At 39.6% G+C, this 288,358-nt stretch overlaps 1 protein-coding gene across 1 annotated transcript; it reads right to left on the bottom strand.

Annotated features, from left to right (window-relative positions):
• Window positions 1-71,416: 71,416 nt before the first annotated feature.
• LOC136872352 (TBC1 domain family member 20) lies at window positions 71,417-229,992 on the bottom strand. Its single transcript, XM_067146163.2, has 8 exons — window positions 229,353-229,992; window positions 153,295-153,414; window positions 128,187-128,336; window positions 124,835-124,929; window positions 124,560-124,753; window positions 124,260-124,476; window positions 113,709-113,818; window positions 71,417-73,249 (listed from the first exon to the last, which is right to left on the bottom strand). Exons 1-8 carry the CDS (start codon window positions 229,594-229,596, stop codon window positions 73,075-73,077), a joined length of 1,305 nt encoding a protein of 434 aa, XP_067002264.2. The 5' UTR covers window positions 229,597-229,992; the 3' UTR covers window positions 71,417-73,074.
• Between the last annotated feature and the right edge of the window lie 58,366 nt (window positions 229,993-288,358).

The raw sequence follows: 288,358 nt of genomic DNA, 5'->3' as shown, positions 1-288,358 counted from the left end.
ATCGGTCTCGAGATATGCGACGTCAGTCTCGAGCGAGAGCGTTGCCCATCACTAGCTCAAGGTTTTATGGTCACCACTTGATGCTCGTAAGTTGAGGTTAACTGTTAAGAAGATTTCAAATGGTCTTGTGAATATTTGAAAGCCAAATTTATTAAAGGATAGCAACAAACTAGGCCACAATTACATTTTCATCTACATATATTTTAATTATTTCACACCCACATTTGAGCACTTTAATCAATCCATATACATTTAAGTCTTAAGAGTATTAGCTACAAATTTGGCTTATGTTTCTTCTTCTGCTCCCAGAACTTCCTCATTCTTTCTGACCTGGCTTCCCTTTCTTCATCTGTTATGGTGTACTGTTTGTGTAAAAGTTTTTAGATTAATTCTCAAGTCTCTATTTCTCAGGATTCTCTTCTCTTCTCTTCTCTTCTCTTCTCTTCTCTTCTCTTCTCTTCTCTTCTCTTCTCTTCTCTTCTCGATCTTCAATTTGCTGCATTGTCAAGCCTAACTCTTTTAAATCATCTTGGACTTCTTTGAACCATTTATTTTTGGTTTTACTTTTCCAAAAGTAGTTGAAAAATTGTTTCAGTACCCTGGTTTCTGGTGGTCTTGATATATGGCAGAAAAATGCCACCCTCCTTTTCCACATTGTGTATATTATTGACTCGGTTTCCTGGTATACAACTTCATTAGGTAATAATTGTCATTGTCCATCTACTTGGTGTTTTTTATTTATGATTGTTCTAAGAATTTTTCTTTCCATCTTCTGTAATTTATCTGTTGTTGATTTGGTGTTCAAACTTAATAGTGTTTCACTAGCACAGGTTGCTTCACGTTTAATAACGGAGTTGTAGTGTTTGAATTTTGCATCTGTTGAGAGAGATTTCTTCTTGTAGGTTGGCCAAGTGATACTTTGTGCTTGTTTCAATTTAGTTCTATTTTCTACTGATACTTTCTCGTTTAAGTTCCAAGTAATAATCTCCCCAAGATACTTGAATTTATTTATAATCTTAATTTGTTTGTTATTATTCAGTGTGATAGTTGGTGTTTCAACCTTGAAGGATGGCATCTTTTTCGTCTTTTCAAATGAGATTTGTAGTCGGACTTTTGCTGCTATTTTTTCTAGTTCTTCAGTTTGGTGTTTAGCCCCTTCCACACTATTTGTGATCAGTGCAAAGTCATCTGCAAATGCCAGGCAATGGAGTTTGATATTTTTGCCAATCTTGATGTTTGGTTGGCATTTCGTAGTCTACTCTCGCATGATTTTCTCCAGTGTGCAGTTAAATAGTAATGGTGAGAGACAAAACCCTGTCGAAGTCTAGTCCGGATTTCAAATCATTCAGACAACTCCCCTCTGAATTTAACTTTTGATTTAGTGTTTTTAATGGTAATTCCAATAAGGTTGATAAGTTCCTGGTGTAATTCGGATTCCTTGAGGATTTTAAGTAATGACTCATGATGGATACTGTCGTACGCTTTCTTGAAGTCAACAAAAGTGATGACTAACTTTTTATTTCTCACTTTTTGATGTTTCATGATCCACTTAAGACTGATGATTTGATCTGGACAACTTCTTCTGAAATCCTCCCTGATATTCTCCAAGCTCTTGGTTGAGTTGTTCCTGAATTCTTGTTATATAATTCTAGACAGGATCTTATATGTGATATCAAGTAAAGAAATCCCCCGGTAATTATTTGGATCCAATCTATCACCCTTTTTGTGGATTGGATGAATTATAGCTAAGTTCCATTCTTCAGGCAGTTTTTTAGAATCCCAGATGTCTATGAAGTGTTTTTACCTATACATTAGGGATTAAAATAAATATTTTAAAATATTTGCATACCAAAATTTACAAGGTTTTAAGTGGATTGTATTATTACATTTCAAAGAGCTGATTCGGAATTACTAGGCAAAGGAATGTGTAGTTTCCACTGATCGCCTTCTTCAGGTGCAGTGTACAACCTTGTTTTGTAGTTGAGGGCTGGGAGGGAATGTATCTACAATGTTACAATGTTAATGTGAGTTAACATTGATGCTTTCCCAGCCCGTTATTTATAGACATGGCCGTGGCAAGAAAATGAGGTGAAACTCTTTACGTTTCGCATTGCTCTGCGTCTTCAGAAGAAAATCTCGACTGTTCACGAGGAAGACTTCTACAATAATGAGGGTTTGAATTTAAGAACGCTTTACCGTTGGTGTGCTGGTTTGTCACCAGGTGCCTCGCTGTATGCTGGCACAGCGCTACAAGCGGGAGCTGACGACAACATTAAGCTCCAACGAAGAAGGTCATCACACCGAGTGTGGATGAGAAGTAACAGAGAAGAAATCACAGGAATCGGGGACGAATGTGGTAGAAGAAATAAATAGAAACTAATAAAATAAAATGCAATGAAAGGCACCAGGATAGAATAGAACAGAGCAGAATAATGAAAAGAAAGTATCTGGAGAAAACCAGCAGATGATGATCATGTGAGACGGTGTGGGAGGGTGCATAACCGGTGTACACGCACGTTAACACACAGCTTGGAAAGGACGTATGAATTTGGAAAACACTGAAATGAATTAACAATAAAGAAAGGACAGGGAGAACTATCTATGTAAATCCTTAATGGCTGACAACCACATATTACTTAATTGATAGCCAGTGTCCTCGTTGAAATCGTTAGGATTTTTACGCATTTCCACAACTTCCTGCATAATCCTAGACCTGTAGTGTTTAGTGTGGGTAAGAGCTCGAACATCTAGTTCACGACATCATGACGTGACGATAGGGCATGCTCAGCTATTACTGACTTGTCTGGCTGGTTGAGATGGATACTTCTTTGGTATTTCTTGATACAAGTACCAATGGACTGGCATGTGTGGCCAATGTATACCTTGTGGCAAGTACAGGGAATTTTGTACCCCCCAGGGTGTAATAGTGGGGACAATTTGTCCTTGATTTTACCTAAACTATGAGCAATTTCAGTGATGGTGCCAAACATATTTTTTATATTGTGCTTGCGGAGGGCATTGGCAATTCATTCTGTGGTGTTGTGTATGTAAGGCAGTTCCCTTCACTTCTTTCTGTGAGCTTTGCTTAGTTGTCCCTCTGGGATGAATCTGTACGTCGTTGTAACCATTACCCTTGAACGTGACATTGAGCGTGTCCATCTCCCCCTTCAGTTACTGAAGTCTACAACATAAATGTTCTAACACACTACTTCCTTTCCTTTTCGTTCAGGGTGTTCAAAGAATGAACGAAACTTATTATTCTAGACTAAATATGGTAGACAAATTTGACATGGACACACAAAAAAACAGTAGGTCTAATATCAGTGGGAAGCGTGTTTATGCTATACCAGAAAGCAAATTGTCCTTTTGAATTTGCTTGTTGGTGAAGAGACTGTAGCTAGGCAGAGGCAATTACAAAGGTGAATTGAAATTATATAAAGCTGCTGTTAAGATGGGATTTTTTACCTCTACTAATATTGTAATTTATTATTATGAGCTGTTCCCTCTAAGTCAGGCAAAATTTTGCAAGTGAAACTTTCGTACTGTCTAATGAGGAAGAATGAAATAAATGAAAATTATGTTTTTGAGAATAGTTCAAAGGTTTGATATGAAAATGAATCAAATTTTTTAAAAATGAGTACACATGGTCTGCCTGATGTGAAATTCTTTAATTGTTACAGACATAAGTGTAACAATTATTTTCCTTCAGGTCAGATCATCTCTACTAAGAATACTGCTAATGTTGTTTATAGATGTTGTATACCTTTGCAATAATATTAAATATTAATAGTAAAAGTGCCTGCAGTTTAAAATAGATAGCAATTAGTCAAATAAGATGCATTTTTCTGTACAAATGTGTCATAACTTTGGTTTGATATTTTCGTATTAATATAGGAACTTTTGTTCAGTGTTAAATCTTTTATAGAATTTGGTGTGTGTTTGTTAATATTAATGCAACTTGATCTGGCTTGTAGCAATGCTCTTCCAAGTAATGACAATGTGTTGAGTCTAGTTATAAAAATGATCCAATTAAAATGTTAAAAATAATGTGTACTTGCTACACTAGATGTGATATTTTGTAATGGCTGTTGCTGTGTATGAAATAATTTTTAAACTAATTAAAATTTGAATGAATACCTGTTTTGATTTTTACCTTAGCTTTTGTTTAAAGTAACATAATAAAAATGAATAATAAGGTACAAATGACAACAACTCTCTTATGTGTGAATTCCTCTCAGAATGGTATGTTTAATAGAAGTTGCACCGTTTCTAGTTTAAGCATAGCGAGTAGAAGCAAAAGACAGTGTGATATCTCCCCTGGTTCGGTGGTTCCTCTGCCAGGCAGCTCTTCCACGAGTAAGTGAGCTTGAGCTTAGAAGTCAGCATGCGAATAAAGGATAATTATTGCAAAATATTATGCTTTTGTTTACCATTCCAGAAGTCAGTTGTCAGATAGTTTAGACAGCTTCCAGGTAGATTTTGTGGTCTTAGAATATTTCAGTTCTTTTGTCATCGGTCTTGTTACAAAATAAAATTGACACTTCATATAATACAACACAACTTTAGGGATAATGTCCACAACATGGTCATCACAGGACCCTAATTCTTTAAAATTGATAGTGATACTGTGTAAACACCTATAAAATATATTGCCCCATAGACTATGTTCACAGGAGAGTTTTTTTTCGCTACACTTTCAACTTGCACAAACACATTATAAACTGCTCATGAAGGATGGGTGAGGAAAGTGCTGCCAATACTGCATTTATTGCTATGGTCCCTAATAAATACGAGGTTTGCGGCAAGTATTTCTTCTGAAGGTTTCCATGTAGCAGGACAACACATTTGACATTTTATGACCTTGGATGCGTTGCATACTATATACCCTCCTAGATAATAAATCAAACACTCCTTGACAGGGCTGTGGATATCAATATTTAAGTAGGCCTAAATTGTTCTCCCAGTCAGTAAGGGGTCTCAGAACTAGTGCTTGCCTTATTTTATCCTGTGCTTATAAATAGACTGCGTTACGTGTCAATTCAGAAAATCTATTGTTGAAGGTTGAGCGTTGCAACTTAATGAGCATAATATGCCAAAGAGCCGCTGTAACAGATCTTGATTAAATTCGGCTGTAAGCACAGGTTAGAATCCATGACAGCCTATCTCAGTAAGGTAAGACCCATACTAACCTATGGTTTTCCTGCCTGGAGTCCCACCACAGTCACGAATCTAAACAAACTTCAGAAAATACAGTCGGGCGGAGAGGCTAATAACTTACCGCTCCCATCTTCATTAGGCTAACCCCCACTCAAAAGAACTAACTTCATCTTCCTTCGAAAATCCTTTGTCAGCTTCATTAACCTTGAGCTGTTTTGTCGTCTTTCCCTATCCTTTCAGTCTGTATGCAGGGGCGTTAATCTTGTCCTCCATTTGCCTGTACCTCCTCCTACCAATCTTGTTACTATGGCCGCTCTAGACATCTCTGGAAAGAGCTACCACCTAAAATAAAAGCCTTGCCTATAACACAGTTTACAAAATATTTAAAAAGTTGTAAATTTCCGTGTGTACATGAACGGTAGTGAGAGGGAGTGGAAGTGTTGACCCGGTCGAATGACTGGAAACAGGCTGTGGATTTTCGTTAGCTAAGTGGGTCTGTGAAGCAGCTAATGTACATGGTGCTTGCCCTTTTTCACTATCCATAAAATGTGCACGATTTGTGGTAAATATGTATTTCCATAAATACTCGAACACCTGTATGGTGTTCTCAGTTGTTACTCTTAGGGATTCAAGAGTTCTTTCTCAAGCAAAAGTATTATTGTTCCCACTGAGGTTATCTCTCCATTTTATTAAGGTTTGATCCCATATTGAATCTTTATAAAGAGCCCCTGCTGGTGTAGAAATATTTCATACATCTGTAGCACCTGTTGGCATCTACACAAATAATAATAATAAAATAATAGGAATGAATTTTTAAAAAAATAATAAAAATGAATAAGGAAAAAAATAATATGGGGAAAATAGGAAAATGAGCGTGAACACTTAATAATAATAATAATAATAATAGTAATAGTAATAATAATAATAATAATAATAATAATAATAATAATAATAATGATAATAATACCGGGTGAGTTGGCCGAGCGGTTAGAGGCATGCGGCTGTGAGCTTGCATCCAGGAGATAGTGGGTTCGAATCCCACTGTCGCCAGCCCTGAAGATGATTTTCTGTGGTTTCCCATTTTCATACCAGGCAAATGCTGGGTCTGTACCTTAATTAAGGCCACGGTCGCTTCCTTCCATTTCCTAGGCCTTCCCTATCCCATCGTCGCCATAAGACCTATCTGTGTCGGTGCGACGTAAAGCCACTAGCAAAAAATATATATAAATAGGGAAAATAGAAAAAAATATCAATGTAGCAGCAGCTTACATCTAAGCTTTGGAAAAGAGATGGTTAACTTATCAAATATATAAAATCAAACCATACGCCAGGTAAACATAACTTACAGGCCTAACAACGACAACTACGGAAAGGATTGTGGAACGTGTTGGGAACCCTAATGAGGTTTGCGGGAAGGTATGACGTTATGGGGAAGAAAAGGTTCACAATAATCACCATTTAGCTCAAATATATTAAAATTAACAAAAGATACAAAATCAAATAAACCAAAACAAAGACATATTCAAGATTTTTAAGTTTGTAAAACACAAGGTTTAACATAGTTAGTTGCAGAATTACAGTTAAGTTGCCAATAACAAGATGCAGGTGACTGTCTGTCAAGAACACAGTCATTCAGAAAAGCAGAATTCTTGAATACGGGAATCTAGAGCAAACTCTGACATGTTGAATTTAAATCATTGAAAGTTACATTAAATGAGAAAATAACGAAACACTAGAAGGAATTTTTTAAAATCAAACATAATAGAAAAAGCATATATATAGCACTTGCCAAGATAGGCTGGGGACCCCTGGAGGGGTAGCCCTCGAGCGCGAGCACTCATGAGGTCGGTCGGTTGGAAAAGATTCGGACAACACCTATCACACACGCGAAGCCGGCAGAAGGCTGGAAATGGACAGATCACAAATAACCGATAGGGCACTGAATTTCTCTAGATTCCCATTTTCGCCAATTGGAAAGGTCGTTATTCTGACCAATCCAAATGCATGACCATATATGACCAGTTCTTAAACTGCTGATGCAAGTAGAATTGCATCACCTACTTCCTCCACGTGGCAGTACATACTGTACATACTGCACGCGCTTCACCAAAACAATATTACAATTCTCTTCCAATTACATTAAAAAATATTTCTTCTTCACAGTCCATCAGTTCATACTGGTATTCTTAACCATAATTTTAAAAAATATAACTGTCAATATATTCTTCGAATTAAAATTTTCTAACACACATAAATTTTTCAGTCTTTAAATATTTTTCTCCTGAGGCTTCTTGAAATTAATTTAAATGATATACAGCCTTTTCAAAATTCAATAAAACACAACTACATAAAATTTAAATACAAGGATCACTTCGAAATCAATTCTTGCGATTTTCATTTACAGTTCCAAATAATATCTTGATCTGTCCAGAAAAATAAAATGGTAAAACAACATATTAAGAAATTCTATAATCGATGATTTTCAAAAGTTCATGAATCCCAAATTCTATTCTTGGGGTTTCTTAAAATAAAAGGTAAATACACAATGCTTATTTTCAGTTTACCATTCCACAGGTAATACATCTATTAGGATATTTAATTCCCTAGTGTACACTTCTCTCAGTTCACTGTCTTCAAATCCCTCTGAGCTTATCTGTCTAAAAAAAAAATTATGTCATTTGTAACAGAATTACTAAGTAACTGAAAAGCAAGTATCACATTCATGCGCTGAAATGAAGTGGGGTCTACAACTTCATTATTGTAATACATTTTCCTTTTGTTACGGAAATTATTTCTGATGCACTTAATTATATGTACAGCATATGTAAAGGCTCTCAAAGTCTCCTACTAGAATCAAAAGGGTTAGAAAGAGGGCATATGATCTTCCCTTTTTTAAATTTATTCATAAATATTTCCACACTTTTTATAAGACTTCCATCTGAGGTGAAACCAATAATTCTGGCACCTATAAATTCATCAGAAAAATGCTCCAATTTTAAGACCACCTGGATTAAAATTTCTGATAAAATATCACCAGGCATGGAATTTTGACTTGCATACACAGCAACCATGAACACAATTATGCAATAGGGGCACAAATATGAGCACTAACGCATGATTTGAGAGTTTATTTTTCCCATGTTCTTGGGTGTGTTCTAAATTTACAAATCTATCAACTTTTAATAAGTTGGTATAAAAGTGAACATCTCTTAGTTTTACTTCATCAAATATAATTACTCCACCGGGCGAGTTGGCCGTGCGCGTAGAGGCGCGCGGCTGTGAGCTTGCATCCAGGAGATAGTAGGTTCGAATCCCACTATCGGCAGCCCTGAAAATGGTTTTCCGTGGTTTCCCATTTTCACACCAGGCAAATGCTGGGGCTGTACCTTAATTAAGGCCACGGCCGCTTCCTTCCAACTCCTAGGCCTTTCCTATCCCATCGTCGCCATAAGACCTATCTGTGTCGGTGCGACGTAAAGCCCCTAGCAAAAAAAAAAAAAAGAAAAAAAAATTACTCCCATGTGATTGTTTTTACTCTTCGCATGGCATGGCTGTTCATCCCGTAGGGGTACGTAAGACCTTAACTCATTTTCACAAATGAGCCTCCAAATGAAGGGAAAGCATGTCATGACTTAAACAGTGTCTATAGCCCTTGAGTGATCTACTTTTAAACAAAAGACTATATAAAATGAATACCACATCCCTGACACTACCGCTACTACTACTAAAATGTTTTCCTTCCCTCCCTGAAGAGAGGGGCAGGCCTCTTAGATGGTAACGTTGTCTCTCAGGCTGGGAGATTTGTTTTGGTGAAGGAGATGCTCAGAGAAGATGAGAGGGTTGGCGCCCGTGGCCTATACTAGGAATGTCCCGGCATTCGCCTTAGTACAGGAGAATTGAAAACCATGGAAAACCATCCTCAGGACAGCTCTTTCCCGTCTCCTGAATGCAGAGTTGTTGTGGATCGAGATGCACTTTGCATTTGCCAACCTTTTGCTTGCTGCTTAATGTCAGCTCACTTAAATAATTTGACTGTAATATCTTAGCATTAGCTATTTTTCAGTTTATTATGGATACTCAATAACTTATGTTCCTGCCTCTTTAGTTTTTTTTGTAAGTGAACTTATTGTCTTTTTAGCTTTGTCTGAACCTACTTCATTTCTTTTAGCACTCTCAGAACAAGCATTGAAATCTAATTCGTAGTGAGACCTGTGCAATTTGTTTCTGCAACTCTTCTCTTTAATTTTTTAAATTGTTTTGTGAGATATTGTGGCAAATTGGGGAATATAAATGATCGACAGCGCCGGTTTTCAGCTTCCATCTACCTCTAGGAATTTCTACCTGTTTGTCTTGTATTGCAAATAACTATAAATTCATCAGAATGTGAATCATATACATAACACTTATCAGAAAGATTTTTGTCTTTTCTGGGAATTACCTTTTCCAATTTTGAAAATTCGACCTCATCTTTAGGTGGTTTGAAGAAGTTTTGTAGCTGGACTTACAGCCTGGAATGTAGGAAGTAGGCTTTTTTCCTCCTCAGTATGTTTTCAAGTTTTATAAGCTCAGCACTACGTTTACTAAAAACCTAACCCCATGGCACTACAGCCCTGAAGGGCCTTTGCCTACCAAACAACCGCTGCTCAGCCCAAAAGCCTGCAGATTATGAGGTGTTGTGTGGTCAGCACGAATAATCCTCTCGGCTGTTATTCGTGGCGTTCTTGACTGGGGCCACCATCTCACCATCAGATAGCTCCTCAATTCTAATTGCATAGGCTGAGTGGACCTCGAACCAGCCCTCACATACATCCAGGTAAAAATCCCTGACCTGGTCGGGAATCAAACCCGGGGCCTCCGGGGAAGAGGTAGGCATGCTACCCCTACACCATGGGGCCAGCCAGCACTATGTTTACACTTATTAAATTAATATCATCACCAAATCACACGCTCTTGACTTTCAAGTAACAATAATTCATGACACTTAAGTTCTTACCTTCAGAGTTCAAACATATTACAACTACAGATACCAACCTTCAGATAGTAGCAATGCTGCACCTAGCAGACGATTCAGAGCTCACACTTTTCTCTTCCAGTCACTATGGTTTAAGAGAAAGGAAATCCTCTTCTTCCGAGTTAAAAGAGTGTAGATTGCAAAACTTATAAATGTGTGTGTTGCTTTTAGAAGGTTAGTTGTCTGTTGTCCTTTTGTATCAGTCAACTGACTCACTCACCCTATTCACATAAATATTTGTGATCATTCTTGTGAAAAAAAAAAAAAAAAAAAATATATATATATATGGACGATAAATGTACAGTGCATTATACGAGATGTATACGTAAGTTTTTGCTAGTTTTTGTGGTACAGAAAACACACAATTTTCAAGGGAAATTTATTTTGTGTTTATTCAAAATACTGGCCATTGCCTTCTACACACTTCGCCCATCTTTCAGGTAAGTTACGAATACCATGCCGGAAAAACTGCTTGTCTTTTGCGACAGACCATTCGTCGAGCTATTTTCCAACTGCCTCTAAATTGCTGAAGTGCTGCTCTGCGAGTGCGTGCCCCATTGATGCAAAGAGGTGATAGATGGCGCCAGGTCGGGACAGTACGGTGGGAGGGAAAGAATGTCCCATCCAAGCGATTTCAAGGCGTCTTTCACTGGTTTTGCTGTGCGAGACGGCATGTTTAAATTGCTGAAAACATGTCTCACATGTTCTAATCAATGGAGCGTGTTCACCATATGTTTCTACCAGCAAATGATGACTTTCCACAGCCTTTTCCTTTTGATTAAATAAGAAAAGCTATGCGTGCTGCAAATATTCTTTTTTCAGGCACAAACATAGACATGATCACTGAATGATACAACACAGATGCTAGTGTTTGGCGTCTCAGTTTGTGTGTATTGGTAGGTTAATGTCAGATGAACAAACTGACATATGTGTCAAATTCATACGCTGCGTACTGTTTGCTGGCGCCATCTCTTAGTGAAACTGGAAAAGACTTATGCATACACCTGGTATCATTCAGACTAACGATTCTCATTTGCCATTGAGCTAATGCTTTTGTTGGTAGTCTGTCTGTGTTCAGTATTTTATTCTAAGGAAAGAAGTCTAAAATTCATTTTACCAGATGGTATAGTAGTGTTCTGGACCACAAATGGCTGTTTTTTTTACTGACAAGATGCTTTTGTGCTAGTGATTATCAAATCATTTTCCTTTGAAACGATACTGTATCTGTGACAACTGTGTTATTTATATTACACTGTACATAAGTGTGGATTTAAGAAAATATATATTTATGTACTACACAATGAAAGTGACTAGTGCACTATGAAAATTAAATGTTCAATTATATGTTTTTTTTTTTTTTTTTTTTTTTTTCACCTTCAGTAACAGAGGTGATCATGCTGGGCATTCCATCCCGCGGGTGCCCAGCACTGTAAGCAGGCAGGCGATGAGCATATGCTATTCAACCCCAGTAACATTGTGGTTACGTCACAAGCCGTGAAGTTTGGTCGAAGTTCTCCCAGTCTCTCTCGATCACTGCGGTGATGCACGAGTTTGAAATGGAAGCAGAAAATAATGAAAGAAAGAGGGCAGAAATCCATGTCATTATCAATTTATGTTGTAAGAAATAAGTTATTTATGTCCATTACAGTTTATGTGATTTGCCCAGATACTATAAAGAGTATACCTCAAATATTTTTAGAATGTACGTAATGAATTACAGTTTCCACTATTACATTTTAAGAGGTGCTTTAGAAACAGTTCTAATATAATATGGAGTTAAGGTGAATAAGCTATGGCTTGTGGTGGTTTGGGTTTAAATTATCTGATATACTCATCAACAATTCAATCATGCTTAATGGTTGGCCATTTTTGTTCTGTACTTAACATCTCTTCAACACGTACTAAATGTACGTAACACGACCTAATAGGTTGAGAGTCAGTTTCGATTACAGATATTATTATTATCATTATTTTAGACTTGATGTATAAAGTCAAGGAGATGTTCACCTTCTATATTTCTTCCACCATATCCACGAGGTCCCATTTCGTTCTCATATCCTGTTCTGTCTGTGCCAAGCTATGCATTCAGATCTCCCATAATGATCACTCTCTCTTTACTAATAACTTATTCCAAATCATCAAGAAACGGTTTCTTATCCTCTTGAAATATCCAGCTTGAGGTGCATACACCTGTACCAAAGTTAGTTTTTCTTCCCCTAAATGAACAGCCACCTTTATTATTATTCCGTCACTAACATAGTGAATGTCAGCGAGTCCTTCTAGATCTCTACTCATGCTGCTTGTGAACTACGTGATTCAGAGGTGGGTTCTAATATTAGTACACAGTTCGTTCAAAGTGAACCATAGTGCATAACACATAATTGGAATAAAACAGCTTGCAAACAGTATCCAAAAGTTGTGAAGTACTGTTCACTGAGTAATTATCACTGTCACTATCATCTATCTGTGTAGTAGTAAACTTGAAAAAATATAAAAACCAAATATTTAAAGATTATTTTTAAAATGATTTGTATGAACTCCACAGTAAAATCTGCCTAATGTAAAATCAAAATGTAAATTTCTCTCAATTTGTCACAACTAATCTCATGAAACATGCCATGAATATTGAACAAAAGAAATACAAGTAATTAAAAAAAGAGAAAACAGTTCTAATATTAACGGTTAATCTGCTATACATTTTTCTGGTTTTACCCAAAACTATAAATTATACATTTGGCAGGTTTTGCACTGGAGCCCCTCTAATAACTAAGGAGGAATTTGGAGTTCCTAAATATCTAATATGTTGTTAGTGTTGCATCAGCCATACTGCTTACCTAATTCACTTAATTGTTCAAAATATCTACTGAAAACAAGCTTTTATCACTGGAAAACAATGTTCTAGCATGACAGGATTGAAAACTTCATAGTAGAAACACGAGATGATGGTCACAAGTGCATTCCACATTTCAATGTTGCTAATACGAAATTAACTAAAACTTACCGACTGGGGTCTAGGGAGCTAAGCACTCTAGAAAACCTGCACGTTTAGTGTGCTTTCATGGTGTTGAAGAGTTAAAAGGAGGTAAAGAAAAGTTCTCTCTTCATTCTGTCCATCTTTTAATTTCTTGATTTCCTTTTTCTCCCTTCTTGAATGACATTATACTGCTGCTGCATTTGAAAGCTATTATGATTATCGGACTTGTGCACTCATCTGTGAAATTTGTTTTAGAAAGCGTGTCCAACAAATGGTAAATACTGTAAGTTATAGACATGATATGAGCTTATTCCGTGTTCACGAGGGAGACTTCTACAATAATGAGGGTTTGAATTTAAGAATGCTTTACCATTGGAGCTGTAGTGGTACACTGATTCGTTACCAGGTGGCTCGCTGTATGCTGGTACAGCGTTCCAAGCAGGAGATGATGATAACATGAGTTCCAAATGAGATGTTCTATCACAACGTGTGTGCTTGAGAAGTATCATAAAGGACGTCAGATGAATCAGGGACGAATGTGGTAGAAGAAAATAGAAACTAATAAAATAAATGCAATGAAAGACACCAGGATAGAATAGAACAAAACTGGAGAATGGAAAGTAAGTGTGTGAAGAAAACCAGAGGATGATAATGATGTGAGACGGTGTGGGAGGGGGGAGCATAACCAGTGTACACGCGTTATGAAAATACGACACTAACACATAGCTGGTGATGACGAATGTACGAATCTGGAAAACACCAAAACGAAATAACAATGTAGAAAGGAGAGGGAAGAGAACTACCTACATAAATCCTTAATGGCTGGCAACCATGTATTACTTACTTGATAGCCAGTGTCCCTGTTGAAATTGTTAGGTGACCAACGAGCGTACCACTACAGTAAAGCATTCTTATTTTGAAACCCTCATTCCTCGTGAACAGTCGAGATTTTCTTCTGAAGATGTGGAGCAAAGTTCTCTGTGAAACATAAAGAATTTCACCTTATTTTCTTTTTTCCAATTGGCTTTATGTCACATGGACACAGATAGGTCTTATGGCGACGATGGGAGAGGAAAGGCCTAGGAGTTGGAAGGAAGCGGCCGTAGCCTTAATTATGGTAAAGCACCAGCATTTGCCTGGTCTGAAAATAGGGAACCACGGAAAACCATCTCCAGGGCTGCCGACAGTGGGGTTCGAACCCACTATCTCCCGGATGCAAGCTCACAGCTGCACGCCCCTAACCGCACGGCCACCTTATTTTCTTGACACAACTTGTCTACAACTATGGGTCGTGAAAGCATCAACGTCAGCTGAATCAGAAAGTCATGGAACCAACTAGAGGCATAAATATTCTAGATGTGATGCTGATAAAAACCAGATGAGCACCATAGAGAATCTGAAGAGACAGAGGGTTGATTTTCTCACCAAAGGAGCGAGAGTAAATGCTGTCAGTTACTGTGACATGGTGGAGCATTTGCAGGTAGCAATTTGCAGAAATTGACCAGGCAACATCACACCATACACAGCCAAGAGCATGCACGAACTGTTACAGCACTTCCAGTGGGAGGTAGTGGGCCATCCTCCTTACAGTCCTGTCCTGGCACCCTCTGATTTCCATCTGTTTGGACATTTGAAGAAGGACCTGGTTGATGAGCAATTCAACAATGACACTGTCGTCATTAACTTGCATTCATCCCTATTACATAAAAGTACATTATAACATGAAGTAGGTTAATAACCTTCCCTCCCCTCTCCAGTGTTGAAAAGGTTTCACAGCGCTCCACTTCCTCCACCCTATTTCCCCTCTCCCCTCTCCATGGTACAGTATACTAGATTTAACATCCAATAAGAGGAATCCACAACACTCCATACGACCCCTCGCATGCTTCCCCTCCCATCTCCGCGGACAGTGTGTTTTACCCAAAATCTTCCCATTTGCCTCTCCACACTCCTGAAACAGTGTTTGGTGACAACAGACTTACCATTGGCAGTCTAGATAAGTACAGAAGTGTTCATTATATTAATACTTGTCAATTTATTATTTTTTTGTCAATTCTGGTTCACATTATCACTAAACTCTCGATCATTGACAAATTTGCGCAACGTAAACAATACTGTACATATATAAGCATGTTTTAAGTGGCTTGATAGAATCTAAGGATGTTCTTGTAGAACAAAACATGTCATTCTTTTTAATAATAATGTGCATTTTTACAGGTATGTTTATAATGTTATAATTTATATTGAATTTGCAGTGTGTTTGATAGACTTTGTTACATTGATAAATAACTGGGAAAAGATAATTAGATATCTCGCTCCATTGTCAGCTGCTGAAGTTAGCGATTTCAGATGGGATTTGTGAGGGCATATGAGGCGGTGTTACTAAATCTGCACGCCAACAGAAGAAATAAACTTCTCCAGGGGAGCTACTTGACAGGCTCCGCTCACAGCAAGAATGCTATGGTGGCACTGGCTCAAACCCATGGTGTTGTTAGTGTTTGGTGCTCATTTCTTGGCATGGCTCTCAAACCCAACCATTTTTTTTTTTTTTTTTTTATGCTAGGGGCTTTACGTCGCACCGACACAGATAGGTCTTATGGCGACGATGGGATAGGAAAGGCCTAGGAGTTGGAAGGAAGCGGCCGTGGCCTTAATTAAGGTACAGCCCCAGCATTTGCCAACCAAGACATGTGAAGATTTAGCAGCATTGCCTCATATGCCCATCTGAATTTGCCGGTGAAGCGATCTGATTGGCTAACTTGAGCAGCTGATAAAATGACAACAGCGTCAGATATCGACGTAAGTTTTTCGAATTACCCATCAGTATGCCCAACGCTCTAACGGTCATATACCCCGACCACTCTGTATACTGCACGTTGTGGAATATTCACTGGATCACGGGAATAGGAATGCTGAAAGACATTTTGGACCACCACCAATAGAAAAAATTATTAGAACATGGCGAGGTCAAAAGGACATTTTGAACAAACCAAGTAAAGGGATGTGCGCAAAATGCTGAAAACATGCCTAGTCTCTGTTCAATTCCTAAATCATTTATGTGTTAAAATTGGTTTATAATGTTTTCCGGACACTGCTTTATTTCTGATTATTTTTTTGTGTTTTATAATTACGTTAAAGGATATCAACTTTTGTATACTGCATGTATCAAAAATAAGAAAAGATTACAATAAACAATACCCTCTCCCTGATCTTTGGTTTCCGAGATTATGGTATTATCTTATCTAGAAGGTGAAGTGTTGAAATGAGTTCAAAGAAATAGGCAAAATGGCACTGTGATTTTAATAAAAATGATTTGCACTCATGCAGTTAAAACAGCCTGTGAATATAACATTGATAATTTCAAAGGGGGAATCGTCATGGTTTTATTGTAACAAACCTATAATTTACCAGAAATTGCCAAGAGAATATGAAAATAAAATCATTTCCTTTCACAGATTTGTGATTCAACAACCAAAAGAGAACAATTTTGAAATGGGACAGACAGCAAATATGGACGAAATGCCACTCATATTTGATGTACCCTCAAATAGAACTGTTGGAGGTGAATAAAGCATTACAGTAAAAATGAGTGAACATGATGAAACACACCACACTGTAGTACTTGCGTCTTGTCGCCAATGAATCTTCAAGTGAAAGACTCACCCTACTGAAAAGTTACCAGCAGGTGCAGTTGTGCACAAGCATGAAAAGGGCTGGATGGATGAAAATGCTTGCTTGTTGTTTTAAGGGGCCTAAATTTGAAGGTCATTGGCCCAGATGAAAATGGCATGAAAGTATGGATTGATAAGGTGTGGGGAATGAGGAAAGGTGGACTACTAAATAGAGATGTGCATGAGCCAGTCATTTGAGATCCGGTGTACACTGAAGCACTCTCGCAGCATTATTTAGAGTGACTGGAGTACAAGTCGCAGCTAGCTTCGAAAGCTCGGCTCTACCTGGCTGTTGGTCTAGCGAGCTCTGCTTAGTAAGCCCACGGTCTAATGGTCTCCACATCTGGTACGATAGAGAACTGACATTGAGAAATATTACACAGCTGTTCAGTCTTTAGAGTACCCTGTCATTCATTAGAGATGGAGACTGTAAATGAGGTAATGGAGAAAACAAATAACAAGTAGTAGGGTGCACCCTATCAATGAATCATGGAAGCTCATCGACCAACATTTCTACATTCAATAGCATTGTAAAACATAAGATTATTGAGGCCTGTGTACAAATGTGTGCATTAGATCTGCAGCCATTCTTTATTGTGTCGGAACGTAGCTTTCGTAAGGTGGCACAAGAACTAATTAACGTGGGTAATCAATTAGTAAAAAGTAATGTTCCCGAATTACTACCTCATTGAACAACTGTTTCACACTGATGTCATGAATTAGTCAATGACACTTGCACTCCATTCAAAAGTTGTAGAGGCTGTAATACATGGTGGGACAGAGAACTACAACTATAGGAAATATAATTTTAAAGTTTTTTATTTAACGTGTCTGAAGGATTTCATTTTTGATTGTAATATTTTGTATTATGAGAAATGAAGAAATAAGAACTCTGGACTCTGCTGGAATTATTTTATGTAACGGTAAGAAATATTAATTTAATCATATGAGTAATCAATTTTTTTAACGAATAGGCAAGATATATTGAACAGTATGAACATTGCAAGATGCAAAAGTGTTTTGAAGTGATTTTTTGTGTGTAAATTTTATGTAATTCTGTATGTCAAAATTGTAATCTGAGGTAAAATTTTGTAAGTTGCTTTATTTTGAAGGATCCTATACCGCACACGCGGTTACCGATGTTGAAACAGGCGATGCAATTTCTCTCACATCAGTAGGCCAGGAAATGACCATGTATGGTCATGCAATTGTATTGTCAAACTAGAATCTAGTGGAAATTGTTTCTTATTGGTTCATTGTGATCGGCCCATTTCCAGTCTTCTGCCAGCTTTGGGAAAATGATGTGTGTGTGCTTGGCGTTTATTCCATCTGACCGTCCTCGAGTGCAGGTGCGCTCGAGGAGTACCCCCCGGGAACTCCTGCCTTTCCGTGGTAAGTGCTATTTTCTTGTTATTCTCAATGTTTTCTGATTTCGTTTGATTTAATTTAACTCCTTTTGCAATTCAGTATTTTCTCGCTTAATATAATTTTTAAAGTTTTGTTTTAACATGTCCGAGTTTGCCCTACATCCTCGTAGGTTGTAACTTCAAATATTTTACCTGCATTTTAATTGACAAGTCATGTGTAATTCTACATATGGTTAACTTGTGTTTTACTAAAGGATTAACCATCCTGATTATGTCTTCACTTTGGTAAGTCAACCTGCATCTGTCGTGGACTCAAGCATCTGTTGCTATGTAATTTAACTTGCTTTTGCAAAACCTTCTTTGTTATTTTCAATATAGTTGAGTTAGAGGGTGTTTCTTGTGAGCCTTTTCTCCCCCATAACGCCATACCTTCCCACGGACCTCATAGGGTTCTTGCACCTTCCACATCCTTTCTTAGTTGTCATTATTAGGCCTATACGTTCCCTGAGTATGATTTAATTTTGCGTATTGAAAGTTATCAGTCACGTTTCCATGCTCTGATGTGAATTCACCGCCACTGCATCATTTTACTATTTCTTTATTCGCATTTTATGTCAATATTTATTATTTTATTATTATTCTATCTCTTATTATTTTATTATTATTTTCGCATTATTATTATTATTATTATTATTATTATTATTATTATTATTATTATTATTATTATTATTATTCCATTTATTATTATTTATGTACGCGCTCGAAATTACGGTTACATTGTTAACAGAAGGTAGGTTATGGAAGGAGCAAGGGTTTACAATGATCATTCTCCGCTGACTTTTCTAAAATTAATTTTAAATCTTAAGTTTGAATATAGTTTGTAAGTGTTACGTGTGTATTCTCAACCCCTATTTATTTCTTTTTTCATGATTCTTGCGCGGGTTCATCTCACCACGTGTTTTTCGTGCGGCGATGTGCAGTTTGTGTTGCTGCGTTTCACCTTGTAGGTAATTAACGGTTGGAGGAAATGGTGCGTCACTATTTGTAACAAGTTTTTTTTGGTTTCGTTAATTTTAATAAATTTTCTTGTGTGGCAAGATTTCGCTTGACCACGTGTTTTGTAGTAAAGTGATATCTTCATATTTCGTGTGCTGTGTTCGCGTTCCGAAAATCTTCGATAAATTTCAATATGTTTGATTATTTTAAGTTTTCTTCGATACGTGTGTTTGGATCTTAACATCTGAGTGATTATTTGTTGCTTTAACTACGTCGTGATATAGTGCTAAGTATTGTACTTCCGTGTCTGAATTCATGTTCAGGCTCTTGAACAGCTGAAGTGTGTTTAAAACAGTTGAGTGTTTGACAGTTCGCCAGTACCTGCGGTGCGGTACACATCGTTTCTTAGCTGACGTGTGCTTTCGTGTAGTTTTGTTAGTGGGGAGTGAAGTGTGATACATGGCGACAGCAGTTGGAGGCGGTGGCACTAACCGTCCCCCGAATCTGGACATGGATTTGGAGATCGATCACGAAGAAGAAATTCCCGCAAAGAATGAACAGGTAGCAGTGAACTCTACTGATGAACGGCCTCCTGCCGACAAAAATCTCTCCACAAGTAACGATAGCTCAACACCTCTCGAATTGTATCCACGTACTCATAGGGGACCTTTTTTGATTAATGTTGAACCTGTTGGTACTAATAATACCGGCAATTTACATCCTATGGCCTTGGGTCGCCTTTTTTATGACAATAAGATCAGTGGTATAAAAACTGTCAGTCGTAAAGGTGCTCGCCGGATTCAACTTGCCTTTAAGTCTGGTCAACACGCCAACAGTTTTTTGCAACATCCCCTCTTACCAGAAAAGAAACTTAAAGCCTACATTCCCTCTTCCAGCCTTTATCGTGTCGGAATAATTCGTGGTGTGGATAAAGATTTATCCAACGAAGACATCATGCAATTTATTGACTCTCCCGAACCCATTAAACAAGTGCAGCGTATGAACAGAAAGATTAGTGTTGGTGATAAAATAGATTACGTGCCTACTGGTTCTGTAAAAGTAATCTTCAAATCTCAGCACCTACCGGAACATGTTTCTATTTTTAATGTGCTCTTAGAGGTTGAAGTATTTATTTATAATCCTATTATCTGTCAACATTGTTAGCGATATGGTCACAGTGCAAAAAATTGTAGGGCCAGCAGTTCCCGTTGTGGGAGATGTTCTCTATCCCATTCCACACGGGAATGTCAGCAAACAATGTTAAAATGTCTGCACTGTAATCTTAATCATTCAGTGGGCTCACATTTATGCGAAGTACATCACAAACAAGTTACTATTAAAAAACTTATGTGCATTCAAAATATATCTTTCGAAGAGGCACAAACTCAAGTGCAGCCAAAGGTATATAATCCACTTTCAGTTACGCAGCAGTTTCCCCCATTACACTCCTCTGAATCCAACCCAACTGTTGAGCTTCCTAGAAAAAGAAAATTTACGGAAGTTATCTCTCGTGAACCTCGGGTCCCTCCTCCACCTGATTATGATAGGGACGGTTATCTTCAATTAATTGGAACTCCCAGAACTGAACATCGTTCATATCACATCACTCCTACTACACACGCCCCGAGTGGTTCCGGGATTCGGTCTACAGTTTCATCCTCTAACAATGAACCTGGAAGTAGTTTCCAGAAGGATAATTCATTATCCTTTAACCCGAGTAAACTACAATCAGCCCCACGTGCTGAGTTTGTACTACTCATGGAATTATTAGGGGGTAACCCCCAATGGAGTCACTTAGTTAAGAGTATCAATGATAAAGTCAATAGTCTTTTCGAACATGACAATTTCGATTCTCCAGTGGAATTGTAAAAGTATACTAGGTAAGAGACATGAGTTAGTTAACCTTATTACTGAATATCATCCCCATATCATATTAATTCAAGAATCTTGGTTGAAACCCATGTATACTTTTAGATTTGCTGGTTATAAGGCGGAACGTATGGATGGTGGTGGATATGGTGGCGTGCTAACCCTTATTGCCACTGGAATAACATATCAACGGTTGGAGGTTGCTCAATGTATAACAGGCACCTTTTTTATAGTAGTGAAAATTAATGAATTAGTCATTGTGAATCTTTATTGTCCCCCGCGTATACAGGGTACAGCCACACAATGGTATAATTTTTTCTATCAGTTTACTTCTTATTCTCAATTTATAATTGCCGAAGATATGAATGCCCATCACACTGCATTGGGATCTCCCCACATTTCTACAAAGGCTAGGGAAATTCTTCATATAATACAAACCCTAGACCTCCTTATCTTAAATGATGGCTCCCCAACACGACTCTCAGCACCGGGGCAAGCTAAAAGCGCTGTCGATCTTTCTATTTGTAGTCTCTCATTGGGTTACCGAAGTTTTTGGCAAACCATGAAAGATACCCATCTCAGTGACCATTTCCCCATATTTCTTTCACTTAGTGGGAATATTGGATCTCTACATCTTGATTCCTCTACAACTAAGCAATACCGGCTTGATAGGTCCCTCCATGATTTTGATTTCGATATGTTTAATAGCTATTTGAATGCCCAGTTCAAAGTCAGTTCTTCCCCTATCATGCAATATTCATCCCTTCTTACCGCAATTACCAAATATCTCAATATGTATCATCCTATACACCCCACAACATTCAAGTCCAAGCCTGAACAAATTGTAATTAGATGGTGGGATAAACAATGTGAGGCAATGGTCAAACGCTGCAAAATTCTCTTTCGAAAACTTCGAACTAACTTCACCTATATCCTTTATCAGAAGTATACTGCACTTATGAAACGCACCTTTAATCATAAACGAAAGGAATCCTGGAAAAAATTCATCTCTACTATTCATAGAAATACTAATCCTCAACTTATTTGGTCTGCTATTCGATCTATAGGTCGTATTCCCCGACGACACAATACTGTTACCATTCATCATGATAATCTCCAAACATTTTATAATGAACTAACTCCAGATTTTGTAATGCCCCAATTTCCGTTGTCTACGTCCGTACATATTGTTCAATTTGACACACTTCTGCAACCTATTGAACTAATAGAATTCCTCGCCGCTGTTGAAGGTAAGACTTCCACTTCCCCAGGTCCGGATTGCATTACCTATAAATTGATACATCATCTTCCTCACAAAGCTCAAAAAATTCTAATCATGTACTTCAATTCGGTTTTAACGTCCGCCACAATTCCCCAGGACTGGAATCAATTTCTTCTAGTGCCATTAGAGAAACCCCCCACTGAAGGACAAGTATATCCACGGTACCGAGGCATAACCTTGGGATCCTGTATTAGGAAAGTTTTTCTACGTATAATGCTCAGTCGCTTATTATGGTGTTTAGAATATCATAATTTATTGCCCAAATACCAGTTTGCTTTTATCAAAGGACGAAGTATTTTTGATGCTATCAACATTTTCTTAACTGATCTTACCTTAGCTAGATTTCGCAAACATGATACTATTGCCCTTTTCATAGATATCAAACAGGCATATGATAATGTTAATATTCATGTATTACTACAAAAACTAACGACTATGAACTTCCCTCACAACTTTATAACTATCATAGGGCAACTTTTATACTATCGATGCCTACACGTTAAATCATCATGGCAGCCTCCTAACATTCGTTATAGTTCCAAGGGCCTACCCCAAGGTGAAGTCCTAAGTGGTCTTTTATTCGCATTATACCTAAAGGATCTAGAAACACTCATTACTCGTGATGCTCGTATAATTACGTATGCTGATGATGTCCTAATATATGTTACTAAAAGTACCGTTTTGGAAGCCAGACAAACCATCTCGCATGTACTAGACAACGCACATCAGTGGTTCAATGAACATGGATTTGAAGTTTCACAGCATAAGTGTGCTGCCATGGTATTCACCAATAAACGACATTATGATCAATCACCAATACAAAGTAGTACTTTAAGCATTCCAATTCGTACAACTTATAAATATTTAGGTATATATTTAGATCATAAGTTAACATGGCAATATCATTTTGAATCCCTATCTTATAAAACAAACCTTTTTTTAAATATTCTCAAAGCTATCGTCAGGTGGAACTGGGGGGCGGACCCAGTCATGGCGTTGACAATATATAAGAATACCATACGATTCAGGTTAGATTACGGTTGCTTCTCTTTTAATATGGCAGCTGCCACCCTTGTTCATAAATTAGACGTAATTCAATACAAAGCGATACGGCTATGTATTGGTGCATTGCAATCAACCCCCACTAACGCGTTGCTGGTTGAAACTGGAGAAATGCCGTTGTTCTTACGTAGAAAGTTTCTAGCAAACAAGTTCTTACTAAGAAAAATTTCGCTTGCCTCCTATTTGTTATTTCCTAAATTACAACTTCTTTCGGAATATTTTCAAAAATACCCTAATACTAAATTAAAATCACCTGCTCTCTTAACAGCATTTGAAAACATTCGGGATTATAACACTCAAGTCATTAAATGTCCCTCTTTACCTCATTATTCTTTCCCATACTCTATATCATTGTACAAACCACAACTTATTATCTCCCATTTCGGATTCAATACCCACCAACGTATACCATCGTCTCATAATATTTCTTTTCCCTTCCCAGTATGCCTATCTCCTCACCAGGATACCTTAAGCATTTATACGGATGGTTCTCGCAATGACCAAGGTGTTGGAGCAGCCTACTGTATACCTTCATCCAATACATCCGGTAAATTCTCACTCCCCAAACATGCTTCTATCTTCACTGCTGAAGCATTTGCTATTCGGCAGGCCCTATTATATATATCAAACTTCATGCTATACCCAAAACCATCATATTTTCTGATTCACTGAGTGTTCTGAAATGTATACATTCAACTCAAAATCACAGTTCGTGGTATGTTCTCAATATTAAAAAAAACTATTATTTAACCTAGATCAAAACCATCAGGATATAACGTTGGTCTGGATTCCAGGACATTCTAATATTCATGGTAATATTAAAGCTGATTTTCTTGCCAAAGACGCTGCTTTAGGACATGGGTTCAACTGTAACATCGCTCTTCCCGCTACTGATATTCAACCTCTCATCAAACAGGCACTTTGTCAGGAATGGCAGGACGATTGGAAAGGATCTGCGACTTTTAAGGGCGGTTTTTATTTTAGTGTGCAACCTTCTATCTGTTTACGGCCATGGTTTGCTAAAGGGAACTACACACGTCGGCATGTTACCACTATCATTCGCCTTCGTTTCAACCATGTACTAACACCAGCTTATAAATTTAAATTACAATTAACTGACTCACCGCTATGTAACTGTGGTAACGCTATTGGGGATGCTAATCACATTATTCTTCAATGTAAAACATTTAACTCACAACAAAATATTCTTTTTCGTAGATTATTAGAACAAAAGGTTGCCTTTCCCACATGTGTCTCTTGCCTGGTATCCAATCCCACACCGGAAATTGTACTAGCCATCACGGACTACTTAAACCAATGCAATATTTGTCTTTGAATCCTCCCACACGCTTGAAATTCCTGAATGTGATGTATCTCGCGCTACGTAATTTCTACATTCATTTTCTTGTTACTAATAATTAATTGTTCTAATCGTATAAATGTACTTTTCATATAGTAATAAAACATAGAGACTAAAGTGTTCAAGCGAGTCTACAATTGGTGACTGGGTAAATTGCGTGTGTGCAGCGCCCAACAACACAAATAAAGAAGAAGAAGAATAATAATAATAAGAAGAGTGTTTGACCCACTGCGAAAGTGGGTTATCGCGAAGTTATCGCGTGACAGTCACGCAGTGACAGTGGTACGGTACACTACTCTACTTGTGCAAGTTAGAGGTGCGAGGTAGTAGTAATCACTTGTGTGTTCGTTCGCGTGTGGTGCGGGAGTGCCAAGCAATGGAGACCGACAGTGGAGGAACGTCGGTGGTAAATGGGAATTCCTTACGAGTGGAGCGTGAAATCGTAGTACCTATGGAAGAAGAACCCATAACCAATTCATCCAGTAATACGACAAGACAGCAAGATTCTCAGTCCACTGCGTCTGACGTTCAGGGAAGTAATACCGAAGTGGTAGACCGGTCTAATTCTGAACAATCTAACAACCAATCCGAGACGCCCCAAGTGGCTCCTACACCGGAATATTATAATCGATTTCATCATGGACCTTTCTTTGTCTTTGTTGAATCCCTAAACGAGCAAAACATCGGCAATTTGCATCCTATGGCACTTGGTCGCCGTTTTTATGAAACCAAACTCAATGTCAAGTCGATTCAACGTAAAGGACGTAATCGACTGCAAGTTACCTTTCATACGGCTTCTCAAGCAAACGCATTTCTGAGTAATCCCGTGCTTGAAACCCTCAAAATTAAAGCGTACATCCCATCCTCTCAAGTGTTAAGAGTTGGCATTATTCGCGGCGTTGAAAAGGGTTTATCGAATGACGACATATTAAAGTACTTGGAATCCGAGGCACCCGTGAAAAGTGTGCAACGACTAATTCGCCGTGCCGTCCAAGATGGGGAAACCCAATACCTGCCTACGGGTTCAGTAAAAATTGTTTTCAGATCACAAACATTACCCTCCCATGTCGCCTTATATAAGGTGTATATGGAAGTGGAACCCTACATCTTTTCACCTATTCGCTGTCGCAAATGTCAGCGCTATGGCCACACCATTCGACAATGTCAAGCGAAAACTGCTCGTTGTGGGAAATGTGCTCAACAACATGAAACCCAAGCATGTACAGAGCAATTTACGCAATGTGCGTACTGTAAAAAAATCATGTCACAGGTTCATCAATTTGTCCAGAACATAAATATCAGGTCACCATTAAAAAATTAATGAGTACTGAGCACATATCCTTTCCCGAAGCCAAAGCCCGAATCTCCCTCCCCATTTATCATTCTGAGCAACAAGACCTTCAGTTCCCTCCTCTACCGTCAAATCCCCCATCCCCTTCGACTCCCAATCCGCGTAAGCGCAAATTCACTCAAGTAATCATGCAATCTCCCCCTCCTACACCTGAACCCGGTTTCGATCGTCAAGGATACATGGCCATTCTGCGAAACGAACCGTCAGTTCCAGTACATTCGATTCCATCCACGAGTGCCATGCAACAACCCCTGTCAATAGCATATCCCTCAAGTGCGCCCTCATCTGCTAGGCAGCCACCCTCTGCAACCCCTCAAGATACACACTATCCTCCTTCCAAGGAACGCCTACAACAAGAAATTCAGCAATTGCTGGTAATGTTAATTCAAAGTATGGGTCACGAGCCTCAACTTCACCATGTCTTATACAAGTTACGAGACTCTATCATGAATATCCTAGCATGATTACTTTACTTCAATGGAATTGTCGAAGTGCTGCCTCTAAAAGACATGAGTTACAAATTTTGTTGAATGAAACACGAGCTCATCTTATCTGTTTACAAGAAACGTGGTTTCAACCGCATATCCCTTTTCGTTTACGAGGTTATCAAGTTTTCCGACATGATGGTAACGGCTTTGATGGAGTTGCCACATGTGTACATACTTCCTTATCAGTTACACAATTATCTTTACAATACATCATCCCGCACACTTATTCTGTAGGAATAGTACACCATAACACCTGTTTCATCAATATCTATTGCCCTCCCCACATTTACATTACTCAGAACCAATGGACGCATTTTATCCAACAATTTGACACATTTCCACATCTTTTTCTTCTCGGAGATTTTAATTGCCACCATACTGAATGGGGATGTATGGTAGATACAATCAAAGGTTCCAACTTACTTACTATTTCAACTCATCAGAATCTGTTTCTCTTAAATGACGGCTCCCCGACCCGTTTAACTCCGCCTGGATCTCCACCTAGCGCAGTAGACCTTACTTTCTGCCGCACCACTATGGCCCCTGTTACCACCTGGCATACATTATCTGATACGCACACTAGTGACCATTTCCCCATTATCATCACATATGGTGTTCACCCACCACATTCCCAATTTCAGGCACCCCTCTGTATAAGTAACGTCCGATCTTATAAAAACTTCAATGTCTCTAATTACCAATCATACCTCAATTATATCTTGCAGCAGAAACATAAGTCCCCTCTTTCCTTTTCCCTCTTACTCCCTTATTTAACCCAATATTTAAACATGTTTCATCCGTGTCGACCATTAAGAGTGACGACCCATCCACAGCAATACGAACTAAAATGGTGGGATAACGAATGTCACGATCTTATTCAAAAGCGCAAACAATTATTCAAACAATATCGCCAATCGATGACGCAGCAGCATTATTTTCAATTGCGAAACCATATCGCGAAAACAAAACTCGTTTTTAATGCAAAAAAGCGAAAAGCTTGGCAATCTTTTATTTCTCAATTAACTCCACAGCTGCCAGCATCGAAATTTTGGAACGCGATCCGCATGATCACGAGAACCTTCCAATACCAAACTTCTTCTGCTTATCCGCGACAAGTTCTAGAAGATTTTTTATACACCCTTACCCCTGTTACCGCCAATCCACTTTTTCTACCCACCTCATGGACTCACTCTTGTTCTTTCATTTCCCTTTTGAATCCAGTTACATATAATGAACTACACTCTGTATTATGTACCGTCAATAGCTCATCACCAGGACCTGATGCAATTACTTATCAAATGCTCAAGGCTTTACCCCCCCATGTCCACATTTATTTACTCAAATATTATAATAGTATTCTCGAGACATTACATGTACCAGCATCATGGAACGAGTTTTTCATCACACCCATCCTGAAACCAACAAAACGGCCTACTGAACCTGCCAATTTCCGAGGCATAGTTCTGGGATCGTGTATACGCAAAGTTTTTTGTAAAATCCTTATGAAACGAATGGCGTGGATATTGGAATATCACTCGTTATTACCCAAGTATCAGTTTGCCTTTCGACGGGGTAACAGTACACATGACCCTATCATTATTTTCTTACTCGACATCTTATTAGCAAAATGGCGGAAACAATCTACCGTAGCAGTGTTTTTGGATATTAAAGGTGCCTATGATGCTGTATTATTGCATATCCTCTGGGAGAAATTATTTAATGCTGGAATCCCCTTCCAATTCATTTCTATTTTAAACCAACTATTTACTAACCGCCGATTAACTATTAAATCTCCTCAACACACGATTGATAGCCGTTACACATCACAAGGTTTACCACAGGGATCGATACTCAGTGGAATTTTGTTTGCCCTTTACATGAAAGAGCTCGAATCCCTTGTGTTACCACACGCCCGTATTCTAGCTTACGCGGATGATTATGTTATTTATTGTGCTGACTCCCACATTGACCTTTGTAGAGACAAAATATCTCAGGTTTTAAGTTTAGTATTTCAGTGGCTAACGGCCCACGGACTTTCCCTTTCCATACCTAAATGTGCAGCAGTGATCTTTACACATAAACGAACCTTTGATAAAAGCCCTCTTAACTTTGACACCTATAGCATTCCCTTGGTTTCACAACACTTATATTTAGGAATATATATCGACCAAAAACTCACATGGCAAACTCATATAAGACACCTTATTAGGAAATCTGATCGTTATCTCACCATTTTACGAACGGTAACGAAACGTGCATGGGGTGCTGACCCTTTGTCAGCACTACAGCTCTATCATGCAACCATTCGGTCCATACTTGATTATAGCGCCCATATTATTGATTTAACCTCTAAACATAGTTTATTAGCGTTGGATCGTCTCCAATTTTCAGCACTACGTATCAGTGTGGGTGCCCTCCGTACAACACCAACTAACGCTTTATTAGTAGAGCTTGTATCCTGGAGATACCGGGTTTCGAACCAAACTGTCAGCAACCCTGAAAATGGTTTTCCGTGGTTTCCCATTATCACACCAAGCAAATGCTGGAGCTGTACCTTAATTAAAACCATGGCAGCTTCCTCTTCACTCTTAACTCTTTGCTATCCCATTATCGCCATGAGATCTATATGTGTCGCTGTAAGGAAAATCAATTGTTAAAAGAAATCAATACGTCAGAAAACAGGTTACAAGGACATCCTAAAGTCCTATATGAAGACGTAACAAATTGTCTCTGATAGGAATAAGGATAGTGCGATGTGTGATGCCGTATGGCTTCCAGAATATCCTGGTGCACTTCTTACTAGTTGACGTGGTTGGTAATGATTGTGATGGTGGTGGTGGTGGTGGTGGTGGTGGTGGTGGTGGTGGTAGTAGTGACGAAAATGAGGTAGCGAGAGCACATAGCCTACTGTTGTCGAGTAACATCATAGTGTCTGCGTAAGGCTTTACGTCTTTCTCCGACGGACGAATCACCATCAACAGCGTCACATGTCCTCACTCCATACGAACATTGTGGAGAGGATTGGAATTGAACCAAGGCATGCAATCTAGTCATTTGAAATTGTGTACCACAGAGGTGTATACATACTGCTGCATTCTCACTGTGCGTAATTTTCGCCCATTTTGGTAAAATTTCAAGTATTTTGATCAAATGAATTATCTTTTAATCAAACTGAAATTTGTAAAAAGTGTCCTCGAAAGTAAAAGAAAGAATAAGTTTTAATGATAGATTGCTGCTCGGGCGTTGTTCATATTCAAACTAAAGAAACTGATGATTTTTATGTAGATGTCTAGAATAAACTCGTGCATCTTGATTACCTTCAAAGTCTCCTTCCTTGATGAAACTGATGTCATTCTCCTGCATCTCCAGCTTCTTGAGGGAGTCGAGCTTGGAGAGAGCCTCGGTCGGTATCCTGGTGAGTGCATTGCCTCCTAAGTTCAGTCGTTTAAGTTTCCTGAAACATACAGAAATAAATAACCTGAGTTTTTTGTTCTCGACATTTTTCTTACGTTTCTGCGTGGTTTGATCATGAGAATATGTTATTTTAAAGAAAAGACGGAATTCACTCCCTCTCACAACTTATCATAGCGACCCCCAGTTGGCGGATGCGTAGAATGCAACCCTTATCAGTCATTATCACTCACCACTCATCTGCATTTGGGGCTATTTTTTTGTTTTGTTATTTGTATTTAGGGCAGTTGCCCAGGTCGCAGACTCCCTTTCTGTCGTTTACCTAGTCTTTTCTTAAGTAATTGCAAAGAATATGGAAAAGTATTGAACAACTCCCTTGGTAAATTATTCCAGTCCCTAACTCTCCATTCTCTAAATGAATATTTACCCCAATTTGTCCTCTTGAATTTCAACTTTATCTTCATATTCTGATCTTTTCTACTCGTAAAAACACTACTGAAACTTATTCGTCTGCTAATGTCATTCTCTGTCATCTCTCCAGTGATAGCGCGGAACATTCCACTTAGTCGAGCAGCTCATGTCCTTTCTCCCAAGTCTTCCCAGCTCAAACCACTGTACATCCGCAGGATAAAACTTTCTAAAAAATTCTTACTTAAACATATCAGTAGAACGAACTCCCTTATTGTCCCTAAATTACAATTATTATATGAATATTATCAACAACGTCCTCCTCCCAATCATCGGTATCCCGCCATATATATGGCTTATGTTGAAATCCACCATCTTACTGAGACTATACTTCGTACACCACGTATTAGCACGTATTCATATCACTATGATATTCAAACATTCCGTCCCTCTATTATCATAGCCCCTTCCAATGCATCAATCCAATCAATGTCTGTACCTTATCCCACATTATATGCTCATAAGAAATTTAAAAGTTTCATAACTACACCTGATTACCACATATTTACCGATGGGTCAAAATCGAATACTGGAGTCGGAGCAGCATTTTACGATCCACAACTCCTCATTAGCTTTAAATACCCGTTACCTAATAATTTAACTATTTTTACAGCAGAATTATATGCCATATATCAAGCCCTTGTATATGCACAACAGTTGCCATCCAAAAAAATAAATATATTCAGCGATTCCCAAAGTGTTCTACAAGCTCTGCATTCACTCGCCCCTCATACAAATACATATGTCTACGAAGTCAAGTCTCTCCTATTTCGACTTGAAACATCCGGTTTTGTTATAACGCTAATATGGATTAAAGGGCATAATCGGCACGTAGACAACGATATGGCCGATATAGCAGCGAAAGACGCTAGTGCAGATACCGCGAATATATTACAAATCAAAATTCCGATTCCCGACTTCTTTCCAAATATCAAAGCTGCAGCTCAACACACATGGTGCACACAATGGCGATTATCTGCTCGTACGAAAGGACAATATTACTACCAACTTCAACCGAGTATTCCCACACTACCGTGGTTTGCAACTGGTACGTATACACGGCGTCACATTACTAATATCATCCGACTACGATTTAATCATGCCTTAACCCCAGTATATTTAACTCGATTTCACATTACGAACGACCCAACTTGTTCCTGTGGAGAATCTGAGTGCGATAGTGACCACCTGTTCTTTCATTGCCCCCAATATGCCCATCACCAGACCATTTTGATGCAGAAATTACTTAAAGTTCAAGTATCTTTCCCTACACGACTTTCAGTTTTGTTGCACCAACCTTCGCCTACGATCATTACTATTTTAAATGAGTACCTTGATAACACTCGCATAAAATTGTAATCACGATTTAGTTTTGCAGTTGGTTTTGTTCCGACATGTTTGTGAGGTGGCACTTCTCAATGTCCCTGGTGAGTAGATACTGTTTCAAGGTTCTTATTATTTTCCGATCTCGTACAGCGTCACACTCCTATTCCAGCTTACTAAGTTCTTTGTGTCTTTGCTCAGTCCCGAATGTACTACCTCCATAACCCTCCTCATACCCGATATAATCTTACTTCCTTAAGTGCATCTATCTACGTGTGATCATGCTAAAATCGGACATTCGTGTTGTAAACGTGTGTTTTTGTGATATAAGTGTAACATATTAATGATCTTGTGACTGGGAAAAAGTCTTTTGAATCCCAAATAAATATCCGCAAGACAAGACAAGTTATCGCGTGTCGCGTTCTGCTTGTTTTCCTTATAGACCACGTTAATTGTAGTGTGCATTGTCAGAGTGATCAGTGTGTTCTGGTCAAGTTTTAGCATGATGTCTCATTAAGTTTGATGAAAGTTATGGTTTGGTAAATTTTCGCCAACAATTTTGAGGTTAAAGTTCGTAACTTTTCATCGATCTCTTTGAGTGTCTTTCGATTCGTGAATTTGGTGTTATAGTAAATTATTTTCAAAGTTTTGTCCCTAATGCTTGTTGTATGTTATTTGGCAGTATTCCACGCGTGTGATCTTTTGAAATTATTTTGGTGTCGTGCTCGGTATGTATTTAAATTTCCTGTCATGTGGTGTTGCTTTTGGTCTTTTACTGTGTCTGGATTCGTTTCTGAGTATTATCCGCGCACTTTTTAGTGATAGATTTACACCCTAGTGCTGAAGTGGTCGACTTCGGTTATTTTCGAGATTCGTATTGGCAACCTTTGAAACACAAACTAAGAATCGCTTATCATCGCTGTGCGACATCTGGCGTACACGTTAAGTACTCGTACTGTTGTTGTTTACACAGCAAAGCCAAACTATAGAATTCATGCTAGGAACACGTTTCGCAACGGGAAATGTTATATAGTATTATATATTGTGTGTGTGACAGAGTTGTTTGCTTAAAAAAATAAAGGTTTATAAAATTCATATCGATCGATCATATTATTGATTCAATTCAGATTTCATTTCCATTCAGTTGGCAGTATTAACGGAACTCTTCTTACTTCTCCAATGAGTACAAAAATCTATCACTAAAAAGTGCGCAGATAATAGATATGGGACTATTTGCAACTGTTCCCACCTAGTTGCTAAATTCGAAAGTTTCCTAGTTTGTCTTGTGCTTTTCCATCGTGTAAGTGTCTGTTCCCTTGTCACGTATATTTATTTACCCGTGCGTTCCTATACTTCCTAGGAAGGGTACTACATTGACTGTGATAGTCTTGTAGGGTGAAACGTGCTCACCATATTCATAGACCAGCGTCGAGGCTGAGGCCCATTTTGGACAAATTTGACGGGTTACGGATCTGCACTTGTGCTCGTGACTCGTTTGAAATCTAGTGTATCTGATATGATATTTCTTGTAATCTTTTTCTTGGTATTAGATGGCTCTAGATGAAAAATTGTTTCTCTTGTTATTGTAGAATGATTACTAGGAAGATTTTCTGCAAATGTTCATTTCGGTCTCCTTATTCTGAGCTATAAATTGTTAAATTCAAAGTACGTCTGCAGGTTGTCAGGATTTTCGTTTCTGTTATTTTAAATTTGTCACTGGTGAAATTTCGAAGGTGTCACTATTTAGCTAAGCTAATCAGTTAATGTTCCTGCTTGTTTTGTCTTGTTGGATTTTATCTATGTTAAAAATTTCTTGCATTACGGGTTTTGTGTCTTCTAAATTTATTTACTCATTTTGCGGAAGTATGGGCTTCTGTAGACTGAGTATGGTTCTAAATTTGGGTAATCATGCCATCTCTGTCCTACCATTTTGCATATAATTGTGTGTTTGTCTTAAGTGCCTTGGGAAGGCACATGTGTGTGTGTACTGAGACTTAGGGCTTAAGGTGCTGAAAGGCCATTCCTCTCCTGGGAGTACGATATTGGCCCTAAGAGTCTCATTGTCGTGTGATAAGTTCAAGTGTACTTGAGGTCATGTACTGTCCCTTTTCTATTGTGAGTACTTCTTGATGTGTCATTGCATGGGTGTTTTGTGTGTGTGTGTGTGTACTGTGTTTTGTGATGTTGTGTGATGGAGAGTTGCTGTTGAGGTCGTTTGTGCCTTTTACCATTGGTAGGTTATGCTGATTCTGGGATCGTCGCACTTGTTTTGGTGGTTTGGTGATGTTGTCTGTGTGTATGTTGGAGGACAGATAAGCTTGGTAGTCTTGTGTGTCATGCGGTTATCTGGTAACCTCTGGTGTGCAAGTTGTACTTGTGCCTTTTTATTTCTTATATCAGTGAGTTGGATTTCTGTATGCGCACTCTTGCATTGCTTTCGTTTTCAATTCTTGAGTTCCTGTTGGTAAAGTAATGTGATTTAGACTTGATATTCCTGGCTTAATTGCGCCTTAATTTGACTGGTGTTACATGTAATACGTAATGCGAGTTTTATCCATGCAAACATTTTATGAGTACATGGTTGTAATGAATAGTGACTTACTAACCTCAATTCATTGAATATGGTTGCAAGCTAATGTAATTAAGTATTTATTTCTCTGTTTTAAGTTCCCTTGCAACATTCTAAATTCTTCCTTTTATTTGTTTGGTTCTTTTCTTAATGTTGGGTGATTAAGAATGCACACGGTAATTTAGTAGTTGTTAGGAATTTATTTAGTTGTAAGCAAAATTCTAGTTAATAAGCTGCGCAGACATATTTTGGACCTTATATTTAATAAGTTAATCAAGAGTTGCCTTTCTTGTAATAAGGATGGTGGTTGTGACCATATTGGGGGTTTTGTAATGTTTTTGGTACTAGGGCAAACTCTGGCAGATTTTTCTTTAGTCTTTTAAATTGTCCTAAATTCTGAAATAGCACTTCCGAGGGGGCTGGGGTATCCCAGAACTATGAGAGGGAATCTCCCTAAGGAGTTTTGTTATTGTTATATTAAAAAAAAAAAACACCCCTGAAACTCAACTTTAAGTCATCGATGGCTTAGGCCAGTGGGCTTATTTCCTCAGTTCCAAGTTTCTGCTGTATCTGTTTATGTTCCAGTGACTGCAATACCACGGACTCTGTTCAACCTGGGGTATTTGTTTGGAGCCTGCAACGCACCTATTGGCCACTAATATCTGATGGGGAATGGGAAGGTAGTTCTGATGGCGGCACTCTGCAGTGTTGCGCCAACAATCTTCGCCTGTTTTGGGCCAGTTCACTAAGCTGGTGGGCTGTGCTGAGGCTGTAAGAGAGCAATAGAGGGACTGTAATATGGACAGAGACGCTGTCGTCGACCACGGTCTGCGCCTTCGTTTTGACAGCGATACCAACGGTCTACTTGTTTTTGCCTGTATAGACGTTCATGAAGAGAATGAAGATGAAAATTTGTGGTGTGGTGCAATTGTGGCGTTGCGAGAATCTTCAAATCTCCATTTATGCCTCCCTTTAATTTCATTTAGATTTGTTTTTTTATCTTTTTTGTCGAGTGGAGCTCAACTTTGGGAGGAGGAGAATGTAATATGTGGTGGGACGGAGAACTACAACTATGGAAAATATAATTTTAAAGTTTTTTATTTAATGTGTCTGAAGGATTTCATTTTTGATTGTAATATTTTGTATTATGAGAAATGAAGAAATAAGAACTCTGGACTCTGCTGAAATTATTTTATGTAACGGTAAGAAATATTCATTTAATCATATGAGTAATTTTTTAGGGAATAGGCAAAATATATTGAACACATGATTGCCATGGTTGCAAGTGAATGAACAAATTATATAAATCTTTTTCTTAGTGTGGCAGTAATGGAAGCGAAGATCATATTTTTTATCGTGTGAATGTGATGAAGAAACGCATGATGTGAGTGGGGGAGAAGATTCAGATGACAATGGCATTGATTTTGTAGGTTTGTAAAAGATCAGTGCACTGTTCAAAAGCTATTACAGTATTTTTATCTCTAACTTACAATTATTCTTTTATTTTCAAATTTGTTTAATCCTAATGTAAAATTTTTGGGTGCATCTTATACACTTCTTCAAACTCGGAAGGCCTTTGAACCTTGTATGGAGCATGCTTTTGTATGGAATGCCAGAAAAGACTAGAGGCAATTAAATTTGGATCTTGTGGATCTGGAGAAGAATGCAGATGATAAGTTGGACTGAAATGAAGAGCAATACGAAATTCCTTAAAGAGAGAGGAGAAAAACTGAGTCCGGTAACTGAAATTGAAAAACAGAAAAATAATTTTTTGGTCACATTCTGTGGCATGAGGTGCTCCTTTGTAGCATCACTGAAGGAAGAATTGCTGGAAAAAGAGGAAGAGGATGACCCATAGTGTCTCATTTCAAGAATTTGCTTCTGAGGATGAACTGCAAGACCTACACTGAGTTGAAAAGACTGGCTCAAGATAGACATCTATGGCGTGGCGACAAGGCTTAGCGTTTAGAATATGATGACGATAATCTTATAACTGAAAAATACAGTAATTTTGCATGCCTCTCCGTTTATACTTTTATGCACTAATACTTTATATTCACCAATCTGTTAAAAGTGTAGAAAAGTTTATTGTATATACAAATGTCTTTCTTTATTGCAAATATCTCTCAGAATGTACATCTAACAGCAGTTCAAAAATAGAATATTTACTCCTGTTCAGTTCTACATAAACAAGTAACATATCTTGGATAAAAGTTATTTCAACTAAATATACCATACATCTAAAACTGTTTAACAAGCTTGCATGCCTTAACACAAAGTTTCTTACAGATATATCAGATAGTCATGTGCAATTGATCACTTCTTATTTATTAAAATAAGACAAAATGTCTGATACAAACAATTTTTGCAAGAGAATAACAATATGATTCACATTCAAGTGGTACATTCATTCTTAACGATTAATCAGCGAGTTTTGGACCTTGAATTCTAACCTGAAAGTTACAAATATCTTCACTTCAGTCACATCAATGCAATATTTTTCTGGACCTTACTGAAGACTTGACATGGAAAAGGATGTAAGTGCCAAAAAGTAAATATTTCAAGAGAAAGGAAAAGCGTAGTTGGAATCTCAAAAATACTTTAATTGTGTATTTTTCATGCACAATCACTGTTGTTTTGTGTTTAGAACTAGTATTACTAATAATATTACCAATAATCTGTATTAAACATAATAGGGATAATGAAATACTGTGTAGCCTTCGGAGAGACCTGGCGCAGGTCTTTTGACATGATGCCCGTAGGCGACCTGCACACCATGATGAGGATGAAATGATGATGAAGATGGCACACATATCTATTCCCCGTGCCAGGGGAATTAACCAATTAAAGTTACAATTCCCGACCCTGCCGGGAATCGAACCTGGGACCCCTGTAACCAAAGGCGAGTACGCTAACCATTTAGCCATGAAGCTGAACATCAGGATAATTATTATCCTGAACAATACAAAATTAGGAAGAACAGATTTCCTTGTAGAAGTCATGATATTGTGCATCCATGTAATCCAGCATCGCCAATAAGTCTTATTTCTTGCCATCACTTATTGATATTACCTGTGTATCATTTCTGAAGGCCTCTATGTTCCTGAATTCTGCATATTTTCCCTTCTTGAAGACAGCATAATCCTCCCACTCTTCCATTTTACTGAAAAATTTATTTGTTTTAATTTTTGGTAAATCTGTCACTGTTACTTTGATCCATGATTTGTTAGTAAACTGCAATGATGTTGTGTTTATACACTGACTGACAGAGCAAATGCAACACCAAGAAGGAGTGGTCAGAACTTTATGCCAATTGCAGGGTAGACTGACGTCACTGAGGTATGCTCATGATGTGAAATGCGCTGCTGTGCTGCGCACGTAGCGAACGATAAATGGGACACGGCGTTGGCGAATGGCCCACTTTGTACCGTGATTTCTCAGCCGACAGTCATTGTAGAACGTGTTGTCGTGTGCCACAGGACGCGTGTATAGCTAAGAATGCCAGGCCGCCGTCAACGGAGGCATTTCCAGCAGACAGACGACTTTACGAGGGGTATGGTGATCGGGCTGAGAAGGGCAGGTTGGTCGCTTCGTCAAATCGCAGCCGATACCCATAGGGATGTGTCCACGGTGCAGCGCCTGTGGCGAAGATGGTTGGCGCAGGGACATGTGGCACGTGCGAGGGGTCCAGGCGCAGCCCGAGTGACGTCAGCACGCGAGGATCGGCGCATCCGCCGCCAAGCGGTGGCAGCCCCGCACGCCACGTCAACCGCCATTCTTCAGCATGTGCAAGACACCCTGGCTATTCCAATATCGACCAGAACAATTTCCCGTCGATTGGTTGAAGGAGGCCTGCACTCCCGGCGTCCGCTCAGAAGACTACCATTGACTCCACAGCATAGACGTGCACGCCTGGCATGGTGCCGGGCTACAGCGACTTGGATGAGGGAATGGCGGAACGTCGTGTTCTCCGATGAGTCACGCTTCTGTTCTGTCAGTGATAGTCACCGCAGACGAGTGTGGCGTCGGCGTGGAGAAAGGTCAAATCCGGCAGTAACTGTGGAGCGCCCTACCGCTAGACAACGCGGCATCATGGTTTGGGGCGCTATTGCGTATGATTCCACGTCACCTCTAGTGTGTATTCAAGGCACGTTAAATGCCCACCGCTACGTGCAGCATGTGCTGCGGCCGGTGGCACTCCCATACCTTCAGGGGCTGCCCAATGCTCTGTTTCAGCAGGATAATGCCCGCCCACACACTGCTCGCATCTCCCAACAGGCTCTAACGAGGTGTACAGATGCTTCCGTGGCCAGCGTACTCTCCGGATCTCTCACCAATCGAACACGTGTGGGATCTCATTGGACGCCGTTTTCAAACACTGCCCCAGCCTCGTACGGACGACCAACTGTGGCAAATGGTTGACAGAGAATGGAGAACCATCTCTCAGGACACCATCCGCACTCTTATTGACTCTGTACCTCGACGTGTTTCTGCGTGCATCGCCGCTCGCGGTGGTCCTACATCCTACCGAGTCGATGCCGTGCGCATTGTGTAACCTGCATATCGGTTTGAAATAAACATCAATTATTCGTCCGTGCCGTCTCTGTTTTTTCCCCAACTTTCATCCCTTTCGAACCACTCCTTCTTGGTGTTGCATTTGCTCTGTCAGTCAGTGTAAATACATCACCTGCAACCAGGGAAATCAAAGAAATCAGATTATTCCATTGTCACCACCTGAAATGGACGTTGAAGTCGTGCTATTCTCACTACATTCTGAATTTCTTCAGGCACCATGGCCTTGCAAAGCCGTTTTCGTTTCTCAATAACGTGGAAGTCGTGATGACAAGGTATATAAGAATGTCCGGAGACCAGAAATTTCAGTTCAATGGAATCGTAGTATCTAGCCACCAGATACATGTTATTTGACACACTGCACAAGTCCACAGAAAATGTAACGGTGATTACGGTAAACAGAGAATGTAACGCAGAACGTACAACAGCGTTGCTTCAACCAACATGACATGGCATTTGCATCCTTCTGCATGCCAATAACCAAGGGGATCCATCTGATGCCATCTTATGGCATAGATTGTTGTCCATGCAAAATCTGATTTTTGACAAATTTGGCACTTACATCCCTTTCCATGTCAAGACTTCAATTATCCTTACTCAAAATGAATGCCGTATTTTGTATTTTTGACAAACTGTTGGTTTAACCCTTTATAGGACAAAAAAATTGGCAATGTCCTTACATAATCTAAACTTATTTTGGTTGACAGCTCTTCATAAACGATACATACAAAATATTCACATTTATATTCTTACAAAGCAGAATGGTACTATGATGTACCACAACCTCTGTTAAAAATAAGTTCTCGTTGTACGATGACTAGTAAATAATAATTTACCAACAGTATGAAAAATAAGTCGTGAGAATTATACTGGGAACTGACAGAATAGTTAGATACATCATGTATTACACACACATCAATTAAAATACTTCCACAGTTATTCCATAATTTACCTCAAAATATCCATGTGTCATTAGAACAGTAAGGGATGTATTCCAGATATATTTTTGAAATATTTACGAGAACATCCCTCAAAAATATATTAAATACTCTCCTAATAAGCTTTCATAAACAAAGATTTGTGCTTGAAGTTGTCAACATCAATGTCCTAATATTCACCACTGATCTGCATTTAGGGCAGTCGCCCAGGTGGCAGATTCCCCACCAGTTGTTTCCCTAGTCTTTTCTTAAATAATTTCTAAGAAACTGGAAATTTATTGAACATCTCCCTTGGTAAGTTATTCTAATCCCCAACTCCTCATCTTATAAACAAACATTTGCCCCAATTTGTCGTCCTGAAATTCCAGCTTTATCTTCATACTGTGATCTTTCCTACTTCTAAAAACACCACTCAAACCACTAATGTCATTTCACGCCAACTCGGAACACACCACTAAGTTGAGCAGCCTTTCTCTCGAGTCTTCCCAGCCAAAATGTTTGCAACATTTCATATCGCTACTCTTTTGTCGGAAATCACCCACAACAAATCATGCTACTTTTCTTTGGATTTTCACCGGTTCTTGAATCAAGTAATCATGGTGAGGGTCTCATACACTGAAACTATTGTGGCCATACCAGTGACTTACATGCTATCTCCTTCACATCCTTACGGCAATCCCTAAATACCGGTACCCTCATAACGATACGAAGAGATCTGTAATCTTTAATTACTGCATTGATGGTGAAAGTACCTCTCAGGATCACCATAAGTACCTAGAAAAGATCTTCATTCGGTAGCCATATAAACAGAATTGTAAATAATCATCGAATCTCATGGCTTTCCAAAAGACACCCATTTTTCTATTTCATCAGTGATGAAAATTGTAAGGGTAAGAAAGAAAGGAAAAGTATAAGAATGTATTATTCTTTTTTCTTTCTCTCTTAGAACTAATAATAATCTAAATATGAAGTTCCTCAAAAACAACCACACAACTGGGAAGTGCCTGACATTTCTGAAAAGGACAAGCCAAACTGATTAATATATCGATCGATTCTTGCTGAGATTCAATTATATTACAGACATTTAATTTATTAATACTGTCTGCTGTAGTAGAAACAGCAAGGGAATGCGTAGGAACAACTGTGTGTAAAGATGGGAAAAGGCGAACATCTTGGTGGAATGATGAAGTGAGAGCAGCCTGTAAACGTAAAAAGAAGGCTTATCAGAAATGGCTCCAAACAAGGGCCGAGGCAGACAGGGAGTTGTACGTAGATGAAAGAAACAGAGCGAAACAAATAGTTGTTGAATCCAAAAAGAAGTCATGGGAAGATTTTGGTAATAACCTGGAAAGGCTAGGTCAAGCAGCAGGGAAACCTTTCTGGACAGTAATAAAGAATCTTAGGAAGGGAGGGAAAAAGGAAATGAACAGTGTTTTGAGTAATTCAGGTGAACTCATAACAGATCCCAGGGAATCACTGGAGAGGTGGAGGGAATATTTTGAACATCTTCTCAATGTAAAAGGAAATCATCATGGTGGTGTTGCAAACAGTCAAGCTCATGGGGAGGAGGAAAATGATGTTGGTGAAATTATGCTTGAGGAAGTGGAAAGGATAGTAAATAAACTCCATTGTCATAAGGCAGCAGGAATAGATGAAATTAGACCTGAAATGGTGAAGTATAGTGGGAAGGCAGGGATGAAATGGCTTCATAGAGTAGTAAAATTAGCGTGGAGTGTTGGTAAGGTACCTTCAGATTGGACAAAAGCAGTAATTGCACCTATCTATAAGCAAGGGAACAGGAAGGATTGCAACAACTATCGAGGTATCTCATTGATTAGTATACCAGGCAAAGTATTCACAGGCATCTTGGAAGGGAGGGTGCGATCAGTCGTTGAGAGGAAGTTGGATGAAAACCAGTGTGGTTTCAGACCACAGAGAGGCTGTCAGGATCAGATTTTCAGTATGCGCCAGGTAATTGAAAAATGCTACGAGAGGAATAGGCAGTTGTGTTTATGTTTCGTAGATCTAGAGAAAGCATATGACAGGGTACCGAGGGAAAAGATGTTCGCTATACTGGGGGACTATGGAATTAAAGGTAGATTATTAAAATCAATCAAAGGCATTTATGTTGACAATTGGGCTTCAGTGAGAATTGATGGTAGAATGAGTTCTTGGTTCAGGGTACTTACAGGAGTTAGACAAGGCTGTAATCTTTCACCTTTGCTGTTTGTAGTTTACATGGATCATATGCTGAAAGGTATAAAATGGCAGGGAGGGATTCAGTTAGGTGGAAATGTAGTAAGCAGCCTGGCCTATGCTGACGACTTGGTCTTAATGGCAAACTGTGCCGAAAGCCTGCAGTCTAACATCTTGGAACTTGAAAATAGGTGCAATGAGTATGGTATGAAAATTAGCCTCTCGAAGACTAAATTGATGTCAGTAGGTAAGAAATCCAACAGAATTGAATGTCAGATTGGTGATACAAAGCTAGAACAGGTCGATAATTTCAAGTATTTAGGTTGTGTGTTTTCCCAGGATGGTAATATAGTAAGTGAGATTGAATCAAGGTGTAGTAAAGCTAATGCAGTGAGCTCGCAGTTGCGATCAGCAGTATTCTGCAAGAAGGAAGTCAGCTCCCAGACAAAACTATCTTTACATCGGTCTGTTTTCAGACCAACTTTGCTTTATGGGAGCGAAAGCTGGGTGGACTCAGGATATCTTATTCATAAGTTAGAAGTAACAGACATGAAAGTAGCAAGAATGATTGCTGGTACAAACAGGTGGGAACAATGGCAGGAGGGAACTCAGAATGAGGAGATAAAGGCTAATTTAGGAATGAACTCGATGGATGAAGCTGTACGCAGAAACCGGCTTCGGTGGTGGGGTCATGTGAGGCGAATGGAGGAGGATAGGTTACCTAGGAGAATAATGGACTCTGTTATGGAGGGTAAGAGAAGTAGAGGGAGACCAAGACGACGATGGTTAGACTCTGTTTCTAACGATTTAAAGATAAGAGGTATAGAACTAAATGAGGCCACAACACTAGTTGCAAATCGAGGATTGTGGCGACGTTTAGTAAATTCTCAGAGGCTTGCAGACTGAACGCTGAAAGGCATAACAGTCTATAATGATAATGTATGTATGTATGTCACCACAAATCTTAGTGCACTCAAACTTATTTATCATGATAATGTTTTCTACATTCTGTCCACACAACTGGAAATGAAAAATCTCAAAATGTAATAGACTTAATTACAATTCCCCTTTTCAATTTTCATTTCATGCATGCAGCTCACCTCCATGCCTGAAAAGAGTTGTGCCACCTCGAGATGAAAACATGAATTTAGTTTACTTATAAAATACATAATTATTTATTTAGGATCGTTTCCACCTCCTATGGGTTACGATAACACAACTTCCTTGACTGTTGATGTTCTTTCTTTTCATGACAATACTCCATTCTCTGGCTCGCTTTTGCTCATTCCTCATCTGAGAACAGCCTTCTTGTTCTCCTGGCTTTCTCTACGAACAGATCCGTCACCTCAGCAATTTTCCTTCCTAACACTGTTCTGTTTGTAATATCTCCCTCTCAAAGCCACTTTTTTTAAGATCCTGATGAACTTTTTTCAGCCATGGTACTTGGGTCTTTCTTCTTTCCTGGAAGATGAGGATCTTATTTGCTAAGCGTTCCGGTCCCATTCTTCTCAGGTGTCCATAGAAAGTCGGCGCTCTTTTCTTATCGAGGTTGAAATGTTCTCGCATTTTTCATACAGCTCTTGATTTGATCTCAAATGGAACCTAAACTCATTTCCAGTTGCTTTCTTGGGTCCGAGAATTTTCCTCAGAAATTTACGCACTTTTCTTCTATTTCGTTAATCCCCTTTCTGGCAATTGTCTCTGCTGCATAGAAGCATTCAGGTTTCACCACGGTATTATAGTGTCTGAGCTTGGCTTGATAGGAGAGGCATTTGGACTGACAAGTTTCCTGGCATAGTCTGAATGCAATCTCCATCTTCTTTGCTCTTTCTTCAATAGCTGGCTTCTCATTGTTAGGAGTCAGAATCTCCCCTATATATTTGAATTTGTGGACTCTATATCACCATACTTGGTCTTCATTGTCCATGTTAGTTCTTTGGGATCTATGTTCATGTACTTAGTTTTCTCAAAGGATATTTGCAGTGCGGCCTTTTCTGCCATTTCTTGCAAAATACATTAAAATCATCTTTTTACCATAAATGTTGACGAATTGAACAAAGTAAGGCCACTTCTTAGAAAAATAATATTACCATAGTTTTTATTTATATAAAAGCAATGCTCATGAAAGGTGGTATAAAGAGATGAGAATGCTCCAAATAGAAATGAGTTGAGAATATGTATATCTTTGAGACAAAGTTACTTGTAAGCCAGTATGTTAATCACATATACTAGAGCCTCTGGGAGGTCACAAGTTGAGAGATGAAGTCGCAAGGCTCCTCAGTTGAGTCTGACATTACTTCCACTTACTTGTATTACGCTCCTCTTATTTATCTTCCCTATTAAGAGACCCAAGTGAATTAATCAGAACATGGGCCGATAATCTGGATATTGGGCACTTTTAAAACAACAGTAATCATCATAATCTGATCATGACTATAACATATACATTTTATGTCTTTTTAAAAACTTATTCAATTACTTTTTTCTTAATAGCCAGTACATCTGCCTTTCTGGTCTACACGTAGCAGTACACGAGTTGTCATAGATTCCACAAGCTGTGAACATGTATTTTTAAGTTCACCATGATTCCATTTTCTAATAATTAAGAGGACTCTCCATCATCCATAATTTTGTGGAACAGTCAGGTTTTGCGAGTCTCTTTTGCAAATAGCCCATGTCACCGAAAGGGGATTAATGTCACGAGAGTTTTCTGACCAGTCTAGCACATGAATATTGTGATGATGAAGAATGAATGGATGATTATGTATTTAAAATAATAAGCGGATACGACTCATAATATTCATCATCATCATCAATGCCCCACTCCAGTCGCCCGGGTGTGGTTAACTCACAATACTGAAAGTTAAAAATAATTTCAAAAGCAATCCATTGGCTCGAGTTCGAAAAGACGATGAAGAATGATTATGAACTTAAAACTATCAGTGAAACCGACCCGCAATACTCCACCTTCCCAGAACTATCTTAAAACAATAGTAGTATTGACCAAGGCTGTCCAAAGCACAATCCTGAATCGATGAAGCTTGTTGTCTAAAAGGGTCCAAAATTCAGGTCAACGGCTCTTGAAATGAAATGTCGTATGGCTTTTAGTGCCGGGATATCCCAGGACGGGTTCGGCTCACCAGGTGCAGGTCTTTCTATTTGACTCCCGTAGGCGACCTGCGCGTCATGATGAGGATGAAATGATGATGAAGACAACACATACACCCAGCCCCCGTGCCATTGGAGTTAACCAATTAAGGTTAAAATCCCCGACCCGGCCGGGAATCGAACCCGGGACCCTCTGAACCGAAGGCCAGTACGCTGACCGTTCAGCCAACGGCTCTTCATAATCGCTAATAAAGCAGAATCATGGTAGTTCTCATGTAGTAGTACTAATCAAAAGCAATGTAGATTCACAGTGTTCCACACATTATGGTACTACTCTCAAGTAACATATATGTTGTTTCTCACATAATGGGGCCACTTATAGGCAACGCAAACCCATGGTGTTCCTCAAAGAGGTGTATTAATCACGAGCACCAGTATTCCCGTGGTGTTCCTCACATAGTGGTACTAATCACAGGCAACGCCCAGACCTGTGGTGTTTCTCATATAATGGTACTAATCATAGGTAATGTAAGCCCATGGGCTTCTGAATATACTGTAGTGGTGCTAATCACAGGTACTGGAAACCCATAGTAAACCAGCCTCTGCTGCTACTAATCACAAACCTATTATGTATCACCCACAGGTAAAGGTGACCCATGGTGTTCCCTGCGGGATGGTACTAATCACAAGTAGTCTCATGGTTCATGATCAATCGTCCCTTGGTCCCCTCATTACAAGCAGGGGATACCATGGGTGTATTCTTCGTCTGTGTCCCCCACCCACAAGGGGTTGTGTGTTTGGTCCGCAAGAGCTATTTTATTTCGCTCAAGTACGCTAGCATGAATATTGTCATCACTGAAGAATTTCTTCTCTTTCTTTGAAGTGTGGGAAGGAGCAGTCTTGCAATTCTGCCACAATCTAAAAACATTTCTGCAGCTCACAAAAGAACTTTCCTTTCTACTATTTCAATGTGGAGGTCTCTTTTGTAAGAGAAAATAGCTTTCTTCTAGAGTTCTATGATCCGATCCTGATGACTATGTACCCACATTTCTCCTGTTAGAAAGTGTTTCATTGGAGGTTTAGGGCTTACCTTCCACTGCTAGAAATCTACAATGGACGTTAGTCACAAGGGATTCACTCCCCTGTCGCAAGCCAAGTTCACAGCTGACAGCCTGGAGTTTGATGTGCTGCTTTGTCTTCTTTCTCTAATGGTCATAAGTTGGCATAGTTATCCTTTTCCTACCACAGTTTCTCCTTTTCTTAGGTGAAACTAAACAAGTCTGTTTGATCTGCTGAATAATTTGCTTTAGAGTTCATACATGGCATAAAAATTAGAAGCTACCTCTCTTTGTGTCGCAGAATCATTATGCCTCTCTCAAAGTAACATCAAAATTCCTCAAATATGCAAATAAATGCACTTTTAACCTAAAACAATTGTCTCACACAGAGCAATCACTGTTCAGTCAATAAACAATGCATGGAAAGTACAACATCTAAGAGCAAGTTGGCCGTGTGGTTAGGGGAGCCCAGCTCTGAGCTTGAATCTGGGAAATAGTGGGTTCGAGCTCTGAAGATGTTCTTACATGGTTTCCCATTTTCACACCAGGTAAATGCTGGGATTGTACCTTAATTAAGGCAACAGACACTTCCTTCGCCCTCCTAGTTGTTTCCTATCCTACTGTGCAACGTAAAACAATTCAGAAAAAGAAAACTGTTGCCTACCATTATGAAAATCATTTTTAAAAAAATGCATGAGACTGTAAACTCATGGAATTTGCTCTGTTCTGAGATGTTAGTACTGCTTGCAAGGCCTAGTGTATTTCACTTTCCTTTGTGTGGTCCTTACCTTTCCTAAACTGATATCCTCATTCTTTGAGGAGTATGAGACCTATTTCTTATTCTTATGATTCATGTTAAATGAGGCTGATAATCGTGTTGTTTTAATCCTTCAAGTAAAAATATAGACCACCTACTCTAGAGCTATCAATATATGAGGGGCCCACAATTCCATGTCTAGAAATTAAATGAGGTCTTCGGTTTAAGCCATGTGACCAACATTTTCGGCTCAAGTAGGCTAGTGTATGTTACCATAAATTTCAGGTTTATTATATAGTATTCCACTCACTCTTTTAAGAAGATAATACTAATCTCAAGAACTCAAATTTAACAGGTTTTCCTTATTTATGTGCTCTAAGTGACAGCAGAGATGTTCAAAGTGAAGAGCAAATTAATTCTCTAAACCGTAAACACTTTTCACCAAGCCAAACCTCAAATGAGAATGATGGAAATCAAAAGCACATTATAATGAAGAAAAAAAAAAAGGCTTGTATTTCCGAGTGCAAGGCATCGGAGACTGACATTGCAGCCCAGGCACTGCGTTCCTTTCCCCTCGACTCACCTATGTCCTATGGGTGTCGGGACTGAGGGGATAGATGTGCAAAGCTTCGCTCTGTCAGTTCACCATTGCTAAACAGGGAGAGGGCACAAAGACTCAAACTTCTCCGGAAGACTCTAAACTGACACGATTGACCCATGTTCTACGTGCCACGTGTTTGTTGTTGCATGAACAAGACATCTTGCTGATTGTTTATAGCTGACAATATTTCGGATTCCATGACACTATCCTTAAGCACGGCCATGAGTTTATTTTATGCTAAAGTACTTCCAGTTCTAACATACAGGCTGGAACTCATCTGGGAACAACTAACAGTATCTGACCTCTGCACCATTGAAAATATCAAAGTTAGGTTTCTGAAAAGAACACTGGGGATCTCCAAGAAGTCACCCTCAAGATTACTATCAAAGGGTACAGAAGGGTCCACCTATTCAATAACCCACCCACCCTTCTCTGCCCTTTGATAGTGATCAGTAGTCAATACGGACCACAATGAAACTCATAACTTATGACCCTCAAGACTGGCATACATTTTTACTGGAACATCTATGAATCAAAATGCAGCTTCCATCTACAAAACAGCAACAAGTTTAGACAGAAGAAACAAGAGGACATTCACCTCGAATTTTACTCGACAGATGCCATGCTAAACCGTAGCTGGTCTGACAAACAATGATAAGCGGAGTGCTCTAAATAGGTTGGCAATACACGGTTTTCACCATACAGGCTCTGCAGTACTCTGCAGAGCTATTATGACAAGTCTGAGCAGTTTTTTTGCAAGTTGTGTGAAGGCAATTGCGAGGGCTAATATTTCAACAAATGCATTAGACGAAGAAAATCCCTTATGGATTACTGTAAAAGATAAATTTATGTTAGTGGTGTGATGCTTACTTATAATAGTTTAATGTACTTTTATGGCCATTTGGCTGCAATAAAGTTATTATTATAGTTTAGAAAGTTATTTGTGTTCTCAGAACTATTTTAGTTTATTTGAAGTTACAGTGTATAAACCATCCTCGCAACTGAAGTATGCAAATAAGTTGCTAGTTGAAAATGTTAAGCCTTCCCCACACCTTCCTCGGAATCAAGCTCCTCGTACTCTTAATTCCCTTGGCTTGGGTACTGGGTGTTCATGACGTCTTTGCAATTCATATCATCCTCATTAGGTCACGATCAAACCTTTCCAGAGGTCATGTACTATTATTATTATTATTATTATTATTATTATTATTATTATAAAATGTAAAATTTTACAGAATTACCAATGGTGGTACCTGTCATTCACTGGTTTGTTGGCTTCCTCGGTAGATCAGTGGTGGTGTCCGACCCTTGATTACGGGTTGGACTGCAAACCACCATGCATTCCTCATCGTATATATTTCCTGACTTAACTATATAGATAACAGAGTGCTGGTATTTCACTCCTGTCTACTTCTACATCCTTGTAGGAAGACACCTGGACTGCTGTTATAGGAGTAAAATAATTTTATTTTTATAGGTAGATCTGCTAAAATGAAATGCAATCTTTCAGGATAAGTGTTCTGTTTTGTTGGTTGGAATCAAACCTGTGATCATGGGTCGGACACCATCAATCTACTGAGAAAGCTAATAAACTAGTTAACGATGGGTATGACCGCTGGTAATGCTGTAAAATTCTACACTTTAATTTGATAATAATAATAATAATAATTAGTGCATAGCCTCTGGAAAGGCTTGGTGGTGACCTAATAGGGATGAAATGAATGGCGAATACGTCATAAACACCCCGTCCCCAAGCCAGGAGAATTAAGAGTATGATGAGGTTGATTCCAAGAATTGAACTGGGGGCACTGGACCAAAGGCAAGCATCCTATCCATTTAGCCACAAACCAAATCAAACCCCAAGGTGCAACAACCCCAAAGGGCCATGGCCTACCAAGCGACCACTGTTCAGCCGAAGGCCTGCGGATTACGGGTGCATGTGGTCAGCACGACAGATCCTCTCGGCCGTTATTCTTGACCTTCTAGACTGGGGCCGTCATCTCACTGTTAGAGAGCTCCTAAATTGTAATCACGTAGGTTGAGTGGACCTCGAACCAGCCCCCAGATGCAGGTACAAATCCCTGACCTGGCCGGGAATCAAACCCGGGTCCTCCGGGTAAGAGGCAGGCACGCTAATCCAACACTGCGGGGCTGATTTAGCCACAAAGCTGGATTTTAATTTGCTAAACCCTAGGCTAGCATTCCACTGATCAGGCGTAGAGTATCGGCAGTGGCAGACGCCAGGCCAGTAACTGGTGAAACAGCCTTGACAACACAGCAGGCTACTCCTGTGGCTCAAATTGCTTAGAACGTTCACTAAACCAACTGTTGATAAGGGGTATCCTAAGTCTCTCTAGTGGTAGCCCATGTCTTGATCCCAGCATATGCCACTGATTCTCACAATACATACCCAACATTCAAAAAGCAAGGGACTAATGGCATGTATAATTAAAAAGTCCTAAACCCTATTCTTCAACATCTTTCTTGAGACCTTTTAAAACACATATAAGACCTTTCTGTTGATTTGATGTAATTATGAGGTGTTGAGAATATAGTTATCTGGGCCAGGAATATGGAAATAAGGAATTCTCTTACTGGTTCTAAAACTGTGGAGATAAAAGTGAAACATCACACAGGGCCCAGCATTAAACCACTCAGTTCTCATTTCCCAGTCCTATCATGAAGTGAATAATGTGTGTGCTCTTTTACAAACTGTAGCTGTAACACTAATCAGCGCCAACACAGCATTCGTTAAGGAAAGACTAATAATCAAATTTCATAACTATTAGTTTTAAAGCTCTAATGAAACTTTGCAGATTCTGTCACACTTGCTCAGTGATCTTCCTCTTATGCAAACATTTTAAAATTCTTCACTTTAACACAAATAGTAAAAAAATACAAGTACAGATAATATTAAGAAGATGGACTGGAAATATGGCAAGGACAACTTTCTGAAGCAAGGATACAATTGAAAACATACCATTAAGTGAGATGTGGGAGAACTATCAATTATTGAAGTCATTAAACCGACACAGAGAAGAAGATGGCTCCCAATGATCGACATTTTATGACTACCAGTATAAATGGTCCGTTATTGGACATTATAAACTTTCCAGCTAACTGATTCCTGGTTGCCAGCATTTCGCCCCACTGTGCTAAGTTGGTTCATCAGTTGGTAAATAGCACACCCACCAAGATGCATGGCTAGTGCATATGTTGGAGGTCACTGCGTAGGCTACTTGGAGCCACTGGCAGGGCCAATGCACTATGAGAGATTTACTCATTTGGGACAAATATTTCAGGTTCCCTATGGGAATTAGCATCTATATAATTTTATGAGTATGTTTGTTTTGAATCATTACCTCGGCAAGTTGGCTTTTTTCTTCTACAATGAGAGCATTTGAACTAAACACCAGCTGCGCGCGCATCTGTCCTGACCTTGGATGCAAGGCAATTTTGTTAGTGAAAGGAGTACCTATTGAAAGACAAGTTTGTGAGTTGCGTGCTGTGCTATGTATCAAATCATGAAGTGTATTATGGCTCACTATATATTTACCACTGCATAACACGTGTTTATTTATGACTAGCTGAAGTACCCGTGCTTCACTACGGAATTCTACACTGTATACAGAATTTTAGGTTAAATAATAATAATGTTATTTGCTTTACGTCCCACTAACTACTTTTACAGTTTTCAGAGACGCCGAGGTGCCGGAATTGTGTCCCTTAGGAGTTCTTTTACGTGCCAGTAAATCTAGCGACAAAAGGCTGACGTATTTGAGCACCTTCAAATACCACCAGACTGAGCCAGGATCAAACCTGCCAAATTGGGGTCAGAAGGCCAGCGCCTCAACCGTCTGAGCCACTCAGCCCGGCTGTAGGTTAAGTAGTGTACATGTTGAGAGTAATATTGTATTAAATTGCATAGCTTTTAACGTTTTCCCAGAAACGCGATGGGGAGTCACCATACTCTTTTCTCATGTGAAGACTGGGTTAGGGAATTTTCAGTGTAATGGCAGGCCCTTTTGCCTAATATTGGTCACAATCAAGTTGGGGACTTTTTATTATGATGGTAGGCCCACTTGCCTATTGCCAGTCAGAATAGAGTTGTGCATTTTTCATTATAATGGCAGACACTCACTCTCCACCTGCCTTTTTACATCCTCAGAAAGACCATCTTTGTGGTTTTTACCAACTGACGTCAGCAGGAAGGTCGCGATTAAAAGCACTGCTATCATATGAAATACTCGGTCAAATGAAAAACTGCACATTTTCTCACTTTTAACGAACAATACTACACTGCCGATCTAACAGTCCAGAGTTCCAGAGCTGGAATTATCAGGTTGCAGACAGCCATGAACACTTCTCTGTCATTATTCCATTAAGTGTGCACACTGCTCATTCCAATCAGTGTCTCGGAGTAGGGATCGAATAGCTAGAATACTATGATGAAACAGTGTGGTTCATACCAGTAGTTATCAGCAAATTTATGAACCAGAGGAATGGCACGCTAAAGAAGTGAGTTATTTAACTCCTCAGCTACCTCCCACCAATATTCAGGTAGGCTGTTATAGTCAGTACACAGTAGTAATCCTATCTATCGGAGATGAGTGGCAGCAGAAGAAACACAGCACATTAGAACAAACAATGGTCAATATAATGTTACTGTTGATCAATTTTACGAGCTTTCTATATTATAGGCCTTCACATTTAGTTGTCTTCTGACTCATTAGGGCATCTAATGTAAAGCGAGTCCTCCTTTCTTTCAAAGTATTGTACCCCTTCCCATTTTTTCTCTGATTAGTGTTATATAGAGGATGGTTGCCTAGTTGTACTTCCTCTTAAAACAATAATAACAACCACCAACACCAATCTTATCATAGTCGGTACTGTAAAACAGAATAAGAATAAATGATGGGAAATGTTATTCTCTATGACTTATGTTATGCAGTACTTTTCGATAGGACCAATAACATAGGCAATTAAAAATTAAATTTTAGGCACCTTCTCCTAAACTGCCATTTCAACCAGGGTGGATAAAATTATTTATAGGCTAGATTGTAGCGAGTTATTCCCCGACATTACATACCGGTTTTCATTAAATTCTCTTCAGCTGTTTTCTCACGATGCACGTACATATAATTATACATACATACAGACAGAAATTACGACAAATTAAAAAGTGCATTTCCTTGTCACTGTGGACACAACCGATACAGAAATACCATTCATTTTTAAAATTTAATTAAATCCTGAACAATGTAGTGTACAGGCAAAACTCTTGTGACTCTTGTGTGTTAACTCAGTCAGCCCATCAAGTTCAAACTAGACTTCAAGAAAGATTTCTGAGTGTAAGAGTTCCACCGAAGAAAAATTGAACGACATTGATCATTGTAAAAAAAATGTCCAAAGAATCCCTTGGACACCTTTCGCAGCCAGTAGGAATTTGTTATGACTATGTGAAAGGCTACTAAATTGTTAAACGGGGTATAAGTAACAAACTTTTTTAAATGGTTCATCTGTGGTAATGTGGTATGATTGCATCACCGTTGTTGTACTCTACCAACACACGGCAATGACTCTCGTGCTCGCTGATAGGCAAACCACCCCCGGCATGTTCTTAGTTCAAATACTCTCACTATATCTTCACTTTTCAAGTTAGAGAACCACATTGTGATTTATAAGACCAGTTTTTGGTGTTACTGAGTATAACCGCAATCCTGCTTATAGCAAAATATTAATATTGGAGTAAGAATAATAAATGAATGTGGTTCTTTGGTATTTTGGACATGAGTCGTAGAAATATCGTGAAATAGGTACGTAAGGTATTTAAATAAAATGTGCATAGGAATAAGAAAAACATGTTTGAAGTTTCATAACAGTTTGTTACACAGCACAGTAAAGAACATATGCACACAATAATTTATCCTTAATTCTGGCAAGAATATGTAAAGTCAACCATGACAAGTTAATGGTAAATACAGTACATAAAAAATAAAGCTCAAAGCAATATGGACATTTAAAATCAATATTTATCTGTACAGTAATTCTGAATGTTCAAAATTCACCACAATATGTAAAGAAATCTGATATCTTACATCTTCAGTACTGGTATTTCTGTAACAAAAGAACACTCAAGAGATTATAAAGAATGGGTTTAGAAATCATGGGAGTGGTACTGACTACAGTCTAATGGAAGGACAAGCATTTACTAAGTATATATAAAAATAAAACTTTATTTTCATTAAACAATCAACAATAACTTAAAACACTCCCCTCTTTGATAGTACGACAGGAATTACAATGTTTGTATATAAGACACTACTAATATGTTCATTCTGTAAATTAACAGCTACATAAATAATAAATATAAAATCTGATCAACACATCATAATAATTAAAATAAATGTCATAAAAAACATGAAATATACTGTAAACCAAAATAACTACACCAACCAGGGCCCAACCAGACATGCAATCTTTATGAATGGTCCCTCAGTTTAAATAATTAGCCACTCCTGGATGAACCAAGACACTTATGTCAAAACCGATACATACGGCTAGATCGCTCAAAGAGCATATAAATCTAATGACAAACATAAGCCATTTAATTTCTTTGACATTTTCATAAATTTTTTCTCTAGTCTTACACATGAGAAGTGTTGCAACGATAACTCACCATGATAAGAAACACAACAAATGCAGCCAAAGACAAATATGCAATACATTACTGTGATAACACAACCACTGATTAAAGCATGTTACAAAATAATCATGAAACCTTTAGATATGACGAAACTTTCTAAACACTTAAGAATCACAGAGTTCGAACCCCAATGTTGGCAGGCCTGAAGACTATTTTCCACGGTTTCCCATTATCACATCGGATGAATGCTGGAGCTGTACCTTAATTAAGGCCATAGTCGCTTCCTTCCCACTCCAAGCCCTTTCCTATTCCATCCACGCCATAAGACCTACTCTGTCAGTAGGATGTAAAGCAAATTGTAAAAAAAAAAAAAAAGTTCACAGAAATTTCTGGCCAGATTCACAATAGATTTGAAATCAACCAATACAAACAAAAAAAAAAAAAAAAATACGTGGCAAGTAAGAAGCAGACTCGACAGAAAAGAGAACCTACTTGAAAGTCATTGGAAGACGAGATACAAATTGAGAACATCACAAGTAAGACTACTATGGAGGACAGAGTGAAACCCTGTCGAAGGCCAGGCTAAGGTTGTTTGGGCATGACAAATGGCTGGAACCACATAAAACAGCAAGAAAATGTATGGAAACTGTGACTGAAAGCAAGAGACCCAGGGGTAGGCGAAGGAAAAGGTGACTTGAAGTCAGACAAGACTTAAAAGAAGAAGACTGGAGTGGTAGCAGATTAAGCAAGAAGAGACCTTTCTCAACAGACAAGTGAAGGCAATTTTACACTGCACCTGGGCAACTAGACACGGCTCACAATGACAACAAATTATGATGAGGCAGAAAGCAAACTAAATTTCACCCTCAAATTATGCTGGAACCTTTTGTTCTTCATTTACCATAAAATTATGTGAATCCGATCACTTACGTATTTTTGAACAATAGGAAATGTCGGTGCAGCATTAAAACAAGAGTCACATAGCTGATAACCATTTTGAGTTCTACATGAACTGGTCTACAATAGTGGTAAGCTGTAGTACACAGTACCAACAACGGTCATTTTCAGCAGATGTTTCTCATGTGTGCCACACTCATGAAGCAAAGACATCAATCAAATACCTTCTGTTAATGATAAGTATCTCACTTGAAGAATTGTTATGATAATTTTAACTCTCATACAAACATCTTCATTGCACGTCCATAGTTAACACTATTTTGATACTATCCACATCTAATTATAAAATTGCGATTTTGCAGGGTGAATATGATCATGAAAGTTTCTAAGAGCATTCTAGGCTGAAATCAAAACCCTAGCACAATCTTTCAATCTATTTGTGCTTTTTTTGTCTCAGGTGCACATTCATTTTCCAAAATGACTTCTATCAACAATTCTTTTCTTAACAATGTCATTTCATATGAATAATCATCAATGCAATCATCTTTTTGTAGGAAATTTTATGATGGTGGTGGTGTACAACTAGGTAATCATCCTCTCCGAACAAATTAGTGGAAAAGAAATTTAAAATAAAACAAAATTATGTATTCAACGAAGGAATTTGGGACCGCAGAACAAACTAAAATTAAACAAAACAAAAAGTTACTGAATTAGGCCAATCATTTACTTTTAATTCAGCAATCTAATTTTCCTCCTCCTCCTCGCATTTGCCTCATGCTCATGCTTATTATACTGAGTAGTAAATCATCGTTAATGCCAATATAATTTTTAACCACTTGGAACTTGTCTAATCTAGATTTGTTTGGGAATCATTCATAATTCAAATGTTTTGTTTACCATTCTGTTAGAATTTAGTGTACTGTACAATTTTTACAAATAAGACTAATTAAATTTGATTTAGTGTTATCATCATCATCAATGTCCCACTCCAGTCCTCCAGATGTGGTTTTTATTGTTATAAATAACATATTTAAAAAAAAATCAAAATAGCGATCATATTCACACACTGGTAGATTGATTCCAATCTTATATGCAAAATAAGTTAATGATTTTGATACCTGTGATGTGAAACTGACCAACAATTAAATTTAAATTCCTGACCTGATCGGATGACTCGAAACAGGCTGTGGATTTTCATTCAATAGGTGAAAACATCAACAAAATATAAATTATTTTGTGGATCTAACATCACCAAAGTTAAATAGTAAAATATTTAAACTTTACATTCTGACCTAACTGCAGTGAATGGAAAATTATTTTCTAAATTACAAATTTTTGATTGGATTCACTCCAGTTTACAGTATTCAAGGAGTTGGAGTAATATTAACATCATATTCTAGATGGCTTTCATAGCAATTTTCAAGTTGAACAAATGAATATTAACTAAATGTCAACAACTGAAACACCATGTATTTTAAATTACAAAGCACATTCTAGGAGTGCACTAAACATTTGTAATTTGAATATCTTGGGATTAAGGTCAAGTTTCCAGGTATATGAAATTCCCAGCATTTCGCCCAAAAATACTAAGGACAAAATTCAAAACTGACTGAAGGTACAGTATATATATTTTAGTACAATATTGGTTAAAAAATAGTACATGATTTTATATAAATCAGTGAAGGCATCTCTTTGCCCCTGGTGTGAAATGCTGGTAATTTCATGATTGAAAAGTCTAAAGAGCTTGAATGTTTTAACATTTGCAATTGATGAAATTAAATTATAGTTTCCTTCTGGGAACCTTATTTTATAAATAAATATTCATTTGCCAGATTTTCACTTAGACAGAGGTGTTTAGAGTAGAGATGGCTTAATTTACGTTTGTCTGAACATTTACTAACCCAAAAATAATAAGGATAAAATTCAAAACTGACTAAAGATACAGTATATATATAGTTTAGTACAATGCTGGTTACAAAATAGTACAGGTCGTCATATAAGTCAGTGCAGGCATCTCTTGTACATGAATCCACATGTTCTTGCTCAGTGAGTTTATTTTGTTGCCTTCTAATTTCACTATACAAAAAGGAAACGAAAAAAAAAAGTATTTTATAAAAATGACTTCTTGTTCATATTACTTCCTTGCATATGAACGTAACAATGCAATATCAGGATGGGTGGCTGTTTCCTACCCAGAAAGTACCACATTACAGAGCAGGATTGCACCTTCTTTATGATTCAGGGTACCTTGAAGGACCAGGATGACAATACTATAGCATGAAATGAAACTTCACTTAGGAGGACGACAGTTTTATTGAGTTCTTTCGATTATGCATAATATACGTACAGACACTAAAAAAATGAGTGCATGGTATTCTGTAAGTCCTTCACAGGTTCACTTTTCTCAGAAACAGCTAAACCTACAGACATAATGCTTTTGTGAGTATCCACCTACATGTATGGTGAATTATATTTTTGATCACCAACGTCTAAACCATGAAACCATTTCCAGTTGCCTGGGTGTTGTGTACAAGGCCCCTCCATGTTGTCCTGTCCTCTCTGCAGCAGATCCTTCTTCACTAAATAATAACTAAAATTAAGTCTGATAAAATATTAAAGGTGAGGAACATACCCATGTACTCATTCTTCTTTAGAGCTACTATACATGTTCTCTTTTGTAGGCAGCATGGTACACACAAAGAAGTCAATGTTTGGGAATTCTAAAATATTCACAACAGGCCTTTGTTTCAGAGATATATGTTTCAAAAATCTCCTAATATTTCATAAATCGGAAATACTTCAAAAAAAATATGCAACATAATCACAGAAGTCTCACTCATCCTATGAAATGTGGAATTTTTGGTATCATTCACAAAGATATACCATATTTACTTGCCCCCCCACCTAATTTTGGATTATTTTCAGGGAAAAAATTGGAAAAAAGTAATTGCAAAAAATATAAATGACCAGGCAGCAAGTTCAACATTTCAGTGAACTGTAAAACCCATGCTTCTGCACCACTCTTGGCTACTCTCTCCCCATACCCTAAATTTCTCAGTGCCCTTCCCCTGTGGGTGGGGGCAGTTGAATAACACCCATGGTATCTCCTGCCTGTCGTAAGGGGTGACTAACAGGGGTCCCAGGGCCTCGGAAATTAGGTATAATGGGTTGGTGACCGCCGGCCCCGTGGTATAGGGGTAGCATGCCTGCCTCTTACCCAGAGGCCCCGGGTTCGATTCCTGGCCAGGTCAGAGATTTTTACCTGGCTCTGAGGGCTGGTTCGAGGTCCACTCAGCCTACGTGATTAGAATTGAGGAGCTATCGGACAGTGAGATAGCAGCCCCGGTCTCGAAAGCCAACAACAACGGCCGAGAGGATTTGTCGTGCTGACCACACGACACCTCGCAATCTGCAGGCCTTCGGGCTGAGCAGAGGTCGCTTGGTAGGCCAAGGTCCTTCAAGGGCTGTAGTGCCATGTGAAGGAGGGGTGGTGGTGTTGGTGTCCACAGGGCCCTTAGCTGAGTCCTGGCATTGCTTCCATTTACTCGTGCTAGGCTCCTCACTTTCATCTATCCTATCTGACATCACTTGGTCAACTCTTGTTCTTTTCGACCCTGACAGTATTAGGTTTCCGAATCCTAAGGAGTCTTTCATTTTTTACGCCTTGGGCCTTGTCTTCCTTTGGCTGATATCTTCATTTTTCGAAGTATCGGATCCCATCCATTTTTCTCTGATTAGTGTTAAAAGAGGATGGTTGCCTAGTTGTGCTTCCTCTTAAAACAATAATCAACACCACATCAATGCCCTTCCAACTTTCGAGCTCTGTGTCCTGCGCGGCCGTGTGTAATTAGGAAATGTCCAGTACATAAGCAGGACTGAAAATGAGCAAGAAAACAAGTTTTATGGCATCCTTCAAGTTGAACGTGTTAGAATATGGTGCAGAAAATGGAGTGAGAGTCATAATTACAAAGTGCAGCCGTGTATGATTTGTTACTGGCGTAACCAGAATGATATATTATTGGGAGCAAAGATAATATCAAATTCCTCTTGCAGAGTGAAGAAAGGTGAATACAAAAATGTGGACACAAGGTTCTGGAGTGGGTTAGAGAAGCAACCTACAGGAGCAATGCTGTACATCATGACATGATGAAGTTTAATGCGCATGAAATAACGCCAACCCTTGGTGCTGCGGGGGAGAATTTTTAAAGGAAGTACAGGTTGGTCAGAACACTTAATGTGCCGAAATGGACTGAGTTTGCAGAGGAGAACATCACTGTGCCAGCAGCTTCCATCAGATTATACTGGCAAAGTGACTGAATTTCACCACTTTGTCGCAAGACTTCAGACACTGCAATGCTGCGCAGCCTTGAACTCCGCATGACACTATGCACCTGTGACTCAGCGCTTAGTCGTGTGACCAGTCAGATATAGTAATGCAGGAGGAGACTCATACAAAACTGTTAAAATGAGCTAATATAATTTTTATGTAAATAAAGTACAGATTTAAATAACTTTTTCTGCTTTTTAACCATGGCAACCTAACATATTTTATGCAAAATTTTTACGTACTATACCCTCCTGTCTAGAAGAAGAATGAACCGTGTTTAAAGAAACTCTTGTATAGGAAGCTGAGGAAATCTGAGGGAAAACAAGTGCAAAACTGATAGAGAAGCAAATGACATGGCAGAATGACCGGGTGAAGACAGCAGTAAGAGAAAGAAATATGCTCAGTGTTCTCCCTAGCACCTTTTTAATGGGCGCACTGCCTGGCTTACATAGCCTAGATACATGCTACTTACATAATACGAAGGTCGATCATATACAAACAGGAATTTTGTTCCTGAACATCAACAGTTGGTAGGACTGGCCCCGTACTTTTGCTATGCTTAGTCGGAACCGTTATGAGCGGGGAAAGCGTGCTGTTATATATTTCCCGCCATTTCATCAGTAACGCTCACGATGTCGGAGCAACAGATGCAACCCTCCACTGCACAATTCATAATTATAAAATTTCTTGCTCGTGAAGGAGTTACAGCGGCGGAAATTTGCCAGAGATTGACTACACAGTTCGGTGATTAAACATTGTCAAGGACGCGTGTGTGTAAGGAGTGGCGGAGGAAGGGGGGCAGCACTATTGAAGGCCAAGACTGGACTGTCAACTGGCAAGGTTTTTTTTTTTTTTTTTTTTTTTTTTTTCGATCGGCGAGGATTTTGCTGATTGAATTTTTGCATGAGTGATACACAATCAATGCTGCTTACTACTGTGAGCTGTTGAACAAGGCGAGGGTCGCATATCGCCGCAAAAGATGAGACCAACCAATTCGACAATGTGCGGCCCCATACTGCACCTCTGTCTCCAAGCTACACGAAATGCACTGGACTACACTTGATCATCCTCCTTACAGCCTGGACTTATCGCCCTGCAATTTGCATTTGTTCGGACCGCTTAAGGAAGCTCCAGGAGGGCAACGATTTGAAGATGACAAGAGTGTGGAAGACTTCGTGTGCAACTGGCTGTTGACATGACCCTGTTCTTTTTACGATGAGGGCATCAAAAAGCTGTGCATACGCTGGGACAAATTCATTACTAAAGCAGGAAACTATGTGGAAAAATAAATTGCAATTACCTTGTGTTTTTCAATAAATGAATTTAAATAAAAAATAAAATCCCATTTAAATTTGATCCGGTGGTGGTGGTGGTGATTATTGTTTTAAGAGGAAGTACAACTAGGCAACCATCCTCTATGTAACACTAATCAGACGGAAAAATAGAAGGGATCCGACACTTCGAAAAATGAAGGTATCGGCCAAAGGAAGACAAGGGCCACGAAGGGCGTGAAAATGAAAGACTCCCTAGCCCTCGCAAACCTAATAGCGTCGGGGTCAGAAAAGAACAAGAGTTGACCAAGAGAGGTCGGATAGGATAGATGAAAGTGAGGAGCCTGGCACAAGTAAGTGGAAGCAATGCCAGGACTCGGCTAAGGGCCCCGTGGTCGCCAACCCACGCTTCAAAGTTCAGAGCCCCTGAGGCCCCTTTTAGTCGCCTCTTACGACAGGCAGGGGATACCGTGGGTGTTATTCTACCACCCCCACCCACAGGGGGACAAATTTGATCCGCCCTTGTATTTATACATATAAGGAGTGTCTGCTCAAAGGGTGCTATTTTGTCACTTCCAAACAATAGATCAGTATTTCATCCACATGCATTACAGTAGTTGAACATTATCAATTGCTATGAGCACTTCAGACCAGGAAGATATAATTCCTTAAAATTTTTGGCAAACTCCATCATGGGTACGTTCTATTTTATGTTTCTTGCCCTTCTCCCACAACTTTCCGAAGGTTGAAATAACACCTTTTGAACAGACACTCCTTATGAGTCATTAGGTCCTTCAAACTAAAAAGTGATTGAAGCCATGACTACCATAACAGCACAGGTCCACTCATCCAAGTTTTTTGAGATAAACATGTTTTTCTGTATATCTTTAATCCTACTAAAGCTATTCCTTTGATTTTTTTTCTATACACAGATATTATAAGGCATATGTCTCTTGCAAAATATTACATCAAAATTATGAACGGTTTCAGAATAAAAAATATGTAAAAATGGTATTTTTGTGCTGTTTTGGAAATCATTGGATTCTTTTATATATTACTTTTATTAACGTCTGTTTAACTGCATACAAATACAAGTTAAGAGTTTAATTTTGGTGAAAACATATTCACAAAGATATCAGTAAATTGTGACCCTAAGAAATGTTCAGTCTGAATCCCAGGTTTCACTTTCTGAGGCAGCATTATCATTGTCAGAGTTTCCATAATGTAGTAGATGCTCAAAGTATGGCCGATGCTGTGCGTCAATGGATAGTATTTACTTCGAAATGTCTCTTGCTTTCGCTGGTTTCAACTTTAGTTCACTGTTGTAGGCCTTCGTTAGAGCTGCCAAATTACAAACACGCTTTTCTTTAACCCCTCAGCGCCGACCTCTATACGTGGTATAGACCCTCTTTCCTTCCGTAGCCGCCGACCTCTATACGTGGTATAGACCCATACATGGTTTCACATTTGCGGCTATAGCGCGAAGAGTTTTGGAGTTACTGATATGCAAATTGTTTTGTTTCCAAGAAGACATTTTCGGGTTTATTAGTGTTGTAAATAAGAATTGAAAAATCGTTATAATGTAGTTGTTCTTGCAAAGGATAATTATTTGTCAAATAAGTCTGAGCACTAATCTCTTGCTTTTTTAAAAGTCTGTTTGCTTCATTCTTTCCCACAGAATAAAATGAAGAAATGATGATCTGAGAAGTTTGTCTTTTCGTGTGATGTTCTTTGCTCTATTTGTACATTGGGAGTGCGGCTTATTTATTATATTTGTCTTTATTTCTCGGCTTGTAATATTTTCGTAACTATCCACGCGCGCTCTGTGTAGGCATCAGTTAGTGCTGCTTTCTGTCATACGATACGAGAACCAGTTGTTCATGGTATATATCTCGCTTGAAAGACGTTGTCTCGACCTTTTATCTGAAATATGTATCGAGTTGGTTTGTTTCGTCATAAATGTTATTCCCCTCATTCAGTTTCGTCCTGTTGCTTTCGGTCTCGCTGTAGCTTCATCAGTCCGTGTGACGCACCGCGCTCAGTTGTGGTATGACTGACAGTAACGTGCTTGAAATATTGTATAATTCAGATGAAAGTTTAATCGGAAGTAGCAGTGACAGTATAAGCAGCAGTGATAATGAAATAGATGATGTAGCAGTGGTAAATGATGAGAGTGACGATGAGGAGGAAACAATACATGGAAATTTCGTGTAAGAGACTATAGATAATTATACAGGTCAAAGAGAACTTTTCAACGGTGAATTCTGATTGCTAAATTCTCTAATAATACTCACACAGGTCACAGAGACAAATATTGAGAAATTACCTTATCGGGTTCAGCTGGTGAAAGGTTTGTTTACAAAATACGCTCGGGAGAGGAACGAAATATTCAAGGCCGGCGCGCATCAGATAATACAGTTCCAAGGTTGCAGGAAATACATTTTATCAGGAAATTAGCACCCAAGAGTTGGAAATCCAAACCTCAGAGACATTATATCCTGTGTTCAAAACACGGCGAAAATAAGACGTCAGTGTACTGCTGCCAGTAGTGTGACTTGAGTCCCTGTCTCAAAGAGTGCTTCGAACTCTATCACATGGAACTAAATTACTAAGGAAATGTGAAACAATTATGTAATTATTTGCATATTCATAGTTCTGTCATAAGGAATTCCAAATTTCGTGAAAATCGGGCTACTCTTATACTTATAGTAACGCTTTAAGTGAATCGATGCATTTCAGTCGCGCGTAGTTGAAATCTCATCCGGCCGCGGAGTAGGAAGCTATTTAAATGGCTGCGACGCTGAGGGGTTAAATTGAAATGTCTGTGTCACTAGTCCACTAACTGATGTGCTAACAGTCACATCATTGCTGTGATACTGAATAATCTTGTATGATGTGACTTTCCACTGTCCTCCATGTTTAGACAGTGGCACAGGATCTTTTACTTGTGCAAAGAAGGTTTTGTAATCCATAATCATGGGTTGATCAACATGAACAATGTGTATATTCCTAGCACTCTTCTCCATGATGTGTATCCACTGTTGAGGAGTGTACACAGTGTCCTGCTTCCACTTCTTCAACTCAGTACAAGTGTATGCGTTTAGAGTCAGAACAGCATTTGTTCATGCACTTGTGATATTTTGATTATCATTACTCAAAACAGATGTGCACAAAACAGATATTTTGTGCAGTTCTAAGTGCCAAGTGAAAGCTTACGACGAGATGATTCCAACAATACCTATAACTCATATAGCGTCAAAATGTTGACTTGTTCTGTTTTGGAATTCATGGCTTCAATTGCTGCAAAACTGTTTATTTAGATAATAAATCATTACTGTCAGCATAACTGCATCAATCATATTGGAGTTTGAAGCACTCGATTCCGCGGGACGTCACAAACCCATATGGCACTCCACAGCAACAGAGTATTACATGATTATGAACGAGCAGTAGAACACTAGAAGTTTAAAATACTCTGTTATGTCTTGTTTGTGATAATAATACTAAAATAGTTCAATTTTGCAGTTAATGTTTACCTATATGATATTGTTATTAATGTCCTGAGAGGAATAAATTGAAATTTTATTGTATTCACTATTTCCCAACTACTCATTTCCGCCACCCGACTGACAAAAATTTCTGGGGAGTACACTGGTGGAGAAAAGAAAATTAGATCAAGTAAAACAAAAAATTGGGCGATAAAAGAAATGAGGCCAAAGTTGAAGAGTGAGCACAGGAATATTAGACCAAGAATTTGACTGTAAAACAATTAATCTAAGTAACAAAGAAAAAGTGCTGGGATGACTTAACTACCAGGATAGAGGAAGACTGCCAAAAAAGTAGCAAGTTACTATATAAAGTAGGTAAAAGAACTGAATATGGAAACATCCTTGCGCTGGAAACAAATGTGGGTAGTTTTTATAAGAACATAGGAAAGGATCAGAGATGAAATGAAGAGGTATTTCAGCATGTTGTTAAATGGAGATGGAGACAACACTACCACAAACTGAAATCCAGAAAAATCACCCACCCCAATGAAGTCGAAACAGTACTAAAGAACATGCAAAATGGAAAGTCTTCAGACTTCAATGATCTTGCCCCAGATATGATAAAGACAGCTGGAATACCAGGCTTAAATTGGCTATATAGAGTGCTCTCGGTGATATGGGAAGAAAAGAAAATCCCCTAAGATTTGAAAAAAGCAGTCATCATTCCACTGTTTAAAAAGAGCAACGGTCAGAAATGTGGACGTTATTATCACACACCCTGAAGTTGTTGGAAAATATCATTGAAATGGGACTTAGAAGACAGTGGAACCTTTGCTTAAGGAAGAACAACATGGATTCAATGAAGATCAAAGTACTATGGATCTCATTTTTGCAGCAAGAATGCTTACAGAAAAGTACTGGGAAGATGAAAAGAATCTTGTGATTACATTTTTGGACACTGAAAACACCTATGATAGTATCCCTCAGAACAATATCTGGGAATGCCTGGAAGACCTCAAGGTGCCAAAGTACCTGACTGACAAAGTAAGATGCTATATCAGAATTGCTACAGCTGTGTTCAGATAGGCAATGGAAGATCAAAATGATTTGAGACAAAGAGAGGTGTCCAACAAGGAAGTGCCCTATCACCACTCTTGTTCATAATAATAACAGACAAGATGATAAAGTCTATCAAGAAAATGGACAGCAGACAAAATGCCCTGGTATTAGCTGATGGTGTGCTGTTATGGGGAGAAACAGAAGCTGAAGTACAGAAAAAAACTGAGTGGAACAATGTTTTCAATAAATTTGAGATGAAGATACTGTAAGTAAAACAAAGACTGTAGAAATGACCATCAACAGGAAAGGAACAAACTAAAACCTCCTTTTGGAAGTTTCTCACTTCAAGTACCTCAGAAGTACAATCTCCAAAGACAACACTGTCAAGCAGGAAATACTCACCAGGACAAAGAAAGCATCAAACTTTTACAATAAAGTCATAAATCTAATCTGGAACTGCAAAATAACACAACAGGCAAAAACAACCCTGTACCACACCTACTTCATACCGATTCTCACATATGGTTTGGAGGCATGTACTCTACTAAACAGTGACTACAGAAGATTTCAGGCAACAGATATGAGATTCATTAGAACAATGAACAATGCATTGAGGTCCCTATTACCAGTGTAATACAGAACCATGAATTTCAGTGGTATGGCACATTATGAAAATGAAGAGCGCCCTAAACACTCTAGTATTCTGACGGTGTTAGAGTACTGGAGGCCTAGGGAGTCTTTCATTTTCACGCCCTATGTGGCCGCTGTCTTTCTTTGGCTGATACCTTCACTTTTCTCTCTGATTAGGTTTATATAGAGGATCATTGCCTAGTTGTACTTCCTCTTAACACAATCACCACCACCACCTGCCAGACATTACTTCAACCTTACTGTCCAAGGAAAGAGAGCAAGGGGAAGGCCAAGGAAATGCTGGATAGAGATAGTGAAATCAGATTTGGAGGAGAGAGGTATCAAACAGGAAGATGTCCTGGAACAGAAGATGTATGCAGACATGAAGAGATGATGAGCGCTTGTATACTCCATCTGGGAAAAGAGTTTGAAAATGATGATGATACCCTATTTTTTAAGTTAAAAAGACAACATGAGGAGAGTGTTATGAGTGAGTAAATACAGTATATCTGGAAGTGTTTCCAACTTGAATAGACTCACTTATAAGCAACCTCCACCTACGAAAGCATTTTATGTGAGTACTGATATATAGAGGAGAAATATGTGCTGCATACAACACTGGAACTCACTATAAGAGAACTCAATTAGTTTAAAAAAATAATTTAAAGCTAACAGCAAAATGTACACTCATCATGATTTTTCATCTAAGGGTTCTTACACTTAAAACAGAGATATGATTACAATGAAAACTCGAACATTTGCTCTCAAGTAATACCTCAGCCCTTCAGAAAGAATCATATCACAATCTACCTGATTGCTTTCCTTTAGTCCTCTCACTGTTACTGTGTCAAGAACAATGATGGCATCATTCACAAAACTGATGATCAATGCAGAAATTTACAGCTAGTGAAATCCCAGAAGAAGTAAAAGACATTAGCAGAAATAATGACTTTGCAGGATTTGCAGTTTACACACAATGTAACTTTGTTGTTCGTAACAGCATATCTTGTGAAGGCTTCAAGGTCACTGAAGAAACGTTATCATGAAAACAACTCTGAACACAACCACGGGAATTTCATTACACAAATTAATATTAACAACAATGCTTATAAAGAAATGAAATAACAAGCTCTTTTTTTTCAAGCCCAAAGAAAAAATTTTCTTCTCAGGCAAGAAATATAAGTTTAAGTGCAGTTGCTCACTTAAGGTTCATGCCACATTAGCCGTGTATCTTTATCACCACCAATGGTGAGGAATAAAATACTCTGCAGCACTAAAAGAGCTCTTTCTGAACATATATGATAGTATTGGTTATGAAAAATCCATAATTAGTCACCGAATCGTAACACTTGTTAAAAAAAAAAAAAAGTTCAATAACCATGGCGAATCATCAAATCACAAAAATTATTTCACGATGTTAGACTTTGGGATGCTATTGTGATTTTCAACTCCTAGAGTGCTCACCCTGTGGGTGGGTGCACTAGAATAACACCCATGGTATCCCCTGCCCGTCGTAAGAGGCGACTGATAGGGGCCCCAGGGGCTCTGAACATGGGAGCATGGGATGGTGATCAAGGAGCCCTTAGCTGAGTCCTGGCATTGCTTCCACTTACTTGTAGAAGGCTCCTCACTCTCATCTATCCTATCTGACCTCCCTTGGTCAACTCTGGTTCATTTCTGACCCCAATGGTATTAGAGCATTTGAGGCTCAGGGAGTCATTCATTTTCACACCTTTGAGGATACCTCATTTTTTGAAGTGTCGGATCCCTTCCACTTTTCTCTTTGATTAGTATTATATAGAGGATGATTGCCTTCCTCTTAAAACAATAATCACCACCATTAAGAGCTGAACATCCTGACAGATAAATCACTGAAGAAATAGGACAACAAGATGATTCATAATATACTGACATGGACTTCATACAATACATGTAGCGAAAGAAATCAGCACACACAGGTTTACATGCTTTAGCCATGTCTCTTTAGCAACATTCAGGAACAAAATTCAGTTGACAACAATTTTAAACTGTAAAACTCATAGAAAATTTTGTAGACAGTAGGTATCTTCAGATAGAGGAAAAATATAGTCCTTAGCATACTTATCAATATTAGTTTTTAACAAATCAGAGCATCAAAACATATTTTGATATACTGAAATTCAACTAGAGTTTTATGACATTCAACTCTTGGTTTAACCTGCTTTTTAGAAAAGTGTACCTGCACCTTTAAATAACCATCACAGATACGATTTTACTCATGAAAATAGAGTATTTTGATACAAAATAAAGAAGTTATAATAACATATGTAATGCACCAACGCCATTTCACTAAGAGAATTCATTTCACACATTAGTATCCTAGGTCAATATTTCATGCAGCAACCAGAAAAAATTGCTGGAAACTGGTAACGTTCTTTTTCATTAACTATACTCATTCTCAATTTCTTTTTGCAAAATTGTATTAAAAACCCACATGTAAGATATATTTATCTCTTTGTTATTTAGTTTGCACCCTCTCCAATCAAATATTAAAAACACCTACATTTCAAAAAGTATCTCCCAACACAAGAAACCAAATATTCCCAGAAAAACAACAATGCTTATAAAGAAATTAAACAACAGGCTCATTTTCTTTTCTTCTCAGGCAAGAAACATATATAGAGTATATGAAATACCAATCTTTCTAACAAGAAATCACATACATTATCTTGCAATCTTAATATTTCACTGTCATGTTGTATCAGCAAGAAATGCACACAATAGTTGAAGTTGTTAATATTTTGGACAGTCATTTTGTCACTCTTTAAGGAAAATAACACAACTTGGAAGAAGTTCCTATGGATCATTTACATGGAAATTACAGTGAAATGCCACACAACGTAAAAGAAAACAGGAAAAATACTTCATAACAAATCAAAAAGTCAATCACATCCTTCATAATACCAAAATTCCTGCTAATGAATGCAGAGAAGTGTTTTGAAATATTGTTCCAATGCATGACAGAATACTCGACTAAAGCAAAAATAAAACACTTTGTATTATGTCTGGTTCTTACAAATTGTAACAGATTGTGTTAATTATCCTCCTAGTCAATTACATCCAATTAAGTTGAAATTGGAGATAAACATGTTTTGAACCAATGTAGGGTCATCCTCAGTAAAATATATATAATAAACTAAAACACATTAGACACACAATATTAGGTGTTATTAAAAAGTTTTTCCTTAAAAAACATGATGAAAATTAAAAATATGAGGTGAAGGTCATTAAATCAATTTCTGAGCTGGAGTTCTTTTTCTTGTAATATTCTCATTGTCCCATGAGGCAGTTCAAATGTGTGTACACTGTTGACTTAATTACTGTGTTTGTTGTAGGCTGACATTATGTATGTTGTTATTGAAGTTGAACCATCTGTTTTCTAGTCTGTAAAGTGGTTAATAAAAATCAAATTAAGAATTTAAAATAATGTAACTGACAGGAAAGATTTAAAGTAAGTTCTGATGAATGAAATTAACTTACGTTACGTGGCCCGCTTGTACTTCCTGTGTTTTCTGACTGTGGAGTCTATCAAAACTACACATCAGGCTCCGACTGAACACAATAATGAAGTCAACAGTGTATAGACACATTTTAACTGCATCAGCGGACAATGAGAATATTACAACAAAAAGAACTCCAGCTCAAAAACTGTTTTAATGACCTTCACATCCTATTTTTAATTTTCAACATGTTTTTCAAGAAAAAAACTTTTTAACAAGCACTTTATATTGTGTGTCTAATGTTTTCTTAGTTTATTGTATATATTTTACTGAGGATGACGCTATGTTGGGTCGAAACATTTGAAATTTCATCTTAATTGGATGTAATATTAAAGTATTGACTAGGAGGATAATTAACATAATCTGTTACAATTTGTAAGAAGTTCAACCATCAATACGGATCTAACATGAGATTTTTAGTCTGTTATGTTTGGTTAGTTTTCAAGATTTAAATACTGCAATATTAGGAGGCAAGTATTTTAGCATAAAATTAACATTTCACCTGCTGCTCACAGGGAAGTTAGAAAAATAATGCAAAAAATCTGAGTCGACCGAATCACGGGGATGCACCTTGTACACTATTTGGATGGTCTTATCCTAAACTGAACCTAGAGACATTAAAAAATAAAAGGTAATGACCAAACAATAGAGAGAATCGTGCACTATTTGTACTCCAACAGAAGAAAATGAATTACCGATGAAGGAAGATAACCACGTAATGCAGATTCACCAAAGGTTTAGTGATGGACGAAAAATTACTTTACAGGGTTAAGTGTCATAATAAAAATTATTCGGTATGGTATTGTTTCATTTTCATTTTGTTTGATCAGTAATAATTTGTATTATTCTTTGCACTGATCGAATTATAATCTCTCTTATATTAACGGTAAATATAAACAGTTTAATGCCCATCTTTTTAGAAGTGTTGTGCAATTTATGTAACTGTATTGCTTAACACATGAAATAATTATGTGCAATATAATTAATACATAATTCATAAAATAATTAAAATCAATCATTTTAAAATCAAAATTATTATTATTATTATTATTATTATTATTATTATTATTATTATTATTATTATTATTATTTTCAGTGCTCCACAAGTCCTGTTGTGTGTGTAAAATTTAAGCAAACCTTTCTTCTAAAATTACAGTCATCAGTTCGTACTGTAAGTCGTGGGAATGTCGAAGCTTTTTCAGACTTTCTCAAAATCGTGCAAGTTCTTTTTAGCTCAACAGTGTGTTCAAAACATGTTCCACATTGGAACATTATCAACATAAAACTTACACAAGCATAGATATAGGAGTTAATTACAAGGTAATCTCTGGGGCGAAACACTGGTAAATTTTGACGATTGAGTTTCCTGAATTTTATTTAGCTATCTCAATCGGAGGCCATACTTTCGGTCATGCTAGCCCGCGAGGGCACATATAGCAAGTGGAGGTGCAATTCTCCCCCAGTACGTCGGCACTGCATTGTGCTTATCACATGTACAGCTTGTAGTGGTGTCCATCGGTCGATGCAGAGTGGGTCCTGGCCCTACAGTGGCTACAGCTGCTCCGTGGTCCAACAGCTCTGCATTCTGACCGCCCAACTGAGCAGAGGAGGCGTGGGCACTGCTTTACTGTGTCTGTACACCTCTGCATTCAGGAGACGGGACAGGGCTGGACCTAATGGCTGACCCCAACCGTCGGCTGTCCTGAGAATGGTTTTCCTATCTCCTGAACTAAGGCGAATCTGGGACAGTTCCTATTACAGGCCACGGCCGCCAACCTTCTCTGAGCATCTCCTTCACCGTACAAATCTCCTGGCCTGAGAGACGGCATCACCGTCTAAGAGGCCTGTCTCCCCATTCAGTGGAGGAATGAAAACATTTTAGTAGTAGTAGTAGTAGTAGTAGCAGCAGCAGCAGCAGCGGTGTCGCTAGCCGGCAAGGTTACACAGCAAATGAACAATGTCCATATTTTCTAGGCTTGTAAGGGCGTGTTCTAGGAGCATATGATGGTCTCGAAGTTTCACCGAAGACTGAGTTTGGAATCTACAAGGATTCCAAAAGACTTTGATGGCTACGAAGCTCTCAGTGCCATGGTGGGGAGCGGTAGCTGATTGGCTGTTCTTTGTCCAATGATTGAAGCAATGTGGAGCTCAGCGTTGGTCAAGCTGGCTTAGCGGAGACAGGCAACTGATCACCCATTAATTTTTCTGGCCTGCCTGAAAGGCTCAGCAGCTACATGTTACACAGTAAATGTTTAAACATTTTATTGAATAGCAAAAACACAATACTTTATTGACAGGCAATTACAAATTTTTCATACCTATGAGGTCCTTTCAAAGGTTCAAAGACCAGGATAAATATAAAATAAAAATATATATGGAAAATATGCACTATTTGCCACAACTGTTGATTCAAGACCACACAACTAGAATTAACCCCTATAAGATTATGCAAAATATTATGTAGGCCTACTGGTATGGCAAGGACAATTGTAACAGAGGAATGAATAATAACTGCATTTCTTATCAATTCTATATAATATTGGTGCTGTAAAACAAAGTAACTAGGTTCTAGACAATTACAGAGTACCATGGGATGTTAATAGACATCACCACAGTGTAGGGATAGTGTGCCTGCCTCTTAGCCAGAGCCTCTGGGTTCAATTCCCAGCCAAGTCAGGGATTTTCACCTGGATCTGAGGACTGGTTTGAGGTCCACTCGGCCTATGTGAGTACGATTGAGGAGCTATCTAACGGTGTGATAGTGGCCCTGGTCTAGAAAGCCAAGAATAACGGCTGAAAGGATTCGTCAAGCTGACCACACGACACCTCGTAATCTGCAGGCCTTTGGTCTGAGAGGCAGTCGCTTGGTAGGCCATGGCTATTCGGGGTTGTTGCACGATGGGGTTTGGTTTTGTTTATGACATGTTAATGATGAAACAGCCTCATTGAAGAACATATTAAAGAAAAACTTAAATGGAAAAAGATTAGCCAATTCTGGCCACTATTTTTGTTAGATATATAGCTAGGAATAATAATAATAATAATAATAATAATAATAATAATAATAATAATAATAATACCCTCTGATATTAATTATGTAGACAAAGATTTTCTTCTAATAGAAGAAAATGATACAATATATTCTTGAGTAAATTTTGAATTAGAAAAAAAGGAAGAAAATTTAAAAAAAAGTTCATACTCTAACCAATATTTTACATATAAAACTGATTGAAATTCAAAGGAAAACAAAAGCATTTATGCCTTTGGTATTTCCTTAAAATTTCACAACAATGACACTGCAACATCATAAATTTTGATGACCTGTACAATTTCATTATTCTGACACTTCACTGTAATGCCCGTGATGAAAAACTGAACTTCACACAAAGAAACATACTATTTACAAAATGACCAATTTACATGCACAAAAATTACAAATCAGAACAATTGCTCATAGATGAAAATAAACATTTTTATGTCAATAATGACTAGTAAGAGTTTCTGCTCCTTCTAATCCAAAATATTTTTGAGTCACTTCTATACAGGCAACAGTTTCTACTGAATACTGCAACACATCTGCATATCAAGGCCATTTATGATATTGCTTAATTTCAACAGGAGCCAGATACTATCTGACAGGCAAGGTCCCATCAATGGTGACTGCTTCTGCCATGCGGAAGTAGGCGTAGATGCCCACCAGAGTGGCAGTGACGAGCAACACTCGGTAGCGAATACGAGGCACAAATCGCCACCAATAAGGACTAGTCGTTCGGCGAGGTGGACCAGCTCGACGCATCTGAAGCCTAAACAAGTAAAACATTATAATTAATAGGAACGGGCCAAATTTGCATTTATGATTATTCACAATGACATTTTCATTAATTTGAGAGTATTGATTTTTCAAATTTTCATTAAGTTCACACAACTGTCAAGGCTCTGAGACTCTTCAACACTTTCTTGATCATTCCTTCAGAATGTCCTTACTTTGAAGTATGATACCATCATAAAAAAAAAAAAAAAAAAAAAAAAAAAAAAAAAAAAAAAAAAAAAAAAAAAAAAAAAAAAAAGAAATCTGTATAAATTCAGCATTCAGAAAAGCAAATGAGGACCAAACAAGGTGGTTTTCTATTAGTTTCTATGCAACTTCCCTGAAAATTATTTTCATCATTTGGTTTTTATAAATATGTCCTGACTTTCATGTAACATTCAGGTAATTTCTTTGTTTGCAGTAGAACTGTACCACCACCACCACCACCACCACCACCACCACCACCACCACCACCACCACCACCACAGTCTAACGATATGTGGTTTTTCCTGTTTTAATTCATATTACCAATGAGAAAATATTTTTAAAAAATGATTATATACTAGTCATTAATTAATATATGTATGCAAGTCAATAAGTTGCCATTGATACTTTCACGGCACAAACTTATAGAAATGACATAGGCTTCTGGGCTTATGCCGTGTCAAGAAAATAAGGGTCAGGTCATGATGTTATGTTCCAAGATGCTTAAGCTCTTACCCACACTATACACTACCGGTCCAGAATTATACAGGAAGCTGTGGAAATACGTAGAAATCCTAATAATTTCAACAGGGACACTCACTATCAATTAAGTAATACGTGATTGCCAGCCATGAAGGATTTACGTAGGTAGTTCCCCTCCCCTGTCCCTTCACAATTGTTACTTAGTTTTGGTGTTTTCCAAATTCGTACGTTCCTCATTGCCAGATGTTTCACTCCAGTCTTATATCATACTTTCATATGTGTGTACTCCTGTTGATATGGGACTCCCTCTCAGACTGATTCTGATGGTTCTGTCAGTTTCCGCTTCGAACGCTAGCACTGTATCGCCTCCGGTGAGTCATCTGGTGACGAATGAACGTACCACTCCCGCTGCTCTTATAACGTATAAATTCAAACCTCATTCCTTGAGAAGCCTTTCTTGTGACTGTGTGAGAATCTGCCAGCACTTACTGGACCATCATGCTAACGAAGGTGAAGCGTTTCTGAAACGGATCATCACTGGAGATGAAACAAGGGTTCACCACTTCAAACCAGAGAGCAAATGTCAGACCATGGAATGGAAGCACAGTGGATCCTCGGTCAAAAAGAAATTCAAGAGTCAACCTTCTGCAGGAAAAGTGATGCTCACAGTGTTTGGGACTCTCAAGGACCAATCCTGGAACATTACCAGGAAAAGGGGGGAAACAGTACACAGTGAACGTTACAGTGATATGCTGGTAAACAAGCTGAAATATGCAATTCGCAACAAACGCAGAGATAGAATGTCGGAAGGAGTTCTTTTGTTGCATGACAACACGCGGCAACATACTGTCGCCCACACCGCTCAAACTCTTCAGATGCTGCGTTTCAAGGTGTTGGAGCATCCTGTGTACAGTCGCGGTCTCGCCCCGACGGATTACCATCTTAAAAATGCTCTAAGAGGCCTTCGAATCAGTTCCGATCAACAGGTCAAGAAAGCGGTGCATACGTGGCTTGCTGTGCAACCAAAATAATTTTTTGCAGAGGATATCAGAAAGCTTATGGAACGGTGGACCATGTGCAATGAAAAGCAGGGTGACTATGTTGGAAAATGATATCAATAAAAAGTGTGTACTCTATATGTAATAAATTACAAAAATTGACTGCAGATACTTACTGATTTGCCCTGATAATTATTATTTTTGTTAACACAGTGAGAATGTAAGAAGTGCATTAGGTGTTTAAATCATTTAGAGCAAGAATTGACCCCCTGGTTATAACATTAATCATATCCAAAGTAATGTCGAGAACTCCTTTTCCCACGTCAGGCACTCATTGTTTCAATGCTTGTGAATTACTTATCAACATTTTATATGGCAGTATTATACATTTTGATTTTCTTCGTTTGGACATAGACAGTTCGTTGTTTTGCACTGATGTGCAGTGTGAACAGAATGTAGAATAGATCAATTTTTCTTATAAAATAATAATAATCGTATGGCCTCAGCTACCGTGTGCAGACATTTCGATTTGACGCCATCTGGCTGTCTGCTCGTCAATTTCGACATTCCGTTTTACTCTAGGTCCGCTAGATGGCAGACAGAGCAAACCGGATCTCTCTTGGGCGTCTATGGCTGAGATTTAGTTAATTTTGTCGGGTAAATACCAAATGTATCACCAGAGATCTTTTACATGCCGACATCGTACGACATGGAGTGTCGAATGGACTTTTTTCCGCCCTTCAAAAATCCGACTACCTCTGCCGGGTTTGAACCCGCTATCTTGGGATCCGGAGGCCGACACTCTACCACGGATCCACAGAGGCAGCTTAATTTTTTTAAAATTTTTTTTTTCTTATTTAAAGACTGGTTCCGTGGCTAAATGGTTAGCATGCTGGCCTTCCGTCACAGTGGTCCCGGGTTCAATTCCCGGCAGGGTCAGGAATTTTAACCATCATTGGTTAATTTTGCTGGCATGGGGGCTGGGTGTGTGTGTCATCTTCATCATCACGACACACAGGTCACCTACAGACGTCAAATCAAAAGACCTGCACCTGGCAAGCCGAACATGCCCTTGGACACTCCTCGCACTAAAAGCCATACGCCATTTCATTTCTTATTTAAACCATAAAGGTAGGGATGAACATGATGTACTCTAAAAGCTTTTTCTGCGAGTTAATCCAACATCCAGTGATATAAAGTTAGTAGTGAGATTATGGGTGATTTTATGGTGCGAACAAGGAACTGATTTCCACAAAAAACTTTTGCCGACTAAGAGATACATCTTCAGATTAGGTAGGTTAGAAAAACGATATCATCACTGTGTCACAGGAGTTTGAAACTAAAATTAGACTAAAACAGAGAAGTGTACCACGACTGATCTCACATGGAGGAATGTTTCTTTTTAAAATGTTACTAGTACCAAAATTATCTTCAGAATGTTCTAAGCTAAACTGTCACTTTTACCGAGATGTACTTCATCAATGTTTATAATTATAATTTTATTATACACTAAAATACTAGTATAAAATTTTGGGAACCTCAAAAATTATTGTATTACAGTGAAATTTTCTTATACTGAAATAACTCAATTCTCAAAAACTAATTTGATGTTAATAATAATGTTAATTGCTTTACGTCCCACTAACTACTCTTTTACGGTTTTCGGAGGCACCGAGGTGCCGGAATTTAGTCCCGCAGGAGTTCTTTTATGTGCCAGTAAATGTACCAACATGAGGCTGACTTATTTGAGCACCTTCAAATACCACCGGACTGAGCCAGGATCGAACCTGCCAAGTTGGGGTCAGAAGATCAGCACCTCAACTGTCTGAGCCACTCAGCCTGACAATTTGATGCTGTATCTGTTGCAGGATCTACATTATTTCAGCATGAACTTACAAATAAAAATGCTTAATATTTATTAGACGAAAGGAAATTAGAATATATGTACACAAAGTAATGATATGCAATAACTGCAAGAGGTTTTCTGACAATTTTCAGCATATCTAATTTTACAATGTTCCGGTACACTATGTTCTGGACTTTATGTTTTAAAGAAGTCTGATTTTCTTCTGAACACTCCCAGGCATGAAAGAACATTCAAGATGGTCACCAAACACTGCACATGAATTTAAGACAGATTCTGGCACATCACTTTGTGACAGAAGGAAATCTTGAAGACTACGTGCAATGTTTGTTATCTACTAATCCTCTTCCTTTATCAACTTATCCTATCTTTTCTCTTCACCTCTCCTCAAAAAACAAAAACCTACTTTCCGAATTGAACTGTATACTATATTGCCACCTGCATTTTGGGTCTTCACATTCAAATTTAAACTCATGCTTTGCGCTGTCTTTGACTACTTCAATTACGACCTAAATTTTTATCTTCAAGAAATAGCGTACTGTGCATATATGTTTTTCATTTGTTTCCGGTATTGCGCTTTTTACCATTTTTCTCTTCACAATTGTTTTTATGCCAACTGTTCTAAAAAACAAATCTACAAGATCCTGGTTACATATTTCAATTATATTGAATTGTATATAATTATATATATATATATTTACATTTTCGCAACCGAAGCAAATACTGGATCATTAAGCTATTCATCAAGTTCCGTCGGCATTTGAAAACACAGTGCCTGACGTTGAATATGTCGCGCTGATCTTCGGGAGCTGGCAATTTACTTCAATTGAGCTGCTCATCTTTGGCTACTGCACGATTTTGGATCTTCGTATTTGTTGGATTGTGTTGTGACTTCGCGCCTGACAGTGTATGCAAGCTAGCTCATTTAACTGTTCTCCGCTTCTCGTGAACATTATGAGACAACGCCGAACTTTGCGTGTGCTATGCTGCTGATCAGAACATTGCGCCTTGCTTCTTTTAAGTGACTTACCTTCTACTTCTTCTGAATTTTACAGGGCCTATCCCCGTTATTTTGTATTGCCTATTCAACTGTTTTTATGTGGACTTGATCTTTAATTTCTTTCTTACCTATGCATTGTTTTTGCGTTTCGGCTGATGATGACCCGGATTGGGGTCGAAACCGGTAAAGCTTCCGCTTTTAATTAAATAGGAATGTAACTCTACATTTCGTATTTACTTGTATTGAATAGGTTGAACTACCTTATTTATTATATCAATTTAATTGAGCATGTCAAACTCTGTCAAACACCTTGAATCATATCTTCCCCTTCCACCTCATCATCACATTGATTTCCATCGCTCATGATGTGCTACAATTTCATCTTCAGTGATATATTTTTGCCCTAACACGTCAGACTCCACGATGATGTAGTTGGCAAGATTCACTCTTGGACCGATGACCTTCAATGTTTGGCCCCTTTAAACAACAAGCATCATCATCATCACATTCACACTTCTTGGCACATCCAACTTTTTACACAGACACCTGGAGTTTTCTTCTGCTTCATCCAAAACACTTTCTGTGATGTCATCTTCTGCACAAACTACTCCAGATTTTCTAAAGTAGTTTGTAACAGTGGTGGCTGGTGGCTTAAAAATTCAGTGGTGCACAATATTTACCAATGATATAACATGATTACAGGCTAATTTTCAAATCCAGATACATCAACAATACATTTTTATTATTAAATATAAAACAAACATTTTACATTTCTATTTTCAGGAATATTACTAAAACCCATTAACTTTTTTTCATTTATAATCTCTTTTAACATATTGAAATGAAACTTTCAGGTACGGAAGCCTAAGTCCGGTATTGAAAAAAATCCTTTTGTAATGTGTCTGGTTTCAAAATTAAACGTCTACAAATAAATAAATAAATAAATAAATAAATATAAAATAAGAGTTTTGTCTGTACATTGCTCAGAATTTAAAAAGGATGGTATTTCTGTATCAATCGTGTCCATAGTTAAAAGGAAATGCATTTTTTAATTTTCCGTAATTTCTGTCTGTCTGTATGTGTGTGTGTACACGCATCACCAGAAAACGGCTGAAGATAATTTAATGAAAATTGGTATGCAAAGTCGGGGAACAAGTCGCTACAATCTAGGCCATGAATAATTTTATTCACGTTGAGTGAAATGGTAGTTTAGGGGAAGGCCTAAAAGTTAATTCTGAAATATTTATGTTATTAATGGTCCTATCTTGATGAAAATCTGTATGCAAAGTTGAGAAATAAGTCACTATGATCTAGGCTATAAATAATTGTATTCACGCTGAGAAAGGGGAAGGCCTAGAATTTAATTCAACAACCTGCCTGAATATTGGCGGGAAGTAGCTGGGGAGTTTCTTCTTTAGCATGCAATTCCTCCGGTTCATAAATTTTCTGATACTACTGGTATGTAACACACTGGTTCATCATAGCATTCAAGCTATTCAGTCCCTACTCTGAGGCACTTACTGAAATGAGCAGTGTGCATATTTAACGGAATAAGGGCAGAGGAGTGTTCACGGATGTCTGCGTCCTGGTCATTCCAGCTCTGGAACTTTGGACTGTTAGATCGGCACTGTGGTACTGTTCATTAAAAGTCAGAAAATGTGTGGTTTTTCATTTAATTGTTTTATATGATAACATTGCTTTTAATCGCTACATTCCCACTGACATTTTTGTAATGACCTATGTTGACTTCAGTTAGGAAAACCACAAAGTCAGTCTTTCTGAGAATCCTGTAGCGAAGCACGGGTACATCAGCTAGTAAATAAATAAATAAAAAGTCACAACTCACCTACTTATACAGGAAATTTGCCCTCCTCTCCTTACAACTGGCAAACTTATCAATAACTTTTGCATTAAAGTCACTGATTGTCATTACAAATTCTCGCTCTATTGAAAGCATTGCCAGAGCTGACAACCTGTCTTGCGATACAGTGTTCCTCGAAATGTTTCTGCTCTATTTAAAGTGGAGAAACATTGTTCTGCTTCTGTAGTAGACATCGGAACGGTCAACAATTTAACACTTTCACTAAATGTAGCAAACAAATTATTATCTGTAATGAAGTCCATTAGACACATAGCACTAGACATATTTCAGAACTCTTATCTAGTGTAGATTACAGACAGTTTCGTGCAAAGTTTGCTCTCATTAATGAATGGACAGGATTTTACTGCAGCTTTCAGAGACTCTTCTGGAAACTTACTGTCATATTTAGAAAATTTTTCAGAATAAAACAAAGTTGCAGCTACAAGGTGTCTCCTGAAGCCAAACCTGTCATTGACTTCCCTCAGAATAACATCACACACTTCAAATGCCTCTCTTTTCACACACTGCTCTTCAGTTCTTCGCCTCTTTTTTGATTGCTTTTGTGGCTTCCCATCTGGGCTGTTTCTAACTTTTTGCATTTCTCTATCAAATGTCTTTAGCTGAACCAGAACAAGAGGTGGACTACAATCACGCTTCCGCAGGTGATTGTACAAAATATTTATTTGAGGCATTATCTTGTGAAAGAAAGAGAGCCAGTATATAAAATTGTCATCTTTCAAAGTCCCTATATATCCAGAAGCTTGAACAAGCATGGTGTTGTTACTAATCTGACATCTCCTTTGAATAAATTTCATGCATTCAATCAGGTCTTCCCTGGTTCAAAAACAGTATTAACAATCCTGGAATGAAAATTCCACCACGTCGGAACTGAACGTGGCAAGCGTTTCTGCACAACTTCATCAAGAATGGCAGTTCTTTGAGGAGAATTTGAGAAAAAGGTGCTTAGTCCTTGAAGGTTTGCAAAAAAATATCTGCACATTTCTGTTTATTAAGTTGATGAGCATGGCAATGTACTTTTCTTTGACAATGGCCTGGACACCACGTTTTGTGCCTCCCATGACAGATATACCATCATAAGTCTGTGCTATAAGTTTATTTGGGCATCCTTGGAGATGAGAATCAAGTTCAGACATTATGGCCGCAGACAGTGATTCTGAATCATGACTAGTAGGTTGAATGAAACCCCAAAATCTTTCTACAGGTTTATTGTTTACTAGATACCCATAGATAATAACCATCTGAAAATTTGACGCAACGTCACTAGTTTCATCAGCTATGATGGCCATGAAATCTGCATCTTTTTCTTTGGTTATTTCCTCTTGGCACACCTCAAATATACATTGAAGAATTTCATTCTGAATAGTTTTAGAGGTGCCCTTAAAAACCGTTGCCTTTTCTAAGTGGCCTCTCAACACACTATCAAGCTCAGCACTGAAATAAATCAAGCCACGAAAAACACCAGGATTCTGTGATGTGCCTGATTCATCATGGCCCCTCAACGCTAACTCAAATGATCCACAAAATCTTACACAATTTATTATAATATTCAGGACGTACCTGTTCTGCGTAACCTGTCATTATGTAGCTCGATGTTCTTTCTATAAGCAGTGTCCATCTGTGCAGCGATATTAACATTCCCAAACATGGTTAAACTTATTAAGTTCTTCATATGAGATAAAGATTCATGTTTTTAACATGAACGTGAAAATGTTGTATCTCTCTCATACCTTGCTTTACCCATAAATCTTCTCCTCCAAAAAGTATGCACGAAAAACAGTCTAAAGTATTACTGACCTCACACCCCACATAACCAGTCACGTTTCTTGTAAATCTCAGGATTGAAGTTCCTATTGAACGTTCTATTTTTTGTCTTGATCGTTTGCATTATGTGAATGTTTGGCGTGGGTCTACCCATTCGTTTCACCTCTGATTTTTCTTCGGCAGTCCATTGCGGAAACGGCCTAGACATTAAAGATCACACCAAATTCATGATCTGGCAAAATACCGTTAACTAATAAAAACGCACAATAATAAAAACACACACAATGACACAAATGTTTACACAGTGAAATCAATAAGCTACTTAGCTTGTGCGGACATAACATACCGAAAGAAACGGTGGTTTTTCTTTTCAAATTTAAATCCATTAGTTTTATATCCAGCCACAGCAGACTGGATCCCTCGCTGCACTCCTTATACTAGCTAGAGCAACGCATCAAGTCGGCCGTGATCCAACGGATGAACTTCCATCCAATGTCACTAGATGACATCCCTGTTCTATAACAGACTCTCACAATGAGCAGCAACGATCTCTAGCGACTGTGCTGGTAGTTGGTGATGTAGGAATGGCCAGGTTGATAAACCTCCATTTAAGCAATCTATAAGAAGCCACGCTTATCTTTTCCTCTCCCTGCACACCCCTCTAGCAGCCAAGAAGCACCCCTCTAGCAGCGTTGGTTTCATCCTACCTAGGGTTGACATTCCGCTGCAAACTTTTTGGCTCCTGCAGTGAACAACTTAAAGTATTGGCTTGTTGAGTCTCCTGTAGCCAGTACTTGCTCTTTCAAGCTCTTGAAAGGTTTGTCTTGTTGAATGAAAATGAACGGAGCAATTAAAATTAAAAATGGGGAAGGCTCGATTGTAAACTTGAATTTAAGGACTCCATGATAGGACTAGGAAGTGACTGTTCTTTAAAAAGGGCATCATCTAACTACAATAAAAAGATTATGAGAATGGTTTCCTCTGAAATAATTGCCAGAAAGAGCAGTTTATTACGCCATCCGATGTACGAAACTTTGATACATTTGGCAACGATATTTAAATTCCCACACATGTTACATAAACAAATCACTTGCTATACCGCAAGTGGTATCAATATCGTGCTGGGTTGCTTCTGAAATAAAATGACATTTTGAGGTATAATTTACGGATCGATTCCATTTGAATCGAACCGTTGTTCAAGGATATAGCTTCCTTCTATCGGGAGCCCGAGCATAACCCATGTTACGGTCGGCTTCCCGATTTAACTAAGATGATGTACTCCGGCTATATACATTTTTCCGAGACCGGTACTCGGACTGGGTAATGTTTCTCGTGAATTACGAAAAATGGATTACACGGACAGTTCCTATCTTACGATGTCCAGCTGATGCCATACCACTGAATTAGCATTTACATTTTATTTACACATGATCTGAAATGTTACAAAGTAGCCTCAGTAGACTACTGCCACAGATGAGATAACGAGAAGCGGTTGGAAATACCGTGCGGAAACCGTACGATAACGAGGTCACAAATGACTAATATTTATCATTCTTATTATTCAAACATACGAATCGAGGGATGTTGTCACCAATTAATTAATTAACTATCGTCAGAAATATTCATTTATCCATGAAATTATCATCCTCGAAATTATTATTATTATTATTATTATTATTATTATTATTATTATTATTATTATTATTATTATACTCAACGGTTCCTGGCACTGTCACGTTTGATTAATATCGTCATTATTATGCGGGACGCAAACACAGATGGTTATTAATGTTATGATTATTATATCCCTCTTGTGGTTATTATTATTATTATTATTATTATTATTATTATTATTATTATTATTAAATAGGTGACTCCAGATTTTATTATTATTATTCACGTCACTCAAGAGGTTATTATTATTAATGAACCGGTCACTTCCGCCAAAATATATTAAGATATCGGTCGCAATTATAAATATTTCACTGATCAACCAACGTCATCATTACTGTTATTATTATGACAATTATTATTAATCTGACCGCGATGATTTAACATCGTCCTTACATTATTATTATTATTATTATTATTATTATTATCATCGGTTGCATATTATCATTTAGATTCCTGTTTAACATCTTTATCAACGCTCAATTAATTAAAGCGGTCCAATCCGCAATATTTATTATTATTATTATTATCATCATCACGACATCATGATTGTCATTACTCGTCATTACAATGATTACAATACCCGATCATTTATGTGGAATCTGAACTCTCATTATCCTTAGATCCGTAGTATCTCGACGAATAGCTGTGCAGTCTATTTATTTCGTACATGCTGTCACGGGTTCGAATTCTACCCGCTACGTAACTCAGTATTTCTCTGTGACACTGCCCGTACATTTTACACTCATTTCAATATCCTAAGTGTCTCTCGTACGGAATTTATTTCCTTTTCTATCTCAATATTCCTTGATTCATTTATTTCTCACAGAATTATCAACTGACTTATTCATTCCACTTTTGACATCGTACGACCTTTTATTATCTGACTGCAGATTCTTTAACATTTCTATCTCATTTTGATCTACGCCTTAGTTCATTCTCCACAAATAATCGTAACATCTTGAAATTATATTTGTACCAGGCGGTACACCTCCACGCCGTTAATTTAAAATGTGCGCCAATTGAAACTCCTCTGCTGGAGGAAGTCTGAACTTTATTGACGGTATTAATTTTCTACTTTCTCAGAAGATGTCACCACGTGGAAAATTTTGAGTTTTTGAACTGTGTCATTTTTGATGTGGTTTTGTTTCACTTGAAGTAAGAAGTGTGAACTTTCTCTTCTAGAGGACACTACTGAAGATCTACAATAGTGCAATCTAGTGCGGAGTCAAAGAACTATTTTTTTTTGGAGAAAATTTAATTTCAAGAGTTTGTTCTTTGTTAAATTTCTTTCTGTCATTGTTTAAGTTGGCAATATTCACCCCTTCTTTCCCCTTGTGTTGAACCTAACCAATCCCGAATTTCTTAAATTAATTTCTATCCAATCAGATGTATCTTCCCCCAACTTGAATATGTTGCTGTGTCCTACCCAATAAAGTGTTTGTGGGAGGGTGTTTTCATTCCCCTAACGCCTAGAAACTTCCGCGAGAGTATTTAAACTGCTGATTTTTGGGTCTCTCGGCCACTTCTGTTCCATCTTTCAGTGTATTAAGTACATAGCAGGAGGCGGGAAGCGCCTCTTTCCTCGGCAGCGGTCAGCAACAAGGTAATGGCCGATTAATAAATTCTTTCTTTGCTAGCTCAGCAGTTTAACTTTCGGGGCGGGTTCTAAGCGTTCCACTATGTAACCTTTTCCTAAAATGTAACTTCTCTTTTCATCCATTCTCTTGTAAAGCTACATACTGGGATAGAGAGTGCTAACCCTCTCGAGCTCCCACTCACATTGTCTTGAGGTGAACTTATTTTCTCAACCAATTCTTCCGTTATGTAATGTAAATTGTTATTTTCTTAAGTCACCTCTGTAGTATGGGATTAGCCCTTGCGCTAACGGCCTAAGGCCAAGTAGGTCTTAAACAAAGTGTATTGGGAGTGCAAGTTCGCCTCCCCTCAAATGGTATTTTAGAGGTCATGTATTAACCTTCTTGTCATTTAATAGACCTCAGTAGGTTGGGTATTTTACCCCTGTGTATATGTCCTTTGAGGACAGCTTAAAGGTGGAGTTTGGTGTGGCCTGGGAGAGGCTTAAATTAAAGAGCGAGTGGCTCTTTTGAAAATTGTATGTTGTATGCCTCGAGGAGGCTTTTCAGTGTAATGTGGAGCAAGGGCTCCTAGGTATGGATGGGGTTTTCTGCCCCTCTGTTAAAATTGTGTTTGGGGTAAAACTGAGCTGATTGCCCAAGAATTATGTTTCTGACTTTTGAAGCCCCAAATGGGGTACCTATGTAAATGTATTTTTTTTCAATCGTGTTTCGGCTACTAAGTACCTGTTCTATTTGTTGTTACCTAATTTTGCAAAGAAAATATAACCTTGTTAAATTTTAAAATTAATTTCACTTTAGTAGCTTGAGACCTATTCACCACCCAGCACCTTCTTTCATGCATAACTACCACCAAAACACGGTATCAATATTTACCAAAATTTGACAATCATGGTTTCGTAATATTAGTCCTACGTGTTCCGGCTAATGAATTGCAAATTTAAGACACGACATTCATACGTAAAAAATATTGGACCGTAATTTAAACCACACGTTCATTAACATGTACGGATTATTAGCATCGATCTACATTTCAATATTATTAATTTATCAAGTTAAATTACCACACACGTTAATTCCGAATTAAAAACGACATCCCGTCATTAAATGATTTCCGACAAACACAACACCTGATCACTAAATTTATTATTACGCACGGCTCTCTAAAAATTTCCAATATCTCGTGAATTATTATTATTTCCAAATTATATTTTAAAAAAATTTCTTCTAAACAAAAGTAGTTTTATTTTTATTTATTATTATTATTAATTTAAAAAAAATTAATTTCGCCTGTTACACGGTAGTCCACTCTTAATATGTTTAACGCATAACCCCTTTCACAAATTCGATTTATTCTGGCACTAATCAATCCAGATATGATTTATTTGGAAAATTATTATTATAATCGCTTCTCACAAATTTGAACAACTTCACTTTGAAAATATGAACATACTAATCACAACAAAACACAACTGGTATGGCGAAGCTGGATTTTCCTTCAGTGTCATTACATAGCTCGTTAAAATGACAAAACAGAAAAACACATATCGGGTCTTATTTAACTATCATAACCAAAATCAAATGAAAGAAAATTATTGACTACAAAGAAATATGAATGCATGCATGACTTAACGTACTACACTATATATACAAATTTACATCTCCAACAAACTGAATACATAAAAGACCCGATTATTTACATTGTTATTATTTACTACTGTCCGTGCTACAAATTTAGGATGGGGTCGTTAAGCGACTCATCTTGCTACAGAAGGTAACCAAGTATAATCAAATTATTCCCATTTTTCCCAATCACGCTAACATTTCCCAAATATTATATACATTATGTACTCATCTTAGTTTCTCGGTATTCCATTACAGCTTTGCAGATGAGAGGCTCCTTTCGGCCCCTCTCTGCATTTTACTCCTCCATTCTTGATGGCGTAGTTCCACAAAAGATTTCCTGGCACATTACCATTTTACACTAATACCTTAATTATCACCAAAACTTCACCACTGACAACGTTAACACTGAATACTTTAAATTTTATACAACAAATTAATATCCTAGACCCAAAAATTTAATATTTACACTATTTTAATCTTCGTCCAATTACCGCACAATGGATCTGGACACGTACGACGAGGTGTCAACTTTTACGCCCGTCGCGATTTATGTCGTCCGACGCGATACGCCCGTTTCATACGGCACTCTTGAAGTGTTCATGATAGCGGTTCGATATTGCAAAGTACAGGCTATTATTCCCTTAAAGTACTGTTCGTCACACAGTAGGTTATTTACGTACTTATTGTGGTACAATTTATATTACTCTCCTACAGTGCAATTAATTTACTTCACTGATATTTATAACTGACAAACACTGTCCTACGTTAACTATTTCCAGTTCATGTTGCTTGAGCGCGATCACATTTTCTAAACACTGGCGGATGCTCGCGCCATTAAATGTTGAGTTACTGTATGCCCGTAAACTTCGAAGTTAGCTGCGACCGACGGTTCACCTCCAGAGATTCATTTCAAGTGTGTGTCGCGAGGATCCCTTGTGCTCGTATATATGGATGAAGCTTTCTCCCGCGGATTCATTGACGTCGTACCCCTGAGGGAGGGGGTGGATTTTTAATATCGGTACTTGCACTCCGAATTGAACGTTAAAATTTACATCAAATTAATCCACTCCGCTAGCATATCTGCTGGATTAAATATGAACTCCTGGTGATCACAGATTTAGGAGATACGGGTGGATTTAGCTCCTCACATTTCGCGCCTTTAGAAGCGTCCCTTACAACGTGGTCTTCGTCCAGCCAATGAGATTCAAGCTGTCTGGTTTCCAAGAAATCCAGCCTTCAATTTATTTGATTTGCCAATAATTATTGATTATTTTTCCATGCGTGACATCTAATAAATTCATTACATCGATCCGTGTACTCACAATAATTTATTACTAATTACTTTTGAAGTTACGAGAATATCTCATCCATCATTCCTTAAGATGGTATCCCTGAGTCTTCCATCAAATTTTTACGATTGGCCGGCAAGCGGTCACGTGATTTAAATCTCCACCTGCCCGAACCTGGGCTAGCGAATGTACTCGCAGCCGCTGTAGTTTTCCATGACGGCACGGAATTTCCGTCCTGCCAAAAATATCCCAGTGCATTACTCATGTAGCGAGCTTCCTTTGTATCACCTACCCCCTTTCTCTTTCTGACCAAGACTTATTTGTAGACTTGTATTTCCTTGTTCGCCAACTAATGAGATCCCCTGCTGTGAAGTAGCTAAATGTCGAGCTAATCCGTCAGGCTCCAGCCTGTCGTCCTTCCTTCGCTCCTATTTCGATATTACATATATGAAATGTTTTCAACTACACTTCTGTATTTCAATAAATGTACCATATATTACTTTATCAATTAAATAATGACTGACTATGGGCCTATGTCACTCGGGTTCAATATGGTAGTTGAGTAATCTAAATTTGAAAACTTTACCTAAAAAGAAACATACAAAATTAATGGGGGTAGCGCAAACCTGCAACCTTATGGAGAAACCGCCCCTGGTTTGTAATGATTTTGTCTCTCAGTGATCTTGATGCAGAACACAACATCTGGATTTCTTCCAATACGTTGACAATAATGTCTCTAAGGCAATATTAAGCAGAAAATTGGCTTTGATTTGTGCTTTATTTACAAGAAATTAATCCTACATAATGAAATACTCCATAACTAATTAAAATATTCATTTGTTGTAAAACATGCATCTTAATCTTCACATGCTGTCGGCTAGGCAACCCGCTGATCAGATTGTCACGTAATTTGCTTATCTTTCCCTGATACTTATTACTGACTAAATTTGTTTATGTGCTGTAATGAGTGTGCTCTCTGGTATTAGCTGTATAAAAACAAGTTGTGTGAAATGTGTGGTGATTAAAACAGGATGAATTTCAATTACATTTTGAAAACTAGCTGATGTACTGTGCTTTGCTAAGGGATTCACAGAAAGGAATGTAGCTATTAAAAGCAAGGTCATTACAAAAACATCAGTAGGACTGTAGCGATTAAAAGCAATGTTATCATATAAAATATTCGATCAAATGAAAAACCGCACATTTTTTCACTTTTTACGAACAGTACTACAGTCCTGATCTAACAGTCCAAAGTTCCGGTGCTGGAATGACCAGGCTGCAGACAGCCGTGAACACTCCTCTGCCATTATTCAGTTAAATGTGCACACGGCTCATTCCAATCAGCGCCTCAGAGTAGGGATTGAATAGCTCGAATGCTATGATGAACCAGTGTATTATGTACCAATAGCAGAGGTGCCAACCTTTGAAGTGGGTTATCAGTAATACCATTTTTCCGAACAACACTAAAAACTCTTTCTGTGGGAGAGTTACTGTGAGGTACACTTAGTACTGCAAATACAACATCTCTTAAGGTTTTATACTTAATTTGTCCACTTTCATTTTTAAGCTCTGCAATGTTGCCCCAGTTCACATCAATGTTAGGTCCATATACAATATATTCAGCAAAAGTATCACACTGGTAAACTGCAAATTTCTTTTCAAGTTTGTCATATTCACTTTCCTTGACCAAACTTGGGAATCTTTGAACAAAATATTCAAGAGATGAATAGGGAACCTTCATTCTGAGAGAGATGTCTAAAATTTTGGCATGATGAAGAAATTCATTATCAAGGGGAAATTTCCTGATAATGTAACTGCAAGTTGCCATATAAAACTCTCTTAAAGAATTATAGGGTCTCACTACAAAACATGAGTGTCAAAGCTTTCCACCGCTCAAGAACTCTATTAATAGATTGAAGAACCGGGCAAGTTGGTCATGCAATTAGGGTCGCGCGGCTGTGAGCTTGCACCCGAGAGATAGTGGGTTCGAACCCCACTGTCGGTAGCCCTGAAGATGGTTTTCCATGGTTTCTCATTTTTACACCAGGCAAATGCTGGGGCTATACCTTAATTAAGGCCGCGGCCGCTTCCATACCCGCCAATTTTTGAAAAGGGCTATCAGTAAAACTCACGCATGACAAACAAATCTAACAATTTTCGACATACCCCGGCTTATATCAATATAAATTGTCCGTTATTGGACATTATACATTTTCCAGCTAACACATTCCTGATTGCCAACATTTTGCCTTCATGTGCTATGTTGGGTTCATCAGTTGGTACATAGCACACCCACCAAGACGCATGGCTAGTGTATACCGCGGAGGCCAATGCGTAGGCTACTTGGAGCCACTGGCAGTGCCAATCCACTATGAGAGACTTTGTCTCATTACCAAAAAACTGATGCCTCCTTGGCCATCAGACGATATAGATGTTGATTCCCCAGCTTGACAAAAATAATAATACTTCTGGGCTACAAAATACAATAATTCATGCTTTTAACAGGATACCTCAATGAAACCATACCTACTTATATTATAGGCCAATGATTTGTAGATGAACATAACAGTCAAGAAGAAATCCATGTTAAACAGCAGCAGGCATGGTAAATATTAGTTTGGAGCATACATGACAGGACTTCCTTGATAAATTAAGCAGATATGCGATAATTGAAAAAGGCTTTACACGATAAAACTTGTTTAACATAACATAGGCAAGAAATAATATAATACACACTGCAAATCACACGCTAGTTCGACTTTAAAGTCAAAGTTGTGACCTTTTTAGCTTCTTGCAAAAAGTCTTGAAAAAATGTTGTCATAACAGGAACCAGAACTCCTGGTCTTGAAAATAGAAATAGACTCCAGAAATTCATTGGACATGCATGATCTGAACTCTGTTCTATTTTTCTTCACAAGGCTGAAAACACGTTCACATTCTGCATTGCTATGGGGTATGGTGAGAATAGAGAGCATGACTCTAGAAATTCAGTTATACTTAAGAAGTCCATCGGCTCCATGAATTCTTGACATTTGTGCTCAACTGGAATCACTTGTAGCATCTTGATTTGCAGCCAAAGTGTCATCTACCTGAAGAGCTGTGAACTGCCTCTGAAGCTCATTCATCACCTCGTCTGTAGTTTCATTTTCTTCCTTGCATAACATGATAGGAAACTCTTCCAAGAAAAAAATGAATGGAAGAAAACTGTGCATCTGTGGAAACTTGTTGATGATGTAGTCACAGGCAGTACAAAAGTAGTTTCCCACTGATGAAAAGAAAAGGGATTTATCTGTAGCCTAACCTGGAGATTGTTCACTATGTTCTAAGTATGAATGCCAATAACTAACTCATCATCACTTAAATCGTTTTTTCCACCATGTGCAATATTAAAATCACTCCCACATACCGTGCAAAAGGCAAATTTTTCTCCCTTTCTTGATTTTAGTGTACACGGAAAATCAACAGAAATGATTCTTTAAATGTCTAGAGGTACTGTTTCTTATTGGATTTATTCATGATAATCTACAATACTAATGTAGCGTATGAAAATGTCCGAGAACAAATGTCTCGATATGTACTGAAAATCGAAATGAACCTGGATAACTGAACATCACATAAAATTACAACATAAACACTCAAGGCAGTCAAACACTTCATTAAAACATGTCAAAACACACAGGGCCGATTGCAGAAACGATGACTAGTTTTAAGCCTTAGACATTGTCTACCTAAACAACGTCTAAATCGTTCACGATCTTCCATTGCATAAACAATGTTCAGTCGATGTTTAACTAGACATCCCTTAAAGTTTCAAGTTTGAAAATGGAGACAGAAGTATCTTTCATGCAACTCTTTGCTTGTTGCGACCAATGAAATTCGTCGGTGCGCGTGCCGAATGTCAGTCAGCTGTCTGTCTTCCTACGCATTACTCAAATATGGCTGAGCATGACTTGCCTACAGATAAGAGTATCGCTTTCGGCGGAAATTATAACCTCATAATATTATCGACACTAAAGCGACACGCTACCGTACGGGGAAGTGAAGCTTTCATTATAGTGTTCTTACAGTGAATGTAATCTACTTATAAATACGGTAGCTTCGACGAAGGGAAGATGAAGCAACAGTAATGTGTAACCGAGTGTGTTGTACGGGCCATATAGATGTAGCTTGCATTCTGGAGATCGTAGGTTTTAAACGCATCATCGGAAGCCGTGAAGATTGTTTTCCGTAGTTACCCTATTTTTACACCAGACAAATACTAGGGCTGTTATTACGGCCACGGGTCTTCTTCCCCAGTCCTCTTTAAATGATAATCACCACCACTTGCTTTTCCTATCTGATAGTTGCCAAAAACTTATACGATTATATACATAAAAAGCCCATACAACCTACTTTTTAGTTTTCACTATTATGTGTGTTTACTTGGCAGTAAATATAAGTGAATCCCTCCCGGTTGATGTATGTGACAGCCCTCAGACGATCGGGACACGTAATTCTGATATATAGTCAAAATGACCTATAATTTCCATGGAAATTACCCCATGTACATAATAAAATATATCGGTTGCCAAGAATTGTATTCAAGTTGACAGTTACCGGACTGTCACTTTGTCTGTCTCAAGAGACAAGTCTCTCGTAAAGCAAAACCTTATTTTATGATTTTTCTCCCCGTGCATGTCAAACGAATTGCTACGATTTAGCAGCGGGCGACCCACAGAGAGGCCATCGGACTAACCTTTCTTCCCGGAATCATCTCAACATAATACAAATGACATATTTCATGGTACATAACCTCTGATTGTGATTTACTCCTCTCATTTAAGGTTAAACAGTGCTCTAGGCAGTGTTTAAACATAATCGGTTGAACATTGGTTTTAGACAGTGTCTAAGTGACAAATAACGTCTGTGCAATGCGGCAGCCATGCTTAGGCATTGTTTAACCGTAGACATCATCTAAATACTGTTTCTGCAATCGGCCCACAAAGTCTTAAAACATTAAAATGAACACGACGCCAACCTCATGAACAAAGAATATACACACACGTGGAACGAATGTAATTCTTCTTCATTTTCTTTTTTATAATTTAATGGGCTTTGCTAACAGCAGTATACCCAGTCACTGGAATGAATGTAATTAGTCCAATGAAGGAAGTGTGAAGCACGAAGTTATAACACAAAAACTCAAACACTTTATTAAAATATGTCATAACCTTAAAAGGCCAAAACTTTCGAGGAATGCCAACTTTGTGAACAAAGTACGTCAAAGAATATAGGTTAAATCACAACAAGCGAACGGAACGCAACAAAGAATTTTTGGAGTAAAGCCTGTCGACACCTAAGATTCACATGAACTGTTGTCCCGGCTTTAAATTCAATTCCAATAATGACAAAGGTGGTGGTTGTGATTATTGTTTTAAGAGGAAGTACAACAAGGCAACCATCCTCTATATAACACTAATCAGAGGGAAAATACGGAAGGGGTCCGACACTTCGAAAAATGAAGATATCGGCCAAAAGAAGACAAGGGTCACGAAGGGCGTGAAAATGAAAGACTTCCTAGCCCTCGCAAACCTAATAGAACAAGAGTTGACCAAGAGAGGTCGGATAGGATAGATGAAAGTGAGGAGCCTGGCACAAGTAAGTGGAAGCAATGCCAGGACTCAGCTAAGGGCCCCCGTGGTCTCCAACCCACGCTCCAAAGCTCAGTGCCACTGCGGCCCCTTTTAGTCGCCTCTTACGACAGGCAGGGGATACCGTGGGTGTTACTCTGCTGCCCCCACCCACAGGGGGACAATAATGACACAACAATCACACAGTTACAAATACCAATCGTATCAAAGAATGAGTTATCGACTATCGTGGACTTGCCTTCGAGTAAGACCGAGCGTGCTTCAACCCACGCAAACAATCGATTGTACGGAAGTGGAGGAATTACTGAATGTTAATGTTACAAATTTCTGTCCGCGAAGTCATAAAATGACACCATCCATCCGTAAAACTGTAAAATGCTGCAATTTTTGTAAATTTTATGGATAAACCATAAAAGTTGGCAGATATGTGCTTCCTTCCCAATTCTAGGACTTTCCTATCCCTTCTTCGCCATAAGACCTATCTATGTCGGTGCGACGTAAAGCTAATAATTAAAAAAAAAAAAAGACTGAAGAAGCGAGAGCCTACGGGTACTGACATATTTCAAAATTTTGTGACCCTCTGTGCCACAAACAGCCCGATATACTTTCAACGTGTTTTACCTTTTAGAACTCTTATCAAGACAGTAATATAAGTGAACCAAACAGTTCTCTACATTGACTGGTTATTGGACTGCTGCTTTTTTGTGCAAAGATGTGTATGAGATGAGATAAAGAACCCAGGACATAAACAGAAGAATGCCTGTCCTTCACAAATTTGGCAACCCTTTACTTGCTCATATCATTGTGTATGCATTGTCAAATGAAAAAGAAATGCAATTTTCCCATTGAATAGCTAAAGAAGACAATTCACTATTAATAACAGAAAATTCCCTAACCTGTATAGTCTGTACTCTCTAACAATGACAATAGAAGAGTTGATATTTGGCCTCTCTGAGCATTAAAGAAAGAGACAACTATAGAATAAAGTCTAACTGCATTTGAATCCGTACTACCAACAACAGCCAAGGAAAAAGGCATTATTTGCAAAAGTTCACTTATTTCCTTTTTTGCCTCATATGCTGTGTATTGAACTAAAGCAGAGGTTTTAGTTTTTGCACAACCATATTTCTGAGAGGGGGTGTAATGGAAGTGAGATGCGTCGTTGCTGCCCATCTAGCAACAATAATATAAGAACTCGGCAAGTTTGAGTTCTCTAGCCTCTCTCACTTCAACTCCAAGCACGTAACCTACAAGAGGTGCCCCTGTTAAGCCGAGCAACCCAGTGGAAGGTTGGGTATCCAACCCCAGCGGGAAACTGGGTCGGCGAGCCGATCAGTGCGGGAGGATCACCAATCCGTCATTGAAGCAGGCGTGGTGATTATGCTTCATACCCTTTAAGTCAATCATGATGAGTGGCATTAACGTTAAATCTTCCGGAGGTAAATTAGCCCCACAGTCGGATCTCCGGGTGGGTGCAACTTTGATGTCCGAAGCATTAAGAAATGTTGGAAAGAATTCACAGATATTCCAGATCTGTACATACAACTGTCGTTCTCTATTAGGCAATGACAGACTAGAAGAGATCGAGAAAGAACTTACAAAAATCAACTGGAGTATTGTTGGTTTAAGCGAAGTGCGCCGTAAAGGGGAAGACTGTTTCCGTTTGAAATCTGGCAACTTGTTCTATTTTTGTGGTGATCCGGAAGGGAAATTCAATGGAGTTGGCTTTTTAATTAACAAGAACATTGCTGATAGAGTATCAATTTTAGAAGGATCTTCCAGCAGAGTAGCTCGAATGGTCCTTAAGTTGTCGAATAAATACAAATTGCAGATCGTTCAGGTGTATGCTCCCACTTCAAGCCATCCAGACGAAGAAATTGAGTCCTTTTATGAAAGCCTTGATAACACCTGCAAAAAGGGAAGTGATTGCCACTTCCAGATGGTTATTGGAGACTTTAATGCAAAAGTCGGTACCAAGAAACAAGGTGACACTGTGGTGGGTAAATATGGAATTGATGACCGAAATGATAGAGGTGAGAGATTAGTCCAGTTTGCTGAATACACCAATATGTCCATCATGAATACATTCTTTAAGAAACATCCTGAACGAAAATGGACGTGGAGGAGCCCTAACTTCAGTGTAAAAAATGAGATTGACTTTATTCTGTCAAATAGACCGCATATTGTAAAAGACGTATCAGTGTTAAACCGATTCAGCACTGGGAGTGATCACCGTCTTGTGAGAGCAAGAGTTGAACTTAATGTAAGATATGAAAGGAACAAACTCATAAGAAGAAAGAGCAACAGAATCAATCTCAAAAACCTAGAAAACAATTCGGAATCATTCCGGGCAGCTCTTCAAAGTAAGTACCATGTAACTAAGGCTGAAGATCTAGCAGAAATGATTGTTTCGTGTGCTCAAGAAATCGGGGGCATATGTAAGGAAAGTGACCAACCAAAGAAATTCAGTGACAAAACTAAAACCCTGCTAAAGCGAAGGAGAGAAAAGAAAATTCAGACTGATCGTGACATGATAGAATATTCTGAAATATGTAAGGCAGTACGAAGAGAAATGAAAACTGACTTACAGAAATTCAGGGAAGACACTTTAAGAACAAGCTTAGAGAGCAAGACGAGTTTCAAGACAGCCAAACGAAAACTCATAATCGGTAAAAAGCAGCTAATTGCTCTAGATGGAAATGATGGTCGAATTACTGAAAAGGAGGAAGTTTTGAAATTCATCAGAGACTTTTATTGCAATCTGTATAGCAAACCAAAGGAAGCCCTGAATGGACCTAAACTAAATGATATATCTAATGTTCCAGATATTCTCCCTTCGGAAGTCAAGTGTGCTTTAGATAGTATGAAAAAGGGAACTGCGCCGGGTGATGATGAGCTTTGTGTGGACATCCTGAAACTCACAGGGGAGGAGACAATAAATCACTTGGCAAAAATATTCACTTCCTGTGTGCACTCGGCTTCAATTCCAACATCATGGAACAAAGCAAAGATCATACTGATACATAAGAAAGGAAATATTCACAGTATCAAAAATTATCGTCCTATCAGCTTGCTCTCTATTTTGTATAAACTTTTTACAAAGATCTTGTTAAATCGAATCAGTTTCATCCTTGACTCAGCCCAACCTATTGAACAAGCAGGTTTCCGTAGTAATTTTAGCACAATAGACCACATACTGACTGTAAGAGAAGTGATAAGCAGAGCAAATGAATATCATTTGCCTCTCTGCATTGCCTTTGTTGATTTTGAAAAGGCATTTGACTCTGTCAGCCATACAGCTGTCATGCAAGCTTTACATGAGCAAGGAGTGGAAGCAGCTTACATCCAAGTGCTCAACAATATCTATGAGACTTCTTCAGCTTTCGTTAATATCGGTAAATCAACCCCAGAATTCCCCATCAACAGAGGTGTCAAACAAGGTGATCCCATCTCCCCGAAACTATTCTCAGCGGTCCTAGAGATGGCTATGTCTAAGCTGAGCTGGGAAGAAAAGGGAATTAGAATTAATGGGAAAAGGCTAAATAACTTGAGATTTGCAGATGATATTGCTTTACTGGCAAACGACTTCGAAGAGCTCCAGACCTTAATTACAGATCTTGCATTAGAATGTCAGTTGATTGGCCTAAGCATAAACCTTTCCAAAACAAAAGTTATGTCCAATGAATGGGTTCAAGCTGGAAATGTGAATATTAAGAACATGCCATTAGAAGAGGTCAGTGATTACATCTACCTTGGCCAGATTATAAATATGACAGGTGATATAAGACCAGAAATCTATAGGCGCATCAAGCTCGGATGGCAAGCATTTGGAAGGAATTCTTCAGTATTAAGATCAAAAATGCCAGCAAATCTGAAGAAAACAGTATTTGACCAATGCATCCTTCCTGTGCTGACTTATGGCTGTGAGACTTGGACTCTGAATGAATTCACAAAAGGGAAACTTCGGACCGCGCAGAGAGCCATGGAAAGGTCAATGCTAGGCTATACAAAGAAAGATAGGAAAAGAGCTGATGACATCCGGTCTGTTACAAAGGTTAAAGACATCTTAGAGAGAGTACGCTCCTTAAAATGGCAGTGGGCTGGCCATGTTGCATGAAGAAATGATGATAGATGGACAAAACTAGTGCTGGAGTGGAGTCCGAGAGAACATCGAAGGCCTAGAGGAAGACCACCGGACAGATGGGACAAAGATATCAAGAAGATCGCTGGTACCACTTGGATGAGATCTGCCCAAGACCGTTCTACTTGGAGAAGACTGTTGAAGGCCTACCTATACCCACGACTTAAAGAGGCCACATCATTTTAATGATTGAAATGGCTGATTGTATATTTCTGAGATATTTTAGAGTTTGGGAACATTGATCTAAAAGAATTTCCAGCACGGTCTGAAAGTGATAAAGGAATATTGGGCCGATTGCAGAAACGGTATTTAGATGATGTTTACGGTTAAACAATGCCTAAGTATGGCTGCCGCATTGCAGAGACATTATTTATCACTTAGACACTGTCTAAAACCGATGTTCAACCGGTCATGTTTAAACAGTGTCGAGAGCACTGTTAACCTCAAATGAGAGGAGTGAATCACAATAAGAGGTTATGTACCATGAAATATGTAATTTGTATTATCATGTTGAGACGATTCCGGGAAGAAAGATTAGTCCGACGGCCTCTCTGTGGGTCGCCCGCTGCTAAATCGCAGCAATTCGTTTGACATGCACGGGGAGATAGATCTTAAAATAAGGTTTCGCTTTTCGAGATTTGTTTCTTGAGACTGACAAAGTGACAGTCCGGTAACTGTCAACTTGAATACAATTCTTGGCAACCGATATCTTTTATTATATACATGGGGTAATTTCCACGGAATTATAGGTCATTTCGACTACATACGGAACATATCAGAATTATGTGTCCCAATCGTCAGAGGGCTGTCACCTACATCAATCGGGCGGGATTCTCTTATATTTACTGCTAAGTAAACACACATAATAGTGAAAACTAACAAGTAGGTTGTATGGTTTTTTTATATATATGATCGTATAAGTTTTCGGCAACTATCAGATAGGAAAAGGCAAGTGGTGGTGATTATTGTTTAAAGAGGACTGGGGAAGAAGAGCCGTGGCCATAACAACAGACCTAGTATTTGCCTGGTGTAAAAATTAGGGAAACAACGGAAAACAATTTTCACGGCTGCCAATGATGTGCTTCGAACCCACGATCTCCAGAATGCAAGCTACATCTATATGGCCCGTACAATACACTCGGTTATACATTTACTGTTGCTTCATCTTCCCTTCGTCGAAGCTACCGTATTTATGAGTAGATTACACTCAACTGTAACAACGCTATAATCAAAGCTGCACTTCCCCGTACGCTGGAGTGTCGCTTTAGTGTCGATAATATTGTGAGATTTAATTTCCACCGAAAGCGATACTCTTATCTGTGGGCAAGTCATGCTCAGCCATATTTGAGTAATGTGTAGGAAGATAAACAGCTGACTGGCGTTCGGCGCGCGCACCGACGAATTTCATTGGTTGCGACAAGCAAAGAGATGCATCAAAGGTACTTCTGTCTCCATTTTCAAACCAAAATTGAAACTTTAAGCGATGTCTAGTTAAACAAGAAGATGTACAATATTATAGGGAAGGATCCACCTTTCAATACTCCGTAGTAAAAAGTAGTTACAACCTGTTAATTGGGACCGGTTTCAACACATTTCAAGTGTCATCATCAGCCAATTAGCGAAGATCTTAAAACAACTAATATATTGAACACAGGCAAAATATTAACATTGTATCATATCGTAGCAATTCATAATGTTCAAAACACAATAATCACAGTCAAGAGAGTAAACAGAACATCACTATCTTGCGCCGAAAACAAATATATTTGAAGTTCATAAGCAGATCAAGTATGCACTTATGTAAAGTCGTTGCTAGGCAGGTCTTGTAGGCATTTGTTTCTCCGGCCGAAGAGTAAAAGGTGACGTGAATGAAGTCTTAGGAAAACAGTGTAGATTTAATTTCGTCAAAATCAAAGTGGATATATAGGTTTTAAAATAATTTAAAACGTTAAAAAAGAATAAAGCCAAATAAAAATACTGTATATTAAAAAATGGGAAGAAATAATGAAAGAAATACGAGGTTCAACTCGAAACAACTTGCCGTAGTAACTGATAAAGAAATGATAAATAGAGAAAGGGGGTGGGGAACGTTTATTAGAGGGTGGTGATGGTGGTTATTGTTATTAGAGGAAATACAATTGGGCAACAATCCTTTATATAACACTAATTCGAGGAAAAAAGAGGAAGAGAACCGACAGTTCGAAAAATGAAGATATCGGTTAAAGGAAGACAAGGGCCACGAAGGGCGTGAAAATGAAAGACTCCCTAGCCCTCGCAAACCTAATAGCATCGGGGTCGGAAAAGAACAAGAGTTGACCAAGGGAGGTCGGACAGGATAGATGAAAGTGAGGAGCCTGGCACAAGTAAGTGGAAGCAATGCCAGGACTCAGCTAAGGGCCGGAGAAACAAATGCCTACAAGACCCGCCTAGCAACGACTTTACATAAGTGCATACTTGATCTGCTTATGAACTTCAAATATATTTGTTTTCAGCGCAAGATAGTGATGTTCTGTTTACTCTCTTGACTGTGATTATTGTGTTTTGAACATTAACTGAATTGCTACAATATGATACAATGTTAATATTTTGCCTGTGTTCAATATATTAGTTGTTTTAAGATCTTCACTAATTGGCTGATGATGACACTTGAAATGTGTTGAAACCGGTCCCAATAAACAGGTTGTAACTACTTTTTACTACGGAGTATTGAAAGGTGGATCCTTCCCTATAATATTGTACATCTTCTTATTTCTCTATTCAATACGGAACAATCATGAAGTTTTTAACTTTAAATGTCTAGTTAAACATCGACTGAACAATGTTTATGCAATGGAAGATAATGCTTGATTTAGACGTTTAGGTAGATAATGTCTAAGGCTTAAAACTAGTCATCGTTTCTGCAATCGGCCCATTATGTTCCAAAAGAAATGATGTGAACAGCAATTCAGCATTTGTCACTGCATTTTCATTACTTTTTACGAAGAGCCATGAAATAACTGGTTTCATAATTTTGATTCACCGTATGTGTGATGGTTCTTTGATTCTGTGTGTCTTCTGCAATCATCTCGTCCAACGTGAGCCACAGAGAAATCACACGAACACACACTGCAGAACACGTGGTTTTCACTAACATGTGAAGCACCATTCGTTTGTGTAACTGTCTCGATATTTCTGTGAAGAAGAAGGTGCAATTTGATAATTATTGCTCCGCTTCATTTGACAAAACCAATCACTTCTTTTTGAGTCAACGACTAGGATAATTAGAATTGAAATGTGCTAAATATACCACTAGTTCTACGTACAGAACAGAGAGAGAGCTGAATGCGGGCACTGAAGAACAGCAGAGCAAGGAGTAGGGCCTACTTCACGGCCGACTTGATGTGTCATTCTAGCTAAGAGAGCAGTATATATCTATGTAACTGGCTGCGTTTTCACAAAGCTTGCGGGAAACAAAAGGAAGTGACGACCAAATAACTGCCAAATATGTTTAGTTTCCAACTTACAAACACTGAAACAAGGAGGGTTGACCAGTAATGGTCTAAGGGATTGAACTTTTTTTTACTTCTTTCCTTTTTTCATAGAAATTAATTTTTATCGTGACAATGTTGCTTTTCCGTAATAATTTCCCTTCGACCTTAATGCTGTAATTGTAAAGTGAAATCCGTAATTATTACGGACAATTCACAATAGTTGTCACCTCTGCAACAGGATCAGAAAATTTTTGAACCAGAGGAATGGCATGCTAAAGAAGAAAGTTAAAAGTTATCTTACTCCCCAGCTACTTCCTGTCAATATTCAGGCAGGCTGTTAAGTTCGGTACGCAGCAGTAATGCAATCTATCGGAGATGAGTGGCAACATAAGATACAAAACATATCACAACAAATCTTGGACAATGTAATGTTATTGTTGATCAATTTTATGCTTGCTTGTTGTTTTAAGGGGCCTACCATCGAAGGTCATCGGCCCGATCAATTTTATGAGCTTTGTGGTTTTCCCAACTGAGGTCAACATAGGTCATTACAATAACATCAGTAGGAATGTAGTGATTAAAAGCAATGCTATCATATAAAGTACTCGAATCAGTGGCCGCAGGAAAACAAAATGGAAATTAACACCAAAAAAAACTGTACAGATGACATTCCACAATGGAGGTCAAGAAGCTGCAGAGGACAGGATATATCTAGGAACGAAACCTCTTGTGACAGTCAACAGCTTCAAATTACCTGGGAGTGACTCTGCAAACCATCGCCAGATCTTTCACAATGCACGTGAAATCCCGCGCAGCATCTGCCACAAAAGCATTTTTGACATCAAAGAAATATCCAGATTATCACTAACAACCGCTATGGCCTTAATCCACGCAAAAATTGTTCCCACTGCAACCGATGGAATACGTAATATTTGGGATAAGTTAAGTCTAAAAACATCTAATGACTTTGGAAGCAGTTAAATCAAGATTCTTGAAAGCCGCTCTAGATGTTTTGAAACACAAAGTCGAGGCTAGTATACAAGCTCAGGAGAGAACCGTTCTTTATAGAAGAACTGGTATGAGACTCCCATCTACCGACACCTCGAATTAAAAAAAAGAGAAATTTGGCTGGACTTTTATACTACAAGAGCCTCCGTGGCTCAGACGGCAGCGCGTCGGCCTCTCACCGCTGGATACCGTGGTTCAAATCCCGGTTGCTCCATGTGAGATTTGTGCTGGACAAAGCGGAGGCGGGACAGGTTTTTCTCCGGGTACTCCGGTTTTCCCTGTCATCTTTCATTCCAGCAACACTCTCCATTCTCATTTCATGGCATCTATCATTCATTAATAAATCACTTTGGGAGTGGCGACCCCATCGTACTAACAGCCTATATCTGCTTCATTCATTACATCCCTGACCCGGTCAATGACTGAAAAACAGGTTGTAGGTTTTCATTTTATACTACAGAAGCCATGATAAATGGATCCTGGGCTAACACAAATCAAGACCTCCAACACCTGGTAACCTCAATAGCTGCGCATGGGTACCACCACAAAGTATGCAAGAACAAGCGTTTTCACGATCCCGGGAATAATTGTGTATGCGAGTTGTGCGCTCAACCTTGTGATCGTTACCACATGACCACCTGTAAAAAACGAGTAATACCCCTGTTAGACTTTTGTGCTTAATTAAAATGTGTACAATCAAAATGCGGGGTATAAAATATACTGCGAAAACTTAGTAACTTATATACACAACTTGTGTGCATTTCTTAAATAATTTGATGAGCTTTCTATATTGTAGGCCTTCACATTTAGTTTTCTTTCAACTCTGTGATATTAGGGCATCTTATAAAATTATTTTTTGTGTAGACTGTAGCTCCTTACTTCCTGACTTCACATACAGATTTTCATTAAATTCTGTTTACCCATTGTCTCATGACTCGGCGCTGATATGGACTTAGCAACAAAAATCCAAATTCATGAATATGGTATGTAAAAATATATAAGACATAAATGATCACAAATTTAATACTACATAAAGTTATGTAGTATTTATCGATAGGACCACTAATAACATAAATATTTGAGAATTAAATTTTAGGCATTCCCTAAACTACCATTTCACTCAGTGCAAATAAAATTATTTATGGCCTAGATTGTAGAGACTTATTCCCCGACTTACATACCGATTTTCATTCAATTCCCTTCAGCCGTTTTCTCATGAGGCGCATACATACATACAAATTATGGAAAATTAAAAAGTTACTGTGGACACGACCAATACAGAAATACCATTCTGAGCAATGTACAGACAAAACTCTTATTTTATATATAGAGATATAAAATTAAAAGTAGGCAAAAGGTCTAAATATTAATTCTGTTATAATGAAAATTCAAAATTCATTAAAATGAAATATTTAAAAAACACATCAAATAAAAAAGAGGGAAAGGGCCTAAAAATAATATTGCAATTATGAACATTTCATTATGTTGGCATTCATTACCACAACATTAATTCAATGTTCCCCAACAGAAATGTCTAAGATTCCTTCTCTCTTTCTTCTTAAAATCGCTATGGTTCTTCGTTTTTTCCACACTGATTAGTTTTCTTCATTGTTCAACCTTCCATTTACAAACTTAAAATATATCTCACTCCACGGCAGATTCATTCATCATTATGAATAAAAAGCGGTATGCACAACAAAAATAACAAACATTGAAAGTTACAACTGTATTTTTTTAGAGAACAAACAAAAATTCAATTTTCAAAGTTCAGTTGTGTACTATCATGCACTCATGATGAGCAAATACTCATCGTGCCGGTTGTCTGGGAGGATGAAACAATAAGGCCCTTTGTCTTCAGAAGAGAAACGTGAGAAAGCCTTTGGTCAATGTTTAGGTGACCTCAGAAGAGCTTTATTTCGAGATCGGGAGAAACCCAGTGAGACAATAGGAAAATCAATGGTTACTAATTCAGAGGCCTCGTGTGAGACTAGAATATACGTGGTCTAAGATGATGCTGTGAATATCGGATGTTGAAAATTTTGAAGAAGGCAAGAGAGAGAAGTGCACGTAACCCTATAGAAAAAGAGTCATCTAAATACTTCAAAGTGATTGGTTCCAGTGAAACTCGAGGCCCCATCCCAGTATCAGGAGTGAAGAAAGGACAAAATAATAAATAATGGAACGGAGAGGAGAAGAGTGTCAGTCGATTGTCGCTTGGAACTTGTTATGTGTCAATCAGTTGTGAGTTGTCTTTGTATTTTCATGAACTATTTGAGTCGCACGAATTAGAACTATTGTGCATAATGACTTAGTGTTCTGGAGTCAAGAGAAAGTTTAAAATGTCCAGGAACTTTGAATTCTTTTGAAATTTTTAATATCGAAGGAGTTAACTCGAGAGATGGAAATTTTAGTACAGGAGAAACTATTGACTTTGTTGGCAAAGTCCGTGTTGTAAAGGAGTGATCAGTAACGAGTAGACAGTTTAAGTTGCTTAGCCATTCATGAGCAGTAAAGATACGGTAAGGAACTCTCAAGTTCCAGACTGAGTAAATATTGCGGAACTCTGAAACGTCAATTAGAAATATTGTAGATAAATGAGGTAACCCACCTAATCAAAATATAAAATTAGTACTTCCATTTATTTTAATTACGGTACTAGTTTCAGTTTATTAATATTAGGCCATCATCAGCCATAATGTCTTAAAACACTTAAAAGACTAATTGGCCATACATATAATAAAAATAGATACCATAACACTCAAAAATAGTTTGTTCTAATATTCAACATACACTGTAATAAGACACTGTCTTGGGGATGTAACACAACACCTGAAAATTCTCATGATCAGTTGGTATACTTCAATAAATATAAACCACTGTCTTGAAGATCTATAAATAATTTGTTGAACACTTGTATGTAAAAACAATGGGTGACGTTAATTAAAGTCTTGAAACAAGGTAGACTTGAACTCGAGAGATAAGTGGGTAGCTGCTGGGATTATTTTGCTAGTTGCTTTACGTAGCACCGACACAGATAGGTCTTATAGCGAAGATGGGAAAGGAAAGGCCTAGGAATTGGAAGGAAGCGGCCGTGGCCTTAATTAAGGTACAGCCCCAGCATCTGCCTGGAGTGAAAATGGGAAACCACGGAAAACCATCTTCAGGGCTGCCGACAGTGGGATTCGAACCCACTATCTCCCAGATGCAAGCTCACAGCCGCGTGCCCCTGACCGCATGGCCAACTCTCCCGGTGTTGCTGGGATTATGTTATGTAAGCAGTGAACTGGTTTGGTAGGTCAAGGGTAACAGGACTTCTGAAATTGTGCGTCATGCATGAGGTGAATGCCGAAGTTTAGATCTCAGTGCTATATGAGACAGGTTAGGTAACAGTGATCATAGCTCAAGAAAGAAGAGACTGGTGCGACCCTCGAATCCTGAAATGGAGATCCGCAGGAACTTAACTTTCTGGTTTGCTGACCCCGCAGTGATAATGGGCCGTTACTAAATGAGGGGGTCAGTCTGGCCAGAGGTGGAGCGGTGAATCATCAAAGCTGACCATAAGCTTTTAATAACAGCGTAAACGTTATCTAATGCCACTTTGAAATTTGGACGTTATAATAGAAGTGGAAATGGTACGTTCATTTGACACCCAGGACGTGGCACAACGCTATCGTTCGAAGCGGAAGCTGACCGAATCATCACAATCAGTCTAAGCAGTTCACATAATGTGTTTGCATAACATATGACATTGACAGGTGTAAGACATAGACACAAGCCTGGAATGAAACATCTGGCGACGAGGAACATATGAATTTGGAAAACATTGAAACGATATAACAGTGAAGGGATAGGGGAGGGAACTACCAACGTAAATTCTTAATGGCTGGCAAACAGGTATTACTTAATTGATAGCCGGTGTCCCTGTTGAAATTGTTAGGATTTCTACGTATTTCCACAGCTTCCCCTATAATCCTGGAACTGTAGTGTCTAGTGTGGGTAAGAGCTCGAGCATCTTGGAACATGACATCCTGACCCGATGGTAGAGCGTGCTCAGCTATTGCGTTTATATAATGAACACATAAACGCGGTAAAACACAATAATTTTCCCTCAATAGGACAATATGTCGTAGACTATAAACACAGTTTCACAAACATCGAGAACGACATGCAAATCCTGAACATAAACCCCAAATGCTTCCTGCTCAACATAACAGAAGAATTTTACATCACTCTAGATCAGTGTACCAATCCAAATTACAACATAAAAGAAATCACAGAAAAAAACTAACATCATCTTCAATACAGTTATCCCCGCCCTAAAAAACTCTTACCTTAAGATAATCGATAAACAGAATGAGACACGTGACAGAAAAACATCAAACAACACACCCAGCTCCACCCCCACAACAGCAACTCTCCCTACCCCTCCTTCCCTTCCCCTCACAGCAGCCAGCATGAGCCCAAGAAGAACACGAAGTAGTACACAACAAGCTCGCATATCAAACACATCTCAGCCACACCAACAACAGTAAGTACATATTCAAATTAGCACACACAACCCTTAGACATTCCTCCAACATAAATATCACTCATAGCTCAATCTTCTCTTCCACAGATAATATAACATCACTGCACAGCTACAAATGGGAAAGGAGCCACTACTTTGAACACAATGTCACTCAAATTTTATGGACATCACAGGACAACATGATATGATTTTAACATAAGGCAACACACACAGCAGAGCTGAACATATTTTAGCTTAATTTTATCCATACGTCTGGCACTTTTTTAAAATTGGAAAGTGTTTTACTCTATGTACATATATGAAGACAAAATCTTTTACTTATACAATTTTACAAGCAAACCATATCATTTAAACTCCAGGAACAGCAGCTGAGTGTACAACTGTGTAAATAAGACTTGAACACGGGAGTCAGCCGATGAATTGAACAACAAGCAAGACATGACGTTCATGTGCGTGAAGTGCTCCCATATATTATATATATATGTACAAGATGAATACAAGTTAATTTTAAGTAGAGATGTGTTTTATCAACTAATTTTAAGACCTTAAACATACTATTTTAGACATACAATGCATTGTTGCACATATGTGACATATACGCCAGTTCACGTTACGACATGCCCCATTTGGATGTGACCTAATGTTTATTATCGTATGGAATTCCTTTGACAATACAACCTTAATCATAGGTTCATCACATAGATATGTATGCATGGTTCAGCTGAAGATGACCTTATGTAAAGGGTCGAAACCGGTCCTGTAGCATAACAAGTGCAATAAACAAGTACTGATAGGTGGAAATCCTTTCCTATTTCTAATTGTACACTTCCGACAAGCGCCGCTAGAGTTCTCTTTACTAAGCTGTCTCGCCCGCTCATTGCAACATGCTCCAGTAAAAAAACGTATAAAAATTAATTCAAATTAGCAATTTCAAAAGACACTAAACAAATGTGAGATAAAAAAAAACAGACCAAGAGCAGTTATATGATTTACTTTTTACAACATATTTCTTACATTCTGGTTAAACTAAATAAGTAATTCACGAAATAAGCAGAGAAGTGTATTAGCGAGTTTGTCACTTCTTCCCGTTTTCTCTAATTCTGCCTCAGTATATCCCATAAACTGATCGAGATTGCGGTCATAAATAACTTTGGGTTTAATCACCACCTTATAAATTATCAGCTAGCTTACCTTTTCCTCCACACACCTGATGATGTGATATTCGTATTGAAGCTGCTGTTTGGAGAGTGATGTTATGCCCATTTCGCCATTAGAAAAGCCTATATAATTTTTCAGCATCTTCTGATGTGGTACAGTTAGGCAGTGCAAGGATCTCAAATCTGTAGCCAGTAGGTGCTTTCCTATGCCAGACGACGCAAATTTTTAGCGTCATTTCTCCGTATTTCACTCTTTCTTTCCGTACGATTCAGTTTGTTCTAACAGCAATAAAGCTCATAAATGATCGTTTACCGGGCAAGTTGGCCGTGCGATTAGAGGCGCACGACTGTGAGCTTACATCCGGAAAATAGTGGGTTCGAATCCCACTGTTGGCGGCCCTGAAGATGGTTTTCCGTGGTTTCCCATTTTCACACCAGGCAAATGCTGGAGCTGTACTTTAATTAAGGCCATGGCCGCTTCCTTCCAACTCCTAGGGCTTTCCTATCCCATCGTCGCCATAAGACCTATCTGTGTCGGTGCAACATAAAGACACTAGCAAATGATAGTTTGTACTATTATTTTCAATTTGGTTTACATTTTGGTCAAGTTCAGATCTATTAAATCATTTTTCTGATTTCATTACCGTATCCTACTTCTCAATATAAAGACTGTTTTTCCGTTATCTGGCATATGAAATCTCATCATATTATTTAGATTTGATATAGATACTCGTAGCCTTCCCTTGACACAGAAACGAGACTTGTAGGTACTTCTTCATTTGTGGGTGACGTAGATCAGTTATATGCTGAAGACAATGTATGTTCATCGTTGTCTGAATCAGAAATTTTACTAAATTTTGACGGCAATACGTCATTTCTTGGAGCTGGAGCCTCCCTGTGTTTGATACTTTTCTGTTGTGAACAGGATATACAATAAAAATAGAGAATTCGCTTGACTGATATGCTTCCACGGAAATCTGATGTATTAAAATGCAAGCTACATACAGTACTCGTGCCTCAAAATAGCTTGCCTGCATTTCTTTCTTAAATTGCACTCCGAAGAAAAATTATGGAATGTCACATTTTCTTGCTTTTTAGCGGTATCAGATATACATAGAAGTACACAACACTGCACCATGCTTTTCAACCTCACGGGCACTCACTGACAGAAACAATACGCACAGTAAATTGCATAAAATCAACACAACATCACAATTACTCCGTATATCACCAAGTTAAAGTCCGCCAAGAACAGAACAGAAACCTGACATCTAGTGGCCGAACCGTAGCGGCAAATTAGTAGCTATGTCCCGGCCTTGTATATCTCGTAGGCAACGCTCAAGTTCAGGTAAAAATAATAAATGTATGGCCTCTGGCTACCATGTGTGGACATTTTAATTTGATGCCATCTGGCTGTCTGTTCATAAGATATAAATTTCCTGATAATTGATCTGTATTGAACTGTGATCACAATAATAGTTAAATATTTTATTTATAGGGTCTACCTTTCCAATACATAGTTGTGCAATATATCACATTACATGTCCCTTTAATAATAATAATAATAATAATAATAATAATAATAATAATAATAATAATAATAATAATAATAATAATAATGTTATTTGTTTTATGTCCCACTAACTACTTTTTTAAGGTCTTCGGAGACACCGAGGTGCCGGAATTTAGTCCCGCAGGAGTTCTTTTACATGCCAGTAAATCTACCGACACGAGGCTGTCGTATCTGAGCACCTTCAAATACCACCGGACTGAGCCAGGATCGAACCTGCCAAGTTGGGGTTAGAAGGCCAGCGCCCTAACCGTGTGCCCATTCACCCGTTCGCGACAGATTACAAAATGGCGCCGACTGAAGGTATGGGCCATGTAATCTATAGCAAGCAAGGAATAGTCACCTGTAGTGATGATACAGAGGGCCATATACGTCATGGAATGGTCAAATATTTGGGTGAAACGGACAGTGGACGGTCTACAGTATTGTTTTCAAAAAAATAGAAAAAATTTGATTATTAAAAAACTTCATCTTGAATTTTCACGACGTAGAGAGCGGACGCAATTACCGGCAGCGGAATAATTCTTTTAGGAGAAGCGAAGGATCACGTATAAGAAGAGTAGTATTTTCAACGGTTGAATAAGAATAAAGAATAAGTTTTCGTCAAGATTCACGAGTAGTTCAGACAGAAAATAGACGTACTGAATTCGTTACATACGAAATTGCGGATACGTCGGAGAGCTACGAAGAAAAATAAAAATAAATAAAATTAAGGATTAGAGACGTCAGAGAAGAATAGTAAAATGGCTGTATACTGCAATATAATCTTCAACTTTGAGACTGACAAGAAGATGATAAAGATGATGTGCTAAATACACATGATGGACCAACCTGGGAACAGTTCACATTACCATACGACCAGGCAATGACGAGGAAGGCGACGGGTAACCATCCGACCGAGCCATGACGAGGCAAGGCAACGGGAATCCAGATAGTACTTCCAGAACGAAGGAGCGGATGATGTACCATTTGTTCAACCCGTGACCGAACCGAAGACCCAACTACATCCATTTGGGAACCGAACAGCTGGACCAGGGACAACCATGAGCGAGCTAAGTCATTCACAATATTTTGTCACATAATTTTTGGTTTGCCTACACATGTACCTTAGGTATGTGCCGATGGGCTAATTGTAGACCGATAAATATGGCAATGCAAGTGAAAGTTACCAGCGAAGTGTCATATTTAAGTTCGTAGTTACATGATTTAGTAATATAGCAATAGTTTATGCTATATCGACCAGAATACTTGTATGAAGCCTGAGGTTTGAAAGAGAAATGTGAAACAGCTGATTTCAATGACATACTGGGAGATTATAGAGATTTCATAGAAGTAATGTTTAAAGTTGACGTCACGAGTGGTTGTGCGCGGTGGAAAGAAACAAATGGAATTACGCATTGTTTGGTTCATTGAAAGGGCATTGAACTCAGTCTTAGATTATGAGAAGCTGCGACTTGTAAATGTTATATTAAGAAACTGTGTGGTATTTGACGTAGTCGAGAATTTGGGAACGCGATAAATTATCATGGAGGCTACGGTGTTAATATTAGATGGATGTTGTAATAAGGATATGATTATGGTAATTGGATGAAAGATTCGAGTTATATATAGTGATATGAGATGTTTCACGCGATGCAGGGCCAACGTGTACCTGCAAGTTAAGATATGCCACACTACAAGTTTATTTTTATGATTTGTTTACGTAAGATTGCCCTCACCGCTGGAGCGACACAAGCCAAGGTACGAACTGGGTTTACTATTATAGATGTATGCTCGTGACGTAATCGTATGTCAGTGTAGATGATTTATAATGAACATCAGAATACTATGATACTTTGAATAGCTGTAGTTAACCAGATGCATTACGACACCGATGTATATGAGATTATGTTTCTGAATCTCGCGGCATAGCGCTTCCATACTAATTGCGAGAGAGAAAAGTAGCTTGCATTGTAGTTGTATTGGAATATAACTAAAGAAAGGGACATTGAACCTAAAAGGACATGTGTATGACAGCCAAACATTATGTTGAAATTAGTTAGATAGCTAGATCGATTAATATTCTATATTTGAACGTACATTTATTTTAACGAACTACAGCTAGGGAAAGGCTAGAGTAGGAGCTGTATTTATCAGGCACTAGGAAAGAATGCCTTAGTTCGTAAGTAGTTATCCACATACAACGAGATCGTTGCAACAAAATCATGATTTCGGATTTTACTCAGATCTATTTTCGATTTCCTTTGATTTATTCAAGTTTAATTTACATGTATTCAAATTTAGTCAGACTTAACTTATTAGTGTATTCGAGATGCATTTCGGCTGGATATTGTGTTCAAGTGAGACTGGTTTAATCAGACTAAAGAAAGTGAACTATCATAACAAGTTAATTGTGTTGATGTTACACTTACGTTCAAACTGCAAGGTGGACCTCAGATGTGTCCAGTGATCTATTGTAAATGTGTAAATACTTAACTTCTACTTCACAAAGGAACTGATCTTCTTAATAATTTTAAATATTTTCAGTCAATTTTAAATAATGCGTCGAAAAATATGGTAATTTAATAATTTAATATTTTATTAATAAATATCTTGTTATTTTTCTATAATTGCGTGTGTTATGAATTCTTTAATTACTGTCTAGCTCGTAAGTTAATTAATAGCTAAGAAAGGTACCGTGTAATTAAGTGTTTGTTTAATCATGGCAAGTTCTCTCGAAGACAATTGATAAAATTTGTCGACGATTATTATTATTATTATTATTATGTCGTGAGTGTTGGTAGGTGTCACCCGTGAGTTGGGATTCTCTTGAACTCACGTAAAACGAATTCTACAGTAAGATTACATGTCTTACTTGCCATAAGAAAACCCCGAGGTATCCGCTGAGCGACTCCAATTCGTCTAACTAGGCTGCCCAACGACGAGTAAAAATGGAGGTATCGGGTAAAGAATGTAATCAGTCGACGAAGCTGTTACAACCGTCTGAACCACTCAGCCCGGCGCATGTCCCTTTTTGGGACTAGTTTAAACCTAACTGTAGGCCATCATCAGCCATAACAAAAATCACACAATTACACTGAATAAACCAAAACAATGTACAGACACATTGTCATTAAAATAAACTGTGTGCAGCCAATGGGAATTAGAATTAGAATGGTTACTTGAATGCATTCTGTTAAAAGTTCAAGTGATTCAAAACAAGTGTAGTGACAATAACATTAAAAATGATTACACCATGTAGTTAAAGTTATGCATCAAGGCAAGGCTCTAGAATGTAATACACTCCGTTAAAAAGTTGCTTCCAGATAAATGTTCATTAAAATAAATAGAAGATGAACTTAAGGCTGACACCTTATACAAGTTTAACATTCTGTTAAAAAGTTCAATTGAGCCAACGTCAAGTTGTATTCACAAAGACAGTAGAAATAATTAAATTATGTACATAAACACATAATCAATGCACACAAGTAATATGCATGACATAGTGTCTGTACATTGTTTTGGTTTATTCGATGTAATTGTGTGATTTCTGTTATGGCTGATGATGGCCTACAGTTAGGTTGAAACTAGTCCCAAAAGGGAGATGTAATGTGACATCTTGCACAACTTTGTATTGAAAAGATGGACCCTATAAACAAAATATTGAACTATTGAGATCTGGCTGTCTGCTCGTCAATTTCGACGTTCCATTTTATTCCAGGCCTACTAGATGGCAGATAGAGTAAACCGAAACTCTCTTGGGCATCTGTGGTAGAGATTTCATGAATTTTGTCGGGTCAACACCAAATGTGTCACCAGATATCTTTTACATGCCGACATTGTACGACATGGAGCATCGAATGGACTTTCTTCCACCCTTCAAAAATCCGACTACCTCTTCCGGGTTTGAACCCGCTCTCTTGGAATCCGGAGGCCGACACTCTACCACTGATCCACAGAAGCAACAATTCCTGGATAGCTGTACTTTTCTTTTACACAGCTTTTTCAACCCCAGCACCAAAGCAAAAGTCTGAAGAGTTCTGGTGGGATTCTTAAGTAGTTAAAGAAGTTTTTGATATCTTTCATTACAACTGCTTTCAGCAAGGTTGCTGAACAACCAAACATGCTCTTGTGTATCCATTTATGTATCCAAACAAGTTTCATTCTCTTCTTATGCTCAGCTTTCTGGCAAAATATTATCATTCCCACATTATTAACATTGTTCTCACTACCTGAATGTCCATTTTCTCCAAAGTTTCAGGAAGCTGTTGTATACACTGGTGTTACTGTGTGTACAACATTGTGTTGTATAGTTGGGTGACAAGGTTTCATGAAAATAAGTTGCACAATCTAGTATAATCATGTAAACTAGCCTTGACAGAATTCCTATTAATCTCCTCAACTTTACTGAATTTCAATGACACTGACTACCCTGTACCATGATATAGTTCATTCAATGTATTCAGAAAGATTCTGTGCAGAATAAGTAGTAATTAGAAGTAAAATCATGTTAAATCATAGAGACTAATTTATCTTACATCAACCAGTCAATATTATACACAGAATTTAGGAACACTCAGTTAGCTTTTACTTACTCCTTGTCAAATCTCTCTCTCGCTTCTCGCTCGATACTTTCTGGGGGATACTTCTCGTACAGTGAATCAGCTTGCTTCAGGAGCATTTCAAATGGGAGATCATCTGGAATCTGCACAATCAAACTATTAATAATTTTAATGCAGTTAAAAGTAAACTAAAATATACATATGAAGGAACTGGTTTAAATCAACAGTTAATGCTGATTACTACCTTGGTTTCTAATAGGCTTAGGTTAAATATCTGAAATATAAGTACGCAAAACCTCTCAAAAAGGTATTATATAATACACACAGTACTGCCATAAGTTCTGTCAGTACTTTCAATTCACATAACTACTAAATAAAACTACATAAATCCATAATATACATATATTCTGAAAAAAAAAAAAAGCTACAGAATCAAGACTCTTTCATCAACAGCTGCACGAATTGTGGCAATTGATTTTTTAACATCTCAATACTGTGGTGCTGCTTTTGACATGCTATCACCTCAAGCTTCTGCCACAGAGAATAATCCAACGGATTGAGCTCCAGACTTCCACTATGCCAGTCAGAAGCAGCGATGAACTGTGGGACATCAGTTCCCAATCACTGCTGTGGTCTTTTTGCTTTGTGTGCATGAGCCCTATCCTGCTGAAAAATCCACGATTTCCCTTTAACCAGCTTCGAGTTGATATGTGATATCACCTTTTCCAACACTGTCTAGTAGACAGCTGGAGAAGTCTTTACTCCACCTTCGCCAAAATACACCTCCGATGCTCCCTGCCAGGAAACCGCCCACCATACCAAGAAATTTTTCAGTTAGTAAATGCAATGTGTATCTTTATATGCAGCACCACGCAAATCATCCTTCAAAATATATGACATAGTTCATGGAGATATATGCATTTCACGAGACAAAATTGTTAGTTAACGCAAAGGATTGCGTTGAATCCTTGCATTAACAGCATTCACAACTTCTTTTCTGCGCACACACCTAGGATGGCCCGTTCTGACGCAATCAACAGTTGCACCCGTTTGTTTAAACCGTGTTACTGTCAAAAACACAAATCATTACAGAGAGGTTTCAGAGTAGAAAAATTTTCCTTAGCTCACTTTCCGCAACAAAATGATGCCAATACAGAGATACAATTCTCATATACTCTCCACTCCATACTTCACTGCTGCCTGCCATTGGTAAACTGCAAGCCAGTTTCTGGTAGAGACGTGAAGGTGACCTCGTGGATGACAACGTACAGGATTGCCACACTTCTTCATTCACAATTACCATGCTACAGCGAGTTTAGATTTTACTGACAGAACTTATGGCAGTACTGTGTATAATATCTGATGTTTTGGCTGAATGGTCATGTCAGCATACTGGCCTTCGGTTCAATTCCCACCCAGGCAGGCTATTTTAATCACATCTGGTTAATATTTCTCTAGCTCGGGGGCTGCAATAGTTAATACATCCTTCCACATATGGTTGGTGTCAGGAAAGACATCTGGCAGTAAAATTAGGCTGAATCTTTTCAAAGTGCTGACCCCAAGTAATCGTGAAAAAGCCAGGAGAAAGAAGATTTAATTTACACAATGGTATTAAACTGATTGTGATTATGATGGATGGCAGTAGGTGTTTAATACTACTATTTTTGTTTCTTACTGCTATGGTAGGGGCTGCCTGGCTGAGGCGGTAAAGGCATGCTCGGTCCGCCCGGAAGGACGTGGGTTTGAATCCCTGTCAGGAAGTTGTAAAATTTAAGAAACGAGATTTCCACTTCCGGAGGTGCATATGGCCCTGAGGTTCACTCAGCCTACACCAAAAATGAGAACCAGGTTAATTCCTGGGGGCAAAGGCAGCCAGGCGTAGAGCTAACCACTCTCCCCCATCATGTGCCGAGGTTAACAATGGTGGAAGCCTTTACCTTCCACTCCTCCAAGGGCCTTCCTGGCCAGTACAGAGGTGACTTTGCTTTTTACTGCTATAGTACTGAATTATTATCAGTGCTATCCATTTATTGTAATAGGAGCTTCCTCTGTGGGTCATTGGTAGAGTGTCAGTTGCAGGATGCTACAATCACAAGTTCAAATCCAACAGAGGTAGACAGATTTTTTGTCAGTGGCATTTACCATGGATGCTGTGTCAGTCACCCTCTGTTTAATGGGCTCTCTGGTCTTCCTATCTACATGCATTTCTACTAGGATATGGATCAGTGTTTCTCTACCGAATCGTAGGCCTTCTTGAAGTACACAATTGTGAACACAAATTTCTTGTTCCTCTGTTTTTGGTATGCAATGATGAACTTCAAGGTCAGGAAATGTTCCATGCATGACCAGCCCTTTATATATCCTCCTTGATCCTCTCCAATTTGCAGTGTTAATTGTTGTTCTGCTCTGTGCAGCAGTACCTTTGAAATGATCTTTTATGTCTATGGTAGTAGTGATTTTTTCGTATAATTACCGACGTCTGCCTGTCTCCTTTCTTATGAAGTGGGTGTATCAATGCTGATGTCCATCCATCTGGCAGCTTCTCTTCCACCCATTTTTTTTTTCCCCTTCAGAATTCAACAATTGTTCTGTTGTTGGCATATTTCCAAAGTTCTGCAACAATCCCATCTTCAAGGTCTTGATGATGCTCCCGACTTCTTCTATAGTGGGATGTTCAGAGGCCGGATTTGGTATCCAGTGATAGGAGTCAAGGTTTTGGGAAGGTAGTTCACAGTTGAAGAATTTTACAAAGTAGTCTCCCAGAATCTGATCGTTGTCCACATCACTGTGTGCCACTTTTCATTCCCGGTTTCTGAAGTTGAGGCTTGGTAAATCATACCTACTTGCTCGTTTTATAAAAGTTTTTTTTTTTTTTTTTGCTAGGGGCTTTACGTCGCACCGACACAGATAGGTCTTATGGCGACGATGGGAAAGGAAAGGCTTAGGAGTTGGAAGGAAGCAGCTGTGGCCTTATTTAAGGTACAGCCCCAGCATTTGCCTGGTGTGAAAATGAGAAACCACGGAAAACCATTTTCAGGGCTGCCGATAGTGGGATTCGAACCTACTATCTCCCGGATGCAAGCTCACAGCCGCGCGCCTCTACGCGCACGGCCAACTCGCCCGGTTTTATAAAAGTTTCAGGTGTATTATTATTATTATTATTATTTTTTTTTTTCTGGAAGTCCAGTTTGATTTGAATCAAGCATTTTCATACCTTCTCTCGAGATTGCTGATCTGTTTTCTGGGAGTTAAACTGCCTCATCCCTCTCTGATGATCACAATGCATGTTTCCTCTCTTTCATTAGTGGAACTGTGACTCTTGCAGTATTGACTATAGTCCCTTTTAACACTATGCGCCCGGCGGTAGTAATATTACTACCACGCGGTGTGCACCTGAGTGCCGCTGTTAGTAATACTACTACCACGAATTTGAAATTCAGTCACTAGAAAGCTATTCATGTTATCGAATTAGTTTTTGTTTTAACGTGTTGTCGATTTTCTTTACTATTGATAGGTGGTGTTATCGATCGACAGTGATTGTTGTGCTCAGCTAGATCTTACCTAATTGCTGACATACGTACTCCTCCCAGGCTCTGGTTCGATAAGCTCACATTTATGCGCACGTATTCTAATGATGGATTATATGACTTCACAGATTTAGAATGAAAGTCTAGTGAGTCAGCAGTCTGCAATTATCTCTCAAGTAGTCGATTTATACTGTATATCGAGATATGGATCCCGGACCTAGTACAAGTAAAGGTAATCCTACGCTTGCATACAGCCCACAGATAAGTGAACAGATTATAACGGAACTTGTGAACGATTCGGATTCTGATCTGTATGAAAGTGACTGTGAAAAATAAAATGAAAATCTACAAGCCCCTCAGGATGATCCTGATTCATCACCAGAAGAACCAGTCGCAAAAAGACGAAGGGAAGTGAGAAGCACACAAACACGATGGAAACAAGATATTGCTCCTGTGAACAGGCCCGATTTTTCTTCCCCTATCGAAATTTTGTGAACATTTGGCAAGTGACTTGGTGAGTAGTGTTGCTACTGAAATATCTGAAGAATCACGAGCATCATTTGCGGGAAGGCTAGTAGGTAGATATTATTTTCCACACAGAATAATATTGCAGTGGGCGTGAAGAAGGAAGGACACTCGCAGCGTATGTTCAAGATTTGCTACGAGTCCAAACACAACACCGACAGTGCTGCGAAGAAAATGACGACCATATATTGCCGTAAATATGATGTAGATCTTTGCATAGGAGAATGTTTTGAGTGTTACCATACCAAAGCTAGGTATTGGGAATAACAATGCGTAATTCTGTTGTTCAGTGACGGAAAACTATCAAACTTTTCTGAGTGAATTAGAAGTTCAAGTACGTGTACAACAAGGATAACAGAATGTACCAATATTGTAGCCTGATATTATTTCCAATGCTGAAGGTACGCATTTCTGAATTGATTTCATGTGATAGTCCACTTTTTCTAGAAAATGTATATAAATTTGTTTATTTATACTGCAAAAACTGACAAAACTGTGATTTATTCTGACAGTTTAAATCACGCCGGCACAGGGTAGGGACGCTATCTTGACTTGCCGGGCTCATAGTGTTAATTGATCCTATCTATAATACTGTCTTTCGTTCAATACTGTTGCAAAATCTTTGTGTGTTCTGAGCTTTTCTGGGTTGAAGTTTGTCGTTCGAGCCAAGTTCTTGCGTTTTTGGGATGACCTTGATCTTGGAGAGGAAGTGATCCAAATCCAGGTTTGAAACCCTCACGACTTTTAGACATTTTGGAACTCCTTTTCTGCATAGGATCAATCTAGAATTCTCCCAGATTGGGGTCGGGAGAAATCTATGCTTTCTGTTTTCTCGGGAGGCATTTGAAAGCTGTCAGTCTCATGATCAGATTGAAGATCTAACATAGCCACACAGACGCACACAAGACGCTATCAGTTGGTACAATGAATTTTATTTACATACTCGCACATTAATACACACATAACCTTAATCACCGTATCACAAAACAAAAACACTTCATGTGTAGAATATCAACAAAGCCACCATCTTTAAACAGTTGACAACTGATACCCCTACCCAGCTCGATAGCTGCAGTCGCTTAAGTGCGGCCACTATCCAGTATGTTATAGATGTTGATTCCAATAGGGAATCTGAAATATTTGTTCCAAATTAGTAAATTTATAATACCAATATAAATGGTCCGTTATAAAATTAGCCTACGCAGTGGCCTCCACTGTATGCTCTAGCCAGCGTCTTGGTAGGTGTGCTAAGCAGCAACTGATGAGCCCAGCCTGGCACACGGGGGCAAAACACTGGCAACTTTATAATGTCCAATAACGGACCATTTATATTGGTATTAAAAATTTACTCATTCGGAACAAATATTTCAGATTCCCTATTGTAATCAACATCTATAACATCTGATGGCCAAGCAGGCATCAATTTTTGATAATGAGACAATGTCTCTCATAGTGCACTGGCACTGCCGGTGGCTACAATTAGCCTACGCAGTGACCTCCACAGTATGCACTAGCCAGTCTTGGTAGGTGTGCTAGGCACAACTGATGAGCCCAGCCTGGCACAAGGGGGCCAAACGCTGGCAACCAGGAATGAGTTAGCTGGAAAATTTATAATGTCCAATAATGGACCATTTATATTGGTATTATAAATTTACTCATTCGGAACAAATATTTCAGATTGGAATCAACATCTATAACATCTGATGACCAAGCAGACATCAATTTTTGATAACGAGACAATATCTCTCATAGCGCATTGGCACTGCCGATGGCTACAATTAGCCTATGCAGTGGCCTCCACTGTATGCACTAGCCAGCGTCTTGGTAGGTGTGCTAGGCACAACTGATGAGCCCAGCCTGGCACACGGGGGCAAAACGCAGGCAACCAGGAATGAGTTAGCTGGAAAATTTATGATATCCAATAACGGACCATTTATATTGGTATTATAAATTTACTCATTCGGAACAAATATTTCAGATTCGCTATTGGAATCAACATCTATAACATCTGATGGCCAAGCTGGCATCAATTTTTGATAATGAGACAATGTCTCTCATAGTGCATTGGCACTGCCGGTGGCTACAATTAGCCTACACAGTGACCTTCACGGTATGCACTAGCCAGCGTCTTGGTAGGTGTGCTAGGCACAACTGATGAGCCCAGCCTGGCACACAGGGGCGAAACGCTGGCAACCAGGAATTAGTTAGCTGAAAAATTTAAAATGTCCAATAACAGACCATTTATATCAGTATCCAGTATTCGGGAGATAGTGGGTTCGAACCTCACTGTTGGCAGCCCTGAACATGGTTTTCCATGGTTTCTCATTTTCACACCAAGCAAATGCTGGGGTTGTACCTTAATTAAGGCCACGGCCGCTTCCTTCCCACTCCTAGCCCTTTCCTGTCCCATCGTCGCCATAAGACATATCTGTGTCGGTGCGACGTAAAGCAATTTGCAACAACAACAAAAATTTCATCTGATACTGAATACCACAGACATTACACTTTGCAACACAGATAAAACAGATGACTACCGTTCAATTCAACATGGAGACTGCCTGGCTCAGCATGTCAGCCACGTGCTACTAAACAATAACTCTCTTCCAATAACTTCCAAACCACAACTCGTCCAACAACTGTCACTCTCAATAACTGTCTTCACCGTCAAGATCGTCCTTTTATATATGTGCCTGGCTTCCAGAAAGATACGTTACAAAAAAAAACACTACCTTCTTGAATATTCCAGAGTGTCCAATACATAAATTACAATGTACAGAATATTCTCCACTGTTCTCGTGCCTATACTATTCTGGAAGTTACAGCGTGTTCACTATTATGGATTACCATCTATATATAAAGAATAAATTATAATATTAATTTACAGGTATTTACATTAACTGAACCAATATAAATATCTATGTACAACATGTTTCATAACCTCACACACAATACGACCATTCAACAACTTACTTAACGACATAACCATGGGTGCATACGCATTGACTAGCACGTAGAGCTTATTTGCTCCTTTGAAGGAAAGGGTGGATATCCTGCCATAGCTGGAAGTGAAGTCTATGATTGTTCTTAGGATTCGCTTACCAACTGTAAAACCTGTTCCCAGGTGAGGCACATTTTTCCTCACTCTCTTGCCTGGTTTATCTTTCAAAAACATATACCCTTCAGAATCAAAAGCTGATTCGTCTGTGAACCTAGTCTCCTGTAATGTTGTTATTGTAAGAATGTTCTGTTTGGACAAGGTACTGGTAAGATGTTTGAGTTTTTCAACTTTACAGAGTGAAGTGACAATCAAGGTTGCAAAGTGAGTTAATCTCTTGCATTTTGGTATGAACTCCCCACAATCTACAGGATATCTGATGTTCTTGACAACAGTGGATAGTACCAATATAAATGGCCCGTTATTGGACATTATAAATTTTCCAGCCAACTCATTCCCGGTTGCCAGCGTTTCGTCCCCGTGTGCTAGGCTGGGCTCATCAGTTGGTACCTAGCACACCTACCAAGACGCTGGATAGTGCATACCGTGGAGGCCACTGCATAGGCTAATTGTAGCCACCGGCAGTGCCAATGCACTATGAGAGACATTGTCTCATTATAAAAAATTGATGCCTGCTTGGCCATCAGATGATGTAGATGTTGGTATTATAAATTTACTCATTCGGAACAATTATTTTTGATTCCCTATGGGAATCAACATCTACATCATCTGATGGCCAAGCAGGCATCAATTTTTTATAATGAGACAATGTCTCTCATAGTGCATTGGCACTGCCGGTGGCTACAATTAGCCTATGCAGTGGCCTCCACGGTATGCACTATCCAGCGTCTTGGTAGGTGTGCTAGGTACCAACTGATGAGCCCAGCCTAGCACATGGGGGCGAAACACTGGCAACCGGGAATGAGTTGGCTGGAAAATTTATAATGTCCAATAATGGGCCATTTATATTGGTATTATAAATTTACTCATTCGGAACAATTATTTTTGATTCCCTATGGGAATCAACATCTACATCAACAGTGGATAGGTTACCATCTGGGGTGGTGCCTAGTTTGATTTTTACATCATGCTGAGTCGAATGATTTTGGTTTAGGGCCATCACTAAACATCAATGAGAGATACAAATGAGGTTGTTAGCTTGAGGGGAGTTAAGTTCACAGCCACTCCTAACACTGAGAACAGACGTTGCCTTTGAGCTGCTTATTATGGGTTTGATACTTTCCCCTAACATAGTTCAGGTATTCGATGACAATAGGACAGAAAAAGGGGTATGCCAAGACTAGGAATGAATTAAGGTGCAGCCTCAGCATTTGTCTGGCGTAAAAATTGGTAATTCTGGACAACTGTCTTTAGGGCCGCTGAATGGTGGGATTTGAACCCAACAACTCCTGAATGCAAGCTAAGAGCTACATGGTCGCACCAATGTCAGAACATAGATTATAAAAATCAACATCGGTAAGAGAAAGAAATTCTAATTTTGAGTCGCTAAAGAAGTGTCCAACTCATTGGCTGAATGGTGAGCATTGAGGCCTTTGGTTCAGAGGGTCCCGGGTTCGATTCCAGGCCAGGTCAGAGATTTTAATCACGTCTGATTAATTCTTCTGGCTTGGGGAGTGGGTGTTTGTGTTTATCTCATCATTCCTCTTCATCCACCTCCTGCTAGGTTAGGATGTTTATGGCACCTCTCCATCTTCTTCTATCCAACCACCATTATTCCTCCTCAACCGTGTTCCAATCCAGGTTTCTTCTTGATTGTTTTCACAAAGATCAAGGCCAAATAAATAGGATTGGAGAGAGGAGGCGGATCGTAGACGAAAGATACGTGCACGCGCAAACGAATATGCTGGAAACTGGTTGAACATAGCAGAATGACAGTGCTGATGTCATCGAAGCTTCGGTGAGCGAATCAGCTGAGAGTAATGCTGGTGTAGCTGTAGTATAAGGAGGCAAAGTCGTCTGGAGGAAAACAGGCAGAGATCACAAATTCGTCGTAGGTGAGTCGAGTTCATTTCAAGCTAATGAAGATGAAATGCATGATGATGAGTGAAACTCTGTAAGGAGGTGCAAGGAATTGATTGTGGCTTAAAAATATGAACTGTCCCAGCATTCGCCTGGAAGTGAGAACTGGAAACAAAGGATCTATATATATATATAACAAAACGCTAACGTGTATGTTTCACAAAACTCAAGCTTGTAAACCAGAGGGAGTTAAAAGGTGCGGTTTGTACCAAAATGTTCCAAATCGTCTCAACAGTATACTGAAAATCTTGCATATCTTGAAAAGTCAACGCAAATATACCTATTTTATGTAATTCATTCAATTACAAAGTCGCACCAAGATTTGGATCGACCTGATGGATAGATTGTCGCTAGGCGACAGCAACCTACTCTGTATGATAATAGTCTAGTAAGAAATGCTGTACATAGGAGGATGGGAACATGACGCTATGTTTTATGAAGTGCCTTTCTTGCTAGGAGGTACATGTAACTAGGCAACTCGTTGCCTGTTATATGGAAATAATCCAACGTGTCATATTTGAGATGTACTTTCATGCAACTAGGCAACTCATAGCCGAGGAATCTGTTCACATTCGCACCAGATTGAAAAACAAAGAATGTCATGTATCCACTCGCGTTGCAATGAACAAATAAATCGCCAATTATGTAAGCAAATTGAAATAGTTTGAACAAATTAATAGACATAGGAATCTAAAAAATACAACATATTTACAGTAATTATTTCTTTGTTTAGTAAGTGAAATTATAAATAAATGTAATAAGAAAAATACAAATAAGAAAACAACCAAAACTAATTAACAAAAATGTTGATTAAAAATTGCATAATGTAGAATTAGAGGATTACAGGATTAGATATACACTAAAAAGTTGTAATATTCTACCCAGTATACCACACTGAACACTAGCTACTAACGCATAGGTTGGACAACAATACCAGTCAATGAAAAAAAAAAATCCACAGCCTGCTTCCAGTCATTCAACCGGGTCAGGAATGGAATGAATGAAGCCCCATCTAGCGGTGAGGATAGGAAATGTGCCAGTTGCCGAAGTCTGTCGCACTCCTCTGGAGCAATGATTAATGAAATGAAATGAAATTATATTGGAGAGTGTTGCTGGAATGAAAGATGACAGGGAAAACTGGAGTACCCGGAGAAAAACTTGTCCTGCCTCCGCTTTGTCCAGCAAAAAGCTCACATGGAGTGACTGGGATTTGAACCACGGTATCCAGCAGTGAGAGGCCGGCGCGCTGTCACCTGAGCAATGGAGGTTTCACCAGTCAATACAAAAAACACATGAGATTCATAAATTGTACTAATACCAATTTACTTGAATAGGAATAATGTCTGGCCTGTATAGCAGCAAGCTCAATTACATGTTATTCTATGATTCAGTTACATAGTTCTGAACACTTAAAAACTACAAAATAATACATATGAAACACATTGCAGAACACACACAACCATGCCAAAATACTGATGAATATATATTATGTTTAACCTTTGATAGGAGATCATGAACACAAGCCATGTCACACTCAACAGCAAAAATCTCATCCTGCCGATGAACAACAAGTGTAGCAGCCAAATATAGAGGCATCAGAGGAGGAGAGGCAAGGAAATAGTCATACAAGCGGACAACATCGTGATACTGGTTCAGGCTATGTCCATACCATGTGAGGAACCACGCCAAGCAAAACATGGTACCCACATCAGCTCTGAAAAGAAAACATACCATTCTTAACATTGTATGAATCATAATAAACTAACAATAAACAGGAATCTGAATGTATTCTCTTACCTTTCAAGATATTCATATAGGGCTGGGTTTAATCTCCGAATAAGAGGATAAATAAAATTGAGTAAATATGAGGTTTTGTCCATGGTTGGTTCCATGCAATCTTTCAGATGTTCAACTGAAAGCTTCTCCATTATTTGGAAAGCATCATCTTCTCCAACGACCAAGAGGAAGGTAACAGCAACATCATGATAACCCTATAACAAAGTTCATACAAATTTACACTTTAAGTTTATAGTGACCAAAGCATATCGAAAGAAATCAAAAGCTTAACATACCTGGTAATATCGTAGGTGAGGATATTTAATTATAACTCTTAAAATTAGCCTTGTCAACTGGTCTTGCAATGCCACTCTCTGCTCGTACGGAATGCCTTCAAACAAAGGAAACATAAATATCTGCATATCAATATTTTTATTTAAACACCAATAAAGTGTACTCTAGGGGCGTTTAATAAATACTTATATATTAATATCTCGGTAATTCAAGGGTTCCAAGAATAAGCTGTGTTTTAGAATGAAATACTGAATCAAACTTGGAACATTACTGATACATTCCATCTGAAATAAAACCTATATCCTGAGATACAAGAAGCTAGAAAGGAGGATAAGTACATACAAGTGATAAGTCGATGTGTCTTATCTAGCCAACAGAACACAGCTTGCAAACTATTTTCATTTTTAATCAAAACATTTGTTTTACCAATAATATTAATACAAATTTTAAGTGCAGACACTGTTTACCGATTGAAGACAAAAGATGGGCACTGCCCGTCCTCGGCTCCTGATTGCCTTAATGACTAAAGACCATTTAAATCTCAAATTTCTTATCCATAAATATAGTCAGTGGTGATTACGGACATCTGTAGTGTCTACTGATGTGTTTGGAAGTTCCTTGACTTATTTCACGTTAGTATTTTATCTTCGGTGGATATATTTACAGGTACGCATGTGGTTTGTTTATATTTTTCTTATGGTGGCGCCAAGGCCTGAACGCAATAAAGTCTATCGAATCTGGTGAATTTTGTGAGTGGGTGAACGAAGTTCTATGACATATTTTGGAGTAGCTGTATGTGTTTGGTTATCTAGCATATTTGGAAATTGTATCAAGGCACATTATCATCCATGATTGGGTCTCGTTGAACTGTTGGCATGTTATTAAATTCATACGTTATCCTGTGACTTCCAAGATAGTTCGCATGGATGCCAGGAGCGCTGCAGCTCACCTGTCTGTATGGTGGTGTCACCTGGCCGCGTGCACGGAACCATGTCTCGCCGTTTGTCAACTTGTGCGTATGACAACAATTACTTGACTCTCAGTTGTTAGTCTGGGGTCGTTGTAGAGGAAACATCTATCTTTGCTGTTGCTGGTGGATGCTTAATTCAATTTTAGTAAAATAAGAAGAAATGTGATTGAATTTGACCCTGGTAGAGTTAATCGCTGTCCAGTGAAAGGCCAAACATTTCTTGGATTATTATAATTTTTCTTCCTGCAAGACTGTAAGTAACACTGTCAGTTATTCTCGGTCCCCGAGCTGAATTCAAGTTATGAGTACAGACCTAAAATTGAACTATGGCTGGGTTGTTTGGAATATGTGCGTCTAAATTATGTTCTGGTGATATTTATTTTACTTCAATCATGAAAAAATTATGTTTAGCAGAAATGAAATTGTGCTCCAGGTCACCATAATATTGTAGAGCTATTACCAGTGTATTCTGCAACAGTTACTGTCGAACCACGTTTCATCTAGGTATATGTCAGCATAACCTTGGGCCCGAAGATCTTGAATATCTTGAAGATATCTGTATCGCCAAGCAATTATTTCGGGTGTTTCAGCTTTTAAGCACTTTTTAGGAACAGACAGGTATTTAAACCCCATACTTTTCAGAAGACGACAAAGTGTCTTTGCCCCATACGGAAACTGATAATCTGTCCCAGCTGTCTTCTGTTTCATTGATTCTGTTAGGTCACCTATTGTTGGAGATTTACCGTCCCTATAATACTCAAAAACTGTTCGACGAACCAGGTCCCAAGTGAAATCGTCTATTTTATCAAATTTAAATTTTTGCTTCTGAACCTTCTTTTTAGTGGGGGTTACATAGGTATTGACATCACTGATTTTACCTATTTTTTTCACGGTAGTAACACATATTCCTGTTGCTTCCGATGCTAAATTATTTAAATTTTTACCAGTTATAATACCGCTATTTCCTAAAACACCTCGTAAGAAATTTTTAATGTTCCTCACCAACATCACGGTTTGTTTTCGTAATTTAACACCTCTACCAATCACCTTTTCGTCACTTTTAGTTAGAGTTCTTGGTGAGGAAGGAGAAGAAGAAGAAGAAGGTCCAGGTAGCTGATTTAATTCCGCTTCGTTACACTGTGAATCTGGATTTACCCACGGCCGGAAGAATACTGACATATTACTGCTCTTGCGCTAAACTGATAAGTTATAAATATTACAGATATCAGTTATTTCATATCTTGCTATTAATAATACTCACTAGGTCACTGCACTGCACTCGGCATGAAGAAAGAGTCAAGACTGAAGAGAGTGGTTTGGCAACCTCTCCATACCAAGTAAGGATTACATGGAGCTCATTAACTCAGCAGGGTGCAGGGTGGGATTTACAGCTCGCTTCCAAGAACTGAGGTCGTCATGTTTTGTCTCCAACTGTACCAAGATTAAACTAATGCGTTTCTTCTTCATCGTGTTATCACAAAGAGCGTTCCATATCAACTAACGCATCAAGAGGCGCGCTATAAGAAGCGCCTGACACATCGCAACTTCAGAGTTTATTTTATCTTGATATATGACAATGAGTCAAAGCAAACTCAGGCTAGTGTAGTTCAGACAGTGGTAGATGAAATACATAGGGTAAAATATTGTTTCAATTACCTTTCCAAAACGACTTTTGTCCAGCTAGATATGATTCCTGCCCACTGTGCACTGTTGGCAGCGCTGAAGATGGTTTCCAATTTTCACACCAGGCAAATGCTGGGGTTGTACCTTAACCCAATAGCTGCCAAGATCCGATGTAAGCCGATGCTCTGTGAATTGTAAAACTGCCGTGATCCGATGACTTAAAGACCGGTTTTCAAATACCGTTTGTTCAGGTTTAACACAACAGATGACTCGCGTAAGCATGTTGGGTGATCCATGGTAACATTTAGAGTGACATTAACATGTATATGAAATAATTATTATTCTAAATATTAATACAAACTTGCAAAATTAGAGAAAGGGGAAATTAATAATTCATTAATTTTTTTTAACATAAAGACGTAACTGCCAACAAAGTAAATCACAGGACATATACATGGATATATCATGAATCATTAAAAAAAATGCCATCATATAGCTTCAAAACTGAGGCGAGTACAACATTTTCTGTAAAACCTTACATTCTGCCTTAACTTAGGTTGGTAGTTTTAGCAGTACTACAGAATTTTAGCTTGGCAGGAAAAAGCTTAATTAAAGCCACAGTCGCTCACTGCTAGCCCTTTCCTATCCTATCATTGCCGTAAGGCCTATCTGTATTGGTGCAACATATAAAACTAAAAACATTAACTTATGGTCTCCAAACAAATCTTATGGGTGATGATGTAACTTGCTCCTTAACTCACCAGGGGGAAACCGCTTAAGTGATCTATTGACATCCATAACAACTTGCTGGTATTCCACATGAGCCTCCAAATCCTCTTGACTAGGTGCAGGTGTTGCCATTGCTGCATCAACACCCAGTAATTTGGGCCATGCCATTTTTCGAAGATCATCTGGAATAAATACATGTACAACACATCAGTTTCAATGTCTGATAAATTCAAGTAACAAGTAAGGTACTGCATTACAAAAACATGTTTATGTTACGTATATGGATGGAGCTTTAAATGCAATAAAGTAATATGGATGAAATACAGTGTAATAGATACAGGAAGTGATTCTTTAGGCTGTGGACGGCATTCTAATACATAAAAGTGTACTCATTTTACATTATTTTTGTCTGCGTGCATGCTATGTGATGCGAAATAAGGTGTTGCAACAAGTTATCTAGTTCAAAAAGCTTTCCTCCTGGTTCCATTACCTACGTGCATTTCTAACGGCACAGGCACACTGAGCTACTGTCGAGGTATTGGAACGGGTGGATATCTCGACAAGTACTGACAGCAATACAGAGTAGTTCAAAAATATATTGCAGAAGATTGTAGGTTACAGACATTTATAACTTCCTTAAAATGACAAGTTATTCCCTGTGTTGGTTTCTGTCTTGTTCAAGTGGCTATAATTGAAACTTGAATCTGTCTTGGAGAGTGTGTTTGAGTGAATAATGGCAGATACAAAGCATAGAAAAGGTGGTAGCAAGTGTGAAAAAAAAAAATTATTCGTGGCATGGTAAATATTTCTTTAAAGAAGATGGTGCAATGAGTTTAATGATGAAAGAGTATCGGTACTGAACGATAATAACAATAAAAGAGATAATTCTTCAGAGCACAGTTCAATTTATGATCAATTTGTTAGTTCAGAAAGAATATCGAAAGCAGAGAACTTTGCAAAATATTTAGCAATAGCAAATGTACCCGTGCTTCGCTACGGTATTATACCTTGTACATGGAGTTCTACGTAAGTTACTGCACATGCAATGAGTAAGATTATATTAAATTGTATGTCTCATAGCGATATCCGAGAAACAAAACAGGCAAGACCCCATACATTGTTTCCCATGTAAGGTGCAAGTTGGGGAAATTTAGATGATAATGGGAGGTCACATTTCCTCCTGTCATACAAAATCGAGTTTGGGAGTTTCTACAATAACGGCAGGATCACTTACCAGCTGCCATTCACAATAGAGATGGGTAGTTTTCATTATAATGTCAGGCCCCCTTTCCTAACGAATAGTCCCACTCGAGTTGGAGAGATTTGACAGTAACCGAGACATGTTGCGCTATTCTAAATATAAAGGATCGAGATACGACAATAAGGTATAGCATCAAAGTTGAAGATCTCTCCAAATTGAGCAGCGATTGTTTAATCTGCTTTGTGAAATGACTTATGGTTTAGAAAGCAGTTACCACGAAACAATGGTCTGAACTGTCGAGGAAATTGCCTCCATATTTTGATATTTTTCGGGGACTAATAGTAATACATTTGAACAGCCTGGAATACTCACTCAAAGGATAGAGTGTGCAGTGACCAAGCGAAATAATGTACATAACAAAGGGACGTAACGTATAACGGATGTTTCGCATGTAGTCCACGTATTTTACAGAAAATCAGTAGTATAAGAGAAAATGGAAGGAAACTGTAGTTGTTTCCATATAAACCCCCATTCTATTCAGTGATTTTAAACCATATGCATATCTAAACCTTCCCCTGGATCAGTACACTCTATATGTGAATTTTGGTCGAGATCTATTCAGCCGTTTCGCCGTGATGGTGGAACAGACGGACAGACACGAAAGCTAAAAAACACTGATACGGCCTTGAGTTGACCTAAATCGGATAAATATCTGAAAAATTGGCAAATCAAATGAAGTTACAGACAGCGGACCCCCTAGAATTTTATTTATATACACAAGAATGAGCACGTTTGTAAGTGCAGACCTTCATTTCGAGATTTACTGCTTTTAAACGGTAGGTCATATCAACAAACGGATTTCATCATCAGACGCCCCTTTTAGTTTTTTACATGGTTAATCCTATGACATTTAATTATGAGTTAGAGTTAGAATGAATTAGAAGCATTAAATAGGGTGAAATCTGTGTACAGTTTTCATACATTATTTTCTTTTTCGGATACTTATGCAGAAGCTGGAATCATAAAATTACCAGTCTGAGTGGTTCAGACGGTTGAGGCGCTGCTCAAAAACGTCAGCCTCGTGTCGACAGATTTACTGGCATGTAAAAGAACTTCTGCGGGACTAAATTCCGGCACCTCGGCATCTCCAAAAACCGCAAAAGCAGTTAGAGGGACGTAAAGCTAATAACATTAAATCATAAAATTTGGCTAACATATACCAATGGTCGTGTCAATGTGTATACCGCATCTGATGATTCTATCCTTCCTATAAGTGTTCCAAACGATAAGATATACATGTAAAAAGTACAAAATTAACTTAAAATTGAGATATATAGCTCTATCTAACTATAAGGGATCAAGATACGACAACATGTCGTAGGACCGAAGTTGTAGATCTCTCGAAACTGAAATGCGATTGTGCATTCTGTTTTGTGATACGATTTACCGTTTAGCCACCAATTATCCTGAAATGAAGGTCTGCACCGTCATTGAAATTGCCTCCATATTTTGATATGTACCGGGGCCAAAAAGTCATACATTTGAACGGATTGCAATTTTTCCTCAAAGAAAAGAGTGTCCAGGTTTCTGGATTAGCACTTGCATACATACGGAGTGATTAAGAAAGAAAATATTATAGTTAACAAAGTTGAAATTAATAGAAAATAGGATTATTACTGAGGACAGCCGGATGGGACAAATAGCCCTATGTAAATACCAAGTGGATGTATTGTAAAATAAAAAGACCCTCACTAAATTGTGATGATATGAGTTAGGATATAAGAAGGCAGAAACAGAAGAGAAATTTAGGCGCAGGGATTCTTAGGTAAACAGATAAGAGAATGGTGTTATTACTCAAATCTAAAGAGGCAAGACAGAGGCAAAAAATTAAAGCTGAATACAAAAGTAGAAGAGAAATGCAGAAAAATTTATAGCAAATGCCAGAAAACACCTTACGGTGTGAAATCTTGGGCTACACTCCGCGATGCTGTTCAACTGTTAATAGCCCCATTAAAGATATTCGACGATGATTGTAACCTCCAACGGGATTCCACTAATATTCCGCAGAACGCCAGCATGACGTCTCTCTTGTCTTCTACGCACGGAACAACCACGAGTTTACAGGAATTTTGAAGAAAATTACATTAACCTTCAACCGCACCATATCATTTTATGATACATTTGCCTTTTCTGAAGTCTTTACGTTCCTAACGAACTCTTGTATCTATGCACTATTACTCTTTCCCATCATGCGTTGTTAACACTATGTAATCTTTCCTTATTCCGGTAGATGGCATCTCATACGATAGCATAGGTCAAAGCATTTCTTTTCTGCCCCGTCTTGTTGGGTTATCTTTCTGGTTGGTAGTGTGGAGATTTTTTTGACTTGAGAAGATGGAAGGATTGGATTTCCAAGTCGCCTTTGTGGCATATAAAAGATATTTTAACAGATTCAAGATGTCTTTGTACACATCTCGGCCTTTCGAGAATGTTAATTGCTTACGTAATCGAGGTATTTATTTTTCTTTAATCTTCTTTTGGTTGGGTTAGAAAGGCTTCCCTCATTAAGTGTTTTTCTAATTTATTCATGTGTTAACTTCGATTTTCCTTTACTGATCCACTATGTTTATTTTGAGAATAGAAGGTAACACGGATTCATGTGTGTGTGTGATTGTTTGCTGTGTGCCAGCAGAGACCTTTTTCTCATGTCGCTTCATTAACATTCCGCTTGAGCTCATGTTGTATTATTTTATCGCGTGTTCTGTATAATTCATGTCCACTTCATAGACCTGGTATGAATTGAAGCTAACTATGCGATTTGCCTGCTTCTGTGTGTTTCGGTGTTGGAGACACTCCGTCTCTTTTGATGGACCACTTTCTGGTTCATATTGTCTGAGCTCGAGAGCGGTTGTTCATTTTGTTATGTGCTGTGCATTGGCGTTCTTATACGTCCCTTTATTTCGGCGACCTAACCCCTTGGTCTCTGTGTGAGCGTGGGTGGTTCTGACGCTTGATTCGTGATACCATTTGTGCCTAATTTACTTATTTATTGCTCGTTTCACATTGCCGTCATTGGCTTTCTTTACCTAATTTTCTAGTTTAATGTTTTATTCTTTGCGGGTTGCCTTTCCATATTATTTTGTTGTTTGGCGTGAAACCATGGTAACTTCCCCTTTTCTCTTTGCATTTATTTTATGAGCTAGGTGCACCCTTCCCTCTTCTCCCGTTTTATGCTCTTTTACTTGAGGATATTATACTCTCGGGGGACGTGTTTTTATTGTTGAGAGTTTTATGTCTTATCTGGGGAATTTTAAGGGAGAATGTTATGATTAGGTGCTGTTACTCCCTAAACTTATGATTGTTTAGACCCAATGTGCTATAAAGAAATGTTTTGTACCCGCCTGAATTCATATTCTTCAATTAATTAATATAGATGCCAAGTCCTTATTCCAAACTTTTTGTCACGTCTTTTATGAAGGTAAGCGTGTGTGAAGGTGCTGTAATCAATGAGTCTGGTGTATTTTGATTATGGGCCACATATTATTAATGTTAGCCATCTGATTTTTGGCCCCCTTGTTTTACCTATGCAACCTTTTTTTTTTCTCTCTCCATAATAAATTTAAGTTCTTGCCCTTATTACTGTTATATTTTTATTTCTTTGCATCTCTTATATGTTTGTTGTCTGTAAGAGGCCCGGGTCCAGTTCCTGGCAGTTTGCTAGTTTTGACCAAATCCACCGCACTGGGTCAACACCTCCTAGATAATAAGGCCTAACAACAGCGTAGTGACGTCACGCTACGGAGGCGATGGCAATGCAGAGAAACGCGGAACATAGTTAAACACAGACATGAATTTAATATTTTTTGCCAATGGAATAATTTATTTACTAACAAATAGCGTTTCAGATTTGAAGGATATTGAATTATACTGTCGTTATTACCGTATTTTAGTGACTCTGCCATTAAAGATAAACAGCAGACAGTTGTAAAACACGACAGCATTTTGCAATGTTAACTCACTTAGGCCGAATTGCTAACATCACAACAGAATGTTACAAACATATTCCAATTTAAATAGGTATTACGTGATCTTAAAAGAAAACTAGCACGTATAATATTAGCATAGGCCTAACATCTAAGCTGATGTAGCATCACTGGCAGTATTTGCACATGAGCCTACAATGTTTCCTCTCTTGAAGTTCATGTATGGTTTAATGAGAATTTCACCTGCCATCGATGTTACTAATTTGTAATTCTGTTCGAAACCTTTATGTATTCCAGAAAGTATGTAAGTTTCTAACCTAATATTGGACTACCATTCGGACTGGAGCCTACTCTTTTAAAAGTATTGACATATTGTGGCAACATTAAATTGCTACTGTCTCATAAATTTGTAAAAATCGCACGGCGCAACAGCCCTGAAGGGCTTGGCCTTGATCCTGCTCAGCCCGAAGGCCTGCAGATTACGAGGTGTCTTGGGTTCCGCATGACGAATCCTTTCAGCCGTTATTCTTGGCTTTCTAGACCTGGGCCGCTATCTCACCGTCAGATAGCTCGCAAATGTAAACACGCAGGCTGAGTGGACCTCAAACCAGCCCTCAGATCTAGGTAAAAATCCCTGACTTGGCCTGGAATCGAACCGGGGCCTCCGGGTAAGAGGCAGGTATTATATCCCCTCACCACGGGGTCGGCCATAAATTTGTAAACATGAGGAGATATCAGACAGAAGGTTGAACAAATAACAAGAAAATCATGCACATACTCCTTTATGAACTAAGAAATGTTTTAACTATGGCTATTAAATTAACTGTGGGGACATCATCCTCGGTGTCCAATTCACCAACTAGGACTAGAATTAACTTATTTATTGAATCTTTCTACACATTGTTGCACTCATTCCTTGTGATGCAGCTATGATGTTTTGTAACTAAAGAATATACCGCATTTATATTAGTAATTTTGTCCACATATACATTAGAAGTATTTTTACTTTAATAAAACCCGTTTAGAATAAAGGCCAGTCTTATAAGATGATTACATATGCCATGCAGTATGGTTGCCTTGATGTATCGACGTACAGAAAAATTAATTACGTTCCCTTCATCACAGTACAACAACCATCAGGTAACAACGTGTTTATTGTACTTTTCAGCTGTGTTGAAATTCTGTGTATGAGATGTGTACTATCTTCAATGGCTCTGTTTATTGCTCCTTTCTATTCTACACTTTTGCCTGGTTCTTTTAACTACTCCTCTTCCAAGACCATGATTGTCAGAGACAGCAGTGGCTTATATCTTTTCCAACTGCCCATCATATTTATAGTCACATTCTGGCAGGATCAGTACCAGTTACTTCCCATAAAATATCGACTTTGAAATGTCTGTGGCATACCTGTAAAATAATGTATCACCGTGAGCGAAATTCGTGCATTTACAGAGTGAATCGGCCTACACCAGCAGCTCCTGTAGGTGGCATGTTTTAATGCGTATAATAATAATAATAATAATAATAATAATAATAATAATAATAATAATAATAATAATAATAATAATAATAATAATAATAATAATACCGTTGAAATAATGTATCCCATGATTGTGATCTAACATAACCTTATATCATTAAAGAGTAAATATGCCTACATATCACCAGCTGTTGCGTGTAGTTAAATACGTCAAAGGCCTATACTCATTATGATTGTGTGAGAATGTAATAATAATAGTTACTCACCATTGAGTTATTAGTAAATCTGTAGTCTTGTCTTGGAATTGCACGTAAACATATCTGCCGCATAACCTCGTCTTTCGTAAACTTAATGCATGCACTTCGTTATCACTGCCGGAATTCTCCTTAAAGTTGAGTACGCAACACATCAGTACCATTACGTACAACGGTATTAACAATTGGCACCATTAAACGAATTAAAACTCTTCTAATTTCAGCGTTACATGGCCAAACTCATTGCTGTGTTATTACTGAAAAGGTTCAAGCTTGCCTCCCGATTTTGACGTCACAGTATATTCCCAGAACAGTTGTGAGGCCTTATATATCTAGGAGGTGTTGACTGGGTCTTCGTCGTGTTCCTAGTGTCAGTTCAACCTATTTTACTTCACTGTTGGCAAGCAGCCAGAGACGTTGCCATGGTAACCGGTAGGTTCGTTGTTGGTCTGTCGGCCACTCAATGCAGAGCATGAAATCCGCACAAAGTAGTTTTTTTTCTTCTTGCTATTTGCTTTACATCGCACCGATACAGATAAGTCTTATGGCGACAATGGGATGGGAAATGCCTAGGAAGTGGAAGGATGCGGTCGTGGCCTCAATTAAGGTACGGCCCCGGCATTTGCCTGGTGTGAAAATGAGAAACCACGGAAAACCATTTTCAGGGCTGCCGACAGTGGGGCTCGAACTCACGATCTCCCGATTACTGGATACTGGCCGCACTTAAGCGACTGCAGCTATCGAGCTCGTAGCACAAAGTAGTAATTTTCTCCGTCATTTGAAGAGTAAGCAAAATTATACTCAAACAAAAGTTGTTTATAATGAAGAGACGTTTCACGTGTAGTCCACGGATTTTATAGAAAATCAATAGTATAAGAGAAAATTGAAGAAAACTGTTACGCTTTCCCTATAAACCCCCATTCTATTAAGTGATTTCCAAATCATATGCATACCTAAACCTTCCCCTGGATAAGTAAACTCTATATATGAAGTTTGGTCGAGATCTGTCCAGCCATTTCGCCATAATGGTGGAACAAACAAACAGACACAAAAGGTAAAAAACACTGATACGGTCTTGAGTTGACCTAAATCTGATAAATATCTGAAAAATTTGCGAAACAAATGAAATTACAGACAGCGGATCCCCTACAACTTTATTTATATAGATTGCAACAGAAGACAACTGCTGTCAAAGCAGGACCGTTAAAAGAAGTAGCAACACAAGCAAGCCACGAAATTATAAAATTTATTGTTGGGAATGGGAAATCATATTCTGATGGGGAATACATCAAAGTCATGTCAGTGTTTTCCAGGCTAGTAGGGCGTGGTCCAGGAACATGTGATGTTCCTTATGTTTCATCAACGACTGCGCTTGGCATTATCAAGGGTTCCGACTGACTTCAATAGCAGCGAAACGCACAGAGGAATGGAGTGGTTACTATTCCACCTCATTATACAGTGCAGGCTACAATGTGCTGCTCGTCTATTGGTCTGTCACGTTGGAGGGGCGGTCGCTGATTGGCTGTTCTTTGGCCAATCATCGAAGCATTAAGGAGTCCGATGTATGTCAAACTGCCTTGGAGGAGACAGGCAACTGATCACACGTTGCTTTTCTGGTCTGCCGTGGCCATCGTGTCCTCCACGATTTAGGGCTTACAGGACTGGAAATCACGCTATGTTCACCCATTCAGATTCCTCCTTACAGTTGAAGCTGTTGGTATGCTTCAGGATTTCAATGGCTTCTTGGTTACCAAGAGAAGAAGGAATCTGAACGAATTATCTTTGTGAGAGGCTGTAAAAAACACACCTATTCTAATCTCTCAAACAAAGGAGAATAGATGGGAACAAAACACTGTAACTCTCAAGAGAGAGTCTGCAGGCTTCTAATAACAGTGAGTCGAGAGATTATAGTGTCAGACAGGAAGTCACTGTCCAGAGAAGAAACAGATGTACTACAGTGTTTTACATTTTATTTTTTTCTATCCAAATGAAGTACATTACACATCAGTTGTTACGTCCACCTTCTCAACATAATCTCCTTGTAACTGTATGCACTACCGAGCTCGATAGCTGCAGTTGCTTGAGTGCGGCCAGTATCCAGTAATCGGGAGATAGTGGGTTCGAACCCCACTGTCGGCAGCCCTGAAGATGGTTTTCTGTGGTTTCCCATTTTCACACCAGGCAAATGCTGGGGCTGTACCTTAATTAAGGCCATGGCTGCTTCCTTCCCAATCCTAGGCTTTTCCTATCCCATCGTCGCCACAAGACCTCTCTGTGTCGGTGCAACCTAAAGCAAATAGAAAAAAAAACTGTATGCACTTTTGCCATCGATGTGTCAAGTCTCTCCAGACCTTCCTGAAACCATTCTTTCAGAGTGCTGTGTACCCATGCCTTGATAGCTGTGTCCAGTTCAGCAAAATCTGCAAAACGGCATCCCAGAACACTGTCCCTATTCGCTTGTCAACTGATGGCACTGTTCGCCATTTCTTTGGTGGTGGACTGCCCCTACGCTTCCATTGCATCAACTGTTGTTTCAGATGTGGCTCACCAGGCGAGTTGGCCGTGCGGTTAGGAGCACACAGCTGTGAGCTTGCATCCGGGAGATAGTGGGTTCGAACCCCACTGTCGGCAGCCCTGAAGATGGTTTTCTGTGGTTTCCCATTATCACTCCAGGCAAATGCTGGGGCTGTACCTTAATTAAGGCCTCGGCCGCTTCCTTCCCATTCTTAGGCTTTTCCTCTCCCATCGTCACCATAAGACCTATCTGTGTCGGTGCGACGTAAAACAAATAGCAAAAAAAAAAAAAAAAAAAGTGTCTCATGGTAATGGAGCCATGTCTTATCACCAGTCACAAGCCTAGCCATGAAGTCTGCTGGATCTTGATCATGGCGTTGCAAAAGTTCTCTGCACACGTCCACACACCTCTGCTTTTCGTCTGCAGACGAGTGTCTAGGCACCCATGTGGATGACACCTTTCCCAACTGTAAGTGGCCGTGCATGATCCACTGCAGGGTGTTTCGGCTAATTTCCGTGGCTGCCACCATTTCTGTAAATGTGATGTGCTTGTTTCCTTGGATGGCCTGTTCGATCCGGGCAATATTGGCTGGTGTTGACACTGTCATATTCCTTCCAGAACTGGTTCCCTTGTCCACCGATGTGCACCCTGTTTTCCAATCTTCCACCCAGTTGCAAACTGATTTCCGTGACGGCGAATGTTCTCAACAGATTGCCACCAAGCGTCGAATTTCTGCAGTGGTCACACCTTCTATGCATAGAAAGAAGTCATATAGCGCTGTCCCTGACAGTTGCTTTCCATGTTGTCTGTTCCTACGCTGACAGTGTTGTTATGAAATTCAACATTAAAAACTTCATATCTGGTCCGTACTGAAAGGAGATAACATACAATAGAGGGAAATTTGACTGATCCACCTTTTTTCAATACATAATATGGACAATGTTATGCATCACTAGACCAAGCGCCAAAACACCATTCTGAGATATTTGAGCTCAAAGTTTCCAGTCGATTAAAAATCCATTTATTGTTATATTTTTCCAATTTTTTGCAATAAGTAAGAATAATTATTTTTGAACTCCTTTGTAAAACCTCAACCTAACTGCTTATCAAACAACACTAAAAATAAATAAAACGGCGGTTAGTCTATTTACGTTTGTTGTTTGATTATGCATATTTTTTTTGCATCAACAGATTAAGTGACTTTTAAGTATTTTGGTCGCATTATACGTAAATAAACAGTGCATTAGGACAAGTCTGTGATAAAGCATAAGTGAACTACACGACGTTTCTGAAATTTACAGTTCAAGAAATAAATAATAATTTCACTATATTGGACACATAATCGTAAATAAAGTTGTAAATTACATTACCTAAGATACAAATCATTCGTGAAATCTACAATTTAACGTTATGGAATTATGAAATAAGTTGGTTATTTTTGCTCTCAAGACTGTTGTGTAGAAATTTCTTTTCTTACCAGTCGTGTGAGGGAATAGCAATAACACGCACGATTTTGCAATAAAAAGTACTTTATTCTTTACTAATTGGCACAAAACATAGTAATGTAATGTAAAAGAACTGAATAAAAATGGAAATAACAAAGCTTACAAGACAACAACAAATCCAAAATGAATCCTGACATTATGTATTTTACACTTTAAGGCTTTTTATTACCTGGCTTGAATCACAATACTGTAAAAAATGAATTATAATGTAAGATACTTGATGAATCTTATAAACATAAACAAAACCCTCAACATTAAAAGGTTCCATTGGAAGTCTTTTTCACTAATTAGCATGAAATGAAATGTCGTATGGCTTTTAGTGCCAGAATATCCCGGGACGGGTTTGGGTCGCCAGGTACAGGTCTTTCTATTTGACACCCGTAGGCGACCTGCGTGTCGTGATGAGAATGAAATGATGATGAAGACAACACATACACCCAGCCCCCGTGCCATTGGAATTAACTAATTAAGGTTAAAATTCCCGACCCGGCCGGGAATCGAACCCGGGACCCTCTGAACCGAAGGCCAGTACGCTGACCGTTCAGCCAATGAGCCGGACAATTAGCATGAAACACAATACTGCTCAGTAACTAAACAAAACTTAAGAAACATAAATGAAATCAAAATCCATACCTGCCAACTTTTAGAAACCAAAAATAGGAAGATCTTTTTTATTCCTGGATTTCATCACATGTATTCCACCACGGTGTAGGTGAAAAAAGGTCAAGATAAAAGGCATACATATCTACAGTTACAATGCGAATTGACCGTTAAATTTCAAATCTTAAACTACCAAAAAATAAAAATGGTTGCAAGAAAATTTACCTTATCATTGTCATTTATGCCACTTAAACGAATAATAATATTTGTCACACCGACACACGCAACAAAATGCATAATATCGTATTTTCTCGCGTAATTAACGCACTTTTTGACGAAAAATACAGGCGAAAACTTCGGATGCGTAAATTATTCAAGGAATTAAGATATTTACAATTCACTTACATTTAAAAGATGCATCAAATATAATATAAAAACACAACTGGTTCAACTCGTTTGCGGTTATCGTCATTTGGCGTAAAATTCCGGAGTGAGATTTTTCCTGAAAATTCAAATAGGGTACATCAGGTAAGTTAGACACGTGGGATTGAAGTCCCATTACGAGCTGACAATACGACCTGGAGTGAAAACATGAACTAATAAAAGTATAATTCATGTAATGCCATAACAATGACATACCGGCAAAAAAACTGTCCAACACGAGAAGGGCCGGGCATCGAAGGAGGGACCCTGCTACATTACCCCAAACCGTTTGTATCCAATCTTGTACGAGTGACGTGTCCATCCATCCTTCTTCTTGAATACGAACGTGGATCACTCGCGGAAATTTTGCTTTGGGCATTGTTTTTCGTTTTAGATCAATGTAAGGTGTAAGCTTTCTGAGATCAGCTGTTATATCAAGCATTGCAGTACATCGTTGTTTTTTGCTTCCGGTAGCGCGTACGATAACACTGTATGATCCTTTCTTATCGATTGTTCGACTTTGTGGCATATGGAAAATGATTGGCGTCTGATCTGCGGTTTCTATAAGGGAGATCAAATATTCCTCACTTTACGCTTCTGAATCACAAAACGATGAAAATGGTTTAAATCATTCGTCATTTTTTGGCATGATGATGTTCTTCGCTGAAGAGGAAGTCCATTTATCTTCATAAAATTAATCAAGACTCGGCTAACCTTCAAATCCGAGACACTGATTCCATGTGCAGCGGTTATTTCACATTCTTTAAAATACTGCATTTCGTGAGAAATTGCTTATCCAACGTTGCGTCACAAAATCATATATTTAAGCAGATCCTTCTCTACTTGCGGAAACTTGCCGCTTTTTGGTCCGCGAAATGCTTTGCGAGACATGTTGACCGCTTGACATGCACTTCTGTTACCGCGGTAGCGCACGTTTCATTTGGGCATTGAATACTCGCTGCCCTCTTCCCGTATGTTTCGGTGTAACTGATCACCGCGAGTTAGTATGATGCAGTATTACTCGAATACTGTGGACTGAAACAATTTTGAGATCACAGAATGTCCCGTACCCGAAACACTCGTAAAACTAGTGCAGTGGGATTTCCTGCCGGCTAATAACAGCACGTTGCCCTGTATCTGGAATGCCCGCTTTCGCAATAGGAAGCCTGCTACTTGAGTAGTTGACATCTTTATTTCGAAACGCATCCGGAGCTGCGTGATGGATGTTCGAAGTTGTGGGGGCGTCAAATACGTGAACATTTGTTTTTCGTCCACTTTGGACCCAAAAATATTGGGATGCGTAAATTATGCAAGGGCGTTAATTACGCGAAAGAATATGGTAGTTTCTTTATCAGACGGTAAAATGAACGGAAATTTATAGGTATCTCTGAACACTTGGAGATAACGTTTGTTATATTTTTGGCCTTAACGAGAAAATGAACTACCTGAAACTGTCACCGACACAACCCACTTAAAAACATTCAACTCATTAAAATGATGCACTTAAATACGCGAAACTACCACATACAAAACAATTCTATATGTCCCATACATTATTAACATACGACTTTGGCAGTGGGGGAAAGCATACAAGTGCAAGAAAAAAAAGGGGCCTAAAACTCCGACGAAACTACGCACAGAAACGATGTTAACAGCGCGCGAACAACAATAATAAACTCATTCTTTCATCCCGATTAACTGAGTCGCTAGCGCGCGCCAGCCTGTCTTGCTTGCAGGACAATTGCCGCCCCGAATCCCCAGCTGTATAAAGCGGACACGCTGCTGTGGTGAGCGGGAAACACGATACACGAAGGCGCAGGACGAAATATTCACGAAATAAAGCATCAAATAAATACTCTTGAAAATGAGGTTTCGTAAATTACACAAACACATAAGAATTTATAGTAGGGGAAGAGTATTGGCCGTACTAGAAGTTATATTGGTCAAAAATAGGAAGAAGTAAAAATAAATCGGAAAATGAAAATCTGTCATTATTCACTTTCTATTTCAAGGTCAAGTTGTCCATTAAACCCATCGATGTCGTCTTCCACACTATTATCGGTGAAAAAAGACCGATACATTGGTCTGGCATCTTCTGGAATCAACTCTCTCAGAGAATTATAAAACATCTCATCACAGTCATCCCACTGACTTGCTGGATAATTTTTGAGTGAATGAAGGAATGAATGGAATGAATGAATGAATGAATTACTGTAGTTACGTCATTCAAGTGTATTTTAAAATTCAGGATTTTATATTTATTATTATTATTAATATCATTACTCTGTGTTACTCCGCTGCAGAGTGCGCTTGCCCTGTTTGGTACAGATCCAGTCATGCTAAACAAGTTGACATTTCTCTAATTGAAACACCGCGAGATAGAATCTACTGTTTGGCTGGAATCACCCCACCAGATATTAGAAGAGAAGTTGCATCCACAAATGAGAGAACTAAAGCACTTGCCTCGTGCACACCCATTGTACGAATATGAACTTGCCCACCGACGATTGAGGTCTAGGAGGAGTTTCCTGAACGCAACTGAAAATCAAAACGAATCTGCTCAATCCAAGGATGGGATTATGGAGAACTAGAAATCCTCAACTTGCTACTTGGATGCTACCAACTGAACATCTCTCTCCAGGCCATGAGGAACATTGGTCTACTTGGAAATCATTGAATAGGCTTCGAACTGGGGTTGGTAGATCAAGAATCAATATGGTAATGTGGGGCTTTCCTGGGACATCCAGGCTATGTGAATGTGGTGAAGACCAAACCACAGCCCATTTCATGAACTGTGGTAAGTGTCCTTTAAATTGTACAATGGAGGACTTGATGGCTGCGACACCTAATGCCTGTGATTTGGCAAAATTCTGGGCAGACGCTATTTGACATGTCTGTCATTAAATATCATTATGTTATGTAAATTGTATGCTTCAAATAAATAAATAAATAAATAAATAAATAAATAAATAAATTAATTAAATAAATAAATAAATAAATAAATAAATAAATAAATAAATAAATAAATATTATTATTACTATTGTTATTGCTATTAATATTATCTGTGTTTTCTGTATTTGTAATTATAAGTTATGTATATGTTTATTCTTCTAGTGGTTAAGTGTAAGAGAGGGCCTTGAGCCCTGACTTCGCCACCAATAAAGGCATTATCTATCTATTATTTTATTTTTTTGCTCCAATTACCAAGTCTCATTGGCTTTCTGGTACTTCCTCCTCTTGAATTCAGCACTCAAAAGGGAGGTAGGTTCTGACTGAACAGAAGATGGCTGAACAAATCTGATCAATAGGTCAGTTAAAAGAACAGCAAGTTTCCTTCTAAGAAGATGTATGGCTGGAGCAGCTTGTTGCAGAAATAAATTCACCGAGTTAAATACAGGAAGTGTACTCTGAAGAAAGAAGCAGAATAGTTTTGTGTATGGATCTTGTGAGAAAGATTTTACAGTCTCAAACTGCTTGGTGCTCTCATTTTTATGGTGGGGCTCACTACAAAACATGAGTGTCAAAGTTTCCCACTGCTCAAGAATTTGATTAATAGGCTGAAGAAGTGAGAGCCAATGGGTACTGACATATTTCAAAATTTTGTGACCCTCTGTGCCACAAACAGTCTGATATCCTTTCAACGTGTTTTGCCTTCTAGAACTCTTATCAAGATGGTAATATAACTGAACCAAAAAGTTCTCTACATTGACTGGTAATTGGTTTGCTGCTTTTTGTGCACAGATGTGTATGAGATAACATGAACAACCCAGAACATAAACAGAAGAATGCCCGTCCTTCACAAATTTGGCAACACCTTTCTTTGCCCCTATCATTTTCCCATGGAATTGCTAAAGGAGACAATTCACTATTAATAATAGAGAAAATTCCCTTGCTGTGTTGTCAGTACTCTCTAACAATGACAATGGAAGAGTTGATATTTGGCTTCTCTGAGCATTAACCAATTCGCTGCTGCTGAAATCTCTCACAGGCTGGTGCGACCCCAGTGCAATTATCGGCAATTTAAACATATACAAGCATTAACAACAGAATAACATTGTGAGATGATAATTTAACTCACCAGTTTGTTCCCACAGTGTTGGAGACAGTTCATGTTAGGGATCCAGGGTTCGATTCCACACGAGGTTCACAATTAAGTATTTATTTTCCACCTAGTCGATACAATGATTGCTTAAGGCAATTTTTAATGGTCAAAAGTGGTACATGTTTCGTATATTATCAACATCTTCAGCCACATAACACTGTTTAGATGAAAAATGTATAAAATTGACAAAGTAATGCTTTAGAGGAAGTGTCAATTTTATACATTTTTCATCTAAACAGTGTTATGTGGCTGAAGATGTTGATAATATACGAAACATGTACCACTTTTGACCATTAAAAATTGCCTTAAGCAATCATTGTATCGACTAGGTGGAAAATAAATACTTAATTGTGAATCTATTGAAGTGCGATACGGACCATGAAGCTGATTTTATGTAATCCACACGAGGTGGCGAAAATTCCATCCATTAAGAAGATGCTTAGAAATTTTCATTTGCATTATGGGCAATGCCTATTATATTTACGCCCAATGCCAAGCCATACAGACGATTATTAGCAGAAAGATTAAACACACAATATTGATAAATGTAGGGTGGAATTTGTCATAAACTCAGCATCAACTGTCTGTTTATAAAATCTGTTTGCTTCATGCGCTACTCTCGCCGACTTGTCTTCATTCACAAATATCCCGAAATAATCCATTTCAGGGCATTCAGGGGTCAAATTATTTGACATAGCTAGGTTTGGAGTTTGAAATGCATGCACCTTAGGTGTAAACTCGTCGTCCCACTACGTGGTCAGCCCTAGGACAGTGTCATTTCTTCCTCTCTCTGGCAGCAAATCATCACCTCTATCAACATTATTATCTCTCCCTATCACTTCACTGGTATCCTCAATATCAATACCGTCACTGTCGTAAATCCATATCAGACTCTTCTCCTCTAAAAGCCTAAGAATATCCTCTGGGCACATGTTACGATCATAGGCAGGAGCCATGATGGAAATACTAGAGTATTTGTTTACATGAGGTGACAAATTTTAGAAAATTGGGGGTTACATTACTAATCAAGCATTTTTTCAAAAAACGGGCAAGACTTACGGTTTTTTTTAAAATGAGGTGACAAAAGAAAAACGTTTTACTGCATGCTGTATAAGAATAGAAAGGTAACTAAGTTGTTCTAAGGTTAGCCAATAGATGGCAGGAACATATACAAATGTTTCAAGACAGATCGAACATATTATCGTAGCACTGACGGCGCAAAGTTCAGGATGGGTATACTCGACCGCAGCAGTGAAAGAATTAAGAAACAACTATGGAATATAGTTTAACTGTATTTGAATCCACACTACCATCGTAGCCAAAGAACAAGGCATTATTTGCAAAAGTTCACTTATTTCCATTTTTGCTTCAAATGCCGTGTACTGAACTAAAGCAGACGTTTTACAAGGAAGTTACCTGAAGAACAAGATATGGCACTCACAAACTTGACATAAAAAAAGAAAGTCTCCCCTCAAAGACTGACGGAAGAAAACTACGCGAAATTATGAGAAATCGATCCTTTCAGTCGTGGTGTCAGCTACCACATAAAGGAAAAGGAGTAGTGTTATATTCAGACTGCCCGAAAGCAAAATCCTGGATGACTCATAAATCACCTCTGTCCTCCTCTGAATAAATAAATGCAGTGAAGATGACATGCAACCTCACCGCAGTCAGGTCGGTTCCCGGTAGGTCATTCAACACAACCCGTTGCCGCCAAAATGGCTGCAACGAGACAGAAACCCTTGGACATGTGCTGGGATTCTGCCGGAGCACTGAACTAATGCGCAACCACTGCCACCACCGTGTAAGATCGTTGATTGCTGAAGGCTTGAGACAGTGTGGATGGGAGGTGCACGAGGAGGTTCACTGCGTCTCTACCAATGACTCTAATCTAATCTAATCGTAGCCATCAACAGAGAGGACATCAAAGCGATGGTCTTAGATCCCATCATTTGCTTTGAAAGGGACCTGGATCAGGCTCAGTATGTGGACCTAGAAAAGCAAGCTATTTATACTCCATGCTTGCCTTACCTTTCATCTAAGTATAAAATACCTATCGATCGGTGGATTGTCAGAGGCCTGCTATTCGGAGCAAGAGGCGCCCTAGTCAGACATCGAACTTCCTACAAAAATTGAAAGTTCCATTCTGCGAGTTAGAAAAAAATAGTAATACAGATACTGAGGGACTCTCTGCAAATCATTCACTTCCATCTGTACCTGAGAATGTGTTTGACATTTCTTCCCCACTAACCCTGGGAAAAAGGAAGATAACAGCTTCAACTATTACATTTTCATTTCTTGATATTTTTAAACTCCACTGAAATTGAAACTGTATTCCGGATCCAAATGGTCACCCTCACTGGAGGACGGATGATTTATTTCTTTAATAAATCTCTCTCTCTTCTTGCACAACCATATTTCTTAGATATTTTAGAGTCTGGGAACATTGATCTAAATAAATTTCCAGCGTGGTCTGAAACTGATAACAGAATATTATGCTCCAAAATAAATGATGTGAACAGCACTTTGGAATTACTTTTTACGAAGAACGATGAAACAGACTGGTTTTGTAATTTTGCTTCACTGTATGTGTGATGTTTCTTGGATTCTATGTCTCTTCTGCAATCATCTCGTCCACCGTGAGCCACAGAGAAATCACATGAATACACACTGCAGAACACGTGGTTTTCATAAACATGTGAAGCAAGTAGGCATGGCCATTCATTTGTGTAACCATCTTGATATTTCTGTAACACTGCTGTCTTCTTAGAAGAAGATGCAATTTGACAGTTGCTACGCTTCATTTTATAAAACCAATCACTTCTTTTCGAATCGATGACTAGGATAATTAAAATTGAAACGCGCTAAATATACTACTCACGTCTACGCACACAACAGAGAGAGAGCTGAAAGCGCGCACTGGAGAACATCATAGCAAGGAGTATAGCCTACTTCACGGCCGACTTGATGCGTCATTCTATATAAGACAGCAGCGCATATCCATGTATTTGGCCGTGATTTCATAACACTCTCAGGAAACAAAAGGAAGTGACGACCAAATAACTGCTAAATATGTTTAGTTGCCAACTTACAAACACTGAAACGAGGCGAGTTGACCAATAATGCTCTAAGGGATTGAACATTTTTTACTTCTTTCCTTTTTTTTCGTAGAAATTAATTTTTATCGTGAAAATGTTGCTTTTCGGTAATAATTTCCCCTTTGACCGTAATGCCATAATAGCAAAGTGAAATCCGTAATCAATATGGACAATCCGTAATAGTTGGCACCGCTGCTCTATCAGAGGTCTCAATGTGGTTTCCGAGCCTCCAGAGGTACTGTTGACGTGATCTTTTGTGCAAGGCAATTGCAAGGGAAATACAGAGTACAACAGAAGCCTGTCTATTTTGTGTTTTAAGACCTGGAAAAAACCTTCGATAGTGTTCCAAGACTCGCTACGTGGGCAGTTCTAAGACGCTTTGGCTGTCCTGAGCATTTTGTGGGCCTGGTGTAAGCATTTCATGATGGTATAATTGGAAAGATTCTCCATCAAAACAACTTCTCCGAACCATTCCCAATCACACATGGACTGAAGCAGGGTTGTGTACTTGCTCCAACTCTGTTTGCTTTGTATCTGGCGGCCTTGCTTTATGAAACAACAGACAACCCCGGCGTAAGATTAAATACCACTCTGATGGTGGCCTCTTCAACTTGGCCACACTTCACTCACAAAGATATACCAGTGTTACTAGAGTAACTGAAATGCAGTGTGCCGATGATACCGCATCACCAGTTCTACAACCTGAGGAACTGCAACAGTCAATCAACAGTTTCAAGGATGAATATGACCTTTTTGTCCTCACCATCAACACCAAAAAAACAAAGGTACTTGCTCAACCTGCACTACGGACTAACATACCAGAATTTAACGTTACCATCGCAAACACCAAACCAGAACAAGTATCTTGTTAAAGAGCTGTACTTCAGAACAGGATGTGGAAATCAGGCTTCGTGCTGCCCATGCGGTCTTTGGCCGACTATCACACAGAGTCTTCAAGAATGAAAACCTTACAATTCGCACAAAACTAATGGTGTACCAGGCTGGAGTCATCTCTACACTTCTCTACGGCTGTGAAACGTGGACCTTATACCGCCGTGACATCAAAAAGCTGGGGCGCTTTCACCAGCAAAAACTATGCTCCATTATGAACATCACGTGGGAAAACTACGTCTCTAATGTTGAAGTTCTCGAGAAAGCATGTGCTAAAAGTGTACAAGAATTAGTTGTTGGCCATTGCCTCAGATGGGCAGGACACGTGCGCTGTATGAATGACACCAGACTACTGCGCCAGATCCTCTATGGTGAACTTGGCTCCGGTTCAAGACCACGGCGTGCCCCCCTGAGATGTTTCAAAGACCAACTGACACCAACGTTAACGCTCGTGTGTCGACAACACGTCGACAGCTGCCGTTCAGCGCTAACACTCCTGTTGTGTCGAGCCCCGGTTGACACGCGGTTTTGCGTCACATAACTACTCTGCGGAGTACATTAAGACTTCTATTTATTATTTAATGAGTGCTGCTATCTTCTGGGCACGGTGAGAATGAATTTCAGACAACTTCTTTTAGAATGGAAAGACAAATATATATGCTCAACGGAAAGCGATCGCGGGAAAATGGCGGCACCCGGCTTGACGGAGGATGAAATATTGGTGACAATTTTGAATGAATTTACAGATAATGACCATGAAACTGATGATTTTTGCGGCAAGAGATGAAAGTGATGTTTCAGAAAGTGATCTGAGTGATGATAATGACACCGATGCATGTAATGTTGGGGGAGGTGGTAATGTGTTGCCGTGACCTGGACCTCATCGGCATGTATAAAATTCTAATACTGTTTGGAGATCGTGGACTACAGGTGATGTAGGCCTGCCTAAATTCCCTTTTGGGACAGTAAGTGGATTTGTAAGTCATGGTGGTAGACCTTTCACAGAATTACAGTACTGGCAATTATTTTTACGGAGCAGCTATTAACCTCCGCTATGAATGAGACTTAACGAATACGCAAAACTAAACATTCAGAGAAACACTCCACTTCAGAAGCAGTCTACACGGTGTTCAAGGAAGGAAGTCACAGTAGAAGAACTGCAAGGTTTGCATCAATAGGGAAGTTAAGTGGGGGAGGCAAGAAACGGTTCACTTCTGCAAAAACGTATGAGAAGCAACCAGGAATTCACTCAGGACTGTGCTTCGAAAAGTATCACACCCTCCAGAAATTCCGATGAAAATGTGGGGAAAAAACAACCTATCTGTGTCTTTCTTATGTCTTTGTGTTCAATATTTTTGTATTTTGAATCTGTAAACATTTGTTGTAAATATACATATAAGTGTTTTATAATACATCTCTCAGTATGGCAAAAACTGACTGAAATGATTACAATTTGGGAGACATTATGGCTAGGAAAATATTTGAGGGCAAAGGGTTAAAGATGGCAGAAATAAACCCAGAAAACTAGGAAACACTCGCCAAGGACCGTTTACTTTGGTGGCTAAGTGCCTATGCCTCAGTTCAACACTTCGTACAAGAACACCACAGACATGAAGATATTATTATTATTATTATTATTATTATTATTTCGTATGGCAAAACAAGGATACATTATAAGTACATAAAAATACATATTTCTTAAATAAGTATGTGATTTACAGGTCAGCATTCAAAACTTAATGTCCAGACTTTTCAGCCAGTCCACTGCTTCTGTAGAGGCACTATGTAATTCTTACATCAGGACTGCAACCCTCAGAAACCGAAGAGATTAAAGTCCAGAAACCCATCATGGAAGTTAGGCGAGAAGCTCCTGGAAACACGTTTTGATGCTGATGAGATCTGGCACGAAGAATGGACCTCTTCAAATCCTGACCACCTGGGTTTAATCCACCATCGTTGTAGAGCTCCTCCTGGTTTCAACTTACAGAGAAGGGAATGGACATCTCTAAACAGAATCAGAACAAACCATGGAAGGTGTAAATTCTGGCTTCACAAGTGGGGAAAATTTGAAGACCCATTCTGCGACTGTGATAATGTGCCTCAGACCATCCAGCACGTTGTTATGGACTGCCCAAAGAGAAGATTCAATGGATCCATTAAAGAATTACATGAAGATATTAAGTGACAGGAACGCAAACTTCAGCAAACCCAGCCAAGATCTCATCCGTTCCGCAGCTGTGCGATGTGTGGACGTATGTTCTATGCAAGAATTGGCCTGTACAGTCACCGGAAATTTAAACACAAACTGCTGTGAATTGAAGTGAGCTATTAGCCAGGAAATCTGTAAACCCAGAAACGAGTAACTGCCAACGAGGACCGATTCAGCACTAGGGAGCCAAAGTATCACTAAAAGTTTGGCGGATAGTACTGTAAACATTTGAAAATAATTTGAGCTAAACTGTTGAAACAGTGAATTTTTAAAGAGATCACTACATGCTCTTAGTGCTCAAATCTGAATCACCTCCATCCTCTGGGTGAAGCGGTACTCAAATGTTCCCCGTTGCTGAGGGGTTACTGTGCAGTAAGTTGCTTACTAGTTATCCAGGGTATGCATATAGACGATGTATAAGGACCTTACCATTTAGTCATCGAGTAAAGCAGGCAGTGGATAATTATTTTATTTTACATTTTATAGCCTACAATGAACCACTCCAGTCAATTATATAAAGAATTTTTTGATTTCCTGTTATCCAAATATTACTTCATTCTGAGATATACTACCTTCCTTTCTTCAATTGAAAACACCCTCCCGTTAGGACCTTTTATTGATCTAATAATAATAATTTTTTTATACGTGGGAGTGTAGGAAATATTTCATGAGACACTTGTGAGGGTCTGCATTTCACAAGCATGTGAAATTCCTACCCACTAAAATCCACACACCCTTTTTCCACGACCTATATCTGCCCCCCCGAACTGCTCTCGCATTACTTCAGGGCGGTGTGGTGCTAATTTCTCAGGTTTCTCCTTTACTGGCATTCATGAGCATTATTGTTGTTATAATATTGTATTATACATTGTTTAAATGTTGTTGAAGAAATCCACCATTGCACTCATAACCAAAATTCTTACAAAATTGTACAAAATACTTTAACCTTTTCTGGTCCAACGTCGAGGTCACCTCGACATTATGTTTCGTTCTATTTAAGAAGTTAATTATTGATGTTCTTTGACCTGATTGAGGTTGATCGATATCCCTGATGTTTCTAGAGCAAATTTTTGTGCACAAAGGAAGCCATTCTTTTATCTCCATGGAAATAATATGAGATATATGTAGCCGTGTATCGTCATGGTTACCCGCGGCCTGTCAGCTGTGCTTTGTTTACATTGAGTAGTGTGCACACATGTTGTACTAGGCGTGTTTATCTATAAATGCATATTGTCCGAGTTGAATTTGCGATATAAAAGTGGCAAATGTGAATGAAGGGGAAATACGTACGCACATTTATTTAGACAGCAGTGACGATGATTATGTATTTGAATTAGACGAAGAGTTTAAAGAACTGTCAAGTGAAGATGAAGGTGTAGTGAACTCCATCATTGCAATTGAAACTTCAGTGACTGGACCTGTGCGTAAAAAAGCATGGAATTATCCCGGACCATCGTATGCTGTTTCTGGAGATTCAGAAGAGGAATTTCCAGTGCCTGCTATACAAGCAAGACGATGCAGGAAGCTAATGGGCCAGGGTGGAGGAGGGGATACGGCACACGGCAATGATGACCCTTCTCAGGTCAGTGTTGATCATTCGAGTAACAGTGATGCTGAAAATACTTTTGCACATACAAATGGGAATGTAAACGACAATAGTGTTTACCGGAATATAACATTTCATGATAGTTATCCTCCTAGACTAAGTTATTCATTAGGTCAGGAAACTAGAGGACCGTAGGTTCGTCCTAGCTGCACCACTCCATTTCAGTTTTTTAATGTTATTTTTCACTCCTGCACAGATGACTTTTGTGTAAACCCGTAAGTAACTCACTAGACTCACATTTGTGTAATATAATAATCATAATAATATTATAATTATAGATACTAATAAAAGTTTTGAGTTTAATCTGACTAGGTAAAAATATGCAAAATTAATTTGGACCAGACTCTTGTAACATGTGACAGAAAATTGGACTGCAAAGGGTTAATCCTCCTAGTCAATACTATATATTTTACATCCAATTAAGACGAAATTTTACATATAAACAGACATGTTTCGACCCGGCATTGGACATGGAAACTGAATTTAAAACAGATAACACACAAAATGAAATGTTAGTTTAAAAGTTTTCTCAAATCGGATGAAAGTTAAAACTTCTATTTATATGTAAAGTTGCGTCTTAATTGGATGTAAAATATATAGTAATGACTAGGAGGATTAAAATAGTTTCGTACAATTTTGTAAGAAGTTTAACTGTCAATACGGATTTAACTTGAGATTTATAGTCTGTAACTCATAACTGAAGTCTGCAATATATTCTATATTTAAGTATAATCAAAACTGCTGAGGCCTTCTTCTTCTTCTTCTTACTACTACTGTCATTATAACAACAACAACAACAACAATAATAATAATAATAATAATAATAATAATAATAATAATAATATTAATAATACCTCACAATTATGATTATACTTATATATGGAATATACTGCAGACTTCAGATATGAGCACAATGGTGGATTTCTTCAACGACATTTAAACATTGTATAATACAATATGATCATCTAGAACAAATCAGTTCTACATCAGAACTCTATCGATTTCAATAAAACTTAATGATCTTATAAGATGCTGATTTTGCCTTGAAAGATGTTATTCAAAATGCAAGATTTCTATGAATTTGAACACTTCCCCAACTAATTGTATCACCAAGATTCAATCCTGCAATCTTGGCCACAGAATGCAAACACAACTCACCCACCTTTAGATCTCTTGATACCATTAACATATTTTAATCTTATAAAAAATATTGGTTTTATAAAGAAGTTTTGATTAAGGCTACAAATATAAATGCCATTTTGCTACACTTACCATTAATAAAACCTCCTTCAGATTTTGCCAAAGATTTTAATTTAGACTTGTCAACAGGTTTCTCTGACAGGCAACGTTGAATTTCTATTATTTTCTTTTTTGTAGCTTTTGAAACTGGAGCTGTAATGCAGATAAAATGGAAGTAAATTAGCCTTTCTCACCATAAGTATATTAAAATTACACTACACAGTATACAGGGTGAGAACAAAAAATGGGGACAATCTTCAAGAGGAGACTCCTGACAGACAAAATGAATATACAGTCTACATTGACATATGTCTGTAAATGTACAGAAACACTGTAAAATATATTAAAACATTATAATTAGAGCCGTGGTACAGTGCAGAACTAAGTACAACAATCAATGTTACAAAACATTAAAATGTCATTAAGTTAAGTACGTGGTCGCTAAAAGTTCCTGCCAAAACATTGATGCTAAATCGTTCCTAATAGAATGATTCAACCAGCCTAGAGATTTACTGCATCCTAAATACGATAGTTGTAGAGATTTAAGATGCCATCCCATCCAAATGTCACCTCGTCCATGAAGAGAACAGATGACAAAAATCCCATGATAGTTGTGGCCTTTTGCAAAAAGCAGAGATAAAACTGTTCCCTTGAAGAAAGCCCAACATGTAATAATCTCTGCACATGCAAGTGACAGGGACAGGAGCAACTGTCATGTAGGATATGTTTACACAAAACCAGTAGGCCACTTGCCTGGTGCTCATACTACGGTCCTGCTCAGTGTCCTGTACCACATCATCTTCCAAGTCTGGTGTATGAACATTTGGTCACTCATGCCATCAAAAGACCCTATTTCTTACAAATGCAGAAACGCAATCTCAAGTCTTAAGGTCGAATGCTGTCTGTAAGGACACCTCACCTGATACATCCATGCAGCTTCTTGACTATTTCCAACTGGCTGGCCATAGATGATTATCTCAGCCTGTTCCAGGCATAAATAATGGATCATTTTAATATACTGATTGAGGCTTTCATGGCCGGCACTACAAATCATGTCAGTGTTTTCAGGGCTTGTAGGCTGTGGTCCAGGAGCATGTGATGGTCCAGACGTTTCACCGAAGACTGTGTTCGGCATTGTCAAGGGTTCCGACTGACTTTAATAGCAGCGAATAGTGCAGGCCACAGTACGCTGCTCGCCTATTGGTCCGTCATGTTGGTGGGGGGTTGCTGATTGGCTGTTTTTTTCAGCCAATGGTTGAAATATTAAGGAGCTCGATGCAGATCGACCTGCCTTGGTGGAGACAGGCAACTGATCACCCATTGCTTTTTCTGTTCTGCCTCGGCCATCATGTCATTCCGGATTTTAGACTTTCAGGACTGGAAACTAGGCTTTGTTTACCTGTTCAGATTCCTCCTTATGGATGAAGCTGTTGGTGTGCTTCAGGATTTCAATGGCTTCCCTTTGTAGCCGCGCGTGATAAGACACAATAGTTGACAGTACTTTGGTGTCGCTGTACTGTATGTCATGGCCTGTTAGCAGCGAATGTTCAGTGACTGCTTTAAAGCCATTGAAATCCTGAACAATTCGAACAGCTTCAACCATAAGGAGGCATCTCAACAGGTAATCAAAGACCAGTTTCTGGTCCTGAAAGCCTTAAATCCTGAAGGACACGATGGCCGAGGCAGAACAGAAAAAGCAACGGGTGATCAACTGCCTGTCTCCGCCAAGGTGGTCGATGTGCATCGGGCTCCTTAATGATTCAACCATTGGCCGAAGAACAGCCAATCAGCCCCCCCCCCCCCAAGCATGGCGGACCAATACGCGAGAAGCGTACCGTGGCCTGCACTATATAATAAGATGGAATTACAACACCACGTCATTCCATTCAGAACTTAGCTGCTATTGAAGTCAGTCGGAACCCTTGACAATGATAAAGATGATGTTTCCCATAGGGAACCTGAAATATTTGTTCCGAATGAATAAATTTATAATACCAATATATTTGGTCCATTATTGGACATTACAAATTTTCCACCTAACTCATTCCTGGTTGCCAGCGTTATGGAAAATTTATAATGTCCTATAACACATCAAATACAGTATACTGGTACCCTTGACAATGCCGAATGCAGTCTTCCGTGAAATGTCGGGAACATCACATGTTCTTGGACCATGGCCTACAAGCCCAGGAAACAATGACAACAGTCTAATCATTCCGCACAACACATGTCCACTCACTAACCAAGCTGCACGCAAACATGCTGTAAGCAATACGGGTTATTTTCCGTGGAGCAATCAGTGGTACCAACTCTGTTCTGACGATGTCAACCTTATTACATGTGATTTGATTCTTGATTTGTTTCTCATCTTCCATTCAGCCCTCTCCTGTTCAACATTCTAACCTGAGTCCAGTTGCTCTGATCACACTGTTTCTGTACACTTCTGGACATATGTTGATAAGGACAGTTTTGATCATCTCTGTTAGGAATAATCTCCTGAAGTGTGTTCCCATTCTTTGGCCTCAAACTGTATAAAAGAAGATATTTTACACAGATGTCATAAATTTCATATGGATAATATGAAAAATATACATAATGCAGGTTAGGTAACTAATGCAGAAAGTACACTGACACTACACACTACCCCACTCCTCCACCCAGGCATCCTTTGGCAGGGAGTGCTGTCAAAGCTGCCAAGTCCAGTGATACAGTGCGAGCCACAAGTAGTCCATGTAGAGAATGCAAACAGTTGCAACTCCAAGCTCACATCTGCTCTCTGCTGCTGCCTGCGATCATGCTAGCCACACCACCCCATTCCTTACCACAGTCTGTAATTTGGATAATATTGTCACAGGTGTAGAATATATTGGAAGTGGAATGTTTTTATAGGAAATTTTATTTGAAAACCTTGTTAAGTAGTACTTACTGTATGATCTGAAGTGTGGTGATATGTTTTATTTGTATTCCATGTAACGACCTAACCTGTACAGTGTAATATTTTGGTAACATATGGTATTTGTAAATAGTAGATTTCAGTTCTATATTTACTGGAACTATCCAGAAAGTTGTTACATGAATTTTTGAACAGGGTGTTTTGTCTTTTGTTGGTTATGTATTCTAGAAAGTATTTTCTGACTATTCTGGAAATGGAAGATTCGCGATCGTATGTATTCGAAAAAGTATTTTAACATCACGACTGAAGTAAGAGTTGTGATTGGTGAATCTGGGTGCTGATAGGCAGGCCCCTGCATTCTGATTGGCTACTCCAAGGCCAGAGTTCCCTTTTAAAGAGAACGAGGCAGCATTTCGTGGTCTGTCTGTGGTCTGTAAGCGGTCTGTCTATTCTCTATCACTTGACTGTCAGAAGTTTTGACGTCGTCAGCGACGTCTTGCTACCGGGGTGGGCCACTTTGGGGTAAGCACTCTTGATTTCTGTTCCACCTTAAATTTCATTTAATGTTGAGTTTGCTCAAAATGTAACCGTTACTTTCGTGGCTACACTAAAAACACAGAAAGGGAGGAAAGAAAGTGCAATTACACAGTACCAAAAACCACTACACACTCAGTGAAACATCGGCTGAAACTACGCGGATCTCCGCCGATAACGACATTAGTAAATATCAGTAGGGCCAACTAGATGACAATAAACCAGGAAGGTGGGAAGGAGCTGGGAACCTACCAAGGGCATGGAGATGTCTTAGGTTGCAGTTTCCGAAATAATCAACTGTGATCCTTAATTTTCAAAATATTGTTTCCAAATGCACTTTATAAATGAATTACGAACAAATTCAGCCATGCGGAAGGTACTGACATACAACTTGTAAACTACGAATTACATGTTCTGTGATACACACAACTTAGACGTTCCTGACAATAGCTTCCTATAAGTTCAAAGAGTCAAGCCAAATACAATATATCTAGTTACCAAACAGTTTGTACAATACAATTTAGAAGGTAGGAATAAACGTAATATGCAATCACAATTTACAGTGAAGTTAAACGTACCTTTCAAAATTTTTTGCACAACATAATTGAAAAAGGGTAAAATTAGAAATATCTAAACTTGGCGCAGTGGCCAGTTCAACCTGGTCACACACCAAAAACACTTCTGATGCCCGGCAGTGGAAAACTAACGTGCGTCAAGTGACACGGAACTACTAGAGGCAAAACCCCAAGGTAAATATACAAAACTACAATTTACATGTTTAGCGAAACAAGGAACGGGGAATACCTCGGAAAGAAACGGGCAAGCCCAGCTGAAAAGCTAAGGCATCAGAAATAATTGAGTGGCGAATCTAGGTCACTTGAGGTTAGGGCAGACTCCTATATGAAAAAGCAAGCGAACATTACAGGAAATTTAAGGTGGAACGGAAATCCAGAGTGCTTACCCCAGTGGCCCATCCCGGTAGCGAGACGATGTCAAAACTTCGGACAGACAGACAGACAGACCGCTCACAGACCACGAAATGCTGCCTCGTTCTCTTTAAAAGGGAACTCTGGCCTTGGAGTAGCCAATCAGAATGCAGGGGCCTGCCTATCGCCACCCAGATTCACCAATCACAACTCTTACTTCAGTCGCGATGTTAAAATACTTTCTTGAATACATACGATCGCGAATCTTCCATTTCCAGAATAGTCAAAAATACTTTCTAGAATACATAACCAACCAAAGGCAACACACCCTGTTCAAAAATTCATTTGACAACTTTCTGGACAGTTCCAGTAAATATAGAAATGAAATCTACTATTTACAAATACCATATGTTACCAAAATATTGCACTGTACAGGTTAGGTCGTTACATGGAATACAAATAAATCATTATATCACCACACTTCAGATCATACAGTAAGTACGACGGAAGGTTTACAAATAAAGTCTTCAATAAACACTTTCCAGTTCCAATACATTCTACACCTGTGACATCTTCCTCCCCCCCGAAAGTCGAGCCACGCTCGACCATTAACATAACTTCACAGGGGAGAAAGAGATCAATTTATAAAACGTTCTCACATAGTATAGATAGGAAAGATACATGACCCTAACAATCGTGATTTCTTGAAGTTGACTTTCCAACAATAAACAAAACAAACTGTTGCTCCACCAAAGGTCCTTTTAGTAGCCTGGAGTTTACGGTTTACCAATAATTTTCAAAAATAATAAAGGTGTTCATAGATCCACCTATTCAATAAATATCACATAAAAGTCCACATGGATAGTCACACTACACTTCAAAATGCCTTCTGAACCTTTTACAATTGCTTTGACAATTTCTACTCTGTCCACCAAAGGATGTACACTCTTTCCTTCTGCCAACTGTTAATAATCCAGAACCTTCTCGTTTTCTAGTCAGACAGTGTTCAAGGCCTCCTTTTAGGCGAGGTTATGGACTAAATATCTTGCATCACTTTTCCATACCAGTCACAGCACAGCTAGGCCTCAGGTTCTCGCTCAATTTCAGTCCAAACCAAGTAGCTAGGTAAGTTGCAGTCCAGTGGTATCTTGCACCAAATAAGCAGATGGGTGAGACACCGTCCAGTCCGACTGCCTCCATTAGGATGTTCGTCACAGGATTGTGGTGCCGGATAAATTATTTCAATTATTTCGGATGCCTTAGCTTTTCAGCTGGGCTTGCCTGTTTGTTTCCGAGGCATTCCCCTTTCCTCATTTCACTAAACATGTAAATTGTAGTTATATATTTACCTTGGTGTTTTGCCTCTAGTAGTTCCGTGTCACTTGATGTACGTCAGAGTTTTGAAAGGTACGTTTAACTTCACTGTAAATTGTAATTGCATATTACGTTTATTCCTACCTTCTAAATTGTATTGTACAAACTGTTTGATAACTAGATATATTGTATTTGCTTGACTCTTGGAACTTGTAGGAAGCTATTATCATGGAACGTCTAAGTTGTGTGTATCACGGAATATGTAATTCGTAGTTTACAAGTTGTGTCTCAGTACCTTCCGCATGACTGAATTTGTTCGAAATTCATTTGCAAAGTCCATTTGTAAATAATAATATATAAATTAAGGATCACGGTTGATTATTTCGGAAACTGCAACCTAAGCCATCTCCATGCCCTTGGTAGGTTCCCAGCTCCTTCCCACCTTCCTGGTTTATTGTCATCCAGTTGGCCCTACTGATATTTACTAATATTGTTATCGGCGGAGCTCCGCGTAGTTTCAGCCGATGTTTCACTGAGTGTGTAGTGGTTTTTGGTTCTGTGTAATTGCACTTACTTTCCTCCCTTTACGGTGTTTAGTGTTTGGTTTAGTGTAGCCACTGTAGTAACTGTTACAAATATTCCACCTCCTTATACCCTGAACATGTCCATGTAACATCACAAAGGGAACTCGGCACGATTTCTCCGGATGTACTGAATCCAGAATTGCACTGCCTCTGGATATACAAGAAATCAAAAATGAATTAATAATAGACATCCCCATTCCATGTCCTGCCCCTCTTTCTTAACAATGCTTTTCAACGATTTCCACAACTCTTCGATGTTCTGAGTATAGTCATTGTAGGTGTAGCCGGGAGATCGCAAGGATTGTCTGGCTGCCAAATACTGACGTTCAGTTTAGTAATGAAAATTTAATTCCAACTACTTTCTCTGTCACCATGGGAAAGGATACTAGTGTTACCAAAACACTTCACAATGGTCTTTCACAAGGTTCAGTGCTCGCACCTCTCTTCTTCAATCTTTATACAGCAGATATTCCATCAACAAAATCCAGAAAATTTGGTTACGCTGATGACTGGGCTATAGCAACACAGCATGCAACCTTCGAGACAACTGAAGACGCCCTAACTTCTGACTTATAGACACTGTGAGTAACTATTTCAAACAGTGGAGATTAAAGCCTAATCCTATGAAGACAGAAGTATCATGCTTCCACTTGTGTAGTACATCAACGAATCGAATCAACTCTGAAGGAACTATACTCGGGCATAACATGCATCCAAAATACCTCGGAGTCACACTAGATAGAACACAGTCTAACAGAGAACATCTGATTAAAACAGCTGCCAAACTGAGAAGCAGAAATGACATCTTGCATAAGCTTTGTGGGACGAGCTGGGGGTCATCAGCAGACACATTACGAGTGTCAGCACTTGGCCTGGTTTACTCTGCAGCCAAAAACTGTGCTCCAGTATGGATCAAGAGTGCTCATACAAAAAGAGTCAATGCTGTATCAAATTAAACAATGCTCATCGTTAGTGGAACAATACGAACTACCCCCACTTAATGTCTGGCTGTTTTGAACCATATACCACCTCCACAAGATAGAAGAAGGAGTTCCCTTGTTTGGGAATATCAGAAGATCGTTGACCTACAACTACCTGTTCTTACTGACATTCCGAACATCGAACGAACCAGGCTTGGATCCAGACACCCAGCCATTCTCGCAGCAGAAGCTTTACACGATGATGGCTTCAACATGAACAACTCATGGAAACAATAGTGACTAGAAAGTTGCCCCCCGACAATGCAGAACTTTACCATGCTTGACAAGAAAACCTCCAGGATTTGATCAGCCACGCTCGGTCTGGTCCACTCTGAATTGCATCCATACAAGCCCTGGTAGATGTGCTGATGCCCTCTTCAAATGGGGGAAAATACAATCCCCAAGATGTGACTGCGGGGCTGAAACCCAATCTGTTCGGCACATAGTGAAGGAGTGCACCAAGAGACTTCCTGAACGCTACACCAGAAGCTCTACGTTACATAAGCCATATGGACTTATCTTTGTAGTACTCGGATCTTTATTTTGTATTATGTTGTTATAATTTATATTTACTGATGTGTATATGCTGTTTGATGATTTATTTCTTTAATAAATCTCTCTCTCTAAATAATTAATATAATCAGGTCGCATAGTCTGGAAAATATATCCCTCTTCTCAGAGGGATCCACCCACCAATACATACTCCAGTACAATGATGTAAAAAGAGAAGTATGGTAAAGAAATGATCAAAATTGATAAGAATAAAAAATTGAAGGAAAATGACGCAGTACAATAAAACATAAAAAAATAAACATTGACAAAAATTATACCAAAATTTCCACACTCCTATATAGATGCCCGTACGTAACAAAGTTGGAAAACTGATTGTCAAAATTAACCACCAATGCTTTAAAATCTAGCCTATTGGAAGACAAGAGAAAAATCCACAGTTCTAGCCCTGTAGGCAAGCAACTCAATGCTGAAAACAACCTAGGGACATGAGCTACAAATTTTAGGTAAATAAAATATGATAAAATATGAGATTCCTTTCCTAACATCTATGTGCAGGCTTCCCAGAATCTGAAGGCCTGCTGCGCTCCTAGGAGCAGTGGATTCCTGCGAACAGTTACCACCTGGGGTAGTGTCTTCTTTCTGATGACTTTCCATGATGCTTGGTTGTTAATAGAAGAGTGGGTCGGATCGCTCCATCCTTCAAAAACTTAAAAGAGAATGCAGGGTACTATGGAAGATTTCAGACAACAGATTAGATGACAGGCAGGTTCGAATGAAATCCAATGAAGTATACAACAAGATGGAACCAATAACAGCAGCAATTAGAAAAAGAAGATTGCTGTTTTAGTTTAGTTTATTGCCTTTCTTATATGGCAGGGCTCAGGCTATGAAGCCTGCTATTATGCCAAACCATATTACACAACAGCTTCATACAATTTACAGAATAATGTACATAAAATTATTTTTCATATATGTTTCTATATATCCTCCCCTGCGAACCATGTGACCTTGCCGCGGTGGGGAGGCTTACATGTCCCAATGAAGCAGATAGCCGAGCTGCAGGTGCAACCATATCGGATGGGTATCTGTTGAGAGACCAGACTAAGGAATGGTTCATTGAAAGAGGGGTAGCAGTTCGGTAGTTGCAAGGGCGGCAGTCTAGATGATTGACTGATACGGCCTTGTAATAATACTCAACATGGCTTAGCTGTGTTGATACTGCTACACAGTTGAAAGCAACGGGAAACTACAGCCGTAACTACCTCCCGAGGACATAGCTCTCATAGTTCATTGGCACTGCTGGTGGCTTCAAGTAGCCTATGCAGTGGCCTCCACGGTATGCACTAGCCTTGCGTCTTGGGAGGTGTGCTAAGTCCCAACTGACGAGCCCAACTTGGCACATGAGGGCGAAACACAGGCAGCCAAGAATGAGTTAGCTGGAAAATTGATAATGTCCAATAGTGGACCATTATATTGGTATTATAAATTTACTCATTCAGGACAAATATTTTAAGTTCCCTATGGGAAACGACATCTATATCATCAACAAACCAGGACGATAAAATCAAGAAGTAACGTTAAGGTAGGACAAGCTTGAATAAGGTATAGAGCCCATGTCAAAATTAATTAATTTTAACCTTGAGAACCAACCATAAGGTTAAACAATATTAAAAGAAACAAATGCCTTTCCGTGATCCAGTTCATCACACCAACTGCACAAAATCATCACACAACAACCAGCATCCGGACACCACATTGCGTAATCACAACGACCAACTCACACCGTGATAATGCGCACTAATCAGAACTGTTATCAAGATAACACAAGAAGGAAGCATACCACAGCAATGCTATATAAATGGAGGGTAGCTTCAGAAGTAGTAGCCACCAAACAAAACAAGCATCAGTATTCACTCGGGTGTAGAATTTACCAAACGTTACAGTAATCACACCTTTAGGTGGCTAACTATACATAGTTTGTAAAACTATATTTCCAGTTTCTTTTCTTTCCACGGGGAAGAATTTAAATTAACAACAAACATTCAATACAGCAATTTAACTTATCACAGGTCCTGACAAAAAGGGTAGATCATCGAAAGCCATATGCTAACAGTTATAACAGCAGTTCTAGTTACCCAGAAGTAACTCTTCCCAATTAATATTTTCACCCACCAGAAAATGAGATGATTTGAGTTGGCACATTAAAATTTTGATCAGTTACACAATTTCAGTCACAAAAAGCCTTATGGTTTCGGAAGGAGAATGGCACCTTGTGGTGAAAAGCAGAGGTAATATTACATGCCGAGCCGACATGTTGAATTCGCTCCACAAGTAAGCTTCAAAGAAGCGACGCACAAACATCTTGCCGAGAAAGTGTATAGTTAATACAACGTTGAACTTACCAAAGTGATTACGCTGTTTCATAAGGTAAATTCTTCACAAACCTCCTATTGTAACTAGCAATAATCCCTTGGTAACAGGCTTGTTCCGAGGAAGATGAAGAGGGGTCACATAAAGATTTACCACCCAGCACTAAAAGTTAAGGTAACGCCGTACAGAAAGCACATGATAGAGTGGTTTGAAAACACTCACAGCCTCCTTACAGGCCATAGCACCAGGAGCCCACCTCACGGACATCTTGCCAGTAGGAAAGCTGCCGCACAACAACAACAACGATTCCAGCAGCCGACACCAGACCACGCTGGGAAAACAGTTGAAAACCAGTTGGCGAGCCAACCAATACCAAGTTCATAAACAACAAAGTTCCACCAAAGATCCAATGGTGAGGAAATAGCCCACCGTTATTTCACTATCTACTATAATCAGGTCTTTTAAATGCATAACAATGAACTATTTACAGCCAATTGCTGTGTTGTATTACATGGCACCAAGTTAAAGGATAGTATTTTTCTTTTAAATTCCACATGTACTAAATTCAGGTGTAGCAGTAATTTCACATATTCCCTACAAATTATACCGCTACAAACTGATAGGGATTCTGCCATATGGGCAACAGCGCTAAATGAAGATCTATGATAACTGATTGATCAGTTTTTTTTTGCTAGTGGTTTTACGTCGCACTGACACAGATAGGTTTTATGGCGATGATGGGATAGGAAAGGCCTAGGAGTTGGAAGGAAGCGGCCGTGGGCTTAATTAAGGTACACCCCAGCATTTGTCTGGTGTGAAAATGGGACACCACGGAAAACCATCTTTTGGGCTGCCGACAGTGGGATTTGAACCCACTATCTCCCGGATACAAGCTCACAGCTGCGTGCCCCTAACTGCACAGCCAACTCACCCGGTGTAAAATTTCTTAGGTGCCAAACATAAAAATTCATCTGCTTATCTCTATATTATTAATCAATTTGATCTCTCACTTCATTGTACTCACTCTTAAATCACACTCACCACTCTAGTCACTTCATGTAATGGGCACAAATATACTAAACCCCAAGCAGTGCTTACTACATAGTAGTGCAGTACATGAAGAACATAACGGAGAAAATCTGATGCCAAGACCGAAATGATTTAGTTTGTCAGTGTAATGGTTACAAGCGGTCATGAAATATAATATCGAGTTTTTTAAAATGCAAAAAAATTAACTTTGTATACATTGTTACTTCCAGAGTGGAAATAAATCCGGAAAATAACATGTTGCCTTCAGACTGGAATTTTAGCAGTTACATTTTGAAAATTTTAGGTGCCTAGACATTTATTCCTGTTGCCTGGGATTTGTCCAGCCCTGCAATAGATCATGTCGTGATAGGTTATATCAATCAATGAATAAAGGTGACACTGATGTTACAGTAATTCTTTATTGTTTATTTAGTTGATCTTCTTTGCTGGATTCAATATGGTACACAATACTACATCTAAATGGGGACAGTATTCAGTACGATAACAGTACTCAAATTGATTTCAATCACCATGTAAACATAGTAATAAACTGCACATTTTGCCAGTGCCAGGTTTGATGGCACTGGTCTGTGGATGACTGGAGATGTGCAATTTGGAATGACAAATCACGCTATATCACATATTAATCAGGTGGAAGGGTACGGTTGTGGAGAATGATACATGCCAGACTGTACAGTGCCCACAGTGACATTTACTGGAGTTGAGCCAACAGTATGAGGGTGTTTTTCATGGAAAGGACTTAGTCGTCTCGTAACAACACAGAGTTAGCTGCTACAGGATGGAGTAGGCTGTACAGACAGTGTTGGGTGGAGGTAAATAACCGGTCTCTAAACAGGCTTACAGCTTCAGAGCTCCTTTAGGTGGGAGTTGATCCCCTAGCGGAGAAACTGCCTCTGAAGTCCAGCAAGCAACACCTGTTTTCCAGGTTAGGGGCAGCTGGAAAAGGTGTCTGTTCTCCAGATTAGGGGTGGCATCATTGAAACCTGGCCATTGGGTTTAAAATGCCTTTGGGTGCACCGAGCCTCTGATAATAATAGCTTATACGAAGCATAAAAAGTGGATCAGGACAAGGAGGTCAATGATCTGCTGCATGACCTAAGATCTACCTGGACAAGGGTGACAGAATAATACAGTATATCAAAGAAGAACTAGAGGACCCGTGCTGCTCCGCAGCGTTTGTTATAGGTCAGATAACTCGTCTTTATGCCTGCCGTAGTCGCACTGTTTTGCCTGCCTTTTTAATAGTTTTATGAATATTCAGCAAGTAGCGTGTTGTGGTACGTCGCAATTCGTAGTCTAATTCATCCATTCTGATGCCATCATGCTGTCTGTTAATAAATTCTTGATTGTGTCATAGAAGGCAATGATATTTTTAATCGCAGTTCTTCTATAGAGACGGATGTCTTGTGAGCTCATAGTCTGTCTCGAAGCAGCGTTTTTTTTGCCAGGCAGAGAAGATTAAGATATATGGCCTTCACTCTTTCTCGTGTAGCTACGTTATCCTTCGATACATGTTTCCAGCTAATGTCTAAGGCGTATGTCATGATGTGGTCTGTTTGTACGTAGACCTTTTTCTCTTAGCAGTATGTAAGTTATTAGGAATGCTATGATATCTGTTGAATATATTTGGAAGATGGGAAAGGTTAGAGAATCAAAGATTATCTAGCAGGGAATAGTTTTTTCCATGATGAGAGGAAGTGTATACTCTCTGGCTTGACAGGTAGAAATCAAACATGGCTGCATGCAATGACATTACTAACGATGAAAATCACATGTATAAGAATATTAATGAAAGTGTTAGTTGCCTAGGAAACTGCTAAGTACAGAATGTATTGCGGGTTAGAGTAAGCCTTTGCCTGCAATTATTGGAGTGATCATTTAATGATTTGATTGTATGATTACCAACTCAAAGTTGGCTGAAGTTAAGAGACCTATCAATGCCTCACGATTCACCAGCAGGTAATTCCGGAGGCAATAAAATAAAAATGAAGCAAATCGGTCCAGTAGAATGGACGGACTTGCTAAAGCTGTTTTTAGTAAATTCTTTTAATATATAGAGATGATAAAAGGACATTCTGACGAGCTGCATGTTCCCTATGGTAGAAGAACAGTTTGGAGGTGATCACGGTGTGTTTTAGCATAATAATGCTTCTTGATATAAAGCGGGGCCTGTACGTGAGTGGCTTGTGGACAATAAGGCTCCAGACCCCAATGACCCACAACACTATGATTGCTACAGCGCTGCAGGAAGAATTGTCTGTCGTTCCCCAGAGACATTCTAACAGCTGGTAGACAGTCTAGCCCAAAGAGCTTGAGCTGTAATACAGGCCAAGGTAAGGTCCAAACCACACTGATGTCCTGTGGGCGGTATATCTGAGGAACGATCAAGAGAACAGTTCTGAGTAGGTGTCCAGACACTTTTAGACACTTTTATTCAGATAGTGTGTATATAGAAGTAGGAAGGAATTTTAATTATATCAATGCCAGTAAGAGGCTATTCAATATGCACCAAAGAGCAGGCATTGAAAACCAAACAATGCTCTCTGTTCTTCAGTTTCTAGATTTACAGTTAAGTTTCTGGTCATGTCAAAGTGGGGTTCATGTTTGATTTATCTGATGACAGAATTTGGAATAACAAGTGTGTTATCTAGTACGAGACAACAAACTTGTTTCTTATTAGTTCTGCAGGATTGTTAAATTAACTACAAACCAAGTAAATTACTGAAAGTGATTACAAAGTTATAATAGACCAATCTCTCTCTAGGTTACTGTAAAATAAACTTCTACTTGCTTGTGATAAGGTGACCCACCATTAGCCACCATGCCAAGGATGAAGACCAGCTAAGGAGAGTCGACAAACTCACTCTGTTCTTCCTGGAAGTCAAGTATCAAATACTTCAGATTAATGGTTGGTGAAAGTAAGCATTCAAGATCAACTGAACTACTAGTAAATTTGAAAATTATTTAAATTTTGTTAATCTCAATATCAAGCTCAGAAAAGTATTGCACAGACACAAAACTGAGAATATTTTCAAACAGAACATTCCTTATGACTTAGAGACCGGACTTCAAGAAAAGTACAAATGATAAAATTCACCAGTATCATCTTTTCACAGACTACCGGCTCACGTTAACTACTTTTGATAGTTAACCCATTTTTGGGTTTCATATCAAACCATTATTTCTAGAGTGGGTACAGAAACGATGGTTAACAATGCTGTTAGTTGTTTTTCAGCACTGTGCAGTTTACTGGGGTATTACTTATTCAAAATATGATTACACTTAGGTGAGATGGCACTAGAGCTCGTTTATCACAGTAGGCAGAGGACTTTCCTTTTTCAACCTGCTTATCGTCACACCGACACAGGTAGGTTTTATGGTGACGATGGGATAGGAAAGGCCTAAGAGTAGTAAGAAAGCGCCTATAGCCTTAATTAAGGTACAGCCCCAGCATTTGCCTGGAGTGAAAATGGGAAACCACGGAAAACCATCTTCAGCGCTGCCGACAGTGGGATTCAAATCCACTATCTCCCGGATGCAAGCTCACAGCTGTGCGCCCCTAACCACACGACCAACTTGCCTGGTAGGCAGAGGACAACAGGCCAAGCAGCGGACAGGCAAAGATGGATTTTAGAGAGGAATTTATGAGTACTACAAAGGCAGAAACAATACAGAAAATTCAGAATGAAATGCTTGTCAATCCTTCTGGGGCTGGCGACATTAGAGTGAAATGAACCAATGCTTCACCAAGGACCGACTGACTGGCTAAATGAGCAGCCACAGATTTAATGCGCTACTGTACCTGGTGAAAGAGACAAATGACGGAGCACTAGACGTAAACAAGTTAATAGTTCCTATGGGGGGGGGGGGGGGGGAGAGGTTACAATTGTACTTTTAAAAAGTAAAAATAAACTGCTCTCTTAACATGTCAGAACAAAGTACTTTTTGGTTTTAAACAGCTGCTGCATTATATACTCCTGAAAACGAAACCTTCTGGCCAAGCTAGGGAAAATGACAGGTATTGATTAATAATCAGCTTTAAGTCACTTCATGACAAGATAATGTCCCACTGTGCAATGGAGCAAACATTACTTAGAGAAAAGGGAATATTAATATAAAATACTAGCAGTTACCCGCGGCTTTGCTCGCATGGATTTCGTAATTGGATAAAAGTTATCATAGAACTGTACATGTGAGAAACAGTCTTCTCTCAAGTCAAAAAAAAAAACCCCAACAACAACATGTTTCTTTATTTTTAAAGGAGATTCCAAATACCTATTTCCACATCTGTAACATTTTCAGTTTTTGAGATATAAGTACATACATACATTATCATTATAGACTGTTATGCCTTTCAGCGTTCAGTCTGCAAGCATCTGTGAATTTACTAAATGTCGCCACAATCTTCGATTTGCAACTAGTGTTATGGCCTCATTTAGTTCTATACCTCTTATCTTTAAATCATTAGAAAACCGAGTTTAACCATCATCGTCTTGGTCTACCTCTACTTCTCTTACCCTCCATAACAGAGTCCATTATTCTCCTAGGTAACCTATCCTCCATTCGCCTCACATGACCCCACCACCGAAGCTGGTTTATGCGTACAGCTTCATCAATAGAGTTCATTCCTAAATTAGCCTTTATATCCTCATTCCGAGTACCCTCCTGCCATTGTTCCCACCTGTTTGTACCAGCAATCATTGCTACTTTCATGTCTGTTACTTCTAACTTATGAATAAGATATCCTGAGTCCACCCAGATTTCACTCCCATAAAGCAAAGTTGAGATATAAGTATCCCCATAAAAAGAATTCAACCCCTTTAACTGTCCTTCCCTAAGTGAATTTTCCGAAAACAAAACAAAAAAAAGTTTTTCTTTATTTTTAAAGGAGATTAATGTTGTATGTCCGGCGCTCACTTCTCGCTCCGACAGCCAGCTGCACGCGCGCCTGTGTATCATTCTGCTAGCTTCGACGCGTAGCCCTCAGTGCGCGTGCCTGACCATCGAGTGTACTATAAATAGGAGCTCACTGACTGCTCACTCGCCCACTCGCCCCGGTGTCCAGCTCCAGAATACACCCTACGTCGAGCACGGAGGCTACTCCTCTTGAAAATGTGCTTCGACCAGGTGGACTGAATTTCTGGCAGTACGAGGTTTCACCTCTGGTCACCGCTCCCTTACCTGTTTCCGCTGCCTATGTTCCGTAATTCTTTTACAAGCCATTTTCATTACCTAATTATGCAAGCTCCCTTAGTTTCGCTAGGTGGAATTTCTTCAATCAATTGAACTTGCTTTTTAGGAATTCAGGCACTTCAACAAACAAGGACTCTCAAGGACATTCATGTTAGTGTGCCAGATAGTTTTCGACTATCAACGTGTCAATTCACGATGACTATCTTTTCAAGATAGAAGTGTATATAAAGACTGTAAACCTGTACATATTGTATAAAGACAGACTTTTCTCAAGATTCAATATTCCTTTTTGCTTCAAAATAATTTTCAATTATTTGTGTAAATATCATAAAGTGAAGCAATAAAAGTTGTGTTTGTAAATTTCAACCTTGGTTACAACACAACTCTATGGCGACGAGGTAAAAAACGCACCAACCTACAATTCTTCGGCCCCAGTCGCCAACTCTATGGCGACGAGGTAAAAGCAACAACCTACAATTCTTCGACCCCAGTTGCCAACTCTATGGCGACGAGGTAAAAAGCAACAAACTACACGTCATCAGCCACAATCGCCAACTCTATAGCGACGAAGTAAACACGACACTACAATTCAACAGGCCCAGTTGTCAACTCTACGGCGACGTGCTAAACTCCAACCAGTTCTGACACACAGCTTACCTTACTCTTTCTTGCACGCATCTCGCAATGGCTACTGCGGAACAACTCGCTACGGTCTTCCAAGCCTTACAGCAGCAACAACAACAGTTTATGCAACAACAACAGGCAGCATTAATTCAGGCTATTCAAGCTATTTCTGTCTCTACACAGCCATCAGCTATTCCTCCGTTCTCTGCTTTTGATCCGGCTAAGGAAGAATGGTCAGTTTATTTAGCCCGTTTACAACAGCATTTCATCTGCCATTCTGTCACAGATGATCAACGCCGCCGCGCACTATTTCTTAGTTCGGTTGGCAATGCTACGTGTGAATTACTACATAAATTAAGTCCGGAAGAACACTTATCTGAGGTACCCTTCACGCAGCTCTTGGCCCGTCTCACGGAACACTATGCCAAAGCTCCTCACATAGTGGCTGCTCGCTATAAATTTTTTCAGAGCAGAAAGCAACCCCATCAGACACATACTGAATGGATAACTGAATTGCGTGGTCTAGCTAAACCCTGCCAGTTCATCTGCTCCAAGGACGGTTGTGGTTCATCCTACACTGATTCTCTCATTCGGGACATGATAATTTTACATACTCCTGAAGACAAAATACGTTTTGACGCTGTCAAGCAGAGTAACCCTTCTTTAGAAGACGTCCAGCGTATTGCTACGGTTTATGAGCTTACTACCAAGACTGCCGCAGCCATAGCTTCTCCACACGAAGTTGCACAAGTCTCGCCTCAGGCCCGCAAGTCCTCTGCTACAGTGAACCGTACGGATAAGGCGCTCTCCACCAAGCATTCTCGCCAGGTTCCCTCTCGTAATGCTACACGGAAGCCCCATTCTAACAGCACCTCGAAACTCCTGCCTTCCTGCCGAGGCTGTTTCAAGCATCATGAACGTCGTGACTGTCGTTTTTTCAAAGCTACTTGTGAACGATGTAATAAACTTGGACACATTAAGACTGTCTGTCAAAGTTCGCTCCGCCCTGCTAAGACTACTGCAGCACGCCGGAAACATATACAGCCCCGCCAAGACATGGAAGTTGATCAGATCAATCTTATTCTTCCCACAAAGGATTCTCACAAACTCATCATTCCTCTCTCATTCTCTGATCGATCTGTCGATTTTCAATTAGACACTGGATCACCTGTCTCTATTATTAACCTGACTACCTACCACGACTTGGGTTCACCTTCATGCTCTCCAGCTGACATCCAGCTCGTGACATTTAACAAGAAGAAAATTGACATCAAAGGTCAACTCAAGCTTCAGGCTAGTTATAAAGGAATTCAGAAGGCCATTCCTCTTCTCGTAGTTAACAACTACACTGCATCAAACATTATGGGCATGGATCTATTTAACTTATTTGGTTTCCAGATACATGACAACATTAACGTCGTATCTACATTGCATCCTACTTCTGACGTTACCGCCTCCATTCCCGGTTGTGCTAACTACCTGGATGATATTATTGTTACTGGAAAAGATCATCAGGAACATCTAACCAATCTACGCCTCCTTCTCCAGAAATTGAAAGACAATGGCCTACGAGCGAATCTCGCTAAATGTACCTTCTTTCAGCCTCAAGTTCACTACCTAGGACATATACTTGATAAGAATGGAATTCGTCCTAGTACGCAGAATGTCTCAGCGATAGTAAACATGCCAGCACCTCAGAACCTCAAGCAGCTTCAGTCCTTCATAGGCAAAGCGAACTATTATAATAAGTTCATTCCACGCTTCGCTACAGTGGCAGCTCCATTAAACGCTCTACGTAAAAAAGGTGTTAAGTTTCAGTGGACTCCGCAATGCCAACAGGCATGGAAAACAATCAACAACGCCTTAATTCAAGCTATACAACTCACTCATTTTCAGCCCGACAAGATCATCACGCTAGCTACTGACGCTTCAGACTACGGTGTCGGTGCCGTTCTCTCCCAGAAGGATCGTCATGGACAAGAACGCCCCATCGCCTTCGCTTCGAAAACACTTAATGACCATCAACGTCGATACTCACAGATAGAGAAAGAAGCTTTAGCCATCATCTTTGGTATTCGCCGTTTCAATGAATATCTCTATGGCAACCATTTCCTGATCATTACCGATCATAAGCCTCTCGTACACTTATTCCATCCTGGTAATAAGATCCCAGAGAATTCCCTCAGAAAGCTTCAAAGATGGTCCATGTTCCTTTCTGATTATTCCTATCAGATTGTATATCGAGCCACATCCCAGCATTGTAATGCTGATGCCCTCTCCCGCTTACCCGTTGGTCCTGATACTGCCTTCGATTCTCAAGAATCTGAATGTCTTCAGTTGGACATCGAACTTGAAGATACTGTATCCAGTTTTCCTATTGATGCTACCTGCATAGCTAAAGCTACGGATAAGGACAGTACACTTGCTACTGTACGTACTTACATCCGTAACGGTTGGCCTCTACAGAACACACTTCCTGCCCACCTGGCACCTTATCATCGTATGCAGCATCGTCTCACGACTCGTGCCGGAGTTGTATTACTAGAAGCAGGCACCATCTTCCGAGTGGTTATCCCACTTAGCCTACAGAAACAAGTTCTCGAATTATTACACCAAAGCCATTGGGGTATCTCCAGAACAAAGCAACTCGCCCGTCAACACTGCTACTGGCCCGGTATTGATGCCGCCATCGAAAAGCTAATACGTCATTGTGAGCAATGTCAAACGAATCAGAACGCCCCGTCTTCTGATCTTGCTTCATGGCCTCCTGCTACTACTCCATGGGAACGAGTTCACATCGATTTCGCAGGTCCTTTCCTCAATTCCATGTGGTTAATAGTCATCGATTCACTATCAAACTTTCCATATGTCGTGGATATGCATTCGACTACTACAACCGAAGCTACCATTCGTGCTCTCCAGAAAATCTTTACTACAGAAGGTTTACCGCAAGTACTCATTTCGGACAACGGACCTCAATTTACAGCTACTGCTTTTCAGAACTTTTGTACACATAATGGCATTCGTCATATCTTAGCACCACCTTTTCACCCTCAATCTAATGGTGAAGCTGAACGCTTCGTACAAACATTTAAACGAAGTATGAAGAAAGCTGTCTCTTCAGGCTTAACTAAAGACCAAGCCTTGCTCCAACTCTTAAACAACTACAGAACTCTACCCGGCGCTGATAATATCACTCCTGCACAGAAGCTCCATGGACGACCTCACAGAACTTTACTTTCTCTGTTACAGCCTCTTCCGACCCAGCATAAGACCTCACCAACGAAGTTCTCCATCAACGACAAGGTCTACACCAGGACATTCAAATCCAACCCACTATGGATACCTGGAGTCATCTGCAGATCTTTGGGTCATCGTCTATACGAGATACAGACTACGGAGAAACGTATCTGCCGCCATCAAGATCAGATACGTCTGCGCTACCGCCCCTGTCCAGCTATTGATGCTATTGCTAAACCTGATAAATCTATTGCTGAACGCGCTTTAGATCATTTAATAACAATGGGTTCCTTTCAGGACGAGACAGCGCCACTCCGCCCAGTTCCAGCTCCGGACAATACAACTGAGACTTCAGCAGCTCCGCCCCAGCATCGCAGTCGCCGCCAGCGCCGCCGCCGTTTCACGCCGTACCGGCGTATTTAGGAGGGGAGGGTGTTGTATGTCCGGCGCTCACTTCTCGCTCCGACAGCCAGCTGCACGCGCGCCTGTGTATCATTCTGCTAGCTTCGACGCGCAGCCCTCAGTGCGCGTGCCTGACCATCGAGTGTACTATAAATAGGAGCTCACTGACTGCTCACTCGCCCACTCGCCCCGGTGTCCAGCTCCAGAATACACCCTACGTCGAGCACGGAGGCTACTCCTCTTGAAAATGTGCTTCGACCAGGTGGACTGAATTTCTGGCAGTACGAGGTTTCACCTCTGGTCACCGCTCCCTTACCTGTTTCCGCTGCCTATGTTCCGTAATTCTTTTACAAGCCATTTTCATTACCTAATTATGCAAGCTCCCTTAGTTTCGCTAGGTGGAATTTCTTCAATCAATTGAACTTGCTTTTTAGGAATTCAGGCACTTCAACAAACAAGGACTCTCAAGGACATTCATGTTAGTGTGCCAGATAGTTTTCGACTATCAACGTGTCAATTCACGATGACTATCTTTTCAAGATAGAAGTGTATATAAAGACTGTAAACCTGTACATATTGTATAAAGACAGACTTTTCTCAAGATTCAATATTCCTTTTTGCTTCAAAATAATTTTCAATTATTTGTGTAAATATCATAAAGTGAAGCAATAAAAGTTGTGTTTGTAAATTTCAACCTTGGTTACAACAATTAATACCAATGTTTATGCCTGTAAACTTTTTAAGTTTTTGTGATATAGATATATTCATTTAAACAATTGACCCCCCCCCCCTTTTCAACCCTTAGCAACGGAATATCCAAAAATCCTCCCTTAGTGAGCACCTACACTCTAATATAGATGTATCCCCACAAATTCATTTCTTTATGTCCAGTAGTTTCGGCTCGGCTATGATGAATCAGTCAGTCAGGACATGTTATTTTATATATAAAAGGCCTTTATGATGGAATGGTGGAAAAGCAAAACATCCCAATCCTCCATGGTTTAGAGAAGAACACAGTTAACCAGAGAATGTTGAATTTTTAAGTAACTCAACTACAGTAGATATCAAACCTTATGCTGTTTGAAGCATGGTACTTTATACAGAATCAATAAATGCAAAACCACAGTTGAGGCAAGGCTGAAGTCTCAACAGGCAAGGTGTCATTTCCCATCAGCCATGCAATACGATAGCAAGCTTCTTGGTAAATTCTAATGCACTCACCCATGGGTTTTAACTTAATAGCCCTTTATATAGAACCATAATAAATTCCTGTATGCTGAGAATGATGGCTGAGATATTCCTTAGGAGTTCAAGGGCTGTTCAATGTTTTCAAGATCTCCTTCACTTCCTATCATTAATATTTCCCATTTCACAAAATTTATTAACTACGACTTGAAACTCTAACACCTGGGAAAATTTCTCTTCAAATAATCTGCTAACAATACATGGGGATTTTGTATGGACATAAGGATAGCAAATAAACACTCACTGTGCAACAACAATTAGGTGATGATGGGACAGAAAACGGCTAGGTGTGGGAAGGAAGCGGCTGTGGCCTTCATTAAGGTACAGCCCCACCATTTGACTGGTGAGAAAATGGGGAAACCACAGAAAACCATCTTCAGGGCTGTCGACAGTGGGGTTCGAACCCACTATCTCCCGAATGCAAGCTCACAGCTGTGTGCCCTAACCGCATGCCCAACTCACTCTGTTACTTTCCATTTATTCTCGCTTCACTTCGCATACAGTGAAACACCAAACAAATTGCACTGCGAGACAAAGCCAGAACTTGTAGTCCCACGCAGCTATTGGCTTAGTCACTCCCAGCCAGATAACTGAATGATGCAAACTTGATCAAGTTTGTTCAGCATTTCACAATTTGATGTGCCCAATTCATAAGATGGCATTTATCCTATGGGCCGTAAAAAAGTAAATATTCAATGTATTTACAAAAATTTTCCATGTTTTGCTCAATGTGTTGGGAAAATATTAATGTCTCTGGCTCAAACAACTGCCAACTTCTTTGTTACAGAACACTTAACAACCTGCTCCACACTTACAGTAAAATAAAGTAAATTCATTCACTTAACAAAATTGTCCAGGAACTGGGAGTAGACAACAAAACCCACAGACTCATTCTAGAAACCTTGTCTAACACCGATTCCAAGATTACATTTCGGAAAGCTTCGAGATTAACACAAGGGTGAGACAAGGGGATGGACTTTCCCCACTTCTCTTCAACTATGTCCTTGAAAAGGTTGTGAGAGAATGGAACAAGGAACTGACCAACTTGAGTATCCAGAGTAGGATATACCTAGGTCATAAGAAGGAAGGGCTGGTTGTATATTCCCTGGCCTTTGCTGACGACATGGCACTGATTAAAATAAGAAAGAATGTTAGGTTCAATGGTCCACCCAATCAATACACCTCACTTTACAAGTGAAAACTATTTAATATGAAAACATATTAAACATATCCTGGAACATGTTTAATCTCATTTGAGACTTCATCAGCCATACCGTCTCGTAGTAGATTACAAAGCTCATTGTTGCTGACTAGTAATTGAAAAAAAAAAAAAAAAAGATGGAAGAACTCATGTCCTTTAAGAACTATTTGAGAATACACTAAAGATAAGATATACACATTATTTACACAAAATTGTCCTCACTTCTTGAAAAAAAATGTTATCTTCAATGTTAAAATTTGAAACATTTCTTGAAACATGACATGCCAGCCATAACGTCTTGTAACAGAATCAATGCTCATGGTTGCTGTCTAGTAATTTAAAAACGGAAGAACCCATGTCCTTTATGAACTGTTGAGAATAACTAAAGACAAATATACACACTATTTACAATAAAATAGTTCAACACTTCTTGCAAAAAATCTTTCTTCAATGTTAAATTTTAAATGACCTTTCTTGAAAATATTACATGCAGTGTGGTAGCTGGTAGTTTCAGTGTGCTGACTGAGGGAGATTAAAATTCTGGCCTCGGAATAGGAATGGGACCAAATCCACATCAGAATATTTAAAAGCTTTAACTCATATGGAAATTTCTTTTTAAAAAATAAGCTATATCTTGTAGAAGGAATCTGAAGCTTCTGAGATAGCCTGTCATATGACAAAGATCAGTGCTGCATGACCACTATACTGATGGCTTAATTCTTATGAATATTCCTTTAAAAAAAAAGGCAAGGTCATCAAATTTGGTGAAACTCCCTAAAGCTGGTTCACAACTGAGCTTCGCTCTGACTTGCTTCTTGTCACGCTACTGCGTTTTCATTGATTTTTTTTTTTTTGCTAGTTGTTTTACGTCGCACCGACACAGATAGGTCTTATGGCGACGATGGGAAAGGGAAGGGCTGGGAGTGGGAAGGAAGCGGCTGTGGCCTTAATTAAGGTACAGCCCCAGCATTTGCCTGGTGTGAAAATGGGAAACCAGGGAAAACCATCTTCAGGGCTGCCGACAGTGGGGTTCGAACCTAATATCTCCCGAATACTGGATACTGGCCGCACTTCAGCGACTGCAGCTATTGAGCTCGGTCGTTTTCATTGTAAAGTGAGGTGTACTGAATGGATGGACCATTTAACTTTACATTGTTTCTTATTTTAAACAGTATCAATACAGATCTATGTCATGAAGTTCGTAATTTGTACTATGACACTGATTGCCGATTCACTGGATGCAGCAACAATACAGATAAATTGCCTCAGAAGACAGGCAGCCAAAGTGGGTCTTCAAGTGTCTTTGGAGAAAACAGAGTTCTTCACCAACATCAAAAAAGCTAGCAGAGAGATACTACTACAACGAGAAAAATCAAGAGGACTGATAAATTTAAGTATCTCAGCGAATGGATTGAACCCAGCTTATCAGAAAGAGCATTATTATCCATGAGAGTCAACAAGATGGAACTGGCCTATCGACTGACAAAGATCACTTAAGTTTATAACAAACAACGCCTATCATGCAATTTGAAACTGAAGCACTACACGTCAGTCATACGACCAGAAGTTCTGTATGCCAGGAGTGTCTTTCACTGAACCGAAGAGGTCTGATCGAGAAACTGGAAGTTAGAGAGAGGAGAATTCTCAGGAAGATCCTAGGTCCGGTAAAGGAAGATGAATTCCGAACACATACAGAAGTTCTCTGATTGTGCTAGAAAAAGGAGAGTAGCCTTCTATGGCCATATAGTAAGAATACCTTCCTAAAGACTGACCAATCGCCTGTTCATCTTCTGGCAGAGCAAGAAGATCCGTACCACTTGGCTGACAGAAACGGAGAAGGACTTTAAAGAACTGGGAATATCAGATCTTCAAGATAGACTGTCTGTACAACGTACCCTGAAGGAAGTTCATGGATTTCAGGAAAAACCCTGGAAGAAAGGTATAACCTTTCGACGCCCCGAACAAATAGATTTTTTTTTAAAGGTACACTCTGGACAGATGAAAGAAAGGAGTTACACCAGCAGAAAATGTGCCAATACTGGGCAAAGATTGAAGCCCAACAATTGAACAAGCATGGTCCAAAGTAGGCCCATTCGAACCAAAAAGAAGTAAATTAATTCCATATTAATTAGGAGAAGCTCTAATATTCATACACAGCTCCTTTCCTGCTGACACTCTCAGAATATTACTACTACAAGACACTGATTAATGCAGGGAACTGGGAAGTCTGAGCGTAACCTTATTTACAGCAAGAGTTACCCACTGGAACTTCTCTTGGAACAAAGTGCTGTGCTAGTTTCTTGCATTCTAGATTGAAGCAATACAGTTCAAGAAGATATTTAATAGTATTCAGTATTATATCAGTATATCATTATTTATTTGCTATTCAAGCAAGTGGAAGGCATTTATGTCCTTCAGGAAACCAAATTCAAGAAGCCATTGTAGTTCCACCAGTTACGGTTCCAGGGTTCAACAAATAGTTTACACAAAATATAATTTCTTCAAAAAGTACGAGGGCAGATCAAATATAAATGGGAATTATTTTTTAAATTTATTGCATCAACCAAAAAATACACTTTTCTACATAGTGTCCTACCTCTGATACACATTTTCTCCATCGGATTGGTAACTTTTTGATGCCGTCCTGTTAAAAAGAAGTGGGATGTGTGCGGAACCAGTTGTGCATGAACTCTTCTACACTTGCATCATCATCGAACCGGTGTCCTCCTAGGTCTTGTTTGAGTGGTCCAAATAAATGATAGTCACGGGGCGATAAATCTGGACTGTATGGAGGGTATTCCAGAGGTATCCAGTGAATTTCCTCCAGTTTTTCAAGTGTTATAACGGCCTTAAATTGTCATGGAGAAGAATGATGCTTTGGATCGGTTGCCGGCGTCACTTCTTGCGATACGCAGCTTCTGCTTCATCCAAAAGAGACAGTAATAGGCTGCATTAATTGTCCTTTGTTCGTGAAGAAAATCCAGCAGCAAAACGCCTGCAGAGTCCCAGAAAATGGTTGCAAGCACCTTTCGAGCAGATTGGCGTGTTTTGGCCTTGACTGGACCTGCCTTGTCTCTTCACTGCCACTCCGTGTTTGTTTGCTTTGACCCTGGGGTGTAATGATGCACCCAAGTTTCATCATAAGTCACAATGCGACGCAAAACAACCTCTCCTTCCGCCTCGTAGCGACGCAGGAGTCTCTGACAAACATCCAGATTGAGGAGATGAGGAACCTAACTGGCAGACAATTTTCTGAAATGGTGTTCATCTCGGATAATAGTTCGAACACTTGCGTAACTTATTCCTATGGCTAAAACAATTTTTGAAAATTTTATTCGCCGATCTTCACTAATAATGTCACGAATGGCATCAATGTTGTCTGCATTAATGCTTGTCCGCGGTCTCCTTTCATGAGGTTCATTTTCCACAGCTTCTTCTCTTCCTGCCACAAATATTTTAGCACACTCATACAATCGAGTCTGCTAAAGTGTTTCTTCCCCAGACCGTGCGCGGAGCTGTCTCAAAATTTCGGAAGGTTTGGTGCCCTCTTTTGGGAGAAATTGGTTATGATGCATTGCACAATAGACGTGCGCACCTTTTGCTCACTCGTGGCATACTGAAGCACCCCAGCTCTCTACTGTCGTTTGCGTGCACAAACCTCTTCTCTAGACAACCCCACCAACATCCTGGCAAAGCCCCAACACAGAATTATTACTAACAGCAGCAGTACATACAAATTCCCTTTTATATTAGATCCGCCTTCATATGTCTCAAGAACACAGCAAACCTTGATTAAATGCTAGGATCACCGGGCGAGTTGGCCGTGCGGTTGTGAGCTTTCACCCGGGAGATAGTGGGTTCGAACCCCACTGTCGGCAGCCCTGAAGATGGTTTTCCATGGTTTCCCATTTTCACACCGGCAAATACTGGGGCTGTATCTTAATTAAGGCCACGGCCACTTCCTTCCCAATCCTAGGCCTTTCCTATCCCAGCATCGCCATAAGACCTATCTGTGTCGGTGATACGTAGAACAAATTCTAATTTTAAAAAAATGCTAGGATCTAACAGCTGCAGAGCATTAGGGAAGCAAAGCAACTGTTTTACGTATGCGTGGAGATCAGGCAGACATGTCCGTAAATTATAATCTGTAGATCGACAAACTAATAATAATAATAATAATAATAATAATAATAATAATAATAATAATAATAATAATAATAATAATCGTATGGCCTCAGCTACCGTGTGCAGACATTTCGATTTGAAGCCATCTGGTTGTCTGCTCGTCAATTTCGACGTTCCGTTTTACTCTAGGTCTGCTAGATGGCAGACAGAGTAAACCGGATCTCTCTTGGGCGTCTATGGCTGAGATTTAATTAATTTTGTCGGGTAAATACCAAATGTATCACCAGAGATCTTTTACATGCCGACATCGTACGACATGGAGTGTCGAATGGACTTTTTTCCGCCCTTCAAAAATCCGACTACCTCTGCCAGGTTTGAACCCGCTATCTTGGGATTCGGAGGCCGACACTCTACCACGGATCCACAGAGGCAGCTATCGACAAACTACCGTATATCATTAGTAAGGTATGTTACGTTTCCTTATTACTGTTATTATATTGCATTTTTGTTGCTTACATTCAGGGAGGTGAGAAGAGTAATGGAGTGGCCCTTAGCCAGGTCAAACGGGACCACTCCTTCAAAGTGGCAGCCATATTGTTCGGCACCATGGCCGTTTGGGGAGCAGCGCGAGCTAGTTGCTAGTCTGAAGTTTGTATTCGCCCAGTGAGTTACCTGTGACAAGTTGCCTAATGTAACCGTTGTTTATCATGGGTCTTTGTTGTGTGTATGGGTGCAACAACAGAAGTGATAAGAACAGAAAACCTGGCATTGCTTTTCATCAATAAGTTTTTCTTCTCGTAGGCTAGTACATATCAAACGCAGACACACATGTTTATTTTTTTATGGACAGAACGTCATTGTTTTAAAATATGGAGTGGTGTAGGTTCCCTAGGAACCCAGACCGTCGGGCCCTGTGGACGAAGACAGTTAAGAGAAACTGGAAACCTGGTGTTCATAGTGTTATTTGTACGGAGCACTTTAGGCCTGACCAAATTAATGATAGCCTATATATTTATCCAGGCCGAGAGAGAGAATGCCTTCCCGAACGTACTCCCTGCCTCTCCAAGCTACTTACAGCCATCAGTGCTTAAGGTAATTACCACTTGAGGACTTAAGATAGCGGCTGATATGCTTTATTGTTCCATTTGGATGACATTCTAAAAAATAACAGTTTGCAGAAAAGGAAGGAACCGCAATCAAGGGATGTTGACACGCTTTAGCCAAATAATATTGTACTGAAGGGGGCTATCAGTGTCACTAATACTGCTTAGGTGCAAAAGGTGAGAGCATTTCCTATTTTATTACAGGAAGAACTTTGAACACAATATACTATTATCATAGTTCGGTAGTCCCCATTTTAACTAATAATATTCTTGTTTGTTTATTCAGGATGCTCAATCTGCAACGAGGAAAATGGAGAAAATTTTGAAAATGTACAGTGTCAAAAGAAAGAAGAGAAATTGAAATTGATAATTAGGAAAATGAGGGCTTCATTGGGACGTGCGAGAATGATCATTAAAAATTTACTAAGAGGGAATGCTAGGATGAAAAAAGAAAGAGACAATTCTTCCCTTGTAGAAAATCTCCGTCCACCGAGGAAAATTTTCAGCTTGGGGAATAGATGAAAGTCTGATGGTGCCAAATCAGGTCAATAAGGTGGATGTGGCAACAATCTGTACCCCAGTTCATGAAGTTTTGCCATGGCAATAACACTTGTGTGCAGCGGAGCGTTGTCCTGATGAAAGATGACCTTTTTCCTTGCCAAACCAGTACAGTACCTTGCATAGTATTGCCCCGTAATTGTTTGGCCAGTAGGAAGATAATCTATCAGCAGAATACCTTTTGCATCCCAGAAAACTGAGGCCATGACCTTTCCGGCCAAATGCACTGCCTTTGCTTTCTTTGGTAGTGGTGAATCAGCATGTTTCCACTGCTTTGACTGCTGTTTTGTCTCTGGGGTATAACAGTGGACCCAAATTTCATCTGTAGTCACAAACCGGCGCAAAAAATCTTGTTGGTTGCACTGAAAACGGGCCAGACTTTGTTCGGACATTTCCAATCTGGTGCGTTTATTGTCCAATGTCAAGAGCCGCGGCACCCATCTTGCGGATAATTTTTTCATACCCAATTCTTCTGTTAAAATATAATATACCCGTTCAGAAGACATCCCTACAGCTTCAGCAATCTCCCGCACTTTCAGTCGACGATCCTCCATGACCATTTTATGCACTTTTGCGATAAATTCTGGGGTCGTAACACTTTTTGGCTGTCCACTACGCGGATCATCATCCAAGCTCTCCCGACCAAATTAAAATTCTCTGGTCCACTTGGCAACAGTTGAAAATGAAGGAGTCGAGTCCCCCAGTGTGTTCTGAAAGTCGGCATGAATTTCCTTTGCTTTCATACCTTTCTTTACAAAGTATTTAATCACTGCTCGAATCTGTTTTTTCCATTGTCACAAATCACTACGCGGAAACACCAACAAAGAGTCGTCACTACCACACTCCTGCAGCTAGAGTACTGACACACCACGTGTCCACTCACAAAGGATGTGTGATTAATGCGCGGGAACCTCGTTGCTCTAGCAGTGACATCTAGCGGTGATTCCGAGAACTTTTCAAACCGTCCTCGTACCAACTGAAGAGCCCAACTTAGCACACTGGGGCGAAATGCTGGCAACCAGGAATGAGTTAGCTGGAAAATTTATAATGTTCAATAACGGACCATTTTATTGGTATTATTGGGTGGTAAGAGCAGATAGGCAGGTCACAGTGCACCAGATTACTAGTGACTTCAACACTAAATATCAAAGTAGCGTGGGTAGCCATACCATCCAGGTTGAATTCCTCGCAATGAAATACAGAAGCCACCATCCCATTTTGGGTACCACTGCTTACCACACCTCCCAAGGCACAAAGAATGATATTGGTACATGAAAACCACAACTGAACTCTGAAAGCATTAGAAAAAGATTGCCTGGGCAAATGAATAATAATGTTATTTGCTTTACATCTCTTAACCCTAACCCCATGGCACTACAGCCCTGAAGGGCACTGGCCTACCAAGCGACCGCTGCTCAGCCCGAAGGCCTGCAGATTACGAGGTGTCGAGTGGTCGGCATGACAAATCCTCTTGACTGTTATTCTTGGCTTTCTAGACCGGGGCCGCTATCTCACTGTCAGATACAGTAGCTCCTCAATTCTAATCATGTAGGCTGAGTGGACCTCGAACCAGCCCTCAGATCCAGTTAAAAATCTCTGACCTGGCCAGAAATCGAACCCGAGGCCTCTGGATAAAATGCAGGCAGGTTACCCCAACACCAAGGAACCGACTGTTTTACGTCTCACCAACTACTTTTACGAGTTTCAGAGACGCCGAGGTGCCGGAATTTCGTCCCGCAGGAGTTCTTTTACGTGCCCAGTAAATCTACCGACACAAGGCTGACGTATTTGAGCACCTTCAAATACCATTGGACTGAGCTAGGCTGGGTAAATGAGTTATGGTACCTGTTTGTACTCGCCGATGACAGGATATGAGTACGTAACCAAGCACCTGAGGCAATGGATTCTCCTGTCAGCAAGGTATAGTTCAGCCCAGAGATAGCTGTATCATGGTACGGTGACTCTTCACGTGGGATGAAAATGGAACCCTGGTACATTCACAATGTCCCTCACCAACGAACGATACAGGAAGGTGCTGTCTGATCATGTCCATCCATTTGTCCATTGCTATCATACTGGAAGAGACCTGTATGTACTGTAAGACGTCCAGTCAGTCCCGAACTGTGGTCGACTGGTTTGATGAACACTCCACGGACATGAAGATTCTTGACTGGCCCCTAACCCAACCTCAATCCTAGAGCACATCCAGGATGCTGTTGGAAGAGATGTGCACAGACTACTGACCCTAATTTGAACAATCCCTGTGCATTACAGGAGGCAGTGCAGTGGTAATGAAGCAGTATGACTTTCCACACTTCCAGTATCTTGTGGAATCCTTGTCACACCACAATGCCATTATCAGGGTGAAAGGGAGTACTAGACGCAAATTGTTCATCACAGTAAATTTATACACCAATTACATTCGGCATGTGAATGCTGCTAGCACAGAACAAGACTAGTACATATTTCGGATATGAGTGGTATTCTGTAAATAAATGCTGCTTTCACACAGTATACAGTGCTCTCTTAAACAACACGAGGTTTAACTTGCACTATAACCAAATTATAAATTTCCCTTTAATTTTCTATTAATAATGGCTTAATATTGCACTGAAATGGCGGATGGCTTTTAGTGCCGGGAGTGTCTGAGGACATGTTCGGCTCGCCAGGTGCAGGTCTTTTGATTTGACTCCCGTAGGCGACCTGCGCTTCATGAAGAGGATAAAATGATACATACACCCAGCCCCAGTGTCAGGGAAATTAACCAATGATGGTTAAAATTCCCGACCCTGCCGGGAATCGAACCCGGGCCCCTGTGACCAAAGGCCAGCACGCGAACCATTTAGCCATGGAGCTGGACAATACTGCACTAAAATGAAGGTACTCACCAGCATACTACACTAATATGAAAATGCTCTATATACTGGGCTGGGAAAGATCTAGGATTTGGAATGTAGAGGCTCTGGCCTTAATTGAGGTAAAGCCCGATCATTTGCTTAGTGCAAAAACGGAAAACCACTGAAAACCATCTTCAGAGCTGCTGATGATGGGGTTCGAACTCACTATGTCTTTAATGCAAGCCCACATATCAGATTCACAGAACAAGAGGTCTCATGGTTTGCATTTTTCATGAGAGACAGGGTACATTTCAGATTTTGCGATTTCATTGCTAAATTATGGTACTTTAAGAAACCTTCTTGGCTGAGGAAGTTATGGGGCAGGACAGGACCAGATTCTATCCTTAATTCTAAGACATACCCACATACAAGTATACCAGGTGAATAAGCTGCCGCCATCAATAATGTTTTATGCAAACAACAGTTTTATATATGTCCTGGAGACATCTGTCCGCACAGCAAACACAGTAAAACCGATTTCTTTGTAATAACGGCCTACACAAAAATAAAAGCTGTTACAGTATGCAATAAAGTTATTAAATAATAGAAACCATGACTGCGCTCTCTAAATTACAAGGTATCAGATACATAAATGGACCATCTGTGAAACATGAAGTGGGCATTGCGACCATGTTAAGAAATTACCACACGAGTTGTAATCTATGGGGTGCTATATGTTTGATCGATTGCTTATGTTTAATTATAACCCTTACAAATAAAAGTATGACCCTATCAAAACACAACAATGCAACAAAAAACAACAATACCGAGTCACATAATTGCCTCAAACTGTTTGCCGTTAACATCACAGCATAGTCGACAGCACTCTGGAAAAATCACTCGATTTCTGATACATGAACAACAGTATAGCACGAATTTCTTCCTCAAATACAGTTTTCAGCATGTTGATGTCTCATGGTTTTCCATTGTAAACTTTCTCCTTCAAATGCCCCCACAACTAATAATCACAGGCTGTGAGCAGGAGAGGGAGCTGACCATTCTATTGGCCCTCTCCTTCCCACCCACTTGTTTGGCATTTTGCAATTAAAAATTTCCCTTAACGCAATAGTGTAGCGAGGGGGTGCACCATCCTGCAGAAATATACAATTTTGGTGCTGAAAACTTTGCATCAAAGGCACCAAAATTTCACAGAGGATTTCAGAATACCATTCACTGTTAACTGTCTCTCCCAAAATTTACATGCCTAGCAATACTTTCCATCCAATCATTGCCCAAACTGTCACTGGTCTGCATTTCATACGCTTCCCTTCAATAAGTTTCCGATTTTCCCTTTCATAATAATCACTGTACAGAGCTCTATAGCTGCAGTCGCTTAAGTGCGGCCAGTGCCCAGTATTCGGGAGATAGTGGGTTCGAACCCCACTGTCGGCAGCCCTGAAGATGATTTTCCGTGGTTTCCCATTTTCACACCCGGCAAATGCTGGGCTGTACCTTAATTAAGGGCCCGGCCGCTTCCTTCCCACTGTTACCCCCTTCGTATCCCATAATCGTCATAAGACCTATCTGTGTCTGTACGACGTAAAGCAACTTGCAAAAAAATAAATAATAATAATAATCACTATTGTGTCGATTCACCTGGAACACAGCTTTGTCTGAAAAATGCAATTTACATTCCTTTAACACAAATTCACACAGTTGCAACCGCATGTCACGGTCACCTTCACTCAGTTCATGAACACAAATCGGCTGGAAAGTTCTGTACTTCTTGCGTTTCAAAACACAAGATCCACTGGACTGACTGACGTCAAGAGCACGTGCACCCTGGCAAGTTGATTTCCGGGGGCTATTTCCGAATGCTTCTATGATTCTTTCTGTTGTTGCTGCATCAGTGCTGCTGCAATATCGATGATGATGATGATGATTGTTCTTTAAAGGGCCTAACAGCTAGGTCATAGTACGAGATGTAACGAAACGATATAATTAAAATTTTAACATATATCCACTGACCAGAGTTTAAAATAAATGATGAAAAATGATTATGAGATTAAAATAATCCAAACCCCCAAACCCCATGGCACTACAGCCCTTGAAGGGCCTTGGCCTACCAAGCGACCACTGCTCAGCCCGAAGGCCTGCAGATTACGATGTGTCGTGTGGTCAGCATGATGAATCCTCTCGGCTTTCTAGACCAGGGCCGCTATCTCACCATCAGATAGCTCCTCAATTCTAATCACGTAGGCTGAGTGGACCTCGAACCAGCCCTCAGGTCCAGGTAAAAATTCCTGACCTGGCCAGAAATCGAACCCGGGGCCTCCAGGTAAGAAGCAGGCACACTACCCCTACACCGCGGGGCCGACAATTAAAATAATCAGTGGATCTAATTCACAATGCCTTGTTTTCTAATGAAATTATAGAAAATATAGATTACAATGGTATAAGGCATTGCCTTCAAGTACAGAGATGCATGTATGTTGGGTATTCAGCCCGAAGGCTGGTTTGATCCTCTGCAGCTCCGCCAACAGCTGTCATAAATAGCCTAGGCGTCACTGAAGAGGCGTACTAGGGAAATGAGGAGTGAGGTAGTTTCCCGTTGCTTTCCTCACTGAGCCAGCCGCTGCTATTACATATCAGTCTGCCAAGCCCACTGAAATGCATGCACCAACTGACCCTATGAGCGATATTTTCACACCATTCATAACAGGGACTGGCTGCATAAGTAATGGTATTACTAGCATCACTCATATCTCAGTCACTTTCATACTGTCAAAGCCAAGGATGAGACAGACAGGTCAATGAAAGTAACAAATTTGATATAGCCCATACCAGAAGACATAGTGCACTAATAATAATAATAATAATAATAATAATAATAATAATAATAATAATAATAATCGTATGGCCTCAGCTACCGTGTGCAGACATTTCAATTTGACGCCATCTGGCTGTCTGCTCGTCAATTTCTACGTTTTGTTTTACTCTAGGCCCCCACTAGATGGCAGACCGAGTAAACCGAAACTCTCTTGGGTGTCTATGGCTGAGATTTAATTATTTTTGTCGGGTAAACACCAAATCTGTCACCAGAGATCTTTTACATGCCGACATCGTACGACATGGAGTGTCGAATGGACTTTTTTCCGCCCTTCAAAAATCCGACTACCTCTGCCGGGTTTGAACCCGCTATCTTGGGATCTGGAGGCCGACAATCTACCGCTGATCCACAGAGGCAGCTATAGTGCACTGTAAATACTACATCTTGCCAGCAAAGGCATAGTACAGAGATATATCATTCAAATTAGAAGTTAACATAACACGCAAACACAAACTAAAATAGAGTCAATGAGATAAAAGTGTAGTTAACAAAAAAATACATTATTACACAATAGAAAAGGCCACTATCCCTCATAAAATGGTTGACAAGGTCTGCCGAATGCTCGTTATCTCATAGGATGAGGGAAATGGCATTCGGGAATTGTAGACTGCGACGCAGATCGGCCAGATCCATGCACTTTGTAAGGATGCTGCAAGATTTTCCAGGAGGTTTTCCCTTCTGAACGTTTCCTGTTGTCAGCAGTCGTCGTCTCCACTTTCTCCCAATCAATGGTAGCTATGTTATATTAAAATCACATCTCGCGCATCTCACGATCATTCTGAAAATCAATCGTTCATGCAGCTATGGTAACTTGTTGCTGCATATTCAGTGCCATTTAAGTTAACAACATTACTGATTTTGTTGTTGCATGGTTGTGTGTTGATAGTAAGGAGCCTTGAGTCTCCGATGGTACCATTTTTCCATCTATGAGAGTTATAATCAAACATATCAGCAATCGATCAAACATACAGGGGTTTTTCTGACTCACACTGTACGTTCAAAGATATAAACTTCACTGTTTTTCCGTATTGAACTGAGATTACAGAGATAAGTTTTAGTAAGGTTCAACCTTTTCAATACAAATTACAAACTGTATAAGATGTTATCTACAACATTTATTCAATAGTGGTACCAGTTTCGATATATACATGTCACCCATCGTCAGCCAAAATCATACAATTCACACAAATTGAGCAAGTACATATTAATTAAAATTGCCGTGGTGACATATTAAGGATGCACATCTTCACACACTATTTTTCACCAAATAAATGCATTGATTAAAAGTTTTAACATGCTTAGCTGTACCTTCAACCATTTATATTTTATTTTATGCTCTGAACGTGTGAATGCCTTTAGAAATTTCTTTTTACTATGTGTTAAGATTAAAGTGATACACTCTTAGCAAATACATAATAATCTTATCTTGCTGATCTATTTACATACAAATACCCAAATCAACACACGTCATTTTTCAATTGCTATAAAAATCTTTAGTGATAATTTGTCAATTCATTAAAACTACTTGTTATTCAAATGTCCTCCAAGTAAGAACAGACATTTAGTCGATAACACATTGCTCGTGTAATGGACCTTGTGGAACTGTGCGTTTGTACAGCTCATAAGGCACGTTGTCTTTGAAAGGCTTGTTACGCTTGTTAAAATTTACATTGAGACATATATAAAATTGTATAGTATAAAACTGTGTTGTTTAAATAGGGTAATTCTTTGCCCTCCCGTTCTTCTCTTTGGGCGTAATACAGGTGATCTAAAATTTCTCAGTCCAATAAGGAAGATTTAAAGAAGCTTCAAGAGAAACCAAAGCAAAAGAGGAGCAAGTTTTAAAGTTTTCTTGCTATTTCTTTATGTTGCACTGACACAGATAGGTCTCATGGCGACGATGGGATAGGAAAGGCCTAGGAAGCAACCGTGGCCTTAATTACGGTACAACCCCGGCATTTGCCTGGTGTGAAAATGGTAAACCACGCTCAGGGCTGCCGACAGTTGGGCTCGAACCCACTATCTCCCGATTACTGGATACTGGCTGCACTTAAGCGTCTGCAGCTATTGAGCTCGGTGTTTTAAAGTTTAAAGGGCCTGGACAGGCGGTATATGTAGCTCACCTTCAACAGAGTGCTGAGATGTTTGATCTGTGAAACGGACATCCGTTTACCGTATTTACATACACCATTAGCTTGTCTACAGGTCTATTAAACTTGTAAACTTATTCCTCTTTTGCTTTGGTTTCTCTTCAGACTTCTTTAAATCTTCCCGACTGGACTGAGAAATTTTAGATCACCTGTATTACGCCCAAAGAGAATAACGGAAGGGCAAACGATTACCGTATCTAAATGACACCGTTGTATACTATACAATTTTATATATGTCTCAGTGAAAATTTTAACAAGCGTAACAAGCCTTTCAAAGACAACGTGCCTTATGAGCTATACAAACACACAGTTTCACAAGGTCCATTACATGAGCAATATGTTATCGACTAAAGTTCTGTTCGTACTTGGACGACATTTGAATAACAAGTGGTTTTAATGAATTGACAAATTATCACTAAAGATTTTAATAGCAATTGAAAAATGACGCGTGATGATTTGGGTATTTGTATGTAAACAGATCAGCTAGATCAGATTATGTATTTGCAAATAGTGAATCGCTTTAATCTTAACACACATTAAAAAGAAATTTCTAAAGGTTTTCACACGTTCAGAGCATTAAAAAAAAAAGGGTTGAAGGTACAGCTAAGCATGTTAAAACTTTTAATCAATGCATTTATTTGGTGAAAACTAGTGTATGAAGATGTGTATCCCTATATATCACCACGGCAATTTTAATTAATATGTACTTGCTCAATTTGTGTGATTTGCATGATTTAGGCTGACGAGATATGTGTATGTCAAAACTGGTACTACTATTGAATAAATGTTGTGGATAACATCTTATACAACTTGTAATTTGTACTGAAAAGGTTGAACCTTACTAAAACTTATCTCTGTCACCCTGTACGTGCACTGTGCCACGGTGCAGTACAGAACAGACAATAAGAGCAACTTGAATGCTACGGTGCACCAGTCTTACATATGATAGGTTAGTCTCTCAGGTCTTTTATTTTTGATTTATTTCGTTTTTATCACCTCCTAATGTATGTGGAATATTCTCTTCCATGCACATTTTTAGTGAATGAAAGTGCATATGGAACTAAGTGTTGTGATTATTGGGATTTGATTATTTGGACTCGGAAGACGGCGATAAATTATGTATGTAAAGGATTTATTCAATTGTTTGTTTTGGTTTTCCTCAGTATGTGAATTTTGGAATTGTTTAATTTGTTTGAAGTCGATATGATTTTAAAATTATTTGATTGTCATTGTAATTCTGGTGCATCCTGTACCACACGCGCCACATCGGCGTGGGAGATTTCCGGTTTCGTAAAGTTGCACAAATTTCGTAATTTCTAAGGGCTTCCTAAATGTTCTTTGTCAGCACTATTTTTTCTGCGCTCCTATTGGAGAAAATAAAAGGAAATGTGATTGGTAGGTGAAGGAAATCATCGTACGCTCATTGGCCGTGGTAATATTTCATAATTTCCGGGGAGAAGCGTTGTCGCTGAAGCCTTGCTCTGCGAGGGCGTCTTTTCTGTTTGACCACTGAAGGGAACGGTCACCTTCCAAGGTACGGGTCTTCTGGGCCCCACCATCCGGTAAGCACTGATTAATATTTTTTAACTTTTCTGGTATTCAGTTTCAGATGTAGTGTTTCATTTTATTTATCTTGCCGGAGCGTACCCGTATTTCCTTCTGCTTCCAAATGTTATAATTATGACTTAGCCGTTTCGGTAAGTCACCTCACTTTGTTAAGAGATAGTTCCCGTTTGTTGTTTTGTAAATTAAATGTTATACGCCTTTTGAAGTAATCTTTATAAGTAAATTTTTTTTCTCGGGACTATCTCATTCATTAATTCCGCTTCATCGTGGATTATTCATCTTTGGGTCGGGTACCCTTTCTCAGAAGTGTTTTTGAGGGGGCTACCCACCGAAGATGCTCTGCTCCATGATTACACGTAAATTATTTTTCCTCCTTAGATGTATCTCTTCACTTTAGTATAACGTTACCTTCCTTTATTTATTTCGAACTGTTTTGGGTTTTTAAAGGTAACGCCACGACAGTGGAACGTCATGTGTGATGTTCCGGTGTAAAATAAATTTAATTACTAAATGCTACCCTCATGTAAATTGTAATGGTTGTTGAAATTATGCCGTCATTATTTTAATTGTATCTTGGTTATTGCTTTATATATGAAATCGAATCTAACTTGTTAAGTAAAGTTTAGGATTACATTGACTTCGCTTCTTCAGTGTTACCAATACCTTCCACCGCCTGGATATGGTTCCCAGCCGTTTCCCGGTTATCCTTTCTTAATAGTCATGTTGGTTAAACTGTTTGTTTATTTTCTGTGATTTATGTGCTTGCAAATTTAGTTTCGTACATGTTGACATGCCTAGTGTACAGTACTTTTAGTGAAAGCATTACGGTAGCAAACATTTTCTCTTCATTAAACCTATTAATTGTAACCTTACCCTTTGGAGAGGTTGCAGTATGGTAGCAGAGCGTGGTTGCTGAAGAAGCAAAGTTGACGGTAATTCGGTGGTTATAACCTAAAATTTAATTCAAGTATTATCTCGTAGTTTCCTTTTTTATCAACATGTCTCGTGCTATCCCAGGTCCGTTCCATTTGAGGAAGGAGGAATTAGCTTACGAACTTCGTATTCGTAAGTTGAATTCGACAGGAAAGGTTAAGGATGACACGAGCTTGTTGAAACAATCGCTAAATGAACCTGTTTTCGTCCCAGGGTTATCAACAGATGAAGTGTGCGCATCTTTGTCGATTGTTAGAGATAAAATTGTAGAATATAAAGCCATTATTATGTCATTTTGTTCTTCTAAACCGTCCGATGCACAGTTAGCACGTGCGAAAGGCCAAGTGCAGCATTACGTGGACAGGATTCGCGATCTGTTGGCGCATAATTTATCTGAAGATGAGCGATGCGAGTGCGAATCGTTGTTATTGCAGTTTTGTGATATTTTTGATAAAATTGTTGGATTGCTGGAAGGTAATTCTTTGCCTAGCTCAAGTTCAATAGTTAATGTACCCGTCCAATCTGAAACGTGTGACAGTGACACTGTATCTGTATCTACTGCTTCACCAGTTAGTGCAGTGGTCACTTTTAATGATACTCCCGTGCAATCTTCTCCTGCTGTATTTACCAGTGCTTCTCTGCCCATGAATAATGATAGTGGTGCTTCTTGTACGCAAGTTGCTATATCAACTGTTCCTATGGGAACTGTTAATTCTACTGTGTCTTTATCTCATCCTCCGGTTGCGACCCAAGTTGTTTCTCTTCCTATTGTACAAAGATATCCCCATGTCCAAGCGTCACCTGTAGTAAATTCTTTAGGGGTGTCACAGATGTGTGAAAATGTGTCGCAAATGCGAATATCTGTGCCGGTTTCTATGCAATCTAACCTCAGTCCTAACCTCACTTTTAGTACTCCTACCCTATCCCGGGAGCGTTCTAATCAAGATTTCTTTACTACTGTATTGCCTTCTTGTAACCAATCCAGTGCTGTTCAGGTACCTACTCCTGCTGCTTCTCAAATTTTTTCAAACTTGCCTCACCCATTAACTGCTATATTTAAGGGTGTATCTAAGTTCACCGTTAATTCGATTGACGAAGTCATAGTGTTTCTACGTTTTTTGGTCGAATTTAAAGATCAGAGTGTAGTGTATTCCTTAAGTCGTGACAATTTCTTCCAAGTCTTATATCCACATGTATCTGGAGCTCTTTCTGAGCATGTCATAAGAGCCATTTCAGAAAAGTGGACAGTTGACCAATTTCATGCACATGTGCTTGAGTTTTTTATTCCTTCCCGTGCTTTGTCTTCTTTGGTTCAGAAGCATTATTTTAGAGTACAGTATTTGAATGAAACTTTGTCGGAATACATCCAGGACATTAAGTTCAATGCTCGGATCTTCATGCTAAACTATTCTGAGTCTCAAATGGTTGCTAGCATTATTGAGGGTCTTGCACCAAATTACCGGTCGTATCTTGCTCTGTCACCTCGACCCGCTACGTTCGCTCAGTTGGAAGCTATTACTGTTTCTGCTGAAGGCATTAGGTATGCCGACCAGTTACGAGTCGCCTTAGCTCCTCCTCCTGTGAGCATGTCTTCTCAGGTCACTAGTACCGTTTCTACTTCTTCCAAGCCACGTAATTCACGTGCATGTTATAGTTGTGGTTCTACGGATCACTTCCAGCGGAATTGTCCTAAGATTGGGCCCTTAGGCAATTCAAAACCTGTCATGGGTGGTCATCTTCAAAATTTCCAAAGGAATTGTCCTAAGATTGAGCCCTTAGGCAATTCAAATCCGAATGAGAATAGAGTTTCTCCCTCCACTAGTTCTTGCAGATATTGTGGGTCAAATAGACACTTTTCAAGACAGTGTCCTCGCAATTCTTCCGGTTCTGGGCGTTCTGGTAATAGTAATCCCAGATGACTAGCCGCCGATCCTGGTGCCAAAACTTATAGTGTACCTTCATGTTTCGTCTGTTATCGCTGTCAATTAGTTGATGATTTACCCGACCCTGTAGTCGATTATAAGCTTCAGTCTGACCCTAGTGTCAATTTTCCAAAATCTTGTGGTATTTCTGCTATTCCTCCATGTAAATTACCTTACATTTGCCTAGAAGTGAACAATGAACCAGTTTGTGCTCTAGTTGATTCTGGAAGTAGCCTCACCTTGATGAGTGAAAATTTGTATAACTCTGTGAAATCTGTTTGTAAGTTCCCTGTTTTAAAACCTGTGTCTTTAACCTGCCATACGGCTAATTCTAATTCCTTGAATTTGATTGGAAGTCTGAATCTCAAAATTAGAATACGTAATTTCACATGGAAAATGCCCGTGGTAGTGGTGAAAGATTTATCTTGTCCTTTCATTCTCGGTGCAAATTTTATTGCCAAAACTGGTATGGTTTTGGATCTTCAATATAATAAATTCCAGTTTAAGTTTTCTATGAGGATCTTTACATTGTGTAACCGTTCTCCTATCCTTCCTTATCATGTCAGTGCTGTGTCTGAGGACACAAGTGAACCAAAGGCTTTCGACTTTGATCATTTGCCTGATGATCAGGCCAACCAGCTTAGGAATCTTTGCGATAAATTTCCTGATGTGTTCACTGACAAGTTAGGTGTGACCAATGTTTTGGAATATAAAATTGAAGTAACTGACAATGTACCTGTTCGTTCTCCTCCGTACCGGTTGTCGCCTCCTAAGATGAAAGCCCTTAAGGCTATCATCGACCAAATGCTTGCTGATGGTGTAATACGTCCTTCTAAATCTGCGTACTCTTCTCCCATATTTCTAGTCCCTAAACCACAGGGTGGTTTTCGGCCTGTAATAGACTATCGAATGTTGAATAAGCGAGTTGTGCTTCAATCTGTTCCACTTCCTGACTTGCACTCTTGTTTCTCTTGGTTTGCTAATGCCAAAATTTTTACCACTTTTGATCTGAATCAGGCGTACTATCAGATACCTCTTGCTGAGGAATCCAAGCATCTTACAGCTTTTGCTACTGACTGGAACCTCTATGAATTTGAGCGCGTGCCGTTCGGACTGGCAACGGGAGCTGCTGTTTTGACTCGGCTGCTGGATAACGTGTTGTCAGACATTAAATTCAAATTCGTTTATAATTATCTTGATGATTTGGTAATTTTTAGCGAAACCTTTGAAGAACACCTTGCTCATATCAATGAAGTCCTTGAAAGACTCCGTAAAGCAGGACTAACCCTTAAGGCTAGCAAAGTGACTTTCGCACAGCCTCAGATGTCCTTCCTAGGCCATATCGTGTCCGAGAAAGGCGTTTCGGTTGACCAATCTCGTACTGCAGCTATCCAAAATTTTCCTACTCCTAAAGATGTCAAAGCTGTCGCTAGGTTCGTTGGTATGGTCAATTTCTTCCGTAAATTTATCCCCAATTTTGCTGAAAGAGCAGCCCCATTAAATGCCTTGAGGAGAAAAGATGCTAAATTTGAGTGGGGTGATGCCCAACTTGAAGCTTTCTATGATCTGAAATCTGCTTTATGTAATGCTCCTGTGCTGGCGATGCCAGATTTTTCTAAACGTTTCATTCTCCAAACCGACGCCTCATCTACAGGTATATCTGGTGTTCTCCTTCAGGAATTTGAAGATGGACGTCGTCCTATCTCTTATGCTTCACGTAGTCTAAATCCTGCTGAACGCAACTATTCTATATATGAGTTAGAAGCCTTAGCTGTTGTTTTCTCCTTGGAGAAATTTAGAATGTATCTTGAACATCTACCTTTTGATCTTGAAACAGACAATCAGGCATTGAGTTGGGTACTGGCCAAGCCAAGAAGAACTGGTCGTCTTGCGCGTTGGGCAGTACGCATCTCAGCTTTTCAATTTGAAGCTCGTCACATTCGTGGAACTCAAAATGTCATTGCCGACACTCTTAGTAGAATGTTCTACCCTGGCAGTTCTGATCCTCAATTAGAATCCGCTGATCCCTCTCCTGAACAAGTTTCGGCCTTTGTTAATGTGGTTTTGACCAATTCCCCTGTCCTTTTCAAAGATATTTCTAAACATCAGGAAGACGATCCTGAATTGAAGGGTATTATTGACAGGATTAAATCTGGTGAACGTGTCAAACCGTATGCCCTCAAGAATGGTGTTCTGTGTTGTCCTGCTCGTGGGCGCAGAGACCCCAAAATTGTTGTACCTTCTAATCTAGTCCCTGCTCTTTTCAAATATTTCCATGAATCCCCTGTTGGCGGACACCTTGGTGTATTTAAAACTAGGGAGAAAATTCGTAAGCATTTTATTTGGAAATCTATGGATGGTGAAATTCGCACAATGGTCAAATCTTGCAAAACCTGTAACATCAGTAAACCCGCTCCTAATACCCGCCTTGGTCTGTTGTCATCTGAGCAAGCTTCTCGCCCAATGGAGAGACTATTTATCGACTACATTGGCCCATTCCCGCGTTCACGGACCGGCCATCGTTTCATACTTGTGTGTGTTGATGCGTTCTCGCGTTTTACATGGCTGTTCCCTACTCGCATGGCTAATGCTAGTACTACTATTTCTTGCTTAAAACAGATCTTTGCTTCATTTGGACCCTGTCAATTTTTGGTGAGTGATAATGCTAGAGCTTTTACATCTGTGCAATTCCGTAATTTCTGTTTTGATCTATCTATCTCTCATGTGACTACAACACCTTATTATCCCAGGCCTAATTATGCTGAAAGAGTTAATCGGAACCTAAGATCTGCTCTTATTGCATACCATTCTTCTGACCACTCAAAGTGGGATTCTTCACTTAATTGGCTATCATTTGCTTTCAATACTGCTATTCATGAAAGTCACAAGCAAACTCCTGCTTCATTGATGCTAGCGTTCACCCCTAATTCTCCACTTTCTAATCTGTGGTCCATTAACGATCTCCTGCCTGATGTCGCTAATCCAGAAACGATCCGTGCTGCTTGGCATCGTGCGCGTAAAAATTTGAAGGTTTATTACGCTAAAGTTCAACGTAACTATAATCACGGGCGAAGACCGCACAATCTGTCTGTGGGTGACCAGGTCTATGTAAAGACTCATCCCATTAGTAGTGCTGCGGACCATGTAATAAGCAAGTTATCCCCCAGATTTCGAGGTCCCTGCACAATTTTGAAATTTTTAACCCCTGTATCATTGTTAGTCAGTGATCCTGAAAGAAAGAGGATCAGCCGTGTGCATTTATCTCAGATAAAAATTCCCTAGTTATGAGATAATACTTTAGAAACTATTTTGTTTTGGGGTAGTGATAAGGAATTAGTTGTAAGCAAATTTTTAATTAAGTGCGCACAATTTTTCGGATTTTATAGTTTATTATTTAGTTAAGTCTCTTTAGTTGTAATGGAAGGTCATTTATGATCACATTAGATATAATTTAGTATGTATTGTGGGGTAGAATTAAGATCTTCGTAACTAGGGATTATTGTCAAATTGTGGAATCAGGGTAAACTCCGGTAGAGTTTTTGAGTTTCTTTAAACTATTTCCTAAATTTCATCTTAAGTTATCCATAGTGCTTGCCGGAATGGGGGGGCTAAGATAGTCCCAAACCTGTGGGGGAACCTCCCAAATGAAGGTCGAGGAGACACCGGTTAGGTGCCTCCAAGCTCTTGTCCACCAGGGTGGCTTTAGCTTCATATTCCCTGTCTGCTGCGGGTAAATTTCTGTTGCAGTGGCCGGAGGGGGATACCATCCCCATTTCTGCTGTCGTGCCTAGTGGAGAGGTACGTTATGTCTTGGGCCCTGCCGTTCTGCACTGTATTCCAGTGATCTGAGGTACAGATGACTATTACTGTTCTTGCCTGACAACTTGACGTCCCTAATCCAAGAGGGAACAGTCTGCATGGTGGTGACCATCATCCCATGCCAAGATTCTGAATAATTACCAGACATACTCTGACGTGGCCATTAGTGGCACGTGATATCACCTATACTTGGACATGGCAATTTACAGCGCTGTAACCAGATATGCCAATGACGCCAGTCGTGCTAGGCTGTGCGCAGTCACCCAGTTTGAACTGTAATGTAGAGGCTGAAGACAGTGGCCGCGTCGTCAGTCACATCAACAGCAAGAACTCGTGGTGCTACAGTGTAAATAAAACAGAAAAACCAAGAACTCAATCCAAAAGATGTCTCTTATTTTGTGTAAATTTTTTTTTCAGTGAACGTTTCATTTTTTTATAGAAAATAATTTCAGTGTGGTGTTTTATGAACATAAGGACAGAAAAAAGAAAATTTTTTTAAAATCTCTTTAGTGTATATTTTATGTGCTTTCTGTTTCAATGAACATTGTTATATGTCCTTTATTTTCAGCGTTTTTTTTTTTTTAGGTGTTTTGTTATTTTCTAAACTATGCAGGAATTGGACTGCTAAAATTGTGAATAAAATTTTTATTTTTGGAGCTGTGCTCCAAATTAAAGGGGGGGAGTATGTTGTGATTATTGGGATTTGATTATTTGGACTCGGAAGACGGCGATAAATTATGTATGTAAAGGATTTATTCAATTGTTTGTTTTGGTTTTCCTCAGTATGTGAATTTTGGAATTGTTTAATTTGTTTGAAGTCGATATGATTTTAAAATTATTTGATTGTCATTGTAATTCTGGTGCATCCTGTACCACACGTGCCACATCGGCGTGGGAGATTTCCGGTTTCGTAAAGTTGCACAAATTTCGTAATTTCTAAGGGCTTCCTAAATGTTCTTTGTCAGCACTATTTTTTCTGCGCTCCTATTGGAGAAAATAAAAGGAAATGTGATTGGTAGGTGAAGGAAATCATCGTACGCTCATTGGCCGTGGTAATATTTCATAATTTCCGGGGAGAAGCGTTGTCGCTGGAGCCTTGCTCTGCGAGGGCGTCTTTTCTGTTTGACCACTGAAGGGAACGGTCACCTTCCAAGGTACGGGTCTTCTGGGCCCCACCATCCGGTAAGCACTGATTAATATTTTTTAACTTTTCTGGTATTCAGTTTCAGATGTAGTGTTTCATTTTATTTATCTTGCCGGAGCGTACCCGTATTTCCTTCTGCTTCCAAATGTTATAATTATGACTTAGCCGTTTCGGTAAGTCACCTCACTTTGTTAAGAGATAGTTCCCGTTTGTTGTTTTGTAAATTAAATGTTATACGCCTTTCGAAGTAATCTTTATAAGTAAATTTTTTTTCTCGGGACTATCTCATTCATTAATTCCGCTTCATCGTGGATTATTCATCTTTGGGTCGGGTACCCTTTCTCAGAAGTGTTTTTGAGGGGGCTACCCACCGAAGATGCTCTGCTCCATGATTACACGTAAATTATTTTTCCTCCTTAGATGTATCTCTTCACTTTAGTATAACGTTACCTTCCTTTATTTATTTCGAACTGTTTTGGGTTTTTAAAGGTAACGCCACGACAGTGGAACGTCATGTGTGATGTTCCGGTGTAAAATAAATTTAATTACTAAATGCTACCCTCATGTAAATTGTAATGGTTGTTGAAATTATGCCGTCATTATTTTAATTGTATCTTGGTTATTGCTTTATATATGAAATCGAATCTAACTTGTTAAGTAAAGTTTAGGATTACATTGACTTCGCTTCTTCAGTGTTACCAATACCTTCCACCGCCTGGATATGGTTCCCAGCCGTTTCCCGGTTATCCTTTCTTAATAGTCATGTTGGTTAAACTGTTTGTTTATTTTCTGTGATTTATGTGCTTGCAAATTTAGTTTCGTACATGTTGACATGCCTAGTGTACAGTACTTTTAGTGAAAGCATTACGGTAGCAAACATTTTCTCTTCATTAAACCTATTAATTGTAACCTTACCCTTTGGAGAGGTTGCAGTATGGTAGCAGAGCGTGGTTGCTGAAGAAGCAAAGTTGACGGTAATTCGGTGGTTATAACCTAAAATTTAATTCAAGTATTATCTCGTAGTTTCCTTTTTTATCAACATGTCTCGTGCTATCCCAGGTCCGTTCCATTTGAGGAAGGAGGAATTAGCTTACGAACTTCGTATTCGTAAGTTGAATTCGACAGGAAAGGTTAAGGATGACACGAGCTTGTTGAAACAATCGCTAAATGAACCTGTTTTCGTCCCAGGGTTATCAACAGATGAAGTGTGCGCATCTTTGTCGATTGTTAGAGATAAAATTGTAGAATATAAAGCCATTATTATGTCATTTTGTTCTTCTAAACCGTCCGATGCACAGTTAGCACGTGCGAAAGGCCCAGTGCAGCATTACGTGGACAGGATTCGCGATCTGTTGGCGCATAATTTATCTGAAGATGAGCGATGCGAGTGCGAATCGTTGTTATTGCAGTTTTGTGATATTTTTGATAAAATTGTTGGATTGCTGGAAGGTAATTCTTTGCCTAGCTCAAGTTCAATAGTTAATGTACCCGTCCAATCTGAAACGTGTGACAGTGACACTGTATCTGTATCTACTGCTTCACCAGTTAGTGCAGTGGTCACTTTTAATGATACTCCCGTGCAATCTTCTCCTGCTGTATTTACCAGTGCTTCTCTGCCCATGAATAATGATAGTGGTGCTTCTTGTACGCAAGTTGCTATATCAACTGTTCCTATGGGAACTGTTAATTCTACTGTGTCTTTATCTCATCCTCCGGTTGCGACCCAAGTTGTTTCTCTTCCTATTGTACAAAGATATCCCCATGTCCAAGCGTCACCTGTAGTAAATTCTTTAGGGGTGTCACAGATGTGTGAAAATGTGTCGCAAATGCGAATATCTGTGCCGGTTTCTATGCAATCTAACCTCAGTCCTAACCTCACTTTTAGTACTCCTACCCTATCCCGGGAGCGTTCTAATCAAGATTTCTTTACTACTGTATTGCCTTCTTGTAACCAATCCAGTGCTGTTCAGGTACCTACTCCTGCTGCTTCTCAAATTTTTTCAAACTTGCCTCACCCATTAACTGCTATATTTAAGGGTGTATCTAAGTTCACCGTTAATTCGATTGACGAAGTCATAGTGTTTCTACGTTTTTTGGTCGAATTTAAAGATCAGAGTGTAGTGTATTCCTTAAGTCGTGACAATTTCTTCCAAGTCTTATATCCACATGTATCTGGAGCTCTTTCTGAGCATGTCATAAGAGCCATTTCAGAAAAGTGGACAGTTGACCAATTTCATGCACATGTGCTTGAGTTTTTTATTCCTTCCCGTGCTTTGTCTTCTTTGGTTCAGAAGCATTATTTTAGAGTACAGTATTTGAATGAAACTTTGTCGGAATACATCCAGGACATTAAGTTCAATGCTCGGATCTTCATGCTAAACTATTCTGAGTCTCAAATGGTTGCTAGCATTATTGAGGGTCTTGCACCAAATTACCGGTCGTATCTTGCTCTGTCACCTCGACCCGCTACGTTCGCTCAGTTGGAAGCTATTACTGTTTCTGCTGAAGGCATTAGGTATGCCGACCAGTTACGAGTCGCCTTAGCTCCTCCTCCTGTGAGCATGTCTTCTCAGGTCACTAGTACCGTTTCTACTTCTTCCAAGCCACGTAATTCACGTGCATGTTATAGTTGTGGTTCTACGGATCACTTCCAGCGGAATTGTCCTAAGATTGGGCCCTTAGGCAATTCAAAACCTGTCATGGGTGGTCATCTTCAAAATTTCCAAAGGAATTGTCCTAAGATTGAGCCCTTAGGCAATTCAAATCCGAATGAGAATAGAGTTTCTCCCTCCACTAGTTCTTGCAGATATTGTGGGTCAAATAGACACTTTTCAAGACAGTGTCCTCGCAATTCTTCCGGTTCTGGGCGTTCTGGTAATAGTAATCCCAGATGACTAGCCGCCGATCCTGGTGCCAAAACTTATAGTGTACCTTCATGTTTCGTCTGTTATCGCTGTCAATTAGTTGATGATTTACCCGACCCTGTAGTCGATTATAAGCTTCAGTCTGACCCTAGTGTCAATTTTCCAAAATCTTGTGGTATTTCTGCTATTCCTCCATGTAAATTACCTTACATTTGCCTAGAAGTGAACAATGAACCAGTTTGTGCTCTAGTTGATTCTGGAAGTAGCCTCACCTTGATGAGTGAAAATTTGTATAACTCTGTGAAATCTGTTTGTAAGTTCCCTGTTTTAAAACCTGTGTCTTTAACCTGCCATACGGCTAATTCTAATTCCTTGAATTTGATTGGAAGTCTGAATCTCAAAATTAGAATACGTAATTTCACATGGAAAATGCCCGTGGTAGTGGTGAAAGATTTATCTTGTCCTTTCATTCTCGGTGCAAATTTTATTGCCAAAACTGGTATGGTTTTGGATCTTCAATATAATAAATTCCAGTTTAAGTTTTCTATGAGGATCTTTACATTGTGTAACCGTTCTCCTATCCTTCCTTATCATGTCAGTGCTGTGTCTGAGGACACAAGTGAACCAAAGGCTTTCGACTTTGATCATTTGCCTGATGATCAGGCCAACCAGCTTAGGAATCTTTGCGATAAATTTCCTGATGTGTTCACTGACAAGTTAGGTGTGACCAATGTTTTGGAATATAAAATTGAAGTAACTGACAATGTACCTGTTCGTTCTCCTCCGTACCGGTTGTCGCCTCCTAAGATGAAAGCTCTTAAGGCTATCATCGACCAAATGCTTGCTGATGGTGTAATACGTCCTTCTAAATCTGCGTACTCTTCTCCCATATTTCTAGTCCCTAAACCACAGGGTGGTTTTCGGCCTGTAATAGACTATCGAATGTTGAATAAGCGAGTTGTGCTTCAATCTGTTCCACTTCCTGACTTGCACTCTTGTTTCTCTTGGTTTGCTAATGCCAAAATTTTTACCACTTTTGATCTGAATCAGGCGTACTATCAGATACCTCTTGCTGAGGAATCCAAGCATCTTACAGCTTTTGCTACTGACTGGAACCTCTATGAATTTGAGCGCGTGCCGTTCGGACTGGCAACGGGAGCTGCTGTTTTGACTCGGCTGCTGGATAACGTGTTGTCAGACATTAAATTCAAATTCGTTTATAATTATCTTGATGATTTGGTAATTTTTAGCGAAACCTTTGAAGAACACCTTGCTCATATCAATGAAGTCCTTGAAAGACTCCGTAAAGCAGGACTAACCCTTAAGGCTAGCAAAGTGACTTTCGCACAGCCTCAGATGTCCTTCCTAGGCCATATCGTGTCCGAGAAAGGCGTTTCGGTTGACCAATCTCGTACTGCAGCTATCCAAAATTTTCCTACTCCTAAAGATGTCAAAGCTGTCGCTAGGTTCGTTGGTATGGTCAATTTCTTCCGTAAATTTATCCCCAATTTTGCTGAAAGAGCAGCCCCATTAAATGCCTTGAGGAGAAAAGATGCTAAATTTGAGTGGGGTGATGCCCAACTTGAAGCTTTCTATGATCTGAAATCTGCTTTATGTAATGCTCCTGTGCTGGCGATGCCAGATTTTTCTAAACGTTTCATTCTCCAAACCGACGCCTCATCTACAGGTATATCTGGTGTTCTCCTTCAGGAATTTGAAGATGGACGTCGTCCTATCTCTTATGCTTCACGTAGTCTAAATCCTGCTGAACGCAACTATTCTATATATGAGTTAGAAGCCTTAGCTGTTGTTTTCTCCTTGGAGAAATTTAGAATGTATCTTGAACATCTACCTTTTGATCTTGAAACAGACAATCAGGCATTGAGTTGGGTACTGGCCAAGCCAAGAAGAACTGGTCGTCTTGCGCGTTGGGCAGTACGCATCTCAGCTTTTCAATTTGAAGCTCGTCACATTCGTGGAACTCAAAATGTCATTGCCGACACTCTTAGTAGAATGTTCTACCCTGGCAGTTCTGATCCTCAATTAGAATCCGCTGATCCCTCTCCTGAACAAGTTTCGGCCTTTGTTAATGTGGTTTTGACCAATTCCCCTGTCCTTTTCAAAGATATTTCTAAACATCAGGAAGACGATCCTGAATTGAAGGGTATTATTGACAGGATTAAATCTGGTGAACGTGTCAAACCGTATGCCCTCAAGAATGGTGTTCTGTGTTGTCCTGCTCGTGGGCGCAGAGACCCCAAAATTGTTGTACCTTCTAATCTAGTCCCTGCTCTTTTCAAATATTTCCATGAATCCCCTGTTGGCGGACACCTTGGTGTATTTAAAACTAGGGAGAAAATTCGTAAGCATTTTATTTGGAAATCTATGGATGGTGAAATTCGCACAATGGTCAAATCTTGCAAAACCTGTAACATCAGTAAACCCGCTCCTAATACCCGCCTTGGTCTGTTGTCATCTGAGCAAGCTTCTCGCCCAATGGAGAGACTATTTATCGACTACATTGGCCCATTCCCGCGTTCACGGACCGGCCATCGTTTCATACTTGTGTGTGTTGATGCGTTCTCGCGTTTTACATGGCTGTTCCCTACTCGCATGGCTAATGCTAGTACTACTATTTCTTGCTTAAAACAGATCTTTGCTTCATTTGGACCCTGTCAATTTTTGGTGAGTGATAATGCTAGAGCTTTTACATCTGTGCAATTCCGTAATTTCTGTTTTGATCTATCTATCTCTCATGTGACTACAACACCTTATTATCCCAGGCCTAATTATGCTGAAAGAGTTAATCGGAACCTAAGATCTGCTCTTATTGCATACCATTCTTCTGACCACTCAAAGTGGGATTCTTCACTTAATTGGCTATCATTTGCTTTCAATACTGCTATTCATGAAAGTCACAAGCAAACTCCTGCTTCATTGATGCTAGCGTTCACCCCTAATTCTCCACTTTCTAATCTGTGGTCCATTAACGATCTCCTGCCTGATGTCGCTAATCCAGAAACGATCCGTGCTGCTTGGCATCGTGCGCGTAAAAATTTGAAGGTTTATTACGCTAAAGTTCAACGTAACTATAATCACGGGCGAAGACCGCACAATCTGTCTGTGGGTGACCAGGTCTATGTAAAGACTCATCCCATTAGTAGTGCTGCGGACCATGTAATAAGCAAGTTATCCCCCAGATTTCGAGGTCCCTGCACAATTTTGAAATTTTTAACCCCTGTATCATTGTTAGTCAGTGATCCTGAAAGAAAGAGGATCAGCCGTGTGCATTTATCTCAGATAAAAATTCCCTAGTTATGAGATAATACTTTAGAAACTATTTTGTTTTGGGGTAGTGATAAGGAATTAGTTGTAAGCAAATTTTTAATTAAGTGCGCACAATTTTTCGGATTTTATAGTTTATTATTTAGTTAAGTCTCTTTAGTTGTAATGGAAGGTCATTTATGATCACATTAGATATAATTTAGTATGTATTGTGGGGTAGAATTAAGATCTTCGTAACTAGGGATTATTGTCAAATTGTGGAATCAGGGTAAACTCCGGTAGAGTTTTTGAGTTTCTTTAAACTATTTCCTAAATTTCATCTTAAGTTATCCATAGTGCTTGCCGGAATGGGGGGGCTAAGATAGTCCCAAACCTGTGGGGGAACCTCCCAAATGAAGGTCGAGGAGACACCGGTTAGGTGCCTCCAAGCTCTTGTCCACCAGGGTGGCTTTAGCTTCATATTCCCTGTCTGCTGCGGGTAAATTTCTGTTGCAGTGGCCGGAGGGGGATACCATCCCCATTTCTGCTGTCGTGCCTAGTGGAGAGGTACGTTATGTCTTGGGCCCTGCCGTTCTGCACTGTATTCCAGTGATCTGAGGTACAGATGACTATTACTGTTCTTGCCTGACAACTTGACGTCCCTAATCCAAGAGGGAACAGTCTGCATGGTGGTGACCATCATCCCATGCCAAGATTCTGAATAATTACCAGACATACTCTGACGTGGCCATTAGTGGCACGTGATATCACCTATACTTGGACATGGCAATTTACAGCGCTGTAACCAGATATGCCAATGACGCCAGTCGTGCTAGGCTGTGCGCAGTCACCCAGTTTGAACTGTAATGTAGAGGCTGAAGACAGTGGCCGCGTCGTCAGTCACATCAACAGCAAGAACTCGTGGTGCTACAGTGTAAATAAAACAGAAAAACCAAGAACTCAATCCAAAAGATGTCTCTTATTTTGTGTAAATTTTTTTTTCAGTGAACGTTTCATTTTTTTATAGAAAATAATTTCAGTGTGGTGTTTTATGAACATAAGGACAGAAAAAAGAAAATTTTTTTAAAATCTCTTTAGTGTATATTTTATGTGCTTTCTGTTTCAATGAACATTGTTATATGTCCTTTATTTTCAGCGTTTTTTTTTTTTAGGTGTTTTGTTATTTTCTAAACTATGCAGGAATTGGACTGCTAAAATTGTGAATAAAATTTTTATTTTTGGAGCTGTGCTCCAAATTAAAGGGGGGGAGTATGTTGTGATTATTGGGATTTGATTATTTGGACTCGGAAGACGGCGATAAATTATGTATGTAAAGGATTTATTCAATTGTTTGTTTTGGTTTTCCTCAGTATGTGAATTTTGGAATTGTTTAATTTGTTTGAAGTCGATATGATTTTAAAATTATTTGATTGTCATTGTAATTCTGGTGCATCCTGTACCACACGCGCCACATCGGCGTGGGAGATTTCCGGTTTCGTAAAGTTGCACAAATTTCGTAATTTCTAAGGGCTTCCTAAATGTTCTTTGTCAGCACTATTTTTTCTGCGCTCCTATTGGAGAAAATAAAAGGAAATGTGATTGGTAGGTGAAGGAAATCATCGTACGCTCATTGGCCGTGGTAATATTTCATAATTTCCGGGGAGAAGCGTTGTCGCTGGAGCCTTGCTCTGCGAGGGCGTCTTTTCTGTTTGACCACTGAAGGGAACGGTCACCTTCCAAGGTACGGGTCTTCTGGGCCCCACCATCCGGTAAGCACTGATTAATATTTTTTAACTTTTCTGGTATTCAGTTTCAGATGTAGTGTTTCATTTTATTTATCTTGCCGGAGCGTACCCGTATTTCCTTCTGCTTCCAAATGTTATAATTATGACTTAGCCGTTTCGGTAAGTCACCTCACTTTGTTAAGAGATAGTTCCCGTTTGTTGTTTTGTAAATTAAATGTTATACGCCTTTCGAAGTAATCTTTATAAGTAAATTTTTTTTCTCGGGACTATCTCATTCATTAATTCCGCTTCATCGTGGATTATTCATCTTTGGGTCGGGTACCCTTTCTCAGAAGTGTTTTTGAGGGGGCTACCCACCGAAGATGCTCTGCTCCATGATTACACGTAAATTATTTTTCCTCCTTAGATGTATCTCTTCACTTTAGTATAACGTTACCTTCCTTTATTTATTTCGAACTGTTTTGGGTTTTTAAAGGTAACGCCACGACAGTGGAACGTCATGTGTGATGTTCCGGTGTAAAATAAATTTAATTACTAAATGCTACCCTCATGTAAATTGTAATGGTTGTTGAAATTATGCCGTCATTATTTTAATTGTATCTTGGTTATTGCTTTATATATGAAATCGAATCTAACTTGTTAAGTAAAGTTTAGGATTACATTGACTTCGCTTCTTCAGTGTTACCAATACCTTCCACCGCCTGGATATGGTTCCCAGCCGTTTCCCGGTTATCCTTTCTTAATAGTCATGTTGGTTAAACTGTTTGTTTATTTTCTGTGATTTATGTGCTTGCAAATTTAGTTTCGTACATGTTGACATGCCTAGTGTACAGTACTTTTAGTGAAAGCATTACGGTAGCAAACATTTTTTCTTCATTAAACCTATTAATTGTAACCTTACCCTTTGGAGAGGTTGCACTAAGGACTGTCATGTCATCAGAGTCCGACAGAGACAGAATAGGAAGTGTACGGGGGAACCAAACTGCACTAACGATGGTTAGTTAACACTGATGCTTTCACGGCCCGTACTTGTAGTCATGATATGGGCTTTTGGGCTTATGCCATCTTAAGAAAACAAGGTGAAACTGTAAGTTTCGCAGAGAACTTTGCCCCGTATCTTCAGAAGAAAAATCCTGACTGTTCCCAAGGAAGTCTTCCACAATAATGAGGGTAGCAATGTTAAGCCCTGTACAGACGGAGACATTTCTTGTGCAAGAAGTGGTGCAATAACACAATGTTCTTGTGTGAACACTGACATTGCTTGAACTTACTTGTAGATTGCATGCCAAAAAATGACGCCAGATATTGTGCCATCTTCCTAGCCATTGCCGTTTGGTACAGGTTATTGAAAAAATGCTACCAGCGTTTATTTATGATAAAATGGAATGGAGCACACTGACAGTAGAATGTTTAATCGATGCCTACTTGTTTATACAACGCCAAGTCTCTATATTACAATAATAAGCATACCAGAAAAGTAGCTCTGGAAAGAGTGAAGTTACAATTAAATTAATAATATATTGTGGTTCCACCTATTCAATACAAGAAAACTAATGCAAGGTTACATTATAAGTCAATCACAATTGGGACTGGTTTCGACCTTTAGTCAGGGTCATCTTCAGGCTGTCGTTCAAAAGGTGCAAGGTAAAATTTTACTGGCAAATAACAAGAGAACGTAGAAAACATACACTTTTTTCACATGACAAAAGTTCAATATCGTATAAGGAAGGTGCAAGGTAAAAAATTCACTAGGAAATAAAAGACGCAGAAAACAAACTTTCTCACATGACGAAAGTTCAATGTGGAGATAAATAACACTGTCCAGCTGTCCAGCGATGGTTCCATTGCTGCCATCCTGTATTGTTTTTTAGGATGACTTCTGCATCCTGAATCAGGATCCGATGTTAATTCTTCCCCATCACATCACATTTTCTAAAAATCCTATATTACGTTTATTTCATCACATGCACTAATGCACTTCTTACGCTGTTAGGAAGAGTGTTGCTTTAATTTAGATTTCCATATTCTTTTATTAATTTGACGTCCTCCAGCCATCTCGTAGTCCTGTATTATCATGCTCAGTGAAGAGCCGACAACTATGTACAACACAGCCGGCAACGCGCGGTTTTGGCTGAGTGGCGTCATTCTCTCATTGTGCTTTGTCCGCGACAGTCTGAGTTGTGTTTCGCTTGCTAGTGAAAAGAGATTTTTGTGAGTGACTTACTGTGTTAATATTTTTATTGAACTTACATCTATCAACATGCCATGACGTGGCTGCAAGAACAATCCAGATACATTCTGCTATGTAAGTGGAAGTTTTGCACCGATGAGACAGCGACGCAATATAACCGAGTTCACGAGAAAGGCCTACTATGCCTAGTTTGGCTTGAAACTTGGAGACCAAGACAAGCCGTGGACATCATATAAGGCTTGTAGAACCTGTGTAGAGCAGTTACGGCAATGGGTGAACGGTAAGCGAGCTGCGTTGCCATTTGGTATTCCAATAGTGTGGCGAGAACCCCCAGACCACAGTACTCACTGCTACTACTGTGAATGTGAAAGGATTTAACAGCAGCAACAAAATAACATTGTGTATCCAAGCAATATTCGATCTGCAATTTTTCCCGTTCTTCATGGGCCTGATACACCAGTACTGTACCTTTCCACAATTTTAGCTTCTCAACACGCTGTCCAAGGCTGATTCAAATCCTTCCGATTGAAATGAGAAAAATTTTTTGTTCATAGAAGACAGAAGGACAACCAATTACCATTAACCGTTTCTTACTTTATAATTTTATTAATACATCATGTATAATTTTAATGAACACAACAAGACTTTCAAGATATGTGTAATGAGATATACTAAAGCACAGTTCTACAAGTTCTTTACATGAACAAGGTGTTATCAACTAAAATAACTTTTTTCACTTTGACAACATTTGAATAACAAGTGTCTTAATGGACTGACAAATTATACCCAAAGATTTAAATGCAACCGTAAATATGACATGTGATGATATGAGTATTAGCACATAAAGAGATCAACAAAAACAGTGTTATCAAGTGATTGCTGTAAGTTTATTACTATTTTATTTAGCACACAGTGTAAATAAGTGTTTCAAAAGACTTTTATATGCTGATAACATGTCAAAACTTTTAATTAATCTTTTACTGTTAAAAAACTATGTATGTATTAACGTGGCACAACGTCAATTTTAATTATCATGTCCTTTCTCAATTGTGTGATTAATGTATTTTATAGCTGATGACATTTAAATGTCAAAACCAGTACCATTATTAAATAAATGTTTTAAATAATATCTTATATAACTCATAATTTGTATTGCAAAGGTTGAGCTTTAAAAACCTTATCTCTGTGACATCAGTACCACAGCATCCAGAACATTTACAGGATTGTCTCTCTTCTGAATCTGACGCAGAAATGGCGGGCACTAACTCTGACTGTGATGAAAAAGAACCGAGACTGTTTGAGCAAAGTGCATTAAATGACTTAGCTCGAGATCCTGGCCTTACAAAGGATTCTGCCGAGTTACTCGGATTTAGACCTTGTGAAAAGAACATGTTAGCACTAGGGATGACGTACTACGGCATCACGAACAAGAATTTACACCCTTCTTTTCTGAAGAAGGAGCCTTGGTTTACTGCAACAACATTCCGGAGATAATCTTCAAACTAGAAGCACCACAGTATGACCCTAGTGACTGGACACTTTTCATTGATGCCTCGAAGCGTAGTTTGAAGTGCGTCCTTCTTCACAATGAAAACAAACTTGCATCCATTCCCGCTGCTCATTCAGTTATTATGCAAGAAACATATGGAAATCTCGAAGTGCTGTTGTGTAAACTGAAGTACCAGGAACACAAGTGGTAAGTGTGCAGTGATTTCAAAGTGATAGGTATTCTGTTAGGTTTACAAGGAGGTTACACAAAGCACCCCTGCTTTCTGTGCGAGTGGGACAGTTGAGCAAGGTTACATCACTGGACTCAAAAAGAATGGCCACGTAGACATTGGATTGTAGGGTCGAAAAACATAAAACAAGAACCTCTTGTTTACCAGAGTAAAATACTGTTACCTCCGCTTCATATCAAACTAGGGTTTATGAAGAAGCAATTTGTTACGGCCCTTAACAATGAAGGTGAATGCTATCAGTACCTGTGTTATCGATTCCCAGGCATCAATAATTCCGAAATCAAGGAGGGTATTTTCACAGGTCAGATATCAGAAAACCTCTTTCTGATGATAATTTTGAAGACGTTATGTGCGCTGCAGAGCAATCGGCATGGATAGTATTCCGGAATATAGTCAAAACCTTTCTTGGAAAGAAAGGATTCAGACTACAAACAAATGGTGGATAGATTGCTTGTATCTTTCCAAGATTTAGGCTGCAAAATGAGCTTGAAAGTGCACATGTTACATTCACATCTGGACTATTTCCCTGAGAACCTAGGAATGCTGAGCAAAGAGCAAGGAGAAAGATTCCATCAGGATCTACAGGAAATGGAACAAAAACATGCTGGCAGCTTACTGCTGGCTACTAAAGAGATAAGTCCAACTACTCCTCACACACGAAAAGCAAGGTGAAGACGTTTCTTATACTAAGGTAGGGCATTATAAAATTGAAACCATAGACTTACCATTCTCAGTACGTTATGAGGCTTAATGCGTGGTAAATTTTGGTCCATTTGGCTTTGTTTTTCTACAGATCTGTTAACACAATATACTACGTATCTTTATATTACATTCATAAGTATACCAGTGTAAGATAGGAGTGTTCAGATGGGTGAAAATAATAAGAAAGAAGCATTCTTTACATGTGATAATAGTAATCTTGCATGTGCGCGTGCTACACATTTATCAAATTTTCATTTTGAATTTGCACAAAAACCTGATGTGATATGGGAAAACTGACTTCAGTTCCGGAAGCAGCATGCCCGAAATATAAAAGATCACTATGTAAACTTCATGCAATGATCAGAAACTTTGAATTCGCAGGTCAGTGTAATTATCTCAATGTTGGATCTTGTAGTCATATATTTTATAGATTAAGAAGCAAATAGCTGGTTGTTATTTTTTTATGCATAAAAGTTAGAAGTTAAGCACCAGTGTGAAGAGAAATAAGTGCATTATTGGAACAACTGAGTATCACAGATGACAAACGAAGGTATCATTAAAATGTGTGCTCAAAGAGTTCTTAAGGCGATGAAGTGGTCAATCCCATTCTGAACCATATTTGAGAATAATTCCCAGTTCAATGTGGAGATAGAGACACTTATAGAAAGTAAAAATCAATTTATGAAGTGGATAGAAGTAAAAAGGCATGAGAAAATATAATATAAAATTTCAATTTGTAAAGAGTGAAGAGTACATGACATGCAATGAGGGATAAGATTTGGAAATGAGTAAGAAAAAGGAGGGGAAAAAAGAAGATAGTAGATGTGAAAGAGAGGTGTAAGAAAGGAGGAACGGGGAGTGGATCTAAGTTAGGTCAGGTGGTTGAGGTAATTGGGGCAAAAGACAGGGATAGGAACTATGTAAAGCGTGGAAAATTGTATTTGGGTTTAAAGAAGAAACGTTTTTAAAAATGAAAATGAGAAAGTCGAAAAGAATATTTGGTGTTTCTGAAATGCCATTTAAATTGAAATTGGGATTGAAGTATTGGTCGAGATGGATGAAACAATTTTCGGTTGTGTAAAGAAGAGGGCCTTTCATTCATTCATTATTTATTTACCATAAACTTTTACAGTATCTATGGAAGGCCAGGGGAAAAGGACAAGCCCCCCTACACGCAGTGCCCCCTGACCTTTGAAATAATGACCTAAATCCTAAAGTAAAACAGTCATATACACTATTTATGGTATAGTAACAGAGTATAGCCTAATATATACAAATTTCTCATTTATACAACCTTTCACTCCCTCGTTCATTCTTCCACATATTCACATGCATTTTCTCACCGTATGTGCTTCCTAACATAACAATGAACTATATTTACATTTCTACATTTAATGTTGACGGGTAGATTGTTCCAAAGCCGCACGGAACGAGCAAAGAAACCTAGTTTGTAGGACTCGGTTTGCGCAAAGGGGGGTATAAGACACACCCTTGTGCCTCTACGGACGGAGCTGTAGTATAAGGAGAGTCGAGGGAATGGTGAAAGGTGAATGGCCCCTGTGAGGGACTTGTGTAAGAAAGTGATGTCGCTTTGTTTACACAGCTGTTCTTGTTAATTAGTCGTTCAGCGCGACATTGGATTCCTTCTAGTTTGTGAAGGTTAGCTGCAGTGGTAGGGTGCCAGGCAGGTAGACCATACGTTAGTATAGGTCTCACTAGTGTCAGGTAAGCTGTCCGTATAACATTCAACTTGCACCCACGGAGACTTCTGTGCATTAAACCGAGCACCCTGGCAGCTTTGCATCTCACTTCCTCTGTTTGAGTGTTCCATTTTAGTTGTTTAGAAATGGTTATTCCTAACAAATGCATAGTTTTAACTTGCTCAATATGTACATTATTAATGTTATATATACATTCTACTGGGTGTCGAGACCTACTTAACCTAATGTATTTACATTTGCCAGCATTAATGCTGAGACCGTTGACGTAACACCACACCGGTATGGTTGAGGTCACACATTTAGGTAAATCAGAGACAAATGCATTAAATAATAAAGGTCCGAGGACGGTGCCTTCACATAATCCTGAGGTTACTTTAACAGTCGACGATCGAACTCCATCAAACACAACATGTTGAGTTCGACCCTCGAGAAATGACCGCAACCATGCCAGTACACTTCCCCTAACATTCATCTGTCTTAATTTTAACAAAAGTCTTTCATGAGGGATTTATTTATTATTTCAATTATTTGTATGTCTTGTTTTATGTTAGTGAAAGGGTGTTTAGAATCATGTATATACTGTCCTAGAGCAAAGAATCTACTATATTTTAAAGTGTTAACAGGTTCTAAATATCTAATATTAAAATTACGTCTGGTTTGGCCTATATATGAGAAATTGCAGTTGTTGCATTTAAATCTGTAAACTCCTGATTTTGAAAAAACACTAGACATGTTGACCGATTAGAGTTATGTAAGAAGTCAATATTCCTCTTGCTGGTTTTGAAAGATATTTTAAATTATGATTTTTGAAGATTTTGGTAACTTTATAAACATCTTTGTTAAAAGTAAAGGTGAAAAATGCTGAGGCGTTAAGTTTTTCTTTTGTTAAGGTGGTCTTGGGACTGTGTTTGAATTCATTAATTATTTGATCTATGAAGAAATTGTTGTAGACGTTAGATTTAGCAATAGCACGGATAGCATTCAATTCATTTTTTAAATAATTCTTAGACATTGGTATATTAAAGGCACAAAAAATTAAGCTATTTTAAGATGCACGTTTATGTGCTTGTAGGTGTTGTCGGATAGTAGTTGCTGTTTGTGTTGGTTTTCTAAAATTTTGTAGGATAATGTGGAAGAATGTCTGTTGATAGTTAAATCTAAAAAATCTACAGCGTTGTTAGTTTCAGATTCAAGAGTAAATTTAGTATGAGAGTAAATGTTGTTGAGAAGTAGAAGTGTAGAAGCTGCGGTGATAACTTCTTTATTCATAATAACGAGCATATCATCAACATATCTGGTTCAAAAGAGGATATTGGTAAAAATTATTATTATTTTTATTATTATCAATTTTTGTGTATTCTAAGAAGTCTAGATAGATCTCTGCCAAGACGTCTGAGGCTGGTGAGCCCATTGCTAAGCCATCTTGTTGATATAGTGTTATCAAAGGTGAAAAAATTATTAACGGCCAATTTTAAAATAGAAATGAAGTCCTGAATTTCTAGTTTACTTAGATGACTGTATTTATTTAAGTTATTTTCAATGATGGGGAATAATTTTGAGGTTTGAATGCTGGGATACATATTGATGATGTCAAAAGAGTGGAGAGAAGGATTTGGTTGGATGTTGAAATTCTTTAGTTTTTCTTTTGAATCTGTGGTGTTTTTGAAGGATTTGTTAGATAAAAATCTGTAGTTTCTTTTTGTTAAAATTGTAATTGATTATTGGGCGAATGGGAATGTCGGCTTTATGAATCTTGGGGAGGGCTTTAGCTGTGGGCAGACCTGAGTTCATGTTTAAAAGTTTTGTTTCTTCTTGATCAGTGAAGAGATAAGAAGTATTTTTTAAAGATTATTTAAGTAAACATGGGATTCTCCGTGTGGGGTCTTTTTTAACTATTGAAAAAATATTAAAGAAGTCTTTTGTTTTTGCAATGTATTCAAACAGTTGTGTTGCCTTTAACAGATATAGTGACGTTAAGTAAAGATGACTGGACCAATTTCACAGCAGAACTTGATAAGTGCATCCGATGGATTCCTCCTAAATATAACAACTATAGGCGTTTTGCTGGTGCAGTTATAGAAACAGCTAAGAAGTTCATTCCAAGAGGTTACCGCAAAGAATATATCCCTGGATGGAACGAAGAAAGTGAAGACTTTCAACGATGTGGAGATCCTAACACAGCAACCAAGCTTCTGTCTAGTCTGCACTCATCTCGAAGGCATAAGTGGATAGAAACAGTTGAGAGGATAGATTTTACTCGCTCTAGCAGAGAAGCTTGGAGTCTTCTCAGAAAATTAGGAGGAAGCCAACCAGTACGCAGAGAACAGGCTGAAGTTACATCAGATCAAATTGCCTCTCACATCATTGTAACGTCACGAGTTCCAGGTGACAAGAAACACACCAAATATATTCGACGACAACTTCAAGTCTTGAAGTCAACAGCACCTCAGTCTTTAGAATATGCAAATCCCTTCACAGTATCAGAGATTGACACAGCACTAAAAGATGTAAAACCATTTAAAGCTCCTGGCTTAGATGGAATTCATCCCGAGTTCTTGATCAATCTGGGACAAAATGCGAAGAAATGGCTGGCAACATTTTTCACAGACATCTTACTAACTGGACACATGCATTTGGAGTTCAAAAAAGCTAAGATAATTGCGATTTTAAAACCTGGCAAACCCAACAACAAGCCAGAAAATTATTGCCCCATAGCCCTCCTTAGCTGTTGCTACAAACTGTTAGAAAGACTCATATTTAACAGAATAAGCAGCACCATTTTACAGCACATTCCATAGATCAGGCAGGCTTCAGACCAGGTCGCAGCTGTTGTGATCATGTTTTGGCACTTACAACATTCATAGAAATGGGGTTCCAAAGAAAATTGAAAACATCTGTTGCTTTTGTTGATCTCACTGCTGCATTTGATACCGTGTGGAGGGAAGGTATGGTCTATAAACTTCTCCGGGTCATACCATGCATGAAGATAGCAAGACTTATTAACAATATGTTGAGTGATAGGAGGCTTCAGGTTATCATTGGGAACAATGTGAGCAAGGAGAGGAAGCTTAAAAATGGTTTGCCTCAAGGTTTAGTCCTATGGCCACTCCTGTTCAGCTTATATATATCTGATCTTCCTGAAGTTACATCACGGAAATTCTGCTATGCTGACGATATAGCATTAGCTGTGCAACACAAAGAACTGAAGAGATTTTAACAAGGGATTTGTCCATTTTGGAAACTTACTTCAGGAACTGGAGACTTAAGCCCAACACTAATAAAACGGAGGTGTTTTGTTTCCATTTAAACAATCACTTAGCAAATACTAAATTGAATGTAAGTTTCTGTGGCAGGATACTGCATCACAACTGGAACCCAAAATATCTTGGAGTAATCTTGGATCGAACACTATCCTACAAACAACATCTGCTGGGCTCTGCAGAGAAACTGAAAACACGTAACAACATCATTCATAAGCTTTGTGGAACTACCTGGGGTTCTTCGGCAAGCGTTTTACGGTCTTCAGCTTTAGGCTTGGTATATTCAAGTGCTGAGTACTGTGCTCCAGTATGGATGAACAGTCATCACACAAAACTCATTGATACTGAATTGAATTCCACTATGCGCATAATAACTGGCACAATTTGATCTACACCAACTCATTGGCTCCCGCTTCTATCTGGAATAATGCCATCTGATTTACGCAGATCCACCGCTCTTATCAAGGAATTCAATAAAATCTTAAGGAACCCCGATCTACCTGTACATGAAGATCTACGAACTATCAACCAAAACAGATTACGTTCACGCCATCCAACTTTAAGTAACGCCTCAGACATGGTTGCTAGAAGCTACAACCCAACTACAGAGTGGAAAAGACGGTGGGAAGCAGCAACGGAGACGCACCTGCACAGTATGTTCTCGAATGCCAAACTTCCAAGTGGATTCCAAATGCCACGTAAAACATGGTCTGCTCTGAACAGAATAAGAACAGGCCATGGCAGATGCAGAGACATGCTGTTTAAATGGAACAAGTTGCAGACACCCGCGTGTGACTGTGGAGCTGCACGACAAACCATACATCATATTGCCAGAGAGTGTGAAACGCGGGCATACACAGGCAGCAAAGTGGATTTCCTGATGGCAACTCCAGAAGCAATACAGTGGATCAGTGATCTTGACATTCAGTTGTAGGGAGCCTTTTCTTGTTCATTGTTTTCTTGTTATGTAAATATGTATATAATTTATATCTAAACTCAATTTGATTGTATGGGCCATACGCTAAATAAAATAGCGATGTTAAGGTCGTTATCATTAATTTTCTTTTTTATGTTCAAAGATACGTTTATGATCAGTAATTAGGTCCTTGTTGATATTATTATTGGGAGGAATGTTTTTATTAACGAAAATCTTGCCAAGCTTTCTTTTTACGCCAATCCTTAGTTCGTCTTGTTGTTCTGATGGCATTTTATTGATGGCAACTTCAGATTAGATTATTAAGTTGGTGACAATATTAAGAGTGTTGAGGTTAGGCCAATTGTGCTTAAGGCCTTTGGCTAGAATCAAGTTTTCATTGCCATTTATTAAACAAGTTAATGATTGAGGGGTGGAACTGTTTTTTGTTGTGTCGGTTATTTTAATCTCTTTGACCAGATTTTTGCATAGTGAGGAATTGTTTTTTAGGCAATTAAGTTTTTACTCCAAAAATAGTTCTTTTCTTGGTAACTAATTGAATAATCTGTTGTTGATTTGGGACATAATAATGAAAAGAATTTGTACCATTTAAGGTATCATGTGTATGAATATGACAAGCAGATTAAAGCAGATGTAGGATACAGTAGTTACGTAGAAATGAAAAGGTTAGCACAGGATAGAGTGGCATGGAGGGCTACATCAAACCAGTCTATGGACTGATGACTCAAACACACGCGTTCATATGCTACCGACAGAAGGCATACCAGTACATTGTACAATAATGGTAACAACAGATTGCGCCACTTCTGCCGCAAGAAATGTCTCCGTCTGTACAGGGCTTTGTAATTAAAATCACATTCCATGCGTCTCACAGCCTCATGATTATTCTGAAAATAAATCGCTCATGCAGCTATGGTAATCCTCATTATTGTGGAAGACTTCCTCAGGAGCACTCGAGATTTTTCTTCTGAAGACACGGAGCAAAGTTCTCTGCGAAACGTAAAGAGTTTCACAATGTTTTCTTGACATGGCATAAACCCAAAAGCCCATATCATGTCCGATGGTTAGTTACATTGGCCTTAATTAAGGTACAGACCCAGCATTTGCCTGGTTTGAAAATGGGAAACCACGGAAAACTATCTTCAGGGCTGCCGACATTGGGGTTCAAACCCACGATCTTCTGAATGTAAGCTCACAGCTGCGCGACCCTAAGCGCATGGCCAACTCGCCCGGTGATGATTATTTTACAAGCAATCTAAGCACTACCAGTATCCACTGTAAAATCATAATTTAGTAAACTGATAACTCATCAACAGAATTCAGAGTGAGTGTGTGTGAATTTTCTTTTTAGGTTGTTGATGAACAAGTGGTACACAAAACTTGCCAATGTATTAGACCAATTTATTATTATTATTATTGTTATTATTATTATTATTATTATTATTATTATTATTATTATTATTATTATTATTATTATTATTATTATTATTATTATAAAAGAGGTTGTATTTACTCCTGTATGTAGAGAGAACTTCTGTAGTTTAGCATATAATTACTTTAACTGTATATTTCCCACAGTAGGCCTACTTCCATTTCTTGAAGTGCATTAAAACAAATTTTTTTTTTTACTTACCAAGTGAAATTTGTTTGTCCTGTGGACATTACATTGTTATTTAAAGTCTAGTCCAAATCATATTATATAGTTTACCCCTGCTGATAAGGTATAGACTAAATATAATAAATATAAATACCATTTAGAAATAAAAATGAATTACCGTAATACATTTCCTTTGCTCTACTACAAACATAATAAACCTGTTTTAAATTTATAGATTGCACTTAAAATTAATGATGCAGACCTATTTGAATATGTAACACATCACATTTTGCAACAAAGTTTAATGTCTACAACAGCAACATTTTAAGGTCCATCCACACCAAGATGTTTTCGTCAACTTTGTTAAACACAGTTAATCAACAATGTTCTTGAACATTTTTTACTGTTAATAAACAAAATAGCGTGTTCGTAAACTTTTCGGCCATGTTTATAAATAAAATATCTACTTTTTTTAAATGAAATTTTTTATTAACTTTTCACGTTTTCGCCAACATTCGGGTTCGCACATGCGCAAAGATGCATGCAAATGCTTGACACACTTCAGGCACAATAACTGATACTGCTTGTTTTAATACCATAGACCTTGGCTTTAGATGGGCCGGTATCACCGGCAGTCATAGAATTGCCCGAACAGAGTACAGGAAGTTCTAAAACATGCAAAATCTATGGCGGTATGGACTGGTTCTTAAAATACCAACTCTATACAGGGTCTCTTATAAACGCAGACCGTCCAGCGGCGTTTCTACTCTCCGAGACCTAAGCAGCTGTACAGTACGCGCACGCATAGTTGTAAGGAGCATGCACATGTTCGACCTGGTATTCAATAGCCAGTCTGAATCTCAGCTGTTAACAGGGTGAGACAGTTTTCATTGCAACACTGCATTTTCGTACGTAAAAGTTATTTCAAGTACGAGTCGGCTCGACGTGTTCGCGATGCATTGGCTCAGCAATTTCCTGGAGAAGTGCCACCTTCACGATCACAGATTCATGTAACTGTAAATAAATTTGAAACTACTGGCTCAGTGCTCAATTAAAAAAAATGCACACACACGAGCAGTTTTTAACAAGGAAAAACTAGACGACACTGGTGCGAATCTTGTACGATCACCGAATAAGTCACTCACAAAATTAGCACAACAAACAGGGGTTTTGATTTCTTCTGCACACAGAGCTACAAAGCTGTTACACACCAAACCATACAACTTTACATGGACCCCTTGTTAAAAACCTGTGAACAGTCATAACTCTCGCTACTGCTGTGTAGAAAAGCCTAATCGTGTTCATGAAGTCCCTCATTACGAAGGATGACACTTCCAACATCTCTTATGAGGTAAGATTTCATATAAGACTGTATACACGCTTAAAGCAGGGCGGCCACGTGCGATGTAAGATGGGCTGAGCCAGCTGCTGTAGCGCAGAGTACAAACATCATGTGCTCAGTCTGGCTGTATAAGAGGGACCCTGTAGTTGTTTAAAAATTCTGTAAATTTATTGAATCGGTCAGGAAATAGAAAATCTCCTACGATACACCTAATAATAGGTAAGACCATAATATTGAAGAAAGATATATCTTTCTGCCGCGCGTTACAACGGACTATAAAGAAAAATGTGCTTCAACAGCGAGTTAGTTTGTCTGATGTTACCCATTGTCGTCCACTTGCACCAAACCAAGTTAAATGTTAATCGGTAATAGTCAATACAATATCTTACTGCTTAGCATTGAAAAAAAGATTTAATCTATGTATTATGTTAACGAGACTCGTATCTAGAATTAGGTTACATATGAAACAGAATCTCAATTACAATGGGAATAGGTACTGAGACTTGTTAGGTATCAGATGTAATTTATATGGTCATGAAATATGAAGCAAAATCAGTTTACTAAAGTGGTTACATGAAAATAAATTTGGTGGAACTGGTGAAGGTGAAAGTAATATTGCAAAAATTTCTAATAAAGATAGTGATAGTTCCAAAAGTGCACTGAAAATACCTGCTGCAGTGAAAAGTGCAGTACCGAGCTCAAAAGCCGCAGTCGCTTAAGTGCGGCCAGTATACAGTAATCGGGAGATAGTGGGTTCGAGCCCCACTGTCGGCAGCCCTGAAGATGGTTTTCCGCGGTTTCCCATTTTCACATCAGGCAAATGCCAGGGTTGTACCTTAATTAAGGCCACGGCCGCTTCCTTCCACTTCCTAGGCCTTTCCTATCCCATCGTCGCCATAAGACATATCTGTGTCGGAGCGACGTAAAGCAAATAGCAGAGAGAAAAGTGCAGTAAGTAGGTCTACCTCTGAAAGCTCTGCAATAAATTGTGTAATGGGTTTATTCAATGACACCACTCTTTTGCCTCCTTACTGGGCCTCAGATCAGTGGAATTATTTTAGTGCTGAGAATCCATGGATAATTACTTATAAAGGTAACTTAGGATGTAAGATATGTTCAGTAGCAAATTTTATTCCTAACAAGCCTCAGAGACTTCACATTTCACAGGAATGGGTGCAGGGAAAAATAAATTGCTATGGAAGTGATTAAAAAAAAAGCCCAACAACAGAGTTTGAAGAAAAAAAATTGGGAACATAAATTAAGTAAATCATACATATCTGCATCAGAAATAGTAGAATTAAGCAAAAAGTAATACCGGTACTTAGAACAAAGAGTTATAAAAATGCAAGGAGAAGTAGAAACCACTGCTCGTGATTTTAGAACAGCTCGACAAAACTGCAAAATATTAGAGACCTAATACGGATATGCCAGTTGAAATAGATCTCAAATCTGTTAATGGGCTCAATATGGGAAGAATCCTTCATACAAATTTCTCTTGCACTAATATCACATCTCATATTACCAAAAGTATGCGTGAAAGGATCGTGAAACATACTGTAGAAAACAAATGTAAAATAAGTAGGCCCTATACTAATCTACCACACTCAACAAAAAGCAGACAGTTGTGTGTTTAAAATTTCCTATGGACGACACTGGCAGTTGTCAAACTATGTTTTTAGATCTGATTGAACTAGAGAGCAGAACAGCTTCTAGTATTACTGCTGACCCTCTTAAAAAACTCAACTTCTTTGGAATGAGTGAAGAATATTTTTAAAAAAATATCTTATATGTTTTCATGTGATGGTGCCTCAATAATGATAGGCAGAAACAGTGGTGTAGGGCCACAACTTAAAAATTTATTTCCCCCTATCATAACCTGGTATTGCAGCAACCACACACTAGAGCTACCGGTAGCGGTTAATGAGTCCATGGAATAAATTACTTTCAGATATTGTAGAAAAACTGTATGCTCTAATCAATCAATCTCCTGAGAACCAAAGGGAACTAAACACATGCGCAAAAGTTTTTTGGGGCAAGGAATGTTGCATAACCAGTAATGGTAAAATTTTTGCAATTCGTTGGGTTTCACCAACTAAAAGAACACTACAAGCTGTATGGGGAAACTGAGAGCTTATCTTCCCATTTTTACATGGCTGAGAAAGATATTAAAAGAGATCAGAAAGAGCCAATTATTCTGGTTTACGGAAATATTTAGGAAGTGCAGAGCTTGTAGAGGTGCTATTTCCGTATCTGGTGTACAGACTTAGGGATAATAAAAATCATATAAAAATGATGTGCAACAATATCTTAAGTAGCAGAAAGGAGAGATCCTTCCTTTATGCTTGCCAGAAACCCACCATTCCGCCTCTAGAAGTTGTTGTATGTCCTCCACTCTCTCCGCTCAGCGCCAGCCAGCCGCACGCACGCAAGCGTGGAGATTTCGAGACTCGACGCGCAGCCTTCAGTGCGCGTGCCTGTACGTCGAGTGCTGTATAAAAGGAGCTCCCTGCCTACCACTCTCCAGGATTCTCCCCGGTGTCCTGCTCCAGAATACACTGTACGTCGAACACGGAGGCTACTCCTCTTAAAAATGTGTCTCGACCAGGTGGACGGAATTCTGGTAGTATGAGGTTTCACCTCAGGTCACTGTTCCAAGTTCCCGTTCCTATCTTCCCTTCATCCAAGTCGAGCCCCGATGCTGTACTCTACACATCCCCTATCTCCCTCAGGCTCCGACACTCACACATTAGACTCTCTAATTGTGTACTTAGCTTTCCTTCAGTGCAAGCTCATAAACACAGACACTGCAAGTAGAAGGAACTCTCTTCACTAATCAATGCTAGTGAAACTGATAGTTTTCGACTATCACGAACTGAACATTCTTATGAACTATCTTTTCAAGATAGAAGCTAGTGTAAATACATTCCAAGTGTATATAGTTTACAGTGACAGAAACTCTCCCAAGCTTAATTATCTACTTTGCTTCAAGACAATTTTATGTTTATTCTTGTAAATTTCTATGTGAAGCAAATAAATAAGTTGTGTTCTGGTAAACCTTATCCTGTTTACAACACAACTATTCTAACTTATAGGCCTACAGAAGAATTAAGACCAAGACTGTGCAAATCAGCTGAATGCGACTATGTGCTGTGTTCCTATTGGCCGGCCAATGTTAGTGCTGTGTTCCTATTCGCTGGCCAAGCTTCAAATTGTCTCTGATAGAGCTTGCATCATGTGCAAGTACAGGGCTGCCATTTCTCTAAAAGTAAGAGAACCACCAATTTCACTGTCACTTCTTGTAATTTTTGTCTAACATATCCAGACCAATGATTTTGTCACTAACCTACTGTAAACTATCCAGACCAATGGTTTTGTCAACAACCTATCCAGACCAATGGTTTTGTAACTAACCAACCCTAACCTATCCAGGTGGTGGTGGTGATTATTGTTTTAAGAGGAAGTACATCTAGGCAACCATCCTCTATATAACACTAATCAGAGAGAAAAATGGAAGGGGTCCGACACTTTGAAAAATGAAGGTATTGGTCATAGGAAGACAAGGGCCACGAAGGGCATGAAAATGAAGGACAACCTAGGCCTCCATACGTAATACCGCCGGGGTCTAAAAAGAACAAGAGTTGACCAAGGGAGGTCGGATAGGATAGATGAAAGTGAGGAGCCTGGCACAGGTAAGTGGAAGCAAAGCCAAGACTCAGCTGAGGCCCCGTAGTCGCCAACCCACGCTCCAAAGTTCAGAGCCCCTGAGGCGCCTTTTAGTCACCTCTTACGACAGGCAGGGGATACCATGGGTGTTATTCTACCGCCCCCACCCACAGGGGGACTAACCTATCCAGACCAATGGTTTTGTCACTAACCTTCTGTATCCTATCCAGACCAATGGTTTTGTCACTAACCTACCTAGACAAATCGTTTTATCACTAACTACCCTAATGGATCCAGACCAATGGTTTTGTCACTAACCTACCGTAACCTATCCAGACCAACGGTTTTGTCACTAACCTACTGTAACCTATCCAGACAAATGGTTGGAAGGACAACCTAGGCCTCCATACGTAATACCGCCGGGGTCTAAAAAGAACAAGAGTTGACCAAGGGAAGTCGGATAGGATAGATGAAAGTGAGGAGCCTGGCACAGGTAAGTGGAAGCAAAGCCAAGACTCAGCTGAGGCCCCGTAGTCGCCAACCCACGCTCCAAAGTTCAGAGCCCCTGAGGCCCCTTTTAGTCACCTCTTACGACAGGCAGGGGATACCATGGGTGTTATTCTACCGCCCCCACCCACAGGGGGACTAACCTATCCAGACCAATGGTTTTGTCACTAACCTTCTGTATCCTATCCAGACCAATGGTTTTGTCACTAACCTACCTAGACAAATCGTTTTGTCACTAACTACCCTAATGGATCCAGACCAATGGTTTTGTCACTAACCTACAGTAACCTATCCAGACCAACGGTTTTGTCACTAACCTACTGTAACCTATCCAGACAAATGGTTGTCACTAACCTACCCTAACCTATCCAGACCAATGGTTTTGTCACTAACTTACCCTAACCTATCCAGACCAATGGTTCTGTCACTAACCTACCCTAACATATACAGACCAATGGTTTTGTCAATAACCTACCCTAACCAATGGTGGTGTCACGTGGGATACCAGAGGCCTAAGGATCACTTTGCGGCTCTAACCTGGGGGCTGACGCCCCCAGATCCCCTTTGCTTATCCCTATATCACTGGTCTTGTCCAGGTCCTATCCTAACCATCTGCACAGCAAGAATCAGTCCAGACAAAGGGTGTTTCCACATGGAAAGTAGAGACCTAAAGCTGCAAGAATCAGTCCAGACCAATGGTGTAACAATAATCACCACCAGCACCACCACCACCACCACCTATTAGTTCCTCAAGCACCACCCATTAGTTCCTAAGTGAAGTGGTTGGCAGCACTGTGCACTGCATTACATCTGTCGCGAGAAGTAAACACCAGTCGACCCGCGCGCGTGAAAGTTATCTCGAGGGAGCAAGTATTGATACAATTTAGAATCTCACATACCGGTAACAGGAAAATTATAAGCTTTCAGGGAGTAGAAGGAATATATAAATAATGAAAGGAAGCCACGTGACCTACTGCCACTGTTTTTGCTTCTAACACTATTGCTATATCAACAGCCAAGTGTGAATGCTCATTTATCTCCATGAATGAGATTGGAACTCCCTTTAAGAAACCCATCTGGTGGATCATGTGTCTGATTTGATGTTCCATCAATTTACCTGGACCTCCTCTTTCCGCATTTGGCCCACTGTCATACGTAAAATCTTGGCTTGCAAATGGCAAGCGATCAGCAGAGGAAGTCTCTTATCGTAAAAAGAAAATGACTGCAGAGCAACATCCCTTCGAGGCTGTCTGGAATTTTTCAAAGGATTAGATGAATACCGGAAGTTATAACTTTCCAACTAAAGCCCTGCTCTAGACAAATATACAAGTGAAGTGTCGGAATCACCAGTTGCTAGGAATCTTAAAGTTATATATAGCCTGTCATTAATGAAGATGGCATTTTAAAAATTTGTATAATTTCTTGTAATGCCTGGCCCAATCATTCAATAAGAACTGAAAATCATGTAGGGACATTCTCAGAAAATTTTGAAAGCTTGCTGCATCATAAATTAAAATTCTAAACGCCTTTCCAATATTTTTCTTTGCCATACTTTGTGTCAATATCAAAGGATAGAGAAGGGTCCACCTATTCAATACCATTAGCTTCTATAGCTTGTACAGCAGCAGATTTGAAGTGGCATTTGATTTCAATTTTGGATGTGTTGTTCGGACTTCATCAATAATTTAAAATTTGGATTGTAAATTGGAACATACCAGATTGCTTAACTTATTATGTGTTGTATGTAAGCGTATGCTTTTCCAATTGGATCGTGGCTGAAGATGACCCAGAGTATATGGGGTTGAAACCAGTCCCAATTAACCTATATATGACACTATACAAGCTAATGGTATTGAATAGATGGACCCTTCTCCACCCTTTGATAGTGATCAATTGTCAATACGAACCATAATGAAATTCATAACACTCTGTGTCTGCACTTTTGTCTAACTGTAGTCACTAAAGTAACGAAAGATGCAGCTGCATTTTCTTCTTCCTGACCCTATTCATTATAACCTCAATAATAACTTTTTTTAGTGTGGACAGAATGTTGAAGAAATTTGTTCACAAATGTTTATTAACTACTAGCTGATGTACCCGTGCTTCGCTACGGAATTCTACATTGTATACAGAATTGTAGGTTAGGTAGTGTACACGCTGTAAGCAACATTGTATTAAATTGCATAGCACTTATCGTTATCCTAGAAACGCGACAGAGAAAGTCACCAAACGTCTTTTCTCATATGAAGACTGGGTTAGGGAATTTTCATTGTAATGGTAGGCCCCTTGCCTACCATCAGTCACAATCAGGTTGGGGAGCTTTCATTGTAATGGCAGACATATCCTCAGAAAAAGTATCTTAGTAGTTTTCCCAACTGAAATGAACATAGGTCATTACAATGATGTCAGTAGGAATGGCACGATTAAAAGCAATGCTTTCATATGAAACACTCGATCAAATGAAAAACCACACATTTTCTCACTTTTAAGGAACAGTACTACGCTGCCAATCTAACAGTCTAAAGTTCCAGAGCTGGAATGACCAAGCCGCAGACAGCCGTGACCCGGGAAAACACTTCGTCTTATTTCGGCCGGATGGGGGTGTCGAATAGTGGAGACTCCCAGGGCAAAAGCTATGCCCTTTTACTAATCTGTTTCCTAGGAGTACCTGATGAGTCGCAAAATCTCAGTTCACTACACAGAATCTATCTGACATGGAGGTAAATTTTTCCTCCAAGCCAGAGGAGAAACCCCCTCTTCGCTGCTAATTTGAAATAAAATGAATGTAGAATTTAATAAAAGTGAAGAGGAAGAAGCTTTTCTTAAGAAACGGCTCTTTTCAGGGTTGAATTTGGAGTTATTTAGTGAATTGTGGTGCTATAGTTTGGAATAGGCCTAAAGTGTAATTCTAGACCAAGCCATACTACTACTACTACTACTACTACTAAGTGAGCCTTTGCCTTAAGTATGCACACTGCTCATTCAAACCAGCGCGTCAGAGTAGGGATCGAATAGCTGGAATACTATGATGAACCAGTTTGTTACGTACCGGCAATATCAGAAACTGTATGAACCAGAGGAATGGCATGCTAAAGAAGAAAGTTTTCCAACTCCTCAGCTATTTCCCGCCAATATTCAGCCAGGCTGTTATACTCGGTACGCCACAGTAATCCGATCTGTCTGAGTTGAGCGGCAGCATAAGAGACAAAGAACATCACAAGAAACAATGGTCAATGTAATGGTATTGTTGCTCAATGTTATTGCGCTTTCAATATTGTAGGCCTTCACGTTTAGTTTTCTTCTGACTCTGAAATACCACTCTTTTCATAGTCGGTACAGTAAGATTGAATAAAACCTAAATGGTCGGAAATTGTATTCTCTATAACTTTTGTTATGTAGTACTTTTCGATAGGACCAATAATATAGGTATTTAAAAATTAAATTATAGCTTAGACTGTAGTTTCTTATTCCCCGACTGTATATACCAACTTTCATTAAATTCTGCTAACCCATTTTCTCGTGCCTCAGTGTTGAGATGGACTTGGTAACAAAAGTACCAATTTATGAATATCTGTGTTATCAAAGCCGGTACGGTAACAATGTACGACATAAATGATGGGAAATTTAATTCTATACAACTTTCGTTATGTAGTATTTATTGATAGGACCACTAATAATATAAATATTTGAGAATATATTTTAGGCCTTCCCCTAAACTACCATTTTACTCAGCGTGAGTAAAATTATTTATAGCCTAGATTGTAGTGGCTCATCCCGCAACTTTACATAACGATTTTCATTAAATTCTCTTCAGCCATTTTCTCGTGATGCGTGTCATACATACATACATACAGACAGAAATTACGGAAAAGTAACAATTGCATTTCCTTGTTACTATGGACATGGCCGATACAGAAATACCATTCTTTTCAAATTCTGAGCAATGTACAGACAAAACTCTTATTTTATAGGCCTATATATAGATGTTGTGAAATGTTTCCATTAACACTGGAGTGGACTAAGCTTTACTGTACAACAATAGTACCAGTATAAATTTGGTGGTGTTTCAGAACTTGAGTGTGGACAGAACATACAAAAAGTTTGAAAAGTAGGAAATAATTCTTTGAAAATATTTGTATTTAAAATTTCTGGTCATCAACAGACCTAACATAACCCATAGGATGTTTTATAATACACATATCCCAGTGTAAATGCTGACAGACTTATCTAGCAGGTCTAATGGAAGTATTTGGCAGGTCTACTGGAAGCATGACTAATTAATTGCTTCAATACAAATTACTGTGAGATTTTGCAAGTGTAACGCCAAATGTTATATAGGCCTACTTGCCAAAAGGAAATGAGCAACTCTTAGCAGTATGCAGATCAATACTGGCATGATTACTCAAGGTTAGACCTAACAAATGCCTAAACTAGAACTGTCTTTACCTTTTCCAAACTTCAAATCTGATGGAGGAAATGTAGTTTGTATTAGGGTAGCTCCATTCTCACCAGCTTTACGGAAAACCGATATGTCATGTTCCTCAATCCTCGAATCCACTTCTACCGAACCATTAGCTTTATAACCAAGATCTGAACTGTCATCATCGTTATTTAACAACGTTTCATCATCTTCGATACAGTCATATTCTTCTCTCCTTTGACCAAGAGAATGTTTCTGTTCTGATTCCATGATGCGGTCGATGACACATGTTTAGTGGCCAAGTAAGTACGTGTTACTAGGAAGGAACAAAATATCAACACTTTCAAGCACGGTTAGGACTACACGAAAAAATGTTCTGCTCTCTTCATAAAGAGCTGACTTCTGTCAACCATCTGTCACAATGCTGAATAAAAATGTCATTTCTTGACAGTACTAATTACAGTCGTCTGCTTTCCTCTTGATAATGCCACACTATATTTGAAAATAAAGGACCAACATCAAAGATGCACACATCGGTTTGAACAATTCATTGAACTTCGACCATGACACGCACACACATCACGTACGGAAACAAAAAACAAACGACTCACAGTATGTAAGCATTCTCATTCTACGAACACCGAGGACTTCCCCCCACCGGCACCACACAACTACCCGTTGCCTACGCTATAATACAAGGCCTGGAAATAGAGCCCGTAAAACGCTATCGAAGTGGTTACACTGAAGTTCAATGCCGAGCCGCTAGAATCGCTTTCTTGCCCCCTGTCTACCAGATACGCGCCTTCAAACGTGTTTATTCTGAGTTGGTTGTGAATGTATTATGTATTCGTCTGATGTAAAGCATTCGCAGTTCCAGTCATGGTTTATTCACGAGAAATTAAAGGTAGTGCTAAAATACCACCCCTAAGCATGAGTGCAGAATTCAATACAGCTGTACTCATGTATAAAATAAAACATAAATTTATACAACACAACACTTCATATACTCTGAATTCTGACAACCATCCATATAGTACTGGGCATGCAAAAGACTTTGCCTTATACAATGTTTGCTCTTATAAATATGGTATAAACAGCTTGAAGTTCTCTGCGTTCCAGTTATTTAATAACATCCCTGTGGAGATAAAAACAGCACCAACTTTGGCAAAATTCAAACAAAGAGTCAAGCATTATTTTTGGGAAAGGTACAGTGCTGTTTAAATCAAAATATCAGTTGTCATTTAAGGCATTCTCCCAAACAATCTTACAAACTGTCCGGAACTATTCTTGTACCTCTACAACTTTTATGTTATGTAAATGTAAATACTCTGTCATCTGTTCTTGTACCTCTGCAACTCTGTGTTATGTATATATACTGTAAATACCCTGTAATCAATTCCTGTACGTCTGCAACTTTTGTGCAATGTAATTGTAAATAATCTGAAATCTATTCTTGTACTTCAGCAACTCTTATGTAAATGAAAATACTCCATAATCCATTCTTGTACCTTTGCAACTTTCATGTTATGTAAATGTAAATACAGTCAGAAATAATTCTCTGTAATCCTCATATTGATGATGTACATATTTTATATATTGTATGTGTTTATATGTTCAACCATTTACTAATTATCTTATATACACAAACTATATTTTGATGTGTAAGTGCCCGCCAGTATGTAATGTCCTGTACAATTCCTATGTATGAGCCTGCAGGCTCGTTGGAATTAATTGAAATGAATGGATGAATGAATGTTTCCAGTGAATGTTCAATGTTCGAAACATTATACAGAGGAAGTATTACGCATGAGATACGACTTCAAGCTGATCAAAGCAGGGCTCTGTTCCTAAGTTTTGATCCAAGTTACGTCATAAGAATCGGGCGATCCCAGATTTTGTCACTGGACTCTTTTGTAAACAATGCTACCGTGACCGGCGATCATTTGAGAGGCATCTTCAAACTCAGAAATCTTAAATTAGGGAACCAACCAGGAAAATAATTTGTCCAACAAATTTGGAGAAAATGAATGTAGCAAGAGCTAAAAATATTGGATTTTCCCCTGAAACAATCTCTGGTTTGAAAAGTATGGAGGTGGTTTGTCCCGAGAGTATTAAATACAGTTTAAAATAAACCATTTGTTTTATGGAGCATTTTATGAAATTGTTTGATGCGCATGACATCTGCAACACCTCACATGGGACATATTCCAGGAATGAGAACAAACGAGCATCTTTTAACCGGGCGAGTTGGTCGTACGGTTAGGGGCGCGCGGCTGTGAGCTTGCATCCAGGAGATAGTGGGTTCGAATCACACTGTCGGCAGCCCTGAAGATGGTTTTCCGTGGTTTCCCATTTTGACACCAGGCAAATGCTTTGTCTGTACCTTAATTACGGCCACGGCTGCTTCCTTCCAATTCCTAGGCCTTTCCTATCCCATCGTCGCCATAATACTTGTGTCGGTGCGACGTAAAGCCACTAGCAAGAAAAGAAGCGTCTTTTAGTACTGAAGATGAACGCCTCAGTTGGTTATTTAATGATTTTCTGTCATATAACTTATTAAGAAAATTCAAATGCATTCAGAGAAAGTAAAATAGATTCATGAGGGAAATGTATCCGGTATAGATCTTGACTACCCAATCCACTTGCGGCCTGCGTAAAATACCTCATTTGCATTAAACATTGACGAGGAACCTAACAAGAGATGACATCGAGCTCTTCTTCAGCTACCTAAGACGCCAAGCGGAATACAATGACATTATGGTTCGTGTGGCAAAAGAACAAACAGACTGTAAAGGTTGTTTAGAACATCTCCAGCTACTCAAAGTCCAACATTGTGTCTTATTCGTATTCATGATCGAGGAGCCCTCACATACCGAAAATCGTCTGTGGCACTTCTGCAGTGAACGACGGAATATGTCACCTCCGCTACGCAGTACTTGCCCCGAAGAGAGTTACTAAAAGATGTACGGTATTTTTTTCGAAAGACATGTTCAACAGTGAAATTAAGTGTGGAAAGTGTAAAGACGACAAACCACCTCTTTTTCTACTACGAACATTTCTGAGACCTCTATTAGACAACATTGCTTCGAGCCACTCAAGTAGAAGAGAGACAGTTTTGAAACTTGATAAGAAGCCCCTCAAAAGGAATGTTTTGAAACTTCAGTGACATATCCAAGCCAATGCAGCACCGTTCTATAAATAAAGTACTGTCAGTACTCGCAAAAACATTCAGTTCTTTTTATTTAGGATATAATTTACTTATTGACATATACGGCCATGCGAATACAAGGGGGCAAGAACGCGATCCTAGCGGCTGAATGGTGAACCAGGATGCTACCCGTTTCCACGAGTGCATTTCAAGGCCTTGTATTATAGCGTAGGCAACGCAACCATAGACTTAGTAAATGATTATATACTAACTCTATGAACGCAACTACCATCGCTTAATATTATACAGAATACTAAAATTTAGATATATTTCATGGAATAATTATAATTACAATTTTTTTTGCAGCCAATGGTCATACAGATGTAAGATCATGTTACAAGATGTAATATCAAGTAAAATAATAATAAAATAATAAAATAAAAATAAAATAATTTAAAAATTTTTAGTTCGTTTTATGTCTTACAGAAGTCTGTTAGTGAGGACCCTCTGTTTTTGCACCGCATTACTTGCTATCGGTCGCAATTTGATCCACATACTGTAGCTTGCACTTGCACTTGTCTTATGGAATATGGTATTTTTCTGTTGTGCATAGTCAGTCGGTGATGAAACCTATGGATAGCTACTCTCGTCATGACGTGTCGTAGGTCGTATCTGGCTTCAGACCAGTCCCTGTAGATAATCGCATCCGTGGCGAAGAACTCCGGCCATATCTCTTGTCTCTTCTTGGTGCGTTCTCTTAGTCAATCTTTGTAGGCTTCGGTGGCTGGCAGGAGCACGTCTAGGCGAAGTTGGTTCTTCTATGCAGAACTGTTCCTTTGCTAGCACGTAGGTGAGGCGTGAGGGTATGTAATTTGATATACCTGGAACTCTTTTCAGGAAGTGAGCTTTGACTTTTTCTATGTCTCCTAGATTTTTCTTCTTTAGGTTCTTCCATATCACCCCTAATCCGTAGGTCATAATTGGTGTGATCTTCAGGCAGAATATGGTCATCGCCGTTTCCAGAGATAGTTTTCTCAGATCCTCTATACTATTTGCCATCCTGAGCTCGTTCTCTGATGTGTAGGTCCAGTAGCGGCGATGAAGGGGGGGGGGGGAAGGCAGTCGCCATCACCCCCAATTTGTGGAGAAAACATTACGTTCTTATTCCATTTTAGCCAGGTGAAACTAGGAATTACTGGAATTATTTTAAAAAACGTTCGAGCCTCGTTATCTGATCAGCTAGCTCTTTAGTTTATTTTCTAAAATTATAAGCGGAAATACGTACAAAATGTCGTTCGTCGCGGCTAACCGATTTGCATAGCTCGTCATTAAGTAGTGGAGACGTTGCATGTGATATGAAAAAGTGAAGCAGGGGTATGCCTTTTTGCCGAGATCAAGGACACTAAGGTATGATTCACCGATTGTCGCGCGCATTCATCCGTCTGGCAGTCTCTTTATTGTCTGTTAGTTTCTCAGTGTGTAGTCAAATACTAAATACACTGACTGACAGAGCAAATGCAACACAAAGAAGGAGTGATTCGAAAGGGATGAAAGTTGGGGAAAAAACAGAGACGGCACGGACGAATAATTGATGTTTATTTCAAACTGATATGCAGGTTATACAATGCGCACGGCATCGACTCAGTAGGATGTAGGACCACCGCGAGCGGCGATGCACGCAGAAACACGTCGAGGTACAGAGTCAATAAGAGTGCGAATGGTGTCCTGAGGGATGGTTCTCTGTCAACCATTTGCCACAGTTGGTCGTCCGTACGAGGCTGGGGCAGAGTTTGCAAACGGCGTCCAATGAGATCCCACACGTGTTCGATTGGTGAGAGATCCGGAGAGTACGCTGGCCACGGAAGCATCTGTACACCTCGTAGAGCCTGTTGGGAGATGCGAGCAGTGTGTGGGCGGGCATTATCCTGCTGAAACAGAGCATTGGGCAGCCCCTGAAGGTACGGGAGTGCCACCGGCCGCAGCACATGCTGCACGAAGCGGTGGGCATTTAACGTGCCTTGAATACGCACTAGAGGTGACGTGGAATCATACGCAATAGCGCCCCAAACCATGATGCCGCGTTGTCTAGCGGTAGGGCGCTCCACAGTTACTGCCGGATTTGACCTTTCTCCACGCCGACGCCACACTCGTCTGCGGTGACTATCACTGACAGAACAGAAGCGTGACTCATCGGAGAACACGACGTTCCGCCATTCCCTCATCCAAGTCGCTCTAGCCCGGCATCATGCCAGGCGTGCACGTCTATGCTGTGGAGTCAATGGTAGTCTTCTGAGCGGACACCGGGAGTGCAGGCCTCCTTCAACCAATCGACGGGAAATTGTTCTGGTCGATATTGGAACAGCCAGGGTGTCTTGCACATGCTGAAGAATGGCGGTTGACGTGGCGTGCGGGTCTGCCACCGCTTGGCGGCGGATGCGCCGATCCTCGCGTGCTGACGTCACTCGGGCTGCGCCTGGACCCCTCGGACGTGCCACATGTCCCTGCGCCAACCATCTTCGCCACAGGCGCTGCACCGTGGACACATCCCTATGGGTATCGGCTGCAATTTGACGAAGCGACCAACCTGCCCTTCTCAGCCCGATCACCATACCCCTCGTAAAGTCGTCTGTCTGCTGGAAATGCCTCCGTTGACGGCGGCCTGGCATTCTTAGCTATACACGTGTCCTGTGGCACACGACAACACGTTCTACAATGACTGTCGGCTGAGAAATCACGGTACGAAGTGGGCCATTCGCCAACGCCGTGTCCCATTTATCGTTCGCTACGTGCGCAGCACAGCGGCGCATTTCACATCATGAGCATACCTCAGTGACGTCAGTCTACCCTGCAATTGGCATACAGTTCTGACCACTCCTTCTTGGTGTTGCATTTGCTCTGTCAGTCAGTGTACTTTTAATTGTATAATCACGCCGTACTTCTATTAAATTGTAATACATATGCATATTGTTCCTTTGGTGAAAATTTTATTCTGTAGTCTAGTATTCAAACAACATCTCAGAAACGGTTATTACCGCATTTAAATTGGTAAAACCTTTACTTCTCTGTGGAAATTCGCCCAGAGAGCATAAAAAATGTACCACTTTGTATTCCCCTCCCGGCAGCTATATCCCACTAATCCGGGTACTTTTTGTTTTCCGTAATTTTGCCCCCCCCCCCACCACCACCACTTTTAATTACCAATCGCCGCTAATGTGTAGATCGTATGTGTTCCCTCGGCATTGCAGCGTGATTCCTAGGTAGGTATTTGAAGTTTGGAACGTTCCGCAGTGGATTTGCTTTATAGAGGACTAGCTGATGTACCTGTGCTTCGCTATGGAATTCTGTATTGTATACGAAATTCTAGTGTACACGGTGTGAGTAAGATTGTATTAAATTGCATAGCTCTTAACGTTACTCTAGAAACGCGACCGGGAAGTCACCAAACATCTTTTCTCATATGAAGACTGAGTTAGGGAATTTTCACTGTAATGGTACACCCGCTTGCATACCATAAGTCACAATCAGGTTGGGGAGTTTTCATTATAATGGTAGAACTCACTCTCCACCTGCCTTTTTACTTCCTCAGAAAGACTGTCTTAGTGGCTTTCTCAACTGAAATAAATATACATTACAATGACGTCAGTAGGAATTGCGTGATTAAAAGCAATGCTTTCATATGAAATACTCGATCAAATGAAACATCACATAGTATCTCACTTTCAGCGAACAGGACTACAAGTTCCAGAGCAGGAATGACCAAGCCGCAGACAGCCGTGATTCGTGAACAGTCTTCGTCTTTTTTCGGCGGGGAGAGTGTCGAATAGTGGAGACTTCCAGGGCAAAAACTATGCCCTTTTACTAATCTGCTTCGTAAGGATCAATCAATACTGATCTGCATTTAGGGCAGTCGCCCACGTGGCAGATTCCCTATCTGTTGTTTTCCTAGCCTTTTCTTAAATGATTTCAAAGAAATTGGAAATTTATTCAACATCTCCCTTGGTAAGATATTCCAACCTCTAACTCCCCTTCCTATAAATGAACATTTGCCCCAATTTGTCCTCTTGAATTCCAACGTTATCTTCATATTGTGACCTTTCCTACTTTTAAAGATGACTCTCAAACTTATTCGTCTAATAATATCATTCCATGCCATCTCCCCGCTGACAGCTCGGAACATAACATTTAGTCGAGCAGCTCGTCTGCTTTCTTCCAATTTTTCCCAGGCCAAACTTTGCAACATTTTTGTAACAATACTCTTTTGGTAGGCCAAGGCCCTTCAAGGGCTGTAGTGCCATTGGGGGGGGGGGGAGGAGGGGTACTCTTTTGTCGGAAATCACCGAAAACAAATCGAGCTGCTTTTCTTTGGATTTTTTCAGTTCTTGAATCAGGTAATCCTGGTGAGGGTCCCATACATTGGAACCATACTCTAGTAAGGGTCTTACCAGAGACTTATATGCACTCTCCTTTACATCCTTACTACAATCCCTAAACACCCTCATAACCATGTGCAGAGATCTGTACCCTTCATTTACAATCCCATTTATGTGATTACCCCAATGAAGATCTTTCCTTATAATAACACCTAGATACTTACAATGATCCCCAAAGGGAACTTTCACCCCATCAACGCAGTAATTAAAACTGAGAGGACTTTTCCTATTTGTGAAACTCACAACCTGACTTTTAACCCCGTTTATCAACATACCGTTGCCTGCTGTCCATCTCACAACATTATCGAGGTCACGTTGCAGTTGCTCACAATCTTGTAACTTAATTATTACTCTATACATAATAACATCATCTGCACCTCTGATTCCACTTCTTTACTCATATCGTTTATTATATAAGAAAACATAAAGGTCCAATACAGTGGCGAATATAGAATATATTTTTGGGGGGGGCCAAGATTGATGTAAGGTTAGATTAAGTAAATTTTAAGAGGTCAGACGATTTCAAACACTTTGGAAAGGAAAAAGGAAACATTGATTTGGGCTGATACATACATACATACATACATACATACATACATACATACATACATACATACATACATACATACATACATACATACATACATACATACATACATACATACATACATACAGTACACCAATGGTTACAAAACGAAGTCCAGGTTTCTTGGCACACTTGCAAACTTATCAAGAACTTCTTTGTCACTAACTATAATGTCTCTGTGGATAGAGAGTAAAGCAAGCCTGTTAAGCCTACTTTCAGATATGCTGTTCCTTAAGTAAGTCTTCAGTCTCCTTAGGCTAGAGAAAGTTCTTTCTACGGTTGCGATAGAAACAGGAAGAACGGCGAGTAATTTGACAAGGGTATAAATGTTGGGGAAGAAAGTCTTGTCACATTTTTCTAGAGAACTTACAGCCATTTTGGGAAGATGTGAAGGATTTTCCTGACTCCACTTTTCTTTCCACAACATAAACTCACTTTGCACAATCTCTTTATGTGACAGATTTCCTTCGTAGAAACTAAAAGCAGCCTCCAATGAACCGAAATCTGTTACGATACACAATTGTGGAAGGATGTTTTGTAAGGATGAAACTATTTCCTTGTGAGATTCAAAGCATTATTTTAGTGAGTTACAAAAATCGTCCAGGTATGGCACATAAACTGCTAACTGTTGGCTCGGAATCTCAACAACGATCGAAAATTCCCATCATTTTGGTCCGGTTCTTCAAGGCTTATACATTTTTCGGGGGGGGCCCAGGCCCCCTGGGCCCCCCCCTTATATACGCCCCTGGTCCAATAATACTGCCCTGAGGAATTCCTCTCTTGATTATTACAGGGTCAGATAAAGCTTCGCCTACTCTAATTCTCTGAGATCTATTTTCTAGATAACAACCCATTCAGTCACTCTTTTGTCTAGTCCAACTGCACTCATTTTTGCCAGTAGTCTCCCATGATCCACCCTATCAAATGCTTTAGACAGGTCAATCGAAATACAGTCCATTTGACCTCCTGAATCCAAGACATCTGCTATATCTTGCTGGAATCATACAAGTTGAGCTTCAGTGGAATAGCAAAGAAGAGTCATCTCCGTACTGGCTATGAAGGCCCTTGGAGGGGTGGAAGGTAAAAGCTTCCACTATCCGTAACCACGGCGCACAATGGGGTAGAGTCGTTAGCACTACGCCCGGCCGCCTTTGCCCCCGGGTACCCATTGTTGGTGTAGTCTGAGTGAACCTCAGGGCCATATGCACCTCCGGAAGTGAAAATCTCATTTCTTAAATTTTACGACTTCCTGACGGGGATTCGAACCCACGTCCTTCCGGACGAACCGAGCACGCCTTTACCGCCTCGGCCAGGCAGCCCCTGCTTCAGTGGAATAACTTTTCCTAAAACCGGACTGCCTTCTATCGAACCAGTTATTAATTTCACAAACAAGTCTAATATAATCAGAAAGAATGCCGTCCCAAAGCTTACATGCAAAGCATGTCAAACTTACTGGTCTGTAATTTTCAGCTTTATGTCTATCACCCTTTCCTTTATACACAGGGGCTATTATAGCAATTCGCCATTCATTTGGTACCGTATATCTCCTTCAAACAAACAATAAACAAATAAGTACTTCAGATATGGTACTATATCCCAACCAATTGTCTTTAGTATATCCCAGAAAAATTATCAATTCCAGCCGCTTTTCTAGTTTTTAACTTTTGTATCTTATTGTAAATGTCATTGTTATCATATGCAAATACCAATACTTTTTTAGCATTAGACTCCTCCTCTATCTGGACATTATCCTTGTAACCAACAATCCTTGCAATCTGCTGACTGAATACTTCTGCCTCTTGAAGATCCTCACCTACACACTCCCCTTGTTCATTAATTATTCCTTGAATGTCCTTCTTGGAACCTGTTTCCGCCTTAAAATACCTATATATACCCTTCCATTTATCACTAAAATTAGTATGACTGCCAATTATGCTTGCCATCATGTTATTCTTAGCTGCCTTCTTTGCTAGATTCAATTTTCTAGTAAGTGCCTTCAATTACTCCTTACCTCCACAGCCATATCTGACTCTATTTCTTTCCAACCTGCACCTCCTTCTTAGTCTCTTTATTTCTCTGTTATAATAAGGCGGGTCTTTACCAATTCTTAGCACCTTTAAAGGTACAAAACTGTTTTCAAATTCCTCAACAATTGCTTTAAACCCATCCCAGAGACAGTTTACATTTTTATTTACCGTTTTCCTCCGATCATAGTTACTGTTTAAAAACTGCCTCATTCCTGCTTTATCAGGCATATGGTACTGCCTAATAGTCCTACATTTGAGAACTTCCTTTCTAATACATTTATTTTTAACTACGACAAAAACAGCTTCATGATCACTAAAGCCATCTATTACTTCGGTTTCTCTATAGAGCTCATCGGGTTTTACCAGCACCACGTCAGTAGTATAATTGGACAGTTCGGGCGCCGCCTTCGCCTCCGGCTCTCGGGAGAGCCCTCCGCCTCCCGCGGGAAATTTGAATTTTGGCGGGAAATTTGAATTTTGGCGCGAGATTTAAATTTGTAAACAAAGCCACGTGCTTTTTGACAGCTGTCATCGACAACAACGCATCGCTAACCTCACTGCTGCCATCTTGACGGGCCTAAACCTCAGTGGTACCAACTTAACCTAACTAGCGCGAGGTAAACAAAGCCAGGTGTTTTTTGACAGCCACGTGCTTTTTGACAGACAACAACGCATCGCTAACCTCACTGCTGCCATCTTGACGGGCCTAAACCTCAGTAGTGCCAACTTAACCTAACTAGCGCGAGGTAAACAAAGCCACGTGTTTTTGACAGCCACGTGCTTTTTGACAGACAACAACGCATCGCTAATCTCAGTGCTGCCATCTTGACGGACCTAAACCTTAGTGGTACCAACTTAACCTCACTAGCGCGAGATAAACAAATCCACGTGCTTTTTTGACAGCTGTCATCCGCCATCTTTAAACTACAGAGCACCGTGCTGCCCTCTTTATCGCAGTAGCTGCAAATTCGTCACCTGTCATCGGCAGTGCTGCCATCTTGGCGGGCCTAAACCTTAGTGCTACCAACTTAACCTCACTAGCGTGAGATAAACAAATCTACGTGCTTTTTTGACAGCTGTCATCCGCCATCTTTAATCCATAGAGCACCGTGCTGCCCTCTTTAGCTACTTACCTTTGAAATGTAGTACGTCACAGCTGTCATCCGCCATCTTGCATCGCAAACCTCAGTGCTGCACTCTTTAGCTAGATACCTTTGAAATGTAGTGGGGGGCAATTTGGGAAATTCTTTATGCTCTTGTTTGGAAACAAAGCCACGTGCTTTTTTGACAGCTGTCATCCGCCATCTTTACTCCAGAGAGCACCGTGCTGCCCTCTTTAGCTACTTACGTTTGAAATGTGGTACGTCACAGCTGTCATCCGCCATCTTGCCTCGCAAACCTCAGTGCTGCACCCTTTAGCTAGATACCCTTGAAATGTAGTAGGGGGCAATTTGAGAAATTCTTTATGCTCTTGTTTGAAAACAAAGTCACCTGCTTTTTTGACAGCTGTCATCCGCCATCATTAATCCAGAGAGCACCGTGCTGCCCTCTTTAGCTACTTACCTTTGAAATGTGGTGGTGGTAAATTCAACATGCTCTTGTTTGGAAACAAACCCATGTGCTTTTCTGACAGCTGTCAACCGCCATCTTGCATCACAAACCTCAGTGCTGTACTCTTTAGCTAGATACCTTTGAAATGTGGTGGCGGCAAATTCCACGTGCTCTTGTTTGGAAACAAAGCCACGTGCTTTTTTGACAGCTATCATCCGCCATCTTTAATCAATAGAGCACTGTGCTGCTATCATGCGGGTAATTTCGTCAGCTGTCATCCGCCATCTTTAATCCACAGAGCGCCGTGCTGCTCTCTGTAGAAGCGAGCAATTTGAAAAGTTCTGTTAGCTGTCATCCGCCATCTTTAATCAAGAGAGCACCGTGCTGCCATCTTTAGCTAGATACTTTTGAAATGTGGTGGCGGCAAATTCCACGTGCTCTTGTTTAGTAAACAAAGCCACGTGCTTTTTTGACAGGTATCATCCGCCATCTTTATTCAATAGAGCACTGTGCTGCTATCATGCGGGTAATTTCGTCAGCTGTCATCCGCCATCTGTAATCTACAGAGCGCCTTGCTGCTCTCTGTAGTAGCGGGCAATTTGAAAAGTTCTGTTACTTGTCATCCGTCATCTTTAATAAACAAAGCATCGTACTGCTATCTTTAGCTACATACATTTAACATGTGGTGGCGGATAATTTGAAAAAAAACTTCCGTTAGCTATCATCCACCATCTTTATTCAACAGAGCATCGTGCTGCTATCTCTAGCTACATACATTTAACATGTGGTGGCGGCAATTTGAAATTCTATCTAGATCCCATCTTTAATCAACAGAGCACCGTGCTGCTACCCCTTTGAATTGTGGTGACGGATAATTTGAAATTCCGTTAGCTATCATCATTAAACATTAGTGCATTTGCTAACCTAACCTCTCATCTACTATCTTGAAGGAGACTATACGACACCTCCTCTACCTCCTGCTCTTCCTCCACCTCCTCCTCCCGTACCACCTCCGCCTCCTCCTCCTCCTCCTCCTCCTCCTCCTCTCTCAAGGCATAGCTTTATCGAACACGCATCGCGAAGGCAAGAGTGTGCAGCGATATGCATGTTTAGACTTGCGGATTACGAAAGAAGCATAACAAGACTTGAATCGAACACTGCACTCGATGTCGTTAACTTCAACATGTGATTAAAACATTGTCTGGTATGTTCAGAACACTACATAAGTGATCAAGACTAGAATCGAACGCTGTACTTAATACAACATGTTAGGGGATACCTTTGTTCTAAGAAGATCAGATTGAAACATAACAAGTCTAGAATTGAACACTGCACTCGATGTCGTTAATCTTAACATATGATCAAAACATTGATTGACGTGTTCAGATCACTAAACAAGTAGAACCGAACACTGTACAACATGTCAGGGGATACCTTTGTTCTGAGAAAATTAGATTGAAACATAACAAGACTAGAACCGAACACTGTACTCGATACAACATGTTAGGGGATACCTTTGTTCTAAGGAAATTAGAATGAAACATAACAAGACTAGAATCGAACACTGCACTCGTTGTCGTTAACCTTAACATGTGATCAGAACATTGATTGATGTGTTCAGATCACTAAACAAGTAGAACCGAACACTGTACATCATGTCAGGGGATACCTTTGTTCTAAGAAAATTAGATTGAAACATAACAAGACTAGAACCGAACACTGTACTCGATACAACATGTTAGGGGATACCTTTGTTCTGAGAACATTAGATTGAAACATAGCAAGACTAGAATCGAACACTCTACTCGATACAGCATGTGATTAGAACATTGTTTGATGTGTTCAGAGCAAAAGTACAACTTCAATGATTTACCTAGTGTAAAAATCAAAAACACACACTGTGCACATATCGCATAGCTATCTCGCCTATCAATTGCCTAGTACGAAAATCAAAAACACACTGTGCACATATCGCATAGCTAACTCGGCAACACTTCAAATGATTTGCTTAGTGCGAAAATAAAAAAATATATACCGCGTAGCTAACTCGTTCACCGCACTGCTAAGACGCTTAATAATTGCAAATACACTGAAATATGTCATGCGAAAATCAAGAAAGCACACTACGTAGCCAACTCGCTCGGTCACTCGCTTAGTAATTGCAACACTACTGGAACACTGATACACGTTACTCTTTTTTTCTCGAAACACACACACACACACATACACACACACACACACACACACACACACACACACACACACACGGATAAGAATGTTGTGAGATACTACATACTTACATGTTTTTTTTAAATATGGGGATGAAAGATCATAAATTATATGTACATATGTTGTCTCCTCCAAGTTGTAAGACGAAATAGACGCAGTACTGCGAGTTTCCGCTATAGCTGGCGAACGGAAGTAGCATGATATATCAGCAAAAAAAATACGCGTGAGCTTGCATACATGCAAGTCAGACACAATGATGGATACCGCGATTCAAATCCTGGCAACTTATGCCGTCAGGAAGGGCATCCGGCTAGATCATGTAATTACACGTTATGACGATCGTGCAGGTCCCTCGCCTAGCATTTGCTATTTTTTACGGCTTCCGACAGTGTGAGTATAAGATGTTGATGGTGATTCATCTGTCGGATGGGGGTGATAAGACTTGTGCAGGCTTCTTCGGTAGGAGTAGGCTATGTGCCGGTACCGGGACATCTAGTTATAAAACCCGCTACAAGTGATTTGTCGCGTATACTGCGATTTAAAATCCTAGTCAGGAAGGGTAACCGGCTGTAAAACTATGGTGTATGATGTAAGAGGCTAGATACTAATAGTTTATGCGTCAAGAAGGGCATCTAGCTATTAAACAATAGTTTGTGGTGTGGGACACAATTTAAAATCTTGTTTCTCTCATCAAAAATAACACCTAGCTGTAAAATTAATTCTCGTGATTTAAAATCTTAGTTCTCGCGTTAGGAAGGGTATCTAGCAGTAAAACAGATTATCGCGAGTTATAATCTTAGTCCTCGCGTCAAGGAGGGTAAATAGCCGTAAAACTATGGTGTATGATGTAAGAGGCTAGATACTGTAATTTAAAATCTTATTTCTCGCATCACGAAGGGTAACTAGTCTTAAAACAAATACTTGCGATTTAAAATCTCGCGTCAGGAAGGGCATCCGGCCGTAAAACAATAGTTCGTGATACAGCGATTTAAAATCTTAGTTCCTGCACCAAGAAGAGCATCTAGCTGTAAAACCCCGATTCTCGTGTTAGAAAGGGCTAGTTGTAAAACAGATTCTTAATCCCCAGTTCTTTGACGTCAGGAAGGGCAACCGACCGTAAAACAACAGTGTATGATGTAAGAGGCTAGATACTAATAGTTTTGTGTCGGGAAGGGCAACCAGTCGTAAAACAGATTCTTGTGAAGTGTAACACTAGATACTGCGATTTAAAATCTAAGAAGTGCATCTAGCTGTAAAACCCCTATTCTCGTGTTAAAAAGAGCATCTAGTTGTAAAACAGATTCTTAATCCCAGTTCTTTGACGTCAGGAAGGGCAACCGGTCGAAAACAATAGTGTATGATGTAAGAGGCTAGATACTGCTAATTTTGTGTCAGGAAGGGCAACCAGTCGTAAAACAGATTCTTGTGATTTAAAATCTCGCGTCAGGAAGGGCAACCAGCCGTACCGTGAAACAATAGTGTATGATGTAAGAGGCTAGATACTGCTTTTTAAAATCTAAGAAGAGCATCTAGCTGTAAAACCCCGATTCTCGTGTTAGAAAGGGCAACTAGTTGTAAAACAGATACTTAGTCCCAGTTCTTTGACGTCAGGAAGGGCAACCGGTCGAAAGCAATAGTGTATGATGTAAGAGGCTAGATACTGCCAGTTTTGCGTCAGGAAGGGCAACCAGTCGTAAAACAGATTCTTGTGAAGTGTAACACTAGATACTGCGATTTAAAATCTAAGAAGTGCATCTAGCTGTAAAACCCCGATTCTCGTGTTAAAAAGAGCATCTAGTTGTAAAACAGATTCTTAATCCCAGTTCTTTGACGTCAGGAAGGGCAACCGACCGTAAAACAATAGTGTATGATGTAAGAGGCTAGATACTAATAGTTTTGTGTCAGGAAGGGCAACCAGTCGTAAAACAGATTCTTGTGAAGTGTAACACTGGATACTGCGATTTAAAATCTAAGAAGTGCATCTAGCTGTAAAACCCCGATTCTCGTGTTAAAAAGAGCATCTAGTTGTAAAACAGATTCTTAATCCCAGTTCTTTGACGTCAGGAAGGGCAACCGGTCGAAAACAATGGTGTATGATGTAAGAGGCTAGATACTGCTGGTTTGGTGTCAGGAAGGGCAACCAGATGTAAAACATATTCTTGTGAAGTGTAACACTAGATACTGCGATTCAAAATCTAAGAAGTGCATCTAGCTGTAAAATCCCGATTCTCGTGTTAAAAAGAGCATCTAGTTGTAAGACAGATTCTTAATCCCAGTTCTTTGACGTCAGGAAGGGCAACCGGTCGAAAACAATAGTGTATGATGTAAGAGGCTAGATACTGCTTATTTTGTGTCAGGAAGGGCAACCAGTCGTAAAACAGATTCTTGTGATTTAAAATCTCGCGTCAGGAAGGGCAACCAGCCGTACCGTGAAACAATAGTGTATGATGTAAGAGGCAAGATACTGCTTTTTAAAATCTAAGAAGAGCATCTAGCTGCAAAACCCCGATTCCCGTGTTAGAAAGGGCAACTAGTTGTAAAACAAATTCTTAATCCCAGTTCTTTAACGTCAGGAAGGGCAACCGGTCGAAAACAATAGTGTATGATGTAAGAGGCTAGATACTGCCAGTTTTGCGTCAGGAAGGGCAACCAATCGTAAAACAGATTCTTATGAAGTGTAACACTAGATACTGCGATTTAAAATCTAAGAAGTGCATCTAGCTGTAAAACCCCGATTCTCGTGTTAAAAAGAGCATCTAGTTGTAAAATAGATTCTTAATCCCAGTTCTTTGACGTCAGGAAGGGCAACCGACTGTAAAACAATAGTGTATGATGTAAGAGGCTAGATACTGCTATTTAAAATCCTAGAAGGGCATCCAGTTGTAAAACAGATTCTTGTGATTTAAAATCTCACGTCAGGAAGGGCAACCGACCGTAAAACAAGAGTGTATGATGCTAGATACTGCTTTTTTAAATCCTAGAAGGGCATCCAGTTGTAAAACAGATTCTTGTGATTTAAAATCTCGCGTCAGGAAGGGCAACCGTCCGTAAAACAGATACCTGCGATTTAAAATCTCATGTTATGGAAGGGGGGGGGGCACTCGGCTGTAAAACATATTTTTAATCCCGGCCAAGCTACGTTAGGAACCACATCTAGCTGTAAAAACAGGAGCTCCAAACATTTACAGTTTTAAGCTTTAGGAACGGGTTATGGGTTACATTTTTGTTCTACCGCATAGAACACTATCTTTGAAGTTGTATCGGAGCAGTTAGTCAGAGCGGAGTGTAGAATGCATGTGTTGGTTGAAATTGTACACTAGGCTTCCGGCTGTACTAACCTTGAACGAGGACACTGCGTGCTGATAAGCCACTTATAACTCGCGGAACGTTTTCTTAGCCGTGTAGCATTTAGCTCTTGTAAGTTCCTAACATAAAATATTATGATTGTACGGAGAGGTTAAAACACAGCGCCAGAACATAGCCTACCCCTATCGAAAGAGCCTGCACGGCACCGGTATATAGGCTACTCCTGTTGAAGGAGCCTGTACAAGGTTTAACACCCCCCCGCCTATCAACAGCCCTTACTTAATGCTGGCATTTAGCACACCCTCGAAACTACCTAAGAATGTAATATACTACCGTAGGGAGAGGGTAAAACCCGGTGCCGGCACATAGCCTACTCCTACCGAAGAAGCCTGCACAAGTCTTATCACCCCCATCCGACAGATGAATCACCATGAACATCTTATACTCACACTGTCGGAAGCCGTAAAAAATAGCAAATGCTAGGCGAGGGACCTGCACGATCGTCATAACGTGTAATTACATGATCTAGCCGGATACCCTCCCTGACGGCATAAGTTGCCAGGATTTGAATCGCGGTATCCATCATTGTGTCTGACTTGCATGTATGCAAGCTCACGCGTATTTTCTTTGCTGAGATATCATGCTACTTCCGTTCGACAGCTATAGCGGAAACTCGCAGTACTGCGTCTATTTCGTCTTACAAATTGGAGGAGACAACATGTGTACATATAATTTATGATCTTTCATCCCCCTATTTTTTTAAAAAACATGTAAGTATGTAATATCTCACAACATTCTTATCCGTGTGTGTGCGTGTGTGTGTGTGTGTGTGTTTCGAGAAAAAAAGAGTAACGTGTATCAGTGTTCTAGTAGTGTTGCAATTACTAAGCGAGTGACCGAGCGAGTTGGCTACGCAGTGTGCATTCTTGATTTTCGCATGACATATATCAGTGTATTTGCAATTATTAAGCGTCTTAGCAGTGCGGTGAACGAGTTAGCTACGCGGTATAGATTTTTTTATTTTCGCACTAAGCAAATCATTTGAAGTGTTGCCGAGTTAGCTATGCGATATGTGCACAGTGTGTTTTTGAATTTCGTACTAGGCAAGTGATAGGCGAGATAGCTATGCGATATGTGCACAGTGTGTGTTTTTGATTTTTACACTAGGCAAATCATTGAAGTTGTACTTTTGCTCTGAACACATCAAACAATGTTCTAATCACATGCTGTATCGAGTACAGTGTTCGATTCTAGTCTTGCTATGTTTCAATCTAATGTTCTCAGAACAAAGGTATCCCCTAACATGTTGTATCGAGTACAGTGTTCGATTCTAGTCTTGATATGTTTCAATCTAATTTTCTTAGATCAAAGGTATCCCCTGACATGTTGTACAGTGTTCGGTTCTACTTGTTTAGTGATCTGAACACATCAATCAATGTTCTGATCACATGTTAAGGTTAACGACAACGAGTGCAGTGTTCGATTCTAGTCTTGTTATGTTTCAATCTAATTTTCTTAGAACAAAGTTATCCCCTAACATGTTGTATCGAGTACAGTGTTCGGTTCTAGTCTTGTTATGTTTCAATCTAATTTTCTTAGAACAAAGGTATCCCCTGACATGCTGTACAGTGTTCGGTTCTACTTGTTTAGTGATCTGAACACATCAATCAATGTTCTGATTAAATGTTAAGGTTAACGACAATGAGTGCAGTGTTCGATTCTAGTCTTGTTATGTTTCAATCTAATTTTCTCAGAACAAAGGTATCCCCTAACATGATGTATCGAGTACAGTGTTCGGTTCTAGTCTTGTTATGTTTCAATCTAATTTTCTTAGAACAAAGGTATCCCCTGACATGTTGTACAGAGTTCTGTTCTACTTGTTTAGTGATCTGAACACATCAATCAATGTTCTGATCACATGTTAAGGTTAACGACATCGAGTGCAGTGTTCGATTCTAGTCTTGTTATGTTTCAATCTAATTTTCTTAGAACAAAGGTATCCCCTAACATGTTGTATCGAGTACAGTGTTCGGTTCTAGTCTTGTTATGTTTCAATCTAATTTTCTTAGAACAAAGGTATCCCCTGACATGTTGTACAGTGTTCGGTTCTACTTGTTTAGTGATCTGAACACATCAATCAATGTTCTGATCACATGTCAAGGTTAACGACATCGAGTGCAGTGTTCGATTCTAGTCTTGTTATGTTTCAATCTAATTTTCTTAGAACAAAGGTATCCCCTAACATGTTGTATCGAGTACAGTGTTCGGTTCTTGTTGTTTAGTGATCTGAACACGTCAGTCAATGTTCTGATCATATGTTAAGGTTAACGGCATCGAGTGCAGTGTTCAATTCTAGTCTTGTTATGTTTCAATCTGATCTTCTTAGAACAAAGGTATCCCCTAACATGTTGTATTAAGTACAGCGTTCGATTCTAGTCTTGATCACTTATGTAGTGTTCTGAACATACCAGACAATGTTTTAATCACATTTGAAGTTAACGACATCGAGTGCAGTGTTCGATTCAAGTCTTGTTATGTTTCTTTCGTAATCCGCAAGTCTAAACATGCATATCGCTGCACACTCTTGCCTTCGCGATGCGTGTTCGATAAAGCTATGCCTGGAGAGAGGAGGAGGAGGAGGAGGAGGCGGAGGTGGTACGGGAGGAGGAGGTGGAGGAAGAGCAGGAGGTAGAGGAGGTGTCGTATAGTCTCCTTCAAGATAGTAGATGAGAGGTTACTTTAGCGAATGTACTAATGTTTAATGATGATAGCTAACGGAATTTCAAATTATCCGTCACCACAATTCAAAGGGGTAGCAGCACGGTGCTCTGTTGATTAAAGATGGGATCTAGATAGAATTTCAAATTGCCGCCACCACATGCTAAATGAATGTAGCTAGAGATAGCAGCACGATGCTCTGTTGAATAAAGATGGTGGATGATAGCTAACGGAAGTTTTTTTTTCAAATTATCCGCCACCACATGTTAAATGTATGTAGCTAAAGATAGCAGTACGATGCTTTGTTTATTAAAGATGACGGATGGCAAGTAACAGAACTTTTCAAATTGCCCGCTACTACAGAGAGCAGCACGGCGCTCTGTAGATTACAGATGGCGGATGACAGCTGACGAAATTACCCGCATGATAGCAGCACAGTGCTCTATTGATTAAAGATGGCGGATGATACCTGTCAAAAAAGCACGTGCTTTGTTTACTAAACAAGAGCACGTGAAATTTGCCGCCACCACATTTCAAATGTATCTAGCTAAACATGGCAGCACGGTGATCTCTTGATTAAAGATGGCGGATGACAGCTAACAGAACTTTTCAAATTGCTCGCTACTACAGAGAGCAGCACGGCACTCTGTGGATTAAAGATGGCGGATGACAGCTGACGAAATTACCCGCATGATAGCAGCACAGTGCTCTATTGATTAAAGATGGCGGATGATAGCTGTCAAAAAAGCACGTGGCTTTGTTTCCAAACAAGAGCACGTGGAATTTGCCGCCACCACATTTCAAAGGTATCTAGCTAAAGAGTACAGCACTGAGGTTTGTGATGCAAGATGGCGGAAGACAGCTGTCAAAAAGCACGTGAGTTTGTAAGGCACGTGGAATTTGCCACCGGCACAGAGAGGGCAGCACGGTGCTCTCTGGCGGTTGACAGCTGTCAGAAAAGCACATGGGCTTGTTCTGTCAATCAGTCAATCAGTACTGATCTGCATTTAGGGCAGTCGCCCAGGTGGCAGATTCCCTATTTGTTGTTTTCCTAGCCTTATCCTAAATGATTTCAAAGAAATTGGAAATTTATTGAACATCCCTCTTGGTAAGTTATTCCAATCCCTAACCCCCTTCCTATAAATGAATATTTGCCCCAGTTTGTCCTCTTGAATTCCAACTTTATCTTCATATTGTGATCTTTCCTACTTTTATAAACGCCATTCAAACTTATTCGTCTACTAATGTCATTCCACGCCATCTCTCCGCTGACAGCCCGGAACATACCACTTAGTCGAGCAGCTCTTCTTCTTTCTCTCAGTTCTTCCCAACCCAAACATTGCAACATTTTTGTAACGCTACTCTTTTGTCGGAAATCGCCCAGAACAAATCGAGCTGCTTTTCTTTGGATTTTTTCCAGTTCTTGAATCAGGTAATCCTGGTGAGGGTCCCATACACTGGAACCATACTCTAGTTGGGGTCTTACCAGAGACTTATATGCCCTCTCCTTTACATCCTTACTACAACCCCTAAACACCCTCATAACCATGTGCAGAGATCTGTACCCTTTATTTACAATCCCATTTATGTGATTACCCCAATGAAGATCTTTCCTTATATTAACACCTAGATACTTACAATGATCCCCAAAAGGAACTTTCACCCCATCAACGCAGTAATTAAAACTGAGAGGACTTTTCCTACTTGTAAAACTCACAACCTGACTTTTAACCCCGTTTATCAACATACCATTGCCTGCTGTCCATCTCACAACATTTTCGAGGTCACGTTGCAGTTGCTCACAATCTTGTAACTTATTTATCACTCTTCCAAACAAGAGCATGTAGAATTTACCACCACCACATTTCAAAGGTAAGTAGCTAAAGAGGGCAGCACGGTGCTCTCTGGATTAAAGATGGCGGATGATAGCTGACAAAAAAGCGCATAGGTTTGTTTCCAAACAAGAGCATAAAGAATTTTTCAAATTGCCGCCACTACATTTCAAAGGTATCTAGCTAAAGAGTGCACCACTGAGGTTTGCGATGCAAGATGGCGGATGACAGCTGTGACGTACCACATTTCAAAGGTAAGTAGCTAAAGAGGGCAGCACGGTGCTCTCTGGATTAAAGATGGCGGATGACAGCTGTCAAAAAAGCACGTGGCTTTGTTTCCAAACAAGAGCATAAAGAATTTCTCAAATTGTCCCCCACTACATTTCAAAGGTATCTAGCTAAAGAGTGCAGCACTGAGGTTTGCGATGCAAGATGGCGGATGACAGCTGTGACGTACTACATTTCAAAGGTAAGTAGCTAAAGAGGGCAGCACGGTGCTCTATGGATTAAAGATGGCGGATGACAGCTGTCAAAAAGCACGTAGATTTGTTTATCTCACGCTAGTGAGGTTAAGTTGGTAGCACTAAGGTTTAGGTCCGCCAAGATGGCAGCACTGCGGATGACAGGTGACAAATTTGCAGCTACTGCGATAAAGAGGGCAGCACGGTGCTCTGTAGTTTAAAGATGGCGGATGACAGCTGTCAAAAAAGCACGTGGATTTGTTTATCTCGCGCTAGCGAGGTTAAGTTGGTACCACTAAGGTTTAGGTCCGTCATGATGGCAGCACTGAGATTAGCGATGCGTTGTTGTCTGTCAAAAAGCACGTGGCTGTCAAAAACACGTGGCTTTGTTTACCTCGCGCTAGTTAGGTTAAGTTGGTACCACTGAGGTTTAGGCCCGTCAAGATGGCAGCAGTGAGGTTAGCGATGCGTTGTTGTCGATGACAGCTGTCAAAAAGCACGTGGCTTTGTTTACAAATTCAAATCTCGCGCCAAAATTCAAATTTCCCGCCAAAATTCAAATTTCCCGCGGGAGGCGGAGGGCTCTCCCGAGAGCGGGAGGCGGAGGCGGCGCCCGAACTGTCCAATTATACTACTCACGTCCAGGAAATTTTTCCCTCTAGTTGGTTCCATCACTTTCTGAATCAACAGTCCTTCCCATATTAGCTTATTTGCCACTTGTTGGTAATGCTTCGTGTCGTTCGCGTTTCCTTCCCAACTGGCATATGGTAAATTCAGATCCCCGCTACAATCACATTCTTTCCATATCGTTTCCCACATAGCTGATTATCTTATCAAATAATTCTGAGTCCGTATCAGTGCTACCCTTTCCCCGGTCTGTACACTTCAAAGACATCAAGTTGCCTATTATCTTTAGAAATGAGCCTAACACCTAGAATTTCGTGTTTCTCGTCTGTAACTTTTTCGTAGCTTACAAATTCTTCTTTCACCAGAATGAATACTCCCCCTCCCACCATTCCTATCCTATCTCTACGATACACTCTCCAGTTCCGTAAGAAAATGTCTGCGTCCATTATATAATTTCTCAGCCATGATTCAACTCCTATTACAATATCTGGTAAATACAGATCTATTAAATTACTTAATTCTATTCCTTTCTTTACAATACTTCTACAGTTCAACACTAACATTTTTATGTCATCCCTACTTGACTTCCAGATCTCTGTACCCTTATCACCGTTCCCTAGACAACCCCGTTTCCCTGAATGTACCTCCATATCACCCTTCCAAACGAATTTTCTAACTTATACGTACCACTGTGGTTTAAGTGAAGGCCATCTGAGCGCAGATCCCTATTTCCTACCCACCCATTAGGATTAGAAATTTCACTCCCAATTTCCCACATACCCACTCCATAGTCTCCTATATATTCCCAATCACCCCCCAGCCAGTATCCCCCTTACACCGAATTCCACTGATAAACAATCTCCGCTTTCTTAAATTTCATCCGTGCTGAATTTACCAGATCGCAGATATCCCCAACTATGTTGGTACTTATATCAGCTTGCCTTACGTTGTTGGTACAAATGTGAAACACTCCCACCTTCTCCTTCCCCTCCTCCCTCTCTTCTACTTTCCTCAACATCTGGCTCAACCTAATTCCTGGATAACACTCTACCCTGGTTCCCTTTACTCCACACACTTTCCCCACATGTCTAACGATGGAATCCCCTATGACCAGAGCCTCAACCCTACCCACCTCATTTTTTTATTTATTTCATTTCAATATAGGCACCTGAGCCAAGGCTCTTCTTGGTGCAATACAAATAAATGACAATGGCAGCTATATTCACAATCTGATTACAAAATAAAATACAGTAAGTATATAATTTAACATGGTGTAAGAGATAAGATAGGACAAAGCTTCCTAACCATAATTACCATACTACTTCAGGTATTTAGTTAAATTACTTTTGAAGATAGATAAAGTTGGTAACATTTTTATATTTTTTGGAAGCGAGTTATACATAGTTATTGAAAAATGCCAAAGAGAGTTTTGACCATAACTAGTGGAATGAATCTGATTGTAGTGAATATTATAAATAATTCTTGTTTCATAATTATGAATCTGTGAATTGGTAATTACTGATGTGTTTGAGCGGACTAATTTGTTTTGAATTTTATAGATCATAATTATAGAAGCCTTTATGCAGAGGTTTGGAAGTGATAATATATTACAATATTTATATAGATCTTTAGTCGGTGTCAGAATGGGCAGTTTGAAAATTATTTTTAGTGCTCTCTTCCTAAGGACCTCTACCTTTCCAAATAATTCTTTATTACAGCATTCCCAGACATGTATCATATAAGAGATGTGGCTTTCAATAAGAGCATAGTAAATACCCTTCAACAACCCACGAGAAAACTTATATCGCAATCTACTGAGGATACCAATCACAGGGATAATTTTATTACAGATAGTCTCCACGTGATTACTCCACGACAGATTTTCATCTATAATCAGTCCTAAGAATTTAGTACTGTGCACTTTCATTACTCTTTGATTGAAGAAAAGCAGATTTTTATCCAAATTTAATACATATAAAGGTTTGTGAAAATTTATGTAGTTTGTTTTTGTTAGATTGATAGTTAATCGGTTGGAATTAAGCCATGTTTCAAGTAATCGAATATCCTGCTGCATATTTTGTTCAAGTTCATGATTGCTAGAGCCTGTATAAAAAATATTAGTGTCATCAGCAAAAATGGATAGTCTTCCATTTAATTTAAGGTGACCAATATCATTAATGAAGATAAGAAACAATAAAGGCCCAAGCACAGAACCCCGAGGCACACCAATTGAGATCACCTTCACATTACTCTGATTATTATTACATGTAACAAACTGCTCCCTATTAGAGAGGTAATCAACAAACCAATCCAATGCAATGCCTCTAATGCCTGCTGCTTCTAATTTATGTAATAAAATTTTATGATCAACTGTGTCAAAAGCCTTTTTAAGATCTATAAATAAACCAGCTGCTAACATACCTGAGTCTAAAGCTTGTTGTAGTTTAATAATAATATCCTCAATAGCATTACTGGTACTCGAGTGTGGTAGGAAACCATACTGAAATTGATAAAAATATTTATTATTTAACAAAAAATCTAATAATCTTTTTTTAACCACTTGTTCTAAAATCTTAGATAAAGGAGGTAGTACGGAGATTGGTCTGTAATTACTTACATCAAATTTATCCATGCCTTTATAGATTGGTACAACTCTGGCGATTTTAAGTTTGGCTGGTACTTTACCCTCTGATAGAGATTTGTTAACTAATTTTGTGATGTGAGGTATAATAAATTTGGAGAGTCTCTTTACAAGAATATTACTAATACCAAAACAGTCAACACTACAACTGTTTTTAAGATTATTAATTATTTGTTCAATTTCATTTTCATTAGTAGGGGTTAAAAATAAGGAATTAGATGGGCCAGGCTCAAGGTGAGGGTATTTACACTGAGGAATTTTCTTAGCTAAAGACAGACCCATATCAGTGAAATAGTTATTAAATATAGTAGAAATTTGACTAGAATCAGTCACCAACTTATCATTTACTTTCAGTTGTATTTCTTCATTTTTACTGTTATTAGTTGTTAGAATATTATTAATAACTTTCCACTGATTATTTGTGCTGTTTAACTTATTGATATAATAATTATTTTCTAGATCTCTTTTCATTCTAGTAACCCTGTTACGTGTGTCTTTATAGTCTTGTATTAACTGCTGTGAAACATAGCCACATCCCATACTAAATCTCATCTGTTGTCTTTTAATTTTATAATATAATTTATTTTTTGTTTGATTAAATTTAACAGCTCTGAAGTAAACCATGGGCAAAAGGGTCTAACTTTCTTATTTAGATTAGGACTTTCAGTTTTAACTAAAGCAGTACTTTCTTTAAAATATGTCATTAATTTATTTGTTATGATATCTGAGCTATCCTCTTCATTTATAGTTAATGGCGTTTGAGACATGTATTTTTCCATAGATGGGACATGGTATTTTGTAGGTTGAATTAGATAATTTTTTTGTGTATTCATTTTGGGTGTAATATTAATATCCAAGATTAATAAATTGTGATCACTCAGATCATTTATTATGTTATATATTTTATATTTGCAGACTATGTTTATGTAAAAATGATCTATAAGTGTACTAGTTGTCAATGAAATTCTAGTAGGAAAGACAGTGTTACATGAACTCTGATTATAACACCCACAGAGATTCTGAAGCTCAGTAGATATATGACTATTTTCTAATTTATTTATATTAAAGTCACCAACAGTAATACAAAATGTTTTACCACTTTTATTCCAAATATCTTCTAAACATTTTAGAAAATCTTTGGAAAATTTGGTATGAGGGTTATATACTGCTACTAAGTGAATGTCATTCACAAAACCCTTTATCTCGATTAATAATATACTATATGAACTGGCATTACTGTTAATAGATAATAATACATTAGCCTTATATGGTTCCTTTATATAAATGGCAATTCCACCACCCCTATTATGTGATCTAGAGCAAAAGAGACCATCATATCCATTTAGATTAAAATATTTTTCTTCCTCAGGGGAAACCCATGTTTCAACAATTACAATGATTTCCGGATATTGTGCTTCCTGTATTGTATAAAGTAAATTACTCCACTTATTACGAATACTTTGGGAGTTGATGTACAGAATTCTAATTCCATCTTTGTTAGTAAGCTCCTGTAGTTCACTTAGTTGGAATTCAGAACCTTCCATAAAAATAATGTTGATTTTTCATGTGTCTACAAGTAAATAGCCTACCTAAGTCCTAAGGGGAAGAGAGAGCTAAGACATCATCTATGTTTTTGATATGTATAATGCTGGAAGTATCATTTCTCCTTACAAAAATTCTCCCATCCCTTGACCACACATACTTGAAGCCTTTCGCTCTAAGGTCTTTAGCTCTCTTAAGAAGACCTTTAGATTTAGCTGTTAGGTGGTCATTGATGTAAATAGTATGGTTAGTGGCATTAATATTAAGTGCAGTGGATGAAAGTTGCCTAACATTTTTCTTTGCAACCATAAGTTCATGTTTCTTCCATCTATTCACGAACTTAACCACAATAGGTCTAGGTAGAGATTTATTGGATGTTGGAATTCTATGAGCAATGTCAATGTCTGTTTTATTGATTACACAGCCAACTGCTGACCCAATATTCGTGACTAATTTATATACATCTTCACTTTGTAGTTCTGGTATTCCATGAATTTCCACGTTATTACGTCGTGAGTATTGATTAAGTTGATCAATCTCGTCACAAGATTTCGATTTCATAGTTTCAAGTTCTAGTTGCAGTTCTTTTATGTTTGTATCTTTTTCATTCACTACCTTTCTAAGATCTTCAATAATCTTCGTATTGAAGTCGATGCTGTCCTTAAGCCTGTCAATTACTTTATCGATTAGTCGCTCAAGGATACAATCGAAGAACGTAGAAGTACTCAGTATTTCACGAACAGTTGATTCTAGATTGTCAAGTCCACTTTCAGCAACTTGGATGTTAGTTTCGTCCACTTCGAGACACTTTAACTGACCCTGGGTACCCATCATGCTGCTGTTCTTGTTCTTGTTCTTATTCTTTTGCTTATGTTTATTCCGTGACATAACCTACAATTACACTACCACAAAACGAGAATAAGAAATTATATAATTACACAACACTTTAAGGTTAGCCAGCAGAACGTGATTTTTCCTTTCAATAGTCACTACGAAATGTACAATACTATAACGTAGGAAAGCTTCAAACTCCTTTAATTACCCGCCACAAACACTATTTTAAGAGACAAACATACATCACACAATATTACAGCCGCCATTTTAGGCTTAGTTTGATCCCGTCCCCCCCTGGTCAGCCCTATCTTTCCTGATAGCTGCAGAAGCTACTTCCTCCTCCCGTTTCTCCTTTCCATGACCCTGTTCCACCTGTCTTTTCCTATCCTCTACTCTACATTTCCATTTCCTACCTTTTCCCTTCCTCCTACTTCCACACATCTCAGCAACAGTTCCCTGTTCCTCATCTTCCCTCTGTTGCTGTACCTGGAGTGGCTCGTACTGATTCCGCACAGACACCTATCCTGAATTCTGATCCTGAATAGAGCCCTTAGCCTGCAATATACTTCCCCTTAGAACATTAGACCACGTGTCTTCTACAACTCCCCCTTTCCTTCCTCTCCCTCTTGTAAACCTACTGTAACCTGTACATTGTTTGAGGGAGGCCTATCTTCCTTCCTTCGTGTACCTGATGAGTCGGAAAATATCAATTCACTACATTGGCGGCGGAAAAATCTATCTAGTTTGAAGGCAAAGTTTTCCTCCAAGCCAGAGGAGAAATCTCCTCTTCATTAACAATGTGGAATAAAATGAATGTAGAATTTAATAAAAGTGAAGAAGAAGAAGCTTTTCTTAAGAAAGGGATCTTTTTACGGTTGGATTTTGAGTTATTTAGTGAATTGTGGTGCTTTTATTTTGAATAGGCTTCAATTGTTATTCTAGATCAGGCCATACTACTACTACTAAGTCAGCCTCTGCCTTAAGTATGCACACTGCTCATTCAAAACAGCGCGTCAGAGTAGGGATCGAATAACTGGAATGCTATGAAGAACCAGTGTGCTACGTACCAGCAGTATCAGAAAATGTATGAACCAGAGGAATGGCATGCTAAAGAAGAAAGTTTTCTAACTCCCCAGATATTTCCCGCCAATATTCAGTCAGACTATTATACTCGGTACGCAGCAGTAATCCCATCTAGCGGAGTTGAGAGGCAGCATAAGCAACAAATAACATCACAACAAACAATGATCAATGTAATGTTATTGTTGATCAATGTTATGCGCTTTCGATATTGTAGGCCTTCACATTTAGTTTTCTTCCGACTCTGAAACACCCCTCTTATCACAGTCGGTACGGTAAAACTGAATAAGACACATAATGTCGGAAATTGTTTTCTCTGTAACGTTTGTTATGTGGTACTTTTCGATAGGACCAAATACATAGGTATTTAAAAATTACATTTTACGCGCCTTCCCCTAAACTACAATATCATCCAGGGTGAATAAATTTGTTTATATCTTATACTGTAGTTTCTTATTCCTCGACTCTATATACCGATTTCCATTAAAACCTGTTAACCCATTTTCTCGTGGCTCGGCGTCAATATGGACTTGGTAACAAAAGTACCAATTCATGAATATCTGTGTTATCATAGCCGGTACGGAAAAATGTATAAGTCATAAATGGACGGGAATTTAATTCTATACAAATTTGGTTATGCAGTATTTATCAATACCAGCACTAATAATATAAATATTTGAGAATTAAATTCAGCGTGAATAAAATGATTTGTAGCCTAGATTGTAGCGACTCATTCTTTGACATCGTATACCAGTTTTCAATGAGATAGGACCACTAATAACGTAAATATTTAAGAATTAAATTTTAGGCCTTCCCGAAACTACCATTTCACTCAACGTGAATAAAGTTATTTATAGCTTAGATTGTAGCAACTTGTTCCCCGATTTCGCATATCAATTTTTATTAAGATAGGACTACTAATAACATAAATATTTGAAAATTAAATTTTAGGTCTTCCCCTAAAGTAGCGTTTCTATCAGCGTGAAAAAAATATTTATGGCTTAGATTGTAGCGACTTATTCCCCGACATTGCATACCAATTTTCATTAAATTCTCTTTAGCCGTTTTCTAGTGATGCGCGTACAGACAGACAGACAGACAGACAGACAGACAGACAGACAGACAGACAGACAGACAGACAGACAGACAGACAGACATTACGGAAAGGAAAAAAGTCCACTTCCTTGTTACTGTGGACATGACCGATGCAGAAATACCATTATTTTCAAATTTCTGAGCAATGTACAGACAAAACTCTTATTTTATATACGAGCTGATGTACCCGTGCTTCGCTTCGGAACTCTACATTGTATACAGAATTCTAGGTTAGGTAGTGTACACGTTGTGAGCAAGATTGTATTAAATTGCATAGCTCTTAACGTTACCCTTGAAACGTGACGGGGAAGTCACAAAACATCTTTTCTCACATGAAGACTGAGTTAGGGAATTTTCATTGTAACGGTAGCCCCGCTTGCTTACCATAAGTCGCAATCAGATTGGGAGTTTTCATTATAACGGCGAAACATTCACTCTCCACCTGCCTTTTTACATCCTCAGAAAGACTGTCCTAGTGGTTTTCCCAACCGAAATCAGCATAGGTCATTACAATGGCGCCAGTAGGAATGGCGCGATTAAAAGCAATGCTTTCATATAAAATACTTAATCAAATAAAAAGTCACATATTTTCTCACTTTTAACGAACAGTACTATGCTGTCGATCTAACAGTACAAAGTTCCAGAGCTGGAATGCCCAAGTCACAGACAGCCCTGATTCGCGAACACTCTTCGTCTTTTTTTGGCTGGGGAGTACGGTCGAATACTGGAGAGTCCCAGGGCAAAAACTACGCCCTTTTACTAATCTGTTTCCTAGGAGTACCCGATGAGTCGGAAAATCTCAATTTACTACACTGGCTGCGGAAAAATCTATGACTTGGTGGTACATTTTTCCTCCAAGCCAGAGAAGAAATCCCCTCTTCACTGCTAATTTGGAATAAAATGAATGTAAACGTGAAGAGGAAGAAGCTTTTCTTAAGTAACGGCTCTTTTCGGGGTTTAATTTTGAGTTAATTAGTGAATTGTGGTGCTATAATTTGGAATAGGCCTAAAATGTAATTCTAGACCAGATCCTACTACTACTACTACTACTAAGTGAGACTCTGCCTTAGGCCTAAGTGTGCACACTTGCTCATTTGAAACAGTGCGTCATAGTAGGGATCGAATAGCTGGTATACTATGATGAACCAGTGTGTTACGTACCAGCAGTACCTATCAGAAAATGTATGAACCAGAGGAATGCATGCTAAAGAAGAAAATTTCCTAATTCCCCAGCTATTTCCCACTAATATTCAGTCAAGCTGTTATACTCAGTGCACAGCAGTAATCCCATCTATCGGACTCGAGTGGCAGCATAAGGAGACAAAGAACATCACAACCAACAATGGTCAATGGAATGTTTTTGTTGATCAATGTTATGCCTAGATGGCCTGGCAAAGGTGATTTCCACAGTGACCCATTCAGAATTGTGTACAGTGGAAATGAAAATGGTGGACAATATGGAGTAGCTGTAATATTAGGAAAGAAGTGGGCAAACAACGTGCTAAACACTGATAGAATAATGATGGTGAAAAGAGCTGCCAAACTAACAGATATGGTAACAATACAGGTATACTTCCCTACTACTGAACATGACGACGATGAAGTTGAGGAAATAGAAGATATAATTAAACTAAACAAAGACAAATGTAACATAATCATAATGGGAGACTTCAATGCTGTGGTTGGCAGCAATATTACTAGAAAAGTTGCTGGAAGATTCGGTCTAGGACGAACAATTGATAGAGGAGAACGTATGATGGACTTCTGTGAAGAACAGGACATGATCATAATGAACACTGTATTTGACATGCCTAATAGAAGACGTTACACATGGAAGGATTTCGGATATAATAACAGATACCAAATTGACTACATTCTAGTTAAGAGAAGGTACAGAAATCAGGTAACGTCATGCCATAGCTATCCTGGCTTAGACATCGACAGCGACCATGTCCCAGTATTAGCAAAATGTCGAATTAGGCTGAAGAAGTTTAGGAAACCAAGACGCAAGAAATGGAATCTAGAAAAATGATCCATTAACGCAAGTAGCATTTGAAGAAAAGACAGACACGATCATGTACTATAACTGCAACGAAACAGATTGGGACGCTGTCAAAGCTTCACTTACAACGGCAGCAGATGAAGTGCTAGGAAAAAAGAAGCTTGAACCCAGGAAGAACTGGATGACTGAAGAAATACTAAATCTCAATCAGGAAAGAAACAAACAACAGCGGAAAAATACACTACAAAGAATGATAAACTATAAGGAACTAAAAAACTTAGTTACACAGAAGTGCCGAGAGGCGAAAGAAAGATGGATGGATGACATTTGTAAAAGCATAGAACATGATATGAAAATCGGAAATGTTGACAGAGCTTTCAATCAAGTAAAAAGAACACAATTCAAGGCTAAAATGAAATCCAGTGTTATAAAAGATAAGGAAGGAAATCTGTTAATAGAAGATGAGGAGGTAATGAAGAGATGGAAAGAGTATTTGTAGGTTCTATATAATGGAGAAGAAATTGACAATGTAGATGAGTACATCATAAAACAAGACCAGGTTTCACAAGATGAACTAGGTCCCCCCATAGTGAGAAGTGAATTCGAAACAGCACTGCAACAGCTGAAAAAGAAGAAAAAGGCTCCTGGACTATACAAACTGCCTGCTGAACTGTGGAAAAACTCTGGAAAAAGGATGAAGGATGAGCTCTTCAAAATCACCAGGTACTGCTATGAAAACGGAGATATGCCGGAGGATTTTGTAGAAAGCAAAGCAGTACTTCTGCACAAAAAAGGAGATTCAACAGAATGCTCCAATTACAGAATATTAAGTCTTGTTTCACATGCAGCAAAAATATTCACATACATATTAAAAAAACAGAATCAAAATGAAAATTGAGCAGAATCTAGATGATGATCAGTTTGGGTTCACGAAAGGAGTAGGAACGAGAGAAGCTATTAACAGAGGTTAACAGAAATACATATATAGCTTTTGTAGACCTGGAAAAAGCTTTTGACCATGTTCAGTGGAAAAGACTGTTCAAAATTATGAAGGACATTCAATTGGACTGGAAAGACAGAAACGCAATACTTAACCTCTACATCAATCAAGGAATAAACATCGAAAGTAATGATAAAGTATGCAAGGTGAGGATCTGGAAAGGAGTAAGTCAGGGGTGTTCCTTATCACCATTTCTATTTAATCAGTACATTGAAGAGGCCATGAAAATTTTTAAATCACAAACACCTGGCATTAAAATAAATGGAACAACTGTACACTGTATTAGATTTGCCGGCGATATTGCACTTCTGGCTGACAATGAGAAGAACATGCAGATCATGCTCAACAAATTAACATCCATCTTAAAAGATTTCCAACTCAACATTAATGTAAATAAAACTAAAGTTATGGTTGTAAGCAAATCTAAAATTAAGCCAGAGGCACAGCTCAGAATTGGAAATATTTTAATAAAACACGTGCACAAGTTCTGCTACTTAGGATCAGTTATTACCGATGACAACAGATGCACCGTGGAGATAAAAAGAAGGATTTCTCTGTGTAAGAAAGCCTTTGAGGAGAAGAATAAATAATAAATCCTTAAATACTGAACAAAAGAAATTGTTTATCAAAACGTTCATTTGGAGTGTGCTGCTATATGGCTGTGAAGGATGGACTCTCTTGAAGGAGGACGTGAAACGACTAGAGACAGTGGAAATGTGGCTATGGAGAAAGATGACAAGAACTAGCTGGATTGAAAAGAAAACTAATGAAGCAGTGCTTAGAGAAATAAACACCCAGAGACATTTAATAACAACGATAAAAAGAAGAAAAGCGTCAGTTTTTGGTCACATTTTTCGGCACAATGACTTCATAAAGAACTTGTTCGAAGGCAAGGTGATGGGAAAGAAAGGCAGAGGGAAACCTCGGAAGAAGATCATTGAAGAGGTAGTTGAGATGATGGGATGCCAAGGTTATGGAGAGATGAAAAGGATCGCAGAGAGAAGAGATCAATTGTTGCAGCGACAAGGCAAAGCCTTTAGATAATGATGATGATGATGATGATGATAGTGATTTTCTAATTCCTTAAAATGCTTTTCATCAAGTTTTAAAAACTTGAAAAAGCTAAGCCAAGTCAAGTACAGCTGTGTCTACAATCTACACTATCTACAGCAGTTCAGCATTCTTTAGCGACCTGGATTTCTTTGCCGGCACCGCAAGATTCACTCAGGATATGCGTTTCCTCTGCAAGACACTGAGAAGTTCTTGAGCTTCGAGACATGCACTCTTGTTTCCCATTCAGACTTTCTATTGCTGACAACTTACAGGTTTCTTTGATCCAATCACCAAAGTTGTCTCTAAAGTAGCAATGATTATGATAGACATGATATGGGCTTTTGGGCTTATGCCGTGACAAGAAAACAAGATGAAACTATTTACGTTTCGCAGAGACTTTTGCTCCGCGTCTTGAGAAGAAAATCTCTACTGCCCTCTATTTCCCGGACAAGCTCATCCTGTGCACGAGAGATTCCTAGGTGAATCGTTTGTAAACAGGCTGTCTTTATTTTAGAGGCATTTAAAGGAACGAGGATTGACGACAAGAAAGACAAACCAATTTAAAACCATAGGCTTAACATTTATTTCAATAAGCATTAAATTAATCACGAAATAAATATTCTTGCTGTTTTCAAAACATAAATCTCACGGAGTTAATGACTTGGATTGAATTACAAAATTTAAATGATTTAGATCTTCACTCACATTGACAAGGGTTTGTTCTGTAAAAATAAAATCAAAACCAAAATTAGCCCTCCATTGGCTTAAAAATTGAAAATAAAGGTGGATGAACCTCATCCTAACTCAATCTGGACTTTACACAACCTTGGAATGTATAACCTTGCTTAATTCATTATTAACAAAAATTAAATTCAAACTTTTCCACTAAATCACGTGGCTGATAAACATAGTTTCCCTATTTCTATCGTAACTTGACATTATTAATGCACTTCACATTACCTTACTTTCACGATCAGGGAAAATCTTTCTGATAATACTCTGACACTATTAAATTAATCAATTGAGTGATTTAAGCTGTCAGAAATAACTAATTTGCTCTATTAGTGTTGGTTATGTTATCACCTGGATTTAGCATTAGCGTTAAATTTTAAAATAATATTTTCTTGCTTTAAAATTATTAAATGAATGATTTAAAAATCATTCGTGACGTCACTCGATTTTTACGTTATACTTATTTCAAAATTTACACTCCTTCCTCAAATTTAACAAATATTGCTTTTGCCGTGAAACTATATGATCTTATTCGCTTTTAGATATAAATTATTGAAAAATCAATCCTCTCATTAAATTTATCAAAAATTCACTCTGCACATTAAAGAAATTCACCAACAAAAGCAACGCCGAAATAATCTGGGCCACCGTGGTAAACACGTGGTCAGATTATGATGATGATGATGATGCTTGTTTAAAGGGGCCTAACGTCGAGGTCATCGGCCCCTAATGGTACGAAATGAGACGAAATGGCTTGACAAATTAAAAGTCCAAAATTATCCACTGACCAGAAATCAAAACATGAGGACGAAAAATGAATGGATGGATATGAATTTAAAACAATCAGTGGATGCCACCCGCAATACCTTACATTCATGGAAACTAACGGGAAAACAATAGGATTACTGACCAAGGGACTGCTGCTAGAACATAATACTGAATCGAGGATGCTTGCAGTCTGAAGGGGGTCCAAAATCCAAGTTATCGGACCCCTCATAATGGTACTTATCGCTAGGAAAGTAGAATCATGGTATTTGTCATGTTGCGGTACTAATCAAAAGTAGCAGAGACTCACGGTATTCCACACATTATGGTACTACTCACAGGTTATGAAATTCGACATATAATACAGACCTATGGTTTTTCTCACATTACGGCGCCATTTACAGGCAACGCAACCCTATGATGTTCATCACATAAGAGTACTAACCACAGGGAGCTTCCCCTATCCCGTGGTGTTCCTCATATAGTGGGTACTAATCATAGGCAAGGCGGAACCATGGTAGCTATCATCCCATGGTCCCGCTCATATGGTGGTACTAATCACAGGTACTGCAAAAGCCGACCGCACGGTGCTCATGTGTGCTATTAATCACAAACCTATTTCGTACCTAATATAGGGGTACTACGCGCAAGTAAAACGACCCTTGGTGTTCTCCGCGTGGTGGTACTAATCACAAGTAGTTTCATGGTTCTAATACAATCATCCCTTGGTCGCCCCTTTTAGTCGCCTCTCACGACAGGCAGGGGATACCGTGGATGTATTATTCGTCAGCCTCCCCCACCCACATTGGGTGTGTGTTTGGTCCGCGAGAGGTATTTTATTTCCCTCAAGTCCGCCGGCAAGCCGGTTAGGACCTCCCTATCCGCCACCTGGGACGCGCCACGTGGGAGTATCACCTCTCCCCCTGCTACGCCTGCGTAGCAGGTTCGTGGCGTGGTCAGATTAAAACACATGAATCACAAAATACCACATCAAAATATTACTAACTACTGCACTCATACCACACACATATAGATACACGTAATTTATGTACAATATTTACACACGAATCCTAGGTTCATTATTATTATTTTAGAATATTTATCATAAGTATAGTCGATTGGACCGAATAGATGTATTAATTAATTAAACATACTCGCCACAGTGTGAGACCAGTGATTGAATTTGAGTAATCACTTTAGAGAATATTGTAATTCCATTGCAACGACGATCTAGTAAAATTTAATATTTTAATCAGAAGATCTGGTAGAAAATAATCATCACAAACATCACAAGGGTTACACTTGATAGTCGTCAGACACGTGGTCGATGAGCACCGATAAATCTATGATTATTCTCAAATACTTGAAATGTGGCTCAAAACGTGCTCCATAAATATCTCAGAAGCCTGTGTTCCCACGACACACGCTTCCAAAAATTCCATTAAATATCCCGCAGGACTACCAATTTTCCAGGCAAATACACAAAAATTAGACCACTCCATGAATCATCCACAAGAATCTGTATTCAACAAATCATGAATTTTGGACCTGTTACTAGAGAATGGGTACTAAATCTACTTAACAATTGCATTCGAACATACAGAATACCCAAAATTTGGAGGAAATCTAGAGTTATAACATTCCTTAAACCAGGAAAAGATCCACATGATCCTGAAAATTACAGACCAATTTCCTTGCTCTGTTATTTATTCAAGATCTTAGAACGAATGATTCTGGGAAGGCTTACAAAAATAGTTGAACCGCTTTTGATCCCAGAACAAGCTGGTTTTAGAAGAGGGAAGAACTGTACATCACAAATCCTCCTTTTGACCAAATATAATAGACTATTTGAGATGGTTTTGAAAATCAGAAAATAACTGGAGCAGTCTTTATCGACCTAACTGCGACCTATGACACAGTTAGTTACCAAATTATGTTGAGTAAACTTTATAAGATGACAAAAGACAACAAGCTGACTGAATTTCTTCGATGTCTTCTTGAACACCGAAGATTCTTTGCAGATTTAGGGTGACATAGTCGTTGGAAGAACCTCAGGAATGGCCTACCCCAAGGTAGTGTTTTGTCTCCAATATTATTTACACGAATGATCAACCCTTGCCAAAAGGAACAAAAAGCTTCATTTATGCAGATGATCGAGCTATTGTCACCCAGGATGATCAGTTTGAGAGTGTTGAACGGAGACTAATCGAAGCCTTAGATGAACAGAGTCCATACTACAGAGAAAACCATCTAAAGCCTAACACCTCAAAGACGCAAGTTTGCGCTTTTCACTTAAAGAATATGCAGGCAAGAAGAAAACTGAAGATTTTCTGGAAAGGTGCTCTCTTGGATCATTGCTCAACACCTAAATATCTAGGGATAACTCTGGGTCGTGCACTCACGTATGAACAACATTGTGTTAACACGAAACACAAAGTATCTACGCGAAATTCCATTCATCGCAAGTTATGCGGTACCAGCTTGGGAATGCAAGCTCAAACAATGAGAACTACTGCTTTAGCACTGAGCTACTCTGCAGCAGAATATGCATGCCCTGTTTGGTATAGATCGTGTCATGCCAAACAGGTATATATTGCTTTAAGTGAAACTTTCTGGTTCCTAACTGGTTGCCTAAGATATACACCTTGTGACAAGGCATATTGTTTGGCTGGCATTGCTCCCCCAGATATTAGACGTGAAGTAGCTGCCAAACATGAAAGATCTGAAGTAAGAAGATGTACAATATTATAGGGATCTGAAGTAGACATTTCCCAAACACATCCATTACATGATTATCAACCTGCTCAAAAACAATTGAAATTGAGGAGAAGTTTTCTTAATTCTACTGACTGCCTTTCTGAGGCACCCCAATCATCAAGACTAACTTCCTGGAAATCCAGAAACCTTCATCTCAATGGATGGACGGATCCATCTGAAACTCTTCCAGCCGGTTATGAAGAGTCGTGGTCTACTTGAAAGAGTCTGAACAGGTTGGAGTCTGGGGTTGGTCGATTAAGAACAATATGAAGAAGTGGGTTCTCTCTGAAGAGTCAACCCTCTGTGCATGCGGAGAAGAACAAACCACGCTGAATTCATTGCTCCTCCTGATGGTAGGAGACAGATCTGGAAGTAAACGACGATGATATCCCTTAGCTGTGGTCCTCTTCGCGTTCAAGTTGAAAATCCATCTGAAACTGACAAGGAAATTTTATAATATGCACCAGTCAGTCCAAACTTCACTAATTTGCTGAATACAAAACCTAACTTTGGGCTCACGCTGACACGACGATCGCAGAAGTAAAATACGATTAAGTAAGTAAGGGTAAGAAAGTCATTTAATAATTACCGAGGTTTTTATAGCCTCCGGTTCTGAGGCGTGTCACTTGTATTAAATGACTATTGGTTCATACTGTACACATTCATTGGTCGAGATAGGTCTTTAATCACTTGGCAGCTACCAGTCAGTCACACGTAGTGATAGGCAGTCTGAGACAAGGTCTCGAGATTTCTCGGGATTTCATGAGACTAGCGCAGGTACTATTTCTCGCGAGAAATTTCGAGAGATCTCGAGAGCGTTGTCCCCGCACTGTGCGGCGAGCAGCGTGTCGTAGGCCTATAGGTTGTCGGAGCTGAATGCTGTTTGTGGCGGGTATGCGAATAGCCAACCACAGGCCTCCTGAATTTCGAAAATACGTGTCAACAAGCTACTAGGGGCGTTCATTTCTAGTGAGGTCTACTTTGACGCAGTATAATATAATTATAAAGGATACGCATTCTGGCATTGTATGCACTGGTAGGTATACGAATGAGTGGTTTAAGTACGTAACCTGACGGCTACTGTAGGTACACGTACCTCGATACTAGAGGCGTGCATTATTCAAACTCGAGACGAGGCAAGATGCGCCTTGCTGCATATGCAACCACAATTTCGCATGAGTGGAATATGTAATCTAAAATGCTTTAGTTTCTTTCGACAGGTAGGTGTACATCGTTATCAGACGCCACATTCAATAACATATGACCACTGCTTGTGTTTACCGATATTTTGGTGCCGAAGGAAATAATTCCTTACAGTGTTATAAAGTATTCGCGTCATAATTAGGTACTTCGATATATGACGGTGCAATGTGAAATTGTGTCTTGTTGTACGCGACAAGTTGAAGACGATGCCCGAAACGCAACGTAAATCGTAGATGTCGGCTATTTTTAAGAGAAGTCACATAGCACAGCCCGCTGTGTTGCTTATTCAGAAGAAATAAAATACGTCGGCAGAAATACTTCTGGGATGATCCGACACTTGCAAACACATAATATAAATGAAGAGGAATAGTCACACTCAAAGAACACCTTCGGCCCGGTCTGAATCACAAGAAGCTACCCTGTCGACAACGATTGTGAAGCATCCAGGGAGGTTTACATCCTAATAACAATTATTAACAAATTATACGGGTTATTCAGCTAAGACGTCCACCTGAAATAACTCGCGAAAAGTTTAAGATACTTACATTCTGTTTTCACTTTCGTTAATTGTATTAAGGGGTTCATATTTGAACATGCAGTACTTTTCCAGGCTTTTCACAAAATCTATTGGCTCACAAGTTTTCGTATGGGAACGTTATTTCACGCAATAACTGCCATTGATATACTATCAAGTTTACAGTCGTAGTTACTGGTACGCCGCACAGCTTGCACTACAGGAGGATCGGTCTCGAGATTCTCATGAGAGTGTCGAGATCTGTGACGTCAGTCTCGAGTGTCTCGAGCGAGAGCGTTGCCCATCACTAGTCACACGAGGTGGTCCGTAACCTTGAAGAGTCCAGTCACGTGATTGCCACATGTTATCGAACGGACGGCATAATAATCAGTACCTCACCCTCGCTGAGCACTTGTCAACCACTTGTTGAATGTTAACACAGTTCGCTAGCAATAAAATTTAGCCATTTTCACACAATGAAATAAATTATGCTCCTGGTTGCGGGCATGTAAATAAATGTTTATTATACGCTAAAGTTAACGGGGACACTATCGTTCACGGGTGAAGCACTGTGCCAGCATACAGCGAGCCACCTGGTGACGAACGTGCATACCAACGGTAGAGCATTCTTAAGTTTAAAGGCTCATTATTGTAGAAGACATCATCGTGATCAGTCTAGATTTATTTCTGAAGACCCAGAGCAAAGATTTGTGTGAAACGTAAATACTTTTAACTTGTTTTCTTGACAGCGCATAAGCCCAGAAGCCCACACCAGGTCTACAAGTACAGGCCGTGAAAGCATCAATTTTAACAATGATTACGAAATTGCATGCACGCCTACTGTTCTTTCTCTCACTCAATATCCTCAACAATGAAAATATTTCCCACTAAAAGTTCCCTTTTCTTCTTACAAGGTCGCATGTTTACAATTTTTCCAATTACTCGCTTCAGTTTAACAAAGCAAATACAGTATATTTATTCTGATGCTTTCACGGCACATGATTAGACATAAATTAGCTTTTGGGCTTCTGTCATGTCGAGAATAGAAGGTGAAATTCTTTAAGTTTTGCAGAGAACTTAGTTCCGTGTTTTAAGAGGAAAATCTCTGCTTTTGATGTAGTCTTCTACAGGGTCTATCCGTGATGTCACAAACTTTCAGGGATTGTGGAGGGCGACAAATGGATCAATTTGAGATAAGGAACAATATTCCGGAAACGTTGGAGTCAAATGTTACTAATAATTAATCATTTCGATAATATCTTCTTCCTCCCAGCCTAAATACAGCAGTGTAGACAGTGGTGCACTGCACATCACCACATCCCACTTGCTCTTCGTCAACGGATGTGGTTCCAGTAATAGAGGACCACCTCACTATGGACAGAGTTCGTGAATATCTGGATCAGACATTCCCTGCAAAGTGGACAGGAAGAGGAGGTCCTGTTCCATGGCCTACTCATTCACCTGATCTCACCCCCATTTTATTTCTTCTTGTGGGGCCATCTGAAAATCCTTGCGCATGAGACACTTGGTGAGACGGAAGAGTATCTCTTGGCAAGAATTCTCACTGTCTGCTAAGCTGTTCAAACGACCCCGGGGATATCTGAACACCTCCGACAGAACTTTGTGAGACGACGCCATGCCTGAATTAACGCAGGGAAACGCCATTTTGAACATTTGTTTTAAATGGAGCCGTTTGTAAAACTTGAGCAGGTAAACTGATTTAAATTAGAATTTTGCTTAACTTTTGACTCGTTCGTTTCCGGAATATGGTTCTTTATCTCAAATTGATCCATTTGATGTCCTCCATCATCCCTGAAAGTTTTTAACATCATGGATACACCCTGTATAATAACAACTGTTTAAATTTAATGCGTAGCTGTTTGTCTGTTGTTCGTCACCAGATGGCTCACTATGCTTTCGAGCAGGAAGCTATGATGCTATCTTAGCTTCATTTAAGATGTTTCTGTTCAATTGTAGGCATGTGCTTTGAAAAATAAACATAAAGGTCATCAGATGAATCAAAGACTAATATGGCAGAACATTATATACTGTATACAGGGTGAAGCGAAATTCGCGCACTCGGACGTCGCAGCGTGACTCCTCACATGCCAGCAATTAAAAAAATGTCTCTCACAAAAGTTCGTCCTGCGAGGTCTTTCATCGACCTCTCAGCAGTGGGAATAAAGCAACACGCCTCGACATTTTTTCGGCTGGGTGGCCCTCACCTGTATTCGCGACTCAGTCGGCCCAATAAACAATAAATAGGCAGACGCCTCGTTGGCAATCGCCTCCCCTACAACACGTTCTCCTGTCTTATCTCGGGCGTGGACACCGCTCTTACTGAAAAGGACATTCTCAACGAACTCCGTATCACCGGCGCCCCAGTCCACGATGTCATCAGGCTCCTAGAACATTCCACCTACTCACCATCCACGCACGTCCTGGCATCAGTACACAGCCAAGAAGATGAGGTAAACATCGTAAACAACGACGTGACCATCCAGAACAGACGCCACAAAGTGGAGCCCACTCCGGAGTACATAATGCAGGAGCTCTTCGATGACCCTAGCACCACTCCCTATGTCAATGAACACCAGCCCCCACCACCTCCCAAATCCATCCTACCCACAACCACCACTACTACCACTACCACCACCATCACCACTTCGGCCTTTACTCCTTCTTATACGATCACCATTAGTACCACGTCCAACCACCCTTCTCCTCTAATGTCATCCTACATCACTTCCCTCAGTTCCACACCACCCAGTACCCAGCAACCCCCTACCACCCTTACCGATGCAACCAGCGCAACACAACCAGCCACACAAGGAAACGCAGCCGCCACTGCAACTCCGACACCTCAGCAACTACCACCACCGAGCTGTGTTCTTCGAGGCGTAGATCCAGCCATCACAGAAGCAGAAATACTCCGAGAACTTCAAACAGCAGGATTACTAGCCCACCGCGCTTACCGCATCCACAACGTCAACGGACCAACATTCATGGTGCGGCTACAACTCCCCTCGGAAGAAGTAGTATGTCAGCTGATATCCACCGGCATCCGAATTCGCAACCAGCACCATCGAGTGGAACACTCTCGCTCCCCACCCCATTCCATGCGCCCCCCTCCTACTCACTCGCAACGCCGCCCCCGGCCACCCACCCCACCCCCGCAAACCGTCTACCTACCTGCTCCCCAAACACCCCTCCTCCCACCCCATCAGCCGATACTAGACCTATTCCGTCTTCTAGCAACCTCCATCGCTCACATCACAGCTTCCCTTCATTTCATCTTTTCCCAGACCTACATTAACAGTCCTTACTATACCTTCCCACCGAACCTGTAAATTGTAACAGCGCCATAAACTTTTGTATTATATCTCTGCTCAATAAAGACTCATCTTTTGTAAAAAAAAAAAAAAAAAAAAAAAAAAACACTTAACCAAGAGGCCCCTATTTGCCCCACTCCTTCATTCCACATCTCCTTTCCCCTTTCCTTCGTCTATCAAATCTCCTCAACCCCGCCCAAGCTCACGGCCAGAGGGAGGGCGTAACCCTTCAGGTGGCCCGCCCCACCCCTGCAGGGTGGGGAATGAAAACGTTATCGCACGCACGCACGCACGTCCTGCGACATCTCCTCACCAAACTCGGAAACTAAGCAACACGCCTCGACATTTTTTCGGCTGGGTGCCCTCATCTATATTCGCAACTCATTCGGCCCAAGAAACAATAAATAGGCAACGCCTAGTTGGCCGTTGCCTCCCCTACAACACGTACTCCTGCATTATCTTAGGCATGGACACCGCCCTCACTGAACAGGACATACTCAACGAACTATGTACCACCGGCGCCCCAGTCCACGATGTCATCAGGCTCCGGGAACATTCTACCTATTCACGACCAACGTACCTCCTGGCCTATGTACACAACCAAGAAGACGGGGAAAACATCGTAAACAACGGAGTGACCATCAGGAACAGACGCCACAAAGTGGAGCCCACCCCGGCGTACATAGTGAAGCAGCTCTTCGACGACCCTAGCACCACTCCCTACGTCAATGAACACCAGCCCCCACCCCACCACCTCCCAAATCCATCGTTTCCCACAACCACCACTACGACCACTACTACCACCACCACCACCACTTCGGCCTTTACTCCTTCTTATACTGGCACCATTAGTACCATGTCCAGCCACCCTTCTCCTCTAATGTCATCATCCATCACTTCCCTAAATTCTACACCACCCAGTCCCCAGCAACCCCCTACCAACCTTACAGATGCAACCAGCGCAACTCAGCCAGCCACACAAGGGAACGCAGCCACCACCGCAACTCCGGCACCTGAGCAGCTACCACCACCGAGCTGTGTTATCCGAGGCGTAGATCCAGCCATCACAGAAACAGAAATACTCCGAGAACTCCAAGCAGCAGGAATACCAGCCCGCCGCGCTTACCGCATCCACAACGCCAACGGGCCAACATTCATGGTGCAGCTACAACTCCCCTCAGAAGAAGCAGTACGTCAGCTGATATCCACCGGCGTCCTAATTCACAGCCAGCACCATCGAGTTGAACACTCTCGCTCCCCACCCCATACCCTGCGCTCCCCTCCTAATAACCCGCAACGGCGCCGCCGCCCAGCCTCCTCACCCACCCCACCCCCGCAAACCATCTACCTACCTGCTCCCCAAACACCCCTCTTCCCACCCCATCACCCGATACTAGACCTATTCCGTCTTCTAGCCACTTCCATCGCTAACATCACAGCTTCCCTCCAACTCGTCATATCCCAACCCTACATTAGCACTCCCTACTATACCTTCCCACCGAACCTGTAAATTGTAACAGCACTATAGATTTTGTAACAACGCTATGTATGTCACTAAAGTATGTAACCCTATGTATATGTAAACTCATGTAACAATTCTCAATAAAAGTCACAAGACCAGAACTACACTCCCTAGGCAAGAGGCCACATCTCCAAATCTCCAAACCAAAGCTCCCCCTTTGCATCTTCAAACACCAACAAATCCCCAACCCCGCCAAATCTCCTGGCCAGAGAGAAGGCGCAACCTTCTACGTGGCCCGCCCCTTCCCTTCGGGAAGGGGAATGAAAACATCCCCTTTGGTCCTTGGTCCTGCGAGCATCTCCTCGCCAGCCAGCGCCTCCTAGCGACCAGGGAAGAACCACCAGCCAGCGACAATCCACAGCCAGTGCGACCTAGCAGGACCACAGGTACCACCACGCTACATAGAACGGTAAGCCGGTAAGCTGCTCTCTTCTTTCTCTCTCCGTCCAGCGAGGGCCCCTACTCCGCAAGCCGGTGCGGCTCCCTAGTGGAGCTTAAAAAGGCATTCGGACAGGTGGACTAAGCGGCTACTCGAGGGGTTTCACCCCAGGACTGTTTGTTGGTGAAGGGCCCACGCAGGGCAGCTGGAGGTGTCTCCCGGCCTGACTGGGTGCACCAAAGGACCTCCAGGTGTGCCAACACCTAGTAGCACTAGCTAGTGATAAGCGATCAAGTTCGTATATAAGAAGTGCTACTGTGAAATAGTATATCGACCGAGGGACGTACATTTCCAACTCCGGCTGAGAACTTGGACACACACCACCATCTAACGGCACTTCTACCTACAGCTGCGTAGTCTGTGGTGTGGACCCCAGCATAACACCAGCTACCATCATCCAGGACCTTCGCCGGACAGGGATTCCCGTGCAACGCGTCTTCCGGATATTCAACGAGGATGGTCCAACCTATCTAATACGGATTCATCTGCCTATGCTGGAAGATACAGACCGCCTCATTGCCAACGGAATCAACCTCCATGGCCGACACCATAGAATCGAACCCTCCCGCTCACCTCGCACTTCTACCCATCCCCCACCACATCGTAGTCGTCCCCGGCCTACCCCACCTGCCTCCCCTCCTAGTTTTTCATTTCCCTATTTTCCACCTTCCCCTAGCTTCTTCACACCCCCACCGTCCTTTGACATCCTTCGCCTCATCCTAACCTCCCTGGTTCACTTCTCCTCCTTCTACCATACCATAGCCCTTCACCTCTTTCCCTCTAACTTAGGCTAAAACCATTACGATTATTGTCATTGCTATTTGTAGTTATGTCTTGTTATTCTTAATAAAGCATTTCATATTAATCAGCCCAGAGGTCGCCTTCCCCCCCACTTCTCCCCGACATTCCTGACGAAGTTATAGTTCAGGAACTGAACGAGGAAGGCATCCCCGTGCAGAAAGCATTCCGAATAAAGAACAACTCGGGGCCCACCTTCATGGTAAGAATTCTGCTCCCTACCTCCCAGGACGTTGGTCGAGTACTGGCCCATGGGGTATCTATTTTCAGACACCACCATCGGATGGAACCCTCCCGAGCACCCGCGCCCCAACCCATCAGATGTGAGCGATGCCTCTCATGTAATAACCACGACACAGCACACTGCACCTCCGTAAAACCAGTGTGCAGCCACTGTTCACAACAGCACTCCACCTGCCGATGCCCTAATACCCAGCTCCCACCGAAATGTAACACCTGCGGTGAACCCCACCCCACATACTCCCTCAAATGCAAAGCCCGCTCACAACCACCCGAAAACCGTCCTGAATTAGTAGCCCCATTCCGAACCATAGACTCCCCCACCCAAGTAACCCAATCCCTTTTCCCTCCCCCATCCCTTGAGGATATAATCCGATTCGTAACCCTTTCCCTCATGAACATCCACCCATACCACCGACCACTGGTCCTAGCCCAACTCCAGGCAGCAGCCAACCAAACCCTAAATGCCCACTTCCAAACCACCCACTTCGGACTGAACACCCACTTCTACTTCATCCGTCTTGAAACATTAGTATAAGCCTAGCCCACAACTTACCCTGGTGAACCCAGGCCCCACTCTAAGACTCAGACCAACATTAACGATCTTCCCACTTTATCCTAGACCAACTCCAGGATGGAATCCCCCCACCACCACCCCCACTCCATCATTTTCTCAGGCCCCCCACCCGATGGCGGTAACCCATGGGAAAAATAAGCTGTGTCATCCAACCCGCCACCCGAACTCCTGTAACTCCTATAACCCCATAGATATACCCTAATCACCAATCCCATCAACAAAAGCCCAACGAGCCCTCATCGAATCCCCTCTCCTCCACTAAACAGCGGAGGTAATCAATATACGTACTAATATTCGTCTCATATGTTTCAGAAGGAGAGTATCCTCAACAACAAGGCAAGAATGCACTATTTATAAAATATCATTTAAATACTACAATTCAACACTTTGTCAATAGTACGGCAGAAGCAACCGAAAACATTATAATGTAATTATGGCAAATTCACTAAACAAAGCAAAACACTGTATAAAGTTGTAAATATGATAAAATATTGTAAAAATAAGTAAACATCCACTGTAAATATCCTAATAGCCCCCCAATAAACTTAAAAATAATAAAACCGTGGGCAAGAGATATATTTCCAAACAAAACTGTAAAAGCTATACATTGTAAGCAAAACCATCAACGCAGCAAGAAGAATGAAAAACGTAAGAACCAAGATTAACATTGTAAAAAACAAATTATAAAACAAAAAATTGTAAATTGTAAATATTCTTTATATACTGAAAAATCAAAAATACTTAGCCAAGAGGTCGAAACCCCTTCCCAACCCTTCCACCGAATCAAAGTCCCCCCCCCCCGCCCTCAAGCCCAATCAATCCTCCAAACCGCCGAATCTCCTGGCCAGAGAGAAGGCGTTACCTTCTAGGTGGCCCGCCCCTCCCCTTCGGAGCTTCTCCAAACTCGGAAAATCGATCTACGCTGATTTTTATTACGGCTAGGGAACACTCCAACTCTAACTTCCTGCCCTAGCCGTGCCAATAAGCAAAATCAGGCCAGACACCAAACTGGAAGTCGGCCTCCCCCACCATGCCAAACTGTGTACAACCAGGCGTAGATCTTTCCTTCACAGATGCAGCCCTATACAGATACCTCAGGAATGAAGGCGTTCCAGTACTAAACCTAAGCCGAATTCTGGTGAACTTCACACCCACCGACCGAGTCCTTATACAACTCGCTACAGAGGAAGCAGTCCAAAAGGCCATAATATGGGGCATCTACATAAATGGAACTTCACGCTTCGCAGAGCCATGTCCACCTCATATGGAAAACGATTTTGGACCGGACCCGGGCACCAAGCCACCCCGACATTCACCGCAACCAGCAACAAGGCCACCTCCATATACTCCACCACCCCAGCCGTTGACCCATCCGTACACCATCCCCATCACCACCACCACCATTGTTATTACTCCCGCCCACACCTCCCTCAATACTCCCATAACCACCACAGTGTTGACCTACTCCTCCCCTATAATGATGTCTCCCCTACCCCCTACACAGCCTAGTCCACTCAGGCCACCGACCGAAGAAGAAGACGCCACCTGCATGACCATAGAAACAGGAAGACAGACACCACCACCACCAGCTCCCGAGTCCAATGGAACAATCCCGCCACCGCCACCACCAGCGCCTCAGCCCAACGTCAGCTGCGTCGTCAGAGGAGTTAACCCGACCATACCATCCGAAATCATCACGCAGGAAATACGACGTTCAGGACTCAACCTAAAGAAAGCAGCTAGGATCCCCAACACAGCCGGGCCCACCTACATGGTGCGGCTACTTCTCCACCAACCCGCAGATGCACAAAGGCTCTCCTTCACAACCACCCACCCGCCCTAACCCATCACGGAACCATCCCCGTCTTCCCCCCCCCTCTACTTAACTCACATAATAACTCCCACCTTCTTCTCCTGTTACTCACTTCCCTCGCCAATATCACCTTCTATCAGCAAATCATTCACCTATTCCTCCCTAACAACCGTACCTCACTATAGACAACAAATTATAACTCAAAATCTCTGTAACTTGTAATCAACCAATGTTTGTAAATCATTGTAATCAGCCGATGTATATAATAAAAACTAATAAAATGCACGAGAACAGAGCTACACCTCTTAGCCAGGAGGCCACATCTCCACATCTCCCTATAACAAAGCTCCCCCATTTTCACCTACCAACTCCAATAAATCCCCAAACCCCGCCAAATCTCCTGGCCAGAGAGAAGGCGTAACCTTCTAGGTGGCCCGCCCCTTCCCTTCGGGGAGGGGAAAGAGAACATCCCCCTTGGTCCTTGGTCCTGCGAGTATATCCGGCAGAAAAAGAACGTTGAAGAGTAGCAATCTGGCAACACTGTAACTACATGTAGGGTAACTACCTCTGTCAGCATATATTAGTCGTGCTGTACAGTTTGTGCAGTGGATCGAGTTTGGGTTAGCATGCAGGAGGAAGAGGGTTCGATCCTGGGTTGAGGCGCACTTTTAAATTTGCTAATTTCCATCGGACACTACATACTGTAATACAGTAATACACCGTTTCTTAAGTCACATGTATCCTACATTAACAAAATTTAGTAACGCTGAACACGTTGTAACGCACCTAGTGGTGCGAAATTCACGCCCACGACGTAGAAAGGGCGTCTTTCAAAGCTGACCAATGAAAACGAATGTTCGTGCATTTCTAGGATCGTAGTATGTAAGTGCAAATGGTTTCTAGAGGACGCGCTGCAATCGCTGTTGACGATTAAGATGCCAGATACCATACCACGTGGACTACATTTACGAAGTAATAAACATACGCCTCAACCCAGGATCGACCCTCCCCCCCCCCCCCCGATCTCCTGCATGCTAACCCAAAACTCTATCCACTGCACCAACTGTACAGCACGAATGATATGTGCTGACAGAGGTAGTTACCCTACATGTGGTTACAGTGTTGCCAGATTGCTACTCTTCAATGTCCTTTTTCTCCCGGATATACTGGCAGGACGAACTTTTGTAAGAGATATTTTTTTATTGCTGGCATGTGAGGAGTCGCACTGCGACGCCCGAGTGCGCGAATTTCGCTTCACACTGTATAATAAAATAACATGTCCTGACTGACAGATTCGTCACCGAGCCAAAACTACTGGACATAAACAAATGAAATTTTGTGGACACATTTATATTGTACTCACTAAGGAAGGATTTTTGGATATTCCATCACTAAGGGGGTGAAAATGGGGTGAATTTCAAAAATGAGTATATATCTCAGGAACTTAGCAGTTTAAAGGCGTAAAAATTGGTACATGGAACCTACTTTAAAGAAACATATTTTTTACGTTTTTGGAAAATCCACTGAAAGGGTGGGAGGGGTGTGTGAAAAAAGGGGTGAATTTTTAAAATTAGTATATTTTGAAAACTAAACATGTTACAGACATAAAAATCGATATTTCGAATCTCCTTTGGAAACAAAGAAACAAGTTTCCAGAAAATGCACATAAGAAGGGGGAGAGGAGTGGTTGGGAAGGATTGCAAAATGGGTTAAATCCTTTAAGTAGTGATGGCCAACGCTCTCGCTCGAGCCTCTCGAGACTGACGTCGCAGATCTCGCCACCCTCGCGAGAATCTCCAGACCGATCCTCCTGTAGTGTAAGCTGTGCGAAGTACCAGTAACTACGACTATAAACTTGATAGTATATCATTGGCAGTTATTGCGGAAATAACGTTCTCATATGAAAATGTGTTAGCCAATACATTTTGTCAAAAGCCTGGAAAAGTACTGCATGTTCAACTATGAACCCCTTAATACCATTAACGAAAGTGGAAACAGAATGTGAGTATCTTAAACTGTTCTCGGCTCATTTGGGGTGGATATCTTAGCTGAATAACCCTGTATAATTTGTGAATAACTGTACACCTACTTGGATACTAGAGGCGTGCATTATTCGAACCTGAGACGGGGAAGATGTGCTTTGCTACATATGCAACCCCCATTACACATGAGTGGAACGTGTAATCTAAAATGCCCGAGTTTGCTCCAATTCTTTCAGCAGGTGTGATGGACAACGCTCTCGAGACCGGTTCTCGTGTGCTGCGAGCTGTGCGACGTCCCAGTAACTACGAGTGTAAGCTTGATAGTTATCATCAGCAGTTCTCATATGGAAACGTGTGTGACGATAAATTTTGTCAAAAGGCTAGGAAAGCACTGCATGTTGAACTATGAGCTCCTTAATACCATTAACGAAAGTGAAGACAGAACGCCAGTATCTTACACTGTTCACGAGTTATTTCAGGTGGACTTCTTAGCTGAATAACCTGCATATTTTTTTAATAACTTTAGATAGGATGTACATCAATCTGGATGCCTCACAATCGTTGTCGTCAGGGTAGCTTCTTGTGATTCAGACCGGGCCGGAGGTGTTCTGTGACTATTCTTCTTCATTGATATTATACGTTTGTAAGTGTCCGATCATCCCAGAAGTATTTCTGCCGACGTATTTTACTTCTTTTGAATAAGTAACACAGCAGGCTGTGCTATGTGACATCTCTTCGAAATAACCGACATCCACGACTTACGTTGTCGCGTACAACTAGTACAACACATTGCAGAGTCGTACATCGAAGTACCTAATTATGACGAGAATACTCTAACATCGTAAGGAATTATTTCCTTCGTCACCAAAATATCAGTAAACATAAGCAGTGGTCATAATATGATATTGAATGTGGGGTCTGATATCGATTTACACCTACCTGTCGAAAGAATTTTAGCAAATTCAAGCATTTTAGATGACACATTCCACTCATGCGTAATGGTGGTTGCATATGCAGCAGGGCACGTCTTGCCTCGTCTCGAGTTCGAATAATTCACGCCTCTAATATCCAGGTAGGTGTACCTACAGTAGCCGTAAATTTATGCACTTCGCCTATTCATTCATATACTTAACACTGCATACAACGCTAGAATGCGAATCCTTTATAATTATGTTATACTGCTCAAAATAGACCTCGGTAGAATTTAAAGCCCTAGTCGCTTGTTGACACGTATTTACGAAATGGAGAAGGCGCGTGGTTGGCTATTCCCATACTCGACACTAGTGATGGGCAGACTGAGACGACGTCTCGGGATTTCTCGAGACTAGCCCAGGCACTATTTCTCGCGAGAAATTTCGAGAGATCTCAAGAGCGTTGTCCCCGTATTGTGTGTCGAGCAGCGTATCGCAGGCCTACAGGTAGTCTGAGCTGAATGTTGTTTGTGCCGAGTATACGAATAGCCAACCACGGGCCTTCTCAATTTCGTAAATACGTGTCAACAAGCGTCTAGGTCTATTTTGACGCAGTATAAAAATTATAAAGAATACGCATTCTGGCATTGTATGCACTGGTAGGTACGGGAATTAGTGGTTTAAATACAGAACCTGACTGCTATTGTAGGTACACGTACCTGGATACTAGAGGCATGCATTATTCGAACTCGAGACGAGGCAAGATGAGCCTTGCTGCATATGCAACCACCATTCTGGATGAGTGGAATGTGTAATCTAAAATGCTTTAGTTTCTTTCGACAGGTAGGTGTACATCGTTATCAGACCCCGCATTCAATAACATATGACCACTGCTTGTGTTTACCGACATTTTGATGAAGGAAATAATTCCTTACAGTGTTATAGAGTATTCGCGTCATAATTAGGTACTTCGATATATGACGGTGCAATGTGAAATTGTGTCTAGTTGTACGCGACAACTTGAAGACTATGTCCGAAAAGCAACGTAAGTCGTACATGTCGGTTATTTTGAAGGGATGTCACATAGCACAGTCCGCTATGTTGCTTATTCAAAAGAAGTAAAATATTTCAGCAGAAATACTTCTGGGATGATCCGACACTTACAAACACATAATATAAATGAAGAGGAATAGTCACACTCAAAGAACACCTTCGGCCCGATCTGGAACACAAGAAGCTACCCTGTCGACAACGATTGTGAAGCATCCAGGGGAGTTTACATCCTAATAAATGTTATTAACAAATTATAGCCTACGGGTTATTCAGCTAATAAGTCCACCTGACACAACTCGTGAACAGTTTAAGATTCTAGGATTCTGTATTCACTTTCTCGTGAATGGTAGTAAGGCGCTCATAGATCAACATGCAGTGCTTTCCTAGGTTTTTGACAAAATTTATCGTCACACACGTTTCCGCATGAGAACTGTTGATAACTATCAAGCTTACACTCGTAGTTACTGGGACGTCGCGTCGCACAGCTCGCAGCACACGAGAATCGGTCTCGAGAGCGTTGTCCATCACTCTTGCTGAAAGAATTGGAGCAAAGTCCGGCATTTTAGATTACACGTTCCACGCATGTGTAATGGGGTTTGCATATGAAGCAAAGCACATCTTCCCCGTCACAGGTTCGAATAATGCACGACTCTAGTATCCAAAGTAGGTGTACATCCTATCTACAGTTATTCACAAATTATGCAGGGTTATTTAGCTAAGATGTCCACCCCAAATGAGCAATGGACAGTTTAAGATACTGAGATTCTGTTTCCACTTTCGTTAATGGTATTAAGGGGATCATAGTTGAACATGCAGTACTTTTCCAGGCTTTTCACAAAATGTATTGGCTAACACGTTTTCATATGAGAACGTTATTTCACGCAATAACTGCCATTGATATACTATCAAGTTTACAGTCGTAGTTACTGGTACGCCGCACAGCTTACACTACAGGAGGATCGGTCTCGAGATTCTCGCGAGAGTCTCGAGATCTGCGACGTCAGTCTCGAACGAGAGCGTTGCCCATCACTACTCGACACAAACAACATTCAGCTCAGACTACCTGTAGGCCTACGACACGCCACTCGCCGCACAATGCGGGGACAACGCTCTCGAGACCTCTCGAAATTTCTCGCGAGAAATAGTGCATGCGCTAGTCTCAAGATATCCCGAGAAATCTCGAGACCTAATCTCAGACTGCCCATCACTCCTAGTGATGGGCAACGCTCTCGCTCGAGACTCTCGAGACTGACGTCACAGATCTCGACACACTCGTGAGAATCTCGAGACCGATCCTCCTGTAGTGTAAGCTGTGCGAAGTACCAGTAACTACGACTATAAACTTGATAGTATATCAATGGCAGTTATTGCGTGAAATAACGTTCTCATATGAAAACGTGTTAGCCAATACATTTTGTGAAAAGCCTGAAAAAGTACTGCATGTTGAACTATGATCCCCGTAATACCATTAACGAAAGTGGAAACAGAATGTCAGTATCTTAAACTGTTCACGACTCATTTGGGGTGGACATCTTAGCTGAATAATCCTGAATAATTTGTGAATAACTGTAGATAGGATGTACACCTACTTGGATACTAGAGGCGTGCATTATTCGAACCTGAGACGGGGAAGATGTGCTTTGCTACATATGCAACCCCCATTACACATGAGTGGAACGTGTAATCTAAAATGCCGGACTTTGCTCCAATTCTTTCAGCAGGTGTGATGGACAACGCTCTCGAGACCGATTCTCGTGTGCTGCGAGCTGTGCGACGCGACGTCCCAGTAACTACGAGTGTAAGCTTGATAGTTATCATTAGTAGTTCTCATATGGAAATGTGTGTGACGATAAATTTTGTCAAAAGCCTACGAAAGCACTGCATGTTGAACTATGAGCTCCTTAATACCATTAACGAAAGTGAAGACAGAACGCCAGTATCTTAAACTGTTCACGAGTTATGTCAGGTGGACTTCTTAGCTGAAAAACCCGTATAATTTGTTAATAACTTTAGATAGGATGTACATCTATCTGGATGCCTCACAATCGTTGTCGGCAGGGTAGCTTCTTGTGATTCAGACCGGGCCGGAGCTGTTCTGTGACTATTCCTCTTCATGATGTGTTTTTAAGTGTCAGATCATCCCAGAAGTATTTCTTCTGACGTATTTTACTTCTTTTGAAAAAAAAACCACAGCGAACTGTGTTATGTGACATCTCGTCAAAATAACCGACATCCACGACTTACGTTGCGTTTCGGGCATCGTCTTCAACTTCTCGCGTACAACTAGACAATTTCACATTGTACCGTCATACATGAAGTACCTAATTATGAAGCGAATACTCTATAACACTGTAAGGAATTATTTCCTTCGTCACCAAAATATCGGTAAACACAAGCAGTCTTCATATGTTATTGAATGTGGCGTCTGATAACGATGTACACCTACCTGTCGAAAGAAAAGCATTTTAGATTACACATTCCACTCATGCGGAATGGTGGTTGCATATGCAGCAAGGCGCATCTTGCCTCGTCTCGAGTTGGATTAATGCACGCCTCTAGTATCGAGGTACGTGTACCTACAGTAGCCGTCAGGTTACGTACTTAAACCATTCATTCGTATACCTACCAGTGCATACAATGCCAGAATGCGTATCCTTTATAATTATGTTATACTGCGTCAAAGTGGACCTCAGTAGAAATGAACGCCCCTAGTCGCTTGTTGACACGTATTTTCGAAATTCAGGAGGCCTGTGGTTGGCTATTCGCATACCCGGCACAAACCGCATTCAGCTCCGAGAACCTGTAGGCCTACGACACGCTGCTCACCGCACAATGCGGGGACAACGCTCTCGAGATCTCTCGAAATTTCTCGCGAGAAATAGTACCTGCGCTAGTCTCGAGAAATCTCGAGAAATCTGGAGACCTTGTCTCAGACTGCCCATCACTAGTGTTCTTAGCTATTGCTGACTTACCCGGCTTGTTGAGACAATTCTTTGGTGTTCCTTGATATCAATACAAACGGACCGGCTTTCACCAGAATGTAAAGAATTTCACCTTGTTTTCTTGATACGGCAAAAGTCCAAAAGCTAATTATGTCTAGAAACAAATGTACTTAAATCTGCAGATCGAACTGCATTCTTCTGCTAGAGTTACACTGTGTTAGAGCATATATTTCACGTTTCTAATTTTCATTTGAAGATGCAAGAGAGCTGTATTATGTAAGTTTCAGGTGTAATCGATTATCAGGATTTGAAGTACTTTTGAGGTACTTTTTGCTCCTCAGCTCTTCACCAGTACTTTTATGAAATCTCTTTATTCAGACTTTCTTTTAACTATTTGTTTTACGTCGCACCGACACAGATAGGTCTTATGACGACGAAGGGATAGGAAAGGCCTAGGAGTGGGAAGGAAGCAGCCATGGCCCTAATTAAAATACAGCCCCAGCATTTACCTAGTGTGAAAATGGGAAACCATAGAAAACCATTTTCAGGGCTGCCGACAGTGGGGTTCGAACCCACTATCTCCCAGATGCAAGCTCACAGCTGCGCGCCCCTAACCACACGACCAACTTCCCCGGTCAGGCTTTTCTTTTTCAGAGTATTATTTTAGAATATGTTATTTTGAAGCATAAAAATTATTATGATTATACAATGAATAAATTGGGATTTTTATGACTAATCTTTATAGGTTTGTCCTTTTAACTACAAAGTAATAAAACTTGTTACAGAAAAGGAAAAAGCAGCAGCCTGAAAGAGAAGGGAAGTTAGTTGAAATCAAACTCAGACCAAACGCACGGCAGCTGCCTCAGCTGAACTTGTCACGTGTGGCTGTCCTGCTTTAAGCGTGTATACAATCTTATATAAAATCTTACCTTTTAAAAGATACTGGAAGTGTCGTCCTTCCTATGTTATACAGGCATTGTATCTGGCAAGCATATTCTGGCTGAAGCAAGCGAATTCTGACACTGTAATGTTTTCCTTCAGTTCCCCCAATGTGTGAGGATTTGTTCTACACACTTTCTTTCAGTTTACGCCACAAGTAAAAATCACACCCTGTTAGATCTGAAGAACGAGGGGGAAATAGACCAGCACTGATCACTCTGTCTTCAAACACTCCCGAGATTATAAGAAGGGAATCTTTTGCTGAATGAACAGGGGCTGAATCTTGTTGAAACCACCCACATGATTTTTTCTTCTGTTAACTGATGGAACAACAGTGTAAACATGTCATCTTGGTACCTCTTTGCATATACTGTCATTTCAAAAAAAAAATTGGCCCAATTATTCGTCTTGCACTAACAGTACACCAAACACTACTCTTCCTATCGTAATGAGGGGCTTCATAAGCACCATTAGGATTTTCTGCACTCTAATAGCTAGAATTATAACTGTTCACACGACTAAGACAAAACCAGAACTTTTACATACAAAAATGTGGTGTTGCAATGATACCTGAAACGGCTGAGATTCAGACCGGCGACTCGTACTCGTGCAGGCTATTTGCAAGGTCAAGGAATACACGCACGCCTCCCATACTGCAGCTGCCCTATCACAGAGTTCAAACACCGTGCGTTCAGTTTGGGTTTATGTGCGAGACCCTGTATATTGCACCTCACTTCAGCAAGTAGCACTCTGTAAAACATAATTGACACTACTTACCTTGGGTGTTAAAAGCAAGTATTTTCCTGTACCCAACTGTATAGCTGCATTACTGAAAGAGTAAGTTGTTCTAATACTTATAGGGGATTATGATACCATTATTAAATACCAAAAAGGTAATTATAACAATAACATTTAAGTTTATTTTAATAATACATAAAATGAGAAGGATATACATAACATATTTGGTACAATAAGCACTCTGGCAAGATACATAATACTGTTCATTCCTAGTTTACAGAAGCAGAACACAAATGGCAGTGATTTGCAAGGCACGAGCTTGCAACATTGTAATGAAACACAGTAAGTATAAATTTAATCTAACATTCTATTCCATCTATCATTTGACCCCCAAAATAGCATCAGTTGTGATGGGAAACAGTTTTCATAATAACACAAATGTGAAGTAGCATCCCTTGATGTATATACAAATAAAAAAAACACCCCAAACATATACAATTACAATACCTCTGAACAAAAAGTCTTTAAACACTTTGTATAATACAATCAGCCTTTCATTTTGAGAAATTCTTTGAGTTTTCTAGGCAACACCCCCATAGATTACAAGAATGTATGGCTTTCTTCCTAATTAGACTAATTCCTTATTAGAGCAAATCTTCCAAGTTGGGTGGAAGAAGAACGAAAGGGTCCAGTATATGAATATTCAAACAGATGATCATCAATGCAAATTTTGAAAGCAATTTTTTAAAATCAAGTTAGTTAAATCTTCAGAGTTATATCAAGAACAAAGAAAGAAAAAAACTGCTTTCCAGGGTTGACTTAATAGTTCGGAGTTTGTAATGATTTTACCATTTCAAAACTTTATACATTCTTGTAACAGATACAAGATACAGATTTTTGATGCAAAGATTCATGATGTATACAACAATCTCTGTTCAGGTTAAACATAGCTTTTATATCTTCCAAACTCATATATATGAATGAGAATGTAATCAGTTTAATCATAAACCCAGATGTACTAGAAGTAGACAGTCTGTACATGAAACCAGAGAGATCAAGTTTTATGAATTAAATTGGAGTTATGCAGAGCGTATTTGCTTAATAAATTGTCAGACTACATAAGGTGTGTAAAACCACGTTCAAAATTTAAGGAAGAATTATTCAAATTTGTAAACATTTCTTTCTCTATTGAACACTTAACACTTGAAAATTAAATTTTATATCAGTATTATGTTTATTTAAGTTTCTTTAATAGCTTGCATACTTAGGGTGTGTGTATTTCTGTTTTCTGGTTTGTCAGTATAAATATTATTGATGCATCCCATATCACTGTATGGTAATATATAAGTAGCTTATGTTGTATTGTACAGGGAAAAGTTAATCTTGTCTGTACTTTACTACATCAAGATTCCTTCTATTCTGAGTACTTGCAGAACATTTCTCCTTAAAATGAAAACCTACAACCTCAGTCAGTGACCGAGTCAGGGATTGAATGAATGAAGCCCCCATCTTGCAGTGAGGATAGGAATAGTGCCGGCTGCCGAGGCTTGTCGCACTCCTCTGGGGCAATGATTAATGACCGACAGATGAAATAAAATAATAGTGAAGTGTTT

The sequence above is a fragment of the Anabrus simplex genome, chromosome 4 (assembly GCF_040414725.1).
Source record: "Anabrus simplex isolate iqAnaSimp1 chromosome 4, ASM4041472v1, whole genome shotgun sequence".
In the NCBI taxonomy this organism is placed as follows: domain Eukaryota; kingdom Metazoa; phylum Arthropoda; class Insecta; order Orthoptera; family Tettigoniidae; genus Anabrus; species Anabrus simplex.
Note: the sequence above shows the minus strand (reverse complement) of the source record. Positions and strands in the feature narration are given on the sequence as shown.

What these genes read in the sequence shown, in the direction of transcription:
- LOC136872352 (XM_067146163.2), bottom strand. Translation starts at nt 229,596, where the DNA reads ATGGAATCAGAACAGAAACATTCTCTTGGTCAAAGGAGAGAAGAATAT. An exon ending in ACTTAAGCGGTTTCCCCCTG is followed by an intron (nt 124,930 to 128,186) that starts GTGAGTTAAGGA and finishes CTTTGTTTGAAG; the next exon opens with GCATTCCGTACGAGCAGAGA. An exon ending in CTATATGAATATCTTGAAAG is followed by an intron (nt 124,477 to 124,559) that starts GTAAGAGAATAC and finishes TTTTCTTTTCAG; the next exon opens with AGCTGATGTGGGTACCATGT.